The sequence below is a fragment of the Cyprinodon tularosa genome, unplaced genomic scaffold (genome assembly GCF_016077235.1).
Source record: "Cyprinodon tularosa strain WSP-4 unplaced genomic scaffold, ASM1607723v1 ctg717, whole genome shotgun sequence".
Classification (NCBI taxonomy): domain Eukaryota; kingdom Metazoa; phylum Chordata; class Actinopteri; order Cyprinodontiformes; family Cyprinodontidae; genus Cyprinodon; species Cyprinodon tularosa.
In genome coordinates, this window is record NW_024039471.1 from 83,689 (window position 1) to 372,046 (window position 288,358).

General features: G+C 37.8%; 1 protein-coding gene across 6 annotated transcripts; it reads left to right on the forward strand.

Moving 5' to 3' along the window:
* The first annotated feature begins 9,259 nt into the window (after positions 1 to 9,259).
* LOC119772583 (protein diaphanous homolog 3-like) lies at positions 9,260 to 232,756 on the forward strand. Of its 6 annotated transcripts, XM_038269031.1 has the most exons (31): positions 9,260 to 9,415; positions 9,616 to 9,777; positions 15,548 to 15,580; positions 16,048 to 16,230; positions 17,589 to 17,693; positions 23,283 to 23,413; positions 38,923 to 38,997; positions 39,074 to 39,143; positions 43,289 to 43,425; positions 43,631 to 43,736; positions 47,580 to 47,690; positions 48,080 to 48,198; positions 48,438 to 48,554; positions 53,065 to 53,183; positions 53,268 to 53,332; positions 53,718 to 53,822; positions 55,264 to 55,572; positions 58,998 to 59,112; positions 72,371 to 72,379; positions 90,644 to 90,676; positions 93,091 to 93,186; positions 96,162 to 96,256; positions 99,998 to 100,099; positions 106,818 to 107,057; positions 114,912 to 115,041; positions 122,572 to 122,696; positions 126,908 to 127,072; positions 139,682 to 139,817; positions 154,522 to 154,617; positions 154,922 to 154,984; positions 231,104 to 232,756. In XM_038269031.1, exons 2-31 carry the CDS (start codon positions 9,658 to 9,660, stop codon positions 231,448 to 231,450), a joined length of 3,657 nt encoding a protein of 1,218 aa, XP_038124959.1. In that variant the 5' UTR covers positions 9,260 to 9,415; positions 9,616 to 9,657; the 3' UTR covers positions 231,451 to 232,756. The 6 variants fall into 6 exon arrangements, with proteins under 6 accessions (XP_038124959.1, XP_038124958.1, XP_038124963.1 ...); XM_038269030.1 differs by having other exon boundaries at positions 9,266 to 9,777; XM_038269035.1 differs by lacking the exon at positions 154,922 to 154,984 and having other exon boundaries at positions 9,266 to 9,777.
* The last annotated feature ends 55,602 nt before the right edge of the window (positions 232,757 to 288,358 follow it).

The following is a 288,358-nucleotide window of genomic DNA, read 5'->3' on the forward strand; positions in this document are numbered from 1 at the left end:
AGACAAACCCTGTAGAGCCTGTTCCCTTGTGTAAAATGGTTAAACAGTGCCCTATATAGTTTTAAAATGATAAGCCATGATAAACTGATAAACATCTAATTAAATTGACCATGTGAAGGTTGATCCTTCTTATCATTTTCCTTCGTCTGGAGTTTAAAGGAACATTGTGCATCAATTTATCCTTTTTACTGCCTGAAACGGATAACTGCATTTACATGTGTTGTTATTGGTGTATTATTACCTCCGCCACTAATCAGATACATTTTTGTAAGAACTTAGTTTATAATAAGTCTAGCTACCAATTAGCAAAGTGCCATGACAGTTTGCTATCTTGAAAGTACAGATGGGGGCGAGGGATAAAATAGTGCTAAAGCTCAGAGTACCAACATGTTTCCCCTTGCTGGTCATTCAGTGTGATTGAAAGGCAGTGAAGATCAATTGGTGACTGTAACCCCACAGCTGAAGGTCTGCATTACTGCCACACAATGCAGGACCATTCATATGCAGCAGCAGCAGCACAATAAATGTTTTCATCATCCTCAAGCAAGTGAAAAAGAGCACTTAAAAGACAATGAAACCAGAGACATCGGGCTGTAATAATAGCTCAGAATGTAGGAGCCAGAATTTCGGCTAAACATACAGTGATCACTCAAAAGGAGTATTATTGACACAGAGATGGAACTATTAATCTGCAGCGGCCCGAGTAGGGCAGGCACCGCCCAGCACTGAAAACTCTGGTTTGACAGTTCAGTCCAGGGGTTGATGTTAAGGATGTTTACCACTTGCCCAAAGGGCAAGTGACTTTCACATTTCATTTGCCCAAAAACAATTTTTACTTGCCCAGTATAATGTTTAATAAATACAGTTCCTAATATTCATTTTTGAATATATATCAATGAAACATGTTTGTTTTTTAAATGTTTTTTGTAATTCAGTATTTTTTAAGTCTACTGGAGCACAAATGTACAACACTTGGATTGGAAAATACTTTTATTATTTGGCACGATTATTGATGTAAATTTCAAAAATAAAAGTTTTGTTAATTTTTTGTTGAGTCATGCCAGGATGACAATATGGTTGGCTAGAAATTTTATGCATTTTGAGAAAAGAAAGGTCAACATTATTAGTTTGTTTAAAAATTTAGTTAATCGAGATTTGTTCATGTTATATAAGTTTCTTTCTGCCTCTGACTTTGAAAATGCTTTTGTTTCAGGAAGTTCTTTCATTCACATAACTGACAATAAATTGATCATTAATTTTGAGTAATTTAATTTCTTTTGGCGATACTTTCAATAATTTGGTTGTAAGTTTATTTTGGAAGTCTTTTTTTTTGACTCACTTCTTTGATTTGATCTGTTTCTTTATTGCAATTCTTAAAAATCCATATTTGTATTTTTTTTTCCAGAAATTCTGTTCTTTATGTCTTTAATTAATACTGTTCTTTGGTTTTCTGTATATATTTAATTTATTAAATTTATGAGTAATTATTCTGTTTAATTTCATGTTTTGTCAATATTTTGTACTTTTTATAATAAAAAAAAAAAAAAAAAAAAAGTCTACAGGTTCCTGGTGTGTATATGCATGCGTCAGATAATGAACTCAAGCCTACATTACCGTGTTAACATACTTTTCAATCCTTCCTGCACATTCTTTTCAAACTAAACTTTGCTTTAAACTGTTGTGTGCTTGGAAAAATATAAATTGTAATGTTAAAAATCTAAAAAAACTTGACAGGTGGTTAAAAACGTAAGATAAGTCACAAGACAGAAGTCAATGTCACAAATGAATAATTTTTCTTTTAGAGTCACAGTATGTTTATACAAGATGATACTATTAATATATTGTGACTTTTCTAGAGAATCATTATACATAGTTATTTTATACAGGGTTTCCACAGTCTGACATCATTTCAGATTTCCCTGTCTTTTAACTGACTATGGATTAGTTTTCCCTGACAAAATAAATGCATCAACAAGACAATATTGCTAACATAACCGGTCACCAAATTAACATGTTTAGCTCTATAACATTGAAATGCACCTCTCCAATTTCTAAGAGAAAAAACATTTATGAAAATTTTTTAATGTATGACCTGAATCACTGTACAAAAGACTGCCTTAAGATAGCCATATTTACACTGTGCGCATGGCATACAATTATGCCAAATTTCCTAATACCTGACCGATAATTTTTAATCTAGGGTTATCTGGGTGGTGGGTGTGTCTGATTCGCGCCAATTCCCGGACAAAAATCACGCCATCTGGCGGAAAATCTCGCGGCTTTTTCAAATCACGCGAGAATGTGTACAGAACAACAAAAATGGCCCCGGCAACGCATGTGGGTCCTTTTTTAAGCGAATGTCAATGATTTAAAAGTAATTTTGAGTGATAAATAATTTTTTTTTATCATTGCATTTGCCCGCCGGGCAAGTGCAATGAAATTTGTACAGTAATTCTTAAACAATACATTTAAAATCTTAACCAGTCAATAAAATTTCCCCCCAAAACCAATGCTGAAAAAAAGTATGGACAAATCCAACAAGGAATAGCCAAAAATAATAATAATCTGTGCAAAAATGGTTGTGCAAGAGCAGAAAAATCCATTGCTCTTGGCTGCCATCTTGGATCCAATTCCTGACTAGCTCGATCCAAAAACCTTAAATTGTAATTCCTAGCACTTGTTCCTAGCTCCTTTCCCTTCACCTTTGGGTCAACAGTAAGAACGCTGTCCAGAGTAGGAAAAGAGCTGCAGAATGCTGCGATGAGTCTGAGGAGCCTGCAGTCTTAAAGATGTCAAGATTAACAAATTATTGGTGCTGATTAAATTGCCATAATAAGCCTTTTGAAAAAGAACTACGAAACAGTTACAAAAAGGTAGCAAATGGCTCCACATTATAAAAAACCCAAAACAGGTTAAGGGGTGTACATTTGTCACACACAGTACATGTGAAGAAATAATGTATTTTTGTCCAACTCCATTAGTTGGGCTATGCCTATACCTCCTGTCAGTCAAAGGATTCTGGGCAATCATATAGTATCTTGTGGTGGCTGGGAACGCCAGGAGGTCCCAATGCTTAATAAATTGGCACAAGGAAGCATACTCTTCACTCATCCTTGCTCCTTCCTTACTACCAGCTCTATTAGGATAGTAATTATGGGGTGGCAGATCATACCCTTTAACCATGGGTTAAATGTCCTTACTGATTTGAGGCGTTGTTTTTTAATTTGTGTCATGATGTCATCACTGATGCCTGGTCTGATAACTAATTTCCCTCTCCTGCTTAGCTCCGCCCAGTTCTCATTACAGCTTAACTGATTAACCTGCTTTAGTGTCTATTTAACAAGCCTTCAGACCAGTCATCAGTGCCAGATTATTTCGAACAGATTATTCTAGCATACAGATTATGCTAGATTATTCTAGCATACCTTTGTTCCTTAGTCTTAGACTACTTTTATTGTCATTTTGTAAACACTGGGTGTATACAAAATATTTCAAAACATGACATTTCCAAGTGGAAGAACAAGCACTTTAGTGCCCTTTTGACCAGTGAGCTTGTGTTTACAGTCCAGGTGAGGTTGTTTGTGATGTGCACCCCCAGGAAGTTGATGCTGCTGACCACCTCTACAGCTGAGGTCTTGATGAGCAGTGGAGCACTTTAAGGCCGATATTCCTGAAGTCAACAATGATCTCCATTTTCTCCACATTCAGGGTCAGGCTGTTGTCTCTGCACTAGCCCACCAGCTGCTTAATTTCCTCTCTGTAGTCCTGGTTGTTGTAGACTCTGATGAGGCCCACCACCGTAGTGTTGTCTGCAAACTTCATGTGTTTGTGTGATGAACCTGGGGATGCAGTCATGTGTCATCAGGGGTGAACAGCAGGGGGCTCAGATGCAGTCCTGAGGGGAGCCTGTGCTTAGGTGGATGACATCAGAGGTGTCCTGTCTGACCTGGACTGACTGAGGTCTGTCTGTGAGGAAGTCTAGCAGGCAATTGCAAAGGGGTGTATTGAAGCCCAGCTGTTCCTGTTTTCTATCAGATACTGCAGGCTGAAAGGTGTTGAAAGCTGAAATGAAGTCCAGGAACAGCATTCACACCGGGGTGTTCTTCTCCTCCAGGATCCGACTGCCTGATCCTGACCCATTTTACCTCTACCTCATCTGGAGTTCTTAGCCTGGTTACACTGTGGACAAGCTGCCATGAAATCTTTTACACTGAGAGTTAAAGAAGGCCACCAAAACAGATGAATGTCTGGATGAACCAGACTCTTCTTTTTCAGTGCCTCCAGGTTTTTCCAGGAATTGATTGTACTGCCAAAGTGATTCAAAAGTTGTTCATAGAGAACAATTTAGCAGCAGTCCGAGATGTTAAATTTCACCTGAGTTTTTACTGTAAAATGCAGAAAGCGAGACCTTGACAGGAAATGCTATGGGATTGCCAGGATTAACGGCAGGTCCAAATTGAAGGGTCTTAGGGCTGTTGATTTACTAAATATTAAACAATCATTCCACCCACCAAATAAGGCAAACATGCCCAATGTTATATTCAATGCCATCACATGAACAACATCCGGTGTTATGCAATAACATTATATCAGGAAACAAGCGCAGCACTAAAGTCTGCTAGGATGATGATATCATCTGCCTAATTACAAATTAGTCTATCCTAAAAAAAAAAAAAAAAACAAATCAGCACAAACCACAGTTTTACCAGCAAAAGACAACAAGCACTAAAAAGTAGTCTATTTAACTTTAATTCGATTCAAAGCTTAATGGGAGGTTATTGACCTCTGGGTGACCTAAGAATGTAATCTTTACTCTCTGTGAAACAAAAGCAGCACATGTGATTTTTTTGGGGTCATACTTAATGTATTTTCTGTTCTTCATTTTTAGGAATTACCAGCTTTATGCAGATGAAGCTCCTCCTATTTGATGACACGGTCCAGGGTGTGAGGACTGGATCTGAAATGCATTGTGGTGGACTCCCCGTGGTGCTGGCAAAAATCATTGTGTCCAAAGCGACTGGTCTGAACGCACCGTTAGTATGCGCCTAAGTGTAATATCAACCCCTCGTCTGCAGTTTGTTTTTGTTGGATCTCTACTTCATACCTTCAATAATCCCTGTTTCTCACCACCAATCTTACTTTACCTTCATTCCTTTTGACTACATCCTAGTTGGGTGACCATCTCACCCAAATATTGCAGAGTCAACCAAGTATTTCTGCAGAAGACAGGATTAGCTTTGCCAATGCTGGCTTTAAAAAAGGGACTATTCTGTATGTGATTAACAAAAGTATGTGTCTAATTAAATTCAGGTTAAAGTAAAATGCTTTAAAAATATGTTCACATACTGAAGAAGAGGCAAAGAGAAATCCATCATGTTGGTAGGGTGGAAGACCAATGTCTGGCCAAGAACTGTTCATTACTTATTTTTCAAGGAGTTGGCCTCTTTATACAGGACTGTACTGGAGGTCTGGGATGTGAGGAGTGGGAAAGAATGGTATAAGTCCAGTTCCTTGTGGTGCTCCTTTGCTGCTGACTACCTGGTTAGACATTTGACCCAGGCTAAGGTTAAATTGGTGCTGCAGTATCCTACAGAGCTACTCTGAACAACCCTTCAGGACCCTGGGTATGACACCACCTAGACTTGCAGACTTAATTTGGTTCAGTCTCTTCAGCTGCCTCTTCATGTAACTTCTAGAAACACGCAGGTGGAAGAAGAGGGCGAAGGGAGCAGCAAAACCAACTCGGTGGTTTACCCTATTGTCTGAAAATTAAACCATCCAACACCGTGGTTTACTGGGTCACACTCATAAGTGAGCCAATCATAGACTAGTCAGCAACCAAAATATTCTACATTACTGTGTTAGAAAGGCTTGTGAAATAAGTAAGAAAATGCTGACTGCAGATCAGAGTTAGTGAAAAGATTTAGACTCACTGCAAACATGTGATACATTTAATCTAAAGGATAACGCTTTGTGTATTTTCTAAAAGGTATCTTCAATCTGAAAAATGTGCCCCATCAGAATGCATTTTCTATTATAATTCATATACTCTTTATTCTCTATTCTGTATTCAATTCTTTATGAAATACCAACTTTTAAGCAGGTATTAAACATACATTTATTAAGCCCACATTTTTGTACAGAGAATCTTAAAAATATTGGTCCCGGTGTGATCAGTCTATATAATGTGTTTCACAAAGTGAAATAAGTTGATGAAATAAACAAACTTTTAAATAATATTCAAATTAAATGAAAAAAGAACATCTTATTACAAAGAAAAAAAAAACATTTTAATGCATGCAAACTATGATTTACTTGTTTGCGCTTCAAATTAGTTCAAGTCCAAATTAGAGTATAAATTAAACTACATTACTGTCAATCATTTATGCAAAACAACGACAGTATAGAGTTCCACACTGGAAGCTGAATTTCTGTCAAGGTCTAATGAAGAGGAAAAAAAAAAAAGGTAATGTGCTCTGGTTATATTACTTAAAACTATAACCACATGATGGCAGTATATGCACACTAAATGTAAGGTTTCTATTCTGTTTTCTATTCTGAATCCCCAAGTAATTGCGTTGGACCACAGCAGTAATGAGGCTTCACAGAGAGTACAGTATTGTATTTAGTAGATCAGGGCCTTTAGGTTTCAAGTTTGAAAGCAGTTCCATAAAACTCAGGGAAAGATTACAATTTCTCTCAAAGCAAACAGCATTTAACATAGCCCCATGCCATGGCGTTATCCAACAGCAGCAGCAGACGTGTTTTTTAAAGGATAACAAAGCATATAATGTCGTTTTTGTCGATTTGCTGCTTAAGCTTGTTGACTGTAAATCTGATAAATGTGATTGTCCATAATCCATGTTTAATGACTTTTGGTCTGTTTGATGGATTGCAGTTTTTTTTCCAAGTTTGCCCATTGAAAGCAATATATAAAAATAATCAAAGCCCTCCTAATTAAAAAGTACAAAAAGCTAATTAAAGATGGATTTTCTCTGTGTTGAATGTTTTCTTAAATAGCCTAAGTCAATGTCATTATCATTCAAGAAACTTTGAAATTCCAATTATTTGACTTTTAGAGTTTTTTTGTGTATATCACCCTTTGGCAACCAATTTTGATGTCTCGCGAATGTCAAAGAGAATTAAGGCTCAGGTTTGGCCAGGTGAAGAGTGTTAACGTATTGCTGGAAGTCCTGTGGATGGCCTTCACATTATTCAGAAGTCTTTGAAGATAACAAGGTTTTGAAAAGCTTAACTAAAGGATAATCAAATCTAATGTCATGGCTAGAGGTTTTATTCATTTGAATTAGACTTAGAGCTTATCCTAGTACAACAGAATGATATTAATGTTCGGAATCTACCTCTTAAATTCCTTTCCTGAAAATCAGGAGCTTGAACACACACTTTTAATTTATTTCTGGGCAAGGATGTGTTTGAGCATATAACCTTTTAGCAGAATGAAAAAGTAATATGTGAGAGTAAGCACACATGATAACCAGTGGAAGTGTCAAAGACTTTGACATATTTGAAGTACATTTCATAGGTAGACACAGCTTAAACCTTGAATTTTGGCAGATTCTTTGGACCTATATTTATTCAACAGTGCATTCATTGTTAGATTAGCAGCAAGCATAATGCATATTTAAAATAAATGTCGCTATATTTGCAACATTTACCACATACCCATATTTTCCATTATTACATATTTATCTTATCAGTAGGTTGATTTTACCCTCAGCCTTTTTAGGTCTCTTATAATTTAACTAAAGAGTTATCTCCAGTAGAGAAGTACGGATATACACGAAGGATACCTCACACACAGGAACAGTTTCTGCAACTGGCCCTCTCGTGAAATGTAATAAAAATTTATTTTTTTATTGGTTAGGTGTTTTGACTAAACAGAACAAAGCTTTTATTGGTGAAAAAGTGTGTTAAGAGACTGGTGAGGATAGATTTTAGCATTATGGACTTCCAGAGATGTTGGAACACACCTAGTGCTGTGTTGCTTGAAGCAATTTAAATCCTTTAACACTCGGAGCAAGACATTGCAGATATTCACTACTGTAAGGCCTTGGTCAAAAGTGTGTGTGTCATAAAAGACTTTTCTGCTTGCTATCGTGGCTTATTAAATCAGAATGAAATCAGATTCAGGCCATATTTTGAGGGTTTTATCGTTCAAAATTATTAATCTCTAAAGCTAAATGCCACAATGTTATTGAAGCAAAATAAAAGCATATTTTTCACAAGGCAAATAATTTGACAAATCAACTACTTCTTAAATCTTTTTAAGGCTGATGTTAAACTATATTTCAAGGATTGCATAACCTGCAACATGTTTTGTAGGTTTTACTGTGTATCCGAGGCTTAGAGGATTTTCAATTTATTTTTTTCTTCAAAATGCTTTTCTGCACTTTCTGGGGAAGCTGAAACAATCATTAGCAGCATCCTCACAAATTCCCAGTGTATTACAAAGCTTTGGCTCTGAGTTATCAACGTGCTGCATCTCAGGTTGGGACTCCAGCTGCCATCTGCAAAAGAAGACGGTCCTGCACAGGATGGTGAAGGGATCTGAGGAATTCAATGGGATTTCATGATCCCATGTCAAGGATCTGTTTCAGAGTTGATGCAGATTTCTCACAGCTTATTCATGAACTTTTTGAACTGCAACCATAACCCCAATGGTACAGCATCAAAACCACCTGAGTGATACACTGTTTTTTTCTGCTCATGCTACATTAATGTTGAACTGTTGTTAAGATTATGTATTTATTGTGCTGTATGTGTTTTTCAACATGTTTTCAATAATTGTTCACAAAGTTCTATTTCATCCCAGAAAATTACTTTCCTGTGTTTGCTGCTATCTTAGCTATTAACTGGTTTAATTTGTTTTCCAGTCACCTCATCAAGGAGACACAGATGGGAAAGATCCTCCCCATCTAAATTTAAATTCATTGTTTTTCATTTTTAATTGCTGGACTGGAAACAGACAAAAATGCCCTCAAAGAGTAAAACACTTCAGAAGAAAGTGTACGTTAATATAATTCACAAATATCTAAAAAGAAAAACACTTTCTCAATTACAAAGGCAACATAATCCAGGCTTATTTAACTACTCTAGAATGACTTGGTTAGTTAGATAACTCGCCACAGCCAATGGGATTCTTTCTTTTTCTAAAGAGCAGCCGCTCCACCTATCAGAGTCCTCGCATGAAAATAACCGAATCCTATTGGCTGGGTTGAACATACGGATCTGACGTTTTACAGCGCGGGTCTGTCAAAAACTGATCGGCTGCTGATCTGTAATATTTTCCAGGAAGCGCCCAAAACACCGTTTTTAATGACTTCGCAGCGTTTTATTCACGAGCAAATATAATCGATCTGCGTCGCATTGTTGTTGTTTTTGCATCTCTTTCTCGGTACTTTAATCTCATAGGGTTACGTGACAATTCGCAAATTGGATTAGCTCTGACTTAAGCCTGTGTAAAATAATGGATGTAGCCTCCCTGCTACGTAGCCAGTGCCGATAGCAGGAACATTGTTATAATACATTAACGTTTTGACTTATCTGCTTTTTTTAAACTAACATATCGTTAAAATATCGCTTGTTATCTATCAGGAATCAGACATCCAGTGACTGAAGAGACGCTGTTCAGTTAAAATGGAAAGTTACAACCAAAGGTTTGAATCCTCCACAGGGAGAGACAGCAAACCTCACAAGAAGAAAGGTTTCCATAGCAGCACGTCTGGGATGGATGAAGGAGACCGAAAACCAAAGTTTGTAAGTATATAAAGACTGGACCGTTTCAGGTTCTACCTCTGCAGGTTATAGTGGAAACAGGGCTTACATTCAGAACAAAACAGTCTTCCTCTCCATCTGGTTTTTGCTAGTGACAAAAAAACAAAACAAAACATAAATAAAGGTGATTAAAACTGCTACGAAAAGAGATTAGGGCCACTTAAAAAATAAAAGAAGTTTACTGATTTTTAAATATTTTTAGTCTGATATGGGAGAAAGTCAGAATTCTTTCTTTAATGTCAGAATTCTGACTTTAATCTCAGAATTATTTCTTCAATATCAAAATTCTGACATTTTTCTCAGAATTCTAAATTTTATCTCAGAATTCTGACATTTTTCTCAGAGTTCTGACTTTAATCTCAGAATTATTTCTTTAATCTCAGAATTCTGACTGAATTCTGACAACTAACAAGAATGTTAGCACCAAGCCGTAGCCATGTGTGTTTTAGAGACTAAACTAGCTCTCTTGTTTTAATCACCTTCTGCTCTTCCATTAATGAAATAGCATCATCGGGGACCCATCCATCATTTTCCACCAATGTGTTACTGGCCCTCCAAAACAACTCACATCTTTGTCAGTGATTCTGAGTGCTCCCACATCTCTTCCTTCATGGAGCCCATCAACATTAAGATCCAAAATTCTGAGAAAAAAAGTCAAAATTCTGAGAAAAAAGTCAAAATTCTGAGAAAAAAAAGTCAGAATTACGACATTTTTTCCCATATTAAACTGAAATAATATTTAAAAATCAGTTACCGTATTTTCACGACTATAAGGCGCACTTAAACGTCTTTTTTTTTCCTCAAAATGTGCGGTGCGCCCTATGGTGCGGTGCGCCCTATGTGTGTTGTAACTGCGACTTTTGAGACCACCTCATTGAGGAGATGATGAAAGAGTGGCTGAATGTAAGGAGACCAGGTGTTTTTTTTCCACCCCTCACCATCGCTGTTAATATGTAACTCCATGCATGCCCATCTCACAGCTGATGTGAAAAACATGGGGAAACAAATTAACGCTGTGCTCGCTGTTCAACCGCTCGACATCGGTGTGAACCGGACCCAGCAGGTGCAGCAGAAGCAGCGAGTTTACATGCAAAGTCAATGGTTGACGCGCATATAGGTGCAGCAAAAGGTCCTGCAGCGCATTTTGGTGCAGCACGTCGGGAGCGTTTAAGCATCTGACGCACCGCCAACGCGCTGCTGCTGCTCAGATGGAAAAATTGAAGTTTTGCTGCTGGACGCGCCGCATCAACCAATCAGAGAAGCTGATCTGGGAGCTGACAGCGAGACACAGCGCTCTGATGATATTAACGCAAATGAAAAGGCTGGATGAATGAGGAGATGATGAAAGGCAGGTGTATGTGAGGAGACCAGGTGCTTTTTTCCACGCATCACCATCGCTGCGTGCCCATTTCACAGCCGATGTGAAAAAAAGATGAATCAAATGAACGCTGTGCTCGCCGTTATCCCGGGGGTCTGACAAAGGAACTTCCACCGCTCGACATCGGTGTGACGCGCCCGTTCAAAGCTGCGAGCGGCGTGGGAGCGATGGATGACAGACTGAGACCACAGTTTCATGATAAATGGAAGGCAGCGCCGGGCAAGTTACGCCACCGTTTGCGGATGGATTGTAGATGGACTGTGTCTGCTGGCTCTGTTCTTCAAGCTTTCGCAAAAGCCGGCATTATTTCTGAGGAGCTGCGCTGCACGGAAAGTGACTGACAGCGAAGAAGGGGAAACTGGCATGTCTGATTTAGCGCAGCTGTTTTATTCAGAGGAATGCTGAGGATAACAGAGGATGATGACTTTGATGGGTTTGATTAATACTTTGTAATAAATACATGAATAAAGCACAATCATACTCAGGTTTGCTTCCGCTCTATTTTTCTACCTGAAAACTTAATTCAACAGCCGCGGGCGCGTCTCCTCCTCCTCTTCAGCGCGGCGGCTGGCAGGTGTTTTTTCATCTAAATAATCTAAATCTTGCAGCTATATTTGCTGTGATCAGTGGGAATAAAGTAGTTTTAATATGTTTTTAAGTGAGAAAGGCCACCTGAAAACTTAATAATTGCAGTCAGTTCATCCAGATTATCTATTTCTGTCGGAGGCGCTCAGACCCCCACATACCAGCGGTGCGCCGACAGGAGAAATCCTTTCGTTCACCGCGGCTGCTGGCAGGTGTTTTTCATCTAAATAATTTTAGCTGCAGGCACCAGGATACCGGTAATAAAAGCGAACATATTCCGTCGGCAGGTTTCAGGATTTTAAGTTAATTTAGGAGTGATCACAGCGCTGTGTCATCTGCGATGTGTCTGTCTCACCAGCTGCCAGGTTTGATTAATACTTTGTAATAAATACATGAATAAAGCACAGTCATACTCAGTTTTGCCCCCGCTGTATTTTTAAATACGCAGTAGAGGTATTTAAAGGTAGTAGAGGACATGTACCTGTATATAAAAAACGCGCCCTATAGTCCGGTGCGCCTTATGTGTGTGTTAAATACAGAAATGGGACACATAACTGAGAGTGCGCCTTTTAGTCCGGTGCGCCTTATGGTCGTGAAAATACGGTAACTTTTATTTATTTTATAATCATCTTCCTTAGAACTGCTTATGCAAAGGTAATGTTAGTTTTAGCTTTATTTCAAATTCTTATCAAACAGAATCTTTTTTTTTTGGCCTGAAAATGAGAAAAACTTCAATGGTATTGAACGCCAACCATTTGTACACATAACACAGGAAGAAACAGTCCACTGCATAAAAGCTTAACTCTTTTTAGATGTCTTACATGTTGACTAACATCTATAGAAATGCATCTGGAAAGTTAAGCCTGCAAATGTCTCCATTTTCCCTTTTCAAATGTGACCTTGCTTGTTTTTTTGACTTTGTGGTTGGATGTAGGGACTCAAATGTTAAAATTAGCCCAGGGTTTAGCCAGCCCTAATCCATGTGTTTCCTGCTACTACAAACCAATCAAGGCTCTGTCTGCTTTCCTCCACCAGGGAGTTGTTGGTGGCTAGACATACTGACACACTTAGGTTACTAACTATGCCAGGTTTGGTTTTTGTTGTTTATAGATGACAGACAAGTGGACAGGGCAGTTATTTATTTAATCACACATATGCCAACCTTGTTTTTGAACTCAGACCAAGGTAGCATTCAAAAATTTTTATAGGTAATGGAATATTAGATCAGAAAATTTCATGGAATGTTAGGGAATAGTTTTGGTCTTTTTATAGTGGTTTTGCTGGAACCACCTGAAATCTCATTAGGGTTGTTAAAGTGGCAATAAATAAGACATTGCTTATGGCTGATAAAATGTTGCAACATTAAACTCATAACTAAACAGCTTAAGTGTTAAAGTGTCTTCCATAATTCACTATAAAAGTCGTCTGGGATATTCCTATGGCTGCTGGGCCGTCTAAACAGAACCAAGATCACCATTATCAGTTGGCCAGAGCCACAAAGTTCCTCTAGAACCTAACAGATAAAAGAACCTAACAGGACAATCTTTTCCGATGAAATCCTCCCATTAGGTCTATATGTTTTAGTGGCCAGATGAAAGCAACATTGTAATAAGAGGATATAGAAAATGTCCTAGTCTGATGAGAGAATTATACAACTTTTTGCTTTGAATAGCAGGCATCATGTTTGGCTATTAACCAGGCTGCTACCATCCCTACAATGGAGCATGGTGGTGGCAGCATCATGCTGTTGGGATCTTTTGACATCTGACTGGAGCAGTGGTTCATTTTTTTTTCAGAAGCACACAGCCAGGATCTGAAAACAGTGGATTCAGAACTGCTTTGTGAGTTTTTTGGTCTTGACTTGAATCCCTAGAGGGATCGTCTAAAAATCACTGCGCATAGACGTCTCTCATCCAATGGTGGAGATTGAGCTTAAGAAAATTGAGACTAAATATCCTACAATTCTGGCATCATATTTCAGGGTTTCTGAGGGTCATTAAAAATCATTAGAAGTCATTAAAATATTATTGTTTAAATTAAGGCCTTAATTGGCATTAAAATTCATTAAATGTGTTTATTGTGGCATTTAAAATGCTTTATTAAAAAAAAGTTTATAAAAACATTTTTGTCAGACATATTATATCACAATATATTTGCGTGGAACTGCTTCCGGTTGACCGCAAAGCTGTACGTTAAGAAAAGAAGCTTGAGTCGGAGAAAAAGCTAGAGAATATGGGCTGTCGACGGGTACCTGTTGGTGGCATTAAAATTATTTCTAAGAGCATTAAAAGAGGATTTAATTGGAGTTATTCATTCCTGTTATAAACCCTGTATTTATAATGACCTCAGGCTGTAACTGCTGTCAAAGGTCAAGAAGCAAAACGTTACGCAAAGGCTGTAAATACTTAGCTGAATGTAAAAAAAAAAAAAAAAGTTTCTATTTGTAAGAAATTAGGCTCAGAGTTGCTTAAGAAAGAGATCAATATAATTTGAAACAAGGCTGTAACATCACTAAACGTGGAAAAAGTGCAATGCTGTGAATATTTTCTATAAACACTGCAAATAAATAGGGTTTTTGTGTATTTCACAGCAATTTTCTATGATTGGATTAGTGAGACCCCTGACTAAATGCGGACTAAAAAGCCTTTGTCTTCATTTTATTCTTGAGCTCGACCCGAGCTTTTAGAGTCAGTTATGAAAGCAGTTCTCTGAAAATCTATCATTTTATATCCTTTGTATGATTTATTAGTTTTTTTTTTTTTTATTAGAATAGCTGCTTAGTGCAAAGGCAGCTTGGCTGAAACCTTCAGATTAGCATAAAATGCAAGATCATAAAAAATGAACGTCTGTGTCACTTTTCCATATAAAGCAGTTTATAAACAATCAAGAGCTGCACTTAAGAAATACAATAAAAATATATCCCATAAAAACGGTAAAACATTGAGGATGAATTGATTAAGAACATAATCATAAGATCAAATTTACTTGAGCAGAAAAAATTGACACATTTGTTTGACTGGTGCTGGAGGAGCTGAAAGCGAACAGATGAAGGTGTTTTCCAAATATAGCCTTGTTAGGGAAAAAGTTTACTGATGTTCAACTATAACAGGCAGACAAAGCGCTGACATACTTCCTTTCTGTTCAGAAACTTTGACTTATGCTTATTGTACTTGCACATAATAATAACGATCAGCGAACATGGAGTAATTTAAACTTTAGCCATCCGTCACTCATATCTCTAACTCCTAATAACTATAACCCTCTGTTTGCTATCAACTTTTCTTATGGTTTTTAGAAAAGCATTTTAGATAAAGACTGTAGCCAGGATTAGTCGTATTACTAGCAGCTGCCAGGTTGCTCGCGACGACGAAAACTCTGGCCTTCATTCTTCAAAGTGTCTGATTTCCTATTTGTCTCTGGGTTTGGATTACCATTTGTTATCTTCCTAAAGCTTTGGGGAACCAGTGGTTGTCATTTTGTGTTATTTGCTTTATCTCCCTCTCGGCTTCACTCTTCAGCGCCACACAGTCGCTTGCATAGCAACAAGAAATTCTCAACTCAGATTGGAGTGTGCACACATTATGGGATTAGTCTTTGTTTAACTTCTTTATTAAATGTTAGATAAATGCTGTCAACTGGCATCAAACTGATCCTTAAAGAGAGATTTCAGATGTTGTTTAATCAGTTTGAGCTATTGGGAATCTTTTTTTTTTGTTTGTTAGAGGGGCAGTGTTGGGATGCAGTTGATTTATTTTCTGATTTCCTTTTTTTTTCTGCTTCTCACCGTAGAACTTGGCCTTTAGAAACCTCACAGATGATGTGGTAAGATATGAGAAAGCAGAGTATTTCCTGTCAGTCCATGAACATTCTAACCTCATACTATATAGAGCTAACCACACTGCATTTTTTAACTAGAAGTTAAGAGTTATTGTTATGGATCCGCTCTCATATCTAGAGGAAGATGGCTGCTTTCCTCACTAACAAATAATTCCTCATCAGCCTTTCATTAAGAAGTAGAGCATTGTTTACAGTTCATCTCTCAGGCAAAGACCTCTTCTCTTATACAATTCATGCACAAATTACTATTGTTTACCTACCTGTTTATTATCTGCATTCTTTGTGTAATAACCTTCTGTGATTTATAATCCATCTCATGCTTGGTTTACCTCATCTTTCTGCAAACGATTCACCTTCTTAACACACTAGATACTAAAAAGGCTTGAAGGGTGGTGAGCTGAAACAAAAACATCCTTGCATCTAAAGAAGCTATTTCTCTCTCTTTACCAAAGCTGGACAGATTTGCAAGTATTCGGATTCCTGGCAGCAAAAAGGAACGTCCGCCTTTAACGCTCTCTAAACAGAACTCCAACGACTGCTCCACCGCTTCAGCCTCCACCCTCCATCATTTTGAGGAGCTCTCTTCGAAGATCACTTCGGAAAAAGAGATCCTGGCTTTGTTTGAAAAAATGATGGTATGTTTTTTTTGTTTTTTTTTGTTAACTTTTTGATTTAAGGGTATTCCGTAAAATCTAGTGTCTAACTGGTAGAAATAGGATTTGTTATAAATGTTCTAAACACGTTCTTTATGTGAAAGTTGTTTGTCATGAAGCAGCAGCAGCTCGCCATGGCTTAGTGAACCGTAAATGTCTATAAAGAAACGGGTGACATCTCTCCTTAGTGGAAGGGAAGCTGATATGATGACGTCTTCATCTTGAGGAAAATAAAATAAAACAAAACATCCAAGCTCTGTGTTGGAAGCTGACAAGTTAGCTGATCATTTTAGCTCAGCTTTAATTCTGTCTGTTCTCCATGGAACATCAGCTAACTTAGAGATTCAGCTGATTGCATCTAAGTACAATAAGTGAATTAAAATGGGACTATTTTTATTCTTTTATTGGGTAAAGCTTGAATCAAAGGCTGCGACAGGTTTATGGTCGCCTTTTGTTTTTGTTTTTGTTTTTAAACTACCAATCGGGGCCCAGTGACTGCTGATTTAATGGCTTACATCTGCCCCACTGAGTCTCATTAAAATAACAACTTAGAACACAGTAAATGAGAGCCAGGGATAAAGAAATAAGCAAAGTCGACGGCATTTCCCTGGCAGCATACAGAACGTATATATTTTGTGTGATACATTGCACGAAATATTTTCCAATATAAATGTTAGCAAAAGGTCATTCTGATATATTTACAGTAGTGTGTAGTAGAATATCTTCTCTAAAAGGACCAACATATGGGAAAAGGGAACAAACACATTGAGGACATTAATTAATATGATTAAAAGTAGCTTTAGAATCTGCATAATATTTTCTAGTTATTCAGGATGTTGTCAATTAGAGAAGCTGTGGTGAAGCGGAGAAATGATGGGAAACCCAATTAGAGCTTAAGATGAAGTTTTACAGTAATATCATTAACTGGTATGAAGGATTGTTTAGACCGTTTTAGTTACTCTAATTGGGATCCGGCATTGCTATTAAGGGTCAAAATGGTAAGAGCCTATTTAACACCTTTGAATGGCTGATATCATCCCAACTTCCCTCAGATTGCAGAGTATTTTTAGTCAGAGATAAAATGTCCCGTCAGGACTGGTCATATTCTGATCTGCATACATTTTATGTGACCAAACAGAATAATTATGCTCTGCTTCCCATTTAAATTAATCCAGTTTTTACTATTTGACTCCTCAAGATACAGCTTTTTATAAGGAAGGAAGCTCTTTCTGGTTTATGTGGTTCTAACCAAAGAAACAAAAAAACAGAGTAAAGCAAATATTGTATTATATTGTTTTTGTTTTTTCAGAAAACCATTTTTCCCTTTTTTTATTTCACAGGAGGACATGAACTTGAATGAGGATAAAAAAGCACCTTTGAGGGAAAAAGACCTGAATATGAAGCGAGAAATGGTCCTCCAGTATGTTTTTGCTGCCTCAAAAACGGTGAGTTTCTTTTTTTGGTGGTTGAGTTTATAATTTAATATTTCTTTTTTTAATGAGATTTCCAGTCAGAAAGAGGTTCGGGACAATTTTCTGTTGATTGCCTTTTGATAACTAATTGAAAGAAAAGATCTTAAAAAACATTAGTCATAGATTTATTCTTACTCATTTAGTGTACCAAAAAACCTAAACTTCCCCGTTTTCAGCTTAGAAATGCGTGAGCCAGCAGAAACTGCTGTGAAGCACTTTAGGAGTCAAATTAAATCAAATTGTTGGGAGATATGCTTCGATGCATAAATGGACGTAATCATGTAGTTCATGTAGTTACATAATTACTTTCTACCTATTGGAATTACCAGGTCAGACTTTTAAAAAAATCTATGCTTCACCTACATTGTTTTTATTTGTTCTGTCTGCTAATTATGCCTACTCCTTTTTCTTTCGATCTCTTCTCTATGTTAGAGGCACCCCAAAATGTTCCTCTGATCCACCAGCATATCGATGCTGTGTTTTACTGGGCAGAAAAAACCCCCACTTTGACCCCCGGTCATTGGGCTTGACAGAACGTCTGTTTGAAGATCCTGTTTGGTCACTTCACCCCTGCTTTCAAAGCTCAGTCTCTGTCTGCTTTCTGGACGGGAGCGCATGTGTTCACCTGCTAAGCTTGATTCGATAGCAGAGTTTGAAGCGCACAGCGTTCATGTTTTCACTCTTTTCTCACATATATGTAGAAATAAGAAGGAAAATGTGTTTTTTCACTTATAACAAGGTATTTTATTGGCCTAATTTCATTGAAAACATTTAGTGTAACCAACCTTTCTACTGACATGTGCTGGTGAGAAGGGATGATGGGCTCATAAAAATTAGTGTAGAGGCCTGAATTTCAGATTAAAGGCGACGAATTTGTAGCCTGGGTGCCATTCCGAACTTAGTCCCGCCCACAACGTTTGAGGTCGGGAAGTTCGGTCTGGCATTGCTCGATAGTAGCTTGAGTATGCTGGCACAATATCTGGTGGGCCAATCAAAATTGTCAGGGCGGGCTTTATACGATGATGGACAGATGACCAACAGTAACGTAATCAACCACGTCACCAAATCGCGCTTGGGTGACAACAATAATGGCTGGAGAGTTGAGGTGAGTAGATTCTGCTATTAGGTCTGTTCTAGAAGATATCGACAGCAAATTAATTTTAAAAGAGGAACAGAGAAACGCGATCAAGTCTCATCTTCTTATTATAGGCGTGCAACTGCACGCTTTGATTTTTGTTGACAACAACTATGCGTCGCTTAACATACGTCACGCACTCCGTTGCACTTATTGGTTGTAGGTCTATCCAATTGAGTGCAGAGACATTTTTTTTCCTGGTTCGTTCGAAACACGCCCCATAATCACAGCTCTATGGAGCAGTATCAGACTCATATTCTGACTAGAATTGAGTAGGACTACGTCAGGCTAACGAATTTGAGCATAGAGGCTAAAAAATACGCTGCTGAGAACCCTGCTAGGTCCTGCACCTGTTAGATTTTTTACTTTCCTAGCTAGTAATATGATACTCTACAATAAATGTTTTTGGTTGACACTTGGATGAATAAAAAAAAAAACCTAATTGAGCATAGCCTCAGTATTGATTTCTAAATTTAGATAAATAAATTAATTTATACACGTAATACCAAATTGCTATAATTTTATATTATTAGGAATGGATTTTATTGTAATTTTATTTTTATTTGAAACTCATTTTTTTCCCCTATTTTTTTTAACATGAAAACCTGAAACATCAATATTATTATTTTTATCCTGTAAGGCAGCAACAGAAACTCAGATGTCAAAAAAAAAAAAAGAAAAAACAACCAAACAAATTTTTATTGGGCACTGGTGTATAAATTTGTTTGATGGCCCTTTTAAGAAACACTTACCATGTCGCTGTTTCTGAAAATAATTGTTGACCTTGGACTATGTGTCTGTAGCAGTGGTTGACTTGAAATAACCACTCTGCTTTGAGGTGACCACGGGTTCGATTGGTCTGGAGTGCCCTTGCTGTGCAGGAAATATCACTTTACTAGTGTTTTCCATGTTTGCAATTCTTTTCCTGCTATTTTCAAACTCTTCTAGACAAAGAATAGAAAGAGGTTTACATAACTTGAACGAATCCTTCAAAGACAGTAATTGCTCTATAGATGGAGCTTGATAGAGTGTTTATTTAGAGACCACCGTGCAAACAATTTGCTTCGGTACAAAATATTTTTTTTTTTAAGAACAGACAAAAATCATTGGGAAATAGTAGAAATACATTTCAAGGGCACTTTAGTTCTCTACCCCATTAATCTTGTTTTTCAACCTGGTTTAAGAGCTCATATTGTCATGTTTGGTGTAGATTGGAGGACTAACATTTCTGTCCCCTAGTTACCAAAAATAAGATATTTTTTAAACCTTTAAAGTCATAGGGAAGTGGCTGTTTCAACCTTTGCATTCTGAATTCTCCCGAGTGGTGCCCAACTTTACATGAGTGAATAAAGGGAATGTGATTGGTCTTTTATCAAGGGTGCAGGATTGCTGTGGCGGAAGGTTTGCAAGCAAGTTTGGTTGTGGCGGGTGTCTCAGAAGCATCTTGCTAACCAGTTAGCAACTTAGTGCTAGTAGGTTGCCAATGGGAAATTACATTGGGACCAAGTAGCACTAAATTGGTGACTTAGAAAAAACACTGTCTAGTAACGCTATGGACAGCGGAGAGTTTTGTGTGGGTGGTCATGAATGAGTCTCCTCTGTCATCCATTTTTTATTTAGAGGAGGAATTTAAAGGGGACAAAGATGTTGTGGAAGAGGATGCCAGGGCAGTAGAAGCTTGGTTTGGTGTAGAAGGCTTACAGCCGTACAGTTGCCGCAAATTTGTCGGCTGCACATCCATGATGCGAATCTCCCGTTCCACCACATCCCAAAGATGCTCTATTGGATTGAGATCTGGTGACTGTGGAGGCCATTTGAGTACAGTGAACTCATTGTCATGTTCAAGAAACAAGTCTGAGATGATTCCAGCTTTATGACATGGCGCATTATCCTGCTGAAAGTAGCCATCAGAAGTTGGGTACATTGTGGTCATAAAGGGATGGACATGGTCAGCAACAATACTCAGGTAGGCTGTGGCGTTGCAACGATGCTCAATTGGTACCAAGGGGCCCAAAGAGTGCCAAGAAAATATTCCCCACACCATGACACCACCACCACCACCAGCCTGAACCGTTGATACAAGGCAGGATGGATCCATGCTTTCATGTTGTGGACGCCAAATTCTGACCCTACCATCCGAATGTCGCAGCAGAAATCGAGACTCATCAGACCAGGCAACGTTTTTCCAATCTTCTATTGTCCAATTTCGATGAGCTTGTGCAAATTGTAGCCTCAGTTTCCTGTTCTTAGCTGAAAGGAGTGGCACCTAGTGTGGTCTTCTGCTGATGTAGCCCATCTGCCTCAAAGTTCGACGTACTGTGCGTTCAGAGATGCTCTTCTGCCCACCTTGGTTGTAACGGGTGGTTATTTGAGTCACTGTTGCCCTTCTATCAGCTCGAACCAGTCTGGCCATTCTCCTCTGACCTCTGGCATCAACAAGGCATTTCCGCCCACAGAACTGCCGCTCACTGGATGTTTTTTTTTTTCGGACCATTCTCTGTAAACCCTAGAGATGGTTGTGCGTGAAAATCCCAGTAGATCAGCAGTTTCTGAAATACTCAGACCAGCCCTTCTGGCACCAACAATCATGCCACGTTCAAAGTCACTCAAATCACCTTTCTTCCCCATACTGATGCTCGGTTTGAACTGCATGAGATTGTCTTGACCATGTCTACCTGCCTAAATGCACTGAGTTGCCGCCATGTGATTGGCTGCTTAGAAATTAAGTGTTAACGAGCAGTTGGACAGGTGTACCTAATAAAGTGGCCGGTGTGTGTGTGTGTGTGTGTGTGTGTGTGTGTGTATATATATATATATATATAAACTAAACAATGTTATTTTTCTGTCCAATGAGGTGAAATTAGACACAGGAACACCTAAGAGGTGTCATTCTTTTACTGTCATGGTTCCCAAACTATGCAGTTCAATGGAGAAGACACATGCAACTAAACAGCAAATGTTCCATAAAGAAAACCATGAAGAGTGTCAACCGTTCTTTGTTGCAGAAGGATTTTTCTTGTACCTTTTAGAAGAGTTAAAAAGGTGAAATCAAAATTGGCTTCACATTTTTGCAGCGATTAAAAAAATAAAAATAAATAATAATAATAAACTTCGTATATCCCATCAAGGATATTTTTTTTTCCTTTTTTTTTTCCACCAAACAATTGTAGGTCAACACGGTCTGATTTATAATTTCAATAAATGCATTTATTTATTTTTTTTTACGCAAATCTGAGGTCAGCCATTTAATTTATGAATAGGTTTTTTTCACCTATAGACTGCGGCTTACCTTTTTTTTTCTGTTAAGAAGAAAGCATTTTTTTTCACAAAGCTCAAGGATAAAAGCAACAAAAAAAAAAAAATCAAAAGAAATCTGGCTGGATTTTTCACATGGTCAGTGTAAGAAAAGCTCTGAATAACAATGTTGTTTTTGCAAGGGCAGCATGAAGAAAGCTGGTACTCGTCCTTACTTTTCCCTCACTGAGGGGGAAAAAAATGTTGGCACATCTGAAATTTGCAAGTCCTAATGCTTGTTTTTGAAAGAGTAAAAAGAGAATATAAGTTAGAAGACCACTGCTGCACTCATAAAAACCTTATTTCGGATTGGAATTTAATATCTTATAAGCCTTTAATTTACATTATAGTCTCTATATTCACAACACAAGGTAATCCCAAAGACATTTTGCCCTGGGGTTAAGCTTGAGTGGCTAAAGGAGCCGTGTTGCAGCTCATCCATTATTCGTTCTTTTCTTTCTACTGCCACTGTGTCTTGCAAACTTCAACACAGGGAAGACACACTGAGAAACTTCTTATTTGCAGTGGAAGTTACCCAGCGCTCCCACTGTGGGGCAGGTCGGAGCATGCTCCTGTGAAGCCATGCCAAGTAAATATCCTTTAAACTGCACCAACTGATATTTGGAGTGGTTTTGAAGTAGCTTCCCTTTTCTAAATTAAAACCAGCTCTTGTTTCTAGATATAGTTTCTTTCTTATTTATTTATTTTTCCTTCAAAAGGCTGTTTTGACATTTTAAAAAGTCAAACTTGAATGATTTATGGTTGTTATAAAACTAAAACATAATTTATGCTGAATAACCTATAACTAATGTTATCTGCAGATCAAAACCGTGTTTTAGGCTTTCATTTTCCTCCATGTTGTAAATTCATTATAAATGGATTGGCATTTATAGCTGTAACAAGCATTCTTATAGATGTCTATGCATACAAAATTAAGAATAGTAAAATAAGTAAAGGTTTTAAAGTCATAGGTAAGGTAGCCAATACAGTTTTCTGCGGTTCTACCTACATTGTGTCTTTTATCACCAATCAAGGACCCTTTTGTGTCATCAAACATCATTTTTGCACGTGTTTAATTGGAATATTCATTATATTTTTTTATATATGTTTTTTTTTTCTTCTTTTTTTTTCAGGGGAGTGTGAAGAAAAGCCATCAGATATCTCCTCAGGAATTCCTCAGTGAGCTGAAGTCAGGAGTGATGGACGAACGTCTCTTTGCCTGTCTAGACTCATTGCGAGTGTCCCTGACAAGCAAACCTGTGAGGTATGAACAAAAGTTGATCTCTAATATTGGTGCCTGGCTTGGCTTCTTTAGTTCAGGCTCTTCGTATGTTGTCTGTGTAATAAGTCTATAAATTAAAAAGTTTATTTCATTCATTTTTTATGTTTTAGTGCTTCATTTAAATGTATTTAAATATTTTACCAGTTACTGTACATCAGGTCACAATAAACTTGAATAAGAGCTGTGGAGGATTTTAATAAGAGTCTTGGTCTCTATGCTTTATGCTTTAATCAAGGCTTGAGGATCTCCTTTCTTCCCTGTCTTTGACATTAATTTTATACACGGCAATCCCCATATTCGTAATTATTTCATGCATAGCTGAACTGCACTACCTAACAAAAAATGAGCTTAGCTTTATGTATGTGTGCTGGTTTCGTCTTCTGTCCCTTTCTTATAGGAGCTGTAAATTAGCTCGTCTGCTTTTCTGGTAGAAGCCCCTCCCACTTCCCTTATAGGGCTTTCTATTCTGTTTCTATTCTTTGACACAATAGCTTTTTTAACAGAAAGTGAAGAAGTATTTGAAAGAACTGGATGCTTGTGTAAAATTAATGTCATGTAATATTTTGACTGCTCTCGGTTCACACAATGATGTCACAAACTACATTGTTAGCAAAGTTTGAGATTTTGTTACATATATGTCCAAATTATTCAAATTCCTGGTTCATCATCTACAAGTCCTTAATTCACTCTTACATATTCTATTCATAAGCTCTTGTTCTTATTCTTACATTGATTGGGGGTTCCTTATGTGGTGTGTTTATCTAGTCTGCAAATTTGTCAAAAATGCTCAAAGAAACAAAAACAATTGGCTTAGAATTTAAGGATGGTTAAGAATTAGTAATGAAAAGCTTAGATGCCAAAGGAGTCATGAATCAGATTCAAATCCAAGCTACCTCCTTATATAAAAGGTTAACTCATAGCTTTTGCCTATTTGTTCCTGACTCTTGAGCAGAGACTGATCACAAGAGCTGGCAGGGCTCTTCCCTTTGACAGCTGCAGTCTCGGTCTTTATCTTTCTCGGCCAGAGACCTTACCCCTCCACCTGCAGAGGCACCTGTTGTTGACACTAATGACCTTCAATGAGAGCATTACGACCCAGAGAGGAAAACTGAGAGGAAAGCAGAGTGACCAGGGAGCTGTGGAAATGATGAAGCACCAACAATGGATGTAGGAGAGGTTCCAAATTGGATACTGGATGTGTCACTGGCCACACAGTGCAGAACTTTCCAGAACCTGCCCCAGGCCATAAACTGTGACCTGCAGCAGTTACAGCAGCCTTCTCCTAACTACCACCCCCTGGTCCATGTGTGATGCCAACTCCAGCACCACCTTGATAATGCATTGGCAGCCAAACCCATCAAAATGTTGTAAACAGTATTGCGGTTGCAGGAAGCAGCAATGGAACAGCCAGTTCCCAGAGTACATCCAGTTTCTTAGCCAACTGAAACTTCAGAGGATCTCTAATGAAGCAACCTGGACCAGTGAAGTGCCCCCCTCAGTTAGCCTGCAGCCACAGCAGCCTCACACATCCTCTCAAACAGCTAAGGTCAGGGACCTCCTGTTAAATGCCTGCAGCCACACAGTTCCTTCAGTGCCTCTCTGTCTCAGACGGATGTGTCCTTATAATTAGGAACATGGGACCACTGAAATCCACACCTGTAGTCAGTCCAGTCCCAGTGACGTCCATCTTAATGGCAACCACTCGGCATTACACACTTTTCAGCCCTCATAGTGTTTGCTTCTAAAATTTTACTTTGAAAAGTTTTTAGTTTAATAAACATGTTACATGACTATTCATGTATTTTAGATTTATTTTCATAGTTGCATGAAATCTCATGTTAGCAAGGTCCACTCAGGATCACTTTATTAAAACGATCATTTGAATTGTTATTTTCTGCTATTGGAAAGAAATAAAACATTTAAAATGGGTACAACAAAGATGACAAAGAATGTGTGTAAATAATAAAATGCTACATTATGTAATAAGTTCTTTCTTCAAAGCATTCAGCATTTTTCAAAATTCAGCCTACAATAGAAAAATGGTTACCTGGACTGCAAAAACAAAAGCATTTTGTCTCTAAACTACAGGGAAAGATGCAATCAGAATATCTGGGGTTAAGAATTCACATAGATGTAATGTTAGATATCGCCCCTTGACTTATGCTATTTTCACACCTGACGCGCTTTGAGCAGCAAAAAACTAGTTTCTGCTTCATTTTTTAAGCTTGTGCACATTAAGGTCTGAAGCGCGTCCAGTAAAGTGTCTCCAGATGCATCTGATGCTTATGCTTCTCTTGCGTTCAATGGCAGAGAGTGAGATCAGTGGGTAAAAAGTAGCTTTAAAAATAGAAAGTCGACCTCAAAACATAATTTTTGCAGTCAGGTCATCAAGATTACGATCCTGCCTTAAAATATTATTTTGCTGTCGGTGGTGTCACTGGGAATCCCCAGCGGCCGCTGCCTCAGGCCGGCTTGCCTCTTTGAGTGTTTTCCAATACCGTTCGTGGCAACTGGTAGTAGTAGATGTTAGCGTATAAGTAGATGTTAGCGTTTTTTTAGGTATGTGCTACAAACTACACCAGAACAATAAAATCGAACATATTTTTCCGTCAGGTTTTGACATTTGAAGTTAATTTAGGCATTAATAAACTGTTTCAGTGGAGTGATCATAGCAGTTTGCACCACCAGTGGTGTGTCTGTCTCCCTGCCAGCTCCCAGATGAGCTTCTCTGATTGGTTGATCAGGCACGTTGAGCAGCAAAAGTTAAGTTTTTCCAACTCCAGCATCTGCTGCTTGTGAAGAGCGTCACACAACCCTGATGCTCAGACGCTCATGAGGCGCTGCTTCAGTTGCATCAAGATGGGCTGCTCCTGCTGCTTGAGACGCACTGCATGACCTTTTGATGCGTCTAGATGCGAGTCAGTCATAGAGTTCACCTGTAAACCCGCTGCTTCTCCTGCTCAAAGCGAGAGCGGTCAGAATGTAGCATTATAGTTTGTTCTCACAGTAAAAAAATCTAAAGATTGTTTGTTGGGACAAACAATCTTTTGGACAAATCGTCTAACAAGCAATTAATTTCTTAGCACCATGGAGACAAATACAATGGTTAATTTGTTTGCACTATGTGGCTTCTGAATATCAATATTAGCAGTCATCATTTAAATACCATTCACTACTGATAGTTTGCCCTAGAAGGGACCCTTTTTTCACTGTAATAGTAGACCTTAATATATACCCCGTTTACACTACCCTTAAAAAACTGAGCCGAGACCGGTCCGAGCTCAGTAACTGAGATAACTTGTCGTGTGTGAACGGAAACAACCTGAACTGAACCAAGATAAACATAACCGGACCGCGCTAACTGCAGACCAGTTCCCGAGGTGGGTTCGGCTCGGTTTTTTCCTAGCTCGGTTCTCTGATAACAAGAGCGCATGAGCAGAACGCGTCATCGCCGACTGGCTGAACATGCCGATTCACACTCCATTCCAGAAAGTCGGCTTCCCAAAAGCCGACTTTCTCAAGTACATCCGCGCAAGGTTGCCGTCTACGCCTGACCCACCGCAAACACGGAAGTACAGCAATAATAATCAAGCATAACTTCCTGAATGTGACGGGCGCCGCCATTTTGATTTACTTGATTCCCTCCTCCTTCGTCTTCTTCTTCTTGGGTTTTACGGCGGTTGACAAACAGCGTTTTGTGCATTACCGCCACCAGCTGCTTGAGTCCCTCCTTCAATCCTAGCAGTAATACCGCACATCGTCACTAGGAGGCGAGGAGTCGAGGCGTCGAGATAACCGAGATAAGTGTGACGTGTGAACGGTCGTCAAAACTGAGCTTGGCCTGGTTACCGATCCAAGCTCGGACCGGTCTCGGCCTGGATCGGTTTTTCAAGGGTAGTGTAAATGGGGCTATAGTCCATCAGTTTGCCCCTACGGTTATCTCTCTTGTGTGCATGAGGTCTCTTCTCCACCTGTAGTTCTTCCATTTATGCACCAGGGATGATGTTGTAATCCTCTTCCACCTCAGGATTTTCTGTGACTGGGATTCTGATCCTTATAATAGTGGATGAGACCATCTCTACCTGTAAATGCCACCTCATGCTGGTATCCAAGGGTCCCTATGAAGGATCTCTATCTGGTGGCTTGTATTTCCCAAGCATTCTCAACAACATATGTCACTGGAAAAGTTTTAGCTGCCCCCCCAGGCATGCCATTGTCCAGACCCCTCCGGCCATAGGGTTTCATTGTGAAAGAGGTGCTGTTTTTGTCCTAAAACACAGAACAGCTGGTTGTTTAATTGAAGACCTTCTTTAGTGTCAATCCAAATAAAATGTTATTCTTACCTTAACGACATCCACCATATCCAATAGCACTGCAGAGAAGAAGCCTTTAGAGGTGTAGAACACACTTTCTTGAGTTGGGAAGCATACCTAGGGTCTTAACTGCTCTATGATGGCCTCAAAGACCTCCTGTATACTCCTTACCACTGTGCTCCAGTCACATCAGAGGTCGTACTGGTGGGTGTGATACTGGTTTCATATATCCAGATGTCTGATGGTCATGGTCAGCTTCATTCACGACTCTTCTCCTTCTTTGAAGCTGTGCCTTATCAGCAGCTCAAGTTTCAGCACTGAAGCTGCCCTTTGGTGAACATCCATTTTAAAACTGATGCTTAAGCGTGGGGTTATGGACCTTCTGTATTATCTTGGTAGAAATTCTTACAGATGTCGTAAAATAACAATGAATGATGATTTTGTTTTAAGCCATACTTGGATGCATTTAGCAGATTCCTAAATTGTGTGTATCTTAAGAGATTCTTTAAATCATACTAAAATATAGACAATACTCAAAATGAATCAAGCCAAATCTTACAATATTTTGTTTTCTTTAGTACCTGTTTGGTGACTAAATCTTATGCTGTTGCAATTTCAACACGAATGTCTACAAAATTCAACACATCCTCATAAATGTGAAGCTTGATTAATTCTTGGCTATTCATATTATTTTCGGTCAGTGTGGAATAACAGTAGAGTTTCAGTATAACTGAAAGAAAATTTTTGGATATTTTTTTTTTTTTTTTTTTTAGCCTTCAGGTGTTTCCAACTCATTCCTTTTTTGAACTGAAACCAAAACAATTCAGACCACTGGTTAGTTTAGTTATTTGCATTCAGCCAAGGAGTATTTTTCTGATGGGAAATAATGAAACTGTCTTCCAAAGGATAAAAGGACAAAATGTATCTGTTTTGATTTACATAAAAAAAATCATCTGGTATTTTTCTCAGATAATCTTTGAGATGAGCTCCAGCTTTAAAAAGCTGTCTGCTGTCGTTTAGGCCTTTGGCTCCCTTTAACAATTACTTGTTTGATTGAAGTCTGAACTTTGACTGGGCCTTTCCTAAACAATTATATTATTCCCACTCAGGGGAAACATTTAATTAAAGTTAGATCATTACTTTTAATTTAAATCCAGCAGGGATATGTATAATTTGTAGTCTAACCTTTAAAGTTATGAGTTAAAGTAAACCAATGAACACTCAATTTTCTTTATCTTTTTTGTATTTATCAATTTATCTTGGAAACATTTAAGACACATTTTGAATTTTTAGAGCCTTTAAGAAAATGTATAACTTAAAGTGGAACTGTCAAAGCCTCTTCTACCAAGCAGCTTCCCTTATATGCACCTGTATATATGATTGCTTAATCACTATTATTAATATTCACTATGGCTTCCACTTTTAGCCATGTTTGCATAGTACACTGCCTAACTCAAACATTTCTTAGCAGTGGAACCAGAATGTAAAAATGCCACTCTTTAATTGGGTACGGTCTGTTAATTATGCTAACACAACTCCAAGTATTTTGCCTGCAGCTGTATGCTGTTCTGTGTTTAGGCCTTGCCAGTCTTTGTTTGGGCTCTTTCAGTTCAGTGGATAGTACAACATTTCTAAACGTCTCTTCCCTCTTTTTTATGTTGCAGTAGTTTCAGTAAAAGTGACTGTCAAGAAAAATGTGGCTGGTAAGCTTTGGTGTTTGATGAAGGAACCACTGATCAGACTGTCAGGTTCAAGCCTAACGACAAAAGTATGGACTAGATCATAAATCTGGCTCGGGTAGAAACAGCAGCAACCTCTCGCCCTCTAATAGCGCCATTAAAGTCCTGAGTTGCTGGATTGATTTGGAAGTAAAACCTTTTTGTCTGCCACAGTTTTTGGATGCGGATCAGTGTCACTTTCTTGGCAATGATGCAAACGGCTGCCAAGCATTTCCTCAGTGGTATGTGTGCAGCCTGCAGGAAGATACACTATATTGCCAAAAGTATTTGCTCACCTGCCTTGACTCACATATGAGCTTAAGTGACATCCCGTTCCTAATCCATAGGGTTCAATATGACGTCGGTCCACCCTTTGCAGCTAGAACAGCTTCAACTCTTCTGGGAAGGCTGTCCACAAGGTTTAGGAGTGTGTTTATGGGAATTTTTGACCATTCTTCCAGAAGCGAATTTGTGAGGTCGCACACTGATGTTGGACGAGAAGGCCTGGCTCTCAGTCTCCGCTCTAATTCATCCCAAAGGTGTTCTATCGGGTTGAGGTCAGGACTCTGTGCAGGCCAGTCAAGTTCATCCACACCAGACTCTGTCATCCATGTCTTTATGGACCTTGCTTTGTGCACTGGTGCACAGTCATGTTGGAAGAGGAAGGGGCCAGCTCCAAACTGTTCCCACAAAGTTGGGAGCATGGAATTGTCCAAAATGTCTTGGTATGCTGAAGCATTCAGAGTTCCTTTCACTGGAACTAAGGGGCCAAGCCCAGCTCCTGAAAAACAACCTCACACCATAATCCCCCCTCCACCAAACTTTACACTTGGCACAATGCAGTCAGACAAGTACCGTTCTCCTGGCAACCGCCAAACCCAGACCCGTCCATCAGATTGCCAGATGGAGAAGCGCGATTCGTCACTCCAGAGAACGCGTCTCCACTGCTCTAGAGTCCAGTGGCGGCGTGCTTTACACCACCGCATCCGACGCTTTGCATTGCACTTGGTGATGTATGGCTTGGATGCAGCTGCTCGACCATGGAAACCCATTCCATGAAGCTCTCTGCGCACTGTTCTTGAGCTAATCTGAAGGCCACATGAAGTTTGGAGGTCTGTAGTGATTGACTCTGCAGAAAGTTGGCGACCTCTTCGCACTATGCGCGTCAGCATCCGCTGACCCCGCTCCGTCAGTTTACGTGGCCTACCACTTCGTGGCTGAGTTGCTGTCGTTTCCAAACACTTCCATTTTCTTATAATACAGCTGACAGTTGACTGTGGAATATTTAGGAGCGAGGAAATTTCACGACTGGATTTGTTGCACAGGTGGCATCCTATCACAGTTCCACGCTGGAATTCACTGAGCTCCTGAGAGCGACCCATTCTTTCACAAATGTTTGTAAAAACAGTCTGCATGCCTAGGTGCTTGAATTTATACACCTGTGGCCATGGAAGTGATTGGAACACCTGATTCCAATAATTTGGATGGGTGAGCAAATACTTTTGGCAATATAGTGTATATTTCCATTCTGAATAACTCCAGTACAGCAGACCAACCTAAAGTTAATTTTATTAGTTTTGCACTAATCTGACTTGTATTATGCTTTACCTCAGCATCTTTAGTCCTCTGTCCCTTTTCATAGAGGCCACAGCTTTAGCTTCTAGGTTGAGCAAGGCCACACAATGTAATTGTAAAGAATAGATTTGATAAATGGATCTGACCAAAAAGTGGAAATTGGTTTTTGATACTGTATTATAACTGGCCTTCATGTTTAAGGCTCCACAGTCATTCGTTTTCCAGTTTAGCTTAGAGAAAGGTAAACATCCTTGTTCCTTACTTGCACCATGCAAAAAAAACAAAAAAAAAACAGCCTTGGACTCTGTTTCTGCCTTACAGACGCATAAAATGAAAAGACGTCACTATTTTCCTATACTAAATGTTTTTAAAAATATTTATATATTTTTACGACGTTTTAGAAAATATTTTATTATTTATATTAGATTTTTTTTAATTGACTTGAATTCAGCCTCCTGCCTGATCTATATTTAAAGACTTTTGCTGTCATAAAAGTCTGTTTTTCTGCATAGTTTAGCGCCACACTTTGCTGGACTGTCAAGAAACCCAAAGAGGGATTAAAAAATTGACATACCTTAACTGAGAAGTTGGACAAATTACATATTTTCTTTTTTACCATTTTCCTATGGAAATGGGCAGTGGGATTGTTTATCCTGTAATCCAAGATTTCCAAGAAATTTGCAAGTATGGCCTGAAAACAGTCCTGATTACATAATTTAGCTATTCCAAGAAGTCCGATGCAGATTTTTGTGTTTTATAAATCATATGCAATTATAGTCGTTGCTAAAGGTTGGTTCACATGGCAAGATTTAAAAATTGTCACTTTGAATTCAGGAACTTAAAGCTATTGTGTAGGATTTTTAAAAGACCCGCCCTCTGCACTTAAAAACAAAACGCGCATATCAAGAGCATGCATGAGCCCATTTCTCCTCGTGCAGGCCCCGTTTAAAATGTGCAGTTGTCATAGCTCATACAAGTTTATTGTGTCAGTGGGGACTATATAGTAGACTTTATAGCAAACTCAGTTAACTTACTGTTCGGACAGATGATCACTGCTTTTTTGGCCCTGTTGGTCACGTGACTCCGCCTCCATCGCGCGGTGCCTGTGCCATCTTTGTTATTAGTTGTCGCTGTCGGGTAGCGACAGCAAATCCCATAATGCTTTGCGTGGAGAGTTCTCCACACAAAGCATTCCGGGATATATCTGCCTCTTCTGAGTCCTTTCTTTCCTTCTCATACACTTAATAGACACATTTTCTCTTACGACCCTCGGCCATTTTCAAAGAACCGCGGTGAGAAAGGTGAGCTTGAATGACTGGCTTAAACTGTATCTCACAACACATATGCAGCTGAAAGGGCACATGTGAAGAAAAAGATAGCTAACAGGATGAGGACGTAGAATGGCCCTATGTAAACATAATAACAGAATAATTGACAATTAGGAGAAATTATTATTTTGATGATCCACCTGGAAATAACAGATCATTCTCTATACCTTTAAGAGGACCCCCCCACATCACAATTTAAAAATAAGCAAGAGGTGATTTTTAACACTCTAAATGTGCATCAAGCTAGGAGTCTACAGGCAGTCTCTGTGTACAGTGGCAGATGAAATCCAGCGGGTGACTTTACTTTATTTATTGTGATGTTTTTAAGTGAGAAAGTATAACTGAAAACATCATCCTTACAGTCAGTTTGCCAGGAGCCTTATCCTACCTCTAAGTATTCTGTAGTTGTTTTGAGCAGCAGACTCTTGCATCCTGGTGGAACGTCCTACAAGGACTCCCCAGTGATGGCTTCCTAAGCCGGCCAATCACTCATTTCCAACTGCCGGAATATAAAATGAAGGTACCGGAATATAAAATCAATAATTTTTTGTCATTTTAAGTTAATGTAGGTATAAATTATGAACTGCTTTAACCACACTCCAGTGACAAAATATTTTAGTGGTCACTTTTTCTGCTCGGACAGGTTGGAGCTTTGTATGTTCATGAAAAAAAAACAAAAACATTCTGTTGGCTTTTTATATAAACCTAGTGGTCTCACATGTGACACTTTTGCTTATATGCATGCTCATTTTTCCTTGTTTCTTTGAAGAGATTAGGGGTAGGGTGCAGAGACTCTCAGCCAGCTCCAGGATCAGCTTCACTCATTTGTTGTTGTACGGTACAGACCTGCAATAGCTCAGAAGTTCAAACCCTGGCATTGGATTTGAACAGGTTGGCTCAATGGACTCCACACATTACAGGACATTGGGCCAAGATAATACAGCATGTTGGATTTCCCCGATTTGCGAGCGTAGGGACATTCTATAAAGCCGATTTGATCACTGAAGAGACACCGCAGAATTTTCTCCCCGATTATTGGTGCTGAGAGGCTCCAGATATAGTGGGGCTCTCAGAATTGGAAGTTACGGCAGAAATTAAAACAATTATCTTGTCCTTTGAACAAGCATTGTAGTTCTTGTAGTTCATAGTTCTAGCTGAACATAAAACTCTGCTACGAAAGAAAATGTTCCCTCATCTTGTAACCGTAAATCTTCAACTGGGAAATCCAGACAGTCCCTTTCCTAAAAAAGCCATCATGGTCATAGTGAAATATGCCATATAAACCAATCAGCCTGTTCCTAGTGTCCTCAGAAAACCTCCAAAGGGAGCAGAGTGGTTGCTTGGATATCATCAAAGTATTTAAAAAATAAATGCAACATTTACCCTTTTATACTATTAAGAATAACAAACAGTTGGAAACCATCAACCAAGTAGCTAAATAATTATTGTATTATCTTAGATATTATTGTAAAAGCTGCTTTTCCCCCCTTTCTTATTAGTAATTTGGCCATAAGCAGCACTGTTCTAGATCAAACCTCTTTGGGAAGGTTTGCTTGTAAAATGATCACAGCCAAGAATCACTTACAGGAATCCAGATTATGGCATCGCATCGACATAAACACTGTGTCTCCCCTTTGTGCTACTGACTGTGCTGCCTCACTGTGTGAATGACTAAATGTTAATCAGCAATGTATTTCCACGGCACCGTGATGAGCTGTGCTCAATATGGCTCCGGATCGAGGACTTTCAGGGAGAGAGTGTAATTGAAGCTTTCTCATTGGGGATGTGGGAGGGCTGCCAGATGCTAGGAACTAATGAAACCCAAGGGCTGGCAGAGGATGTTAGATTAGCAAACTGAATATAAAACACTTTAGTTGTTTAGACGGGCTGCATGACAAATAAAAAACAAAACAACCAAAAAAAAAACCCACCTAATTGCTCAAGGATTAGCAGACAAGGAGACATCACAATGGTTTAGTTTTGTTTTATGCCTAAATTGGTCAACTGTGAATAACTCTTTAGACTTTTTTTGGCTGGTGTTGGTGTTTGGAGGGTGCCCTTACTTTAAAATAACTGGAAACAGCATATTGTGCAGACTGGAAAAATTCCTGATGTTTTTGTCAGATGTCTAACAGATAATCCACATAAACTGTTTGATATCTGCTTTCCTCTAACGTTTGCCAAAATGCCTGTATTAAGTACTGCAAACTCATCTAGTATAATTCACACCAGGGATGTCAAACTCCAGTCATCAAGGGACGCTGTCCTGATGGTTTTAATGCATTCAACACTGCTGGCTGGAGCATCTCATCAGCACCTACTAATGAACCATTTAGTAGTTTGGTTAATGAGTTTTTAACCAGGAGAACAGCTAAAATGAGCAGGAGTCATCGCTCAACTTATATCTTTGGATCCTATTAATGTATACAGGGGCTTTTTAATTCACACTGCACTCCCTTTTTGAAATTGTGGATATATGGGAAAAATGAAACGTTGCATCATATTTTAAAGCATTTTCCACCTCTAGCTCCTAATATGTCCTGCAGGATTCCCCTGAAAAACAGATTTATTCATGGAAAAAAATGTTTATACATTTCTGCAAAAAAAAAAAAAATGTTATACTTTGCTTTGCAAAACTAAACTAAAAATGTGTTAGATTCAATTGTCTGCTGTTGTCCATTATCTTCTTAAAGTGATTCAATCAAATTTTCTCTCTGATTTACTTTGTTAACTTGGATTTGTTGTTGGCAATGCTAAAATAAGAAAAAAAAAATATTTGTCAAAGAGAGATTTTTTAAAAAGCAACCCCATAAATTTGTAGTGGAACTGAAAGTTTCTATACACAATAAAAAAAAAAAATAGCACAGTTTGCAGGTCTCAGAATCTGCCTTATTTGTCTTAAGGCAAATCTCTTTGACCTTCCACAGGGATAGAAGAGACACATTCCTCTTATAAATGAACTCTACCAGGTGTTCTTGCTACTGAAATCTTTTCTCAAGACGTGTCAGAAAGCCATTACATTGCTGGTTTTTGACCCTTCCAAAACTGTCTAATAGCTTAAAACCTCAAAGCTTTTGAAAGATAATTTATCATCTCGATCCCTTCCACTTTTGTGTAACATGTTTCAAGGCAAATGTCATATTTATAGTAGCAGAGCCTTGTAGGGTTGTTGGTTTCTGCAGCAATATTCCTTCCATACATCATTGGATTATTTTCTCTTGCGTTTCGCCTCACCTATTGATGATGAAAAACTAACAGGCAATTGCCCCTGAACTATGCATTTCAATGAAGATGTTGTCGAGAGCTTGTGTACTCTATAACCAGAATGGCACCGGCCATGACACATTCAGAAGTGAAGGCTGGATTGATTTATTTCAGTTTTTGTTAAATGTGAGAGTCAGAAATTCTGAGATTCCTTGGCTGCAGCTTTCACAGTCCTCATCAAGGCTGTCAGTTTTTGTCTGTCTGTTTCTTATTCTGAACCCTGTAACCACTTTATTCTCACTCGGAGATCTTGAAAGTGCTTTAATCGGGCTCCTTCTCGCCTTTTAAGGTTTTTCATCACTAAAAAAGATGTTAGATGGTTCAGAAATCACATAAAATTCTAATAGGGCAGTTAAATAATGTTTGCACAATCGACGTCCTTAGCTCACCTAAACTTGTAGGTAAAACCTCCCTCAGTCTCTGCATTGCTTTTATTGCATGAAACATTTGAAAATAATAGTGTTTCAGCTTTGTTTTAATTTATGATTTTGTTAATGCATCAAATTCCTACTGTTAATTTAGAGATAACAGTATATGTAAAAAATGGGTATACCTAATGGATAGACCATATCTTCAATTCCTTTTCCAGAAATTAAATTTAGATTACGGCTTCTATTTTTCCACCTTGAGAGTTGTGTTGATTTGCTGTTTAAAAGCCTGCTCTGCTGCTTCTTGATTAGATCATCACGAGTAAATGCTAATGTTCAAAGTCTATATAAAGCTTGATTTAGGAAAAGACCGAAAGACTTGTATTTGTTTTTCAGGCTCTGAATGTTTACACTTTGTTTTTTTTTTTTCTATGATTAATTAAATGACCAATGGGACAGTTGTTGCTATTTTATTTTACAACATGCATTTTACAATTTGTCCGGGCAGGAAAAATCTACATTTCTTTTAAAAGGAAAAGTCCAGTCAGCAAGGAATAACCAATGGGTCATGATCTATACCTGAAACTAATACTTTCGCGATGATTTAATGAATTTAGAGTTTATCAGTTAAAAAATAAAAACAATATTTTTCATCGCAATCACTGAGTCTGGGAGCGGACATTTTTGCATAGGTGACCGCAGACAGTGCCGCAGACAGGAGGCGTCTGATTGGTCAAATCTACACCTGCTCTACATAATGAGTATTTCCTGTTTGGTACCTTAACGGCTTGTTTTGTTTGTATGACCGCCATTGAGCAAAATGACTCGTGAAGATTCACCAGCTAGAAGAGCGAGGTGTGTGAGAACGCAGGGGCCCCTTTTCCACCTGGATCCCCGCTCTTTTATGCCCTCATGTCCCCCCGTTGAAGCACAAACTTGCCCCCATTTCCTCACCGCCTCGGCCGCATCTAGACCCACAGCTAGTTCTTCATTTTCCCTCTTTCGTTGTGACGTGGAATAACATAGCGGAGACCAAACTTTAATATTGGGCACAAATCAAAAATATCTGCGACAAGCTCTCTGCGACACACTGCTGCAGGAGTATGACCAGCCATTTGAGTGGGCTTGCTGCCACACACTAGGAGAGAGTTGCAGCTTATCCATGCATTATAGTAGAAATAAGAACTTTTTCATGCAAAGGTTACAGTAAAGTCCTGCAATGATGGACCCTGGACAAGCAAGATGTCAAGGTGATGAAAAAACTGAAACCTTGAGTGAAACGTCTACATGCCGGTGCTCAGTGTAAAAGAGAATCGCAATCACATCGAAATCCAGAGTCCTGCACGGGTCTTATTTTTTATAACCCTATCTGCCCGCTCCCATAGAACCGAGACCCGACCCGTTATCCGCAGTTATCCCCATTTAAAACCCAGCCGCGACTGCATGGACCTGTAATTAATAAAGTGTGGCTTGACCTGTGATCACAATGTGCACACACAGCCGTTTATAATAACAGAGACAATAAAGAACATTGCCTCACGCTCGAATCCAGCGCGCACTGCTCTCACAGATTAACAGCTGTAAAATGGCCGAAGGAAGGTTTGTCTCCTTCCTTCGAAATATACTGTTATCTGGAAATTCTTGAATCAATTTATTTTTTAAGATGTAGAGTTAATAAATAAGAAAACATAAATACGTTTCATTCATGCTGTAACTCTATGATATCTGCATATTGTTCATTTATACCCATACCAGCACCTGTTAAATAATGTTGTTGTTTTTTTCTAGCCGTAGATGTACGTGTTATACAGGTACCCAGCCCGCTGCAGGTCTGTCGTATTCGCAATATTGGTTAAAATTTTGGTAAAGTGGTTCAGCCCTAATTATCAGTGTCATCAATAACTAGTGTTACTTCTCTGGTTCACAAGCAGGAACAAAAAGAGAGGAACTGACTCAAATTGTAATGTTTACATTTTTTAGTTTAAGAAAATAAATTGAATGAATAAATCAGAAGAAGCACACTGAAAGTCAAACTGTGGCGTCGGGGGCAGGAGAACAGCACCCCTGCATGCCACCCCATTAATGTGCTAGCGTTGATTAGGAGTCCCTGACACAGAACAATGGCAGAAGCAAGTAAGAAACAAATCTCCCCAAAGCAAAGGCCATCACTCTAGATAGCCAGTTACTTTAATCAATGCAAATCAAAGTTTAAAAAAAAAAATACAGTCACATATGCTGTAGTTACTGGGAAAATTTCTCTGTCTCGTTTCTTACAGCTTAGATTCTTTTAATGAGATGAGAGACAAAGTGCTAATGCAAATGCAGTTTTGCCTGCTATAGTGAATATGTAATATTGGACAGGATTGACCCTACCCTCGGCAGTGGCTGCACACCATTATTGTCAGCGAGTCAAGAGACTGGTGGCAAAACAGAAGCTTGACCCCCCCAAAAAACCTCAAATATGATAACCAGATTACTGCATTTTTGGTGCAGTTGCATAGTTTATAATGGTACATAAAAACCTCAGTTTTCCTCTTTTCTATCTCTGCAAGGCTCCTTTTTAAAAGCTGGCTTATTTATTCTAAAATGACAAAAAGAGTATTATTTCAGCAATCTTTTGTTTGTTTTATAAAAAAGTAAAAAAAAAAAAAAACTTCTGCTCCATCCTAGACTCCCTCATTCTTTGAGTGTGCCTCTGCATTTGTTGTTTCCCCCTGTCTGAACTGATTTAGTGGAGCCTTTTTTTTTCTCCGGCAGGCGCTGCAACATTTATAACTGCTGCCTTTCTTCTCAACACAGAGTTTGAAATCCAGCTTGTTTTTGTGTCTAAAACCTTTGCACGGTGGTTGATGAGTATGAAATAGTTCTTGTCAGCTGTCAGTCTCAAGCTGTTGTGGTATTGATTTATTGTTTTTTTTATTCCAGCTGGGTGCAGAGCTTTGGGCATGAGGGCCTTGGACTACTTCTGGACGTTTTGGAGAAGTTGCTGTTCAAGAAACAGTGAGTTTATATTCAGTTGTTATTTTCTTCTGCATTGGTCCATTAATCCTCATCGTTACTGTTGTCTTGTCCTCAGGCAGGAGAAGATCGACAAAAAGAACCAACATAAAGTTGTCCAGTGTCTTAAAGCCTTCATGAATAACAAGGTAATATCAGTAATTTTTGTTTCCCCACAAAAATAAAAACTTTTAAACAAAAACCTTGTGTAATTATGAACCACACGTCATTGACATTACTGCAGTTCTCTTCCTGAACGGCAACATGTTTCACTACGTCACATGACCCCCAGGCGGATATCCTGCAACTTGTCTGCAACTTTCCTTTTTTTGAAGCCTACATCACTAATGTAACCTATTATCGACCAAATGTGCAATATGCTCAGATAATTAGCCTGCATTTTTTGGTTATATAATGTTTAAAATGGGTTTAAAAATATATTCCTACTGGCAAGAGTTGTCTGAATAGCAATTCCTTAACATAAATGGTTTGCTAAAACTTTTCTTTAAATGATTGAATTAGATCATGTCCATATTTTATGTAAATTGGTGATGACATAAGCTTCTTCCTTTCTTTTATAGATTTTCAAACCATTGTAACTTTGAGTTTTACTCCGAGCTGCATGTTTTACATAAGCTCTGTGTTGTTTTTTAACAGCATTCAAATGCTGCCGTTTTTTGTTTAAAACCAGCTAATATTCATGTGGCATTATACACCAATTTGTCTGTATTAGCTCGACAGCATACTTTCACTAAGGAATTCAGTCCCAGTTTTTATTTTGTCAGACTCCTCTGTTCAACGACTGTTTAAAACAGGCTTCTTTTTAAGGTCTACTCCTTTCTTTTAAACTGTTAATATTATTAGTAATTATTTTGTACATTCAACAAATGATTGTGATTATGATGAATTGTTTAATTCAAGAGAAAATGAAACTAACTATAAAACTAATATTATTTTAGTTTATAAACGGATGCAGCATGTAATTCTTAGAGAGTAGCATGTAGCCCCTAAGTACTTGTTCTATTGAGGACACTTAATTCTGTAAAGTCTTCTTATGCTCAAGTGCTGTTAGTCCATAAGTTCCAACATATATAAAAAAGAAATTCTCATGAATTGAAGGGCCAGCAAAGACGGATATACAACCCCTCTGGCATAAATTGTGCTGCAAGGCCCCTTGTAATCCTGCGTCTCAACAGGCGCCAGACACCAGCATTTACCCGTAGGCCTCTCTGTAAGCCCAGACCTTTCCTTGGCTGAAGAGGCATCTTGGGACAGCAGGTACCCACAATGCCAAGAAGACAAGTGTTCTCCACCAGCTGCCTGCTTCTTCTTTTTTTTTTTTTCTTGCTTTCTCTGTCAGCTCACATTTTTTATTTTTTTTTGCATACATTAGTTGTTTTTTTTCTTCAACACTCATAATGATGTTATAAAAGTCACTACGCTGTGAAATTGTTCTTTAAGCTTTTTTAAGCTTTAAATTACTTTGATTAAATTTTTATCCCCGAATATTTTCCCTTTTTTAATTGCATGTTTAAAAGATGTTACATTTGATGCAGGGTTTCCGCTACATTTAATTGATCGTGGCATGCCTCCACAGCAAAATAAAAACTCGCCATCAGAATGAATATAAAAATATGTTAACACAATGTGAAGGATATGATATAGCATGCTGTGCACTTATTCAAATCATAATGTTAAACAACAATTTCCAAATCATGAAAAGTAGTTTATTTTGGCAAACTTACACCTCATGTTTTTCTGTGATGCTCACTGTTGTATGAGGCTAACTGGTGGCTACAGACCGCTGCTCTCAGTAGTGAAGAAGACCTAGAGATGACAGTCAGGTGTTGGAAATTTAGGGTTGCTACGTTTTGGGAACTTTTCAGACCCATCTAGCAACTGTAAAAAAACAAAAAGTGGTGAGTTTTACCGTTACCAAAGGGGCTGTTAGTCTCCCCGCTTCCCTAAGTGTTGCTTCACAGCCAGCCTCCTCATCCTGAAAGCCCCAAATGCAGTCAGAGCAATGTGAGCAGAGAGGAAATCTGCTCTGTTTATCAGCTGCAAATGTATAATTTATGTGCAAAGCTGCTGATGGTTTGACACTGGATTAAAAAGCAGGATATTGTATATAATGTAGTTAGAGTTTTTAATCTAGTCTCTCTTGCTTTGTCTTTTCTCTGAAACTTTTTCACTTATATAATTACCTAAGCTGGAATCATTTATTCACCTCGTATTGTATGGGCCTCTGATTGCCATCTTTTTGCTAAACCTGGATGTATGCAGTGAGGATTGGGACAATATGTAACAATTCATACAGCGTTTCACAAAGTAAGGTTCATGAAGGTTCATGTTACATTTCTTATTATGGTTTTACTTCAAAGCATATGGCCCCTCTCCACTATTAAAAAAGTTGACGCTGTCATGATTATGGGTACTCTGCTGTTTCCAAGCAGCAGATTAGATGTTATGCAGTTTATCTGGCTCTGACCCCATCCTGGAGAGAAATATCAGCTGCGCAGCGGCCATCAACACCTTTGTTTATAGATGTTGGAGATCGGCCAGTTTTTCCACCATCCTGTTTCTCTGACTGTGATCTGGATGTGCTCTCTTCATCCTCTGACATGGGAGCTGGCTCAGAGCTCATCTGCCTGGCTGTTTTTCCTGGATGGGTCCGCCTTTTACAGCTGCTTTTTGTATCTATGCTTCTGTCTCCTTGAACCCCAGTCGGCCTCAGCAGATGGCCGCTCACACTGAGCCTGGTTCCGCTGGAGGTTTCTTCCTGTTAAAAGGGAGTTTTTCCTCTCCACTGTTGCTACAAGCATGCTTAGTGTGAGGGTTTGCCTGCCATGCGAGTCAATGAGTTCATGCAATCAACTGGTTTTCCTTTGAAAATTTGAAACAATCTGACTGCATTATTTGGTGATCTGTAAAGTGCCTTGAGATGACGTGTGCTGTGAATTGGCACTATAGAAATAAACTGAATTAAATTGAATCTGTTTTGGGTCACAAAAGGCAACAACTGCTGACAAATGCAGAGTTAGAAGAGGACTTCCCTAAACATTTCAGCCTGTGACCCTTAATCCTGCATACCTTTCTTTTTAAATTTAAATTTATTTAAATATGGAATTATTAAATTAATCATTTTAAATATTTTGAAATTATTTAATTGGGACATTTTAATATTCGATGTTGCATTTTACAATTACGTAACAAATAAATAAGTTAATGTAACAGCTACATACTTCCTTGTACTTACACATTCATGTGTTTCATATATTTTGTTGTGGCTCCCTCTGGGGGGGCCGACCCCCACGTTGTGAACCCCTGAGTTAGAAGACAAAGGAAATTTTACAAAGATCGCTTTTACCTCACTATTTAATGAGTTTTATACTATAACCTATATGTTCAGTACATAAAAAAAAATAATATGGAGCGGGTTAGTCAGTTGTGGTTTATATTCAGTACTGTATGTCGTTCTCTAGCAAAAAAAGACAAACTTTCTCAAATTAAAAAAATTGTCTGTACTGTTGCTCTGTCATTCAATGTCATGGATTTTACTTCTAAATGACAGGTTTAATAATACAATTTAACATTACAAATATTTATTTTTAAGAACTAAAAACAATAATTACCTGTAAACATGTTTTAGCTCATTTTTACATTTCTTAATGCTATATTTTTATTGGGATTTTTGTTTTAGAGGCTACACAAATTCTTTCTACACATTTCTGTTGGATAGTTTTTACCCACCTACATTAGTGGAATAGTAGATTTACCTTAAAACTTTCTGTCAAAATCATGTTAATAACCAAAGCTACTAACTTTCCTTCTTTTCAGTAAAATAAGAGATGCTGTAAAATTCTTCATAATAAAAAGATCTTTTAACAAAACTGTTTGTTTAACGAAACAATTGTTGCAGCCTCAATAACTTACCCAAACACATAATCATGAAACGCCAATATGCTGAATATCTGAGTAATAATTAGTTTTTTTTTTGTTGAATATTTTCTAGTGTCATTTTATTGCTGCAATCAGTTTTCAGTCAGTCTGTTAATAATCACCCATTTCCTAGATGAGACATAACAGACAGCTGAAATTACTGTTTCCCTTAGATATGACTTTTGTCTGTCGGAGACGTGTTGTCACACATACAAATATATTGGCTTTATAGAAATAAAAGTTTTGATTCCTCGTGTTTAAATCATTTTCTAATAATCTTGGTGAGATGTATTTTTTGTTTTTGTATGCCAGCCAAATTAAAGTATGTCTGAGTAATCTTTTGTTGTTGTTGCAGTATGGCTTGGATCGAATCCTGGGGGAGGAGAAAAGCCTCGCTTTACTAGCAAGAGCCATCGACCCCGGCCAACCTGCCATGATGACCGATGTTGTAAAGCTGCTGTCGGCCATCTGCATTGTTGGCGAGGAGAACACGTATGTTCTGTCTTGAGCTTTGTTCGTCTTTCATAAAAGCTACAAATGCACTTTTCCATTTCATACCAAAGAAAATCCCTTTTAGTTTCTGGCTAGGATAAAGAAAGGGTTTATAATTTTTATCTGGTTAGTATCCATATTATAGTGATGTGAAAGTATTTGAAATGAATTTCCATTCGGTCTCGCCTTTCATGCTTTTGTGCAGCTTGGAGAAAGTCCTTGAGGCCATCACAATAGCAGGGGAGTGGCGAGCCATTGAGCGGTTCAGTCCAATTGTGCAGGGACTTCGAGATCGCTCCATTCAGCTTCAAGTGAGTTCCATGTTACGAGCTGCAGGGTCAACACTGAGTCATGTTGACGTCACCCATCAAGCTAAACCTGTGTTGATGCAAGGGGTTTTATGACAGTTAGGCATCGATAAAGACATATTTTTAAACAGATCCAGATGCAGAAAAACAAACATCCCTCAGATTCAACTACCCAATTTCGCTCTTTTCAACTTTTAAAGATATTGTTCATTTAAATTGAGTTTTATTGAATTACAATTTTTTCTTTCATTATAGCCGCCAGAAGACTTGCACATGTAGAGCACGAATGTTCAAATATTTGTTCAGTTCGCCATTGCAGCTTCATAATGCTTAAAACGAATCATATGCGCTTTGATATTCAGGGCCTGATGTTTCCATTGAGCACAAATGACCAATTTAATCATTAGTTTAGGCACACATGGGACAGAAATTAGAAGCCTGCCCACAAAATTCATCTGTGATGTTTGTTTATTTGTCAGTCTGTTATTATCATCACTGTAATCATAAATAGTATGCCCTTAATGTTTGTTGAAAGTTCACATCATGGCCACAAATGATATCCAGTCAGCAAGCACTTCATAAAGAGCCCAGATCAGTGTGAGGCACTTTGGCTTCCATCTGCTTCCGTTCCACCCACTTTCTCTGGATTAATGCTGAGACGGAGAACATTAGGTGATTAGAACGGAGCTGATGATATACCGTGGGTCTACATTTGATTTCTACACAAATACTTTTTAAAAGGCGTACCAGAAAATAACTTAAAAATGGTTGAAAGGAGCTCATTTCTCTTATCTATGTACACACGACAAGAACATCCACCATCTCCCTGCTGACGCTCACAGTTTAAATATTGATTATAAGTTGTTCCAAATAGGACAGCATTGGCTGTGAACAAGACTTCATAAACATTTGGTATGAAGTCTGCATTTTTAATCAAGGCATGCAACTTTAGAGAACTGATGCATACACACCTACATAAAAACACTCTAGGATAAAAATTGCACAAATATAGCTGATTTCACAGCCTAAAAAAAGAAAACAATAAAATCTTGTTTTGTACACTGTTAAAAATATTTTCATCCTTTAACAGCAACTTCGAGACTTCTTAAAGACAGTCTTTGGGTAAGAAATCGATAGTAAATGATTAGTAAACAGGAAGCAACAAATCCCCTATGAAAGAAAAAAGGAGCATCAGAAAATGTACCAGAAAATAAAACACTGATAGTTCAACTTTCTCTGTTATATTAACGGCTGCTGCATAAAATGTATCTACAACCAATAATGGACGTGGTTTTGTTTAATGTATTTAGTTGTCAAATCAGTGAGCTAACTAACTCATTTAATAAAACAATGAACTACAATGAAATTATAATGTTGTGGTATAACTATGTAATAACTGCCTGATTCTTACATCCTTCTCTCCCAGTTCTTTTCCTTGTTTTTTAACGTCTTATTAAATAAATTCTTAGTATAGTAAATGACTGTAAAATAGGAATTAAAGTTTGATGGTGACCTAATCTTAACCAAACAGAGATTGTATTGCTCGGATTATATTTCTGGGCTTGTTGCTTTTGTTCTGGGGGTAAAAAGGGTGATCTATCTGTATTTTGTTTTTAGATATTATTTACTCCGTTGTGAAAACAAATATGTTAAGATTAACCACTACTTAAATCAGTTAAAGGTATTTACGACACCCTTCATAACTAATAATAGTGCCCCTGTGTGAAAGAGGATCCAGTAACTCATTTTTATGCTGCAGAAAATGTAATGTTTGTTTCTTTCAAGGAAAACTACCATATCAAGATACTTTTATGTGAAATCGTTGCTGCCAGCCTTGTTAATACTCTGAACATTTTCCCGTTGTCACTGAGACGGGACCCGTTGTTCTTATGAAACGTTTCACAAGGTCACAGCTTACAGGAGGGGATCTTTGCACACTCCCTAGATCTCCAGAGTGCTGTGTTCTCTTGAATTCAGTGGCCTCTTTGACTCACTCCACAGGTTAGCTGAAGGATTTAGGTTCAAGGTCTTGGGATGGCTCAGGGGCGTTTTTGAAAGACTGCTGTGGTAAAGACCTTTCTTCATTAGTAGTTTACCTAAAAGAGGGCTAGAGATAGAGGGGGAAGACATGCAGCGAATGGCCTTAGGTCCACTGTCACTGCATATAGAGCATCTTCCACACTGCTGTGCCATACGAGCCCTGAACAAGTTTGTTTGTGTCAGAACCTTTCTGTTTTGATCTAGCCTTTTTTTTTATTTATTTGGTTGGATAACCCAGTGAAAAACCATTTCCTGCAATCTGCAAGGTCCACAATTATTTTATTAAAAATGGCCAATAAATCACTTTAGCATGCACCTCCAAAGATCTTTGAAAGACAAAGTTTTACTGCATTACAGATCCTCCCCAATGCTTACCATTAAGGATTAGGTGTTTATTTTTTATCTACTTCTTCTTCCTTTAATTAAAAAGTTATTTATGCAGCAATCAGAAAATTATACGGAAAAAATAGTATAATTGGAGTGAAAAACCCCCAAACTGCACCCCAAACAACAGTCATTGCATGTTTTTGTGTAGTTCTTATAGTTACTTGTTGACCCAAAAACTAACTGATTTCCGTGGTTTACAGTAGGGCTGAAACAATTAATCGGATTAATCAATTATTGAAATATTCGGCAGCTAATTTAGTAATCAATTAAACGTCAACTGGAGTATAGAGACTGTAAACATGTGACTTTAGTTTACAGAGCGACCCACTTAGAACAGTATTCACATAAGATTTAAAATAAAAAAATAAACATTTTGCATTTAAGATTAAAAAAACATTTTCATCTGTCAATATGCTCTATCCAGAACTCCTCAAATGAAAAAACTTCAGTTTCAACTGGTTTATTTTCTTAAAAAAATATTCTTTAAGGAATCTTTGGCTAGCCGATTATTAATTGAAAAAATATTTCGACAGATTGATAAATTTTGCAAAACAATCATTGGTTGCAGCCTAGTTTACAGTGAGCTATGATGACTATAAAAGTGGAATCTGTTTAGGGATTTCTGTACGCGTGTTGCAGATATTCATTATAACCTTTTATCAGACTCTAGAAAGCAGCTTACACTCTTTTGAAACCCATTTCTTTGTATTTTACTTTTAATACACTAATCTATAACTCTATATTTGTAGAGCTTTTCCTCTACATATTAAGAACTATGTGGGCTTTTTAGACTCTAGTTGGTTTTGAATGGGCCTGGGGATTACTACGCACCCAGAGGTACCAATACTTTAGAAGTAATGTTATCTACGACAATTAATTGCTAATCTTGCTTTTAGTACAATATTAAACATGACTTACTCTCTCGGAATAAATGCCCTGAACACTAAGTAACTATCAATCCATTACTGGTCCTTAAGGTCCCTCAATACATAGCAATGCAACCCCCTCTTTTTACACATGAGTGAATTTCTTCTTGTGCTCCATAATTTATTCTCCTATTTGTGTTTTGCCGGCCAACTGAAGCTGCGGTCTCTAATTAGTAAACTAAACTCGGAGGGCATTCCGAAATGCTGTCCTGAATAGCCAATTTGCCCTTAAATTGACTGTCAGTTAATTTTGTGTCCATGGGTCTACAATTGTTACATTAATATTAAAATCACCACCCCAGTGGGGAGCTGGAAAAAATAGACATGCATTAGTTATGGTCTTCTGCTTCCAAGGGACATAACTCATTTCAAATGCATGCCAGCATGCTTTTCTCAAACCTCTGGTTGAAGAAATCCGTCATCTTATTCTCTGGTTCTCTCTCTCACTTTTTTTGTTGTTTTGCTGTCTTTGTGCCGCCGTTGTTTGTTGCAGGTGGCATGCATGCAGCTCATCAATGCCCTTGTGACGTCCCCGGATGAGCTGGACTTCAGGCTGCACATTAGAAACGAATTTATGCGTTGTGGCCTCAAAGAGGTATTGCCGGTAAGTTAAACACATACACACACGTACAGACGCTATAAACTTTCACCTTGCATTAATATTTAAATGTCCAGTTCAGTGAAATGTTGCGGATTTGCTCAGCGAATAATTTATGAAACATCAAGGAGACTCTGCACGTCCTCTGTCTGTGCAGCCGTCAGAAGCCAATAAAGTTTCTAGTGTCTCGGCTCATAATCTTTCTGAGGGGTTTTATGCAATCAACTTAACATGTTTATCTCTTGTTGACAATATAATAAACCGAAAGTTCATTGTCTTTATTATAGCTTCAAGTTTTCTGTTATTGCAATTGCTTTTAAGTTTCTTCAGCTTTTTTTCGCTTTCGGTTTAAATTCTCCCTTTTACTATTGATCTATTTTATTTGTTTTTTTTAGCAACTGATGATCATCAGGAATGATGCACTGGACATTCAGCTGAAGGTCTTTGAGGAGCATAAGGAGGAAGACATGATGGAGTTCGCTCATAGACTGGAAGATATCAGGAGTGAAATAGAATATCCTTAATAAAAATGTGAACAGAAATGTTTAATTCAGTTTCTGCTTGTGTTGGAACCATAAATGTATGGAAGACATACCGGTACTCATGTTCAGCCTATCCTGACATAAGGACGATATTTGCTAAGCTAAAGGGCATCTCCGTGATTCTTTCATTCCTATTTATTTCATGGGCTTCTCTGATTTTTCATGTATAAATGCTGTTTCCATCCATCTCCAAGTCCTTGACTCTCTGTACTGATGCGGGGGATGTATTCAGTATTGTACTGAGCATGGTGAAGGACACCAGTGCAGAGCCCTATTTCCTCTCCATCCTGCAGCACCTCATGCTGATACGCAACGATCATTTGATCAGGTAAAAATCCCCTGACACTACAGAGAATATTCAATTTTCATTCATTTTTATATTAATTAACTTTATATATACAGTAAATACCAGTTTGTCTGTTAAAACTCAGGTTCAGTTTTAGGTTGATATATTAGACAAATAGATTTTTATTAAGAGTCATATAGTTTGGGAGTATTTTTTTTGTCAGATATTATCCAACTGCAGATGAGAGAATGATGGGGGCAGCTTTGAGCGCCGGTAATGATCCACGCTGGTTAAAAGGTCTGGTTTTGTGGGGGTCCAACTCCCTCTGCCTTGAGCTCTCCCAATGACTTTGGCTAACAAAGAGAATGCTTTCTCTTTCATCTACAAGCTATCTACACAAGCAAGAGCTCTGGAGCATTTCTCATCTCCTATTAGGGGGAACTTTCAAAGGCTTATTTTATATTGGTTCGCTCACAGCTGGGTTTGACTCGAACCTAAGGCTGATCAAAAGGTGGAGCTATTGTTCTCAGAGGTATGAAACGTTACCTGCCATTTCCCCCCACATAGAGGTTACAGATTTTGGCCCTTTGCTCTGTTGGAAGAAATTTCTTCAGCTGAAACTTCTCACTGTACTTTGAGTAGACTTGCAGCTAATGAGCCATAGTAATAATCTAAGGTTTAATCAAATAATTGAGTTGTTTCAGCAGGTAAAACAAATACAAGAATTATACATTTATGTTGCTATCAAACCCACATGCTCAAAAATGAGATTTTTTTTGTCATAGTTTCAGACAATTCCTGAATCAGATATTTTTTCTAAGTATTATTTTTGAATGGTAATAAAAGACATAAGGTCCTTATTATCTACATTTTTCTCACTACGAACAACATGTCCCTGTCATTCTTGCTTTAGCATCTACATCAGGACTTGGCATTGGAGTTTAAGCCAATCCTACTTCCAGTGTCTTGATGCATAAAACCAAATATTTACATACAATAGCATCCATTAAAAATTGCCCTTCCTAGTCAAACTGCAGCTGAATGGCAGCAAACTTCCAGCCTCCTTCTCCTGGGCGTACATATTTCTTTACTATGACTCCACCCTTTCACTGAATTACAGGGTCTGACCAGGAGAAGGCGCTTCTCTTTAGAATGTCCACAAATAATGACAGAATATTTTAGTACAAAGATCTATGTTTAAAAAGGAATCTTAGGGGACCAGCCAAGGGCCCATCAAGGAAAGTGGGGAAATTTTGAACTTCTACCACCGTAGTATCCCAGCAGTCTCCTCCATCTGATGTGTTGCGCAGCTGTTATTTAAATTAAATACCATTTATTGTTCCTGCTCTAAGATCTATAGACAACATGCTGTCGTGGGAAAACAATTGGGTCTTTTCGTTTATTTGGAAAGGTCTTAAACTTTTGGCAGTTTTTCCCCTTTAAGCTCCTTTTTAATCCTCACTTTCATTTTCTGTTGTGAGATTGCATTAACTTGCATAATGTAATTGCATAATGTAGCATAAACACATTGTGTGACACGGACCACCCTGAGCTTTATTTAGCTGTGAAGCTTAAATAAAACATTCATTAAAAGGCTTTGGATAAAGTACAAAGTCTTTCAGTGCATAAAAGTCATAAAAGTGATTTGATTCAACATCTCAATTCTCTTTGTCCTAAAACTCTTGAAATATGTGTAGAGTTTTAGGTGTAGATATTTTATTACATTCTATTGTAAACCTTTATTTAAATGTGTTGCTTCTTACTCTGAATTTGTTCCTGTTTTATAATTTTTTGGGGGGATTAATATGCTTTTTTACCTGATCTGTCATTTGTTCATTTTCATTGATAGATGAGAAGTTTTATCAATCATGAATTAAAGGTGGTAGTAAAGCTCTTAAATGGCCCCTCATGTCACTGCTGAATCAGAAAACAACTTCAATTTCAGGTTGTTTCATTATTTGGAGCAAATTTAGGTAAACTCAGTAAATTTAGAAAAAAAAAGTAAAATAGCAATTTTGAAGAAAAGAGGCTGAAAGACCTTAAAGTTGAATTCTTTTCATTTGATTTACCCATTTAATGTTGATCAAATCAATTCTAGTAACAGATGATTGGGTGATAAAATATGCCTGTTAAGCCAAGCTTTTAGAATAGATAAAACAAAGAGCCACCAAGGTCTGTCTGTCTGTTTTTCTTTCTGCAGATGTTGAGTATGGCTGCAGATAGATATTATGTAATAGTTGTCTAATCTATCAAGGTTTTTATGATGAGTTGAAGAATATTTTTTGTTTTAATTTCCAGTATCAAATTATTTAAGAAAAATATCTTTAATTCCTTTTAAGAGTATTTTTTTACTCTCGTTCTAGTCTGCACACACCTTTAAATGTCACTTTATAGCACTCTTAAGCCAAAGTGCATCAGCTGCCGCCATGCAACGCTGTCCGAATAGTGTTTGCAGTTAGAAAGGAAGCAGGAAATAAAAGATTATTTATTGCTATTGTTCGTTGAGCACAGGAACCTCCCAAAGTTCCTATCTGGAGTTTAAGACTTAGACTCCTACTATCCATAACATGACAGGCAATATACACTCACCGGCCACTTTATTAGGTACACCTGTCCAACTGCTCGTTAACACTTAAATTCTTAGCAGCCAATCACAAAACGGCAACTCAGTGCATTTAGGCATGTAGACATGGTCAAGACAATAAGACAATCTCCTGCAGTTCAAAGCGAGCATCAGTATGGGGAAGAAAGGTGATCTGAGTGACTTTGAACGTGGCATGATTGTTGGTGCCAGAAGGGCTGGTCTGAGTATTTCAGAAACTGCTGATCTACTGGGATTTTCACGCACAACCATCTCTAGGGTTTACAGAGAATGGTCCGAAAAAGAAAAAACATCCAGTGAGCGGCAGTTCTGTGGGCGGAAATGCCTTGTTGATGCCAGAGGTCAGAGGAGAATGGCCAGACTGGTTCGAGCTGATAGAAGGGCAACAGTGACTCAAATAACCACCCGTTATAACCAAGGTGGGCAGAAGAGCATCTCTGAACGCACAGTACGTCGAACTTTGAGGCAGATGGGCTACAGCAGCAGAAGACCACAGCGGGTGCCACTCCTTTCAGCTAAGAACAGGAAACTGAGGCTACAATTTGCACAAGATCATCAAAATTGGACAATAGAAGATTGGAAAAACGTTGCCTGGTCTGATGAGTCTCGATTTCTGCTGCGACATTCGGATGGTAGGGTCAGAATTTGGCGTCTACAACATGAAAGCATGGATCCATCCTGCCTTGTATCAACGGTTCAGGCTGGTGGTGGTGGTGTCATGGTGTGGGGAATATTTTCTTGGCACTCTTTGGGCCCCTTGGTACCAATTGAGCATCATTGCAACGCCACAGCCTACCTGAGTATTGTTGCTGACCATGTCCATCCCTTTATGACCACAATGTACCCAACTTCTGATGGCTACTTTCAGCAGGATGATGCGCCATGTCATAAAGCTGGAATCATCTCAGACTGGTTTCTTGAACATGACAATGAGTTCACTGTACTCAAATGGTCTCCACAGTCACCAGATCTCAATCCAATAGAGCATCTTTGGGATGTGGTGGAACGGGAGATTCGCATGATGGATGTGCAGCCGACAAATCTGCGGCAACTGTGTGATGCCATCATGTCAATATGGACCAAACTCCCTGAGGAATGCTTCCAGCACCTTGTTGAATCTATGCCACGAAGAATTGAGGCAGTTCTGAAGGCAAAAGGGGGTCCAACCCGTTACTAGCATGGGGTACCTAATAAAGTGGCCGGTGAGTGTAGACAAAGCCCATATGAAAAAACAAAAAAGAAATAATTTCTTCACACAGGTCCAGTTCTTTCAGTAAAAAAGTCGGATTTGGTTTATTTTTCTTTTGTTTCCTTTCAGGCAACAATACCTTGATTTTGTGGATGTTTTAAGCCAATATGTTCAGTGTGGGCTCCAGTCTGGGCTTTGTTTTAAAAATGGATAAAAACACAAAATCTCTTGCTGCTCTCTGTTTCTAAGTAGCTCAATGTTTATTAATGATTAGGTGTAAAGGAGATTAGGACTCTCTGTGGCATTGTTGTAAGATAATAAGCAGATCAAACAGTTTCTCACCCACTTGAATTTGCTCTGTCTCCCCGAGGGCTGCATGTCAGCTGTGGTTTAATAAAATGTTTCCTAATGCAAATTAGTGTTCGCCCTTGGTTCTTTGTGAGGTCATATGATCTCGTTTTTGTCCTCCATAATTGCTATTGGGTTATCAAGTGTTTTAAAAGAGGGTGAATATTATAGTGACTTATCTATATATTTAAGAATACGTGAATATTAATTCATGAAAATCTTATCAAGACAACAGCATGCCAACCAAAATATAAAATCCATCTACATTTTTATGACAATTTTGAATATTTCTGAAACCTGAGCCAGTGGCCAATCTATTTTTTTAATTTTTTTTTCCCCATCTACCTTTATTCATATACATTTTCCTTTTTATTGCCCTTCTTGATGTTTTTTTTTCTCATTATGAATTTCAGGCCCCAGTACTTTAAGATAATAGATGAGTGCATTTCTCAAATTGTCCTGCACCGCAGCGGCACAGATCCCGACTTCAGTTACCGCAAGCGTCTAGACGTGGACTTCAGCCACCTTTTAGGCAAGTTTAAAACTTTGAGCATATCACAATCATGAACAAGTTAGTAAAGAAGTGGAAAGGTTCTAATATTATATTGTGTTGCAGAGGTTTGTGTGGACAAAGCTCGTGTTGATGAGTACGAACAAAGAGCTTTGGATCTGGCACAGAAGGCAAGTATCACAAAAAAGATTAAATATTGTGTAACATACACTTGCTTTTAGGTCGTTCTTAATTAAAATTTACTTTAAATTTTGAATTTTTGTGTCCACCATTGAGGAAATATGACTGACATTTAAGGCACTTGTTTTTATTTTATTTTATTAGATTTAATAGCATCTTTTGACAGCTGTTAGAGCATTTGAGTGTAGAAATTTTACCCATTTCTGTGTTAAATAAACTTGGTTAAATGTTTAACGTCATTATTTTTAGCTAAAAATGATAAATACTTGAACGAACAGTGTAATTTTAAAGAACTGTGCAAACTATTTTTTGATTTGTTAAATAGATTCTGTTTTAGAGTTTGTTTTGTGGTTAAATCTGTGTTCTTATTTCTAGTTCGATGAAGAGTTTCTCAGCAGACAAGAGGCCCAAGCGCAGCTGGCTAAATGTGAGGAGCAAATCCCTGGACTCCAAGCAGAGCTACAGGCCTTCAGGTCTCAGGTACAAGCGTCAGATATGAATGTCTTTGTCACTGCAGGATGAAAAGTCTTTGAGGGAAAACTAGACATAATTCTGGTTCAACCCTTGTGATTTTTAGATAAGAGTTACAATTAAACTTTTCTTTATGAAACGTCCTTGTTATTTTTGGGCTGCGCTATGGGGATGATGGTGGGGGCTTGTCCATTGGAGCCTGCAGTTTGGTTTGACATGGAGGCTGCTCTGCTGGCTAGCTGACACCAAGTCTAATGAGAACACTGACCGGTCCTCCATGTTGGCCATTTCTAATTCTCCGATCTCTATCCCATAAGAGGAAATTGTTCTAAAAGCAATTTATTCTGACAACCCCTTCAGCCTCAACCAGCTACCCTCCCCCCCCTCCAATTACTCCAGAGAGTTACTCCCACACCCTGGCACTGCAAGATAACTACACACTCAGAGAGAGGAGGAAAACTTTCCTTTTTTTCTTGATAATTTTTCAATTTGAGAGCGCAAACACTGAGTGAATACTCAACTAGTACCTTGGTTTGGACGGTGCTGGTATGTTTAGTCAGTGGTGGCACACATGCACATGCATTGTCCCTATGTCTGCGTCTGTTCTTTACATTCGCACTGCATGCTCCTCAATTCAGTTATAGGCTTTTCTTTTGCAGGTACGGTAAGGGCCCTCGGTTTACTTTTAGAGCACATCTTTAATGTAAAAATTGCACAGCAAACTGATCAATAAGCCATTCACTCTCTGTGATGCAGTTTACAAAGCTTGCAGGTGCTGTAATAACATTAGCTTTTTAACTTTTGTGAAATAAGAATCATTGTAGGTACATTCCAGAAATAATCGGGAGTGTTTCATGGTGTTTTGCATAACATAAGCCATATCTGTCATTCATACACAGTGGATTTTAGAAAGGAAACAGAAATATCTGGCTTTTTTTTTTGCTTTTATTTATTTATCTTGTTGTTGCACTTTTGTTTTCACACTTTTGTTTTGAATGATGTGAATTTTTTGCTGATTGCAGGTATAACATGGTGTAAAATAAAAAGTGAAAATCAACTAAACGTAAACCCTTTCCTAAACACCATATTTGTTGTTTTGAATTTTTTTTTGGACTACATGGATTTAAAGAAAATCATCTTTAATACATTTAGGATTAGAGTGGTTGCTGATGTGACATGCAAAACGCGCTCCACTTATGATTAGTTACTAAGGCATGATGCATCCAGTGTTTTTTAGTTTTTGTTTTGTTTTGGAATTTCATAAGAACCTACAGACTTTGGATATTATTTAAAAACATTTTGACTCTCATCTTTTATTAAGTAAATACTGTATATGACGACTCCCTTTCATGCTTTTGGAAAACATGAAACAATTTAATAGGAATCTGAAATGTTGCATGTTTTAAAAGGTGTTCGTTTTTTAATCTTTCTTCTTTGTGTTCCTCCTCAGTTTGGATCAGTGCCTGTTAGTCTGGCCTCAGCCAAAGCTGGAACAGCTTCACCATATCATGCATCTGTACCTCCAAGCTCTGGTTCTGAATCAGGGGTGACGGCTCCCCCACCTCCTCCTCCTCCTCCTCCCCCGCCTCCTCCACATGGATGTCCTCCTGCCCCTCCTCTATTTGGAGTCCCACCTCCACCTCCTCCGTTCTTTGGAGGTGGCTTTGGTTCCCCCACCCACCTCACGCTGCCTTTTGGCCTCAAGCCGAAGAAAGAGTTCAAGCCTGAGACGTCAATGAAGCGCTTCAACTGGTCAAAGGTTAGACCTTATGTAGCGTTGGAAAATATTCTCTGAACAATATTTTCACAAAACCCGCTGCACTTTAATATACAAAAACCTTAAAGAAGAAACCAAAATCCAGGCCACACATGATTAAAAAGCAACTTTCTTCTCTCTTTTACCTAGTTCATACTGTTTTTGGCAACGTCCAAACTGTACAGATGTTCTGCAGAAAAGAAACTTCTTTTTTTCCTCAGTGCCAAGAAAATAATTGGAAATAACAGATGATCAGATGCTTTTGTCAGAGCAGACTTCCTGGTACCCCCACAGATGTTGTTCCTCTTTTGAGCAATATTAGCTGATGCCACAAATGGTGTTTGTTTGTAATTTGATAAATAATTTACTCTGATTTGCATCAGTACAGGTGTTCAGCAAACTTACACATCTGCTTGAAATTTCAAGGCAAACTTGATGGGCGAATGAATGAATGTGGTCTAAGTATTGGAGACCTCAACATGTGGAGAAGTTGGGTACAAAGATGTGAAAGCTCCTCAAGTTTTCAGACTTTTTCTTTTACCTGCAAAAACCATAGCAAAGAGCTACAGGTTAGAAACTCCCTCATGATAGCAGTAATGTGCTTTGATAACTTTGTTAAAGCTTTTTTTTAACTAGGATATATTATAAACTTTAGTTTTACACCTATATTAACTATACTAGTCAATACTGTATATATTTATGCCATGTTAAATAAAACATTAAGTAACTTTTCAACCTTATATGTCAACTCAAGGACAACTGAAGGACAATTTTGTCATGTCCGTAGGGGGTCTGTATCATTTCCACCAGCACTAAGCAATTTTGACAAGGGTGACATTATTACCAGTTTAGTTCAATCCAGCTTCAGGGACCAGCAGGTCAGGATTTTACCAATTTATGCCCTGGTCCTCATGGGAAATGCTGTCTTCCTTCAGGGAAAACAACACAGATTTTTTCCACTGGGGGAGCCAAAATCGACCAAAACTGAAAGTTCTTTAGAACTGCTTTAGAATAAAAAACACTTTGATGTAATGAGCTGGGATTTATTTTATAAATCTAAAGTACATCCAACCTGAAACTTGACTATGCCAAATTTAGTGATTTGTAAAACTCATACAAAACCTAAATCGTAGATCCTCTTTATCGGATTTGCAACCGAAGTGTGATATATGCGAATGCTGCTAAGCTGCCCTGTCATAAACACAAATAGTTGGTTATCTCCTCGATAACCAACTGGGTGGATCATATCACAAATCAATGTATTAACTTAACAAGGTGTGAGGAGTTCACACAGATTACTGAGAACATTTAAATACTGTTGAAATTGCACACTTAATGGTGCACAATGGATGCTTTTACTAAGCTGGATACTTTAAATGTGAGAATTACAAGGGAAGGTGGATCGCCAAGATTACCTTGTTTATTATGATCACTGGCTTATGAGCAGATTACACTCAACTTTGAGGTACAGCTGTGATCTTTAAAAGGAAAATTCCATTTTTTTGTGCTTAAGTAGGGTTTTATAAATCTGGAATGTTTTGGCTTTTCAACACTTTTTGTATGGACCCTATGCAATCTTTTGTTTATCGAAATAAGACCCCTGTTCACATAGATAATTGTGCCGACTTTCAATCTTCTTTCTCAATCTTCCACTCCTGAGAGACATTGATGATCGGGATCCAGCTCTTAAAATAATTTTTACCAGATAATCTTAGGATTATCTCAATAAATGAGATTGTTAGGAGTGCATCCTTCAGAGCATCCTTCTGCTCTGAAGGATGTCCGGAACACTTCGATCCCAAACTGTGAAAATCGATCACGTGGTATTGTCTTGGATCATGTTTGGTATTCCTTGAGCGCTGATGGGCTTGTGGCCTGTTGTATATGACATGCAGCCAATCAGAAAGCATCTCTTGAAGAGAAAAACACTGCTCACCACTTCTTTAATAAACATATTTCTTATTATGTAATTGCGCTACCAAGTTTCCCTTTGCTTCTTTCTCATTAGCTCTGGTTTTTGACTCTAAACTCATGCTAGATCTGGAGAAATTTTGTGAGATTACCATCTGAGATCTAAATTTCCTTAAATGGAATCTGTTCACATGCGGTTTGCTTTGCTTCCCCTGAATCTGTACATAAAACTGCTGTCAGAAATAATCCTGTTTTCATGTTTTCTGTGTTTTTTTATCGTTACCTTTAGGTCCATAGAGGTGTTGAACATCACCTAACAATTAAACAATCTTGCCGGCATAGCAAAGTGGATGTTGTCTTGGATACTAACAAGTCTTGATGTCATCCAGACATTGATTTTGAAAGTTGTTTCAGAAAGAAATATTTTCATGAACCCCATTGCAAAGTCTTGCTTGTGTTTCAGCCTTATTTACACAAGTAGCAAAGCGCTAATTAGAAGGCTAATTAGTGTTTCTTCAGATCGCTCTGAAGTGGCACTATCATTGATTCGGTGTCTTCCTGCTGCAGCTCCAGCATTTTTACTTTTTATCCAGAATATTTCTTCCTTTGCTGAGATTCTTTTTTGCAGTTCCTCTGCTGTTGTTTCTTTATCATCCTGTGGACCTCAATAATCTTGCAAATTTACACAGTCGAAGGATTAAGACTGAGAATGTTCCGGTTATCAAAGGTCGTTCTGCACCAATGTTTATACACTTATTTCAATCTGAAATTACAGTTCTTACTATTGCTTTAATAAACAAGCTTTCAAAGGCTTATATGTGAGGGATTCCAGTAGATTCAGTCCTGATGCACCATTGAGGTTTTCTTAAGTCATGCAGGAACAAAGTGAGATATTCAACCTTAAACTTAAATATCAATGACAGAATTCATATGCTTTATTTTTTCATTCTCTAAGTGGTTTTACACTAAATAGTTGGATTGACCTAAAAGAGCCAGAGGAGTAGGAATTATTGCTTATTTTTTTTAGTGCAGTGAAGGTTTGAACTGTGTGTAAGCTTTGACTTCTGATGACAATTATGTATAAGATACAAGATTAGGGCTGCACCTAATGATTACTAATGATTATCCTGCCTCAATCTGTCGCATAATTTTTTTGGGTTAATCGATTAATAATCGGATAGCCTAAGGTTCCTTAAAGAGTACTTTTTACGAATTTAAACCAGGTGAAACTGAATCTTTTCCACTTGAGGAGTTTTGGATAGACCATATTGACAGATGAAAACATTTTTTTAAATCTTAAATGCAAAATATTTCCTGTATTTTTTACAACTCTGATATAATTACTGCTGGTGGGTCGCTCTTTCAGCTAAAGGCATATTTTATAGGCTCTATACTCCTGTTAAGGATTAATTGATTACTTAATTAGCTGATGATTATTTCAATTAATCAGGATTAATCTGATTAAATGTTTCAACCCTAATAAAGATATGAATATAGTTTTGTTTTTTTCCCCCCAGATTCGTCCCCAGGAAATGTCAGAGGATTGTTTCTGGGTGTTGGCTGAAGAGGACCAGTACGCCAAACCAGAACTGCTCAGTAGAGTCGCTCTTACTTTTGGTTCACAGAGAACAGGTAAGATCAATTTATTTAAGCAATGCAGATGGAAAAAAAAAAGTTACTGTGGTTATTTCCGTCTGCATTGCTTCTTTAAAGGCTCATTTTTTGAGAGTTATCCAAGTTTTTTTTTTTTTTTTTTGCAACTTAATTATTTATTTGAAGAAAACATTTCCCCAGCTGCTGTTTTTCTCCAGCTTGGATGTTTTTTTTTTTGGGGGGGGCTGCTAACGGAAAGTCTGCCCATTTAAAGAGGATCAGTGAAACTTTTCTCTAAAATTCTCAGCTGCTTCATGTCAAAGTGGAGCTGTTGAGCATACTAAATGAGCTGGAGCACAGATTTTCCTTCCTGATGAAACACAGCGCAGTTACATCCTTGTACATTAGTATGTCTAGTAAGACCTGCAATATTCATGTATGAGATTGTTGTAGTGATTAAAGCTGGAGCGGGAGGTAGCTAGAGATTTTATCACTTTTGTCCTCCCTTGTGTTTGGTCTATTAGTCCCGTCACTGATGATTTATTCACGCCCTGTGTTTTCTTTATTGTCAGTGCCTTGGCTTGCTTATGTCAAGTTGAATTATTCATCCAGGTGTTATCTACCTGTCACAACTCTATGCCGCTTCTCTCAAGGTGCCGAAACCGAGCAACACACAGCTGCAGCTTAGTTTCTGACCGTCAAGGTGTTAAATAATACAGCTTGAACAAAATGGTAAACAGGCATACAGGTATCTTCTTGGGAGGCCAAAAAGAGAGGCGTCCAGTGGGAGAAGCTGCCCTTTGTGAGACACACTTTAAAGCCTGTTTCCACGTGTGTTTGACATGCCCAGTGCTTAAAGCTTAAGTGGTGATAATGGAGCGAGGGCTTAAAATTGAAGCAGCGATTTTACCCCTCTGAGCCACTGTGAGTGCTGGACATGTTGCCAAGTTCAAAAGTAGGTGTGAAGAACTTTGCTGGCGCCCACTGTTTCTACTGCACTAGTTTCACCTACTTAAGCGGCCATCGGCGCAGGCTGTGGGCGGCTGCAGGGGCTGATATTTGAAAGGCGGAATCAACCTATTATAAAGCCCGATTTTCAAAAGGCATTCTTCTTTTCACAATAAAGTGAGGACACATCTTCATAATATATCTATTAATAGTCTCAGGCAATCTGTGAGGTAATTGTCAAGGCATGCAATAATGGATTACCTTGAAAGACATTAGCAAACCAAAAGATACAGATTATTTATCTAAATTTTTTGTTTGGACCATTAGAGCATCAGTTAATGTAAGCATATTTGAAAATATAAATTGTTTGTACTGCAGTCCAACAGTACCGTACATTTGCTCTTCATACTGTACATTATGTTCTGTCAGAATCCATTCCATTAAACATATACCTTATTTCATATTTAAGAGTTATATTTTTGTTTTAAGGAACTGTAATACATTTTGTGACTACATATTTTGGTTTATATTTATCTTTATTTAGTAAAAACAATTTAGAACATGGTAGTAGTTTTAAAGGATTGGATTTTTAAACGTTTGTACCCAGTTTTAATCTAGAATTAAAGATAAACTTAGTAATAAGCTCTGAATAACTTCGTCAGCAGCTTTATCCATCTGTTTCAGCTAGGGCTGAATAATTGTTTGGTTTTTGAATAACCAATTGATAAAAGGATGCCAAAACTCAGACTCTTGAGGAGTTCTAGCAGATAGAGCATATTTACAGATGAGGTTGTTTATTTTCATGTTTTAATCTCAAATGCATAATGTTTTAGAATCTATTTGCTCTAGTTAAGGATTACTCAGCAACTAAAATAGTTGCAGATTAGTTAATAATATGTTAACCCAGAGATGGGAAATGTGGAGTCAACAAGTCATCTCCATGTCATGTATTTGATCTACCGACCCACTTAAGCAGGTGAGTCCAATATTCCCAGTGAATCAACCTGGTTAATTGGCTCACCTGGTTAATTGGCTGGTTAGATTAAATACATGACATGGAGATGACTTGTTGACTCCACATTTCCCATCTCTGTGTTAACCCAGTTATTTGTATCAGTCTTAGTTTTAGCAAACACATGCCAAATAAATTTATTTGGCATGTGTCACGTCAATACACATTTTGGATTAGCTGATCTAGAATGTAAGCCCAAGTGTTGTAAAAACACCAACATAAAACAAAAGAATATAGAGGCAGACAGGCAGTTCTTCAGGATTAAATACATGAAAGCTCAGCGGTGTGTAAGCATGACATGATGAGCATGAAGCAGTTTTGAGTATACCATTATTTTAGAGGGATGAAACTATAAAAAGTCTCAACATAGCAAAATGAACCCCAGCTTCTGGCCCAAATGAACCGAACCTACCTCAGCGAACCTACTTAAGCAAAATCTGTGAGCCCAAGTCAACATGTCGTGGTTGGCAAAATTAAAACCAAGGAGCTTACCTTGACGCTGTCTTGTTCGCGGGAATTTTTTGCAAGTTGTAATTTATTCCAGATTCCACTTTAATCCACATGGTTTAACACACCAGGACAGCACTGCTAGCAAGCAATGGATTATGTTTGCGTTGCTCATTCACATTAGCCTTTAGATGCAAAACTACATCATGCACCGCAACATATTTTTGCAAAATATTCGAACATAAATTCGCCACATATAAGAGGATCATCGTAGTTTGGTTTAAAGAAAGCATTTTAGTTTTATTATAATTTTGTTTGTTGCAAGGATTTTACAGTTTGAAGAAATAGAAAATTACACCATATGCCAACTGTCTCAAAGATGTGCATGACAAGGAAGAGCTATATATACTTCATGCATCACTTAGGTAGTTAGCATTGTATTACTTCTTGAGTTATTTACTGTCACAGGTAGGTGCTTTGGTCTGAGAGTTAGTGATAGGGCCGGCCCTCGCCAATGAAATTAAGACCAGCCGGTATCACAAATTACCAGTCCGAACCTGTATATAGCACACAGAGACTCACGAAGACTTGTATGTGTCTCTGTTTTTTCCAAATGTATTTGTTAACCTTTTTTAGCTTCACAATAGAACAAAAAGCAAATGTTGCTTAGCTACACTTTTTTCCACAAAAAGAAGCGCAAAAAAGAAAATCAGTTCAGCTTTGGTCCCATTAAGAGATCTCCCCCAGTGTGATTTCTTTATAGCAGAAACATGACCATCAACGTAATTAAGAAAGGATTTCCAATCCATTACTAGAAGCCGGGTTGCTACTAACGACTTTTATTTACTATTTATTTTTATGAATCCATTGATAATCTGATAGAAAAAGGTTTCTTTAACACAATTTTACACAGAATTTAAATCAAGTGAAGTTAAAACTCTGGATAGAGCATTTTAATGGTGAAAAAACGTTTCCACATTGAATGCAAAATGTTTGTGTTTATAATTTTGGTATAAGAACTGCTTTGAGTGGGTTGCTCTTTCAGCTAGAGGCATGTTTGCCTTAATTAAAAGCATCAATCTTACAGTTTACTGAAGGTGTTAAAGTCCAGTGGCATATTTTCCACTATCAGTTTAAATCATCTAGAGACCATTGGGCTTTTTATTAGGATCTAGTTAAATGTTATTTTGAGCTCTGAAGGTTATATTATACACTTTATAAGGTTTATATTATACACTTTGCTATTTTTCTTATTCATAATGCACGTGTTGGTAAAGCCAAGAGGAAGAGTTAAAGGCTTAGATAGATATGCATTTTAATTATGCTCCCCATCCTGATTTTTACAGTATCTTTAACAATAATTTAAACCTAACAACTAATTGGCAGCAAAGCTATTTTTTTTTTTAAGCAATCAAATAAAAAGTACAAAAACCCTCCAAAGAAAACTTTCTGCATTGCCCTTTTTTATTTTTTTTCCCTGTCCCACTTCAGCTCTAAGGAGGAATATAACCAGTTTCGTGTTATCAAATCCAGTGGCTTCATCTGCTCTGAGTCATTTATTGAACTCGAATGCATTATGTACTTGCGGGCTTGTAGACTTATTAAAAATAGCCTTGTAGCATTGTGTTTCATCGCGCATAAGAGCAGTAGCATCTGCATGAATATTAAACATTAAAAAGGACACAGTAGTCATGCAGTTTTTGTCATTAACAATTCATTTGCATCTTCGGAAACTTCTTTTTTTCTTTTGTGCTGCTTGTTTCCTCGCTTCCATTTTCCGAAGTGAATTTCAGCTGCTCTGTAAACAGAATCCTGGGTTGATTTATTGTCGAAAGTTTCTTGTCTGCACATCAAAACTTCATTGATGGTTATTAACAGAAATTTAACATTTTTATTCATAATCCAAAATAATACCCTTTACTGCAGTTTATAATGCCACAGTAGATACATTTTAATGTATTATCCCTCATTGCTGAACTTTATTCTTGCTGGTTTTTTAATACCTCCAGATTAAAAAGCGCGGTTGGACATATGGTCTGACATCAACTTCAGAAAACTAACTTTCATATTGCTATGACGTTTTCTAGATTATAAGAGAAAAATTCATGATTGTAATTTCCTTCAAGTTAACTGTAGATCTATCTAGGGTTACACAATATATCCCAATTATTGCATGTTTTCATTGCATTACTTGTTTATAATAATGACATTGCCAAGCCCTGTTTGGATCATATAGCATATTTACCGTCCAACGGTCTAGAACGGTGTTTCCCAACCGGGGGTACACATACCCCTAGTGGTCTGCCAGTGCATTGCAAGGTGTACATGAAAATATTTTATTTCTCACGTAGTCAGATAAAATATGGCTGGGATCTGTTTTGCTTTGTGAGGAGCAAATTGAAAAATTAAACAAGCTTTTAACAACCAAAAAGTAAGTGTTTCTTGAATTTACCTTCAGCTTTCACACATCCAAACCAAGCAGAGGAACAAACTGGATGTAGAGAAAAGCCTGTGATCAAATTTTTTCATGCTCACTATTGGAGCTCATCACAGCAGCTCCGGTATCTTGATGAAAACAAAGTAAAACTTGTTAAGACAGTCTGACTATAATTTTTGTTCTGCATTTAGTCCCCAATTCATCAAGTTTAAATGTGACTAGAAGAGTGTTACTCAGAGGAGCTCCTGTTTTATAAATACAGGTTTATAATATGATTTTATTTTGTATTTATTTTGATTCCTTACTAACTTCCAGGCAAGATGTTTATGTTTTTTTATTTGAGATGGAAAGCATAAATTTACACAAATTAAATGCTCAAATTAAAAGGTTAAGTAAAATAGTTTTTATTTTACAGGAAGTTATTGTACGTTCCACTTTTGGATCGTCATCAATACTTTTGACTTAAGGGGGACTCATGACGAGACAACATGTCTAAAAGGTACAAGAGTCAAAAAAGGTTGAGAAACATGGATCTGGAATTCAGGCTTTGCTTGCTGATGTCATATTTTGTGGTTGGAACAAGTTCCACTGTAGCAGGAGCCCCTAATTGACACAGGTTAGCGTGTTCATGGAGGGTTCAAGCCAATGTTGAGAATAAACAGAGGAAAACATGGATTTGTTTCAAGTTAAACTTTCATTTGATAGTATTTATCTTTGTCTCATTTGCTTGCTGTGCGGGACTTTGGCCGATCATGTTGTTTTTATGATGCTATATAAGAAAATGGTATCAGATACCTTCCTTCCTTCCTTCCTTCCTTCCTTCCTTCCTTCCTTCCTTCCTTCCTTCCTTCCTTCCTTCCTTCCTTCCTTCCTTCCTTCCTTCCTTCCTTCCTTCCTTCCTTCCTTCCTTCCTTCCTTCCTTCCTTCCTTCCTTCCTTCCAATTTACCACCATGCACAGAATCACTCACATCTAAAAAGACAATTTAAAGAAGCCAGTTAACCTAACAATCATTTTTTTAGACTGTCTGGTGAAGGCGAAGTACCCAGAGGGACTAAAACTTAAACGGCTGGGAATTAAACCCAGAACTTTCTTGCTGCAAGACAGCAGTGCTACAAACCATCATGTAGACCTATGGTGGGCTTACTCTTAAAAATAAATCTTCAGCATTCAGAGTTGAGCTAATAATAAAAACACAGAATGCTAAAGAAACTGACAATTTGCTATTTTACTTCTTTGCCCATAGCTGCATCCAGGTGGCGCCATATCATTCCAAACCTGTTATGCGTAGAGCGAACGCTGCACTTTTCCTCTTCATCCTCATAAAAGTCTGAAAGAAACAGACTGAAATTATATAACTATGAGTTGGCGAAGAAGAGAAATAAATAGCACCATTTCAGTCATTTGCATCTGCTTTTAAGGTGTCATTCAGTAAACAGATGATCACAAGAGTAATCATTGGAAAAAAGTTAATTTAGTTGGTATTTTTATTCTTTTACCCTATGAGTCTGGATCCCAGTGGCATGGTGAACAGAGAAAATGAAACGCATATATACAGACATTTAGAATTAAACGTTTAAGTTAGTTGATATAAATAGGTAGGGTGTAATTCATAAACTGCTCCTTCATATCATTTCCTGGTAATGTTCCAACTGCAGTTAAATTGAAATCCTGAAACAAGTCAGATAGCGTGAAGCCTCATACTTTCTCTGGCACTTAAAGCCTAAAGAAAGATAATAAGGTTTTATTAACCTGGCTGCTGCAGGTATCTTAGTGTATAGAAGTGTATAGAAGAGAAATTACTTCTTTATTTTTATTGTTTTACACTTCATGTATGAATGAATATATAGTAAATAACAATTTGACCCATTTGTCTCGTAACATGTCATGTGATATTAATTAATTTGAACTATATATATATATATATATATATATATATATATATATATATATATATATATATATATATATATATATATTATTATTATTATTATTTTTTTTTTTCCCTGGGAAATGCAGAACAAGAATCAATGATTTCTATTGTAGGCGTGCGATAGTCCAGTATGAAAGCACCATATATCCTATTTAGTGGTGAATGTAAACGATGCATTTTGGATTGATTTAATGTTAGGAATGATGCCTTAGTGTTTGACATATACATATAACTGCTAAATAATGGAAGCATAAAAATCATGATCAAAGATATAAACTTATTGGCATTTTATATTCTGGCCACTTTAACAGGATGATAAGGTAGAAGATATTCAAGGTTCTCCAGTACACAGAAAAGAGCAAACTTGTAATCACATTTTGCTTTATACGAGAGTTTTTTTTTTTTTTTTTTTTAACATTTGAATTTTTTTAAAGGAGCAGTTCCACAGAGAAAGAGGAAAGAGGGTTCGGCACAAATCAGAATCCCGATTTTAAGGATGAATGCTTTGTAGAAAACCCTGCGCTTGTCCTTCGTGTCGTCTTCCTCACTGAACTAAACCGTTTTTAGGTGAGAAGCTGCAGAGCTTCAGAGACCTCCCTCCTGAGCCTTGGGGCTTCCTTTTTTAACAAGATCATTCAAGTTGAGCAGCTCTTATTTCTGCTCTCCAAATCTATTGTTTTGATATAATAAAGGACAATCTAGCAGGAGACCTCAGAGCAGCAGGGATGTATTGTTGAGCATCCCAGATTGCTTGCAACCTTTTGATGCATTTGACATGCAGTCGGGCTACATATTTGTTTCTTGTACAAAGGGCTGTTTGCTATTTTCATGTTATTTTTATTCACATTTTTACCGGCTTATCTCGGTGAGCTGCTGGATTTTCAGCTTGGTTTAATGTCTCTAATTAGCTGAAGATGAGCCCACTGAGCTAATTAAGATCAAAACCCTTTTAGTGCCTTCATTTCTTTCATTGGGCCTGCTGTCATTGGGTTTAATCCACATGTTTTAAAAAACAAACTTCAAATCTCTCAAAAGTTTCTGTATTGATGTATGAACATCATGGATGAATCTCCTGAGATGTTTGGGCAAATGCACCCTAATGCCTCTTTTTTAAGTTTGTGATCCAAGCCAATGTGCCTTTTGACCTCAGCAGCCATGTTTATTTTCACTTTTAAGGTCTATTTTGAAGCGCAAATATACAAAGTTAAATTTTTTTAAGCAGAAATTGGTCTTAAAATAGTAACAAGTTGCAAATAAAACAAGAGGCAATGGATTCACTTTATTAGACTGCAGAGCAACTAGCAGTTTGTTCTCACTCTCCCACTGTGTAGCACCTACTTCCAAAGCTTAGTCAAAAATGTTCATATTAAACGCTGAATAAATTCATGTAAATGAGAATCTGATCCAGCACAGTATTTAGGACACAGGGTGTTTTTTTTTTACTAGTTTACCACTTTATCCCCCAGGAATAAATATTCAAAGCTGGTCACATCCCAGTGTGGATGGCCATCAGCACAGAGAAGATAAGCATGTTGCTTTGGCAGTTGTTAAGGATTTAATTACCTGTTTTTATTGGGTACTTTTGTTGATGGGAAAAAGGAGAGGTCTAGCTCATCCTGACCTTGGAGTAAACAAATAACAAATGTTTGTACACTTAAGTAATTAGTGTCAATCAGTGTATAGTTAGCACTAGTTGGTTTTAAAGTTCTTTAAAGCTATTTTCTCTACTTTTAATTAGCACATTATGAGCTGTCTGGGTGTTTCCGACTTCCCACCTTCGTATGGTGAAAAGTGACAATCTAACTTCACAGCTGACGGCATCATTGCATCCAATTTCTGCTGCTCTGTGTTTGTTTTTTCAGCTCTTTATATTATTATTGTTTTTGTTAAATATGTGGTTAATGAGCAGTTATGTTGTTTGACATTTGATACAGCAAATTCATTGTCTAAATACCATTTTAACTGATAGTTTCAATGCAGGGTTATTTTGTTATCCCTGAATTTAGTTTCATAGCTTCCCATTATCTAATATTCATGCCCGTCAAATTTAGATCTAAAATATATTAAGTTAAGTTAAAATTGTTTCTGATTAAAAAAAAAAATTTAGGCATCTTTTAAAGGCTAAGACAAATGCATTAAACTTATGTTCGACTCCGGGTCTCTTGAGTTTGGAGGGGCTCTTTGCCATCACACTCATTTTTAGCTTCCACTCCCACAGTGAAAGCTTAAGCTGCAAAACATGCAGTCATTTTTTTCTGAAAATAAGTGCATTTTTTCTTCAATTGTGCAGATAAGTGAGACACTTTGCCAATGGAATAAGACTATTTACATTTAAAACAAGAAAAAAGACAACTGCAGCCTCTTATTTTAAGTGCATTATATCTAATTATCTTATTTTAAGAATGCTCATTCCATTGGCAGGTCATGTTATGTACCTACTCAAATTAAGAGTAAATACACCTATTTGAAGATTTTTTTGCACTCACGTTTTTGCAGTGAATGGTACTCTGGGTGGGGCCCTCTTTTTGCATTTCCCATAACTAGTTAATATGTAGAAAATCATATAAATTCTTAAATTACTGTATAATCTGACACAAAGGTAATTAAATAATCTACCTGCTCTGGGCAGCAGACATATGCAACTACTTCAGTTTTAGTCATAACGTTATAGAAAACACTAACCTGATCAACCGTCCATTTGGTACGTATGGGACCCTTAAATCCTGAAATCCAAATCAATCAGGGGTTTGAATACTTTCCGTCTTAACTGTGAGGGCCACAACCTCCCTAAGCTAGGAATGTCTTTCTTTTGTAGATTTATGGGCCCAATCATTTTGTTGTCTGCAGATAACAGTGTATGTCAGATGTTTGGTAATCCATGGCTTTTCCTGTCCAGGTGTCAAATTGACATTTTTGAGACATGTCAGGATAGAAATAGGAAAGATTGTTATCCTATTTTCTCCAGAATTGCTTGTTAATACTTTGGAGATCTTCTGACCTTTTTTTTTTTTTTTTTTTTTTTTGTTAGGACCACCAATTTTGTCAGTTGTGCCTTTCTTTTTTCTTGTGAAAAATATGTGATTTTATTTTGGCAGTGATGGGCGGTCAAAATTGTTCTGAACCGAAGTAGATGTGAAATTTAATGGCTATCCTTAAACTTTTAACTGTTCGATTAACAGAAATATTCAGGTGTGACAGTAGTGCTGTGACTCCAATCACCACGCAGCCTGGATACATAATACTTTATAAAAATGACCCTTTGAATTTTGAAGCTGCACATACCTAGAAAAACCTGTTTTTCTGAAGTGCTTTCTATCAAAACCGAGTCAGGGAAGTCATGCCCAACCTTGCTCTGCTTGTACACCACTCTGCATTTTATTCTTCACATGCACAGTTGTGGCACAGAGACTGATTGTCCTGCATAATCTGAAACATCTAGTCGACTGGTGTCTGACTCTGCTGGATTTCATTGAAAATTAAACTCTGTTTTATTTTAATTCCAAAGCAGTAGAAATAGGGCTTTTGGAAGTAGGATATTCATTAAATACATTTTTTTTTTACAAATATCTATTAAAATTAGTGTTTGGCTTTGTATAGATGAGGGAGACTAGACAAGGCAGTCTTTCAAAGACTTTTACAAAGAAAATGTTTACAGGAAGCTAATTCCCAATAATCTTAACTTCTAGGATAATCATACTTGAACATTAGCTTGTCCTCTACACCAGAGCTGCCTGATCACTGCTTTTAAACTTCGTCCAGAATGCATTTCTTCACTGGCCCTGTTGCTGTTGTGTCCCTGTAAAAGCACAGCAGTTCAAACCATTGCAACCACAGGCACCAGGTTCTATTTCTTCCTACTTGTGTCCTGAGATGTTATCATTCATCAAAGCCTATAGCCAAAAGATAAGATTTTTTTTCATTTTTTAAAGATGAAATCTTCTTTCATCTGTTTTTTTATTTTTTACAATAAACTCAAATGAAGGACATAAACTTTTAGATGTTCGTTTAGTATAATCTTTACATTTCTATTATTTGCCACCTTTCTTTCCTGACATACTGAGATCCTGCAGTCATTAATGCAGGAGAATAATCTGTGCAGTGTGGCGAATCGAAAAGTGAGGACTGTGCAGGGAAGATAAAAGTTAAAATCAGTGCCTAGAAATGAGTAAAAGAAATAAAATTGGTCCAACAGTAGCAGACCAGTTTCACTTTTAATTCTGCTATAATGCAATAACTCAAAAGTGGAGTATGTACTCGCGCGTTTCTGTATTGGTAGTGCAATCTGTAGCAAACAGGCCATGTCCCTAGGGGAAAAAAATTGCGAATTAAAAAAGTCTGACAAATTGATTCTGTGCTACAACAGTTTGCATTGAAGCCTAAAGTTACGTATAGTTAGATTATTTCCATTCAATAAATGTTTTTGTTTTTTTTTTGTAAATAGGAAAAGCATCGATGTAGGAAAAAAAATAATTTAATAGAAAAAAAGACAATGCGTTTGTGAAAAAAGTTTTTTGTCTGTTATACAATCTCTAAACTGTTGCATTATTAGTTTATTCACCATTACAGAAGTTAAACACCAATCAGAGTTGCTCACTTAACACGGTTTTTTCACCTTTGGGTGTTGGTGTAGGGTTGAGTTTGAACACGAAGGGTCGACTCCAAAATGATTTAATCACTTTCCACAAATATTTGTATATGGCAGCATTAGATCTGATATAACTTGGGTTTAGCCCAACCCCTAAAAAACCTCCCTACACTATAGTTCTTCAATAGGGGGTTTACGATCCCTAGGGGTTCCATGGAGGTACTGCATGGGGATCATGAAAGTTTTGGTTGATTAGACTTTTTTTTTTTTTTATATTCCCCCCTGCAATTTTTTCCACTAATTGAAATGTCTTTAAATACACATTAACATGAATTCAACACACTGTAGTGAACAGATAAATGGAGGCAGAAGATGTCTTTCAGTCATCAATGCACACATTCAGCGACACACAGGAGCTCTTTCAAGCTGAGCACCGTTTCATTCACAACACCTGTTCCATCAACCAGGAATCAGAATCAGAAATACTTCAATAATCCCAGGGAGAAATTACTTTTGTTACCTTACTCCATCTGTAATAGAGTGACTATAGGACCAGTTTGATGTAACACAATTTCATAAAATATATATAATTAGGGGGCCCCTAACAGGGCAAATTCCCAAAACAGATGCGGAGCTGAAAGAGTTCAAACTAAGTGTACTTTTAAATTGTGAAAAGATTCCCATAAAGGGTTAAACCTTTAAGCCTTTCTGAAAAAACTATTTCACTGATACCTAATGTAGATCTTTCTTCAATATCTGCCTGATACAGGTATCAATACTAGATTGGTGCATTTCTCAATTGCACCTAGAATAAAAGAGTTATTTTATTATTTAATTCCAATTTTCCTTGATGAAGAGTATAATCCCACTGAATAGGCGGTCTAATCTGGGAAAAAAAATAAAAAATAATTGAGACAAAGTTTATTTTTAACCTAATCTTTAACAGATTTGTCACATATAATTGTCCTGGACTCTAGCTATTTAACTGTGTTTAATTATTTTTTCAAGACAAAACTTTCATTAGGCATGCACCATTTAACTATGGATAATTGCGCACATCCAACCCAGTTCTAATTCCCTTTAGATGAAATAAAAAAAGAATAGAATAAAACAGATCTATGCAACTGCTTGCATTAAAAAATTGACTAAATTCTCATGTGATAATTATGCAACTTCTGCCTCTTAAACTGGGTCCGGGTTGCATCCCAAAGCAGAGCTTCAATTCATCAGTGAGTAAATTACCTGTATCTTCTGTTTTCCAAAAACACCTTTATGAGTCTAATTTCTTATGTAGTCTGTAACCAAGTATGATTTCTGCATTTAAAAATGCAAAGCACGTTTTTTTTTCTATAATCACTGAAATGTAGTTAGACAAAGGTACCAGCATATTAAGAATCTGTCAGACAATATTAGTACATTAATGCCTGTAATGATGGGAACCAATCTGTGGGATATTATGTTTCATTCAGATGAGGGCTAAATGGCTCTGACCTGTGATGTCTGACGTAATTACAAAACTGTCATCATCAGCTATCAGTTTCATTAGAAACTGAAAGCACTAATCTCTGCAGGAACATTACCTCCTTTTGCACAAATCAATAGAAATTCTGCAATTTTCTCCAATTACAATAAACTCGGTTGCTATTTTTCTTTTGACAAGTCTGTTACTGTGAAGAAATATAATCTAAACCTAAAATGTCCGAGATTGTTTAATGGTTTGTTAAATGTCTTTTTATTCAGTGCGACTCTTTGTTTTTTTCTTTTAACAACCAACTTGGAATCGGTGCCCGCTTTAGACATCACTAACATCTTTGTTTCCGCTCTTTGCTCTGTTTTTGCTTTTTTCCCTTTTTTTTTATCTTGCTTTTTCTTTTCATAATTCTGCTTTTCCGGCTGAACTCCTTCTTGGCTGCTTGATGGGCTTCATTTGGAACAGAAACAAAAGGTGAGTTTTCTTTCTTTTCCTTTTTAAAAATCTGTTCTAGTATCATTTATTGTATGTTCTGAAATGATTGTCGTTTATTTTCTTAGTTTTTTTTCTCCACCAAAACAACATATTTAAAGGCTGTAAAATTTATAAAGACGTCATGAGAATTCCCCTCCTTTCCTATCCAACCAACCTGTCACTATCCCCATACGACACAATGATTGCCCTTAAACCATAAGAATTACTTATTACTTGGCAGCAGCATTTGGCATCCAGCATTTTGGACAATTTCCAGATCACTGTGGAAGAATTTGAAGGAGTCCATTTAGAACCGTTTAAAAAAATGACCACATTGACAGCTTACTGAAGGGCTTCAACTTTACGTCAACACACCTTGAAAGGCTTTTAGAGCTTTACTAGGCCAATCCAAAGCAGCATTTTGAGCGTTTGTTTGTTTGTTTTAGAGACATTTGGAGCGGAGCTTCGGATTCATAGTAATCTGGTTGAACTGTAAAGTGCCTTGAGATGACATGTGTTGTGAATTTGGTGCTATATAAATAAACTGAATTGAATTTAATTAATCTTCACTGACATCTTTGTCCCATTTTCTCCTATCACTTTATATTTTCTAATATTTTCTCTAAAATCTTGGGGAATCATCAGGATGTTCTTGTGGTAAATGTGAACAAGTCTTGGTGTTTCTTTTGGTCACCGGTGTTTTTGCCTTAAACTCTAAAGTTGCCAGTTTTTCCTAGTCAGATCTTTTTATTTTTCTGAGTTATAAACATTTACCTGGCTTTCAAGGTTTTAAATGTTGTTCTGGGTTCTTTTGTGACTGTTTGTGCTGATGAACCTTATATCAATAGTTTCTTTTCTGTTTTTCAAATATTTTAGATCAGACTGATAAACAGCTTTTTACAATCTTTTTAGTACATGTTGCGAGTTAGGTGTGTTAAAGTGTTTATTTTATTTTTTATCTGTAGGGTTAACATGAATCAAATGTAGGTGTGGGTAGTGAGTTAAGAAAAAAAATATTTGGTCAATCACATTTGGTTTCTTACTTAAAGGAGAATTCCGGTTTTTAACACTTTTAGCCCATTTTCTGTAGTGTCCAGGATGAAATCGAATGATCGACACCAAAATTTTGACAATTGGTCCTGTCTCTGCTTTTCGGCTCATGCAGAATCCCCCCCTGGCTGCTTCAGAATGGCTTGCATAGTGCATGTCCGATAATGTCCTTAAAACAACCTTAAACGTTCTTTTTTAAAAATATGCTACTCACCGGGTCGTCAGTGCTGTTCAATGACGTTCAAAAAAAGTTTCGTGAAGAAAAACCGTTCCTGTCTTGTTTTATTTAGCATTTTGTAAATCCCAGAACTATTTTTTCCGATACATCACAACCGCTTATAAACTTCCGCTTCCCGTTCGAATCTGAAGCGTTGCACACTCCAGACCACTAGTTGGCGACAATGTCTCTATATACTCCTCCTCAGTATATTCCGGTTCAAAACGGTATCCTCTACCGTCAAACTCAAAGTCCAATATGTCCTCCTCAAGAATCCACCTTTCGTATTCCATTTTCAGAGTTTTTTAAAGTGTTTAACAGAGACGTTAGCACCTCGACGTCGGAGTACACAGAGTGAAGCGAAAAGACTACAACTGTGTAAACAGGCCCCATTTCCGTTTCTGGTGGCGGAGGGATATTGACTATTCCAACAGAACTCAATGGGATTTACAAAATGCTAAATAAAACACTACAGGAACATTTTTTCTTTACGAAACTTTTTTTGGAACGTCATTGAACAGCGCTGACGACCCGGTGAGTAGCATATTTTAAAAAAAGAACGTTTAAGGTTGTTTTAAGGACATTATCGGACATGCACAATGGAAGCCATTCTGAAGCAGCCAGGGGGGGATTCTGCATGAGCCAAAAAGCAGAGACAGGAGCAATTGTCAAAATTTTGGTGTCGATCATTCGATTTCATCCTGGACACTACAGAAAATGGGCTAAAAGTGTTAAAAACCGGAATTCTCCTTTAACAAGCAAGATAAGTATATTTTGGCAAAGGGTAAGGTTGGCTTCAATAAAGAGATGCTATATGCTTAATTTGACCAAATCTGGGAATAACAATATAAGATCCATTATAAGCAAATGGATAATGAGTTACTGTTTTTTTTACTTCAGGGATATAAAGAAAACTAACCCCTGATCACAAGTACTCTATCCAGCAAATGAAAACAGTCCATCTGGACAAGTTTTATTTTTTCAATGTGCCTCATTTAGACACCTTGTGTTTTGTTATTAGAATAACTCAAAATGTCTTAGAGATTTAAACCACCTTAAAGTCTTAAAAATAATAATTTTTACTATTATGCGTTCACAGAAACATATTTGCCCACTTAACTGCAAAACCTTTCAGTAAATCAATATGATTCTAGAAATATTTTCTTGTTTACATGTAGTTCCTAAATTCTTTCACTTTCTACTAAAAACCAACCCTTCCTTAGAAACTAAAATATTCTTTTTATATCAGGGTGGTTAAATTACAAGTTTTTAATACAATCTATGCATTATTTGTTTGTTCAGGTTCACATTTAGCTCCAAATACATTAAAGGAACATTTGTTTTGTCGATAAATTTGCCCTTTGAGCTTTTGCCTGAACAGTTTTGAACCAGTAATTGCTTACACTATTACCACGTGCTTATCTCAGTTGATGGTTGGAATAAAATGCCTTTATTTTCTTTCTATCACTTTTGCTCTTCAAAAGATGGCTTGGTGATTGATTTGTTACTCTAGTGTTGTAAAAGAACAGCAGCATGAGAGCTGCCCTTTCCTGAGGTCAGGTAATAAATAGGGTTTCCAATTATACAAAGCCATCAAATATCAAAAAAATGATTTTTATTCTTTTCAGAATCCAAGCATGATGTAATAACCTGAACCCACTGCAAAGCATAATGTGGAAGATGTTTTTCCCCCCAGAGGGAATATGTGATAATTTGAGTCCTAATTGATTAAGCTAAAGGAGGGCCTGGTCTTCAGAAGGCTTCTTAAAACCGTGTCTTAAAAATGGTGCAGATATGTTTGTGTGTGCAGATCTTTTGTGTGTGTGTGTGTGTGTGTCTGCCTTCATCATTATGCAGATCATATTCTAATGACCAATCTGCACAAATTCATGGGTGGAGGATATGCAAATGTAAACATTTCACATGTGGGAAGCGGTTTTCCCAGTAGGAAATTATATTGCACCACAATTTTGGCGTCTTTTTAGTATTTCTGAAAGTCAGCTGAAAACTGACACACAAAAATATCTGCGGACAAAGGAGGGATGGGTAGAAAACCACAGGATGGAGAGATATTCGGTGCCCATGTAAACATATTTCAACCGTCAGAAATTACAGGGGGGCATTACTCAGAGTAAGAGATCTCAACAGCAAATTTTCTCTGCCTTGTATATATAGGTAGCTTTGAGATAGGCTACATATTTGAGCTGCTCTATACATTTTAGTTACCGTAGTATTATCATTAACCATTTTTTTTTATCATTACTACCTCTATCCCCATGTCTTGCTTTCTTCTTTCTTTGATGGTCACTCTCAAACTGCCAGTATCACACTCAGTCTGCTAATTTTTAAAGGATGGAACCAAAAGAGCAATGTTTGCTCAGCAAAATTTGTAGATCACCTCAAACACGGCCACTTGTACCGCTGGCTGAAATAAATTGCTCATGCATTTTAGGGCCTTTCATTAGAAATCGTTGAAAATCATCCTTGTGGTGTGCTACATCCCAGTTTATAAAGCCATGTTCTGTTTATAAATCAACAGATCTGTGTGTTTTGCTACATTAATTTTTTTTGCATTTCTAAACACATTCACAGTGACAAAGAATACTGCATGGGGACATGCCTTTTTATGTGCAACATATCTGTCATAACTTTAGATGTACAGATCCATGTTGAAATCCCAAGTTTTTCTTTTCTTTTTCTTATTATGACTTCACATTTTACCATCTAAGAGAAAAAAGGATATTTATAGTTATTTTTTTCTTTGCCATTAGTAGCCTGTAAATGTTCAAACACACCCTGCAAGTGTGGAAAAAGTCATTTATTTCCAAATTCTAATTTAATGAAGCAAATATGGAAAGCTTTATGAAGCCTTAATGCCTTAAAACATTGGAAGTATACAAAACATGCAACAAAAAAAAACAAAACTTTGTCCTTTAAACCATCTTTTTGTAATTAATAATACATTTAATCAGTGTCATTTAAAATTGAGCGGTTTCACTTTATGTCGTGTGCTGCTGTTTTCTGGAAGACAGGTGTTTAATATAGGAGGAATTTTCTGTTCTTATTAAAATAAATGAATAAGTCAGTTTTGCTTAAAACAAAGTGTTATGTTAAGGTTACATTTTCAAGTATTTGATATAGTATATGCTCGCAGAAAAAAAAAAAAAACTTTTGCCCAACTTATTACTTATTCTGTTAAGTATACTTTTCAAAACCTTGACATTGAAATAGAGATAATGTCTAGATCACACTGTAGTTGTTTGTCATGAAAAAAGGCAGCAACAAGTGACCAAATGTTCTTGGATTAAAGTTGTTTTTTTTATTTTTTTATTTTTTAAAATCAAAGATTGTGTAGGATCTTTAGTGTGCATATGCCCAAAAGCTGAAAATGATGTATGCACAAAACATTTAAGATTTATAAACCTTGTGCACACAAGTCAATTTCATTTCCACAGCAGTGTGCACAAGTTTGTGCACAAGGCTTCACTTCTTTTGGCTCTCCACACACCCACCTCCAACCATAAATGCTCTATGCAAAGCGCCGCATGAATGTCACTGAGCCAGCTGATTGATGTTATTTAATGCTTGCCAATGACAGCTGTGGAAAACAGTGAAAAAACAAAAAGTGGTTTAACCAAGGCAGAAATAGATGTGTTGGTCGTTGGGATGGAGAGTCGGATAAATATCTGGTAGTAGTGTTGTGATTAATAGAAGGCTGTATTATAAATGGCAACAGAGTTTGATGCATGGACTGATCACATTAACAAGGACATCCAAGGCTGCAGGCAGCATTGCACTTTGCACTGGCTGTAAAATCTCAGCTTTATGGATAATTTCACAAAATTATTTTGTTCTTAAACGTGTCCTTAGGATGAGCGTTAATTAGTTGTTGATTATGTTTAACACCTGTGGAGTAATTCGCAATGGTAAGAGCCGGTTGCCAGGAATCACAGAATGATAAACAGGTGTCACTAATTAATACAATTGTAAAAAGCCAAAAATCTGGATATTTCCGGTCACTACGCTATCTATAAGACTTAAAATGGGCAATAAAAAAAATAAAAAAACTGTCCTTTATTTGCACCTCATCCTGTAGAGCTGAAGTATGGTTAATGCTTTATGTAAATGATTTCACTTCTGAGAGGACTTCATTTGGTTTTAATTGTTCATTCCTCCAGTATGCATGTACACACGGGTCAGAGATGGTGTGAGGAGCTTTACATTTCCACACCAAGTTCATTTTTTTTGTTGATCATAAAATTTGTGTAGAAAGTGTCTTGCATGATATTCAGGTTTACGCAAGCTTGACAATTCAGACCACAGAGGATCTGTACTTGAGCTCGTTTAAAGTTTGAACTTTACCATATCTCAATCCACACTTTATCTGAGTGAGAGGACTTCATTCAATTGTAAATTCACAATAAAGCAATCTATGTAAAATGTACTTCTTAAGTTGGGGACTAACAAATACAGCTTATATAATCAGTCACATCAAAAATAATTAGAGCTTTAATTCACTTCCACCCTCATATTTGGCCTAATGGTCTGTAACAGTGAGGTGGAGGATTAGGGAATTCCTTCCAGGTGAATTCATTAGTGCTGATCTCATGTTTGCTCTCTGCAGGTCAACCTCAGAGAGAGAGAGGGAGGTTAGAAAAACCAAAAAAACAAAGCATAACAAAACCAGGGAAGTCCTTGACCTGAGGAGACGACTTTCAATACCCTCACACATGGACATATGCTATTATGTAATATAAACGGTGGTTGTCATTGTATGGCCTCCAAGATGGTGTGCGTACTAAAGACAACGCTGAAGATAAAACGTCTGCAGTAAAATAGCGTTGTTTTCCTCAGAGGTTCGTGTTTCAAATGGTGGGAAATATCACAATAGAGCAGTACTTGGAAAGCAATCCAAGAGATTTAAAGAAGCAGGCCTTCTAATGTTTGCTGCAAATGTATAGATCGATGATTAGATAAACCTTTTCCCTGTACTGACATGGCATTAGTTTTATCCTTGCAAACATTCTAATCCTTAATGCGACTGAAGCTGATTGAGCTCACTTTTCGCATTTGCTTATTTGTTGTTGTTGTTTTTTTTTTATGCTACCGAGCTTATTATTTATTGGCGTTGTGTTTATTAATGGATTAGAAAATAATTGAAAGCCGATCTTTACTTTGAGATGAGTTGGTTTTGGAATAAATCACCATATTAAAAGATTAAAGTCTTGAAGTTTTTGAAGATGTCGAAGATTAAAACTGCGAAAAGTACACTCTATTAGAAAAAGAAATTCAGGTGTTAATAATATCAACGGGCTTTACATGTTTCACCTTTTCCTGTAGTTCCTGGATATATTTTAACCTTATAGCATTATTGTTTACTCCTAGTGGATGCCTGGCTCTCGAGATCAAGAGAAAGTTGTTAGATGACCTGCTTGTTCTTTACTACTGGCACACTGTAAGAGATAATTAGACAGACCATTTCCATATAAATATAATGACCTGGGAAGATGGCGTGTTTGTGTGGGCTCTGTCAAATTGCACAATGCAATACTTGATGGAAGAGGTGGTGTGTGTGGGAGAGGTTAAGCTCGTATTGGTTGTTGTGGGAAGCACAGGCTCCCAGGTGGAGTTAAAGTCAGCGGTCAGAGCTGACAGCTTGATGTGACTTGTCAAACTATGTGACACATTAAAGAGCCGTGATCATTCAAATCCCTGCTTCAGTGCTGCCAACCTTAACTAAAATAACCCTCCAATACATCTAAATTGGTCCCACTTAACATATCCGTGGTGGATAATGGGTCTCTCCAATGCGAGGTGGGGATATTTCTCAGAAATACTGGAGCTTTTGTGTCTGCTGAGTGGAGAACTTGATAAGCTTTTGAATTACAATGAGAAAAAATGCAGCTAAGGAGGTTGGTGGACACCATCGTAGGAATTATAAGGGGATTGAATGCTATAGAAGGTGGGGATGAAGTGACAAGGAAAAAAGTGAAAGTAGGCGGCCTTGTTTGAACTAAATACCTCCAAGCGGCTTTGGAAAGTCAAGTTATTACATTCTCATTTATCCTCCATTTGTCTAAAGTGCAGAACCTAAATCACCTTATTACTGTGCTAATTTTTGGTGGATTTTTATTCCGATAAAAATGTAATGTATATGCTGGCACAGGAGGTGTGTGAAATGTGTTCAGATTACTGAGGTTAGGAGATAGAATTAGCCTTTAATAGGACCTAAAACCCTGCAAATGGGGTTTGTTATGAAGCACTCTGAGGATGCGAGGATAGCAGCAGGATTTCTGTCTCACGCTTTCTCGCAGTCAGTATTTCTTTCCTCGGGTACACATCGGCTCTGATCAAATGGACTTTCTCTCCTGAAAGTCTGATCCACCCCACCCCACCCACACACACACACACACACACAATCCTTCCTGACTCACTTCACGCTTTTTGCTTTGACATGTTGAAGAGCACCATTAGTTCTATAATGAGTTTTTGTGTGGCTTCAGAAAATATGTGCCATTATGACACATATCATCAAATGTAAGAATCGTTAAAGGCTTTTCATGTCGCAGCTGAAAAGGAAGGTCTGATCACGTAGCGCACACACTGCAAACATGGCGGTCTTTAAATGAGGTCCATCCCATTATTTTCTTCACAGCCTATATTAAAATGTGTACATAATGCTACCATGGCAGACGGCTTTTATGTTGCTTTGACAGCACTCCTGAGGTCTCTACACACCAATTACCTGCACCTTTTAACATTGTCTTGAAATGCTTGAAAATGTCACCAGGTTTTCAAAACCCCTGAGCCCCCCCCAGCCCCCTTGTTGATAACCTCGTCATACTTTTACACCCCCCCCTATGTTTTCCTCCTATATTATCTCCCTTTCTTGTTCTGCCTCAGTGTCTCAGGCATCAGCACTTCATTTTGATCCCTCTTTGTTTTTCTGTTTCCATGTCCTCGCATCGTGAAGGTAATGGGTGGGCTCGTTAAAAACATATTTGCCTTTGCGACTTTATACTCTACCGCAATGTTTTTTTATGTGCACATGCAGGTTTTTGTGTACGCAGGTTGGGGAGGATGGCGAGGTGTTTTGGGGGTGGGGGTAGATATGTTTGCAGGAGCATCAGGAGAAAGGGGGGGAAACAAGAGAACAAATTCACTGATAAGTGATTTAGGCCGTCATCAATCAACAGAATGACTTAGGAAATGTTAGGATGGGCTTAACAACTGTTAAGATCAGACTGGTGCCGTCACTGTGAAAAGAAATGGAGATAACAATGTTTCAAAGCTGATATGACAGCTGTCTAAAAATCCTCATTTAGCTTTAACACGTATACAAACATATTAAGAGGGTAAGGATGGGTATTCAGGAGTCCTATAGAGGGCACTATTCCACTGAGAATAAAATCCCTGGTAAAATTCAAACCACAGCCCAATACACACTGATTAACAACCTTCTAATCAGTCAGGAATCTTATTTTGTCTGTAAACTTCAGTCAAGATTTGCAAATGCATTTTTTTTTTTTAGAGTACACTTGTTCTCACTGTGGGGTAGATTTTCTTCTCTTTAAAAAAAACTAAACTTACTGTGATGTTGTAGATGTTAATGCTCAGACAGAAGTACTTTTCGTGATCTTGGTGCAGCACAAATAGATGGAGAGGGGAAGGGAATAAAAAAAAAAAAAGCCTAATGAAGTCTGTTAATTTGCTGCTATCAGAATGAAAGTCTCAGACTAATTATGGCCCTGGGTCATCTAGTCTTGATCACAGGGAGAGGTGGCCCTGCATGGTTCACTTTGATTAGCTGACTCACAACAGAGCTCCTTCACTTCATTTACTCTGATCTACCTTGCTGCCTCACTTTCGCTGGCAATAGCACAGGCGATTCGGGGAAGATGCTCCGTGTGCAAGCAGTTCTCGCCCCGTCGTACGTACTAATGCAGAGCTGTGTATTATGATAAGGCAGGGGGGGAACTTTAGGGCAGGTATGTAGAGCTCCAGTAACACGTGGACGCCTGTCTGATGTCTCCTGTGCGTTCTTGTACTTCCTGTCAGACTGAGTGAAGTTCGGGGCTTAGTGGAATTTGAACCATACAGTCAACAGTCAAATTGTGCAGCCTGTCTGACTGTTCTTCTCCACTCTGTTGACTGTAGACTTGACAGATTTGTCGGAGTGCTGGATTTGTTCACTTGCTGCAAGCAGCCCCCTTCTGTGCATCTGATGTCTAGGAGTGAATTTTGCTGCAGGCAACAGAGTGCGTGTGTATAATGTATAAATATATATGTGTGTTCCAGATATAGCTCATGTTATCAGGACCTAATTCAGCCCAGAGCCTAAATTTCAAGATAATATAACCCATAGGTCTTTATAAACATAATTTCAGTTAGTCTAAGGTAATTTTGGTTTTGGAAAGGCAGTTATTCTGTTAGTATTTCTCTACAATGTCCTTTATAGGTGCTGACTGATATGTGTCTGATTGTGTTTGTGGGGGTTCGATTGTGAGGCCTTCTAAATTAACACCAGCTACAGAACTCCCCTTAATAGCAGTGATTTAAACCTTACCTGCATGACTGCCTTGATTGGTTATTAGAAACAACACAGTGATTTAATTAGCCTTTGAAGACAGCTGCCCTCTCTGCTTTTCCCTCTTGTGTGCTTGTGTCTTTATGGCTGGCCTGTTGTCACAGAATCTTTCTTTAAGGAAGCACTTAAAAAAAAAAAAAAGTAAGGCACAGCTTGAATAAAACTAAGGACATATATGTAAATATCTAAACATAAACAAGCACACTTTGGATGTCTTGCTTGCCTCTTAAAAACGTTTGACCGACTGGACCGAAACTCTAAACCTGGGTTGGTGCTAAAGCCAAAGGCAGCAGTCACTGGCTCCTGTGTGCAGCGGTGTTAATAGATGCAGATTGTCAATATTTAAATTGGAAGAATAATTATGTCAAATGCTTTTTACCTTTGCTTTACCTTCACCTCCAAACAGCAGGGCTTTTTTTTCTCCTTTAAATGGAATAGAAGCTACAGTAAGTCAGTGCTTTATTATTCCAAATCCCAAACCAGACTTTAAAATAAGCCTCTCAACCTCTTAAGCTGTTAAGGGTTCTACACAAGTAGAAAAGTGGTCCTTTTTCCCACTTGTGTAGAATTTGAAAAGAGTTTCTTATTGCCTGCCCGAAAATAAATTACGGTTTATAAATTGGTCCTAAATCATACTATAACTTTATTTTTTTGCCTAAAGGAAAAGGATTGAAGTAGAGGGGGGCTTTTATGAGATACTAAGGTTAGCAAAACGTGGTGTGTAATTACCAGTTATTATCCTAAGATTTAGAAAAAAATGCTGTTTTATTGAAAAGAAACTAAAAGGCTGTTTAAAAACCTCAGCAACTTGGACCCAATATTCAGACAGACGGTTCAGGACGGTTTACAACAAGCTTTATTTAGAACAAATAACTCAGTGAGCAGCTGATCGTCAGCGGGGCGGATAACTGGATTCACTGCAGAGACAAAAAACGCAGGTCAGTGACTGGGATATCGGGCTAATCATGACAAGGAGCAAAAGTCACTGACCTGGTTCAAAGTCCAGTCCGATCCCAGATGAAAGAGAGATTGTCAGCAGCCGTAGCGGCTTCCAGCGCCCCAAATGATGATGAGCTGACGACAGCTGATGCCGAGGCAGCAACCTTGTCCTTAAGGAGAATCCAAGGCGAGGTCAGAGAAACAGTCCAGGTTCGGTAACCAGCAGGATGCAGGAAAAAAGTGCAAAAAACACAGCAGACAGATGCAAGGCAAAAAACTCCACAACCCAAAACAGAAAACAGGTCAGAATCGAGATAACAGACAGACTTACTTGAAGGTCAGAGTTACTCTCACAACAGCTTGAATAATCTGGCACTGGTGGCTGAAAACAAACAGCATATATAGGAGCTGGAAACAGGTGGATAAGATAAGTGGTAATGAGAAACTGGGCAGAGTTAAACAGGTGAATTGAATGAGCAATAAAGGGAGCCACCAGTGCCAGGATTATGACAGGCTGACTTCTGTAAAACTTTGAGGCGCAATGGCTGATTTATACTTCGAAACTAGGTTCACTTCGTAGGTATCGCAGTGCACAAAAAGACGTCCCCGCCCCCTCTGCAGACACTCTGCTGCTCCTCTCCCAAATTGTTGGTGATCGCAGACAGTGCCACAGACAAGAGGCCGGCTTGCTTGGTTTTTATGACCGCAATTGTGGAAAACGACTTGTTAAGTTGGACCAGCTAGAAGAGCGAGGTCCGCTCTTTTCCACCCTCAGCCGTATCTAGACCCACAGCGTATAGCGCATACCACGCTCAATATTGAGCATAAATCAAAAATGTCTGCATCAGGCTCACTGCGACACACTGTGGTGGGGAGTGTAGCCAGCCCTTTAGTGCCACAGCTCTCACACATCATGAATACGCCACAAGTGCCCAATAATGATGCATTTGCACAACTTCTGCTTCAATACTGCCATGACTGCATAACTGCAATAGAAAGTGAAACTTACCACTTGACATAGTTTTCCATTTAAGTCTAACACCTGAATTTTATACCCGTGACTTCAATACACATGTTTTCAGAAAAGGAGAAAATAAAACCAGAAATCTGCTTTGAAGAAGCGACATGTCTATATATTCCTTAGAAAACCTGATCATTTACTCACATTTTAAGCTTGGAAACAGTGAGATATCTTCTTCTGAGTGATTGGAGAAGCTTGTTTAGTTTCAAGGCTTCTGTCTTTTTTGCTACTAAAAATGCTTTTCTGTATTTCTTGTAATGGAAAAGAAACTATTGGAATCGTCTCTGAGCTAACTAGAGGGCAAGCATCTCTTTACCCTTTGCTCCGTAGAGCATAAAGTATACAAAAAAAAACTGCTCACTCCTGCAACTTTTTAAACTTTGTTTTACCTTAGTAGCTATAGCCAATCTATACTTCCTCTGTAGGATTCAAATGAATATTCTGTGTTAATGTTAAGATAGCAGTTTTGATTGGACTTTCTGGTGTTACAATAACTTATTGGTGTTAAAGAAATTTGATCAGGACACTAAATTAAAAAAATAGAGTGTTAAAAATTCATAAAAAGGCTAAAATAACCAAAGTCACACAATCTGAGGTTTGTTGGCTGTATGGATCTCAATGAAGAGCAATTCTAACTGATTTTGTTTGTTATATGACTGCAAAAAAGGTTAAGATTCCTCAGTAGACTTTACTTTCTTTACTTTTAGTTAAAAAGGGATGTTGTATCAACATTGCAAGCAAACATACATGCACAACAAACCTTATGCATGTTAGTAGGGAAAGTGTTCAACAAAAGTTGAAACTTAATAAAAGACAAACATGTTGGATTGTATGATTTTTACCTTTTTGTTTTTCTAAATTAAGATCTGTTGGAGCGTTGTGTATTTGTTGGTTGCAAACCATACAATTAGTAGACCCTGCATAACTTTCTATGATTCTTCATTACAAAATCAGTGGCTTTGTTAATAGATGAAAACGTATTTGAAAATTGCTCAACTTCAGTTTTTTCACCGTTCTGTGGTTTTAGCCTTGATACAACTCTTATGAAAAAAATACAGTACTTGAAATCATTTTCAGTGCTACAAGGAGAAAAATGTGAAATTAAGCAGGTAGATGTAGTGAATGAGAGCTTATTCAGGGTTGGTTGCATACACTGTTCCTTTCCCCATTTTTTTTTTTTTTTTTTTTTTGTCACTTGATAAGTTTATTTCAGTAGTCAGAATAATGGTAGAGAGATAGCTGAAGTTATATTTTGATGAACAGCACTGCAGTATAAGAAAAGTGTTCCCTTTTGGTAAATTGGTGCTCACCTATTACAGGGATAGGGATGTAAATGATGTCATTTGTATTGAGATGGCATGTTTAGAAAAGCCTTGGAAAGCATTATTTTGCCCATTACAAGAGCAACAGTGTTAGAGGCATTTGCTAAAGCATCTAACAATAAACCCCATAAATGAAGCTCTAGAGGAGGAGGGCATGTCTTGGTGCTTTGGATAGATTAAAATGCAGATTCTTTATCTGATAACTTTTTTGTCTTAAGCGTTTCACAAAAAGTATGCTATGTCACTAAATTTGATTTTCTGTGTGTGAGTGGCTGGATGTGTGTGTCAAAACCAGGCCAGTTCCAGTAAGCCGCTCCCTCTGATTAGAAATCCTCAGTGATAAGATGAAGTGGTACTGTGAGTGGAAAGGGCCAAGGAGATGGAGATCTGTGTGTGTGGGTGTGTATGTGGGTGTACGTGGATGCTGGGGTGGGGGTGGTGGTCTGAATTTGAGGTGTTACTCGCTTGTCTCTGAGGCCTGCCTGTCATGTACAGCATCAGTCATGCTCTTTCACAGCAGTTTTATTTCATCCACCACTCCCTTTAGTGCTTTGATGGCAGGATTCACTGATACTGCCTTGTGGGAAGGGCGGTTGCTTGGGAAGCTGGTGTGTACGCGGTGTTCTACCTTGTCAAGTGCCTTTAGACAGAGATCAGATCAAAACCAAACAGCGAAATTAATATAGGTGAGAAATGTAGATACCTTTTTTAAAAAGGGGAAAAAATATAACCAGTATTGAATCCTCAGCTGGTCTAGTCACTAACCAACCCTTTGGTTTTCTTAAGTAATAAATCATCTATCTTGTTTAACTAGCAATGAATAAACATGTTTAGTGTAGTGGTGGCCAAGTGATTGGAGCAGACTGCTTGAAGTTTGAGATGGCTGCAAGTACTCTGAGCAAGACCCTCATTCCCAAATTGCCCCCTTACCACTTTGAGTTGCCCATTGCTCCTCGAGAGACTGGTTAAATGCTGAAAGCAAATTTGGCTGTATTCTGCATTTGCAATGACCACTGAAACTGATTACCCGTATCCCCAGTTTGTATTAATTAGTGTATGCACAGCTCTACTAGGAGGACTGTTGCCTTGGAGCAAGAACATCCTGGGTTTGAATCCCTGCCCAAGGTTTCCTTGTGCATGCATTGGTTCTCCCAGGGTATTCCAATGGTCCAAAAACAGGATTTTAGCTGAATTGGGTACTCTAAGTTGTCCTGAGGTTATGAGTGTTTGCATTTGTGGTTGTTTTTCCTTTGCCTCTCTGTGTTTCTCTGTGATACAATGAAAAGCTGCCCAGGGTTTCCCCTTCCTTGCCATCAATGTCATAATGTTGCCAGCACCGTTACATCTAGATATCGACAGATACGAGTTTTTGTAGGACTATGCCATTACAGATACTTTAAAATCAGTCTAGATAATTTTTGTAGCGAAAGGGCTTTTTCCTCCTTCATTTACATGAAAAGAATGGCAACAGGATAAAATGCGTCACTGGTGTTAATTACAAAAAGAAAAACATTTATTAACGAATGAAAGATAACATTAACAACGGACAGCAAATTGAGGAGTGGCAATCCAGCCACTCCACATGGTCTCAAGGCATAGATTCTGAATCTGCTAAAGAATCTCCACATGCATGCACGTAAAAATCGATATCGATAAAAGATTTTTATGTTTGTTTTTACTTACGGCCTGTAAGGACTAGTGGTCAAAGACACTAATGGATGGTTTGCTTTAACAGTCTTTACTGTGGAAATAATAGAGAATTTACTGCTTTAAATGTGAACTGCAGTTGCAGTAAATAACTGTATTCAGTCTTTATAGTGTACTTTTGTTTTAGCCATTCTAACGAAAGAGCTTAAATAAATCACAAAGAAGATTTTAAACCAGTTTGGAATATTTTAAAAAGTCCTGAATTCTGTAATGCAGCAGTAATAGATCAAAATAACTGCATTTTGTCAGAGTTCTCTCTAATGGACAGCTTCCGCCTCTCTTTTACTGATCTCTGCTTTCTGATTCTAATTGGTTTTAGTCAGAAACTCAGGAACATTCTTCTTGTCAAAAGAAACCCAAATCTAGCTCTTGGTTATAACTTTTTCTGTAATTGCTGCTTCTTTGCTGTTTGTGTCCATCATCTTATGCTGCAGACTGCCTACTGCTCTGCTCTCACATGTATATCCTTATCTTTCCCTAGTAGTGCTGCAATCTGATACTCACAACTATCTGCACTCTCTTTGATTGATTAACCTGTAACCTTTGACCTCCGGCAGGGCACATTAATTGGCTGATGTATAATGAGTGGATTTCCCTGAAGAGGACCCGTTCTGAAGCTGTAGGGATTGAGGGGTTATGTTGGAAGGGGGGAATCTAATTAGCCAATTTAACTGATAACAACTGGGGCTATGTGGACTGAGTGTATGTGGCTGATGTAAATCTGGCCAGATCTTTAAAATGATAGAGGTGGATTAGCCTTCAAGTATCATGGGTGGTTGACTTGGTTTTATTTATTTATTTTTTAACCCAGCCATACACCTGTGTATAAACTGTTCATATGCCTTCAGGATGTACTTGTAGGTCTTGAAGTTTAACATTGGCTAACTTGATTACTTGTGACAGTGTAATGACAATTAAAAAAAGAAAAAAAAGACTGGTGTGCTACTGTTAGTGAAAGGGAAATATGGAGCCTGTGAATGTTCTTCTCCACTGTGGGTAAGATGGCAGCTCCATCACTTCCATAAAGAAACGGTACTGAATCTCTAACCTGAGGAACATGTCTCCAACTGCAGGTCTAGCTTCACTACAGGCCGCACCCTGGCCTCTGTTCTGATTTTACAAACAAAGGTCTTCCGGGAACCTGATGTGTAAATGAAATTTCATTGTGACATGAAATGTGGATTACTAGCCTTGGTCTCAACTTGTCTCAGTGGTCTTGACTAGGGCTGGGCAATTAATTGCATATGCAATATAATCACAATTTAAAAAACCCTCCTATTTTCAAATAACAGACACTAAGTTTTAATCACAACAAATTTAACAAGAGTAAGACACTAAATTTCTCCCTCCAGCCCTTTAGGTGGTGATGCAATGCTTCCAGTGGGTTTGTTGCCACACAGATATTTAGAGAGAGTTGCAGATAACATTTAGATCTATGCCTGCATGTAGAAGTAAACACATTTTCACACAGTGTTTTCGGTTAAGTCCTGTAACAGTGGACTCTGGGCAAGCAAGCTTTCAAAATCTGAAAGCTTGGGGTGAAACGTCTACAAGCTTGAGCTTAGTACAAAGGAAAAGTGAAATGAAAATTGCAATGGTAGTTTTGGTTAGATATAATCGCAATTTAGATCTTTGGCAAAATCGTTCAGCCCTAGTCTTGACTACAACACTGGTAGAAGCTGTTTACTTTGATAATTATTGGAAGGGAATATATGTCTTTTAAAAATCAGATCAAGCTCTGTCAGAGCAGATGGTGTGGATGCAAGTGGCAATTAAAGGACTTTCAGCAGATTTTAGGTTGTTTTTGCATTTTCCTAATAATTTTCTTCAGTTTTTTGGATTATGATAGTTCTACGCTGGAGATTAGTGTTCGTATTTTGTAGCATATAAAAACAAATATTCTGAACTTGGTTCTCCTCTGAGTGACACTCCTTCAGACTAGTCTTGACTAGCAGCCTCTCTGTTTAGTTACCCTAAGTAGGTTCCTCTGTGTTGCTTGTGGCCTTTTTTTTCTTTAAGGAAATTTATTTAGTTTGATTTTTTTCAGGGGTATAGAAGTGAAGCTTGGTGCCATTCATGTTTGATTTAAGTCTGCTGCATAGCTTACATGAACCAAAAGATTGTTTCTCGCTCCCAAAGCAATGTCCGGGTTGGATGAGGGGGATGCCTCAATTTTAATCACACTATACTTGACAAGAATAAGCCATTACAATTCTAAATTTAGCCCTCTAGTTTGCATTAGAACTCTTAAAGTGGGTTTGTCGCCACACAGAAAGAGTTGCAGCTAGCATTTAGATCCATGCATGGAAGTGGAGGAAGCACTTTTTCGCACAAAGGTTCCAATAAAATTCTGCAACAATGGACCCTGGGTAAGCAAGATTTCAAAAGCTAAAAGACGAGACATCTACAAGCTTGGGATTGTTAAATACTATTGGTAGTATGCTGATATCTATTAGCTCAGTTCAATTTTTGACCAAACCTCAGTAAAGGTATTTGTGGAGAGCAACGCACAATCCCATTTCTCCTTGTGCACGCTCTGTTTTAAAGTTGCTGTTCTCATAGCTAATACAAGCTTACCGCTTCAGACCATCTGCCCTTACCCCTAAATACCTCAATCACTATATAGAGCGGGGACTATATAGTGAACTTTATAGTGAACTCAGTTAACTGATCGTTCAGACAGATGATCACTGCTTTTTGCTACCTGTTGGTCATGTAACTCCTCCTCCACTGCGCAGTGCCTGCTCCATCTTTGTTATTAATCACTGCTGTCGCTGCCCCATAATGCTTTGCAAGGAGAACTCTCCACACAAAGCATTCTGGGATATATCTGCCTCTTCTGAGGCCTTTCTCTTCTTCTCAGGCACTTCTTAGACACATTTTCTCTCTTATGACCCTCGGCCATTTTCAAAGAACGGCAGTGAGTAAGGTGAGCTTTAATGACCGTGTGAAACCATAGCTCACCACACATATACGCCTGAAAGTGCGCATGCACAGAAAAAGATAGCACGTAGGACGGCCTTACGTAAACATATCACCAGAATGATTGAGAATTAGGAGGACCACTTATTTAGATGATCCACCTCTAGATGATCGTCCTCTATTTGGTTAAACTTTGAATTATGAATATGTGATGGTGTCCAAACACCGCTACCCTTTAAATATACGATTCTAATTCAGCTTTTTAACTACCTTCCTATTTCCTAGCATTTCCTGTACCTCTTTGCTAATGATCTCTTTCAACTCATTTCATTTCAAGTTCATTTGCCAGATTGGCTGTCTTCTTACTGTAGACTCTGTTTTTCATGTTGCATTCTTAGGATGCATTTTTATCTCTTCATTCTTTTTCCTCTTCTCTTTATGTTGCAATCTTCTTTTTATTGTCCTGCCTGTGCTTCTCTCTTTCCCCGCATACACGAAGACTGTGAGGAGAATGTAGACACGGAGGAGCCACGTAAGTCGGAGGAATAGCTCAGTGTGTGGCTGTTTGTGTTTGTTGACCATGGTGAGCTGTGTCTTAGGTGTGCTTGTTTGTGCAAAAGCTGCTCGGTTCTATCATTCAGGAGCTCCAAGTATACCTCTTCACTTTTTAATTGGCTACAGGATCCCTGAAAGGAGAACAAGACCGCATGGAACAGCAGGCATACCTTTTCCTGCGGATTAACCCCTGTGTTCTTAGACACTGTTCCCCACTTTTATTCCCTGCGATCCTCTCCTCTCTTCTAAGCACACACTCGCAATAATTACAGCGCTAGACAATTACCCGGCATACTCCAAGGGTTGCACATTTTGTTCTTTTAATCTGCTGTCTTATATAATTAAAAGAAACGAGGAGATCCTCTCATTGAATGTGACTTGAGAGGGTATAATTTTTTTTTTTTTTTTGTGTTCTGTGTGTGCACTCATATCTGAATTGACACTACCTGGCCAAAAGAAAAAAAAATGTAACCTGATTTAATTTAGCAAATGTCTAAGGGCCCCTCTTTTCTGGAAAAGTATTCACAACCTATTTAACCCCAACATATGCAGTGAGGCGCTTCTCATATCCTAAACCACTATAAATAAATTGATGAATGTTCCTAAGGCGCTGTCCAAAGCATTATTAAAGCTTTAGGAGGTATATCGTTGGGAGGGAAAAGAAGACGGCAGTCGAAGTGATGGACGCATCATATGAAGGAGCTACTATACAAGTCTGCAATCAAAGGTTACTTCAGTTGATTGATGTGCTGCAACGCACGTCCAAAAAGTAATATCAGCCGAGTGCCTGAGTGTCCATCAATAGTTTTGTCTTTCAGTTGATGCCACAAATGTATTCTGAGATGGCTATGTCCGCATTTATTTGGGGAGATAAATGACATTCTCCTATAAATTGTTTGCCACAGAGACACAATTGTTTTTTAATATTTTTGAAGCTTATATTTAGCATTCAGATATGTCCACTTTAGAAAACTCTTCCTTCATTAAACATTAAATAGACACTGAATTTAACATCATCTCATGGGTAGGAAGACTCTGCTTGATGCTGAGGTAAATGTGGGCTGATGTCAAAGGTTAAAGACGTTCACTAATAAAACACGCTTTATGTGGACCTCAGTTTTTTGGACAGGGTATTTCAAAGAGTTTTACAACTCTGAAAATATCTACAAGATAAACAGTCTTTGTCTTAACCTGAACACTTTGTTTATGTTTGCATTACTAAATGTGCAATACAAGCTCTGTAGCACATCCTTAAAAAGTGACTCCCCAACAAAACGGTAATGAATCCCATCTTTGGCTAAGCTCTGTTATTTAGGGAAAATTGAAGCTAAAGTGGAAAAAAAAAGAAGGTGGATCAAACCAAAAGGATCAGTATATGAATCTTTGCGACATAGTTGGCTCTGCACTTAACTGAATTACTCACTTGAAATGTCAAGCTGAATATTAACATGATTGGTACTGAAAAAACTCAGCTGACGTTCTAATAGCTACCTATTTCCAATCTGATAAACTCTGTAAATATGAGATGCAAGTGGGAGAAATATGAGTTGAAGATGGGGGATTTCCAAAGAGCAGTGTTTTGGATGCAGCCGGATGAACAATGCTTTCCAAATATCAAATCAAACAGTCAAAGAACACAGTAAATACAAATTCTACAACTGTATTCTTTTTAGGTATGAGAAAAAAAAAAGGAAAAAAAAGATGTTTCAAAGTGAAAACCTACTTTGAATCCCGGATGCGTATCAACTCTTAATTTCTGTCTACTGACACTCTACCATTTTGAAGATTTAATTCCAGTTCACGGAAACAGTCCTGTTGGGGAACTGAACAAGACAAGCACACTGCCCTTTAAAATGAATCAGCTTTATACAAATACAGTCTATAAATATAGACACGTTAGAATAAATGGCAAAGTGTGGGTTACTTGTTTAGATTTTAGACGTTTTTGTGCTGTTGTGTGTCTTTTCTTTCAGTAGAACCAGCAGCAACTCACCATCATTACACCCTTTATCAACATAATCTAACTTATAGATAAAAAGCTTTTGTATTTTATTACAGCAGTGTTTCAATAACTCTTATTCCATCATTCTTCTTTGATTCCTTTTCTTTATGATTCTTTAACCTATTTTTGAATAACACAGTTGAGGGACAGTAGATATATTTTTCATTTTTTATTTTTTTTTTTCAAAGGTTATATTCTCAGACATTTTCTAAATTGATTCCATATTGCAACAGAGCCTACAGTTAAAACACCTCATGTCTTTTTCTTTTGTCTTTTTAGATTCTGGATATTTTGACGACAACCAATACGCTCTCTAGTATCAGGTTTTCTTGTCTACCATTACGTTTGTCTTTCCTTTTGTAACAGTTCTGTGTTTTTGTCTTTATCAGCTAAAAAGGAGGAAGATGATCTGGAGGATAAGAAATCCATAAAGAAGAGGATTAAAGAGCTCAAGGTGCTCGATCCCAAGATTGCACAAAATCTCTGTAAGTATCCTTTTCCTATTTAGGCCACTTCTATCTCGATTTACATTTATAGTAGCCTTCAAAAGTTCTCCCTCAAGTGTGGAAGGCATTTGGAGAGGTCTTAACCCTTTCTCTTACATTTCCTCTTGTACTTTTGAATAGTTTTATTATCATGATGGATGACTTTAGAAAAAATGCGATACCCACTCTTTTAAAAAGCATTAGAATAAAGGAATAGAAAATCCTATAGATATAAAAATCTTATGAGCAATCAGCGCTAAACTGAAACTGCAAAAAAAACACGAGTCATAACTTGTAAAAGTGCAAATAAACATGCTTTAGTTCTTAGTTTTGTGCTGTTATTCTTAAGGCCCTGGAGGATTCTGGGAAATGTTTTGTTGCCTCCTGCCAATTGCTCTCTTCATGTCTTAACGAATATTGTATTTATGCAAGTGGAAATTGATATAGTAGATAAAATTATGAGAGGTTGAATTAAAGAAAAAAGCTTTTGGCTACACAAATCTTAAAGTCTCAGTTGAGAAAAATCTCAACCTTAATCTTTGAGCCAAGCGATTCTTTTTCTGAATTGCAGTGAACAATAACATGCTCTACTTGCACAACCTGTGGCTAGGTTTGAAAATAAAAAGAGAAATAAAACAAACCAAATTGTTTTAAACTGACTTTAATAGTGTTTTTTTTTTTTTTTTTTATCTAATTTGCAAAACCCCAAAAAAGCTCCAAGTCAATTTGCGCTGTCATCGATTTGTATCCTAATTTCCTACCAACATATTGTTATTTGGCTTGCTTGTTTTTCCACTTAATTATAGTACATAGATCAGTTTGTATCCATTGTGGATTTTTTTTCTCTTGGTGATTAAGATTTTTTATATGGTAATTTCCTCAGAATTCCTAATAATAGTTTTGAAGTGTGTGTATAATCATCGTTATGAATCTGATAAAATATAAGAGATTTTGACTCTTTATCAGATAGAATAACTCTGCGACTTTGATTTAACGGAGTCAAGTTAGCACTTTTTCTTCTAGTAAATTATGGGAAATTAAATAGAATCATTTGAAGTTAAAATGGCTTCAAAAAGATTGGAAGAAAAAAAACAAAGTTGCAAAAGAAATGATTAGTAATATAGTAAAATGTTCAGCGCCCACTGCTGCCAGCGGGACTAAACATTAATTGGTTGTTGTCATCAAAAATTTACCAGACATGTAAAGGTCAGTTCTTTTCATTTTCTCATTATAAAACTCCCTTTTAGTTTCACAATTTTTTTTTAAACTGCTTTGGACCAGAATGGTAATAAAAAGTTGCCAATCAGGTCTTCTTCATCTGAGATTGTCTCTTCATTAGTCTAGCCGCCTGTCAGGCTCCTCTTCTCCTTAAATTGCAAAACTTTCATTCTGGTTCCTTACATGCACTTTATAAACTTGCAAGTATTTGGCTCGTGCCTGGCGCTAATTTGCCTCATCGATTGTAAAATTACAAGTTAATTAAAAACGAAACAGATCAATTTCAAAAAGTAAAAAGCCAGATTGAATCTGTAGCGTGTTCTTTTGAAGACCATTATATGACGAACTTTCCAAACTATATACCTGAACAGGTCCTCTAAGCATAGGTGCTCACCAACTTGTGCCTTCTTTGTTGTGCCTTTGCTTGTTGCCATAGCAGTTATTACAAGATGACACTCACTGTGAACCTGGTCGTTGATACTTGTGACTCATCTCCTCACACTGAGCTAATTAACGATGTTAAGGATCCATTAAGAGGAAGAAAAAAGGAAAAGCTACGGCGCATGATACCATAGATCTTTCTCTCTCTTTCTCTCTGGTTCTTTCTCCCCCGTTATGTACACACTAATGCATTTGCACATGTATGCCTAGCTCTTAAATGATCGTTTTAAAAAGGCACCCGGCATTAATGAGAATCCTGCTGATCTCTTAAGCACCGTCAGATCTTTGCACCTCATTGGCTTATATGGAGGGGAGCTCTGACCTTTGTTTCATGCATTAAAAGAAAATGGGACTAATCAGCCCAGTAGCAGCGATAAATCAAGCAGTGGAAACTGCAGAGCAGAAACAAGTGGGGTAAAAAGCTGGGGAGAGTGGGCAGGTTTACTGTATGCACTTCACCATAGGAGGGAAAGGGTCTAAAAGCTTGGTAATATGTATGGGAGTTATTTTCTTTTTGATTGATTTCAATTGTGCTTCACTTTTACGTTTCAGTTAAATTAACACTAATAAGTTGTGAAGTACTATTTTCTTCCCTGCTTTAAGGCTCATTTGATATAAAACCACCACCTTATTGAGATTGTTAGGTTTTTCAGTAAAAATTAAGCTAGCAGTAAAACAAGGGAATAAAAAGTGATCCATGTCCTATTGTATGATAAAAAAGTGAAATGTTGTTTAATATGTCTAATTGGAAGCAGATAACGGGCAATCTATACTCATATTTTGTTTGGGAGAGTGAGTATCGGTTCAGCTATATATCATTCGAAGTCAAACTATGGATTTCTTTACACTCCATTAAGATGGAGACAAGCTATCATATTTATTTTTATATCTTTGTAGTAAATCCTCTGCCTTGTGTTTATATTTTCTTTTTTATAATTTTCCCCAAACACAATAATGTCTTACCCTGACAAGCCATTACCCATCTTATCCCTGATCACACATTTGATGTAGGATCTTAGCTATTTATACTTTTTAAAATTAGACATTTGAAAATAGTTTTGTCTGATGGACTACATCGATGCAGCTTTAATTGGATTTTTCTTTGGTTCCAACTTCATTTACTTAATGTGTTCTGTAATGTGTTCTTTGGCTCTTTTGTTTTCTGTCAGTCTATTTTTTACTTTTTTTTTCTTCCCCTATTATTTGTAACTTTTTCTAATTCATTCATTCATTTTTCTTCACTGAAAATGCACCGTTGTGAATCATTCCAATATGTGCAAAACCATTTGTTTTCTTATTTCTTTTTCTCTCTCTAGCAATTTTCCTGGGTTCCTACCGCATGCCTTATCAGGAAATCCGCCGCATGATAGTGGAAGTGGATGAGGAGCAGCTCACTGAACCAATGATCCAGGTAAAGATGAGATTTCCATAAAGTTTTTAAAGATTTTTGAAGCTATGGCTTTTTTTTCTGCAGTATGAGTGTAAATGTTTGCTGACCCGCCTACAGTAAATCGGGTCATATTCAACTGAGATGGAAAGAATATAGGAAAGTAACTCATCTGACAATATGCATCTACATACCTGAGGCTGGAATTGGATTTCTTGTGCAGCTCTGCTCCTACACAACTACATAGGTTCATGCCCCAACTCCTGTCTGTCGTCTTCATTAGTTGGCAACCTTAAAACAGAGCATAGCTCGAGGCTGAAACATTGGACATCTCCAGATATGAAATACACCCTCATTGGTGACTGTTCGGTCAGAGAAGGAGACTGTAAATTATAAACAAAGAAATATATTGTGGGTGTTTACCAAGGCTGTTTCACCTGTCGCTGCTTTTTGTGTTCTGCTTTCTTGTTTTATGTTGAGACATAAAGTTTTCTTATCATCTGTATAACGCCCATTAACACCAGCTCATTTCATCTCCCCATATTTTCTCTCCTTCACCTAATCGGTTTATTTCCTTCTTATTTTAGAAGCCTAATTACATGCCAGAATAGGTCACCAGATCCGCATCTTGGTTCCCAGTTCTGGGTCAAGGTTTTGCACCTGGTTCTCCATCTGTTTGTTGTTGTTTTTTCTTCTATTTTTATACACGCTGCACAAAAGCCATGCATCAGGGATGGTAATGCAACATTTGTGGATTTAAAAGATATTTATATGTATAGACACATGGAAAACAGAAACAGGAAGGTAGTTTTGCATTTTGGTCACTCATTATGACAGTATGCTTTGATACAGTCAATTTAAATTAAAAAGATTTTTGCTGCTAAAATGTATTTTAACAGCAAAAATCTTTTTTAATTTGAATTTTGTGCAACACAAAATGAAATGTTCAAAGTCACTTAAGGCACAAAGGATTTATAGAACCAATTATTATATTTACCGTATTATAAGCCCTTAAAGGTACTTAAAAGCCTTTCATTTTATCTAACAACAGTGCGCCTTATAAACTTCAGTGCCTTATACCTTTTAAGAGGAGCTTTTTCTTGATATTCTTTTTTTGCGTCCTGAAAACATTTTGACACTTTCTCGTAGTTTCTGTATGTTTGCTTATCGAAGTGTTATCTGGAGGAATAATATTCAGAGGCCTGAGTATTTAAATAACATGTTAGTATCCTGCATCCTCCACAGTGGCAAAGGGCTTCTTGTCTTTGCCTTCAAATTATCCTGATGCTTTGGTTATAACTTTTGCCCTGTTTGACCTTTGACCCGATGGCTGGTTAAAAGCTGTGGGAAGTTGAAGTTGTTCTTCTGTAATGTAGCACAGTTTAGGAACAATCCTGAATATTTTAGTATTTCCATAAAAGTAAATAAAGTGCATGCTTTGTGTGTTATTACATACACTATACAGTTTGAAGCTCTAAGGGCAGATTTATATGGATGGTCAGAATCCCATTGCTCATTAAAGTAAAAAAAAAAAATGTTTTCCAAAATGTACATCCAGCTAATTCTAATTCACCAGAATAGTTTTAACTTGGTGGTCATCCAATGCTAAAATACGCAGGTTTTGTCTCTGATTTGTTTGAGAATCGGCTGATTGAGACCTTTCTGGGATTCAGCTGCAGGTAAATGTTGGTAAATGGTAAATGGCCTGTACTTCTATAGCACTTTGGTCAAGTCAGGAGTAGGGCTGGGTAAAAAAATCAATTTTGAATCGATTCCTTTACATTTTTGCAAAATCGATGTATAGGGAATGAGATCGATTCAAATGAGCAGGAAAGATGCACTCAAGATTACTTCAAGCCAGATAGCTGCAAATATAGCGAATACATTGACTGAAGACATTAACCAATTGGGGCTGACCAGCAAACACCCTGTTAAAGACAATGCTGCAAATATAGTTTGTGCAGCGAAGATAATGCAGCTCACGCGTGTCTGCTGTGTCCCCCGCTGTGTCACGTCTGCTTGCTCGAGTGAGGCTTCAGTTTTTCACAAACAAGTTTGCACTTTTGATACAGTTTTGTTCACATCTCAAGTTTAAATTGTCTGATTTACAAGTTTGCACTTTGTGTTTAATATGACAGGAAAAAATAAAATACATGAGTATTTTGAAACACAGTTGAACCACTTTCATCATTGTAAAAACGGATCAAATTGCAATTAATCGATTTAGAACTGTATGAATCAAAATCAAATAGATTTAGGACTTTGGCGAAAATACCCAGCCCTAGTCAGGAGACTTGAGCAAAGCGCTTTGCACTACATTCTGTCATTCCCCCATTCACACACACACTCACACACTGATGGCGGTGAGCTACATTGTAGCCACAGCTGTCCTGGGGCTCACTGACAGAAGCGAGGCTGCCGCACTCTGGCGCCACCGGGCCTTCAATGTTGCCTGAATACTGTTTAATGCTGATTAGTCATGCCATCAAAGTTTTTGGTGAATGAAGGAGATTAATATCATTGCAAAAAGGATAGGAGAACCATTAGAACATGCTTAACTTATATTTCTAAGGGGGAGAAGTATGAATAAAGAGAATCTGTCCTAAAACTGCCCCTTGTTTTAGCACACATGCAAAGCTACCTCAGCTAGAGAGAGAGGAGGGGACCCCTCTAAAGCCTGAAAGTATCATGTTGGCTGCTAAATCAGATTAGCAGCCTGTGAGAGGAGCAGCAGAATATAGATTCCTTTAGGTACTAGACTCTGTATATTATTATGCACTTAGAAATCCCTCCCTTTGTTCTTGTATTTGACATTGAATGATTACAGCTCAAATTTATCACTATATTGACTAAATATTTGACTGTCTTTACATGGCATCTTGGATAAAGTTGCTACTCTGGGATACTGATTTAAATGAATTTTGAGCATTCTTTTTCTTAATTGGATTTCTTTTAATTTATGCCAGCCAGAAAAGGTTGTTAATATAAGATAATTACAAAACTCAGGCATCAGCATATGGGATACATAAAAAAAAAAAAAAAAAAACAAGACTAACAACTCTCTGCGAAACAGATTAAAAGACAGTTTACTGAATTAACTTTTTAATTGGCTTTTTGGCTGACTATTTTTGCACCAAACAGTGAGGTTAATGGATGCCTCTGAAGGCTTTAGATTATGTTGCTGTCTAGTGTGTAGACTGAGTTGAAACAAATAAAAACAAACCTGAAATATAGATGTACACATTGAATAATTCATTCGTTCAATTAATAGTCATTAAAGCAAATGCAATTATGCTGCATCAATGAAAGAAGCTTCATTAATAGACATGTCTTCATTTGTTTTGACTCCAGGCACCTGAACTATTTCTCCACAAAAGACTGCAAATGTTGCCTGCGACATAAAAGGATTTATTCATAGAAAACTGTGGTGTATCCACAGTATGAATACATGAATGGCATTTTTCCCACTTTTAACATCAGCAGTACTAAGTTCTCTGCTGTTGTCTTGCAACCAAAATATGACGTTATGTATGTAGAGCATGTTTTTGGTACAACAGCTCTTTAGCTTTATTGGGGCATCTAATTAGCCCTTAAAACTCATGGAGAGCAACCCTGTAGTTAGTGAAATGCCTTCAATTTGAAGCTAAGTTCAAATGTTAAACAGGAATCAATGTGTAAAGTATCTTGTCTGTTAATTGAATTTAAAAAATGCCTGGTATTGTTTTTGTGTCTGCTTCCATCTTGTCTTTTTCACACTGTTTGCAGAACCTTGTAAAGCACCTCCCAGAGCAGGAGCAGCTGAACGCGTTGGCCAAATATAAAAACGAGTACTCGAACTTGTCAGAGCCTGAGCAGTTCGGGGTTGTGGTGAGTTGCTCACGCACGCACACACACACCCACCCACCCACCCACATAAACACAGAGGCTGTCAGCATGACTTAAAGTCAATTTCTACTATTCTATAACATGCACAAGACAAGCCTATGATTTTTTTTTTTACCCCCCTTTTTTGATAGAAATGAACCGAATAATCGAGGGTTTATCTTACACTATGGCATTTTGGATGATTCAGGACCTCTGCTCTTACCTTTAGCGACATGGTACTAATTAAGTGTAGGATGAATCGTATAGACAGAACATAAGACATTTAAGAGACATGTTTGTTACTTGGTTAATTTTATGTTAATCTAAACTTGTCTGTTTTTTTTTTTTTGCATCTCAGTTGCTGTCTTTATGAAAACACTAATACACGCACAGGCACATACTGAGTGCTTTCATATGATTAACATAATCCAGTGCTTTTTAAAATTCTATCTTTTTAAAATTTAGGAAAAGAGCCAGGACACCTGTGGACTAATTTATGCACATCAAGGAGCAGCAATTTCTACCTTATTATGTCGGCATCATTTTCCTTAAGACTTTCCGAAGAAGGATTATTTGGTTTAATACTTAAAGGATACAGTTGGCTTTTTGTATTTTAAGCAACTTAAATTCTGACAGAAACGTGTAATATGTTACTTTATTGCCCTTTGTATTGTACTCGCACGGAATAGTTCTTTGTTGATTGACTAAAGGGAGGAAACAGATATTAGATACCTAGACACCCTTCTTTTTAGCCATAGTAAAATTGAGCTAGGTAAATCCTGTTTGTCTCCTTTTTTGTGTAAGTCTAAAGCAGCTTGTGTTTTCTATTTATATAGCTCCAATTCACAACACATGTCATCTCAAGGGACTTTACAGCTCACCAGATCATCCGTCAAATTTATTCAAAGTTTTCTATCTAAGTAAACCCCGTTGATTGCATCGACTCAAAGGCAATCCCTCACACTAAGCATGCTTGTAGCGACAGTGGAGAGGAAAAACTCCCTTTTAACAGGAAGAAACCTCCAGCAGAATCAGTGTGAGCGGCCATCTGCTGAGGCCGACTAGAGTTCAGGGAGACAGAATTAAAGATACAAAAGGCAACTGTAAAGGGCGGCCCCATCCAGGAAACACACAGCCAGGCAGACGAACTCTGAGCTAGCTCCCATGTCAGAGGATGAAGAGAGCACATCCAGCCAGTCAGAGAAACAGGACTACATTGAAAAACAGCCCAATCTCGAACATCTATATACAAAGTTTTTGAAGGCAGCATCACAGCTGATATTTCTCTCCAAGGTGGTGTCACAGCCAAACAGGAACAGAAGAGGTGAAGCTACTATGAGATAAAGTAGAGACAGCAGCACCTTAGAGATTGGACTAAAAGATACTGCAGAATGGGTGAATAGAGATAGAATGATGAAAAAGGGGTCCCTCTGTCCTCCAGCAATTTAAGTCCATAGCAGCATAACTACAGGGATAGCTCAGGATAACCTGTGCCACTCTAACTATAAGCTTTTTTAAAAACGGAAAGTTTTAAAACTACCTTTAAATGTAGACAGGGTGTCTGCCTCACGGACTAAAACTGGTAGTTGGTTCCACAGGAGAGGAGCCCATTCTACTTTTAAAATTTCTGGGAACAACTAGTAAACCTGAAGATTGAGAGCGAAGTGCTCTGTTAGGAACATAAGGAACAATCAGATCTCTGATATAAGATGGAGCCTGGCCATTTATGGCTTTATATGTGAGAAGGAGGATTTTAAATTATTTTCTGGATTCAGGAAGCCAATGAAGAGAAGCAAGGATAGGAGATATGATCGCCCCTTTTAATTTTCATCAGAACTAGTCCAACCTTAAAGTAAACAAATGCATGGACTAGTTTCTCAGCGTCACCCCTGGACAGGATATTTCACATTTTGCAATATTGTGCAGATGAAAGAAGGAAATTCTAGAAACCTCTTTGGTATGGGATTTAAATGACAGGTCCTGATCAAAAATAACACACAGACTTTTTACTTTATCCGAGATCAATTTAATCCCATCCAAATGATGTAACTGACTAATCAGCTTCTTTTTAAAGACTCTGGACTTTTTAAAGACTATAACTTCTGTTTTGTCTGCATTCAGGAGCAGAAAGTTAAAAGTCATCCAGGTTTTTATATCTTCAAGACATGCCTGTAATCTATGTAATGGGTTAGCTTCATCATAGTTTTCACCTTAGATAAAAGCTATTAGAAAAAAAATTTATGCAAATGATTTTGTGTTGTATATTTTCAGTATTTCTCCCCTCAAAGTTTGATAGAGGCTTCCTTTATGTCTCATTGTGTGGCTGTAATGTCTATGAGAGAAACATGGTGTCTGAACAGCTTGGTATATTGTAGCAACAGCATGCATCTTCTGCAGGTGGATATTATTAATAATATTTACTTAAACAGATTTTCTTTGTGACAAACCTCAAAAATAAGTAAAATCTTTCACTATTTTCATTTCTCGCATCGAATCGCATGCATAATTTTGAAACATTGACACGACAGACTCCTGCATAAACATTAACTCAGGTGTCTCAATAAAACCCAAATGTAATCGCAGAGTTCATTTATTTTAGTGCTTCAGTTCAGACAGTGAAACTCTTATTATATGGATTGATACACCCAGTGCTATATTCCAAGTGTTTATTACTGATTATATTGATGACTCAGGTTTATAACAACAACAATAAAATTTATGTGAAGGTAAAAATTTTATAATACCAATAGTAATAATACCATTAAAAACAGAGAATACAAACATGTTATTCTATATAGCACATACCATTTTATGCTTTGAAAGTTGTCTGGCATCTGGTTGATGTTATGGCAGCTGGCTGTTAGGAAGTCGAGTGGAAGGAAAACATGCAGTTAGAAAAATGTTTACAGGCAGCATGAGTAGCTGTAGCTTTAGAGAATTGTTAAGAAAAGTGTTAATCCACTTCTGAACCTGGGATGATAACTGAACTTCAAAAACAAAAAAATGGCTGACGGTTCCTTAGTGTATATAAATAATGTGATTAGATTAGAATGATGTTTTTGGAAATCAGGAGTCCTAGAGTCACATGCTGCTTTAACTGCTCACATTATAAGATACTTGTTTGAATTGCCACATTATTACTGTGTTTTCATTGGATAACAAACTCACCTGAGGGTAATCTATAGGCTATTTTCATAATTAAGATGAGATGCACCAGACACAGCAATGCATTCTGGGCTTTCTGAACACCTCAGTAGTAACAAAGCTGATGCTCCATGTGATGCTGCATGAATGCAGAGGGTAGAATGCTGGACTGTAGATGATAGCACCTGTTCAGTGATCAGACATAGAAAATTTGAATGTTGAAAATGTTACTAAGGATTGAATTTTCTTTTTCCATTAGTCTGCACCAGGGCTGAAACAATTAATCGGATTAATCCTGATTAATCGATTATTGAAATAATCATCAACTAGTTTAGTAATCGATTTATCGCTTACTGGAGCCTAGAGACTCTAAAGCAGGGGTAACCAATTAAAAATAAGCGGAGTCCGAATAAAGAAATTCAACAGCCAGTAAACGTCCGAAGACATTTTTAAATATAATGTTACTTTAAACAGAATTTAAATCTGAAATAAAATTAGGTTTTTATGCATCCATGTTATATATTGAATTGTTAAATACATAAAAAAAAAAAAAATAAAATAAAAATCGAAAGTGTTTTTTTAAAGTAGAGAAAAACAATTTCCTGATATTTTATAAAACACCTGAACTGACCGTTTATTTATTTTTTTCTTTATGGGTTAATCAGAGAAGGAAACTTTACATTGCCCTGTAATGTTTTTAAACCTGGGTTTGAATGGCAACAAAGCCATTCTCAAGCACATATCAAGGCGCTCATTCGTGAGCAATATTTATTTTTGATTATGTTCATGGTAGAGAATCCTGCTTCACAGCAGTAGGTTGAGCCAAACATGCTCAAAATGTGCAGGGTCACCTTTCAGCACCATTTCACTTTTCTTTCACTAGTTCTCTTCTGTTCTTACAGCAGTCCACACTTTCTCTGCTCTCTTTTTCTCTTTGTCTTCTTCTTTCCCCCATTGCAGCTTGCCACAGGTTTGCCTGCTGTGTCTAAAAGACCGACAAAGCTCATTGGCTGATTTGTATCACGTGCAGCCTGGTCCGGAACGCTCTGGAGGGCTTTACCATGTTAACAGGAGAAGCGGCGCAAGTGAAGTTAGACACTGTCGACGGTCAACATGCAGTATTTTAGAAATGTTTTAATTCAGGTTGGGTTCAGATTAGCCAGCAGGTGGGTCCGGATCCGGCCTCGGTCTGCTTATCTGTGACCTCTGCTCTAAACCATGCCTTTAGCTAACAGAACAACCCAATTAGAGCAGTAATTATATCAAAATTGTAAAAAAAATAAAAATAAAAAAAAAAAATACATAAAAACTTTGCGTTTAAGATGAAAAATATGTTTTTCTCTGTCATTATGCTCTATAAATAACTCAAGTGGAAAAGTTGTACTTTCGCCTGGTTTAATTTAGTAAAAAATCTTTTTTAAGGGACCTTTGGCAATTCGATTAGTCGAAAAAGATAATCAACAGATTAAAGGATTTGCAAAATAAACGTTACTTGCAGCATTCGTCTGCACCATGTTGATAAAAAAAAAAAAAAAAGAAACAGATGGTAGAATATAGCACTCTGTCTGTAATAAATCTTAATAGTTTGAGCCTCACCTTTTGAATAAAGGCACCAAAATATGTTTCATGATATCGGAAAACTGTCCCCATATTTGTTATCCATTTTAATACAGTATAATTTATATATTGGACCACAAATGCTCCACTCAAGGAGACCTAAATATGCAGCAGTTACAGCACCGATGTGTTCTCTTACATGATAACTATAAATTCTTACTGTCATGGCCGTCTTAACCAATTTAGAAAATAGAGCTTATTAGTCGTCTCACAGCTGCTCTCCGTACACCTTCACTGTGCTGAAATACGCACTTACAGTTAGCTGAATTCATCATATATTTAATCATAGCTTAATTTGAGCCAAGAGCATAGGCTCTGGTCAGATGGGCAAGGTGGTAACCCTCTGAACATCTCTAAGCTGCAGGGCGCGAGACAGATAAATGATCAGTGGTCTGTGCCTGAAAGGCAAGCAATGATGCAGCCTTTACCAGCTGTTCCTCTGCACCTGCCCATTGTTTGCTTCCGTTATTAAAAGCCAAGATAAATCTCTTTGCTTTGGGATGGGTATCATCGTCTTAAACAACTTGTTTTTAGGCGTTTCCACAAAGTTTAACTCATGACTCTTTAATCTCTAGCCTCTGTTTATCTAAAATGCATGGTTTACTAAATAAGTGTTAAGAGTTTAAAGCTATTGTTGTTTTTACAGTGAGCATAAAACCCTGAATGTCAAAAGATCGCTGCTGGAGGGAGAAAAGAATCTATGGTTGCGCATCTGTAAGCTCAAAACAATAGGAGAGAAAGTCTGCTTATTCCCAGTGGTACACTCCATTGCTTGCTTAAAATATGATCCATTAAGTATAGACATTCAACAAAAATACCAATGAAAAGCCGAGAATTCAACAATTCTTGTTTTTTTTTTTTATGGGAGCATGGCCTCATTAGGAGAAGCCGGTGCTGATTTGTTATGTCTATGTGTTTACCCTTATCTCAAACAAATGATGGAACGACAGCATTCACATATATTAGTCAGCTCGCAGAAACATCATATCCAGAGTTGAACAAAAAAACAAAACAAAACAAAAAAGAACTTTGGCACAAAATGTTTTCCTCCATGTTCAATCTTTCATCCTCAAAATATATCTAAATATAATTTTGATCATTGTCACTTTTTCTTAAATTCCTATTCCTTTTGGTAAGCCTCGTCTCGCTGGTGCTGCTTATCCGGCAACAATATACTTTCACACTGATGGCGTGATGCTGTTTGCTCTCTTTCCTCATGATCTCACTGCCGTCAAACACATATTACACAACTTATCTTGTCTTCACTCCAGCTTCACTTTTCATTCTATTGTGTCTTTTTATTCTTAGTCTTATTAAATAGTTTTCTTCTTTTTTCTTTTTTTCATGCGATTACATTGACACTCACGAATAAACTCACCCAGCCGTTCTCCGAAATAGTTATTTCATAAAATTACAGTAGCTATAATTAAACCCTCAATGGAGAACATCAAACCACACAGCCAGCTGTTGTTTAAACTAGACAATAGGAACCTGCGTCCCTCCTTCTCACCCCCCCCTCAGCACACGTACACAATCACTGGAGTGGCCAGGTCTTGGGCCCAATGCAATATTTTTCAATTTTCTCTAATTGTGTGAGAGTGGTAATCCAAGGCAGGCTATTGTATATTCCACCCCCTCTGCTGCCTGGCCTATATGGACACTAACTCCACAATTAACTTACCAGACCTGGGACTCAAATCAAATCAATGCCAGCATCTATTACCACCGCCTAGCAACACTTTCCTGCATGCAGGTTGCATAAATGTGTGTTAAATGAGATCGGCTATATGTTGAAAGTGCCAAAAAATGTAATTGTAGATATTTTGAAGTCTGAGTATGTTCTCTGAAGTGGCTCCTTTCTCTATATTTTCTTTTATTTATCCAGTTTTCCTCCTTGTTTCTTTCAGTTTTGCCCCATTCATTTTCCGGTCGTAACGATCCTTGTTTTTTCTTGTCACAGATGAGCAGCATGAAACGGCTGCGGCCTCGCCTTAGCCACATCCTTTTCCGACTCCAGTTCGAGGAGCAAGTTAACAACCTGCGTCCAGATATCCTGGCAGTAAATGCAGCGTGTGAAGAGGTCAGAAAGAGCCGTGCTTTTGGCCGCCTGCTGGAGCTGGTGCTGCTGCTGGGAAATTACATGAACGCAGGCTCTCGTAATGCCCAGTCATATGGCTTTGACCTCAGCTCCCTTTGCAAGGTAAATACTGACCTGAGTTTTTACACACACCCTGCAGTCATTTCTAACCCCACTGGCACTGGTACAACATGAGTGACGCGTGTTCAATAAAGCTCTTGATCCTGAATATTGATTTTATAAAGCTGTGTTTGCAGATTGACACTGGAGATGGAAATAACAAAAGATTGACTGATGTTAAATGAAGTACCTGAAAATGGTCTACCTGCTCCCACTCACCACTGCTTTCCTTTTTTTTTTATTCTGTGATATATTTCATGAAATTAATGTTTTGTTTTGTAGACATACAAGATATTAGTTATAATTAGGAATTAAATTAAAAATAAGAAGGTTATTTCTTTGAAATTTTTATTCAGAAAGTAAAAACATAAGATGAAGCTAGTAAAATATTGACAAATAGATGGAGCAGAGTAATTCTTTATTGTCCCAAATTGGGCAATTCTATTATATCAGTGATTCCCAACCAGGGGAGCAAGTACCCCTAGTGGTCCGTCAGTGCATTGCAAGGGGTAAATATTTTATTAGGTAGTAAAATAAAATAGGGCTGGGATCTGTATTTTTTTTTTTTTTTTGTGAGGACCAAATTGAAAAATGAAATAAGCTTTTATCAATAAAGTTTTTGTCATAGTTTTGATTTTTTTTACACTGAGGGAGGGGCGCCGCACAATGGCAGCCCACTGCTCCCCAAGGGGATGGGTTAAATGCAGAGAAGTAATTTGCCTCTGGGATTATTAGAGTATATTTAATAAAATAAAATAAATAATAAATAAATAAAATGAGCTATCAGAGCCGATCAAAGCAGCTCAGAGTTCTTGATGAAAACAAAGTAAAACTAATTAATTCAGTTTAACTATAGTTTTTGTTCCGTATTTTGTTTTCAATTCACCAAGTTTAAATATGATTATAAGGGACGTACTCCAGTTGTATAAATATTTGTTTATAAAATGATTTTATTTTGTATCTAAACATACATATGTTGTTTTTATTTGAGATTTCAAGCATAAAATGCCTAAGAAATAAAAGCTCAAATTAATATAATATTTATCGTACAGTATGTTACACTTTGGGACAATAATCAATACTGAGAGGGGAGCTCATGGTCAGACAAAATGCCCAAAGGTATATAAGCAGACATAAGGGAGAAAGTTTAAAATGGTAGAAAAAAAAACTGCACGGTTATTTAAAATGGCAGAAAACTGTTATTGTCTCCATCCCCATGTTTATTGGTTTGGAGAAGCTCTCAAAATGTCAGCAGCTACTTAACACATTTAGATACGCAAATATTTTCCAGTTCTTCTTTTCAAATGTTTATAACTTGTTTCTAAATTATTGCTAAACTTTTGCATTTGGATTTTTTGGCCATTCTAACAGAAATATGCTTTAAAGCTACAGTGTGTAATAATTACAGGGATATAAAGTCAGAAATTGAATATATTATACATAACTATGTTATTTATCATCACCTATGAGCTCAGCCTTTTAACCATAATATTTACGTTGCCTTAGAATTCGTTATTTATAATTACATAGGAGCGGGTCTCGCAGCCATGGAGGCAGACATCTTTGCGCTACGGCAGCGCAGAAGCAACAAACTAGCGATTGCGAGATCGCCCATTACGCTCGAAAGTAACTACGGCAAGTTGAGAGATTAACTGAGACGGTACTGAACAATAGATGGCAGTATTATGCCTGAGAAGCGTTTAGTCTGCCTGAAACCAAAGAAGAAGAAGAAGCAGGTATACTGCGCTTCAGTAACAAGAAAGGTGATCAAGGCGGCAGGCGTGAGTGACTTTGCAAACTGTTTGGCACTGTGTTGCCAAACATCAGACGAATGGAGGATCATGCCTACTCTGTATCACAACGAAAAGCGGCGGACACCGAACCCCCGTCATCTAAGAAGCGGAAACACGACGAGAATAAACGCAAGCGTGACAAGAAACGACAAAAAACACGGATCAACATTGGCACGGCATTTACACGATGGAAGGCACTGACGGAGGAAAAAGGTTTTCAAAGTGACGCTCAAGTTGCCAGTTTTCTCTTGGACAGGTAAGGCCACAGCTTCATAAAATTACCACAGCTGATAGTGGCGTGTGTGAGTGTGAGAGAGACAGATATATGAAGCTGCATATTAGCGAGCTACGGATATATACCTCGGTTACTTCTCTCCGGCTCCTTTGGAGATCTTCAATTCTTTCCTCCTCCGCTATAGTCAACCCCCGCTGGCACCTCTCTCTCGCCTGGCCCTGGCTGCACGCTCACCCCGCCCTCTCTGCCCTCTTCTTTTCCCTCTTCCTCGCGTTGTAACCCCCGTGCCACAAACAAGACTTGGACTCTGTAAACGGGGAATATATACCGGTATTCTTCCAGCGAACACAATCTCGCTGTTAAACTAATGACTACAATTACTTCGTCTGTTTATATCACCATGCAAAGCAGCTCACCAAAACGTCACAACGATGTAGAATAAAAATAACGGATATATTTATTATTATCAAATCTATACCCTACACAGACTAATGAAATACTATCTGTAAAATTATCTATGTAAACAAACCTCATTAATTGAGAAGGTAGGTGATTCCGACGTCGTGGAAGACATTTTGTCCCGTAACGCTCGCCGTATTGTTGGGGGGGAGAAGCGGTGGGGGGGAGATGTTCATGTTGCTGCAGTCTGCAGTCTGGACGTTAGATGTCGCTGAAAATTACACACTGTAGCTTTAATGGAAACCATTCTGTCGTAGGTCTAGCTGCATGTTCAGGGGCTCCAGCTGGAAGATAAACTGCAGCATCAGTCTACAATCAGTTATAGCTTTCTTTCACTGCTGGCCCTTATTTAACTCCATCCCCTTCTTATAGTGTTCTATATTTAAGCCAGATAAATTCAGTTCTGCCCTCATCTTATTCAAGGGAAACTGATTTCTTTAAAAAATACAATAATCCTGCATAACTTTACTGTTTTTCTTAACAAACCTTATATAGTGATGTGTAAACATACAAGACAAGGTTTACATATCGGTTTGCTTTTATCAAAGAATTCAAAAAGAGGCCATGTTTAGTTTCAGGCTCCCTTTTCAGAATAGATAACTGGGTGTGTGGCCACAATCACTCTGAAAGCACACACACCATTCAGGTCTAACCAAACGCTTCACGGATGAACACATGGCCTATGGGTGTAACTCTGTGATGAAGACTGAGCACCCGGTTTCCTTGTGTGATAGTGAGGGCAAAAACACGGTGTAATCTTTGGATGAGAAACTCCTGCAGTGGTTACATTAAAGCTGTTGGCACATGCGCTGCAGTTTCCACAGTAACAGCCACCGCAGCCATTTGTCACTGCCACCTCTTTGCCCTGTTAGACTTGGATGCTTATGCTCATATAAACACCAGCGCATTTGCCAAATGTGGATTCCTGCATATTTGATGGACTAGAAACATTAGCAGAACAATAACATAATCAATCAGCAGAGGTTTGTTTGTGGATTATGGGTTCCAAACAAGTTTAATGCTACTGTTCCAGGGTGTCGATTCCCCCCCACACTCCCCGACTTGTTGTCTGACCATATTGAGTCATTGTTTCAGACACAATATGTAGAGGAAGGCATCACCTTCGTGCCTCCCCCAGAGTTTGACAACTTAATACTGTGACACACTTCACAGCGCAGGGAAATTGCACTCAGCACCGCTGGAAAAAAGAAAAAATGTTTACATTGTCATCTATGATTACCATCCGTCTAAATTCAGAGAGGGACCTTTTTGTGAGTGAGCCGTTAAAGCTTTTAGGAACGGAGGGGAAAAAAAAGGAGAAGCAAGAAATGAAAAGAGAGATGAGAATGTTTGATTAGAGGAGATAATGCAAACATGATTAAACCCAGCGGGTCTGAGTACACTGCCGTCTACCAATAGATCACCTAGAGAGATACACAGCAACAGACTCCACAGGAGGGATGCACAGCGGGGACACCGAGAGGCATCTTAGAATTAGACTGTAAAAGAGCAATGACGGAAATTTATCAGAGAAATTGAAAAATTGTTGTGTGCGGGTGAGAGAGCCTCAGCAAGTGCAAAGGGGGGGGGGGGGTCCCCCCATTGTGAAATTGCATCTGCTGCATGAGCATGAGACATTAAATCATCTGTTGCTCTGTCAACACTTGGCATTTATGACGCAGGCGTTCAGACACGAGTTTCTTTGTCTCATACTACCCAACAGATACTGCCATCTTATGTCATCGGCGAAATTGCAGTGACACATGTAAAGTCTGACAATTTTAGTCTGCTGCGGCAGACGCGTCCGCCGTGACAAGCTCACATTGTGATTTTCTCTTCTTTTTTTCTTCTGAGGAGAAGGAAAACAGAAACCAAAAAGGAGGCAATTTATACACATACATAGCAGTGACACATCAAAGGAAAACCTTGAATGCCAGACCCATACGGTTTGCAGAATTCATTTCTCTATTATCCTCCGTTTTCATACATATCTTTTCTTTTTTTTCTGTGACAACCTGCTTTTGGTCCACTTATTCCCTTGGAGGAACGGGTCACTGCAAATCAATATAAAATCCCTCTGAGTGATTGCTCCTTTGATGAAACTTTTCTATCTTGAGCAAACTGGTTTCTTCCAATATACGGTGCCCCCATTGAAGGGTCACGAGGGGTCCCACAAACATCTGACGACTATGAAAATGATGTGAATCATATAGCTTTTTGCAGTCAATGCCTGTCAGCGCATTTGATCATCTGAGGGATGTTTTTATTTGCCGAGTTACACTGCGTCCTTCTCCCCTTGCATCAAAGCATAGAATGAGTTTTTATAAACATCTGTTTTCTTTAATAAAGTAGCCATTCAAAAAATTGAATTAAAATGTCATGTTTCCTTATGTAAAAGACAGACTTTCATAAATGATTTCCCTTTTTTCTCTTTACAATGCCATATAGTCTGTGTGGCTTTAGTAAAATCCCATAAATGAAAAAAAAAGTCGAAAATAAAAGGTTGCTATGACCTGCTTGCAAAAATGTACACATCTTTGAACTATTAGTTTGATGAAGCACCATCATTTAATTACTTAAAAAAACAGTTTAATTGTAAAAATATTTTAGCAGTTCTTGTGGGAAATTTGATAAGCAATATATTGCCAACAAGATAAAAAAATGCTCTTACTGTGCAAAGGTATCAGTTGCAAAAGAAAATAGATCTCAGCAAAATTCTTTATAACAAAAGAATATATGGATGAATAGGGAAATGGAACAGGAGCTGAACATTTCTCAAAGACTAACATAAAGAAGAAAAAAAAAAACATAAACAAGTCAGAGAGGATACCAGGAGGCCAACAGGAACACTGAAGACGCTGCAGACATTTTCAACAAGTACTGCTTGTGGTCTGCATCTGCCAACAACCTGTTATATTCTCCATATGGCTGGCCTTAGGAGAAAGGTTGAAAGTCAGAATTGTTCTCTTCTTGGGATGACTTTTCTCACATCAGAACCCTTTAGAAAAAAAGGATTTCGGCCAGATTCATATGGGTTTTAATTTCAAATAGTATGCTTAGCACTAGGCCTGCGCAAAAAATTGATTCAATGAACTAATTAGAATTTTTGGGGATTGTTGCGATAAATTAAACCTTTTCTTTCCTTATATAACAACATTTATAACATTTTTGGCTGTCTGGAGTTTCAGTAGCTGCAGTATTGCTCTCAGGTTGCAGTTTGGGAAGCGACAGCATCACACGAAACGGCAAATGACATCATAATTACAGATGAGTGAAGAGTTTGGTCACAAAAAAGGAATAAAGTCATCTACTGTTTGGAACTGCATAGATTTAAGTTCTCCGGTGTAGTGGAGGATTTCTGGCATGCGGCAACTGTGGTTGGGAAGATAAACTTGTCAACGTAAGTTTCATGCAACACCAGCGATATCTGACAGCTATGATGACATGCTTATCAGAACGCTTACTACCCAAACACAAGTATAGTAGGAGGAAAGGAGCGGGGGTCAGTTGCTGCCAAAATAGCAGAAACGGCAGTGAATAGCGGCATGTAAACATTAGCAACAGGCAAGGTTCCCGCGAGGGAGGGGGGAAGAAAAAAGAAGAATTTAGTTCTGTATTAAAACGCATATTTTAAAACGGTCAGAAAAGGTTCCCGGTCCAGATAGCTAACAAGTTAGCTGTTAACAGAACGCGGGGTGGGTCCGAAAAAAAACAACGGAATTTGAATCAGAAATAAAACAATCAGAAATACGATGGTAGGATTGTTTGGGGTTTCATTTTTTGTAACAAAAGAAAAGTAACATCAGTCAGATGAAAAAAAACAAAATCACTTTCTGTATGAAAAAGCAAAGCACATAATTTATTATTATTTTTTTTTTTCAGAATTTCTCCATTGAGGGACAATAAAGGGATTTTCTATTCTTTTCTATTTTCTATTCTAAACTACTAGTGCTGAAGACTTCTGGTAACGATTCTTAGTCTTCCAGGTCAAAGGCATTCAAAAAAATTTTCTTTTAAAAACAATCGACTGGAGTACTGAAGACATTTTCATGCCCAAGATTCACACGTTATTAACTTTATTTAACAAGCTCGTCATTTAATGATTTTTAGCTGAAACTTGTTTTTACATTAATAGAGATTTTTAACTGACACTTGTGTTACGTAAATTTTTTAATATGTTTTGAATCATGTAAATAAAGTGTTAAAAGTCAAGGTCACGTCATTAACTGCATCTTTACTGTTTGACACATTGATAAGAAAAAAAACCAACACGTGTGTTATTCGGAAATGGTGCAGAACTAGCAGGTGTTCAGAAAGTCTCTTTAAATTTTGCATCCTATAAATGGAAGTAATGCACATGTCTCAGTTTTGGGGTTTATTTTTTTGTTGCTTCTCTTCTTTGCTGTTGCAAATGGAAACCAGAATTAAACTGTGATAGGTAAATGAGTATAATCTGTGACAGTTGTTACAGTGTAGCTGGCCAATATTTTGGTTCACTTGGCCTCTAGAATAGAATAGTGTAGAAATATCCTTTGTTGTCTCTCAGAGGGGAAATTCAGGTTTATCAGCAGAAAAGCGACAGACAAATGGAAGTATCCAGAATCACACAGGATAAAAGAAATTTAAAATAAAGAAAATCAACGCTGTACAGAAATGGCATGTTTAACTCATAACAATGAAATCAAGTTATTCATAATTAAGCAGGAATCTTTCATAGATTGCAAACAACATTTAAATAACAATTGATATTAGGGCTGAAACAATTAATTGGATTAATCGATTATTGAAATAATTGCCAACTAATTTAGTAATCGATTAATCCTAAACTGGAGTGTAAACATGCTTTTAGCTGAAAGAGCAACCCACTAAGAACAGTAATTCTACCAAATTTGCAAAAGGAGATAAATATTTTGAATTTAAGATTTAAGTTTTCGTTTCTCCTGGTTTGATTCTGTAAAAAAGAAAAAAAAAAAAATCTCCTTTAAGGAACCTTTTGCTACCCGATTATTAATCGAAACCATAATCTACAGATTAATCAATTTGCAAGATCATCGTTAGTTGCAGCCTGAATTGATAAGTTAAACTACTCAATGGGCATTTGAAATTTAATTTAAAAAGTGTATTATATTCAATAAAATTAATTTAATTAATTGCCAACTTTGGTCAGAAATTATCCGTTTAACATGACATCGTTTTCTTTATATTTGTTTTTTTCAGTTTGTTTTTAAATAACCATTTTATCCCCAGAATGAAATGTTGATTATCCCGCACAGTGTATGCCCAGCTTTTAAAGGTTTGGTTTCATCAGGGCTGCAGTCAGACGAAATGAGCCGCCTGACTCACTGTGATTTTCTATGCGTTTTCTCACAGTTAAAGGACACAAAGTCTGCAGACCAGAAGACCACATTGCTTCACTTCTTGGCAGAAGTGTGTGAGGAGCAGTTTCCTGATGTCCTCAAGTTTGTTGACGAGTTGGAGCATGTGGATCGAGCAAGCAGAGGTACAGAATATTTATATGGACATACTATCAAACACTAAATGTGGACAGTAAATACTTTCTGTCCTATATATACATTTCTATTGATTTATTGATTTGAAAGTGTTGGTTGTTGAAACTCATCTGCAAAGTATGACAGCACAGAGGGACTGATTGTTGGTACCAAGTGTTCATTGATATAATGAGAGAAGGGGGAAAAGCAACACTTGTTTACTTTCAGTTTGTAGGTCAGGAAGCCCCTTTAGATTTGATTTTAAATGGGTAGAAAAACCTTTAGTGTTATTTTTTTCAACTAGTTTCTGCTTCAGCTGGTGTCATTAAATCTTAGAAGTGAGTGTTAATTTATAAATTTCCCATGAAAACCCACTAGCAACATATTCCATTGTGAGCATTAATTATCACAGCCTGGCATAAACAATAGTGACAACAGAATGCAGTAAAAGCAGGGCAAGATAATGGGAGCACAGCATGTAATGGGAAAGGTGGGTTCACATGCAAAATCAGGTGCTGGTGCTACTGTATGTACCTCAACACTTTTTAAAATATTTCCTTATCTGAAATATGTATAAGCAGTTAGATTTATGTTATTATTTAAGCTGGTACACAGTAGATAGGTTGCTGTTATTAAAAGATACTCCAAGTTATTTTCCATCTATATGTTAGAATACTTGGGGTATTTCTTGTGTTTATATAGTTTAATGTAAAATAGAATAGGCTACCTATTCCAAAAAAGTTAAAAAATATTCTACTGGACTTTGTTTCCAAGTTTGAAGATGTTTCGCTTCCTATCCGGGAAGGTTTTTCAATTCAAAATGTCAGAAATGGCGTTGAGTTTGAGGCTTTATGGAGTGGACCAAAAAATCAAAATGTTTTGACTTAGAAAAAATGCAAATTAAACGGGAAGAATGGGTCCGCCCCTTTGGAAGGGGGGTCGTTTGACTTCTTTGTTAGCCTGCAATACCCAATACTTGTCTATGTCTCTGAAAACTGGGTTGCTAAATTGATGGTCTGGATGAACAGGCAAGGTGTTCCAATTCACTGTATGGGGGTTGGGTTGCAATGGTAGCGAGGAGAGATCAACTCTATCGCTGTATCATAGGTTTTTGAAAGCTAAAATCTGAGTCCACCCCCTCTGTTTAAAGTCGTAGACATTCATAAGTGAATAAAGTAAATATGATTGGTTTATATGGACGTTTATCAAGGGGGCGGGATTGTTGTGTCGGAAGCCTTTTGCTTACCAGTTAGCAACTTAGTGCTAGTAGGTTCCCATTGGGAAATTCCATTGGGGCCAAGTAGCACTAAATCGGTCACTTAGAAACGACACTGTCAAGGAACGCTATGGACAGCGGAGAGTTTTGTGTGGGAAGTCGTGGATGAGTCTCCTCCGTCATACATTTTTTATTTAGAGGAGGAAAGCGGGGACGAAGATGTTGTGGAAGAGGACGCCAGGGCGACAGAAGCTTGGTTTGGTGTAGAAGGCTTACAGCAGTACATGTTTGAGCCCTTGCCTCGCAACGCTGCCAGCTCTGTTAGCTCTACGCCTGCTGAAGACACAGACGTCCATACCCGTGAACACTGGGATGTAACTCAATGGGAAAGTAAACAATTCTTATTTCAACCGTTGCATATATTAGCTGCGACATATGAATCAAGATGCTATGACCGAAAAAATGTGATCGACAGAGGACCGTTGATATATGATAAGCCGAATTTAGGTGCAAAAGCTGATGTATAACTAACTGGCCTGCATAAGATAAGGGAAAAAACACAGTTTTTAAGACAGAATTTTCTTTAAAAATAGAACTTTTCTAACTTTTTCTAACTTTTAACCGATAAAGAGTACTTTTATATTAGGGATGGGACGATTTATGAAAATCGTGAAATGTTCGGTTCGACTGTCTCTGTTCGATTCGAGTGTGTTTCGTTCGGTTCATGCGCTGCTCCTTTTTCTCATAGGCCAAGCGTTTACACTCCAGAGCAGAAGGTGGCGCTACTGCGACCAAAGCCAACCACCAGTAGTAAACAAGAAGAAGAATAAGCGAAGCAGCTTAGCCGGGTGTAGCAGGGAAAAAAATTTGTTGTTGTGGAGAATTGTGTCGGAATGGCGAGTGGGAAAGAACTGGAGTTGGAAGACGCGCCAGCAGCACTTTATAGGTCTGCTGTATGGGACCACTTTGCATTTAGAGTGACCTATGATGACAGCGGAAAGAAAGTTGTGGATAAAAGTGCAACAGTGTGAAAGCATTGTGCAACACGTTTTGTTTATGCTAACAGCAACATGTCATGCTAACCTCGGAATCCCTCATACTCCGTCAGCAACCCCCGCTGCGCTCCAGACCGGCTGCTCAAAGCAAAGCCTACAGCCTCCACTGTGGCTCCTGTCCGCTCTCCTCTGAGTCCCTTGGAGATAGTAGAGAGCATGCGCGAGATGATTAAATTCAAAGCAGCAAAACATACGGAAATGATCCAGGGTTTCCGTGGATCATTTAAAATAATTACAATCCATTATTTTTTGGGGGATTTTTTCATTAATTTCATAAATTTCTATGAGATTTAGGTGTAACAATCAAGATATACCGAACCGAACCGAAAACCGTGACCACGAAACCGTGAATCGAACCAAACCGTGGATTTTGTGAACCGTTCCACTCCTATTTTATATACATTTTTAAGCCAGAATGATTTGACATCTAAATATGATTTCCCTATGACTTTAAGGTTGTTTTTTCTTTCTTAACATAGATGGCTTCCTTCACAGCCCTCTCAAACCACCTGTCTTCTTTGTCCAAAATGTGAATATTCTGGTCCTCAAAAGAATGTCCTTTGTCCATAAGGTGTTCACATTTTGGACAAAGAGGACAGCTTGAAAAAGCTTCCTGGATGGGAACTTGGACATTTCTTTTTTGGTATGATTATGACCTGGATGACTGAGAATCTTCACCAGCAATAGGCTACCTACTCTGAAATGAAGCTTTTTTGTTTTGCATTTGTTTTTGCTTTTTTCTATGTAAGCTTTATCCTTCAGCAAAAGTCTCTTGGGTTTATTTTGAAATTAGAGAGCTTGTAGATTCTATAAACAATATATTTAATTATTTTACTGTTTGATCCAAACTACGCTCTGTTCATCTGCTCCGCTGTTTGATCCCAGCATTAATCTTCAGCTGTCGCACATTTACAAGTTAGAGGTTTATTTCTTTTTTTTCCTCTAGTAAATACATCAGGTTATGTCAGCCATCGAGATGTAGAGCAGTTTTCTCTTTGAACACGTTCAGATTTGCTATGTTGGTTTGAATGCAATTTGGCTTTTTTTCCCTCTTCTTTTTTTCACACAAATATGGCTCCACTCAAAGTGCTTTTAATCTGGCCCGACTCTCTTGAGTACGGTAAAGGTCAGAGACAAGCAGAGCCGGCTGGGTGGTCAAAGGAGACTCGGTCTTGTTCTTTGTCCGTTGTTGCTGTAGGCGGCTCTCGGGCGGCGGCGTGCAGAAGTCTGTTGGCAGTTTGTGTTTGTTTGCGTGTGATTTTTGTTCCGTCACAGCATGTTTCCTCCCTGCTCTAAAGAAAATTTTTATCCACTGCTCTGCTGCTAGTGGCGCGGGGAGAGAGGGAAAGTGTGAGGAGAAGAAAACATAGGGAGATAATTTGTTGGGCTTCATTGTTTGGACTCCCTTCATAAAAACTCCCTTAGATTTCCTTTTGAATTTGTTCTTTTTCCAAAACAGTGGATGATGACACCCCTGTTGTGGGTCTATTTCTCCCAACTAGCCTGCATGTCCACAAGGCCAAGATTAATAAGTACAAGGTTAAGATCAATGGGAAGCACAGTTCTTAGATCTTTCTTCAGACTGTCTGATGTCTGCTTTACAGACATCAAGCTGAGTATATTTACATGTGTATAGAAGGAGAGCCCTTTCTCTGTCACAGTCTTTCCCTCTTTCTGTACCAATATGACATGCTCACATTAAGTGTCTTATTACGCCACATCTCGCATTCAGGCACACAAATCCCATTTCTTTTCAAAGGGGGCTGTTGAGTGGCTTCTTTTTCATTAATTCTGACAGCCATTTGAGAGGACTGTAGACTTACTAAAAGGCTGCATTACATTCATAGACACCAACCAAAGAGCTTTAGCTGGGCATGAAAACAAGGTTGGGTAGAGGTAGCAGTAATGATTTGTGTTTCAGCTCTGAAGGGTGCTGCTTTTTTGACTACATGGAACGTAGCTCCTCTCCCCCCCACACACACAAACACACTTCTCACAGAGGCAAAACTGTACTTTAGTTGGGTGTCGCTTCGTGCCTGTCTTCTTATTTCTGCTCTCCCTCTCTTCTTCTCAGCCCTGGAATCATTATTTCTCCTGACAGTGAGAGAGTCTTTTTTTTATGCTTCTGTCATTTCACATGGATCCTTCCTTATCTGTCTGTCAACACCTCAGCGTCTGTCTGTCTGTCCTTGCCCTCCCTTCTCCATTCTCTGTTGTTTTTGGCTTCAGTTTTGCTCACCTTCCGTCGTTTTGTTCTTCTTTCTTTTTCATTCTTTCCCTTATCACAAAAGGCGCACGGATGCGATGAACAGCAGCAGCTTGGGACAGTTAGGATGGTTTGAGCTGAGTGGTACTCTGCTGAAGCGGACTGGAGGCAGGCGACTGTTGAGAGAAACTAATAGACTAGACTAGGTTAATTCATCCTAAAACCTACCTGTTTGACGCAAAAAATATGTTTGTTTAAAAAAATGTTTTTTTTGGGGTGGATTCTGAAAAGGTACGCCGGCATGAAAGTTTTTACACATCAAAGACGTGGAAGTTTTTCTGTTTCTGGCGGCTTGTTGCATTAAAGAGTCATTAAGGACTTATGTGAGGACTCGACGACTTTGAGATGGCTGTTTAATATGCTGTTCAAGCTCTGCTTTGTAGTTCTACCTCATGCAGTCTGAGTGATGAGCCTGAGGTTTAAAGTATATAGAAAGGGCTTTCTGCGCTACATTTCAGAGACTGCTTTGCTCTTTTGGATTGCAGTATCTTAGGAGCTCAACATGTCGAGTGTTTGCCAGGATTTCCTATGTAGGTATCCCATCCATAGCCTGTGGCTCCATCAGTCTAGTCCCACTTGTATGACAAGCTTTGGCCTCTCAGGGCAGATCTGAATTTCTTCACTCTCTTAATTTCCATATATCAAAATATGATCTATGGTGGATCTGTCTGTAGTACGGCTTTCCGTGCATATGCGTGGTTGTTTGCTCCTCTCTCCGTCTCATTTATTGCACAGCAGGTTGACAGAGTAATAAAAGGATGTCAATGGGGGATTTGACCTCTACAAATACTGCAATTATTATTCTTCTAAAACACCCTATATCTGTCTGCAGCCTCTCTGGACTCCAGAGGCATTCAGGTCCCAGTGCCCATAAAAATCACTCACGCCTTAATGCTCAGAATGAGAAAGCAACAACAGCTTGGCCAGAAAGAGCTTGAAACACACACAAAGATCACTTCTGCTTTTGTACTAATATCAAGTTTGTCACCTATAAGCTAAGCTTTTGCTTAGATCCTCAGATCTATATTTCAAACATACGTTTTGACTAAACATGGATATTGTTCACTTTGAAGGCCTTTTATTTGTGTTTAGCAGAACATACTATTTGCCACAGTCAGTCTCCAAGCAGATTTTTCTCTTGAAGCACACGGTGCTGTATTTGTCACCTTTCTGTCAGCCATTGTTCACATATCCTTCCATGTGAGTGAACCACATCACAAACGGCTGCAGATTAGCCTGTGAAGCAGAGAAAAGAGGAGATCCCTGTCTGTTTTGCTCTCTGTCTCGCCCTCCCTTGCTCTTCTCTCAGCCACAGCGTCATCTCACCGGGCTTTAATCATTTCTATTAACAGAGTAGCCGTCTACCACCTCTTCCACTTTTTATTCTGCCCACACCTTATTCAGTCAAATTTGGTTGCCAGGTAATGCAGAGAAAAGAAAAGAGAAGAGGGTGAAAAGCAGGTGAAGTAGGCTGTTTACGCAAGTTTACCTAAACTTGGTCTGTTTAATGTGATGGAAAAATATCCTCATTTTATTTAATCTCATGCAAATAAACAGTACATTAAAGAAGTATTGATATCCTTGAAAAATAGCTTTTGGAATTTAACATTTTTAGCATCTTAATGTAATTATTAGATTAAGGTTGTTAATACAAAAGTACTTTTCTGAATAGAAACATTTTTTAGTATTCAGTTTAAAACGTATAATTATAATTCACAAACTCATCGATGGACATACCACCAAGACCAAGCTAAGTTGGTGACATTCTAAAAATGATTAATCCTCTAATTGTTTTAGCCAGGTTTTCTGTCTGTTGGTGTCTTCTTGTCTCCAGACGCAGTGTGGTTAATGATGCTATGACATCCTATTAATGATCTTTACTTAACCAAAGCATCTCCTGAAATCAATCTTCTCTTTTATAGCAGGAAAATGATCGTAAAAGCACAGAAGAGTTGTTGCAGGAGAGAGTATCATGGGTGCACTGTAGCTTTAAACCTATAAAGGACCTATTCTCTGTACCGTAAATGGAATATATCTGGAGTATTTTTGACCTGTCGTTCATGGAAGGATTGAGACATACATCCAAATACTAAATGATCGGTTTGTTTTTGGCAAAACTTGTTTTTTAACTGCCATTATAGTGGTTTTTACTCCCTGCTGTTGTTGAAGAGAAGATACAGTGAGCAGTAAACCAGACTGAAGTGTCTGTGCACTTAGAATGAAGGAGTATGTACATTATGGAGGAGGAAGTGTGCTAATAATTCAGTGAGTGTAGGTGTTGCATAACATATGAACTGCTTTAAATGTTGTTTTCTTTACCCCTTCATGCCGTTGTTGCTGCTTTGTTGTTTTCTTGGTTATAAAATGAGTAAAAAGGCAGCCTTATCTGTTCCTTATGCCATGCTAAACAATATGTTTGTTTTGCATTTGTATTTTTTGTTAGATTCTTGCCATTATCTGTGAAGAAAAAGACCACGTCTCTCCATCAACCAAAAAAAAATGCATTTCCCCCCCAACTTTAAATTACAGCAGAACCTTTGAATCTGTTTTAAGTATCTAGAGCAAAAGCTTCATCACTAAAAGACGGGTTTATGTCATGAAGTCAAAGAGAAGCTAAGCTACTTTTTCATAGAACGTGTATTAGGATCAAGCGAAATTTGAAACTACTTAAAATTAAGCAGCTTACGTTTTTTTGTCAAGCAGGGTCTAATCGGGGTAATTCAAGCCATATGCTGTATTCACTCACAAGCTTAACATGTCAGCCATGACCAACTTAACAGAAAGTTAGCGTTGGCCTTCTTCTGTGCTCTGCTGGTGTAAATTCCATGTACCTGTTGGTCTAAACATATTCAGGATGAAACCCTTAAAGCCTGATCAGAACCTCCTCTTCAATGCTGCACGTCTTTTCCTTGTGGCTCCTAATCTCTTTGTAACGTGGTTTTGGTCCAGTACCATAAATGTGCCTGTTTGTTGCTGAAAGTTCTTGTGTTCTTGTGTCTCTTAGTTTCTGCAGAGAATCTGGAAAAGAGCCTGAGGCAGATGGAGAAGCAGCTGCAGCAACTAGAGAGAGACCTGGAGACTTTTTCTTCCACCGATGACCCGAACGACATGTTCCTCACTAAAATGGCTATATCCTTTCACATTTATGCTCATGCTTTACTGCTTGAAGGCGGTATACAGTCCGTTGTATGTTAAAAATAGATAAATAGATGGGGTCAGAAGATTATTGTTGAGATGCAAAAAGTAACCCTAACCGTCATTTCTATCATGGTCTCATTTTAATGTATAAAACAGTTTGTGTTGTTTTTACTGGGTGGGAAAAAAGAGGCAGATAAGAATGTGCTGCTTTCTCAGCCGTGTCTCACACTTGGTTTCCATTACATTATCACTGATGCTGTGCACAAGTAACGAGTATATCCTATTCCACAGTCGACTCACTATTCCAGCTACTTTCTTTTTTTCCAAGCATTATTAAGTGAGTGAACACAGCCTCAAACTGAGAGCAAGGGGAAGGCGATGGGGATTTGGTGTACCTCTCTCTTTAACTCCGGCAGTGACAGTAGACAGTGTTTATCCCTGAGGAGCAACAATTTATTATGCTATTGAATCCTCATTTAATTATACAAAAGCACCAAGGCATAAACAGAGTCAACACGTTTCCACTGCCCATCCGGGGATATCTCAGTCCACCGCTGACAGCTGGCGTGCATTTGACAGGAAGCTAAATTATTCATTATCTTCTGAGAAAGTTCTACAGGATCAGGCTGACAGGTAAGACTCAGGCCAGGTGTGTTCAATAATACACTCTGTTCCCTGCCAGCTTCATGTAGTTTTGATCAACAGCCTTGGGGCTGAGCCACTGATGTCTTCTGCTGAGGTAGTTAGCAGAGAACTTGAGAGCAGCTCGGACAAAATTAATTTGAAGCACCTCTCTGTCTCTTTGGTACTTGGTCCTTGTGCCGAGGGTATAAAAAATGACTTTAATTTAACAGTTTTACATTTATAAGTTCCAAAAATAAATGAACTAAATAAGATTAGGAATGAATTATATTAGGGAAATAACTTTAGAAGGCAGTTATTACAGTGACACCTGCCTGTTCTGTGCCCGCACCTTATCCGTGGTCCACTGATCATCTTTTTATCCTTACAAATTTGGAGCTACTATATATTGCCTCTCCAACTTCATAATTCAGACTTTTTCACATTCTACTAAATTGTAACTATGTATTGTTCGAGGTTTTATGTAGTAAACACATTCTGAGAAATTGAAGGCAATCTGATGTTTAATTTTTATTTTTCCAAGTCGACTATTTGACAGTAAATGTTGAAGTCGAGTCAATGCGTTGTTCTGTGATGACAGGTAGGTGTAATCTAGGGCTGCAACTAACGATTATTTTGCAAATCGGTTAATCTGTTGATAATTTTTTTTGATTAATTGATGAATAATTGGATAGCCAAATATTCTTTAAACAAGACTCTACATAATGAAACCCAGTGAAACTAATAATTACTGCTCTAAGTGGGTTGCTCTGTCAGGTAAATCCATGATTTACACCCTCTATACTCCATTTACTGATTAATCTATTGCTAAAGTAGTTGACAATTATTTTAATTATCAATTAAATGTGATTAATCCGGTTAAATGTTTTAGCCCTAGTCTAATCCAGCTTTTATTGCTAACTGCAGTGTGTGCTCTACCAAGCCCATAGAATAAGCTAATAAGCGACCAGTTTTGAACGGCGCCAAAACAGACCTGCCGGGGGGCGTTTGAGTTGGCAGATGACCTACAATGTTTATTTTTATTTATAAAACTGCAAAAGGGGAATCAGAGCAGTATATTGTGCCTTTAATTCCATCTCTGTTTACTTCAAAAGCCTTAAATACATCATAGCAGAGGTTAGAACAGCGGTAGACGACAGTCAGGGGACATCTGACTATCTTTTGAAAGGGTAATGAAAAAAAAAGTACGTTTAGAGGAAAAAAAAGCTATAATAAATTCTCTAACAGTTTCCCATAAGCCAAGTAGGCTCCGCAGAAAGTGAGACCAAAACTGAAATGTTTCCATACAGAGTAGAATGGGTAGAATGTAACCTACACTGATCATCATCTTAAAGACCTCTGTAGTGCAGAAATATTCTAGGAATGGGTTTGTTTTACTGGGGACATGATAGAGAAAATGGCGGGGAAATGCTGTGAAAGCCTCTACAGGACTTGTGTGAGCTCTAGGTTAAGCTTCCAGTAGAGCGATAACCCTAAACGCACAGTTGGACTTTTTAAACCACTTTTTAAATCCTGCTGTTCACAGATACTCTTTATTCTAATAGAGAGCCCAAAAAGTGGCTTTACAAAGTATAGTCTTTAAAGAAGCTTATGATGTTGCATCACATGTAAAACCAAACCCTTGTTAAAGTTCTGGTTTTATAATGTGTTATAATGTTCAGCTCTTTTGTTACTTAAGCCGGCCACTTTAATAGTGGTGCCTATCAGCGTTAGGTATTTTATTGCTCTTTATAGTATTAAAAATGACCCTCTACCTTTTTAGCGCATTAACTTCATTTAATGTATACTGCATCTTGTATCATGTTTAATGCAATCACTGCAATTCTTACTCATTATTCATCCTGCAGAGCCTTTGCTTAAAGCTGAGGGAGTCTTTTGAAAAACTATCACTTGATACTTGACATGGGGCAGAAATATTCTGCTTTATAAGCAGTGGTCTGCCTTTGACGGGCCAAACACGAGGAGCTGTTGGATATCACGCAGGTGAAAATTTCCTTTTTCCCTTCTGACCCTTCTTAAGTACACGGTTTGCTGAGTTATTGAGCTGGTTTTACACATCTGGCTTGTAAAGGTGGCAGATCAGATCCTGAAAAAAGCAGGACTAGGAGGGAGAAATGGAGACTTAAGAATGATGGAGCGGGCTGGATGGCGGGGGGTGTAAGTGTTAAACCTCGAGGGAAAGAAAGGCCTTGAGATTGAGCTGCAGGTGTCCCAGGAGCAGGAAAGCAGCCTGGAGATGGAGGAACAAAAAAGTGGGCAGATATTACCCTCCACAACACTTATCTACCTTAACTCTTGGCTTTTTTTCTTTTCTGCTTTTACCCCTACTCTCACCTTCCTAATGCCTTCCTTTCCTCACACTCTGGTTTGGAAACATATTACTGACAAGTCGGTCTGGGCGGAGAGCCTATCGAACAGCATTTATCCAGCTGTGAATAGGTAGTCTCATCGTCGGCCAGATTCAGCCGAGGCCAAATCTTCGATAGGTCCATCAATTGAGCTATAATGAAGGTTCACAATCAGAGCCAGAATGCTGCCCACACACTCAGTGCTACTTCTTATCTGCCATTAGGTGACAGTGTTTGCCATTAGCCAGGCCGCTGATTACTTCTTCAAGATGTTTTAGAGAAATGGGATCTGAAATTTAAAAAAATATATATATTTAACGGACTTTTCTTTTATTTTTTTTTTCGACACGCCAGAAGCTTTGAGTTTCAGCAGAGTGGCGAGCATGTGAAAAGGAGAGTCAGGAATATGCATTTGGAGATAATTTTGGAGGTAAGCTTGGAGACAGACTTCTCCTCCTGCCCTGATGGCTGGCACGGAGCGTTTCAGCACTTCCGCTCCCACACTGACACCTCTACGGCACATGGTGACAGACCTATTACAATATTTGTCTCTTTCTCCTCACAAAAACGCCAACGAATGAGAAGCTAAGCTTGACTCAGCTGGGTGAGTTCCCTGAAGGAGATTTAAACCAATGCAGTGTGCTCCAGGTAGTTTTCTTTACTAAAGGGGGATTTTAGCTGTTCTGAAACAATTTTGAGACGCAATAACATGTTATTGCTTAAAGGTTTTATATAGACATAGTCGGCATGTGTTGTATTTTTCCTCTAAGTCTTCGAAAATGAAAACCCCAAAGACAAAGTGGGAATTACATAAAAATACATATATAATACATCAATGATAAATTCCTCAATGCAGAGCATTTCAGTATCCTGTTCTGTATATTTGAGTGTTTCTTTATTTTTTTAGCTTGAGTTTATGTTGGCGGCTATTGGTGTTAGATATGTTATGACACTTGGCCAGGAGCTTATCATTGATGGTGTAGGCTGCTAGGGTGCGAACACACTGTGAAAGCATCCTGACAGACTGTGTCAGAGCTACGAATGGAAACATCACAGTTTGCATCTAAATGATTTCCTTACTTTCGTCTTAAAAAAAAAAAAGCAGGATTAAACACTAGCCTTTACTGTTCGCTTACAGGATCCTCTAATCAGCATTTGCTGAATACATTAATATCAGATGGATGTCATGTTGACCTTGACCCACCGCCTTACAGCTTCAGCAAAGTGGCACAGGAACAGTACGGAAAGCTTGTGATCATGCACAGCAATATGGAGACCATGTACCAAAACCTACTGGAGTACTTTGCCGTGGATCCCAAGAAGACGTCTGTGGAAGAGCTTTTCACTGACCTCAGCAACTTCCGCTCCATGTTCGCTGTGAGTATACAAGTCATTTTTAGACACTCTTTGGGTTTGGAGTTGTTTTATTATTATTTATTTATGCATGATCCTTTAGAACACGGTTATTACAGCGGTTCACTTACTTTTGATTGTGATTTTCCTCTCTATTATTATTTCTGCATTTCACTTATTTGTCTTATGCGCCAAAAAGTATCATACACCACATTTTCAGCAGCAACAGATGTTTGATTTTGAAATAAATGGACATTTTATTTACTTTTGTCAGGACACAAACGGTAAATCCTTTTTGATCTTATCACATTATACTCCTGTTATATAATAAACAGCAGAACAACATGAGCCCTGCTTTTTTAATGCATTTATGTTATTGCTCAGCTCTTTAAAGTTATTAGCCAGATCCGCTTCGAGCCCTGGTTTGTGCTGACCCACTATGTTAAATTAGAGGGATTAGTGGTATAGGTCACTGGACATGACATAAATTAGTAGCTAATTAAGAGACTAAAGTTCTTGCCCTGCCCAAATCTTAACATTTCCCCTAAAGACACTAATGGATTTCATGCCCTTTTTACACCATAGATAGACTAATTTTATCCCTTTTAGTTATGGCCTTTTATCCAAATTTGAGATAATTCGTGTATTCTTCTGGGCCAGCATATAAGCTCTATTACTCCATCTTTAAGGTTTTTCACAATAAATTATGTTTTACTTTTGATTAAGAAAGCATGAAATGCAAAATGTTACTTTTTTGTTCCAGCATTGTAAAATACAGTTAGTATGACGGAGTATCAGGACCAGGCTAGAGATTTTTTTTTTCTATTTCATGAATAAAGTCGTAACATTACGAGAATAAAGTCATAAAATCACGAGAATAAAGTCATAACATTATGAGAATAAAGTTGTATTTTATGACAACTCTTACAAAAAACACTGTTTTCCCTAAAATGAGGAATGTCGAGCATTATGTGAAGTTATACTTTGGCTCTGGTTTCACAAATAAGGAAATCTTTTAGCACACCAGCATCAATCAGAATCAGAAATTCTGGGCAGCATGTCAAGTTGCCTTTTGGTGGAGCTGGTTGACCTTCATATGCTGGTTGGAGCTTGAAGATTGCTTTCTGAAACGGGTTGTGGTATGATGACTTCATTCACGTAATATTATGACATCTTGTAATTTTAGGACTTTATTCTTACAAGATTTTTTTATTCTCAAAATAAAACAAAAATATCTCTAGCCTGGCCTTAATACTCTGTTGTAAGTTTGTTCAAGAAATACATTACAGAAAATATTGAAAAAATACTTAATGCTTAAGGTTTTCTTCATTTTAGCCGCTCATGTAACTGTATTTTGTAGCATGTTCATTAACTAATGAGATCGATCAGTTTACAAATGGAGGATAAGAGGTGTTTGGCTTGAAAACTAGGACTGGAAATTACCAAACTATTATGGTTACATGTTTATTAAAGTTAAACCTTGAGGATGCATCTTCATTGAGGAGACCAATGTACTTTCAAATTCATGATTTAATAAGTTTTTGTTTTATTGTGTGATTTCTCCTGTACAAATCAACAAAAAATTAACAAAGTTGTTAGAAATAAAAAAGGTCAAATAAATTACTTTCATATGTCCACGCATCCTTATACTAATACTATATCAGTTCATATAAGTTATCAGCATTCAATCTTCTTTCGGTTTGGAGTTTCCAACATTTCCTCACTCTAGTTCACCGTCATTCTCTAAATCAATAATATTATAAGAAAATATCTTGTTCAAATCTATCTTTGGTGATTAGTTTTTCTGTCACATGTAGTATTAAATGTTAAACATGTTCCAAAATAAATGTGTTTTTCTTCTAATGCATGCCTTCATTTGTTGATTTGGACTGATGTGAACTGTTGCTGCAAATTCAAAGCCTTTTCCATGTCTAGCTTATGAGTTGACAATTGCAGGTTTAAGGTCAAACTTCAATTATTTTTCTCAAGCTAAACAAAGAAAAAGGAACTCAAAAGTGGCAACCTTGGATGCTGCTCTCCTGGTGATGGTCTGTTATCTTTCTGCCCTTTGAATTGACCTCTATATCTTTGATTTGGTTTCATCCGACTGTAACACTGAACCACCAACAAAGGTTAGAAAGATTTTGATGTTTAAGATTATAATCTCTTACAGCCATGCTACTTAATCCCCACATTTGGAAAGTGTTGAAAACTCTTGTAGCCCATTTAGTTTTTAGTATCGGGAATCTGGTTTCTATTCTGTCTTTTCAGTCGAGGGCAATGTAGAAAAGGAAAGACTTCTTAAATGTCAGTAAAAAAAGAAGGGATAAAAAGAAAAAATAATTTATCCCTTAAATAAAATTAATAGGAGGCATTAACTCAAGAAGACGGAAATTTGAAACTGGATAAGAATATGTCTTGCTGCATGAAATTATTAATTTAAAGGTGTGCAGACTTTTACTATCAGGTTTGTCTGACCAACAACAACAACAAAAAAAAGCTTTTCCAATAGTTTTTTTATTTTATTTCAATCGTTAGTGTTTTTTTTTCCAACATAAAAGGGAAAGTAAGGTTTAAATATTGTCCATTCTTTAGTATCATTGAATATTAAAATATCTTAAAAGGAGTGAGATTCTAGTTCTTTTAGCAAACAGCTTGGTGATGATAGTGTGTCCGATTGGTGTTTGATAATATTACAGCTAAATAGGTTGGTGCAGTTTGACTCATTTATCTGTCGACACAGCACTTGTTTTATTTCTAAAGTTTCAGAAATGTTTTGCCTAAGAGTATTAATTGACATATATTAACAAAAAACCCTGCACTTTTAAATATGAACATGCGAGTCAGCATTTGAATTAGCATTGGTTTATCAAACTAACAAGAATGGCTAAGTGTTGAAAAGAAAATTTTTTGTCAGTTATCTACCTAAAGAAAGTAAAACCAACTTTATGAAAGTGTTTTCAGTGTTTTAGGACTGTATCCTGGCTTTACAGCATGTCCTACGCAGCGTAGCCTTTTTGCTCTGCCCAAACACAACGGTTAATGACTCCGCTTGTGAAAGGTGAACAAGCCAAGTTTTATATAGACCTGCATTATAAGATCAACACTCCCAAGGTAGCTATTTATTTCTCTGTGACAGGTCAAGGCACATGCAGCTTACTCCCTCAGCATTTCGTTGAAATTGTGACATCACACCGACATGTCTTGGGAAATGCCGAGGCCAGGTCAGCGAACACTGGCCCGCAGTAAATCTCGCCATCGTAACCTCTCGGTCAAACCTGTGTCAGCACATACCCCGTAGAGCCAAGGCCCATGCTAATGGCTTTGTGCTGCCTAATGCCCTCTCCCTAAAGCAAACTGACTTCAGTTTGTGCATTAAATTTCTTTGCAGTCTAGACATAAACAGTGTGTTTTAGATGTTGTTCCATTTTGGCAGTTTTTACAGGAGGAGCTGCTAAGTTTGGTTTTATTTGCACGCAAAGACATACACATGCTTGTGCACGCATGCAGCAAGTTCAGTCACCTGTAGGAAGGAGGCCCAGGGCGAGGCCGTCTTTCTGACAGAAATCCAATTGAGCGTATCTAATAGTGGACATCCAGGAGAGGAAGATGGTGAAGCAGACCTGCAGTGGTAAAAGAAAGCAGAGGGCAGTTCCTTTAGTTTGCTGGTTCCCCTTTTCTTCTCCTCCATCATTAAAAGGTTCAACATATGAATATTTTCTGAACATATAATAGGAATTAGATTAATCTTCTATGTTAGTATTTCATGTTTAAATTAGAACGGTTGAAAGGAAGAATGTTCACGTTTTCATTTGTAGAAAAGTCATAAATGAAGTTGTCATTATTTATTAAAGGAAATGACAAAAGGCCCCAGTAGATCTTCTATTCTAGATCAAGATATAGACAAAGACAATTCAGGTAAACAGATGTGACAAAGCCAACAAGGACATGAGGATCTGTCCATCTAAAATGACCTCTGACTAGTTCAGAATGAAACTGAAATGAAGAAGCAGTCTCAGTCTAATATATTGATATAAAATTGTGTTTAGTGTTCTAACTCGGATCCTTCTACCCACTGGTTTCCAAGTTAAACAGAATCTGAGTTGGTGCAGACCCGCGGTTCTCAAAGTGTGTGGCGCGACCCACTGGTGGGGAATTGAGACGTGACAGGTGGGGCGCGCCAAGTTCCGGTGTGTGTGTGTGTGTGTGTGTGTGACTATAAATGTAGAACGTGTGAGAGCAAACTGTCCTTATAGCTGTATGTTGCCGCTTTTTAGACCAATCAAACCCACAAAGTAATCATTACTAGCCTACATGCAGTCTAATTAAAAGAACATTAGATATGAGAAACATTTCACCTGGAACTGAAGTGCCAAAATAATTATTGACGTGACGTCGGCATATTATTTGTAACGGAATAAACTTTCGCGCCCCAGTGTTGCCAACTCAGCGACTTTGTCGCTATATTTCAGACCCCTCCAGCGACTCTTTTTCAAAAAAGCGACTAGCGACAAATCTAGCGACTTTTGGAGACTCTTACGTGAAAGCACGTATCGTTCCTTTTCTTGTCCTCCAGCGGCAGGTGCTGCCGTGGGGCGCCTCCTCCGTCCCAACCCCGTTCTCCCCCGCTATTGCAGGAGTCCCTCTCAGCGCTGCAGTCAGAGCAGAGACACAGCATGTTTAACTTTAGCGTCCAGACTGCAAATAAAGCGCACATGCGCCGGGATTGACGGCGCAGGTTGATCATAAATAACTGAATTTGAAATATTTTATTAGTTTATTATGCAATGAAAAATAAAGTAAGTCTATTTTTTCCTATTCTGTCTGCAGCACCTGCTGATTTTAGGTCTGCTGAGGAGGACCAGTTTATCGAAATGACGTCCGACTCCACCCTGAAGCTCAGGTTTAATGCTCAGACTCTTAGTGAATTCTGGTTAGGAGTGGAGAGGGAGTATCCACTCATCGGGCAGAGAGCTGTGTGCATTCTTCTTCCCTTTGCCACATCATATCTCTGTGAGATGGGCTTTTCAGCTGTTGCTTCAATGAAAACAAAATACAGATCTCAGCTGAACATTGAGCATGACTTGAGAGTGGCAGTATCAAGCCTGCAACCCCGTTTTGAGAAACTGTGCAATGCAAAACAGGCTCATTGCAGCCACTAATGCAGGGATAAATAGAACTGTCTTGCCAGATGGATTTCACTTCTTTTCTTTTATTAACAGATTGCAGAGTGGCACTTTAATTTTTTCTATCTTTGAGCTTGATACAAATTTTGACACAGCTGCATTTTTGTTTTCTTTATTTTTTAGCTTGCTGTTATTTGATGTAGATAGTTTGTATTTAGATACTACTTGTTACTTCAGTAAAATTGGAACATTTTAAGATTGTTGCATATTTCATTAGCATTGTGTTGGGGCAATGGGGACAGGCGGGGCTTGAAAATTCCCCCTTGTCCAAAGTGGGGAATGACAGAAAAAGTTTGAGAACCACTGGTGTAGACAAAGCAGTTAATCAGGCATCTTAAATCTAATTTAGTGAAAGTCTTTGTGCTGAGAGACTACTATCGTCTGTGTTGTTCAATTCTAAAGCTCATATAAAGACAGCTGTACTACCACTTTGTTCTGAGGGAAGGTCTGCCACATGGCTATATTTAGTCTGAACATCTGATGCTCCTGCTCTGCTTTATGCTGCCTGGCGTCTCCAGCTCTGCTGTTCAGACCTCCACCTCATTGACATTGAGAACAACAATGATGCAACTCAACTGCCATGTATTTGTCATCCCCACATTTCCATATTGTCCTCTGCTGATGACCAAATAATCTAAAGATATTTATGCTGGTGAAGATTCAGTCATCCAGGTCATAGTCATTCCAAAAAAGTTTAAGACAAACCACTGGACTTTGTTTCCAAAAAACAATCCGTCTTCAAACTTGGAAATAAAGTCTAGGGATTGTTTTTTTTCCACTTTTTTGGAATAACTAAAGACATTTACCAACATACTTATGCACTTGCCTGGATATAAGAAACATAATTTGTTAGGAATAATTTTACTTGTTTCAGATTTAAAAACTTGAGAACTCCTGAAAGGGTTGCTACGCCTCAATAGTGAAATTTCTGGTGGCAAAACCATCACTAGAGAAATTTCAGAGAAAAACAAAAAAAAAAATAGAAAACGTTTTTTTTTCCTCAGAGCTGTTGGACGTAAATTACCATTGGCAGATGATTTCAGAGATTAATAGTGTTTCCAACTACCTTAATCAGTTTATGTGCTTGGCTGTTGCATGAAATAAACTTTAAAGTTCATCATCATGGGAGCAGTTCACTATTAAAGTCAGGATGCATGAAAGGAAAGCAATGGAGGAGGCATTGTTTTCTAAAAAAGATTCAATTTCAACAGCTAAAGTCTTCATTTTTAGCCATTTTCAAGATGCTTTTCTTCTCAGTAGTTTACAAAATGAAGATGAACATGCAACCTTTAGTGTACTATGAAACCCTGCTCTAATTATTGGGTGCTATCCATCTAGTTAAAGGACAGAGACAAGTTGAAGGATTAAGATAGAGGTTGCAACAATGAACCATTTATCTTGCTGAATAAGTGACTGTATAAAATGTTTGACAGGTTTGGACAGATGAAGTTCTCCATTTGTTTTAGGTTATAACCCTTTTTGAATGCAAGTATTAGTAAACTTTTAAGCGTTGCCAAGACGGGCAAATAATGCTTAGGTGTGTGTAATTGTTACTAATAACGCGTTCAGTTTTAAATTACCCTTCAGTCCTGTTTAGTGTTGGGCCCCTGCTTTGAAGCACCTAACTTGATACTTATTTATCGCATATTTCTCTTGTGAGGAAATCGTTGCCATGAGCAACCAATAGACATTCCATCATTTCTGAGATAAATTTGTGACACAGAGGCTTTCATTTAAAAATAGTTAAAAAGAGAGCCCTGAATAGCTTCAATCACAGTAATTTGGTATTCATCATCCTCCTACTTTTCAGCTGTATTCTCTCCTTGCAGATGGGAGCCTTCATTGTTAGCATTTTCAAAGCCTTTCTACAAGCTGTACTGAGAACAAAAATTATGGTTATTATTATTTTTTGTTGATGTGTAAACACAATAAGTGAAAATCCAGATTCTTTATCAACTTAATGATGATAACTTGTTGGAAACACAAGCTTTAAACATGCAAGTTTCTCCAATTCTTCCTCGAAACCGTTTAAAGTGCCCTGTTTAGATGGAAGCATGATAAAGCCGAGCTAAACCGAGTTTGTGCTGCTGCAGCCTTACGCTGTTTACTGAAGCTAATCCTTTATGCAGCCTGAAGATGGTGCAGATGAAATCAATGTCTTGGTTACAAAAGTAATTCAACTCAAATATACTTTTTTTAATTCCATCAGAAAACTTAGAAACTGTTGCTCAAATGTAGACGGGTCTGCTTTTAGATAGATGTCGTCTTCCATCTGTGGTGCCGTTATGCTTCAGATTATTCTTAGACAAGACACTGAGCTCCCCAGTTTCTGTGATATGCTTATTAGTGTGTGACAGTGTTCCTCAGCTGCAAGTTGCTTTAAATAAGATTGAATAATAAATGTAATTAGCAGTAATGTTTGTGATGCTGATAACCATCCTCATTACTGTAAGGCCGCGGTTCTCAAAGTGTGTGGCGCGACCCACTGGTGGGGAATTGAGACGTGACAGGTGGGGCGCGCCAAGTTCCGGTGTGTGTGTGTGTGTGTGTGTGACTATAAATGTAGAACGTGTGAGAGCAAACTGTCCTTATAGCTGTATGTTGCCGCTTTTTAGACCAATCAAACCCACAAAGTAATCATTACTAGCCTACATGCAGTCTAATTAAAAGAACATTAGATATGAGAAACATTTCACCTGGAACTGAAGTGCCAAAATAATTATTGACGTGACGTCGGCATATTATTTGTAACGGAATAAACTTTCGCGCCCCAGTGTTGCCAACTCAGCGACTTTGTCGCTATATTTCAGACCCCTCCAGCGACTCTTTTTCAAAAAAGCGACTAGCGACAAATCTAGCGACTTTTGGAGACTCTTACGTGAAAGCACGTATCGTTCCTTTTCTTGTCCTCCAGCGGCAGGTGCTGCCGTGGGGCGCCTCCTCCGTCCCAACCCCGTTCTCCCCCGCTATTGCAGGAGTCCCTCTCAGCGCTGCAGTCAGAGCAGAGACACAGCATGTTTAACTTTAGCGTCCAGACTGCAAATAAAGCGCACATGCGCCGGGATTGACGGCGCAGGTTGATCATAAATAACTGAATTTGAAATATTTTATTAGTTTATTATGCAATGAAAAATAAAGTAAGTCTATTTTTTCCTATTCTGTCTGCAGCACCTGCTGATTTTAGGTCTGCTGAGGAGGACCAGTTTATTGAAATGACGTCCGACTCCACCCTGAAGCTCAGGTTTAATGCTCAGACTCTTAGTGAATTCTGGTTAGGAGTGGAGAGGGAGTATCCACTCATCGGGCAGAGAGCTGTGTGCATTCTTCTTCCCTTTGCCACATCATATCTCTGTGAGATGGGCTTTTCAGCTGTTGCTTCAATGAAAACAAAATACAGATCTCAGCTGAACATTGAGCATGACTTGAGAGTGGCAGTATCAAGCCTGCAACCCCGTTTTGAGAAACTGTGCAATGCAAAACAGGCTCATTGCAGCCACTAATGCAGGGATAAATAGAACTGTCTTGCCAGATGGATTTCACTTCTTTTCTTTTATTAACAGATTGCAGAGTGGCACTTTAATTTTTTCTATCTTTGAGCTTGATACAAATTTTGACACAGCTGCATTTTTGTTTTCTTTATTTTTTAGCTTGCTGTTATTTGATGTAGATAGTTTGTATTTAGATACTACTTGTTACTTCAGTAAAATTGGAACATTTTAAGATTGTTGCATATTTCATTAGCATTGTGTTGGGGCGATGGGGACAGGCGGGGCTTGAAAATTCCCCCTTGTCCAAAGTGGGGAATGACAGAAAAAGTTTGAGAACCACTGCTGTAAGGGAAGTTAAAGTGTGTGTAGCATGCTGATATTAAGACTCATTCCCACATGACCTGTGGTTTAACAGAAGCTTGTATTTCATTATACCTTTGAATTGTTGTGCTTAACAATATGAACGTTTTAGGAACCCTGACTGGTTTGTGTTCTCATGAATCTTCAAGTTTGAAGTTGCATAATTAATATTGATTTTTTTTTTTTATGCAAAGTTATAAACAAATCACCAAGTTTTATAGAGTTCTTTATGTACCTCAGCCCCAGCTTTCTGCCAAGGCATTTTCAATTCTCTACGATGTCTTTTTTTTTTTCCTGTGCTCTCATTGACAAATGGCAGTCAACACCTATTCCATATTTAACTTTAGCTTAATAGGTATTTAATATTGTGAATTATGCTGCAGCGGATTTACTGACATGCATCCCCCCTCAGCTTTAGAAAACATAGTTTTAAAGCACAGGTTAACAGAGGTAAAGTGATTTATACTTTTTTGTGATCTACAGCATTCGGGTTGCTGTTGTTCTGCATTTCAAGTGGCTTTGTGACTTTAAACTGACCACACGGAGCTATTTCTGAAATGCGGTTGACTGTATCATTTTTAGCAATAGTCTCTTTGATGCAGTCATAATAAGAGGGTGTCAGCTGGATCTCATAAACAACTGCCCCTCTTTAACGTTTCACTGGAGATCTCTGTATGCTGCATTGTGTTTGTGTTTTTTCTGGACATCATTTTACGTCAGCTTGACATCATTATCATCCTTCCTTTGACCTGCCAGTCAAGCCGGGCTGTGCGAATATAGCGCGGGGGGGGTGATGCAGAGTCGGATGTTAGATGAAGACCCAGACCTCCTCACTTTCAGTGACAGGCTATTGATCAGGATGGCAGTCTTACTACCACTCTATTAAAGGATATGCAGTCTATCTCTAGCTAGGGCATTGCTGAGCTATTGACTCTGTAGAAGTTAAACAATAGAGATTACAGAGCCAGTTCCCCTTTGGATGATGCATGGAGGATATATACTGTATTATTCCGCTTGGAAAGATTGGATGTGAAATTGCTTTTATAACATCTTAAATTGTTTGCAACATTAGTTTGAGTTAATGCAAAATGAAATGACATTGCAAAGGCCTCCAGCTACCTGCACCTGAATAAATCATTGCTGCACACGTTTTTCAATTTTATTTATTTTGGAGGTAGGCTGGTGGAGATTTCCCAGGACAAAGGTAACTCCTAAAAAAGTTCAACAAAAAATTGAGCTTTAGTTTTGGTAATTGAACACAGTTTGTCTTTCAACCAAAGATAAGTCAAATGTATTTTAATACACTCTTTTTTTCTATAGAAAGACTATTTAAAGTCCTGTATCTGGGGGAAAAAAAGGAAATGGTACATTGTAGTGGAATGTAATGGAATCATTACTGGACAAAACAATGAAATGCAATAAAAATGAATAATTCAAATATGATCATATAAAAAGTATGTAAAAACATAAAAACAACACACTAATCTTCTCTTTTAGTGACATTTTTAAATCTTTGTTCATTAGAAATCAACAGTTTCATGTATTTTATTCACCTTTCTTTAATCATGAACTCAATAAGTTCTTGTTTAATTATATAATTAACTTTATAAATGTATTAGAAAACATTTTTTGGTGTAGTCAGTCTCAATTTAATACACCTGACGAATAAAGCTGAACTACATCACTCAACTTCGAGTACTCTACTCCACTTTGAGTAATGCATCTCCACTTTTCTATATTTTAAGTAGTTAAAATATAAAAATTTAGTATTTATTTAAATTCAAATTATGTAGTGTGTCATATTATGCAAAGATAAGTGTGATACAAGGTTACTCATATTTTTAAGAAAAATACCTTTTTTAAATGTTTTTATTTAATGTTTTAAATTAATTGTAAGTCAATTGATATAATCAGTCAACCTTATGGTAATTAATGAATCAATAACTTGCCTCCCTATTTTGAAACGCTTGGTTTAAGAATTATGACTTGTTCTGTTTTGATTCAAATGTAGAAAATTTTGACACACCTAGTGACTGCTTCAACTAAAACTAATTCATTGTCTTGACTATAAATATATATATATATATATATATATATATATATATATATATATATATATATATATATATATATATATATATATAAAATACATAAGTGTGTGTATATGTCCCATGCTTCAGCCATAAAATAAATAATCTTTGATGCTGGGCTCACACTAGATGCAGTTGGGCTGCAACAAGGAACCCAAATCATTAAAATCAGTGTTGTGCAATATAGAAGCTCTGCGGATCAACAAAATAATTCTCTCCAAGAAGGAAGTTCTCCATGCAAAATCACGGTTTCTCTACATCAAGCCTCTGAATTTTACAAGCCGAACAGGAATAGTCAGTCACCAGACAGACTAAAGTCCCAGTGAATTCCAGAGTAAAATCAACCCAAAAGCAAAAAGGCAAAACAGAAACACAAGGAAAGAAAGTGGTATTTTATTCATACATATTATGAGTAATGTCCAGCAATACCCAGAAACTTAAACTCTGTACACTTATTTTCTCTAGAGCACCTTTTCCACAGCTGGAGTCACAGCTGGGTCAGCCAGGTCGCAGCACTGTGACATCAGGGACTTTTTGGAGCACGTTAGCTGCACGGCGGCTACGCTGTATTCAGTGTGTGAGCATGGCTTAATATGTGTTTAACGTGCTCAGCTGTTTAACTGCAGACCAACCTGTATAACAATGTTAGCCTCGCCCAGCAACTTCCAGGGGCTGACCTTGAATAATAATTTCCAACTGATGTGACTGAATATAAACTGGAAAAATCCTATTTTCTTCAAGACAGTTCTACACATGTATGTCATAAAGTTATATACATCATATTTCTTTATATTTCATGTTTGGTTGAATTTCTACACTGTTTTTGGTGCACGGGTGTTGGGGTTTTTATTATTACCATAATTATTTTGGTTTTATGTACTCTTTAGAATAACCATGAAGGGGGAAAAAATTTATGCACTCACAATTTAAACAGGAAAAAAAACACTTACCTTTGCTTAACAGGTGCAGTTACACTGCTGTTAGCTTTATCTCACTTTGTCAGCCTTAAACAGTATCAAGTTCCCACATTAGCAACCAGGTGATGATGAACTTAGAACCTCTACACTTAGGAAGATGTTTTTTATTCCTATTTTATCATTATTCAAAGTCAGGACAATAGAGGTGTTTATCCAGAAAATAATGGTTGATAAAAATAGAGGAAAATGGTCAAATATAGCTCCAGGATTCCTTGCATAATAAAAAACACAGGATCAGATGTTTTCTCTTCAAAAGGAGCCAGAGGCAAGATTCAGGTTTGTCATCCCAGCCGTCCTCTGGCTCTAGTGTCTGGAGTCTCTGTTGTGAAGCCATTTTATGTCTGGCAAGGCCACAGTGACAGGGCACCTTAGAAGCGTCATCTGACTCTAATAGCACCCGATAAAGACGCCTGTGCGGTTTGACAGCTGCCTCTGCCTTTGACAGGGCCTACACTACTGTAATTACCCCAACTTAGCAGTCTGTCGTGTTTTCTCCTTCTCCCATCTTTTCATCACTCTTCTTCTCTCACAGCAAGCACTGAAGGAGAACCATAGGCAGAGGGAGTTGGAGGAGAAGCAGAGGAGAGCACGGGCCGCAAAGGAGAAGGCTGAGCGTGAAAAGCAGGAGAGACAGCAGAAGAAGAGGAGGTTACTGGAAGTCAGTGCAGGTAAAGAGTGTTCAATTTACTTTCCCTGTCATCCCCTCGCAACGATAAGGCCTTTACAGAGAGCTGCGTGTCAAATCAATCTAGTTACAAATGGTGTTGGAGATCATTCAAATACAATGACTCTCATTCATCAAACAAACAAGCACGTCTCATTTTAATGGATTACAGGAGACATCTGTTTTCTCCCAATGCGCTGTTTATCTTCCCCAAAACAAGAACCCACATCTGTAGAAAATAAATGTTGGTGGATGATTTGATTGATTATACATTATTGTGAGCAGACGTCTTTGCTAGTTGTCATTAAGGCCACCCCAAAACACTTCCACAGCAGCTACAGTCCACACTAACCCATTAACACTTATACTGTCAAGGTCAAACTACTGACCTTCTAGTTGGTGTGAATTCTACTCCATCTTCTGAGCTCAGAATGATCCATGAGGCCATATTACACATTAAAACAGAGAGATTTTAATCATTAATCACTTTGCCCTCATCTTTTAAATAACAAAGTTTTCATGGTGTAATCTATCAAAGTTATTTCCAGGGCATTAGGAGTACAAGTGTTATATCCTAGGTATGCATAATATTCATTGCATTGTCATGATCCAAAGATCCTGTAGTGTGGCTTTGGGGTTATAGCTATGGCTTTGATTAAATAGCAAAATGAGTAGTTTAAAGCAATTCGTAGAAAGATATAACGCAATAATTACCCGAAACACAATTTAGAAGATTTGTATTGCTGCACTTTGGTGTTGGATACTTTACAGTTAAATTTCTTCTTTTTTCCTTTTCTGTGTCACCAAATGATGCCTGAATTTTTAAATCTAATTTCAATATATAGAAAAAAGACAGCCTAAGTAATTACAGAAGCAGATTCCTGTCTTGAATTAATGTAGAAGCCAAAAAATATATATAATATGCCTCCTTAGATGCATTAAATATGTAGATAGAAATATCTGAAATCAACACATTAAAGTTTGTTTAAAAAAAAATAAAATAAAGCAACTTATGAACAATTAAGAGACAAAATCATTGGCATTCATGCCTCTGAAAAGGGTTAAAAGTAGGGATGCCAGTTATTTCTTAATTCATCAAAAAAAGAAAAAAAAAACAGCTAAGGTTAATGGTCTTATCGATCATCTAACAATTAAATTATAAGTGAAATAAAATAAAGTTTTCTTTTGTATCAAGAGTATCTTTCTATAAACAGAATAGCTTAATTATGTTTTTCCAATAATATAAATTTAAAGAAAGTCGCACATTACGATATGTTGTAACTATTTACTGTTTCAGAAGTATTAAGTACTTACTAACCAAATATTGGTATATATGACTGGATAGATTCATGTTTCTGCTGTAGAATGAAGCCGCTCTGGAATTTCATCTCTTGCGAATGGCAATAAACCTAAAAAATAAAATAAAAAAAGATTAAGAATGAACAGCTGGCAGTGACATTGCAACACTGAAAATAAAAAATTCTAACCTACTGTTATCAATTAATGGGATGGAACAAATTTAAATCTAATCGACCGTTTATTGACAACTAATTGTGAGGAAGTTATTTGATTACATTCTTAGTTACAAGTTAATTTAGAGATGGGACTTCAGTAAACTAAAGCCGATACATACTGCTGATAATATGGTCTGTTTAAGAAAATATCTATAAAGGGTAGAAATGCTGCTGTGGTTAAAAAAAAAATGTTTGCGGTGATGCTGTGTATAAATAATTGTTTTGTGTTAATCTTGTTTTATCATCTAAAGATTTTAACACAGTAGTGGTACAAACACACACAAAATATTGAGGGTTTTTCCTGCATTCATGCAACATATGATGCAAGGAACGACTGCTTTGGTTTCCATAAACAGTGTACCCTGCAGAATAATGACTCTACTTAACATAGCACCTTGCTCTGAGGAAGATTGTCTGCTGCTTATGCCAAAGAATATGAATCTACCTGCTGGTTGTTTTTCGCCCTGTTTTGATTTGGAGTAACTCTGATGCCAGAAGCTAGTTCGATGCCAAGGCTGGCAGAACAGTTGAATGAGGTAGAGGCCTTTACAAGTGTTTAAAGTTTAAATTTCTGTGCCACTTTATCACTTCTCTGGAACTTAGCAACATAAATAGATCCAGTGTGCTCCTTGCAGTCCAATGTGCTGTTGAGTTGACTCTCCAGCCAAAGCATTTTCTATCTTGGCTTTAAATAAAAAAAAGATTAAAAAATTTTAAAAAGCTACATCTGCATTGTTTGAGTTTGCTATAATATGGATCCTCTGCAGCTACCACACTGAGATATTGACTAAATTTTCTCCTTGCATAACTTTTACATTCCTGGCAGTAACAAATGAAATTCACTGTACTGTGAAAGTTAAGTCCTGCAACATGTGTTATGTAAATATAATGACTGGGTTAGAGTCAGAATAACTAATTAAAGAGTTACAACCCCTAAAATAGTGAGATCTGATAGTGAGAATTATTTCAATTAAGTTATTTCTTAAATTTGAAAAGTATTCTCTATAAAGTAATTCATTAAAATTTCTCTTTTAGTTCAGATAAATTAAAATTTAAGCTTGACAGATTATATTATTATATTAAAAGTTCATTCATTAGTTGTTTTTTTTGGTTATTGTTTGTTTTCAAAAAGCTTGTTATTTCTTATCTCTATCTCAATTTGTCCATTGTATGGATTATACTATCGCTATGGAAACTGCTTATTTGTTTTTTTGTTTTTATATTTTTGGTATTTATTATTATGCAAATATATATACTTCTAGATATACTTAGAAGCAGTATCTGAAATTTACTTTTTGACTCACCGCCCACGTGGATGGATGGTAATATTATTTACTGGCCAGAAAGAAAGAATAAATAAATAACTGGCTTGCATATGTTTTTCAGGAACATATTATGTCACTAAGGCATTATGTAAAATGCAAAGTTAGAGGTATAGTGGAGGATGTTCTTTTTGTGGTTGGTTCATCTAAAAAAAAATAGTCCTCCTAATTGTCAATCATTCTGGTGATATGTTTATTTAAGGCCGTCCTACGTGCTCGTCCCCAATTTCAGTTACCGGTGGTGAGCCTGACATGGTGGAAAAATTGCAAATCTTCTTTTGGAAAGTAAGCTTGAGCGATGAAAACAGCAACTTTTAAACAGAGTGTGCATGAGGAGGAATGGGCTTGTGCACACTGTCACATACGTTTAATAGGCGATCCCTCTCAGGAGCGGGTACAGGGTTGTGCATCTGCATTTTTTTTTTTTTTAGTAAAAAGGGTGGGTCTTTTTAAAATATTCACAAAAATCCTCCACTATACCTTTAAAATAAAGAGTAATGTAGCTTTATTAATCAAGGTTGTAATTTAGGGGTTAATTCAATTTCATTCAAAAAAGTGCAAATATAAGATACTTTTAGTTGATAAAGTGGCCATAAACCAAATCATTCAGAGAACAGGAGACTATTTTTATTTGTTATATTGCCTGTAAATAAAAGTATAACCTTTCTTCCAATTGCATGGGCATTACAAAACTATATTTTCCTCTCACCATGTTTGTGTTGTTATAGCATCAGTGTACTATAGTATCAGTTGCTGTGCCACTGGTTGTTTTAATGGAGCCTGAGACATGGACGTCCAGTGAATGTGGCATTAACTGCCTTTGTGTTCACGGATGCTCTCCAGTTTCATAGACTGACAGCCAGCAACAAATTAATCGTGTTTGTTCTCTTTTGCGTATTTGCTGCACATAGAGCAGCTCATTAGCTTAGCATCCTCATAAATAAGCCATTCTCTTTCAGAACACAGTCTCCCTGAAACCACCATTTTTCAATAAACTTTCTTTGCACACTGGGGGCTATAGATCCTCGCTCCCCATACTCCTTATCACCATGTTGTCTTTTAGAATGCTTTCTTGCTCCAACTATATACTGCCACATTTCGCCTAGCGGCGCAGTTGTTGTTAAATAACGGGGTGTTGGGGTTGTGCTCTCTGTATGGGACAGATGGAAACTAGCCAAAGTAAAAGACGTGACTGAAGCGCTACGGCGTGTAAACATTTACTAGCCTTGAGGCGAATGGTGCTTTGGGATTAATTCAACAAATGAAATAAATTGCACACATTTGGCGAGTGTTAATTCCCGACCCTACATAGAAGTATCTTACAAATAATGGTTTATTCCAGGGGTCCCCAACCACCGGGATGCGGACCGGTACCGGTCCGTGGGTGATTTGGTTACGGGCCGCACAGAAAAAAGTATATATATATAATTTATCGACGAGTCTGAGTGATGTTTTATTTTGAAAAATATAAAAAAATGCGGTATTCTCTCCCAATTACATCAGTCGGTGCATCTGTGCCTCTTGACACAGGTTAATTCAGTTCAAGACTCATCCTATCTATAACATCCTATCTTTGTGAAGCTGGATTTTCTGCGGTTACAGCGACCAAAACAAAGCTACGGAGCAGACTGGACATCAGGAGCACACTTTGTCTGTCATTGTCTCTGATTACGCCTAGATGGGACCGGCTTGTTTTTTTTATTTTTATGCTGTTTGTATTTGATTTTATGCCAGTCGTATCATTTTACCCCCACCCACCCCACAAAAATATTTTAAAACTCTTTTACCTTTAATGTCCTGAAAAGACCCCCATTATAAGGGAAAACTAATGGTTTTAAGAAAATGGCAACTTATCAATGAATAGTCAGTTAATTGATAAGATCAGTCAACTTAAGATGAACTCTTTAATCGATAACTTGCATATGGTAACTACATTTAGATTGTTATAGTCCTTGAATCACGTTCTCAGTTTGACTTTTTTTCTTTGCGATTATAAAACTTTACGTTTGGAATTACTCTTTTTCTGTGTCTCAACTGTGCATTTCAATGTTAGAAATAAAAAAAAAAAACTTTTTGTAATTGAGAAAAGTAATGAAGAACAATTTACTGAACTAAAGATTCACTTCTTTATCCATACTGTGAGAAATACTTGTTCTGGTCATTAAGTCTGTTTTGATCAAGTAGGGCTATACATTTTGACAACAAAAACTATTTTATTGAGTAGTTTACATGAACCATTCCTTAAAAAATACAGAAGGTTTGATGCAAAAACACCCTAGCACAAAGCATACAAGTGAGGCATCAACAGAATGATTATAAGAAAAGACCCTTTTTTCAAGTGCCTTAGTCAGAATCCTGACCTTCATCCAACTGAGTTGCTATGGCATAACCTTAGGTGGGCTATTTGACATTATCAAGACGTCCCAGAAATACAAGTAAAGAGAAATTGCTTTAAGGAAAATGGTCTATAAGTCCTCCTCATTGTTGTGGAAATCTCAACAACAGCCATAGAAAATAGCTTCTGAAGGTTGTTTCTGAAATATGCGTCTTTATGAATTACTAAACCCAGTATGTCACCTTTTTATCAGCCTCCACTGAGAGTGAAAACTCTGCTTATAAGATAAAGAATTGACCAAATAAATGTGTGTGTTTTAAATGCTCAGTCGGATTGTGTTGATCGATGTATCAGACTTAGGTCTGTCTGCATTATGGAAATAATCAATTCCAAAAGTAACTGCAAAGAGTTGACTTAACTTTCTCTTGTTCCTGTAGGGCACTATTGAATAGATTGTGTATGAGCTAGGCTTTATGATTTCCAATGTCTGAAAATTATTGCTTTCCATTTGCCAGCTGAAGGTATTCCCTATATATTTTTTTACGTACCGTGCATCAACCTTTAAAATATGTTAAATAACAGCATCGAAGAATTCTAGAATTTCTTTTATTGCAACTTTACAAGTTAATGTGAAATGACTTAAATCTACCTTAAATGACTGATTTGGCAGTTTGAGGGAGGGGAGATGATAGATTTTGATTCGATAACTTGTGTTGCAAACCTGCATTTATAATCTATCTGCATTATGTTAACGCATATGAAGCAAACATGAACTGGTTTTACTAAATACTAATAATGGTGTAAAAATGCTTTAAAACCCTATGAGCAGTCAAATATTGCCATAAAAAAACTATTAATACTCAAATAAATTCCCTACTGTTCTATAACGACTAGTGGATGAATGTATGTATCAAATCTGAGCAAACTATGTGTATTTACAGCACTCTTCATTGGGAAAAAAAACAAAACATATGTATCTTAAGACCAGAATCCAAATCACCAATGATTTACATATTTTACTTTCGAAGTGTAGATCTAACATTGTTTCTGGACAACAGTTGGATAAAATGTTTTGTTTAAACAACATCAGGTCAACACAAAGCTTGAAAAGCCAACATAATTACATTTAGACTAAAAGATGTTTATTTATTATAAATTATCTCTTTTTTTGGTGCTTTTAAAATTATGTTAATATCAGTTTATTGCCACACAAAATAATTTGCTTTCAGCCGCATTAAACAATATGTAAAACCCCAGACGAATTTCCTCCCTATTGGTAGTGTGAGATTGTGTTTCATTACAAACCTTTATCTATTCCCTTTCAGTATAAGTGTCATAGGAATCAGTCTTATCCAGTCGAAACCAGATATCTGCATGCATAATGTGAGAAAAATCACATTGGATAAATGGACTTTTTTCCCTAGATGATTTGCCTTTGAATCAGACAAAACTTTTTTTTTCTTGGATCAGTTTGAAATACCCAACTGACTTACATGTGGTTAATGCTAGAATGGGGAGAACAAGGAGTTTTTTTTTATATATATTTTAGAAGGATAAGATATTTCATATGTGTTGGAGAAAATACAGGAACATGCTGAAGAAGTGATTTTTATGACAACATCCACATATGCACAGATACACATATGAACACATGGACAGATTGAATTAAATAAATATGTGATTGAGAGTTGGCTTTCCGCTGTCAGCCTAGAACAGGATTTACTTAGTCCCTCTCACACATACTCCCTCTGTCTGTCTCTCAGTCTATTTATTAACTAAAGAGCTTTCTCTTTGTTTGTCGGAGAGGATTTTCCTCAATGGAGATTTTCTATGTAATCATCTGATTATCCATCAATTCCCTAAAAAGCCTCAGAGAGGCTCTGCATCCATATTATGCTGAAGGGCACAGCAATGAGAGACGTGAAAGGAAAGGGGAGGGGTTACAGGAGGAAATGATCAAAATGGATTTTTGCTTCCTTACCTGCGACAAGTGTCTGCATTTATTATGATTTCTAGTTTTGCCTGCTTACTCGTTCTTGAAATGTGAGACTATTCCTGCTTCATTCTCATTTTCCACCTCCTCTTTTACCTGCCAGACTGGGCCTCTACATGCCCTACGATATGACGCCTGGATACGCCATTAGCATGTTCTGGCAACTTGAGAGAGAGGGAGCGTCAGCTTGTGTGCATTTGCATAGAGCCCTATGGAGATTGAAATTCAGATTGAATAGGTGTTTTTTCCTCCTCCCCAAGCTGTGCCTGGCTTGTGTATGACAAATCTGTTGCATTAACTCCCAGGGTAGGCCAGAAGCAGAACTGTTTGCAGAGCGACAAATTACACATCAGAGCTTTATTTAACATTCTCTACATGGCTACAAGCGATGAACTATTAAGATGTCAAATAGAAGAACAGCAAGACATGCAACACTGGATGCAAGAATGGTGAAAATATTGGAGGAGCAGAAGAAAAATGAGAGAAAGAAAAAGGTCCATTCTGGAAACTGTATCTGTGATAGGTTTGGAACAGTAAGGTATGAGTCCATGTAAAAGAAAAATAACAGCAACCCTGAAAATGTATTAATGGCAGCTTTAGCTAAGAACAGGATAAGAAGTGACTGATTAATTTTTTGTCTTTCTGAGTCATTCTGTATTTGCTAATGTCTATTTTCCTCTCAAATTATAAAATTTCTATTAGTAATATGTCATGCAAAACTGATAAAATCTCCCTGTTAAATAAAATACAAATAGCTTAGACAAAGATATAGAGCCATTTGTTTTAGTTTCCTCCAAATTATACAATACTGTTAAGTATTTAGTCAGAATTTGGGCACGGCTACATTTTTAAATTTTTGTAATTTTCAAAACATTTTATTGAATTATTAAATTGATCAAAATGTCAGCGATATTACAATACAAAAACAATTCCAATCCAAGTTGTTTGAACTTGCTGATCTCAAATCTGAGTTTAAACAAATTAAATTACTGAATTACTAGAATACTGTACATTTTATCAGCACTAAAAGGGCCACAACAAAAATTTGACCCGTCAATTCCCCTTACCAATCACTGTCTGGACTCTCTCTATATCCAGTTTAACTTTTTACTTTTTTACTCTTTTTACCAACATAAGCCACTGTGAGATGTTTTATCATTATGTTTGGTTAACAAAGCTATTATGATATTCTGATAACATATATAATATATACAATAATACAATTCCTACAGATTGAAATATTCTATTCAATAAGCCCATATCCTGCTACTTCTGAAAATATTTTTTTGTTAGTTATGATGCTGACAAAACTTGCAAAAACAAAATTTGCCTGCTTAGAAAAATTTGAATGTCATAAGACATACAAAAATAAGATCCTTAGCACCGCTCTAAATATGATTGTTTCATCTCTTTACGGTGAGGCAGCATCTGAGGTAGCTATTGAATCTGAAATAGGCTTAGACTGTTTTCATCCAGTTGATCTTTCAGAGTTACCAGAACTATTATCTTCATCTAAGCCTTCTGCTTGTATGTTAGATTTAATTCCACCAGTTTATTTAAAGAAGGATTCCCTTTGATCCACTCCTCCATTTTAGATGTTGTTAATCTATCGCTGTTACAGGGATATGTACCTCAGGCTTTTAAGGTTGCTGTAATTGACCCGGTTGGCTTTATCAATTATAGACCTATATCTAATCTTCCTTTATCTAAAATTCTTGTGAAAATAGTTTCCAATCAAGTGTGTGACCAGTTATACCATATTGAACTATTTTTGAAGAGTTTTAGTCTGAGTTCAGAGCTCATCATAGCACTGAAACAGCTCTGGTGAAAGTCACTAATGACTTTCTCATGGCCTCAGATAATGGACTTGTATCTGTACTTGTCCTGTTACATCTCAATGCTGCATTTGACACAGTTGATCATAATATTCTTTCAGAAAGATTTTAATATTTTGTAGGAATTAAAGTAACAGCACTAAACTGATTTATATCGTATTTATCTGACCGATTTCTGTTTGTTCAGGTTAATGATAGATCTTCCTCATGCTCCAGGGTTACCTGTGGAGTACCACAGGGATAAGTGCTAGGGCAAATTCTCTTTACCATATATATGCTCCCACTTGGTAGACTTATTAGACAGCGTTGGATTAATTTCCCCTGTTATGCTGATGATACTCAGCTATATCTGTCAATAAATCCAGATGAAACTACATACATACATGAATTACATGTCTTGAGGACATAAAAAACCTGGCTGACTCTTAAAGTTCTGCTTCTATATGAGATATAGAAGGTACATTTTAACTAGCTCCACCGGTTGCCCCATCTGGGAAAGACTTAAGGGTTTCTCTCTATTTATTCCCATTTATTACCATGTGCCATCTGGCCTGTGTTTGAAGCACAATTCTAAAAAGAAAACAAAAACCTTACTGCGTGTGTTGCTATTGGTATTAATTTATTTCCTAGATCTTGGGTCCTACAATGCCTGTCTAGTAAAAACCATGAAGAATTTCCAGTCACACATATGAAAATAGGCCACCATTTAAAAGAAAGAAAGGAAAACTGTGCAATGCAAAAATGCAACTGAAAGTAATGATAGAAAACTGTTGGTGCGGCTAATATAGACTCGCAGAAAATACGTAAACAACAGTTATCATTTGTTGAACATTGTCGAGGGCAAAAACATTTTTTCCCAGTCTATTTATGAATTAACAATGCTTTTTTTTTTTTTTCTTCAGCCAACGCTTTAGAATGAAAACTTTTCAGTACAGGATAGTAAGTTGTGATCAGAAGCAAATTACAGGCGCTGATGAATTCTGGTTGTACTGCTATCATTTGGTCCTCACTCTTAATCATTAATACATGACATACTGTTTGGTGGCAAAGAATGAGTTAATTCTAATGAAACATTTTCACTAAAGAGAAAAGGTATTGACTGCCATTTTGAAATATTTGTCCTGCAATTGTCCTGGAGAGCACAGTAGTGTTTCTGCATTCATTGTACCAGACATGTTATTTTCTTTCTTTTAAGCTTTGCTATCCCACCCCTGATGGCAGGGTTTTTTTATTCTTTCTCTCCGGCCCACCTCAGTTGCACACAGTTGGTCATTGTCTTGATGATAAGTGCCACAAGCTGTTGAGAGAAGTGGCTGGAGATATCAGCCCAGGACTGAATGGGGAGTAGACGGCGACACAGACTTTTTGTCCAGACAATAGAAATACTCCTCCCAGAACAGGCCCTGATTAAATAGATGGTGATTGAAGTTTCACTTCAGACAGGAGGGTAACTACAGCTTTTTCTAACCCTGGGGTGGAGGTCCGGCTTCTTCTTGATTTTGCTCCCAGAACTTATATTTTCCTTTTTATTCTGTGAATTTGGCCCCTACACTTGTACCCTTCCTCTGGCACATTTAACACCTTGCCTTTAGTTTTTTTTATCTAATTGGACATGTTACATAACACCCTCAAACACTTAAGTCTAAATTGAGATTGGTTTGCAGTTTGATTCATAGATTTGAAGCATGCATTGACTAGAAGCAATGTTTGCTTCTTGCATACCTTAAAGCAAATGTCACTATCTAAAGTGCAAAGAAAATATGTCAGCCTTGATGTCAGTTCCAACCAAATAAGTACAGAAAAGCAGTTAAGTTAGTTGCATCAAAACACCAATCAGAACCCCTGCTGTAAGAGTTTGAATATCTCTTTTTGCTGCACCGTCCTTCTCACTGGCCTCTTTTCTGTCCCTGAATCCTAAACATCACCTCCTTTCACAGACTGAAGGACTGTTTCAAAGCCATTTCACAGCAGCTAGCTTGACTAATAATCTGCTGCCATTCGTCGCCCCACAATTTCCACCAATTTTACACACTTATGATCTTTCAGTAAGAGAGAAGGTGGCCGTTAGTAGATAAATATATATTCCTTTGGTCTTTACCTTTTGTCCGTGTTCTGTAACAGAGTTTTGCATCTCGGCTGAGGTGAATTGCATTGGAGTTGGGTGTAAAATCTGACTGTTTTTACTGCCATATATTCCTAAGGCAGGAGATCTGGGAGGGCTTCGTTTTTCCTCGCCTCCAGAGGCACACAAAATGTTTCATGTTCTTGAAGGCTGGAGTCAAACGGCGCTCTGCACATGAAGGCGCTTACTGCAGGTTGCGATAGATTAATCTGCTTTTTCTTTTTTTTTCTTTTTGCTTTCTGTGCATGCTGGCTCTATTTTTGTATGAGTGTCTTGTGGCAAGTCTTAAAGCTCAGTGCCTGTGATGAATTGCAGCGGCATAGGAGACAAATCTGAACGTCGAAGTGTGTTTGGTTTGCTCAGGAATCGTCGCTGCCTCTCCACTCAGTGTAATGATGAAGAACTAGGGACGTATCAGCAAAAAAGGGGGAATGTGAGTGTTGCGAACGAAAAAAGCACAAAATTGTGCACATATGACCCAGCCGACAAGGAAGTGGGCCATTAAAAGTCTTTGTTGTTGTTTTCACCACTCTGTGTAGGGATTAGAACAACCACCTCCCAGTACCAAGGGGACACTCTGCCCTGAATATAGACTCTTTGGTATAAAGTAGTGTTGATATCAAGGGACTGTATTTTGGCAGTGATTGACAGTTTTTGTAGGTCTGCTTTGTGCATGACACAAGATGGAACTATCAGTCTGAAGACTACATCCTACATTTAGACTGTGGTGGTGATAGCTTATGTCTTATAAAAGATTTAAAGGAACCAAGGGAGAAGCTTTCAGACATCTCAGAAGTCAATAGCTCACTCCAGTTCAGCGCTCATTATCCTCTTAAGACCCGAGACGAACGCTGCACCATGTTTTAAAGGAAAACACCTCAAGTCTGAAAATGAGTCTTTATCTTAAAGTAATTTTATGCATTGAAACAGGATAAATAGCACCCTTGTTGTTATATAGCTCAAAAAGTGGAATTATGTAGTTAAATATGGTAGAATGCTTTTGTGGATATAAAGGGCAAATGTTTATTGATAATACTTACCTTTTTTTTGTAGAAAAGGCTATATTTCAGGGCTAAGATTGTAAGATATGTTTAATAATTGGGTTCACTGTTGAATTTGAAGCACACTTCGATGTGAATGTTACCCGTGCAGCCAGTTGGGACAGGATATCTATCAAACCGCTTCAGACGAGCAGAAATCTATCAGTGGATGTGCGAACAGCTGCTTTACATGCTCTACATTCGCTCTGAATCAAAGGTTCTCATTTTCCCTTGATGTTTCTTTATTCTCTTTCTCTTGTCTCACTATACAGTGTTAAATGTTCTGGTGCCAAAACCAAGAAAAGAACTTGTCTTTTTCACAGATAAAACTTGGCCATCAACTATTTATTACTGTAAAAAACTATATCTCGCTGTGGATGAGCAGAGCTCAGTACCATTTGTTTTCAGTTTAGCATCACAGGGGGTTTTATGGAGAGTCCTGCGGCAAGCTCAGTAAATACCATTTTCCAAGTGGAGGCCTCGAAAACATCCGTCCGAGAGCTTGCTGACGTTCTGTCATAATTTAACTGGGTTTACAGCATAGAAAGTTCACTTCTTTTCTTTGACAAAAGCTGCTTTTTCCCCTCCTGTTTTTCCTCTTCATCTTCTGTCTCTTTCCATCACTGTTGACTTGAAGTAAAGCATGCTGTGCAGCTGCAGTAACCGTCTTTGTGAAACACATGGCCACTGTTAGCATGAAGATATTGGAAGTAGATGAATAATTGAGGCTAGAGATTTTGGCTGGAAATGTTATGTTTTATTAAATCATTTGAGTCATTCATGGATTTGTTGCTGCTATACTTTAGTCTTCTTCATTATGTGCGTCTGCAGTCTGTACTGTTCTAATTACATTTAACACTCTACATCAAGTCGTCAGTGACTCACATTTTTCATTTTCAGTTCCAATCTGATTAAGTCTGACTGTATATTAGGTTTTAAACCATTTTCCAATATGTGATATTTTAAACCCTGAAGCAGCCACAGCAGCAGCAGCAAACAACTACTTATGTGGAGATTTATTTCCACCTATTGATGTTATTACCAGAGCATGCAGCTTCTCCCTCCCTGCTGTCCTCATATGTCCTGCTCCTAAACTGTCTTGTTCAAACACCAGTATGCTCTGACTGAATTTCTGACTATATATCAGATAATGCAAATTATTTCAAAAAAAAAAGAGAAAAGATTTTACTGATCAGTTGTTGCACGCTCTCTAAAAGCTGCTGGATGGAAAATGGAACAATCCTATTTTTGGGTTATTTTGGTCACATCGGCCTGGTTCACCCAATCCAAGCCTGGGTTAGGATTGATCAAGATATGGTTAGGAAATAGGTTTAAGTGTTTAATGTCTAAAACTAAGGCTGCCAAAGAAGTACCTATGTGTAAGATTACTAAACTGGTATTGTTTGGGTTTAAAAAAAAATAATAATATTTTCTTTAACAATCTGCGGTTACTGTACATCCTAAAAAGGTTAGCAGTCCATCACTGGGAAACACGAATAATCACACTCACACTGACACTCTAGTGTGTGGCATTTAAGAAAGTGGCCATCTAACCTAACCGTCATCTGTGGGAGGAAATTGGAGTACCCAGAGAGAACCCACATATGGACAGGAAACCTTATGCAATAAATAAATAACTTTTTTTTCTTGCTTGGCAGAAATTCTAACAACTGTAACACTCTTTTTTTTCTCTCTTAACCTGAAATAACCACATGAGTTCAATGATTTATGCAGATGTTATGAACATGATCAGTTTTGGAGTGATTTTCCTTATAACCAGTATCAAGTTTCAAATTTATTTCATGAGACTGACTGCAAAGAAAAAAATTTCATATTTTCAAGCATGCACAGTGTTTTCCCAAACATTTCATTAAAGCATGTTGCCCCTTTTCAGTGCATACCCATTAAAACAACTGGACTTTACATTTAGATGTATTTGGTACATCAAGTGTGCATGTGATTTCCATGAACTACCACTTAAAGGTTTCTACAGACCTACTCATTCAACAGTTTGACTTTAAGTTTACTTCTAACTTTAGGTACACCTTCAAGAATATTGAAAATCTTTCCTAGATGCTTGTGAAGTTCATTGATTTTTTTTCACTACAAATCCACAGCATTAAAATAATGTTAGTAAAGAAAAGCCTTTAGATGATGAGGTGTCTCCAACCTCTGACTTGGTGAGGAAATGATTGAGAGGAAATGTTTATCCTCTGATATTTCTCTTGAAAAATTTAATTAATATCTCAATAATATTCATTTTGTTACATGAAGGTTATTATGAGTTATCATTTGTGGACCAGTGTGTACAAATACTGTGTGCCTCTTTCTCCAGTGATGCCAGTTAGCCAATTTTTGGATTACCTCCTAGAGCAACCTCTCCTTAATGCTTTTAAGGTTATTTTCTTACTTGTTGGATGCTCGTTTCCATTTCGTTGCACTCGGCAAAGCACACTCTACCAAAAGAAATAGTTTTGTTATACTTTATGATTTTGTTTCAGGAAATTTCTCCTTTTTAATGTTCTCTTTTTCTTCTGTCTTTCTCAGAGAATGATGAGACAGGTGTGATGGATAGTTTGCTGGAAGCCCTGCAGTCTGGAGCTGCATTCAGAGAGCGTAGGAAGAGAGTGCCGAGACCCAGAGGTAAGTCTTATTTCTCACATTTATCCCCAAATACAGACCATTAAATCTAATGCTGCACTTCGATTTCAGGTCAGATGTTAGAAAATCATTGGGTATACGACTATTTTGTTCTTCCTCTTGCTTGATAGAAAATAAAAATTAAGTGCATCCTCATTGTTTTTCAATCTGTGAACATTAAGAAATACTTATTGGAAAACTTCAATTTTTTTTTTCCCAGGCATAGATTACCCCTGAGATGTTTCACTTTCTGTTAAGAAGCTTTTGGGTGTTTTAGTCTACAATTTGTCCGCTGCACTCCCTACAGATAACTACCAGCAGACGATCAGCCCCAGCTCCTTCCGCCAGGTTCTCAGGCCCGTTAACTATGGTAAAAGCAGCCGTCGAAAGAATGCTTTTAAAGCTTTGGGCATGCTCAGCTTTTTGCTTCATCTGCTGTTGCATATCTGCATTAAAGCAAGTCTTGCACGCGCCGCAATGCAAATTTGGGTCTGCAGTACATGTGTCCAGCTTATTTTGTGCTTCACGTCTTTCTTGTTTTTCACCCTGCGTGCGTCTTTCAAGCGTTTCAAAGAAAATTGGCCTGAGCGAGTTGGTGAAGCGTGCAAACTGAGTGAAATAGTGTTGGCATTGAGAGTGGCATGTGAGCTGTTCTGAACTTCTCCTTGACTGAGGTTTTTGAGTAAATTCTTTGGTCTTTTGAATGCACATTTCATCTTTGACATTCTTTAAATTTCATATTTTTTCCACCTGATTTATTTGTTTATTCTGTGTGCTTGCTTCTCCAAGGCCTTCTATTCACAACTGGAGAGGTTGTGACATAAAATAGAAGCAACTTACTTGTATCCCAAATAGTAACTAGAATCATGCATTCATATTCAGAGGCTTTATTTCCCTTGAGCTTAACGTTTGAACTTCCAAGTTGAACCTGAATATATAGTATCCAAGTAGTTCAAATAAAATAGCACCATGTTGGTCTTAGTTGTGAACAGATAATAATTTCATGTGTTTTTCAGCTTTCTGTTGTAAATAATTCACTTAGGTATTTAAAAAAAAGATCCTGTTACTCTTATTACATCTTATTAGTTGTAATTGGAATCCTAGTGGGCTTGGCTCAAGCACAAAAATGAATAAAATAATTTGTGCTCAATCCACCCACATCATTGATGGGTGTGATAAAGGGTGTTGCTCTGTCGTTCTGCTACAGCATATCTGAAATTAGATTGGAAAGGGACACAGAGGAAGGATATATATGGGGTGGGAGGAAAGTGATGGATAGATGTGACTGTAACAGTGGAAGCGGTGTGAGAAAAAAGCAGAAGGCCAGATGTTAGGAGTGAGACTGTGCAGTTAGGTGGGCGAAAAGGCTTTGACTCTGTCTTCAGACGGTATGTGTGAATGTTAAAGAGGAATCATAAAGGAGAATAGGCTAGAAACATGTTTTATTAGGGAGTGATCAGAGTAGAAAATACAGTGCATACTAAAACATAGCCCATGCTGTGAAAAGACCACATGATGCGGGGGGAAGGTAAGAAGTTGCTAAAAGGTTGCCGACCCAACTGCCCCCTGCTGGCAGCCTTAGGATTATCGTTGTTGTCTAATAAAGCTCAAGGCTTCCGCTTGTCACTGTAGGCATCATACTCACTGCCAGCCTCCCAAAGCAACCACAGCTAATTACTTTCCTCTGCCCAGCACCAGCTCAGCCCTCTCAGTGCCCATTCATCTTAATTTTCCCCTCTCTGCCATCTGCCTCCTAAATAACACTCCTCCTCATTTCCCTACCATCCCATATCCCTGCTGTCTTCTCCTATACTCTCATGGCCAGGCAATGGCCCTACCCATTCATAATTGCCTGTTATTGGTATGGAGGTTCTCTGCTGCCCCCCCTGTTTCCTTTCTCCCTCCTGTACTCCTACGGAGCTCCAGGCCTTAATTGCCCTGGGTTTAGTCGCTGTAGAGAATGAAAGCTGTTCGAACCTCTTTGTTTATTTGGGAGGTGATGAAGTTTATTCAGCAGCACAAACAGTTTTTTTTATTTTTTTAGTTTCATAACTCTCAGTCTAAATATTTTAAAGAGCCTTTAATAAAAGAGCTCCGAGGTTTTGCTGCACTCCAGGGAAGCAGATAACAGAATTAGAAAATAAGCATCTGAACCAGAAGGTTTGGCCACGAATGAAGGGAAATATTTGGTTATGTTAACTAACCCTTGGATTATAAAATGCCTTTAAGTCACTGTTTACAACGTGAAGATTAAATTATCTTTTTTTTCACCATTTCTTAATCTTTGACTTGGATCGGATTCTATTCCTTACTTTCCTTCTAAAGCTCTTATTTTCCTCATTCGCCTCTCCTCTGGAGCTACGTTAGAACAGCTCAGTGCACTCTGACTTGAGCCAGCAGCAAAGGTGTTTTTGGCTGGGCTTGCTGTCAGCCTAAGCACACGTATACAAATAAATACAACCATAAAAGGCAGACAGACACACCTGCTGACTTTAGGGGGATGAAGGTAAGCAGGCTTTGCGCTGGCTGTGGCCTGCATTAGGATAAGGCTGTGGGGCTCTGGGCCTCTCGAGCTCTCTAAATTGGATCGGGCTCCACAGAATGATGGATCGATGGTGGTTAGCCACACAAGTGTAAGATCCTTTATTGAATCTATAAAATAGCCAAAGGGTTTAAACTGTCTCTCCTTGAAAACATCTGCTCAGGCTCCATCTGGAAGGTCCTGTCACAACCTTTCTGTTTCCCAAGCTGGTTGAAAGTATGTACATGTGGGAGGGAATCAAACAGCTATAACCCCCCCCCCCCCCCCCCCCCCCCCCCCCCCTCATGTTGTGTTTGACAGAGAGGAAGAGGTCCACAAGTGTTTAAACAGTGGAAGCCAGGGGGGCACTAAGAGCGTATGCTGGCTCCAATACTCTGTCCTAGACTGATCTGTTATGATCAGTGAGGTCAGGTACTCTTCTTTGTTTAAGAGCAATTACCTCGAATGTCTTTCGCGACACCTGACCTAACAATTATTGTATGTGGTCTAAACTCTGAACCAGAGCTTGAAATTGATGTAAAGGTCACTTCACAAAGTCGGCGAACGCGGGCGCCAAATGGAGACAAGTGACTTTTCACATTAATTTCTTTACCTTAAAAGCAGACCTTTAGTTTTTTTTTTTGTCAAATTGTATTTAAAAAAATTCTTTATATCTTATCTGCAGGGTTAACCTTACGACCCTTTTTACTGAATTTATGTATCTCTATATACCGTAGCTGCTTTGATCCACTCAGGTTTGCAATTGGTGGAGTTTTAAACAGTTTTGATGGATGCAATTTTAGAGTCTTTCAGTAGAAGTATAGCAGAGCACCATTAGGATAAACCTGGGAAAAATAGAATTAAGTAATGGAAGATTGTGTCTTTGTAGCTTTGTGTGTTCTTTTTTTCACATAAAACTGTAGATTCAGAAGCTCCAGTGGAAAATTGTTAGATACTTTCCTATTTGATTTGGCCTCTTATGGACTTATGAAATCCACTGTGGGCTAACTATATCCTGAAGAAGGTGTTCATACCTTTTCTTTCTTCTTTTACGCCCTTGTCTGTTCGTATCATCGTCTATTACATAAGATAGCTTCCCTCCTAAAGTTCTTCAGTCTGCTCTTTACTTTTTGACTTTGCTTTCTCTTTACTCCATCAGCTCCCTTGGTTGCTCCTTTCCTCCAGACATGACATAAGCAGAAAAGGAGCAGAGTTATTAAATCATTTCGGTGAGCTCGAGTGAAAAAAACAAAACAAAAGAAGAGCACAGACCCTTTCCTACATTGATGTATTTCAATTGATGCAAGACTTCATGATTTCAAAAGTTTAACTGGAGAAGCTGCTGATATATCCACATTTAGACACAATATATCATCCACACATCACATGCCGCATGTGGGCTCTTCATTACAGTGATAGATTATTGTCAGTCGGCTTCTGCTTTTTTGCATATATCCATAGAAAATAGCCGTTTGAGCTGTGTTTTAAATAGAAATGCTATTTTAACCCTTAACCTTAATTTTGAAATAGACCAATCTGGCCTTTTCTGGCCAATACTGACTTGTTTTTTCTGCCAATACTGATTTTCACTAATGAGTTGGTATTATTTCTTTCTCCAGAAGCTTCTTATCTTTCTGTCTATGTTAGTGTGTACGTTTGTGACTTGCATAGTGGATGAAACACAGATCTAAAGATGAAATGGTGGAGATTGTATCAACCATGCTGTCCTGTAATGTTTTTAAAAGTGGCTGGTCACTTTGATGCGCTCCCAAGTGGAATAGGCTGGGTGCTTCGGGATCAGATGTGTGGACTGAGGTTTTAATTTGTCTCAGGATGAGGTACATTACTTCTGCCTATTAAGTGTAAGGATTTATTTTTGGTTTTATTTGCACTTTTTTCTAACAATATTAAGTTTTTAACAGGCTATGTAGTTCTCAATGTTCCCTAAATGGTTGGATTAGTGTGAGGTCTAAAAATTGATCAAACCATACATTTTACCCTTAGTTTGTGTATGACTGAGCATCCACATAATGCTGTATGAGATTTACCATCGTTATCGTGGAGTTTTGTCTGTAATATTTAGTTTTCTAAATGCTGTTCCAGCGGCCCACGTTCCCAATGCACAAGAAGTCTTAGAGCTGCATAATTTTGTACATTAACATATTATATATATATATATATATATATATATATATATATATATATATATATATATATATATATATATATATATATATATATATGTATAAAAGAAAATTAGCAGCATACAGTAGATTACCTTGTGTTAAAATATGCTATAGTGGTATTTTCACACTCAACGCGAAACTTGTGGAAATTTCGCCAGTTTTGCCTGCTTTTATTCTCTCTGACATTCGCCTGGCGAGTGAAACCATTTCTCATGAAAGGTGAATTTGCCTGGCGGGCGAAAGTCTTCTACTTCATGGAGTCTACTGGATTTACAAAGCTAATCGTGCAGTTCGCCTCCCTAAATTTGCCACTTTTGCCTCGTTCGTCTTTGATCCACTTTGCTTTGCTCCAGATCTGCCTTCCACATAGAGATAAAATGGGAAACCTTTGCTCCAGCTACAAAATTCGCGTTCATTGTGAATGTACCTTTACAGGATTAAAATGCAGCCTTAGCCTGACAAGTTCGAAACATTGGAGGGAAAAATAATGGGCGGATGTTTAATTTTAAGAATTTTGAATCTAATAAAAGGATGGAAGGAATTATAAGCTTATGAACAGTGTTAGTTTTTTAATCTATCATTAAATAACGCTGCATTTATATTGGTTGTTTTGTTTAACTGGTTAAAACAGTCAATTAGTGTATTTCTATTATTAAAATAAACACATACAAACCTCCTTTAAGAGAATCCATTCATGGGCGGAAACACTGATCCATATTTATGCCTTTTTTCCATGTATTTATTTTTTTGACTAAATTCAAATGACAACATGGTGTTTCCTCATGCATTAACACACCTATAAAAGGTTATTAACTTACATGATTTTAACAAATAAAAAAAAAAGAAAAGAACTCTCCACTTGATCATCTCCTAATCAAATATGATCAGCAACTAATTTTCAGTTTCTAATTTATTGACAGTTGCTTTGAGCAAGGGATGGAAATTTTACATCTTACTATTATTTTGATTTTTTTTTTAAATATATCCTAACTAATATTCTGTAAGCTGTATGTTATTTTTAATCATTTTAAAAGCTGTAGTTGTGATTACAGGAGTTTTACTGCAGTGAAAGTTAAAGCAACTACAGTCATATATTTCCCAGCATATTTTTAATACACATTCCATTATCCCTTTTATCTTTAACTAACTTGGTAAACTTTAAAGTCCCTATTTCCCCTCCCTAATTGGAATATATATAGTAGAATGTAACTGACTGATATATGGGTCAGAGCGATATCTGTGCGTTTTGTTTCTAACACGTGTCAAGCTCTTTGTACTCATGTAGATATTCATCAGGCTAATTTGAGTCCCACTATCTGCTCTCTTGAGTGCTGTTTTAGATTTTTGACTCTTCATATACGGAGAGTCGTGTGCAGATGTCCGAATGTTCTTTGACATGTCTTTGTCTCTGTCTGTTTGAAAGGCTTTGGTTATGGTGGGTGCTTGTTTGAGCTCGTACTGACGTACAGTGAACAGATGGAGCAAGGGGGCACCTTAACAAAGTGGCTTGTGTAATTAGGTCTAGTCTGTGCTGTGTGACTTATGGAATATTAATGGAGGTTTGTACAGAGCAAAAGGAAAGATTTTACTTTTATTCCAGTTTTAATGTGAATTCTGCATTTGGATGCTATACATTAGACTATAATGCGCTATGTTGACCAACGGCCAACTTGCTTTCTTCCAAGTAATAATCTTCAATTTATTCTTAATAATCCTGCTTCATCAACACAAACAAGCCTTACTCTCTTACCTTTAAGGCAATTCGCCTTTGTTTTTGTTTATCCTACTTAAATAGTTAATGTAGCATCTTTGAAAGAACTCAGTATACCATGTTTGTCATAAAAATAGGGATTTAGATTATGGTTTTACTGTTTGCCGCTTCTCAGTGTGATTATAATAGGGTTTGCCTCTTGTGCTGCTTTTAAAATCAAGGACGTATGCAACGGAAAAATAGCGTCTTACTCACTGGGCTGTTGTGAAGCGTGTATCTGACTTTTCAGAAGTGTTTTGTAATGTGTATGTAGAATGTTGATGCTGACATGAAGTGCTGTTAAAAATAATAATGCCAAAATAAGCCTCTGTATGTGTTATCTGAGTTATTCGTGCTTCTACTAGGATGAAAAAAGATGGAGAGGTGAATTAGTGTGCTATATATTCTGTTGACATGCTGAGGGGGTTGATGTAAAAGAGGGAGAGTAGAGAGACCACTATCCTTATACCTCTCTGTGCTGAACGTCCTGCGTTTTTAGCCCAAGCCCTAAGCCGATCAGGCTCCTCAGATATCCACTTTTAGCTGGATTATGAGGAAGCCTGGCTGTAATAAGAGCTCTGAGTCGTGAAATAGAAAGTGGTGTTCAGCATGTTGAGCCAAGGACCCTAATCAGTCCATTCACACCAGTTCAGGCCCCAAGTCGCAGGTGAAGCTGCTAATGTGGGATTTCTATACAGCACACTTCTGATATCCTTTCTCATTCTTTCTTTTTTCTCTGCACGCATTGTCAAAAGCCTATACTGTAAGTAGAATAGGGAAGCCGATTTATTTAGTCAAAAAATACACAATCGATTTAAAAAAAATAAAAAACAAGCAACTTTTTGTTAACTGTACTTAAGTTTTCCCTTATTCTCTTTTTCTTTCCTTATTATTTAGCTTTTTTTCTCTTCCTTTCTTTATTCATTTTTCACAGAAACCTGTTATTTACACTGATTGAGACGAGGCTCTTACGCAGTGCTCTAGTTAATAATGCAGTGAGAAATGAAGTGATTTTCACCACGGCTTTGTGCTAATTAAATTTTACAGCAGTCTTATCGCTCCAGCCACACACACATTTCTGGTCCTCCCACATATACCAGTGCCAACAGCTATGTCACATAGCCGCCAGGGCGAGGAGTAACGAGGGAGATAATTATATAAACTTATGTTGTTTTGGGAGCAAAGTGAGCATTACCTTTATATCAGGGCACTCTTTGACAGGAGCTCCTCACAATCAGTCTGTGGTCAGACGTTTAGTAAAGTTGTGAAACGATATGTAAAGATTCTTTCACATTTCGACATTTCTTTTATTTGTTTGTTTGTTTCTCTTATTGTTCTTCAGGCTACAGTCCTAAATGGTTACATTGTCGACCTTGGCACAAAGATACACTACTGTTTTCATGTGATATGACTGTTTCTTATCAACTGTTGTAACTTAAAGTAAAGAGTAAAAACACAGACCCAATTTCATGAAAGGTGATTTCAGGGGGGAAAAAAATGCTATTGGAAATTGAATGTACCTTCAGTCAGTAATTTCTATAGCAAGCATTGTCTCGTGCACCATTTTCACACAGAACTAGAAACGGATATCAAGGCTCTGTCTGCAGTTGATTCCCTGGGCCACTTCAGACTGTGCTGATGATCACGTTCTTCCAAACGGCCTCATCTCTCCGTCGCTCTCTCTGGCAGTCATTTCTCCTGCCACTCCAACAGCCGAGTGTCTCTTCACTGAGGCACAAGCTCTTAGTGCAGCAAAGGGAAATTGAACGGCAACCGAATGAGAAGGCCAGCCCTTAGGCAGCAAGATCTGTTTGATGCAGGATTTTCTCAGAGAGCACGAGATTCTGGCTTTGCTGATTTGTAGCGATGTCACCCTCTTATGTCCATGTAATGTCGTTCACACATTATACTGTGTAAAGCTATTTGTGCTCTCTTGTACTTTTGCATGCATATATATATATATATATATATATATATATATATATATATATATATATATATATATATGCGCACTCACACAGGGCCTTGAAACATGAAGTCATGCAATCTTTTCTGGCCTCTGGGCTAAAGAGCTTCATTAGTCTGGCACTGGCTTTGATTAGATTCCTCAGGGGTGCAAATTAGCAAAACAAGTTGAAGTGATCGTCTGAAGCAATGCTCTCTGAGAGTTCTGCTGATATTTTAACATCCAACATTGCAGCTTCTGCACTGTTCAAAAAAGGAATGTTTTACCTTTAAATCAAAGCAATATATAATAAATAAATTATTTTCTGCCTAATCCGATTCTTTAAATTCTTTGATATCCTGCAGTATAGGTCTGGGTTGTTTCTGCTAGTGACACGTCTGCTTGGGGTAGTGACTTTAAGATTTTAAAACAGATAGGATGTGAGGAACTGCTGTAATTGGGAAAGCATACTGTACCTTTTATGTGAACACAGGTTTTTATTTGACACGATTGTGTTAATAGGCAAGAACAAGAGTGAATCTGGGTCTCGGATTTGACCATAAATTCTTGCTCTATTGTTTCATATTATAAAACTTTTCCAGAGTTTAACAGAAGCTCCAAAATAAGCTAGATTTTTGCTGTCAAAATGTATTTTAGGTATTAAATTGTAATGGCAAACTCTTGCATTTTTTTTTCTTGTTTTGGTTAGAGGGAAAAGGAAAAAAAATTGGCATCTGCAAAAGCAAAAGGAGAAAAAAAAATATGAACAAAATCTGAAAATGGAGAAAAGATAAAAAAAAAGCAACTAAATTATGCAGCAAATGAATAGTAAAACAATTAACCACCTCACAAAAACAACCTGTTTGGATAGCAGACAAAAGCTCTTTTGCCAGTGATTAACAATGGCAATTATGATTCTGGAAGGAAAGGAGCGAGGTAAATGTTGGTGGGGGGGTTATGCTTAATCATCTGGATTGGATTTAAACCTTGACGAGTTTTAGACTTTTAAAAAGCCTTTTCTTGTTGCATTCAATGTGGTCTTGCTGTGGGCTTTAAATCATTGCCCTGCCCTTGGGTTCATAACCCAACAGTATTTGAGCTTTTAATCACCAAAAGATCTGAGAGCAAAGTTGCAATTTTTTTTGTACTTTTTAATGGTGGATTCTCCAGCTTTAACCTTCAGAGAGTCATATTGCTTTTTACACATATAGACACTAGAAACATAATAAAATCTATTGAAAATAATTGTTACGTAAAAACACAGCCTAGGTCATCATTCTTCTCTGCATTCAATATATATATATATATATATATATATATATATATATATTTTTTTTTTTTTTTTTTTTTCTATGAAGGCCGATTGAACACACCAGTTCTGCTTTGGCATACCTCCATGGCAACACAGACCACAAAATAAAAGCACAATGAGAAAAAAAACATCTCAGTTAAATGAACTGATTAAACCATTTGGAGCTCATACTTAAAGGTGATAGCTACAAATTGAACTCCTCCAGGCCAGTCAGTGGCGCACTCTGATTCTGTACCCTCTGCAAGGTCTATTAATGCCTTGCGGTCACGTAACTAATGGCTGGACCTTCTCCTTTAGGGTGTTCTGGTATGAACCAGACTGTTTATGGAGATTTGCTGCTTAGAGGTTTCTTCTCTTTGCCCAACACAAACATGAAATCAGACCTAAAGGTTTTATTCTTTGCTTGTTTCACTTTAAAAGTCAGATGAAGGTCAGTTGTCTAAATTGAGTAACTTTAGAAAAACAACAACCCTAAAGCATGTCTTAAACATTAATGTCCACATTTTGTATTTGCTTGATGTAATGTTTCATCTTTAATTCATTAGCTGTAAGCAGAGATCACCATATGGCTTTAAAGCATCACTCTAATTGTTTATGAGAAAATCAAAGCTTTAAAGCTCTGACACTTTAAATTGAAAATAAGTTTTAACTGCAAAAACTGGAATAATCCACAGATAATTTATAATTGAAGCAAGGGAAATATTTTCTGTGGCAACACATACTCATCTGCAGCGATTTAAAATCTGCGAGCAATGAATATCATTTGACATTTTTGATCTGTATCTTGGAACACTAAATATTTTAACTTTACTGGTTTAGACCAAGTCATTTTAACTTTAGCCAACTTCATCTTTGCCTCTCGGGATCTTTTAAAGTTTTTTTTCTTGATCCCATAGATCGGGATAAAAAAAAAAAAAAAAGTCAACTGAAATAATATATATAATATTATTTATTCTCTACTAAGCAAAGTTTTCATTGTTTATTGAAAATTATTTGATGATATGAAATACCTAAAGTTTGAAAGATACAATTTAAAACAGGGCTAATAGTTTTTCACTTTAAAGTTAAAAAAAAAGAAGTAGAAAGAAACTCTTTTTATACTACAAATAAAGCAGGAACTTTTGATTTTTGTATTTTTATTTATTTTTATACAGACATAAATGTTTTAATTGGATAATGCATAGCCGTATCTATGCGATCCTGTTGTAAAAACAGTTCTCTTCATATGTGGACTTATTAATAAGTCTGTCTCATTATTGAGCTGGTAGCATCTGGCTGTGAATGGGTTAATCTATTTCATCTGTCAGTGCATTAATGTGTGCAGTTGTAGCTGGTGGATGTGCACAGTCTGAGACTGTTTTTTTTATTCAGGTGAGCTGTCTCCTGCTCTGTAATAGCCATACTTGACATTTCTCTCTCCTGCAGCCTGTGGAGACCAGCGCATGCTTTCGATTCCAGTTGAACCCATTAAGCTTTTTTCTTCTGTACAGCATCCACTGGTCTGTAGTTTGGCAGGGCCCTTCTGAATGTCAAAATCCACTGTTTAGCATCACAATAAAGCAGGTACTCGACAGAGGGGTAAAGGAAAAGGAACTGGTGCTGACTGGTAAAGGGCATAGGTAGAAAGATTACTTGAGAGAAAACTCACTTACTGCTTCACTCTTTGTTTCATCTGTCTTCACATTTCTGTTGCTGAGGCATCATGTGACAGCGATGGAACGGTTTTATGCGTCTGCAACCGTTGATAGAACTTTGTAAAATGGCTTCGACAGATTCCGTGAAGCAATTAGGTTTTCTTTATATCTCGTGCTTTAAATAAGCCCTAACAATACTGTTTAGTTTGAAAAGGCCATGCAATGACTATTTCATGTTTTGCTGTTTTTATATAACAGCCTGACCCATTTGTACTGTTCAGTTTAGGGAATTGGGAATTAGTATTGGCAGAGAGGAGCTGTAACTTCCATGTGAATAATCTCACTCATTTCTTAGTTTAACACATTTGGTGGCTTTGTTTTGGAAAAAATAAAATAAATTCTGATGCTTTTTCCAGCATTAAAGCTATTTTCCAACTTTTCATTTTCTTACAAAGCAGCTTTCACGATGGGGTATATTATTTCCTTTAATTACTCAATTAGGTACCCTATGAAAAGGCAGTGTAAAATTGAACAAAAAAGATCGACAATGTCTAACGAATGAGAGCTGATAAAAGCTATTTTCAAAACTGGTATCGATTTGGTTTTGCGTTATTATAAGATAGTAAAGTTAATAATCATTTCTGGTATATTTAGTGGGTTTACTTTTCACCCTGTGGTGTAATGGGCTCGCCTTGATTGGTGGACAAAGTTGATTAGTTTTCTAAATAGGGAGATAATGAATGTGGTTAGTTTGAATGGTAATTACAGTGTCAACAAAAGTGGAAAAAGACATCCACATACACTTCAGTTAGTTTTCCATTCATCACAGCATGTTGGCACAAAGACAAAATCACTCACATTCTACTCATAGAGCAGGGCCATCTACAGCCAGACTGAATTATTTTTAACATTAGCTTTATATAACTTCACAACTGAACACAGATAACAGCGTGTTGCTTGTTTCCCTTAATTTTCCGGTAATGGCAAAAAAATGTAGAGCAGGGGTTCTGTGATATATTTGACTGCATTAGCTTTACTCTTTTGTGTGCCTCATTATTCTCACTTTGAGGTTTCTTCCTTTGCTATGTCTAACACTGTTAAATCCGCAGAGGGAGCTTCTAAATGCTGCCACAGCAAGGTCATTAAGTTTTTTTTTTTTTTTTCCTTCTGCAATTGCAACAATGAAAACAGCATGCACAAGTAACCTACTTACATCTTATTTGGTAGCAGTTAAGATTTTTCAAAGCAAACCCTCAACATATAACCTGGTACATTTTTGCCCTGGATCATGATGCAATTTGCTTTTGGAACAGCACTAACTGTAAATTAACAGCTATTGCTCAAATTTAAAATGTTTAATTTTATATGAGGACTTGGCTAACAGACAGTGAAAGAGTTCTATCCACCATATTCCTATAGGTCATAATACTTTAGATACATGTAGTTCATATTCTCTGGACCAGCAGCTTCTTGTATCTCACAAAGAAAATACAGACTTAAACATTAAAAAATATTAGCTTTTATACTTTAAGGTTTGTGCATACTTTGACCTCCATCTGTGCAAGAGAAGGGGTGTGAAAGAAAGACTCTAAATAAATACCACATGTTTGGCAGACTTTTCAAGTAAATTATTGGTACTAGTAGTCAAGGTACTGCCCTTGACTACTAGTACTAATATTACTTTGGATTTTGTTCTATACTGTTGCAATTTGTGTTAATGTGGTGTGTGTGTGACTGAAAATCAATAGAAGTCAATGGGAGTCAACACATGGTCCTCACTACAATGGCAGAACAAGTGTGTGTGTGTGTTTTTGTCGTACAATCAATGAGATTTCCATTCTCCTTTCATTATATTAAATATGACAGTGTGACATAAAGCATCCTTGAATCCCAAATTGCCTCAGACAAAGAATGAAAGCAAAGCTGTAATTCAATTAGTAATTGATCTGTCTTTTTTATGCTTCTGATCTCTGAGAGCATGTTAGGGGTTTCTTTTCCATTCGCTTTTTTTGTAACCGGTAATTTTCTGCTATAGGTCAAGAATGTAGTCAGAGATGGAAATTTGTGGATGTTATGCAATTGCAAATTGTCGTAAAGGAGGACACAACTCTATAATAGTTTTTAAAGCTAAAACCAAACCTCTTCTGGCCTAAGCAGAGACGATTACGTTCTTTATTCAGAAGCATAGATTTCCTGATGATTGCAGCTCAACTTTGTGTCATAAGGATTTCCCTTCTTTGGCTTATAGGTAGCACAGTAAAATGGGGGTACCTGCAGGCTTTTAAATTTGATCTTATCAGGCTTTCATATATTTCTGATTGAAGTTCGTAAATATTTCACTGACTGCTAATAATAATAATTCTAAATAACATACGTACATGTGTAAGCTAAGCTTATCTTCAGCTTGAGTGAAGAAAAAACCTAATTTTTCACTGTCATAATAGCAATAAAGGTATTAGCATAAACATATAGAACTGATTGCACCGCTTTACTAAAGATAGCAGAAAAGTAATTATCATGGACATACTTCTGCAAAAGTGTTATACAGTAATCTTGTTTATTTTATAGTTTCTAAGGCATGTTTCTCCACTGTTGTTATGACTATGAAACACAGGCACATATGCAATACAGCATTAGTGCAGTAGGAGCAAGTTGGCAGGACACAAACAAAAAACACAGGAAACAGACATTTCTGAGGAAGAGGTGTTCTCTGTTTATTGCAAAATGTGCAAGTTAAGGATATAAAAAAGATAAAAACAGTGTTTTAAATAACAGTTTCGGAGGTTACTAAGAATACTAAGGAGAATCTGTAGCAACACCACCACCATAGAGTCACAATATATGATTGGTCGCAGAATGCAGTGCAACAGCGGTACTTGCATCAAAGAGAGTGGTAAGCCTACAGGGTACTTTATATATATAGAGCCTTTGTTTGGCACAGGATATAGCTTTGCATCCACCACATGGCTACTTAAGGTAGCTGCTATTTAATGACTTTTTTTCCCCCCAAGATTGACCAAGTTGAACTCAAAAACGGAACCACTGTCGTTGCAGCACTTTGCAGGACTGATGCCGACCCTGTTCTCTTCAGATTCTAAATCAGGACATGAAGCAGGAGAGACAAACGACTATTATTGATCATATTGAAAACAAGGATTGTGTTTTCACACACCTGTCCAGATTTTGATTGGCCTATATAATGACATCTTCCTGATTTATTTTAATTTTTTTGTAAGGACGTTGACTTGTGATTATATATTATTAATCATAATACAACTCTTAAATTTATGAATGACTGTTTATTATTTACAGAGCCCTGCAAATGCTGGTGTGTGGGGAAGAAAAGAAAAGCAAGCAAAAATCTTTGCTCATCCTTTACTAAACCACTTGTAGATTAACACCTTTTTAAACAAAGTAATGTAAATCTGGAGGCATCTAGGAATAAAATGAATTTAAATGAAATTGACAGAGAATAGAAGAGCTAAATTCAGAATGGAAAATTCAGAATTAAGCTCAATTTGCTTCATTTTCTTTTAAAGCCAAATGTAAATATTTATGTTCTGGTAGCAATGAGTAAGTTTAATCTGCATTAACTTTATTTGAGATGGTAAAAGGACTTAACTGCTAGGTGCTTTTGAACAAAAATTAAGTGACAAAATTCTGCTTTACCTTCTAAAAGTCCTGAAAAGATGTAAACAATTGGCCAATTCATACCCTCATTCTGATCAGACACACAAACTGATCACTGAACCCCAAACGGATGCCTGTGCATTTTAAAATGGCCCATAAAACACTTACCGGTAAAATAAAAAAAGCAAAACGAAAAGAGAAACTAGTGAACCCGAACTGGAAAAGTAAGCAGTGAAAAACATTTCACCAAGTTTGAGGAGTCTCCACTCTGCCCGATTCTTGTCTTTTATTTACTACACCTAAATCTGCACAAGCAACAATAGTTTTGTAGTTTTGAAAACACTGTTTTTTGTGTGTTTTTTTTAAATGCCAGTAACTGTCATTTCTGCCTGCATATGAAGTTGAAGCCAAATGTTGCATCAAAGCCTGGTGGGCTTCTGGTTGAAAATAAGAAATTTCCCTGTAAAATCTTCAAAGTAGGCTCATCAACAGGCAAACTATCAGGCAGCTCCAAAAACCCTGCTGATACTTACTTTGTCTAAGCAGACAATCAGACGGATTGAAGCAATCACCTGTAGGATCTCTGATGACTATTTTGTCCAAGTCACATTTCTTGTGTGTCAGCATGTTTGCATGTAGACTAATTTGCTGAAGTGTAGATGCTGACATTGCCTCACTAAATCTAGCTTTAGGTGTTTTAATGTTCTTCTCTTTTTGATGGTTCAATCCCTTTGCCTACACACTTGACTCAATAGCTGTTTATTTGATCCTTTTTAAATATTAGTGTAAAATAGCTGCCTTTAGTGAGGTGGCATAAATGTTAGATCTGGCATTGCTGCATAATCTATATAGATATACCAAGTACGGTGGGGAAAGTTATTTTAACCTGTTTAATACGTCTCTAGAATATAAAATGTATACCACTATTACTTATACACAACAAGAACTGTTTGTAATGTGTACAAAAAGAATATGATAGTGATTTTTTACAAGTGATGCTGCAAAGGTTAGTACTTAAAAAAAAAGATGATTTCAAGGTTAGAGCTTAAAGTCCCCCCCTTTATTCCCTCATTTCCTTTCACTGTTAAACAGTTCAGCTCTAGGATGATTGCATTATCATGACAATGCAACTGATTTTTTTTTTATGCAGATGTCTAAAGCATCACCGTAAAAAAGCAAACATGCATTTATTCTGGGCCTTACCTCATTGATGGGGTAGCTAGCGTCCTTAAAAATGTGACTCTTGCCGTCTCTCCCATTAGCTGTTGTTTCCAGGGTTGCTGGCTGGTTGCTGAGCCTGGCTGCTAAGAGTGGTTGAGTCACTGCTGTCAGGAATTTCAAGCAGGCTCCTGCCTCCTCACTGTTTGAAGAAGGTCTGTGTGTGTACCCTGTGTAGGCTGCATGGTGCTGGAGAAAGAGCAGAGGTCCTCTCCAAAGGCCTTGTCTCAACCTCTCCTCTTTCATGTCCTGGAGGATAGAGGGAGCACAGGTCGAGCATACTGGGTTCTTATTTACCTTGTCGTTTTTACAGCTCCAGCCATGTTGGGTTAAGTTAACAGGCAGTGACACGAGGAAATATTTTGGAGGTAAAAAGCAGACTGAAGTGTAATAACATCACACTATAACTAAGTTGATATCCAACAGTTGAAAGTGTTAACTTTCAACTGTTGTGTACTGACATTCCTTTTTTTGGAAAAGGGGAGGTTATGTTTTTACATATACATTTTATGTAAAGACACTAGGGTTGAAACAATTAATGGGATTAATGGTGATTAATGAATTATTGAAATAATTGTCAACTGATTTAGAAATTGGAGTATAGAGACTCTAAAACATGTCTTTTGCTGACAGAAGTTTACCAGAATTGTAAAAAATTGTAAAAAAAAAAAATATATATATATATATATATATAAACATTTTGTATTCAAGATTTAAAAAAAGTTTTCGTCTGTCAGTATGCTCTATCCAGAACTCCTCAAGTGGAAAAGTATTTTTTTCCACCTGGTTAAATTTTGTAAAAAGTGTTCTTCTAGGAACCTTTTTCTATCAGAATATTAATCGATTAATGGAAGAAATAATCCACAGAATAATTGATTTGCAAAGAAGTCTTTAGTTGCAGCCCTAAAATAATCTTATATGTAGTTTACAATACTAGCCTAATTAATTACTGCATAGTTTTACTGATTATTTATCCTTGCATCACTATCATGCTCACCTAAAGTGTAAAAGATAACAAAAACAAATGTTATGTTTGGATGGAAACAGTAAAATACATACAAATTTGAGCAGTTATTCTAATTCTATTTGTGATGTTTAGGTAGTTTCATTTTTCTTTCCATTTATTAGGTTATTTTACATAAATGAATTATGTGCACTGTTTACAATGCTCCCCCCATATTTTAGTACTCGTATGTAAGAAATCTATAGTTTTTTTTTTGGAATGATGTAACCTTTTTCTTCTTTCTTTCACCTTGAATGTATTACTGACCATCTTGGGCTGATAGTTTAAGACTTTCTAAACAGCAGTAAGGCCTGTGAAGAAGAGAGCAAGAAGTTATATTAAGAAGATCTATAATCCTTATAATTGCACAAAAACCATTGATAACACTTTTAACTATGTATAAAAAATTTTTTTGTTTAACATCCACTTCACTTAATAGTTATGTAAGTTTAGAGAGGACTTTGACCAGCAACAAAAATAGCCCCAAAATGAATAGCATTTTCTGAGCACAAACTCATTATTTGCAAATGGTTCCTTTTAAAATGTTTTCCACAGGTCATGTTTGTCTGGTTGAGATCACTGACTGTTGCTCTTTAATAGCACGTCATTTTCTTTCCTCTGTTCAAAAATCCACACCCTAGTGGTTTCCAGTGTTGGGCACGTTACTTTGAAAAAGTAATTAGTTATAATTACTAGTTACTTCTCCCAAAAAGAAACTGAGTTACTAACTGAGTTACTCCACAATAAAAGTAACTAGTTACTAGTAAAAGTAACTATTGCGTTACTTTTGCGTTTCTCGCCCCCGTAAACCTCACCACCCGGCCCCCCACCTTCTCGCCGTGTGTTTCCAAAGCCAGCTGAATAGAGCGGACGACAAAGACAAGAACCTGCAGAGAGTTTAGCATTTATTGCAACTCAACGTAAATGACATCAGGGGGAACGCCATGTGAAGTTTTATAACAGGACATTCGGATCCGGTGAGTTTATGAAATTAATAACTGGGGATGTCTCATTCTGAAATCCTGTGTGTTTGGGTTGTTATAGATACTGCAACATCTATCTATCCATCTATCTATCTAGATGTATACTCTGTGTGTGACATAAAATATGGATCTCCATCCCTGCCACAAAGGCCATCAAATAATGTTTAAAATAAAAAAAACAGTAGGTTGAAAAGGCAGAGTATCCATCCATCCATCCATCCATCCATCCATCCAGATTTCTCCCTTTCTCCATATAGGCTATCATTTCTGGCTGTTGTCAGGTTCATTTGATCGTTCACGCTCTCCATAGTTCTCCTGTGGCGCGAGCACAGAGCGACTGTTGCGCGCCTTTAGCGAGCATGCGCATTTCCTGTCGCTTGCGCGGTGACTCTTGCCGCCTGCGCTGTGCGGAGATGCAGAAGAAACCGTATCTGATGGGGAAACGCAGCTCTACGTAACACCGGTATTTCCATGTGGAAAACGCTGTTTTGCTGCTGGAGTCATCCTCACTCTCCATCTCTCTGTGTGTGCTGTACGTTAACACCCACCAGCAGAAACACCCACCTTTTCAACTGACAGACGGAATCTCACTATACATCAGCCATTCTCATCCTCCCCTCTCTCATGACAAGGCGCGCACCTCTTGATGACCTAAAAAATAATCTTTAATATCTCTTAAACAAAAGTAGCACAAACAATATTTTTTTCTGCTCAAATCTGCACTAACGTTGCACTAACCATTCAGTCTATTTGCAGAGTTTTTTGACGTGGGTGGGGTGTCAGCTTCACGCAGCTGCGCACGAGTCCTATCATGAAAAAAGGTTCATTGTGCGACCTGAGTAACGCGCAGTAACGGGGTGTCTGCAATGGTAACTGCGTTATAGTTACAGTCAAAGTAATTAGTTAGATTACTCGTTACTAAAACAAGGTAACGCCGTTAGTCCCATCACTGGTGGTTTCTGGCCCTAATGATCTCTGATTCTCATCTGCACTCTCTGTTAACGTTTCTAGCAAAAATCTTAGTAGGTAATAGTCTAATGGTATTCCCCATGTGGTCAAATATCCGCTGAATTCCTTCGAAGACAGGGTCAAATCCCCTGCTGTGGGTGTGACTGCAAGTGTTTCACATGCCAAAATGAACCAATCTTCATTAGTGGATGCAGAGTACTGGCATGCTGTAAGGTGATACAATGGCCTTGCAAAACTATTCATCCCCCTTGAATTTTTCAATATTTTCGTCACAATTCAACAAAAAAGACTTATTATTAAAATCCTATGGGAAACATCAATGCAAAGGGATATACAGAAAACAAGATCAAAAGTCCTTTGAAGTGCATAGGCTTAGACTAAAAGACATGTTATTTAGAAAATGTTTACAAGTAACTTTAACTGTTCAGGCGTATGCTTTTGGTGACACTACTCTGAGGTTTTAAAGGAAAAGTCTGGTCAGCAAATAATGATTAATTGATCATTATTTAAACCTAAAACTAATACGTTCGAGGTAATAGCTGTAATCAGTAAAAAAATAAAAACAATAATTTTCGTTGCGCTCACCGAGTCTGGGACCGGCCATTTTTGCCCAAATATAGTAACACCTCACAGCCAAGCGCCATTATCCCCATTATACAAGCAATGTCACTGGGAACTACAATACACATTTGCAATCAAAAACAACTATTTAAGATGTCAAGAGGACTTCATCATTGAAATTCGCAAGAGCTATAGTTAACTGACAATGCCCACGTGCATTGCAGTTGGATTTTGGAATACATCGGGTATAAGTGAAAAAATCTTTGCGATTCATGATCCTCCACAAAGGGGTTTGTCGCTGGATTGCCAATTTGAAGAGGGAGGATTTGCCATTGAACTTCAGAGAAAAAACGTTTCATATGTAGCCAACATTTCGAAGAAGAATGTTTTCAAGGTGACCTGGATAATAGCACATTTTGACAAACACCAGATACAGCATTGGAACTTGCTCAACAGCTGATACAGCACTGTGATGTCACAAACTATAGGTGGCAATGGTAATCTTTGACAAACATGGATGTCTCCAGTAAAGCACATTCAAAAAGACTTCTCCTTTAACCAAATTTTCTGCACTCACCACTATATACTGACATACCTGCATAGGTCCCTGGATACAGTCAGTCTGTGCTCCTCTTGTCTCACTAGACAAAGTGTATGCCTGGCCATCTACCTGAGCTCTGATGTGTGAGAGGGCTAATGAATGAGACTTGCACAAAAGAAGATTTTAGAGAGGAAGACTGACTTCCTCTGAACAATCCATCAGCTTGTTCTGGAAGTTAAGTCTAAGCAAGGCAGGGGAAGGTGTTTGGGCTCTAGCAGAGAGGAGATGATTTATCAGAGAGCTGAATGATTATCTGACTCTTCCACATATCAGAGAAAGGCAGAACTAAAGAAAGAGAACATAAGATATCCCATATATTTTTATAAAACATGCAAATAGTACATGAAGTACTAAAAAATTGGACTGTTTCTTCCCAAATAAATATATAATAGCTACCAAGAGGATAAACTATCTCTGATTTTTGTCCTTTTCCAGTTAATTACTTTAATGGCTTGCCCTCCAACATGTCACTCTGCAGTGGCATATTCTAAAAATCACCTTACTGGGAAGCGGATGACAAAATGTAGCACTTATCTTCCCTTTAATGGATGATTATGCGTCTCAAGTGTTAGAAGGAGCATATGATGAGCACCAAAATAGATGAGGGACAGTGGAAAATCTTTGATCTTCTGCTTTCTGTGTAGTGGAATCAAAAATGAAACACTTAACATTAAAACCGCTGCGCTTTTCATGTGCAAATACAACATCACGCATTGACAGGTCATTCTTCCTCTGCCGTCGACTGGTTTGGATCTTACTTATGGCTTCTTTTCTTTTCTTCCTATTTGATGTCACTCATTATGTTTTGTCCCAGTTCCCAAGACTGAAACGCTTGCACAGGATGAAAGGGGGTTAAGAAGTTGACATCCACTTTAGTACGCTTAAATGATTCCCTTTGAAGCTTCAAGCTGAGATAAATACCAACAAACAATAACTACAAACTAACTAAACTTTGCTCCCTTATTAATTTCAGAGGGTTTGTAGAGATTTGCTTCTATAGACTAAAGAAAAAAAAAACTCAGAAAGAATATTCAGGTTATCATTTTCTTATTACCCAAATGTGTTGTAAAACCTGTAACCCAAACATTTTGCAATTCACAAATTATATGCAATATCATCTCGATTTACATCAGACTCTGCTTATGAGTTTTCTTGCCAAGTGAGAAACCTATAATAAAACATTAAAAACACTTTGACATAAGCCTTGCCAAAATTATAAAACGATTTATCTTGGGCTAAAAGTTATAGCCAACACTTATTTAACAAAGTACTTTTTAATTTCAGTTGATCCAATGTCGTTATGAACAATATGGAAGCCTATAAAGAATACCTAGAACAGATGCTTGTTCTGAATTTTTTTTTGCCACATCTGTGAAAGTTTTCTAATATATTTCAGAAATAATTGGGGTAAAAAAAAACAAAAAACAAATCAATCTTTGTTTTGAGCTATCAAGTCAACAAATGAAATGCACATTTGACCAAATGACTATCTCTCCCTCTTCATATTTCTCCATCCATGGATTCTTGTCTCCCTTGTTTCTCAATCATTGTCACCTCTTACTCTGACTGTAAGGTAAAGCTGCTTGACCAGAATGCTTATAAGCATTATGCTACATGGTCTACACCTAATTCGTCAGATGCTAAAATTAAAGATATTTGCATGGACATCTTTTGCAGTGCATGGCTCGTCCAAAGCTGTAATCTTTGGTCCCTTTATGGTGGATGCTAAGTTTGTTGCCAAATATCACCACCTTAAAGCTCCTACTGCTGAGCACAGCCTTCTGCTGCAGCCACTGTCGTGCTGCTGCTCTCTCTGTTCGACTTGAATCAGCTGTTTCCTGAATGTCAGTCAATGACAAACGCTGTAACCATTGAGTATAATGCACAGTTCTGCTTGAAAGTTCACATACCCTCCATTAAAGAAAATGATAAATTCACACTAGTAATTTAAATAACACAAAACTAAAACAAGTGTTAATGAATATTCACAAAATGACAATTTAGTAAAATAGAATATTGGAATTTATTTTGAATTTTGTTTAGAAAAATGATTTAAAAAAACAAAATGTCCCAGACAAATTAAGGCACTTTGCTCAGAAATACAGACAGCACCAGATTTCAGTGATTCCAAAAAGCATTACTGCAAGATTAAACATTGATTTCCATCCATAAGAGAAAACAAACAGAAGCTGTAATCTGAGTACCTGTTGTTTCTGTAAACTGATTGTTTATAAAGTAGGAATAAACAACATTGTTCAATGCCTGATTAATTGGAGAACTCTAAATGAAACATGACTTGTATATTGTTAGGTATAACAGCAGTGGTGCTGTACTGAAGCATGTAAACAAACAAAATACAAGTCCTGATGGATTACTGCTTTCATTTGGCAGAAATACACTTCTCTCCCCTTAATCTTAACTTTTGAGGATCAAAGGATCAGACCGCCTAAATGACAGAAAAATTTTCTTTCATTCTTTGTGCTGTGGACAAATTGATTCCTAGAGACAGATAACTAAAATCTGACAAGATGAAACTTAAGTCTGTGCACCGTTTGATGCCACAAGAGGCAAAGCAAACATATATATATATATATATTCTGTACTTTGTGTGAATCGGGTTTCTAAGATGAGTTACAGACTAGTTCCTCTGAGTCAAACTACCTAGAGTATATAGGTTTGCACAGCTTTCCTAATAGTCTTTTGTAGGATATACTACAATAAAACCAGGGAGAAAAAGTAAGAAAGAGGAGGCAGAGCTGAGCTCAAAGTGAGAACTAATGGAATAAACAGTGAAGGGAGACAGGTGTCTATTTCTTACTTCTTTGTCATGCCCTCCCCTGTCAATCTTGAATGATGAAATTGCCAGTGATTTATAACAAATGTCAGTCAAAGGTGCAGCAGACTGCTGCTTTGTCCCTGTCAAAGTCAGGTAGGGACCTGGTCTAGGCAGCTTTGCTTTTCCATCACTCTTTGTCTGGTCATCCACAACATCCAAAAAAAAGCATCTCACTTGTTTACCGCCTAGTTCAACGCCTTGGATTCAGCAGAATAATAACGGATAAACAATCTCCATATGAGACCAGATAACGATTATATTGATAAAAAGATTTAATGATACATAAGAACTAACTCATATCCGTTTTTTTCTGTGGTATATTTTCTTTTTTCTGTCAGTACCTGCTTATTTCCAGTTGTAGTTTTCTTAACAATCTCTCCATTGCTTCGTTGTTTTCTTGCCCAGTTGTTAAGAATGAGCAGGGCTTGTCAAACAAACCAGTGTTTTCACCCGCTATCTCAGGTTAAGAAACTTAATTTCTAAAAAAAAAAAAAAAAAGCTGAGTAGTCTGTTGTATGTGCTTGGCCGAATAGACTGCTGCAATTTGTCATTATTCATCACAAGCTGCCCCCTTTTTTCCTTCTTTGGCTGCATTTTCTCTGAATGCTTATTGATCAAAACTTGCTAAAAGCCTATTAAGGTGCTAAATAGTGCAATTAAAGGATAAAAAAAATGGTGGCGACATAACACAAAAAGCTTTTCACATTTTCTGACGGAACAGTTTTGTGTGTGTATAAGATATTTTGAAAATTATCATTTAAAAATTAAATATGAGAGCATTACCACATATGCAGCACAGTTGAGCCAAGAATATCTCACTACCCTGGCGTACTGAAGTGATTGCAGATTTTTTTTTTTACTTTATCCACATGTTTTGTTTCTGTGATATTAGTGATATTACTTTGGAGTATTATTTTGGAGGATTCTAGTTTTAACCTGACAGATCATCTGTGGAGGTAAGAAATATAAGGATGGTTGCAAGGTCTTCAAGCCTCTTGGAGCTTATCATTAAAAGAGAAATGGTCAACGCTACCAGCGGAGGCACGCAAAAACATGTGCCGCCATTTGTTCTTCAAATGTAAATGAAAGTGGAGATTTTTATTTTATTTTTTTGTAACAACCATGACATTCATACAATGGTTTATTGTTAGAGGAAGATCATTGGCATTTCCTATTAGATTTTTTTTTATTAAACAAAAATAAGTATTAATCATAACAATCATATCAATGAATAGATAATTTAATTAATTAAATGGCATTTAGCAGTCACTACAAGGAATCACATAATTTGAGCTAATTGCTTTCTTCTGTAATCTTTCTAAACTTAACATTTTAGGGTGTGTTCATACTGGAAAAGCCTTTTGGGTTGTTTGTTTGGTCTGCACAAAAAGCAAACCTTATTTTATATATTTTTATATTTTCTTGGTCTGGTTTGTATTCAAAATGTTCTTATTATTTTAAGTAGGCCCAAAGCAGTGACCATTGTTCCCATTGGTCAGAAATGACCAAGGCCAAACATAATTTAAATGGAGAGAAACTACTTCAGAAACCTGGATGTGGCATCTCTTTTTTGCATATTCAGGCTACTTTTCCAACTGCTAATTTATTGGGAGTGTAAATAGCAACTCATTCAACGTAGATTTTCAGACTTATTATTTTAAATTTGTGAGTGTCAGAGAATGGGTGCTTTAAGCTGAAGGTGATCTGCTTTATGCTGCCAGCAGTGTTGCTAAGCAACAGACAGCATAAAAGGTATGCTTTTAGTACTATGTGTACTATAACAATTCTTTCTTCATTTTGCACAAATTAAGGCCGGTTTGGATCTATACCTGAAGTGGGCCCAGACCACCTCAGATAGAGTTCACTGGTCAGTCACTCCTGCATAAATGGGGAAGAACAAACTATGGTCTGTTTAAAGCAAGCCAAATGTGACAAGCTGGCTGTGGTACGACCCAAATGTATAAAGCATACATCTTTTTGGAGTTAGCGAGCCACCGTAGTAGTACAGTACATGTAACATCACAGTCATGCCTGTTTTGCTGTCTGCTGCCAGCATAAGGTGAATGTCCCTTAGCTTAAACGATTCTCCAACATCACCAAATTATAAAGAAAATTTTTCAAAATCTATATTAAATTTGCTAATATTGTCATTTGCAATGGTTTTGTAGCCATAATAACAGGATAAATATAATATTTCAGGTCTTTCCTAGTATTTTTTTCGCCGTTTCTGAATCTGTGCTCTGTACTGCTATAGTCATTTCTCACCATTGGGATAAACGATATTTACATGCAAAAAGTATACTGGTGTAAACAAACCCTTAGATTGAAGTACTGTATAGACCTTGTTTTATGGCGCGACTTTTTAATACCTCTTGTTTCCAAACAGTGCTTCTTTTCCAAAGCTGTACTTGTAGAGACAGTGGATGTGTACCTAATTTGAACACATATAAAGTGTCTAGTTGAATAGGGACATCTTAATTTAACAACCCTGAAAAAACAGATTTCACGGCTGACCTTTGTTTTTGCTCATGCTTGTATCTACATGAAATCTTTCTGGTCACAAAAACATGCAGCCAGTGATGCATGGTAAATTAGCAAGGAGGAGCCATCTTTTTGCCACCCCTAATTATCTGTCATTTCATTAAATTTCCTTTACAGACCGTAATTTAATATTCTTCATCCTTCCTAATTTCTATCCTGGTGTTAATTTATGATGTGGACTTCTTGGTTAATACACATTTATTCATAAAGGTGTTCGCCTGGCGAGAGCTAATTTATTGGGCTTGTTTTTCAGACAGAGGAAAATCAGCTAATGCGAACATGTCATTTGGTCTTTTTCAGCTGAAGTGAAGTTTTTACAGGAATATGACTAAAGGTGATACAAACAGGGGAAAGGCTATCAGAGATGTTTTGCTGGTGTAGCATACAGATATCTGTGGTCACAAAACTACAGGAAGTATGTTATATAATATTGTATATTATTATTAGGGCTGCAACTAACGATTATTTTGAAAATCGATGAATCGGCCGATTATTTTTTCGATTAATCGATGAATCGGACACAAAATATTTTTTTTATATTAACCTCTTTATTCCAAAATAAACATTTTAGACAGAACAAACAAGCACACAAGTACAGGTTTCTCATTAACTGTACTGGTGCAATATGAAAAATAAATGTTTGTTTTAAAACTACGCAAACTTACATGAGAAATGTAGCTGTACATCCACAAAATATAGGGTACTTTGTTTCATAAAGCGCAAAAAGAGACAGGCATTTTTGTTTTTTAAAGCCCCTAAGGGGTTCAAACAATAGGCCCCCCCATTTCAACAAATGAGTTTTTTTAGACTAGAAGAGTTCTGCCTTTTAAGACAGGAAAGTATAGCAGTTAAAGTTGCTACTTGAGAAAATACTGAACCATAGAGATAAAAATAGCCCTGTGATTCAAATTATAAACTGTATTTGGAATAAAAATGAGAGAACTAGGGGTGCTAAAAAACACATCCTCCAAAGACAGATATTTACATGGGAATGTGGCATATACTTAATTGACATATTACTGATCTTGCTGGATTTTATTCTGCTTTACTTCCATAAATTGCAGGATCTTCTTTACTTTATCTTTGCCAGAAGATTTAAACTTTAAAAGCCTTGCCCTCATAATTTGCAAATTAATTTATTTATAAAGAAAATATAAACGCTGCTTAAGCTAATTCAAATGAAATTAAAAGTAAAATAAGTAGCCAACCTTATCACTGTCTGTAACCTACTAACACGGTAAGGAAAGCATCAGATGAGCTACCTGAGAAACTAACTTACGTTTCCCCACTTTAAAATGAAACAAACATGGTTACTCATCCTGCTGATCAGCTATCTTCACTGCCATTGAAGGCTCCAACATGTTTTCTTTTCAGATGCTGCGTCATAACAGTGGTGCTTCCGTGCCATGTTTATTTGTTTTTACAAAAGTCGCGTGTTACGACTTTTTTCACTTTACAAAGCGCAGGCTATTTTAATTATTGTGATCAATTTGCGCCGTCAATCCCGGGGCATGCGCGCTTCATTTGCAGTCTGGACGGTGAGGTTAAACTCCTCACTAAAATCCTGCGGCTCGGACTGCAGCGCTGAGAGGGATTCTTGTGGGAGAGGGAGAAAGGCGTTGGGATGGGGGAGGCGCCCCACGGCAGCAGCTGCCGCTGGAGGACAAGAGTAGGAACGATACATGCTTTCACGTAAGAGTCTCCAAAAGCCGCCAGTGACACCGTAAAAAGTCGCCAGATTTGTCGCTAGTCGCTTTTTAAAAAAAATAGTCGCTGGAGGGGTCTGAAAAGTCGCTGAGTTGGCAACACTGCAACTGCGGCGCTGACTCGCTCCGCCATATTTTTTTTTCTTCCCCGGGATGACGGCGGCGGCGGATGACGCATTAATCGCGCGACACAACTAATCGATGATTAAATTCGTTGCCAACGCTTTTAAAAGTCGATTTTTATCGATTTTATCGATTCGTTGTTGCAGCCCTAATTATTATACTGAAATAACATATAATGTAATAATATTATCATATATTTTCTTTGAGAAAAAAAGTAACCCTAAAAATTTGACAATGATTTTAAGAATTCTTTTTAGCATTTTTACTAAATTCATTCCCATTAGCTCAATATACAGTAAATCCTCATTTTTCGCGGGGGTTACGTTCCTAAAAGAACCCGTGACAGGCAAAATCTGTGAAGTAGTACCCTTTATTTTTTTTACAATTATTATTAAAAACTAGTTCAGGCTTATATTCACCTTCCTCAATGATCACTTTAAATGTATCGTTCACAAACCCTTCTGCTCCAGCCGTATTCGCGGAGGCGGCCTCTCGGTGCAGAGAAGCATTTTTAAGTTCAGCATTTCTTACATTTTTCAAACCAGCCCTTGCTAGCATTAAATGCGCTTGGTAACGCGTGAACAGCACTTCTTGATGGCCCGGTATCTGCATCCTCCTCCTCTTACCTGTCATGACTGTTCTAGCTGTTGTGCAGATATGTATATCCAGGGTAATCTTGTTTTTTTTTTCTGCAGTCATTAATCAACAAAGCTAATGCAGAGTCCATCCTTACCATTTATTTTTTTTTTCTGCGAACAGTCGTAAGCCTTTTCGCATCCTTATTAAAAGATATTGCTGCTGTCGTCCTTTTGTTATTCTTCCCCTTCTTTATGGAACGAACAGAAGATTAATTAATTCCATAATGGCTTCTACCCTCCTTGAGCATTTCCAGAAGTTTAACTTTTTCTGCGATTCTTAGCATCTTCCTCTGACTTTTGGGCCCGTCCGCAAGTGCTTTTGTTGGCGCAGAATGTTTTGTCGGCATTATGGGTTTTGGAGAAAATTAGCAAAATTACATTTGCTAACATTTATATTAAAATATCTAATGTTACTGACACTCAGGTAGAGAAGAAGCATGGAGACAGTTTAGCCAATCAGAATGCAGAACACAATGCCAATCAGTTAAGCATCAATGCCGTGAAAGGTGAACCGTGTTATAGCGACCGTTCACTGTACTTCCAATCATTTTCCTTCATTTTCTAAGGTACAAGGTTGACACTGAATAAATATGTTGCCTAAAACAAAATGTCCAAAATTGTCTAACATTTTTAGCTTGATTTGTTCATACGTGTTTACAGGACTATATTTTTACTGTACCAAACTTTCTCAGGCTATAAATGCCCTTTTATTTTATTTTACTCATAGCACTGCATTGATATTTATAGAAATGTTCTCATCTTCCCATTGTACAGCATAGTTTAGAATTGTTTTGTACGTCACCTGTTTACATAGGAATCCAATTCTAATGCTTTTCAACCTCAAGTCCAATGTCTGTTTCAGACCCAAGGTTCAATTCATTGTTGTACTGTAGATATCAAATTACAAATGCTTAGAAGAAACAGACCAGTTTAAATGAATTTATTGATCACATAAATTGTCTTTATTTAAGAGAAAGTATTTCTGTTCAAACACCTGGGAGACTGTTTCACTCCTTTGCCATTTGCACATTTGTTTCATCATGTCTCGTCAGCGCATGCTAAGGAAAACTATCTAAAAGCAGATTCATTAAGTAATGGCTACATTCATTTTTTCCCCATTAGAGACTTAATCTGTCTTCTAAATTTATTGAATCTGCCAAGGTTAATTGTGCACTTTGCTGTACTTTGAGGTAATGCATTTTCTTAGCTGCAAAAAATTAGCTATTTTTTAATCGTTTCAATAAACAAGCACTCTGCATCTACCAGCTTGAGAATAGATCATTTACCTGCAGGTATGTTTTATCTGCGGTCATTTAATGTAAAGTGATACAACTTGGCATTTTTAAATGATTTCACAATATACTAATTGCATTTTCTTTTTAACTTGGGAAAGCAACCTATTAGAATTTCATGGGTTTTTAAACAACATATAAGAAATGTTGAAATATTTATCTAGGATTGTGAAATCCCATATTCTGCTTTTTTCAAACCTTCATTTTTGTGTTCGTATGTATGGAGGTAGTTTAAACTCGAGGGATTACAATTTCTCTAGGGGATTTATTAAATATAATCAGAGTATTAATGTCGAGAAATGCATTGCATTAGCTCATATTAGTAGAATTAGCCCATATGTCAGCATGTTATAGGCAATACAAAATTTATTTTCCATTTGTTTTTTTTGGGGGGGGGACTAGCTGTTTTTTTAATGAACAAAAACCTTGATTGGATTTAAATTGGTTAGGATTTAACTAACAGAACTTAACATGTGTACCATTTTTTTTTTTTAAGATTAGAAAGTCTTTGATACACGCAGAGTTAACACATTTCTCAAAATTGTTCCTTTTCCCGAGTACCTCAGATATTGATTACTCTCGGGATTGAAGGACCATTTTTCTCAATTAGGACTGAAACAATTAATCAGATTAATCGTGTTTAATCAATTATTGAAATAATCTTCAACTATTGTAATGATCAATCATAAACTGTAGTATAGAGACTCTAAAACACGCCTAGCTGACAGACTCACCTTGAGCAGTACATATAATAAAATTGTAAAAAAAAAAAACATATGGAAACATTTTGCATTTAAGAAAAACTTTTTAGTTTGACAGTATGTTTTATCAGAACTCCTCAATCGGAAAAGTTTCTGTTTCTGCTGGTTTAATTTAGCAAAATGTCTTCTTTAAAGATCCTTTTGCTATCTGATTATTAATCAATAAATAAAAAATAAAAAAAATAACCGACTGATTAATCTTTTAACAAAATAATCGTTAGTTGCAGCCCTTCTCTCAATTTAACAAAAGCTGTTTCTGAACAGGATTACAACCCTTAATATTTAGCTTCTAACTTGTTGCCCTGGTTGATTGCCAAATGATGCAGCACATTTAATCACATGATGCCTGTGGCCAAATGCAACGTCACCCTCTGTGCTGGATGTGACAGATAGATAGATGGTAACGGATATTAACGCCAAGTTTATGGAATGAAATAAGCCAGACTTGGTCACCTAAGCCATGCTAACACACTAAACCAGTTCAGTGAAACACACCTCAGATCATTGTTTTGTAATATAAAAAAGAAAACCGTTATTCTTGAGGACTAATTATGTAAGCAGTCTCTAGAACGATACTGGCAACTGCAACCAGACAGTTTGTTCTGCTCTGATGCATCATTAACAAACCTATCTGTTGCACTGTTCTGTTCTGCACATTTAATCACATGATGCCTAACATGTGCCCTCAGCTGGTGCGTGTTAAAATGGGATTATTCCTGCAATCAGCGGATTATTTTCCATTGGTTACTGCCACACCAGGAGTCGAGACAAATGTTACTGTAGAATCTAAGTTTAAAGTAATTACTATAAGCCTTCTTTTTACTTGAAGCTTAGGCACAGGGAGGATGGGAACCCTTAAGGCACTTGGCCTTGGTTTACACCTGACCACAAAACTAAAAAAGATGGCTTCCAATAAAGAATAACACTACTACTGAGGTATGACCAGGCATGCTTCTTTTGATAATTTTGCATTGGATCTTCAGAATTCAACCAGTAGCTTGCCTAGTAATACCTGATGCTCACTTTATTATATCTTTGCTTTGTTTATTGTGGTATCATACTGCTCAGATTTAAAGTAGGTCAGTGCAGCACTGCTTTTTTCTCTGATGTAGTCTAACACTCCAGAATCAAAGCTCTTTCTATTGCAGTTTATAAAGATCAGAGATCAGCTGTTTGAGACTAAAATGTTCTGAAAAAGTGCATGTTGTTTAAAGCTAAAATCTAGTGGGATCAGACATCTATTCGCAGGGTTACTGAGATAAATGATCTATCTGATATTCACATCATAAGTCATCTTGCTGCTCGGTGATCCTCTACAGGCACTCAGAATACAATAGAGGGAATGTCAAAATTATTGAAAAATAAATTTTCAAGCAGCGACTCTAGTTCCAGCCAAAGTTAAACGGCAGAATCTCCTTTAAACATTCTCCATCTTGATGTGCAAACCCTTTCCATGAACTTTTTTATTTCATTTTTTTTTTCCAGCATGCAGAATTGCAAGGTCCAAAACAGAAGTACCAGCCTCCTGTACAGCTCTTTGTTTTTCCTACAGCCGTATAAATATGGATAAGAAGCAAACAAAATCATGTTTCTGTTTGCTTCTTTATGTTTTAATCGCATTTTCCAGAGCAAAAAAAGAAAAGAAAAATTCATTTCTAACATTAAATCCAAGGTACTTGCTCAGAATATCCCATAGAACCCCTTAATTTTACTTTAGTAACACAGAAAAAATATGTCATCACTTTACCATCGGTTTATACCATATCTGTGATGCCTTCATTGGTTAGATTTATGCCCCTCCAAGTTCATTTTGCAGTAACAAAACGGAGCCTTCCTTGTCTTAAATAAACACGTCACAGCTGAGTTAAAGCATCCATCAGGGAAACCCACCCAGAGCATATTTGTGATATTTTTCAGGATATTTCATCATTTGCCTACCTGTATATGAAACCCAATCAAAGGTTTATGTGATGTACCTTTCTGTTTTGTTTTGAAGGGTGGAATCATTTAAACAGAACATTGCTCTAAATGACTAGGGAACACTGCATGATGGAAAAGGATGAATTAAAGTTGTAGTTTTGGGAATTGCTGTCATGCTGCTCAGGTTATCAGTTCATCTAAATTCTATGCACACATTGCTTTTATTTTACTTTATTTTTTTTTCCCACCTTGGCAAACTGATGCAACAGCGAGCACATTTCTTCTGCTGTCTTTAAATTAGTTAGTTTCCCAAGTGTGATGTTGGCTCTTCTGACTATTAGATTACTGAATAATAAGGAAATTGCTTATATCTCCATACATATCTGTGTATATATATTTACATGTTATTTTCAGAGTTTTTTTTTTTTTTAGAAAGACTAAAGAATGATGTAAGCCTAAACCCCCATTTTCCAAACCTAAAAAAACAGCTAAGAGAACCATTTTAATATTCATGTTTAACTGAGGCAAGTATAGTTAAAACCAAGACTATTTTTTGGCACAAATGCTTCCAGGTTGAACATTTTATGTGACCCCTAAATAACAAGTCTATTAAAAACTCAAAAACTTTGATTATTGTTATCCTTCAATCATCAGTTTTAGGAGCATACTTTAACAAAGGCTTCTACCCAGCTAAGTGACCTAATGGCGCTTTTTTTTTTTTACCAACTTCAGCCACCAGTTTATTAGGTCTTTTGCTTTCATTCTAAGACAAATTCAGCACAAACTAATGTTTTTCTCTTGGATATGCAACTTGCCTGCTTTCTGAATGGCATAGTAGATCTCAAAATTGTGCTCCTGCTCTGTGATTACCTAGTGTGGAGGTCCATACTTCTGTTCCGGATATCTTGGTAAATTGGAAAATCTTCTGAATTTTTTTGAATATTTTTTGGTAAACCTATGAATTTGAAGAAGGCAAAAGAAAACCTACTTTTACGGATAATTTGGTGATCCCAACTCGCTTAAAAACAAACTTTTTTTCCTAATTAATATGGAAAATAAGGAAATGGGTTTTCTCTAACACGGCGTACAAATATTTGGTTTTAACGCTCATATGTATAATGTATTTTATTATTTTACTAACATCCATCAACATGTAGACTCCATATATAATCCAACTAACACCCGGCTGTCTTAGCGTGACGCCTGTGAAGCTGACTTTGTTTGGACTCAAACCTATTTTTATGTCTACAGCAAAAGACGCTGCACACTGTCAGCTAAAAAAATGAACCCGTTAGTTGCGCTGTCACAATTGAGTAATAGCTGCTTGTGATCAGAAGAAAAATTACAATAATATGGGAAGACACAAATAGTTCAAAGAAGCAGAAACATTAAAATAACATTATGATCAAAAAAATAAGCACAGGCGGTTTGTATTGTCCTGAGGGACTTGCTGTAATGGGAAAGGAGTAATAAAGACTTGTAACAGTAAAGAAATAAGTGAAGCAAAATTAGCAGTAAAGTAAAAACTGTACAACCAATAAACAAAAACATTTTTTAAATCCTTATGTGGGCTGGGAATAAACCCATTATTTACTCTGCATACAGTATCTTCTTTCCTCTATGGCTATTGATTTGAGGGAATGTTGGTCCATGTGTATCTCCCCAGTGGGATGTAGCTAATCATCAAACAGTGATGTGGTCCAGAGTTTGCTCATGTTAGTGTGCCAGCTAATGGTCATTAAACAGTTGGCACAGGGCTTGTTGTCTGGACACAAAGCTATCAGTGTGTGTGTCTGTGTCCAGGTCTCTAAAGTGTGTATTGTATAATACTAAGGATTACTATGCATTACTAGTTAGTTTTACTTATAAAATAGAATTATCAAAATTACTGTGAAATGCAATAAATTGCTTCTTTAGCAGATATTATAAAACAGGACTAAATAGCCTCCTTGCCATACCACACCATTTACACCTACTGTAATACCTTATACCTTGAGTTATAGAAAACTTTAAACACCCACAAGACCAAAGTTGCTGTACACATTATGTGTGTTAAGCAATATTTTCAAATATACTTGTTACTGTATGAAATGAAATAAAATAAAAATGAAGGTTTCTTTATGTGTAAAAACAACCAACCATAGCCTGCTGTCAGTTTTGGGGTCGTATAAATGTGACCAATTAGAGTTTATCATTTTCGACATAAATCACATTCCTTACTTTAAAAAACATGGAAATTTTATTTCTTTCTTTTTGCTGCTTATTTCTTGGTAAATAATATAAAATACATTTAAAAATGTTTATGTGACTTCCGGTTGGACCGCAAGATGGAGTAGACGCTTTTTCCTAAGCTCCCACCTCGAACATTATTACTCTATTAATTTTCACTTTGTGTCTGTTAAATCAATAATATCTATAAAGTTACACTGGAACCCTGACCAGTTAGTTAAACGATGACCAGCAGAACAAAGAAAGAAGAGCAGAAAAAAGACGAGGGGAACATCATGGCTGTGCTAACGGCTACGTTAGCCGAACACAAGAAATCCCTCTCAGCGGAGTTCAATGCGGCGTTTACTAAACTTGAAACAAAACTGGAGCACTTTGAATCTACCATTACTACCCACCACCAGCAAATTACATCACTGGAAAATGTGGCCACTACCATGAGCGATGACATACAGGCAATTCAAGCTGAGCTAGCTACAGTGACCGGAGACAAAAACAGGCTGAAAGCTAAGCTAATTGACTTGGAAAGTAGGAGCCGCCGCAACAATGCTAGGTTGGTGGGACTTCCTGAAGGCATAGAAGGATCACATCCGACAACATTTTTCTCTCAACTACTGCTGGAGGTCTTCGGGGAAGATGTGTTGAAAAAGGCTCCAGAGCTGGATCGAGCACACCGGGTGCTGACGGCGAAACCGGGCGCCGGTGAGAAACCCAGAGCCGTAATCTTGTGTTTCCACAACTATCTGATCAGGGAGCTCGTTACACGCAAAGCCAGAGAATTACGAGGCAAGTTGAAGTACAAAGGTACCTCGTTCCATATTTTTGAAGATTACTGCCCAGAGGTCTTACAGCAGCGCACAGCTTACCGTGGGATCATGAAAGAACTGTATGATCGAGGACTCAAACCCACTTTGCGCTACCCAGCCAAACTATTCATCATGACCGAGGATGGGAATCGAAAGTTCCTGGCTTCACCTGAGGTCGCCAAGCGCTATATTGGCTGTCATCCGCCTACCGCTGGCCTGTCAGTGGAATAATGGTTGGCTGCATCCAAGGGTTTTTTGTTTCTCTCTTTTCTGTGTGTATTAATCTAGCCACTTCTAGATCTCAGATAATTCTTCATAGCTTGACTAAAGCTGTCTCTAGAAATGTTTTACTTCATTGTTGTTATTATTCCGATTAACCTATACAATTAAAATAAGCCCTGGACCTGATTACTTGTATTTACTCTGGTTGTACTGCCAGTGTGTGTGACCTATTGACTACGTATTCAGAGCCAGCATAACTATCTTGAGGCGTTTTAGCATATTATTTTGATTTTACTTAGTTATTGAGTTTTTCAGATGTTCCTCTGCAGTTACACTGGTTGAATTAATGGCTATCTGGTTTGAGCTGGTTACCTTCCGACTAGTGACCATTCTAATTTTGGGAAGAGGAAAGTGTTAGTCTAAGATGAGGGAAGTCTCGCAGGGGATAGAAGATGCCCTGCTGTGCAATGGACACTTAAATGTTGGTTTTTGCTTTAAAGGGGGGCTGGGTTCAGATGCGTGTGTTGTTACTCGTGGTATAAATGGGTGTGTGCGTGTTTTTTTTTTTTTTTTTTGTGTTCTTCTCTTACAGTTGTTGGCCAACAATATACCAAGTATCAATCTCCATTCAGCCAAATTGGGTCTGCCATACTGCAATGTATACATCTTTTGCGGAATAATAAGGTATGACCAGCACAGGTAATAATCTGAGGGTTGTTTCGTGGAATGTGAGAGGTCTGGGAAATGCCACTAAGATTGCTAAGGTCATGGCTCACTTGCAGCAACTTAAAGGGGACATATTCTTCTTACAAGAAACACACCTTCGTAATAGAGAAATAATGCGACTTAAAAGAAGCTGGATTGGCCATATATTTCACTCTAGATTCAACGCCAAGGCTCGAGGCACAGCCATACTTATTCGTAATAATATTATGTTTGAACAACACAAAATAATAGCGGACACGGAGGGCCGTTACATAATTGTGTTCGGCAAACTACAAAATTCTCTGGCCATACTAGCTTGCGTCTACGGTCCAAATCGGGATGACGACACCTTTGTGTCTAGACTCTTTTCGCCTATGCCTGATATTGAAAACTATTATTTAATTTTAGGAGGAGACTTTAATATGATTCAGGATGCCCTTTTGGACAGATCTTCAAAAAAACAATCTCATTATCTAATGCTGCAAAAAGTCTTAATGTTTATAAAACTGAGTTGGGACTGGTAGATCCGTGGAGACATAGGAACCCGGCACTTCAACAGTTTTCCTTCTTTTCCCATGTCCACCATACCTATACATGCATAGATTTTTTCCTTATTGATATAAGACTGCTTTCTAAAGTTAAAGCCTGTGATTATCACTCTATAGCTATATCTGACCACTCTCCAGTCTCCTTAGATTTAGAATTACTCTGTCAATCTCGTTTTAAATTTTGGAGATTTAATTCTATACTGCTTACAGAGGAAGACTATAAATAGTTTTAAAAAAATCAACTTTCACTCTACTTTGATCTTAATGACTCACCTGATATATCGAGAAGCACCCTCTGGGAAGCCTCCAAAGCATATATAAGAGGTCAGCTCATTAGCTTTACTTCTAATTTGACAGCGAAGAGGTTACATTACACCAATGATTTACTGAACCAGATTAAAGAGGTGGATTCTAGATATTCAACCAACCCGGATCCTGACCTTTACAATGAACGTGTAAAACTTCAAACCGATTTCAATCTTACTACATCTACGATTGCTCTACTTCAGCTAACCAAGACAAGACAGCGGTTCTTTGAATCTGGTGACAAAGCGGGGAGGCTTTTAGCTTTCCAAGCGCGAGCTCAGGCAACTTCCAAATTAATCCCATTCATCAGATCAGCTACAGGGGAGATTCTTTCTGATCCCAGGAAGATAAATGATAGAATTGCGTCTTTCTTTTCAGAACTATATACCTCCCTAGCCCCTTCCTTGTCACATGACTCCCTTGATGATATCATCTTTCCAAGGATAGATGGTGAACTGGGGGGAGGTCTGGGTGGGCCTATCACTATAATGGAGGTGCAAGAATCTATCAAATCTTTAAGTTTGGGCAAATCTCCTGGCCCAGATGGTTTCACCTCAGAATATTATAAGGCCAATGGGGATCTTTTGGCGCCAATATTAACGGATGTGTATAATGAGGCCTTCTCAAACCAGCGCCTGCCTAACACCTTATCAGAGGCTACAATATCGCTGATCCTTAAGAATGATAAAGACCCCTCACTGTGTAGTAGCTATAGACCTATTTCCCTCCTAAATGTAGATTTGAAGATTCTATCTAAAATTCTTGCAAGCCTCCAGCGGGTACTTCCCCGCATTATTTCATTAGATCAGACAGGCTTTATGACCGGGCGACAATCATTCCATAACACCAGACGGCTTCTAAATATTATTCATACGCCAGGCACCTTATCACCTGAAATAATTGTATCTCTCGATGCCGAAAAGGCTTTTGATCGGGTCGAATGGGGATTTTTATATAAAGTAATGGAAAGATTTGGTTTTGATAATTTTATCCTTTGGGTTAAGCTGTTGTACTCATCACCAGTGGCCTCAATTAAAACAAATGACACGGTGTCTTCACCCTTTCCTCTTGGAAGGGGCACGAGGCAAGGATGCCCTCTGTCTCCCTTGCTATTTGCTATCGCAATAGACCCTCTGGCAATTTGGTTGCGTGCAGAGGAGGGCTTTAAGGGTATTCTGAGATCAGGTGTAACCCATAAGGTGTCCCTTTATGCGGATGACTTACTCTTATACATTTCTGATCCTCATACATCTCTTCCAGTGCTCCTTAACATTCTAGAACAGTATAGCAAGTTTTCTGGTTATAAGATCAACTATCAGAAAAGCCAATTATTTCCCTTGAACTCTTTGGCAGGAAACCTTCCTCGCTCAATTTCACCCTTTAAATGGGCTGAAGCAGGGTTTCGTTACTTAGGGATATTTGTTTGTTCTTCTATGTCCAGCATGATGAACAAGAATTTTTCCCCGTTATTAGAGAACATGGAGAAAGATTTTGACAGGTGGTCCTTATTACCATTATCTTTGATGGGACGGGTGAACCTGGTTAAAATTATAATTTTACCTAAATTTTTCTACCTTTTTCAACATGTTCCTATACTAATTACAAAGTCCTTTTTTGACAAGTTGGATAAGAAAATATCCCAATTCTTATGGCTTAAAAGACCTGCCAGACTTCGTAAATCAGTGCTACAGTCCCCAACTTGTGAGGGTGGACTTGCTCTTCCCAACTTTAGGCAATACTACTGGGCAGCTAATATACAGAAACTATTATATTGGGGGTGTGATGCTGAGGCTTCACCTGCCTGGGTGCAGATTGAAAGGGCATCTAGCCGTTATTCGTTGTCCTCTCTGCTTTGCTCTCAGCTCCCCCTTCCCCTCTCCCTGATAGAGAACAATCCCATTGTTAAAGCCACATTAAGGATTTGGATCCAATTCAGGAAACAGTTTGGCCTGCATGGACCTTCGATACAAACCCCCTTAGCTAAAAATTGTAACTTCATGCCTTCAGTCACAGATTCAGTTTTTAACTTGTGGCACGACGGAGGGATCAAGACTGTAAAGGATCTTTATAACAATAATATCTTCTCATCCTTTGCTGGACTTTCATCAAAATTCCAACTGCCTAATTCTCATCTCTTTCGGTTCTTTCAGGCCAGGGATTACGTTAAAAAGGTGTTTCCACATTTTCCTAATCGACCCCCTGAAACACTTTTAGATACTCTTCTACAATTAGACCCACAACGGAAAAAATTTTTTTCATTTGTATATAATTCTATCAATAATAATAACACCTCAAGACCTGCAGCCTTTGTTAAAACAGCATGGGAGGGGGAGTTGGGTGCTGGGATGGATGAGGAGCAGTGGGAGGCTGCTAAGAACTTAATTCATAAGTCCTCGATCTGTGCCCGGCATGTTTTAATACAGTGCAAAATATTCTATAAAGCGCATTACACAAACTCAAAATTAGCAAAGATTTACCCATCAGTCAGCGACATTTGCAATAGGTGCGGACAGTCACCAGCTAACCATACCCACATGTTTTGGGCGTGCCCAAAGCTAACCGGATATTGGGGTAACATTTTTAAAACACTAAGCCAAGCATATAATCAGACAATTCTCCCCAATCCATTATCGGCTATATTTGGCATCCCTCCAGACCCGGGCCTTTCGCGTTCTTTGAAACGAGCCCTAGCCTTCACTTCCCTTTTGGCTCGAAGACTTATTTTACTTAGATGGAAACTAAACGTCCCCCCGTCTCATGACTATTGGGTCAGAGAAGTTCTTTACAACCTGAAGCTGGAAAAACTCAAATTTTCACTTAAGGGTTCCTCCAGTAGATTTATGGAGACTTGGAGACCTTTCCTATCTATTGTGGGTAACATGACCTTGCTACCTGATTCAGAAGAAAATTAAATTATCTATAGGCCTTCTCATTGATATCCAACCCATTTCTTTTCTTTTTAACCGATATATACTCTTCGTTTTATAATTTATTTATTTTTTTTTTATTTTTTTTTTTTTTTTTTTTTTCATTTGTAATTTATTTATATACATGTTTAACTTAATAATATGCATGCTTAAGTACATATTTATTTATTTACTTAGTATCAGTATTATTATTTTTATTTATTTATTTATTTATTTTTAAATCTCTTTTCCTGCCTCCTTTCGAATATGGGTGGATGGATGTGTGTGTAAGTTGTGTTGTTAGAAACTGCTATAGGGACTGGATCCCAGCAGGCTGTTTGTCCTGTGCTTGGACCTGGACAGGGTGTGTTTGGGGTGGGTTGGGTTCTGGGAGAAATTAGCTTGTACTTCTTTGAAAACTACTGTGTTTTCATTGTTTGTTGTGTGTCAAGTTGTAAAATTAAATAAAGAAAGTTGGAAAAAAAAAAAAAAATGTTTATGTCAAGCCTAAAGCCTTCAACTATGGTTCATGGATTGGGTAAAAAAATTGATGTCTAATTTCCATGATAACAATCAAAGGCACTACAAAGGCCTGCCCCTAATATTCTACCTGTTTTTGTTTAAGATTAGGAAAAACTTAGTTTTATGTAAGTATGGTTTCTATTTATATCACTAAAACCTGCTATAAATTGTTGCTTAGTATTGCATTTTTTTCTTGACTTGGTCACCATATTCCCCTTCTTTCAGACACAGATTCTTTGCCATCCACACACAGAGTTCTCCTTGGTCCTTCTTCCATTCCCATGTTGACAGAGATGACAGGTGAAACCACCCCCTAACTGGTGTGCCGTCAACTACCATTTTACCCCTGTCATTCAAATGTCTTCACCTGACTCTAGCTGCATCAGCCCATCTCAAATGATTACCTTAAGGTCAGAGCTGTTCTATCTCAATCATGTGTCTATGGAAAAAACTCGATTTAGAATGACTGAAAAGAAATGGAGACAAAAATTCCTATATTTCTGTGAGTAGTTTTCCGCTGTGGAAAATCGAAAGAGATTTCTTGGGGTTTAAAAAAGAAAAACTTGCAGGCTAGCAGGAGATTACATTGAGCACTGTTTATGAACTGCAAACTTAGGGTAGGAAAAACTATCTCACCTTATCTTTCCCAGTAATTATACGTTTAAACAAGGCCCATCATCTGTTTTCTGCCATGAAAATATAAAAGGAGTGTAGAGAGTTTCCAAAAAGGTAAATGGTTACTCTAAACTGCTTGTGGCATGAGTGCGTGTGAGGAAGGCTGTTTTCCCTTTGTGTCTCTGTCTTACGCTGTGATGAATTGACGACCTGTCCATGGTGTACCCTGCATTCTGTCCAATGAGCTCTAAAGACTGACACTAGAACCCAACCCCTGACCCTCTGAGAAAAATTGGATTAAAGGATGGATAGATACTGTCTGTAGAAGCCAACTCAAAACTCACCCTCGCTGTCCAGTCACCGGATTTTCAGCAGACTCTACGTTCAGCTGTTGCTTAACATTATTTTTTCATATTTCAACCATTCTATTCCCAACTAGATATAAAATGCTGTCTGAACTCCTTAATTAAACATTAAAACATTTTCATATTTAATTGCGTAAATGGAGTGGTTTGTCAAACCCCTTTAAAAACAAAGGCCAAAAAGAGGGAAAGGAGAATGAAGGAAAAACAAGAGTGATGAATAAGAGATGACAGGAAGGAAGAAGAGAGAGGGAGAATAATGTTACAAGGCCAGTCACGCCTCAGTGGTTCTACTAATCATGCAAACAAGGTCACTGTCTTGCAGAGCCAAACTGGCAGGCTATAGTCATGTGAGGTATTGCTCTCTCACTTACTCTCCTCCTCCCTCTCTTTTGCTCTGTTGCAGCATCCTTTTTTTTTTTCTGTTTTGTTTCCATGGTTTATCAGTTGGAGATAAAGACAGCTGGCCGTATATAGAACTACCAGAAGGAAAAGCAACTCGTCAGTGACTGCATAGCGGATCAAATAAACAACAGTTTTTTATTGTATACGCTTCCAGTGAAAAGATGAAATTATTTTAAAATCTCAAAGTTTTTTGCGCTTTAGTCGATAAAATCCATTCAGAGTATAAATGCCACTTAAGAAATGCTCTTGTTTTAATTTTTATCCGCACATATAAATCAAGAAGCATCTGGGAAGCACCTTTATTGATAGTAATCAATTCATTATTGTACCTTGTTCACATCTCGGGCTTGGGATGTTTGAATTTGAATCTCATTTTATTACTGCTTAACAGCTGCTTTCATTCTAGTCAGCCAGAGTGCCTGCAAACTCACTAAGGATTTGCATATTGTTCATTACACACAGCACAAATGCATGCTTTGCTTGACACCATGATGACAAATGATATAAAACACTACCAGTTCCATTTTCTCAAATGTCCTTGTAATTCACAAATAGTCTCTCCCTCCTTTAGACACACACACACAAACACACTCTAATGGTTCTCTCGACCGTGAATTTCATGTTACGTTGGTGCTCTTAATTTTCCACAATGTAAAACCTGGACAACACTGCAGATGGGATTTCTTTTTTTTTTTAGGGGTCATTGTCAGGAATACAAAACAGACCTGGGTGTGTTTAAATAATCTACCTTTCTGTCTGTGAACATTTACATAGACTACTCATTTTATATTTGCATCTGAGAAAATAATTCACTGTAGCTCATTTAGACATTATGCATTTACAAAAAAAAAAAAAACTGTCCAGGTGATGAATTAAGTTGTTTTGCCACATTATTACACCCTATTTCCTTCATTATCAAATAGCCTTTTACACCAATAAGGTTTTATTTGTGGTTTAACATCATATTAAAACTGTGTAAAATAAGATTTTTTTTTTCTGTTTTTTTTTTGGAATGGGTGGGTTATATTTCCGTTTCTAACCTTGAAAGCCAGACAATTACATTCACACTGGATTGAAGCATTAAACTTGTAGTCATAAGTCTGTGATTTCTCATGGAGGATTAAAGTCAGCCTAGGTAAAGACATGGCCAACACCCTGGTGACAACTTGGAGATATGTGATGAATCATCCATCACGCACAACCACACACAGCATGACCAATATTGTCCCTGTGCCCTGAAGCTGTGGCTCTGTATGTGTTTATAGGTCTAAATGCTGTTGACAGGTTAAAATAAAAGCCTACTCTTCTCTCTCTCTCTCTCTCTCTCTGCTTCCCAGTAACTTTTGTTGGTCCTTTCTCCTTTTCCTGTTATCAGTTTCCTTCATTCATGTAAGGGTATGCAGAAATGTATGAATCTTAGAATTCCTACACAGTTTTAAAAAAATCTGGAATTAGTTTTCATTATTCTCTGGGTTTGGATAATAATGGAAATGGAAAATAAGATTATGGGGGAAAAATATTGTCAAGACGTTGTTTTGTTACCTTATTTCCATTGAAGTTTTTTCTTCTTACAGGTTCCCATTTGAATAAATACATTTCTAATAGCATTCAGTATTTTATTCTCTAAAATAACTTTGTAACTGTATATTTTGCTGATGAAGTACAGAATTAACACATTGGGGAGTGGTTAAAGAAATGTGCTTGTGCTCTGAGAAGGTTGCTAGTACCCGGTTCGATCCCCACAGCCTGAATTCCGGGTCTGTGAACAAGACCCTTAAAGTCGTAGGGAAACGGCTGTTCCAAACGTTGCAGTTCCGAATTCTCCCGAGTCGTGCCCGACTTTACACGAGTGAATAAAGTGAATTTGATAGGTCGTTTATCAAGGCGGCGGGATTATTGTAGCGGAAGGTTCTCAAGCAAGTCTGGTTGTGGCCGATGTCTTGGAAGCATCTTGCTAACCAGTTAGCAACTTAGTAGGTTGCTAACGGGAAATTACATTGGGAACAAGTAGCACTAAATTAGTGACTTAGAAACAACACTGTCAGGGAACACTATGTACAGCAGAAACATGCAAGAGGAGGAGGGTTTTGTATCGGAGGTCGTGGATGAGTCATCTCCGTCTCCTTTTGATGGAGCACTCACAGTGCTCTGTGTATTCAGTTAAGTTCTCTTTTCTGTTGCTGTTGTTCAATAAAAGAACGTTTTAAGATCATTTCAGTTGAGAACATTATACTTTTAAGCGTCACTATGTGGCCCATTTATCGATTTAATGCATAATTTAAAATTGACACATATTTATTCTATGTGCTCCCGTTCTCCCCAAGTCCACATTTTTCTATGTTCCTCTCAAGAACATACTTGGCGAGGACACGAATCCACACTCACGTTCTTGTGAATTGAGAAATGGCCAACAATTCGCTCTCCAACTATACACCTGTAACGATCACCACTACTCTGCGAAGATTCTTATTTCAACCGTTGTCTATATTGGCTGTGAAATATGAATCAAGGTGACAATGGTCGCAGATGACCGTTGATATGATTGGCCGAATTTAGGTCTTCAGGCTGATGTATAATTAACTGGCCTGCATAAGATAACGAAAAAAATACAACACAGATTTTAAGACGGGATTTTTTTTTTTTTTATAGAAATTTTCTAAATTCTGGGACAATATCGTCTGATAAAGAGTACATTTCTATACATCTTTAAGCCAGAATGATTTGACATTTAAATATGATTTCCCTACGACTTTAACCCCACACTGCTCCCCAGGCGCTGCACAATTGCAGCCCACTGATCCACAAGGGTATGGGTCAGAGAGTTAATTTCCCCATTGTGGGACAATACAGGTGCTGGTCATAAAATTAGAATATCATGAAAAAGTAGATTGATTTCAGTAATTCCATTTAAAAAGTGAAACTTGTATATTATATTCATACATTACATACAAACTCATATATTTCAGATGTTTATTTTGTTTAATTTTGATGATTACAAATGACAACAAATGAAAATCTCAAATTCATCATATCAGAAAATTAGAATATTACTGAAGACCAATAAAAACAAAGGATTTATAGAAATGTTGGCCAACTGAAAAGTATGAACATGAAAAGTATGAGCATGTACAGCACTCAGTATTTAGTTGGGCCTCCTTTGGCCTGTATTACTGCAGCAATGCGGCGTGGCATGGAGTCGATCAGTCTGTGGCACTGCTCAGGTGTTATGATAGCCCAGGTTGCTCTAATAGTGGCTTTTAGCTCTTCTGAATTGTTGGGTCTGGTGTATTGCATCTTCTTCTTCACAATACCCCATAGATTTTCTATGGGGTTAAGGTCAGGAGAGTTTGCTGGCCAATTAAGAACAGGGATACCATGGTCCTTCAACCAGGTACTGGTAGCTTTGGCACTGTGTGCAGGTGCCAAGTCCTGTTGGAAAATGAAATCTGCATCTCCAAAAAGTTGGTCAGCTGCAGGAAGCATGAAGTGCTCTAAAACTTCCTGGTATGTGGCTGCGTTGACCCTGGACCTCAGAAAACACAATGGACCAACACCAGCAGATGACATGGCACCCCAAACCATCACTGACTGTGGAAACTTTACACTGGACTTCAAGCAACGTGGATGAAGTGCCTCTCTTCTTTTCCTCCAGACTCTGGGACCTTGATTTCCAAAGGAAATGCAAAATTTACTTTCATCAGAGAACATGACTTTGGACCACTCACCAGCAGTCCAGTCCTGTTTCTCTTTAGCCCAGGCAAGCCGCTTCTGACGCTGTCTGTGGTTCAAGAGTGGCTTGACACAAGGAATGCGACAGCAGAAACCCATGTCTTTCATACGTCTGTGTGTGGTGGTTCTTGAAGCACTCACTCCAGCTGCAGTCCACTCTTTGTGAATCTCCCCCACATTTTTGAAGGGGTTTTGTTTCACAATCCTCTCCAGGGTGCGGTTATCTCTCTTGCTTGTACACTTTTTTCGACCACATCTTTTCCTTCCCTTCGCCTCTCTATTAATGTGCTTGGACACTGAGCTCTGTGAACAGCCAGCCTCTTTAGCGATGACCTTTTGTGTCTTGCCCTCCTTGTGCAAGGTGTCGATGGTCGTCTTTTGGACAACTGTCAAGTCAGCAGTCTTCCCCATGATTGTGTAGCCTATAGAACTAGACTGAAAGACCATTTAAAGGCTTTTGCAGGTGGTTTGAGTTAATTAGCTGATTAGAGTGTGGCACCAGGGGCCATCAATTTTGAACCTTTTCACAATATTCTAATTTTCTGATATGATGAATTTGAGATTTTCATTTGTTGTCATTTGTAATCATCAAAATTAAACAAAATAAACATCTGAAATATATGAGTTTGTATGTAATGTATGAATATAATATACAAGTTTCACTTTTTAAATGGAATTACTGAAATCAATCTACTTTTTCATGATATTCTAATTTTATGACCAGCACCTGTAAAGGGATTTACATTTGCATTAAATATATGTAAGCACTTTGAACCCTACCGCAGCATTTTTTCTTTTTCATATTTTTTTCTTGTCTCTTTCTGTTTATAAGTATCCTTTAGTTCTAAAGTTGTAGTGCATACTTTCTCTAAAACTAAATATTTCTGTTCTGGCCTATGCACTTTGTGGGTTGACAAACAAATAAATCAAACCTCACCTTCTTTGCTTTATGTGTATCCAAATACCAAAGCCTTGGCAACAAGGCAGGGGGAGATGTTCAAACATAAGAGGACAAAATAATTTTATAAAAGTAACTTTTACTGACAGTAGAGAAAAGTGGGACTACAGAGCGCTGCCTGGTGTGTAGAATACTAGACGGCATTTTGCCCATTTGCTGCTGAAAGATCTTCTGCATGACGGAGGGGGAGGGGGGGGGGTAGCAACAAGGGAAATACTGTCAGGATTCGTCACAGTCTTCCAGTGTAAAATACCACTAGCATTTTGAAAAGGAGCCACAAAGGAGGAGACATTAGCATGATGTGTCTGTGTACGATGGTTTGTGTCTCGGGGCGATTTTACGACAGCGAAATTTCATGTGTACATCTGTTTCCTACATTACTTCAACAAGTCGTGTAATCTAGGTGTAATGGAATCAGGATAGTTGGGAGTGATAGATTTATAAGATTTTGATATGCACTACAAACTGGCTGTCATTCTGCCTCCGGTACTGTGAATAGAAATTTGATGAATGTATGCATATAAAAACATTTTGAACTTTGTTGAATCAAATTTAGAAAATTTGCACCTGCCTGTTTACAAGATGAGGAAGCGTCACTCCTTGCCAACTGCATTTTTCTTTTAGCATTCTTTTCTTCTTCCCATCCCATCTTTGATTCACAGCAGTGAGCGTGTGCATGCTGACAGAAAAACATGATCTCCACAAAGTCTATTTCTCTCTTCTTTTTTTTCTTAATCCACCCTCCTAAGGCAAATTACCATTAGCAGCCACCAACTGGCTTCACACAGCAGCCTGTTTCAAAGGTCTCCGGCTTGATTGCTCTGGTTCTGTTCCAGGTCTACCTGTTTACAAGGCAGCATCTATTGGCAACAACTGCATGCTTTAGCCGAGCGGTCTGTGTACAAATTGACGAGAACAGAAAGGCTTTGCTCTAAATAGTTGTTTGTAACATATTAATAAAGACTAATAAGAAGGAGCTGACTTGTAAAGAACTCAGCTTGAATATAAGCCAGGATTAAGTTTCTATTTGACAAAATTATCTGACAATGTCTTTTAACCTGAGATAAGTTTTTATACTATAGGATGTGACCTAAAAAGAGCCCTAAAATGAGATTACTGAAAACATAATAAAAAATGTGGAAAATTAATTTTTCTACCACAGATTACTTCTTGTTCTCCTCAATGGCCACAATACTCCTTTGTATTTTCTGCACATTAAAAAGGTTCCTTTAATGTCAGCATTTGTTTTTATGCTAATTTAGGAAAACTTTATTGTAAAAGTGCCTCAAGCTGTAATGATTAACTCGGTATGAGAAAAAGGTAAAATTAAGATATGTTGGGGGTCTTTCCTGCAGCAATCTCTGTCTGGGCTTAAATGATAGCTTCGTGTGGTTGTGATGGTGGCTGGGTTTAGAAATGCAAATAATAATTAGCAAAAAAATAATTGAAATGCTTTAATTAATAAGTAACCTCCAATAGTTTATTTTGATTAAAATGCATCTGAGCTATTAGAGAAGCCTCCAACCAACTACCTAGTTAGCACTGGAAATCTCTATTAATCTTATTTTATGGGTCCAAATTTCGGAACCATTGCAATGACCGCTTCTTCTTTACAATCTTTATTTAGCTATATATGTAAACCAATTCAAATTTGAATTAAATTCATTGATCCTTTGGATTTACGACTTTGGATTTACAAAATTTAACAACTTCTTTACTGAATGAAATGCTCAGTTGTTATTGAATCCTCTCTGCTTGGATGATCGCAAAGGAAGGGAGTAAAAAAAAAAAACCTTCATCACAAATGTAATCTAAGTAATATGTTGTTTTTTATCATTATTTTATAAATTATATAGGCTTTAAAACACTTTTCATTTTGCCTTTACATTTTCTTTAGCATTGTAAATAGCATGCCTATTATAGGCTGAACAGGATGTGTTTTCCTCGCTTGCTGCAGAAATCTTCAGGTCCTTACAAACCCATTATCTCGGATATTTTCCTACCTCGTAAAGATATTATTAGAGGTCAAGTTCCACTTTTTTCAAATGGGGGTCTTGTTTTGTTTTGTTTGTTTTTCTTTTTTCTGTCCATTAGCACAATTATTAGATAACATTGAACAATTGCTAATGTATTTCATCTTTGAACCATACCTGAAAGACCATTTCTTAAGCAAGTGTAGATGTGGTTCAAAAAGAGCATATACCAGGTATGTAAACACTACATTTGCTTTCATTTTCCTTCTGTGTATACAGATGTAAGACTCTAAACATTCTAAACAATGTAAAGTTTTCCTCTACACCAGATGATCTGCCCTGTGTGAGATCAGTTCCACCTAGAGCTGTGGGTAACCTCTGAGACTCTGAGCACTTTTATTATCGTCATTGATTTTATGCAGCTCAGCTCTTACTTTCAAATTTTCTCTGCTTCTTCTTAGGGCCTACCCCTTTAGCTCAATGCATGTTATTTCTTCATTATCATTGCTCATGTATGGTTTGTCCTCGGTTAACTCCTAAATGAGTGGGAGGCGGCATTAATTGTCAGAGTCTCACAGTCAGGAGATCAGTTTTCTGGATCACCATAATGAGTGCTGTCTGCTGGCATCAAATACTGGATCAGTTCATTTCAATTAACCTTAAGACATAAAAGGTTCAACAGGAGAAAGAAGAGGAGGAAGAAAAAAAAAAGACTGCATATTTGCAGGTTTGTAATAACGGGTCTAGTTTCAAGAGCTCATGTACTCACCGTGGTAGAAGGTGGAGACTTCGAGACACTTGTGAAGTCATTACCATGTCTGAATTAACGTTTTCTACTTGAAAATAAAAGTAGTTAATGAGCTCTAAATGTTCATCCGTCATATAATGATTACAAATTATACATCACGGAGGAACCAGTTCAACAATTTCTTTGGCAACCTGCATTCGGGTAGCACTCCGTGTTTATTACAGCTGCTGTAATTTTGGATGAAAAGAAAAAGAAAAGACATTAAGGTTCCTGTGATTTTTAGTCAAGCACCTCTTAATAGTTGCTTCTCTGAATTACCATGTAGTTTTATTCTTCCCAGAGTTATATTATTAAACCAAATCCTTTTTGAGTTTTAAATATCTGCCTCTGTAGTGACCTAAAAATCACTGACATGATACATAGTAGCGTGTAATTTAGGGGCTAAAATCCTTTGTGGTGTCAGTAATGAATACAAACATTTATGTTGGGGCTGCACAATATGCCACGGATAAACCATCATCACATTAGAGTGCAGGCATTGGGGGCTATAATATTCTGTGTGTCATGGGTTCACGCTTTGCATGCCAGTATTAAGCTGTTGGAGCCTCAATGCAACAGATGGCCTCTCTGGACCCAGATTACAGTGACCGATATGGTAAAGGTCTTAGGAATTGTACATTAGAAAGACACGAGAGGCAAAAGTAGATTCCTTTTATCCAAACTTATTGTCACTGTGTTTATTGATCCCAAAGGCAAATCATCGTACTTTTAAGATTTACTAAAATCCTACAGCCCTTTTTTTTTTTTTTTCGTGCATCTTAATTTGCCAAATGCATTTGTCAATATTAACAATCTTTTCTACTTCATTTCAAAATCTATTTATCACAAACTAAATATATGCTTTTTGTTTGCTGTTGTTGTTCAGCAGCTCTGCAGAGTTGCTTTTCCCTAATTTGTTTATGGTGGCATTGTAAGAAACTGAGATTTGTTTGCCTGGGGGTTGTTTTATTCTTTGTTATGAACGAGTTTGAGCATATTTGCGGACATGACTATTTCTTTCTTCTCAATTATGATTAAGTTGCTTCAGACAAACAAACTCCTGCTAGAATTCAACAGACATGTGCTCATATAAGCTTTGCTTTCACTACCTTTTTCCTCCCAGTCTGATCAATGCCAGAAACAGAAAAGAACACCAAAGCTTTGCTGACTTTTCCGAACAGAGGGTGATACATGCTGTTATGATGGTTTGCCTTTTCAGAAGTTATTTACTGTTCACCCTCCCTCTCTTCTTCTTTGTTCTGGAGTTAGACTTGTGTGTGTGTGTGTGTTTACTGAATGCTGTTCGATGTGATAATTACGGCTAGGAATGTGCTGGAGGCGCCTCCCTTCATGTTCTAATGTCTTAGACTGAGCTGCTGCTTACCTTATTGGCTTATTAAAGAACACAAATAACCATTAGGGGGATATTTACTGACATGTGACATTGCTGAATAAAAGATGAGAGCTGTAATAGTTGTATGATTTAAAACATGCAGCTTTCCTTCTAAGCAAAGTGATAATCAACAAACCTGTCGATATGCAAATATTACTGAGAAATACAAAAAGAAGGAAAGCTTAATAAAATCTTCGTATGCAGTTTTGAAAGGTTTGGAATTGGGAAAAAAAAAGCTTTCAAACGTACATACTTGATCAGAAAAAGAGGTTGGAATTTCCAACATTTACTATTCCATGATGTAAAAGCAGAATTTCTTAATAGTAAATAGATTTTTTTTATTTAATCATTTCATTTGTGACATTTTCTTATATAATAAACTTAGAGGAGAATATAAAAGTTTGACTTAATGAGGTAAAGATGATTATCAGGCACCTACCTGTAGGGTTGGGAATTGAAAAGATTTTCACGATTCCGATTCCCTTTTCGATTCTATGAAACGATTCGATTCTTAATCGATTCTTTTTTCGATTCCAATTTGGGGGAAAAAGGAGAACAAACAGTTTGATTATCAGAATCAACTTTGTTTACTTAACTATTGCACAATCTTACAAACTCAAAAAGATCAAGATGTCCACAGGAAATGTGAAACTGGAGTAACATCTGTGTTTAAATGAAAAATGAATACAAGAACAAACTTAATAACCAACCATGTCTAATAACAAATGATGGGATAATAACCTATTTTAAATAACAAAAAATACTAATTATAAAACAGTAGTAGGGAAAATTAACAGTTCTTTTGCAGAAAGATGAGCATATCTGCTTTTTCTGGAAGGATACGGGATCTTTCAGCGCTTATGGTGTCTCCAGCCGGGGAGAACACCCTCTCAGATGGGGTGGAGGAAGCCTGCACACAGAGGTAGTTTTCAGCCAGTCCAGATAGCAAGGGCAGCGTATCTTGCTTGTTCCACCACCACAGTGTGGCGCTATCCCTGCAGGGGATGGAGGGCAAGCTTTTATAGAGCTGGATTTCCTGATCTACCCTCTGGGCTAAGGAAAGACGGGGCTTTGATTCACAAAGTGACCGCAGCACGTTGTCTTCCTCCTCGAATAGTTCTTCCAACTTGCGTAACTTGCGTAAGTTGCGTAACTTACGTAAAAAACGTGACGTAAGTCGTGCTCCCCAGAGCTGGCGCTCTCGGCTCTGGTGCTGCGGGAATCGAAAAAAGAATCATTCAGCGAGCTGCCAAACGATGCCATGGAATCGAAAAATACGGAACCGGTTCTGAACAGGAACCGGTTTTCGATTCCCTACCTACCTGTACCTTGTTCTGTTCATCACTTCTAAGCATCTCTGAGTTTTCTCAAACCCTAAAGGAGCTGAAATGCTAATTTTTATTCAATCCCAGCAGTTAGTCATGAGGACCAGGTTGTTAGTTCAATCCTTTTTATATTACGTCAACATTTCTAATCTCTTCTGAGAGTAAAAACTTACTCTTTGGCTGCTCCACCTGCCAGCCATTTATAGTTTTAACATGCCCCATTGTCCTCTACAGCAACAGTGACATAAGCTATATCTGAGGTGAGCGTGAATATCTGTCGGCCCTGCAGGAGCTTTCAGCAGTGATAAAATGAATGTCACATACACCACAAAAAAAGCTGGACTTGCAAAGCATGCTTTTGTGCTAAACTATCAGCACATGGACGGCTAAAACCTCCATCACTCAATTGTTATTTGTAGATGGGAATGTTTTTCCTGCACACATACACCCAGCCTGTGTTGGCTCCTTCAGCCGGAGGTCATTGCTACAGCTTGAAAGACAGTTTTCGGTTTTTGAGTTCTTGGCTTACAAGTTGGTGCAAAATAGTTTCACGGTTTTACTGCCATTCTTCTAGCAAAGTATGCAGACTCATCTTTGCACCGTTTTTGATTAAAATCGATAAAAGGTTGAGTTTCATCAACGAGTCTGTCCTTGGCTTACAGATGTCTCTCTTGCAGATGACTTGGATGTGTGATAAATTACTGTTTTCTTTAGACAGATCTATATCTTATTGAGGGGCTTGGGTTAACTTGTGGCCATCGGCCAAGACATTTACAGCCTCCTGCTGCATCATTAGTTTGCTCCACTGATTAAAGGTTTGAGTGGAAAAAAAAAATGTTGCTGGCCATCAGTTCTAAGTGCAGGGGTTTCAATGACAGTATTTTGCTTGAGACTCTCCTGACAAGTTTTCTTTGGTGAATTAACATGCATGTTTCCTCTGTAAATGCATGATCAGATGTCCTACAAAGAGCCGCATAGATCGCTGATGCATGTATTTTTAATTGCTAGGCCATTCTGGAGAGTTGGAGGAAGAGGCTCCCGGACAGAGGCGGTGTTAAACCCAACCATGCTGCCCTGTCACTTAATTTGTTTCATCTCAGCCTGCCTCCCTGGCTCTCTCCCACTTGCTTGCTGTCTCTCCGTTTCTCCCCCTCTCTGTTAGTCTGAGTGGTGCTAGCTGACCTTCGCTGTGACACAGCCATGATTCTAATTGCATTGATATGTCAGCGAGCTCAGACGGTTGCAGGAGAGCATAGCGATATTAGCCTAAAGCACTGTGGCACTGCCATTTGAGTTTTCTTTCTTTTCTCTGATGACTCACTGAATCAAGCCACTGAGAAAAAATAGACAGACCGATGCTTGTGCTCACATAACACGTGGGGATTGATTCGCAACATGATGCCAGGGCAGCACCGAATTTTGTGTGTGAAAGGCAGAGAAAGCCGTTGGGAGCCCTCTGCTATAGTCATTTATAGAAAACATAAAGTCTTGGATGTGACTGATGCATTTCAGATTTCTTCTTTTTTGGAGGCATTGATGCTGGCTAACATGTAAATCAGGGAAATCATAAGTCCACATTAATTTGCTTCCGTTTCTGAATGACACAATTACGTCTTAGGAAGCTTTTATTTTGAAACAGCTGCAGAGAGGGCCTGCTTTCCACACAGAGTACAGCAACAACATCTAATTAAATTTGTCAGTTTGTGCATGCTCTCTGTTCTCTCATATTGCATGCTGCCCCCCACCCATACCCATCCCACTGTATGGATATACATTTGTTTTTAACATGTCTTACTGTTGAATGGAAAGTATGGAAAGTAGATCCCAATCCCAATCAACCAAATTTATGATAATGTTATTTATTTAGTGTCGTGTTCGCCCTGTTTTTTCAATTTTTCTGATGCTCTGCTTTTTATCCTAGTTTTGATTCTGATATGGTTTGATTTTATCACATTTTTGTTCACTGCCAACTGTTAGGTGGGTGTACGCGCATCCTTCTGCCTGCAGTCTTTTACATGCGTGTGTCATGTTTATTCATCAAAGATGAAATCTGAGATCAACTGGAAGCATGAAATTAGCATATTGTACATGCTAGTCAGTAGATTAAAAGACAATTTTTTCTATGTAGCGCAATGGTATGTCTAGATGGAGGTCTAATTAATGATTTCATTTAGGTTTGAATTTTTTCCAGCACACTTTACCGTTTGCACACCGAAAGCAGTTTTAAATTTCTTTCCATATCCATAATAAACATGAAAAGCACAACATAACATTTTTCTAAACAGGTAAGTCAGTTTCATATGTTTGCAGCTTCTTTGAATAAAAATCACCATATTTCATATATATATATATATATATATATATATATATATATATATATATATATATATATATATATATATATATATTAGTTTTTCTTTTTTAAATGAGTTTATGATGGCTTACAGCAAATGAAAGCCTAGATAATTTTTATTACATCGACAAAGAAACTGCTTATTTTTTTAATTTACAGACATGTCATGGTCTACAGTAAGCCAGTTAAGGTTATTGCTTAAGTAGCTGTCTGTTCAGAGTTTTGTAAATAATAAATGGCTTTTACAAGGTTTATAGAGACATGCAGTATAGTTTCCTACTGAACTTAACACCAGATCTCACTGCTTAAAGTACCAACATTTGATGTAATGAATTATATTTTAAATACGCCCACTCTGTGTGAATTTAAATTACACACTATGAGTTTCACCACTTCAATTCCAATGTTGAACTAAATTACTTTTCCCATTATATTTCCGATTGTTACAATGCACCATTATATTTTGTCAAAAAAGTAAGAAAAGATAGTTTTGTTGCCTATTAACTCTTGTCTATTATGGTTAGCTCATTTGATTAAAAGACATTTCAATATCAGGCATGCAGAATGTCTCCTAATTTGTAAGAATACTAACATTCGGGTGCGGCGTTATTGCATGGGTTAAGCGTGTGACCCGTGCTCAATGCCACAGGCTCAAAGTCCTGGCCTGGAACCTTTTACGCATGTCTTTCCTTCTCTCTGATCCTATTTCCTGTCTGCCTGCTTTCAGGAAAAATATTAAACATAATAAAACAAAAATTGACATTACAGTTACTTAAATGTAGGGCGAATTTTTTAAAAGACCCTTCCTCTCCACCTTTAAAAAAAATACACATACACAACCCTGAATCCCCGCTCCCGAGAGAGAATGACTATTAAACGTACACGAGAGCATGGATGAGCCCATTTCTCCTCATACACGCTCTGTTTAAAAGTTGCTGTTCTCATACTGTAGCTCATAAAAGCTTGCTGTGCCCGAACTTCTGCCCTAACCCCTAAATCCCTAACCACTATATGGAGCGGGGACTATATAGTGGACTTTATAGTGAACTCAGTTAACTTACCGTTCGGACAGATAAGCTCTCAGTTGGTAACGTAACTCCTCCACTGTGCGGTGCCTGCACCATCTTATTAGTCGCAGCTGTCGGGTAGCGACAGCTTATGGTGACAGCGGGCCGCTGTGACAGCAAATCCCATAATGCTTTGCGAGGAGAGCTCTCTGGGCAAAGCGTTGCGGGATATAGGCCTTGGAAGAAAGGCCTCTTCCAAGGCCTTTCTTTTCTTCTCCTACACTTCTCATACGCTTCAATGATCTTTTGAAACTGTAGCTCACCACAGACGAGCACATAGGATGGCCTTACATAAACAAATCCCCAGAATGATTGAAAATTAGGAGAACCACTTATTTAGGTGATCCACCTGGAAATATAAGATTGTCCCCTATACCTTTAATGTTTGTCATACTCCTTTAATGCAGGGAAGCTACTTAAATTGTCAAAGCATCTAAACTAACATTCAACCTGTGGGCTTTTGTCAGAAGTTCACATTTAGATATGGTTATATTTTTATCAAGATGTGGCACTCTTTGGTCTGAAACCCAGTCTAGAGAAATTTAAATATATTTGACTAACATAATTTTTTCTTCTTTTTTTCTAAGGGCAGACCAGTCCCATTTTGTCACTGGAATGAAATGGGGAACCTTTTTTCCATCTAGGTTGGTGGTCTGTGTGATTGTGTGCAAAGAGTTAGGGGTTGAAGGACAGCTGACGAATGAGTTGGAACACAAAAGAAAGAGAAAAAAGAAACTTGTGATTTTCAGACAGCAGTAAAGAAAAGGGATGTGAATGAGATAGAGAAGGCAGAAGGAAGTGTACAGTTTTTTGAAAGAGAAAAACCTATGTTGATGGAGACAGGCTGGTTACCAGATGGGCTTTGTCAGAGAGAGAAAGGGGAACACAGAGGAAAATGCTTAAGAGATGGTGGCTGATGTGGCTGTCTGTAATACGATATGGCAGATGCGATTTTATTTTTAGGACACAAGGCCCCAGAACGATAGGTTTTATATGGTTTTGAGTGGGTTGATCTTTTTAAATATTCAACTTCAATGAAATATGGAGCATGACTCCAGGCTGTTTGGAATTCATAAGTCTGTTTGGCAGGACTGGCCCTGCATAGTGAGAGCTGTCAGAGTCGGCCTGAGTGTTAAACACAACCCCTGAGCTGGCAGTGCAAACAATAGCAACAGGAGAAGAAAGAAAAAAACTCAGAGAGAATAGAAAAAAAACAAACGATAAACCACTTCAACTGGAGGTAGAAAATATTGAATCAGCAGTTACTGTAAAGACTGAAGATCATCGCCACATGTTGCCTTTCTAAGTTTGAAATGATGCTACCCTGATGAGGCAGGAGGACTGAACAGTTTGTTCAATCAAACGAGATATGTCAAATAAATCAACATCAGGTTTTTGATAAAAATGACTATAAAATTTAATGGATTAACATTTAACTAAACATTAGGACAGAAAAAGTGACAAATAACTGCCATGATTAGTTTTTCATTTTAACCGGTTGCTCAGAGAGTCAGCAAAACATTTAGAGTGGAAAAGTTTTCTCTCCCCGTCTCTACGTATGAATGTATGATCAATTTTTATATGACAAGGTAATTATAGGCATCTGCAATCGTTGTATGCCAAAGAATGAGATTTTGCAATATAAAATTCAAATATTTCCAGATTTTCTGTTCACAATTAGGATATAAATAATAATGAAACATTAAATTAAAAAAATGTGGGATTGTAGGTCTAATACAGCACACAGTCAAAGCCTGATAAAAATTAAATACAAATAAAAATCATATAATGAGCGCATAAACTAATTGAAAGAGTTTAGGATGAAGCTGAGCTTATTACTATGCAGTACCTCATAAACTATATGATATTGCTCATCCTTGCTTCCGGATATAGAGATTATCAACTGGTCAGAAATGAAGGAAAACCTGCGAACATGGATCATATCATGTCTGTGTTTCATTCGATCTTTTGCCCCTACGTTATAGACCAACTCCTGCATTATGCATCTTTGCTCTTAGTAGGGATGCCACATTTCTCTTCAGTTCTGCATTTTTCTGTGTAAAAGGTAAAGTTTCAAGCAAATGTTTAAGGTACCCACTTTAAACAAAGGAATAAAGTGGTATGAGTTGCTTTATTAAATGAACACAAAACCTTTTACACAACAAATACATTTTACAACCACCATGATGTGTTCCTTATTAAGCATAAACACAGTGACAATATGTTTATATTAGTGCTGTCAAAATTATCGCATTAACGCGAGGCCATTTTAATGGCGATAATTTTTTTAACGTGAGATTAACGCTATGTGGTTTTATGGTACAATTTTCCATGTACATCCCGCTGCAGCCTGCGGGAAGGCGGGGCAATTTTCCCCCAGTCTATGCATTTTCCATACGCTTCGAGAGCGGAGCTACTCAAGGAAAAAAGACGCTCATACACTGGGTGACGCTAGTGCCTTTTCTTTAAGCCCCACCACCAACAAACAAGTTGAGTGTCTGGTAACTAGTAGCAACCTGAAATACGCTGATAAAACGGATTACTGAGGTGAAATGGAATCTGCTACGGCACTCTTGCTGTCTGTGTACGCCACAGGTCAGTATCGTGTGTGTGTGTGTGTGTGGGTGGGTGGGTGGGTGTGTGTGTGTTCTCATTTTTGTTAAGAGGCTGAAAAGTAACTTTCTAGAGCATAGACTACCTCCATCTAGTGATGTCGGTCTATTGATTTTGATGTATTGATTGAAAATTGTTCATTATTATCTTGGTTAATTAACATCTAATGTTAACTCTACTAAATTTTATAGCAGTAGGGTAAAATGCTTGTCTTTGTTCAAAAGACTGTATTAACTGTAAAGACTGTCTTTTACATCAGCCTGTTTTCAGGGCCTTTTTTTTGGCTACATATTTGTTATTTTTTGCTACATGCCTCCCCATCTTCTTGCCATATGTTTCTATGGCATAAATCAGTGTCTGTGACCTGTTTTCATTTAAAAAAAAGAACATTGGCACAAACCTAGCCTGTATGTATTTTTTGTATGTCATCGAGAGTATTTAAATGATTTTCAATCAGAAAAAAAATGTGTGATTAAAATGCTATTAATCGCGAGTTAACTTAGGCATTGATGCGATTAATCGCGATTAAAAAAATTTAATTGATTGACAGCACTAGTTTATATTTGAAATATTTTGCATATATGAAAGCTACATTTACGTATTATAATGCATTGTTTCTAATTTAATTTAGAATTTTTATTAGTTAGGCTGAAGAGGTGAAAAAAATTGTACCATCATAACATATATTTTACTCACATGGCAGCTTCAAGTCTGCCAAGTCTGATTTATTTAGATTTTCAAGGTTTGCTTCTAGTGTTCAACCTTTAGCATAAGAAATGAGATTCCTTGCCAAACCTTGCTGCAGGCTTGATTACTAATTAAACAACATGGATGACCAAGTTGATATTGCATCTATTGAGATTTCAGGAATTGATGAAAATGACTACTGATGTCTTAAAGCATAATTTTTTTGCAGTGTGCAGTTGTGAAATGGTGTACCAAGCAAAAGCAAAATTATATAGTTACTCTTGTGATCAGTCCACCTTTTTACCATTAATTATTTTGAACAGATAGATACTGCCTGCTTCTTAGTATGTTGGGGTTGTAATGCGTGGGTGGGGTGCATTCCAAAAAAGTTGATGCAACCCTAAATCTTATCAATTTCATTTTTTGATTCTAATGTCCAGGTGCACACTTTTTCTCGCTAATGGTGATTTCTCGCTTGTGGTCAGGACTTATGGGGGCAAAGCAACTAAAAGCCCTAGAGGTCACAGTAACCAGTTGAGGGGAGGGAAGATCTTAGGGAACAAGATGGAACAACAGTGTGAAACAGTGCAGATAAATATGGAGGGGTGAGGGTTTGGATGGCCTTATAGGCAAAAGAAGAATTTTTGAACATAATTCTGAAATTGATGGGAAACTGTTGGAGCACAGCGATGAAATGATGAGAGGAGGGGCTTCTGATGATGATGAGCCTGGTAGCAGAATTCTGGACCATTTGAAGTTTTTGGAATGTTTTTTTTTTTTGTAGTGAAGCATGCAGTGGTGGAAAGTAACCATGTACGTTTACTTGATTACATACTTAAGTACTTTTTTTTTGAGTATCTTTACTTGAGTAATTTTTTGGCAGGAGGGTACCTATAACTTTTACTCCACTACATCAGTGTTTTTCAATCCTGGTCCTCAAGGCACCCTGCTCTGCATGTTTTGGATGTTTCTGAGGTTCAGCACACCTGATTCAGATGATTGCAGTTCAGCAAAGCCTGATAATCTGCTATCAATTGATAACAGGTGTGTGAAAGCTGGGAAACATCTAAAACATGCAGGGTGCCTTGAGGACCAGGATTGAAAAACACTACACTACATTTCGAAGTCAAATATTTTACCTTGTACTCCACTACATTTCGAGGAAGCTGCTAGTTACTTGTTCCTTTTGGCTCAGTTTAGCTTTGTAATCCACTGTTGCTTTATTTCTTTCTTGAAATGCAGTTTCAACATGTAAGATAGCAGCCATTAGGACTGCATTTGGACACCGTTGTTTTAGAGATTTGCTTGACATTCCCCAAATGTGAGAAACTCAGGTAATATTATTTGTAGTTAATGTATTTTAAAAAGGCAATAAGAGCTGGTTATACTCCCCGCAGCAGTGTGTGGCAGTGAGCTTGTCGCAGATATCTATGATTTATGCCCAATATTGAAGCATGGTTTGCGCCACAACCCAAGACGGACAATCAACAACCAGCTCTGGGTCTACATACGGCCGAGGCGGTGAGGAAGTTGGGGCAAGTTTGTGCCACAACGGAGGGACATGAGGGCGAAAGAGGGGGTGTTCTCCCACACTTCACTCTTCTAGCTGGTCCATCTTCACGAATCGTTTTCCTTAATGGCGGTCATACAAACCAAACAAACCGGTAAGGTACCAACCAGGAAATGCACATAGTGTAGAGAAGATGTAGATTTGACCAATCAGAGGTAGGGCTGGGCATTGTTAAAAAATTTTCGGTTCCGGTACCAATACCGATACCTTCACTTCGATACCGGTTCCTGAACGATACTTTTTTCGATACCAGTTTCATAATATCAATTTGAAGAAAAAGAAAATTACACAGAAACATAAAAAGGTACAAATCTTGAGTTTTATTTTAAGCTCTGATTTTTCCATTTACATTTTTCATCTTACATAAAAAAAAAAAAAATCAGTGTCTAATAATCACAGTTACATTGTGAGGACCTTTTTACTTAGCAGTTTTCCTTTAGAAAAATTACCATGTCTGACAAACAAGCCCGTTGAATGGGATCCTACTGACAGCGCACCGCTGGTATGTGGGGGTCTGAGCGGCTCCGACAGAAATATTGGAAGACAGGATGAACTGACTGCACTGATGAAGTTTTCAGGTGTATTTTCCCACTTAAAAACATAATAAAACTACTTTATTCCCACTGATCACAGCAAATATAGCTGCAAGGCAGAGAAAGGATAGAGTAGCTCCGCCCAACGCGCGTCAGAGCCACTTTTCGACCGCGCAGCCAGAGCAGCAAAGCTTCTTCAGCCGTGCGTCAGAAGCTGGTACATGCAGCAAAAATGAAGCAGCAGACGCAATTTTGCTGCTCTTGCTGCGTCCAGTTTGAAAGCAGCATTATTCACTCCGCTCTGTCTTTGCACTGCCCACGGGCTGCTGAGAGGAGGATGGTCGCGCTGGCTGCGGTCCGCTCTTCTTGCAGTCAAACACTGAGCAACTTTCTGCTCTAAATTGTTTCTGTGCATGATGTATTGCATTGCGCACTATTGGCATCAGTCTTAATAAAGTGAAGCCGCACTTTTGACCTGGGGGGCATTTTAAAGGGGTTCCATGACGCTCGCAACCAGTTCACAACAGATACACATGAACCCTGGCTGTAGGCGTGACCACCTGTGTATTTTTCCTGGATGACGCAATCACGTTAAGTGTTACAGCCAATCACCGAAACTTGGTACCGAAAGACGAGGCATGTTTCGATACTTGGCAGAACCGAAGCATTTCTGTCGGTACCATCAAAGAACCGAAGTTCGGTACCCAGCCCTAATCAGAGGCCTGCGGCACTGTCTGGGGACACATACTATTTTGGGTAGTGTCTGCGGTAGGGGCGGGGGCATCATTGCATTCACTGCGACACACACGCAGACAACCTGGTTTCTGTGTATAAATCAGCCTTTAGTTGTAGCCATGTGGTCAAGTTGTTCAGTAGGATGAGTTTTCAAAGCAGAATTTCTTTGTGGTAAAAGATTCAACCTTGAACCTCTATTCCAGGCACGTGCAGGGGGGGGGCTAAGGGGGCTTGAGCACCTGCCCCTTTTGCTCCATGATCCCAATGTGCCCTTTTGGTCCCTTTGTTTTTTTTTTTTTTTTTTTTTTTTTTTTTTGACACATGTACTGAAATTATTATTATTATCTTTTTTTTTTTTGACAAGAAAAACAATACAATAAGCCCTCCGGTCACATTGTTACCTTTGATCTTTTGCCGGTGACGACGCACTTGCCTCTCGCACAGTCGGATAAGGCGGCTAACTGCGGAGCTAAAGGTAGCGAACATTCCACATTACACTGTGGCCGCTACTCATTTGGCCCTAAGCAAGATCAACCATGATCGGACGGATGGCTATGTCTTCAGTCTGCACCGCCTCTCCAATGTCAAACTGAATAGACATGTAAGTGAAACCAGATGAGCCCCATGGATGATGCAGTATTGTTTGATCTAAAACACTGTTTACTCTGTGCTTTTAGTCTTTTACATTGAAAATTATGTTTTTTAATTCACAAAAACTGTTCTGTAATGATTACAGAACAGTTTTTTTGTGAATTAAAAAACATAATTTTTGGTGAAAATACTGGAGTAGGCTTCCTACTTGTCAGACAACGGAAAACTTTGAACGTTGTATAATTTCTCTACTTTAGCAAAGAGTAGCGGTTTAAACGGAGGAAAGTATAGGACGCGGCGCGCCTTTCTCTGAAGAACTACTGAGCGGGAGGAGACAGCCAGGTGAGGAAAAGCTGTTCTTATCGATTCAGTATTTTTATCATACAGACATTAGGCTGTTGTTCTTGTGCTATGAGCTAGCTGCTAGCTAATGACTTTGCTAGCAAAGCAAGATAACTAAAAAGCTTCCCTGTGTCGTTAATGATAGTAGGACATTCTTCAGTATTACTTATGCAATAGGGGCACATCGCCCGTCAAAAACCTATCATCTCCATAATGGATATATGTCTGATTTTCTAATTTCCTTTGCTGCATGATGTACATTTCATTTATTCTAGCGTTAGGTAAATGTATCTTAAAGGAGAACTCATCTAGAACTACTATGATAGATATATGATAGATATAATGTATGAAGCTGGTGAAAACAAAACTGCGCAGCTTATGCAAGGAGGATCGGTTGTCAGACCTTCTTTTGTTGGCAATCGAGAAGGATGTGCCAATCATTCACAGTGAGGTTAACATTTTTAAAGACATGGCTAACAGAAAACTGCTGCTGTGAACAAAAGAGAACAAAAATAGCAAAAATGCTTAAAAGTTGGAAATTTGTTTTTAAACAGTTAAATCACCATGACGGAAAATAAGTTTTTGGATCATAATCTTGGATTTAGTTTGGGGGAAAAAGAAAGGCAAGAGACTGAAATAAATAAGACATTGACCTTCACTCAACACAGAAAAGATGAGACAATGAGGAAAAAAAGAAAAGAGAAACTGACAAGAAAAAACGAAGAGGAAAGATTGAAGAAAATGTATATAGGTACTTACAAAATACACTAAGACACAAACAGAGTAGGCTTTTCTCATGGTGACATGCATTAATAAAATGTTTGTTTTGTTCTTTTTTTTCTGCAGTTCCACGTTAAAGTTTGATGCAGCAGCTCTGCTTTTCTGAATGGACCGTCTCCATCTCCACTATCAGTACAGCAAACCAGGCAGACATTCTTTTTTATAGATTACAGTACACTAAAAGGTTGCATTGTGCCCTTGTATGCGTTTTTAACAGTTTAATTCTGTAAAGACAAAATATGTCTGGTGGTCCAGCTCTGATTTACATCTTTGGCTAAATTGCAGGTTTGAATATTGTAATACTTTCCTATAACAAAATAGACCTGCAGAAAGAAATTACTAATAAAATATTTTACATATGCATAGTTCTATGTTCTATGTAGAGATTTCCCTTAGCTTTGATTGTATGTCTCACAATTTATCATTTATCAATTTATCATTGTTCATTAAACTCTGAAAGCTATGTGACTTTGTTAATATTCTGTCCTAAAATGCGATAAGATGTGCCCTTTTTTTTTTTTGAGCACCTGCCCCTTTAGTGGTCTCTGCACGGCCCTGCTCTATTCTATAGTAAAAGTGTGAGAAGATTCAAGGCACTCCTGTTTTTTTGGGGGGGTTTATTTGTTTCTAAATAAGAAATTATAATCAAAATAGCTGCCATTATTTTTGTGTAATTTCTATGCTGAAGTTCTTTACAGGTGGTGTTGAATTTGTAGGAGGTGGTTCTATGCATCAATACATCAGGTGATTTTTTTTTTTTTTTTTTTTTTTTTTTTGCATTTTTGAACATTTAAGCACTTTTAAAAGTAAGTACTTTAATAATTAAACTTGAGTAGATTTTTGACCAAGTAACTTTTACTGCTGGTTGAGAAAGATTTGACTATGAGTATCAATACTTTTACTCAGGTACTATAGTTGAGTAGTTTCTCCACCCCTGCTAGCCTGGAAGTGACCAGGGAGTGCACCAGTATGGTGGTGGGGTGGGATGAAGGAGCTCAAGTTTTTAGTTTGATATATTTAAAATGAAAGGATTTAACCTTTTTTAATATATTCAGCTGATTAGAAATAAGAGCAAGTCAAAGTAAATGGCTGATTTGGCTCTTGGTATTTTGTACCTTAATGCATTTTCTTCTTGAATTTGTACTTGTGCATCATTTGCACATTTTATTTCATAAAGTCATCTTGTGAATAATATCAAAAAAGTTTCCAAATGATCGAAAACATTTTTAAAATATCTGGAGAATACAGGTCTTTCCCAGATTGACGTTGGTCACTGCAGCTTCCAGCAGTCCATACACATAATAAGAGCTGGTGGACATATTTTTCAGTCAACAGGTTTATTATTTATTGGAGCAGACTGATTGAAAGCTAACAGAGAAATATGTTCTCTTGTCTCTGTGAGTTGCGAATGAGTTGGAGCTTTGAAGCTTGAGGCATGTGAAAGATCAATATTTTCCTAACTGTTTGTGTGACAGGTGTACACTGCGAGAGAAAAGCGGCTGATAGAAATCCTTAGTTAGTGTGAACTCACCAAGGGGAAATACATATGCATTAGGTTACGACTGCTGGGGATATTTACCAGCAGTAACCACACAAACAACAACAACAGGTAGCCGAGCCTGAAACCAAGACATGTATAATTCATGCCAGTTGCAGCGGAGTACACTTGCTCTAAACCGGTATCTGTGAAACAGTCAGTGCTTATTGGGAGTACACTGCATCTGTGTGTGCACAGTGTGTGTGTGTCTGGTTCAATTCAGTGATGTGTGTCTGTCAGGCTGTCTTGCTGTGTTTGTGTCTGATGTCTGCCTTTGCTGTGTGTGTGCTGCAAACAAACAGAGATGAGAGACCCCAGGAAATGATGATGTCCCTGTATAAAGAAACATTCTCAGTCCATTACCCTGCATGTAGAAATAATTAGTTTAAAACGGGAATAAGAGCCTAGGTTGCAGGAACCATCTGCCAGGTGTCTTTTCTCTTTGTGAAGCAGGCAACCAATTTGTGCTCCTTGACGAATTTGTACCTCTCCTTTACAGCACTGAATACAAATTTCATTATGCAGGTTTGCTGACCATAGTTTTTTTTTTTTTTTGTTTAATGTTACATCTCACAGTGACATGAAGCCCCCTTGAGATTAATTTAAAGGTTCTTATTTCTGAAATATTATTCATCCCTCAAGCTACAGTGCAGAGTTAGAATAATCTTTTTCTATTTAAAGTGCAATATTTATTATACAGTATGCAGTTTAATTCACAGTACTTTAATGATCCCAGAGGGAAATCAAATGTTAAAATAACTTGTTTTTTTTGTTTTTTTGTTTGTGTGGTTTACCCAACAAGTGGATGTATGTGTTGATAGCTGTAGGAAGGATCTTTTGAAGCGGCTTGTCTTGCATCAGATCTGGAGAAGCCTATGACTAAAGACATTCTGTTTTTTTTAAACAGTATTCTGAAGAAGATTCTCACATATGTCCACAATGTTCTTTATTTTAGGAAAAATGATACTCTGTGAGATCATCTCCTGAGATTCTAGAGTGTCTACAACAGTTTCTAGAACGGTCGGCCTTCTTTATTCACTTTTTTTTTTTAAGTCATTTGCTCTGATGCTGTTATCCAAGCAGATACTGGCAAAAAGAGATCAGACTTTCCACAAAATACTTACTTGAAGGCAAACAGATACGCAGCAGCGGCATATCCGAATACTAAATTGGCATGGTATCGATACAAAAGACAAGTGTTGTTTGCATATTTCTGCGATTGTTAATTTTAGATTACTCTATTCTACTCTTTGATTCTGAGATAAAGTATTCTCCTCGATTAGACTGAAAAAACTCTTAATTGTAATGAAGATTTTTTTATGCCTTTTTGCCATTTTCTCTCTCCCTGGCATTGTATCGTTTATTGGATATTTTACTAGTTGACATCCAGTTTAAAAGTTTAATATAGCCAAATCCCTAGAAGGTATTAATACTCATCCACCTCCACTTCTTCTCCCATGATGATTATATCAATGATCTTTTCCTATTTTGTCTTAAATCTACATTCTTGTAGAGGTAGGCAAACTCAGGACCAGGTGATTGTTCCCACACCATACTAAAAAGAGGTTCAACAGCTCCTTATACTCAGCTTCTTGCCCATCTCTGATGCACCCAGTAACTGCAAATCAATCTGATTATTTCTTCAGATGACCGAAGCTCTTCTTGTACTGAAGGTCAGACGTGTACAGAGTAAAAGGGAGCTGTGAGAGTACTGTCCCCTTTGGTGCTCCTGTTCTGCTGACTTGGTTAGACAGTTGTCTCTTCAGTCTCAGAAACAGTGGTATGTTTTTCAGTTAGTCTATGATTCAGGCAATTTTAGATGCCTCTGTCTTCTGGAGTTGTGAGAAAGGCTGAATTGTGTTAAATGCACTGTAGTAATCTAAGCGTATGCAGTATCCTCACAGTGCTACTGTCTTGTCTGAATGACAGTGGGTTTGTTTAATCAGATATATGAAGGTGAGCTGAGGTGGACCAACTGGAGTTTCTCTTTGACCTTCGTGATGTGGGATGTAAAGGCAACAGATCTATAGAAATTTAGGACCGTTGGCTGAGTTTTCTTTGGTACTGGAACAAGGCAGGGACTGTTCAACATCACTGGAGTTATCCTCTGGGTTTGTCTTCCAGCATCAGGACCAGGTGATGTATTACGATTCAGTCTCTTCATTTGCTTCTTCACCTAACTTCTAGAGACAGGCAGGAGAATAGTGGAGTGAACAGCAGCATCTTCTGATTTGGTTTGAAAAAAAAAACCCACATACCAGTAGAACAAGAGGGTCTATGGCAGGGGTGGAAGATGAAGCATTGAGGGTTGACAGAGACACTTTGGGTCAAAGAGAAGCAGGATGTCAGTTTCATGATGGGCTGAGTAGGAGGATGCTGAGCTTGTTCCACAACTGAACCTATTGAAGAATATGCTTAGTTAATCGGTTCTGACCAAACATCCATCGAGCTGATCCTACTTCTGCTTTAAGCTTGTGGTCTTCTTCATCCCTGTCCACACATCTCTGATATTCTTCTGCAGGAGCTTATTTTCAGTTTCCTCCTGTATGCCTCATTCGATCTTAAGCTGCTTCCATATACTCCTCAATAATTCTCTCTCTCCCTTTATGAAGACTTTTTTTTTCCCGATTAGCAGTTTCTTTGGATCAGTGGTGATCCTGGGTTTATAATTAAGGAAGCATCTCCCTGTTTTTGTGGTGAAGCTGTTACCAACACAGATATTGCTGTAGTAAGTCATACACTTGGCCATTGCTTGATGTCCTCTCCCTGTGGCTGACACAGTGCATCCCCCTAGGGCCTCAACACAGCCTTGCAGGGCTTGTTTATCTTCCCATGACCACTTTCTTACAGTTTTCTTTAATGCAGGTACCCCTTTTATAAAGGGGCTTTTGCTATTAGCATCCGAAACAACATTGTGATCTATTTGTGACTGTGAGATACTGTACTGACTCTTTTATTGCTTTCTCTGGACATGCCTTGTTGAAATATATTTGTATCAGGCTATTTTTGTCAGACAGTTTGATGAAAACTACTTTTATCATGTGTTTTATGGTAAATTAGGAAATCAGGTTAGCAGCTTATGGTAAAAGGGTTGATTGATGACCTCCTGAAATATATTTATAATTTGTTTTGTTGTCGGTCAACCCTCTTTTGCAGTGTAATCCAATATGTTCATGGTACCTACAGTGTACACGTTTAGATCCAGCCTTTCAGCCAAAGGATTTGATGTCAACCCTTACCAACAAATCAGCCATATTGGACTGTAGCAGCTAATATTCTTAACAGCAATAGTACTGTATATAGGGGATTGAATTACGATGAACATATAAGCAATTGATGTGAGTCATTGTTCATCAAGTTACATCACACGGTGATGCCAGGAAAACATGGAACACATCAGAAATTCAGTCCCATTTCCAGCACAGCAGCAGCACTTAACCATAACAGCAGCCTGCCCTCAGCAGGGCAGAAGTAGGCTGTGCTAAAACTGCTTAGAAGTGGCTCAAAGAACATGTCAAAGAGCCTGAGATGTTTATCCTACCTCCAGACGCCCCAGATACCGATGTTACGGAGCTTGATGACATCTGTGGGGCGGAAGTCCAATCCACAAAGACCCAAACTTACACCCCACAGAGCGTTTGAAAACGAAAGCCCCAGAATATCCCCAAAATGTTCCTCATACTGCTGCTGACAGCTGTTTTTAAAATGTGGGTTCTAAAAAGTTGAATTCATCTTCATTTTTCTACCTAGATATTTATGTGCACACCTAAATCCACATATTTCTGATAACGCAGTTAAACAAATATGACATATTGAAGATGGCTGCTGTTATGTCTGTACACTTCTGTGAGCAAAGGTCTTTGTCATATCCATTAAGATAATTCTTACAAGGCTGCAGTCACAGAGGGTGACCTATAAATGTCAAGGAACCACTGGCCATTCTCTCCTCTGAGCCACTTTCACAGACTCCACTCATGGTGGTCACAGATCACTGATGTATCGCTGAACATTTTTTTCCTTCACATTTAACTCACAGTGAACATTTAGTGTTATGTTTGCAGAGAGCTCTCTCAAACTGTATAAAAGTGCTAAAGGTCCTTTGTGACGCTCCTTTTTTTACTGTTAAAAGGGAAGATAGCTGTTGTTCAATCTTTACAAGTTACCTTTGCCTAATAGGTTAATGTTTACTGGCCTATTGTTAAATGTTTTTAAACTGAATGAATTTAAATTCAATATGACAAGTTTGTTTTGATATCCTTTAATTATTATTATTATTTGTTATTTTTTTTTTACTAAAGCTTCAAATACATACCCATGCCCAAGAAACCTACTAAATGATTAGGCGGATTTCTTTGTCCTTTTTTTTTGTTTATTTCTGAGATATACTTTCAAACTTATATAAAATATTTAGAGCTTTTCATGTTTCTAAAAGCCCTTCAAAAGATCCTTTTTTTCCTGAACTCTTTTATCCGTCTGTATGTCGACAATAGTACGTGGGGATGTCAAATGTGTTAGAGGGGATACACGAAGGGTAGGTGTTAAATCACAAGTTAACAAAGAAAAACACTTTGACATGCATTAAAGCAAAGAACACCTCAGGTACCTAAAACAGTGCTGTTTTTCGCATTACCCAGAGGGATTGCGACAATGCTCTTTCAACGATCTATCTCCAAGCCTGCTCTGTTTTCTCCTCTGCTTCATCTTTATAACACCTTTACTTTTTCTTTATTTCAGTCTACTACAAATGATAGACATTGAGTCCGAATCATGCCACTGTTTCTGTGCTGTTGGTTCAGTCTACCCTGTCATCTTCTTCCTAATCATTACTTTTCCTCCCCTCTTGTTTTCTTGCTCACATTTTAGTGCCTTCTTCTTCTCTTCATGTTTATTACTCTTTGATGTTTTTTTTTCCTGTCTGCGACAGTCCCTACGCACAACGAGCTACAACCAACAAACAAGGGACAAACCTGCAATGATTGTTGAATTGCCCTGTAATGATCCTTAATTACAGATGGTCTACCTGGCATAAACGCAGGAATGCAAACAAGCAGTCTGCTGGTGTTTACCTTTTTGAAGCCTTGCTTTGCGGCACTGCCAAAAGCTTAACTTTGCAGATAAAACCTAAAGGTAACTTTTCTTTATGTGTAAATCCTTCGTTTTCAGCTTCACAAAATGTTAGATTTGATTCTCTTAGACAAAATAATAAGGTTGTTTTTCCAACTGTAGTCTGAACTTGTAAAACTGTTCATCAAAAGCAGCGAGAGTTGAGAATGTTTAAATATTCTGGGCTGTTTCTTCCTTTCTGACATTTTTTAGTCTAAACTAAGCCATTTAGTGTTTGACTTGAAAAAATTGTGGACAGATAAACGGTAAATTCAAATCGAGTCATGTCACAAAATAGTAATTCCACACACAACACTAAATCTATGAAATAATGACTAACAGCAGTAGCAGTGAAATGCAGATATTGATTGATTAAGAAACAAAAAAAAACAAAAAACACCTGTTAACTGCAGTTGAACTAGAGCTGTGAAGCACTACCTGCTTTCTTGGCTACCGTAGCGTTTTAACACCATCGCTGGTGCCAGCATGAATAATTCAACATCATTCAAATATTAAGCTTTACACAGCTGTTATTTAACTTGACTGGATTTTAATATCTTGTGATTAATCACTTCTGCATTAGGATCTTTGTGAAAAAGAGACTAATTTTGCTACAACATGCCTTTTAAAAGGGAGACAATGTGTGGATTTGTACAGAAAGAGGAACAACGGTACTTTGTTGTTTATATCCCTTAAAGAACAATCAGATTAACAAAAAACTGCATTGTTCTACAGATGTAAACTTTGATAAAATTAGGGTGTGAACTGATAAGTTCAGACACCTTAATGAACTTAGGAAAGGAGGCGAAGGCTGTTGAGAATCTCTGCACAGCTACCTGATAAGGTTTTTAGTTAAAGTGATTCCATGAAAGTGATTCCATTCTTTCTTTAAAAGGTTTTGGTTTTTCCTTAATAATAACAATATACACACAGCCGTACTTCCATTTTACTACCTAAATCTAGTTGCATATTCTGTTACTTCTAAATGAATGAACGTTAAAGCTTCTTCTATAGACGTCATTTTCATAATTATCTTCAGAAACTTCTTTATTATACACAACTTCCTACAAGCTGCTTCACCTCAATGAGTTTCTTTTAAAGTGGTCTATTTTTATACATGCACTAATAGACTATATGATGCAGATAATGTCACTTTTTTTCACCTTGTTAAAAAAAAATGAGGAAAACTGTGAGAAGTTGTAACATTCATTGCATTAGTTTAATCACTGCTGTTATATGAATCAGAACTGAAATGACTGACTATTATTAAATTGCAGGATAAATGTATGCCACAAGACGGTATTTGCAGATTAGTCCTGCTTTATTATCTATGCTGCACATTATCAACAGGCATTTCATAAAGGTTTCCTCTGATGTAACTACCAGACAATATGCTAATTGTTATATTTATTCAGCATGGAACCTGCCTCCTATCCAAAGTATTTCTACTTCATTTGTTCATATTTTGTCAGTTTGTACAGTAAGATCAATCAGGTAACATAAATTTTGGCCTTGAAAAACTGGCTTAGCAAGTGTTTTTCTATGTTCACACTTATTAAAAATAAGAAAAATAAGTCAGTCAATGCTGCTTAGTTCAGTGTTTAAATACTCTGTTTTGTTGGATATCATGCACGTGCATTTGTAAATGTGAAAAGCAGGGGGGAAATTCAACGTTTAGAAGGAACATACAGTGCCAACAAGCTGTGTTTTGATTTATGACGGGCGTAAATAAGTTCATGTTTAATCTTTTTAGGTTTAACTTGTTGTGTCAGTCATTTCTCTGAGGGAAAACATCTCTTCACTGTCTGTTTCTCTTTCTGAGCCTTCATGACTACTCTCTTCTTAAAGTGATCAAATACAGCCAGTGCCATAAAAGGCGAAGGAAGGGGAGGGCAAAATGAGATAAGAGGAGAGGCTCATCTGTATTTGAAGAAGCAGATGCAAACAGACCAAACGATCTGGACAAGGAGAAGATGTGAATTTCTCTCTCCAGCTATTTGCGTTAAGGAAGGGGGTAAAAAGGGAACTCTGCATTTTCTGTGTAGGACAGGACTCTTTACATTTCCACAGAATGCCATCTTATTAGAGGTGAAGCAAACCACTATTGCTCCATTTTGATATTCCCTGGGATACTTTCAAACCATTCAGAGTTGCAATGTGTCTGTTTGCTCTGAGATTTTACTTGTCCTCCGTTGCAGTGTCAGTTGCTGGCTAAAAGGCTCTGGGCTTTGAGACTCGTAGTTTTAAAGACCATTTTGCTGAGAAGCTGAAAGCGAGAAGCCTGCCTGCCTGCTCGTTTATCAATGTTTTTCTTCTCAAGTCTGCCTACCAGGAAAGTAAAGGCCACGTTGGACTAAAGGCTGTGATAGACTGGTATTTTAGAACAATCACATTGTTTTCATGGTTTATACTCTGGAAAATAGTAGTCTTCCAGCTCTTACTTGTTGACTGTTTTGTTCCAGACTCTTCACAGGCCATATATAGATGAGTTTATCGTTGCTGCAAAGGGGGCAGCACAGCTTATCCAATCACAAAGAGCAATAGGCGAACCTGTGTTTTTAAACACTAGTCTCCTGCCTGCTTTCCAACTTTTCCATACATGGAGAAAGCTCCCAGTGGGTAGGAGGAGATAAATGGGTTTGAGCTCATCTGCATTAAAAGGAGCTGCAAATATAAGTGAAGAAAATTATCTTATATGGAGGAAGGCTTTCTACTTAAAAATTTTAGAAAATTGAAGCAAGCTCTTTTACTTTTCTTAGTGAAGATGAAAAGCCTTCAAACGTACTGAAGGTGTAAAGTTAAGCTCTCCTCTATTATAATCTTATAATATCAACAAACCAAACTAAATAAAAACTCTAGATATCCTGTCCAGTTATTTGAAAAATGATATTACTCTTAACGTGGCATAGATATGCCAAACTGTCTCCAAGTGATTGTTTTAGGAAACAAACAAAACAGTTAATCCTCTTTACCCATAACTGCTTTTGGTCAAAGGCAGAAACTGCAACAAACAAAGAAAAAAAGCTTCTCGATTTACACAGACATGCTTCAAATTATATCCCTTAGAGCTGAAACTGAACAGAAAATAACATAAACCCAAACACGCTGTCAATATATAAAAGCAGAGAGCATCCATAAGCAATGTCCAGAATATTTTCTTTCTTTATTATTTCAGATATAGAAGGGAATTTCTCCTTATTTATTGAAATATTTTTTCTTGTTCCTACAATCTAAATTCTGATCTGTGTTCTTTACTGATCACCTTGAAAAGTATCACTAGTTGCCAATGACACGTTTCTGTAGCGAGCTCCTCATAACTGATGTCATAACTGAAGTGTGTAAGGGGGGGAAATGAAGCTGAATTTGGGGACGTTTTTTGATGTATGCATGGCTTCGAGTGTCCTGCTCTGTCAGGACTGGCATTTAATACCACGAGGCAATCAAATTCCAATGCTTAAGATGCTTGTGAATTATTAATCAAATTATTTAGAAAGATGGTCATACCCTTAAGCGCCTTTTACTCAATCCTTTTGAAACTGTGCCAAGAACGGTCTGAACACAGTAACTAATGAGTTTAAATGGAACGCAACTGAACTCGACCATACCAGAAAAAATGCTTAAAACTAGCGCTAAATCTAGCACTAGTTCAACTGTAGGGTCTTGGGATGGTTCGGTTGTGGCTCAGTTCTCTGATGACAAAGAGTGCATGAGCAGACTGCATCATCTCCTATTTGCAGTCAGGTGACTAACTTTACAGGTTTTTCTGCCATCCAGCTTTGCAAGTCACAGATCTCTTCAGCTGTTCACAACATTAACTTCTTGTGAGCCTATTAAGCTGGTAAAAATTCTCAGTCATCCAGGTCCTAGTTATTCCAAAAAAGTAAAAAAAAAAAAAAAAAATCCAAAGGACTTTGTTTCCAAGTGTGAAGACGTTTCGCTTCCGATCCAGGAAGCTTTTTCAATTCAAAATATCAGAAATAGTGTTGAATATGAGGCTTTATAGAGTGGACCAAAAACAAAGCCTTGTTTCGGCTTAAAAAAACATGCAGATTAAAACGGATGAACGGGTCCACCCCTTAGGAATTGGGGTTGTTTGGGTTCTCAGCCTATTAACAATAAATGGCATCAAAAGAGCTTGGGGCAACATGGGATGATGCCGAGACCGCAGGCTCTTATTAAATTTTGGGCGGAGGACCCTATCCAGGCATATAAGCTACTGAATGTTATGGGTGCCGCCATTTTTGTTTGAGAAATTCCTGTCCTGAGACTTGTAGTATCATGGACCGCCGATAGGAGGCGAGGCACTGTGCTAGCGTGATGTATAAATGGTTGTAAGAATAGGCCTGTCACAATAACAAATTTAGCTGAACGATTAATTGTCGCAATAATTGATTTATTGATTATCGCGACAGGCATAGGTAAGAACCAAATTTGGCATGGTCAACTAATCCAAGCTCTGTTTCAGAGGGCTTGTGTAAGTGGGGCATTATTATAACCATTAATCAGAGCTAAAGCGCAATGTTAATTCATCAAAGCACCTATATAACTATTAGTAGGTCAACTGATTTAAGAAGTTAAGAATTTTTTTTTTTATTTGATTCATTTTTGCCCAACCTGCACAGACAACAGATCGACCTTTGCTGCATTGTATGGCCTAGCCGTCGTAATATGCCCTCTAGAGAGAGTTCTAGTTTTTAGATCCAAGGCCACCATGAGCAGCAAATTTGATTAAAATTTGACCCGACACATTCTCCCCCGCACCCTTTGTCAGCTCTTGGTTAAATGAGTCAAACCTGTGAGATGAGGTATGTTTTACATCTCTCTGATGTGTTTTACGGCTTAGATGAAGGCGTATGGCGAGAAGCTCGGGAGGCTTCAAAAGGACGGGGCATTTTGGTGTCACAGGCAGGCAGAGTAAGGAAAGAACTGAACTTACCAGCACTTTGATCATCTTCAGTACTAAAGTCAGATCCCTGTTAGGAAAAGAAAGAAAAAATTGCTTTTAGATGAAACATCTCATTCAAGCATGCATGTTTTATCTATTCTCACTTCTTTCTGAAGTGTAAAATGTATATGTGTAATGATTCCACATTCTGTAGATTTTCCAAAATGATAATTAAGGATTCATGAAATCCTGAAAGGGAGGTAAGAATTTCTGCTAATGCCACTTCATCTTAAAATTTATAGAATGAAAATCCATCTGCCTGCCCCCCTTCCTTGGTGTCGGTTTAACAGAGATGTCAAAATGCAAGTACTTGATTAGAGAATGCATAACTCCCACAGCTTCAGTTCTGAATCTGAGTGATTTATGTGTTAAGGAAGTGTGTTTGTGTGGCGCTGCTAAGAAATACAGGCACAGATGCCAACGTTTTGGAGGGAAGACAAAGCAGAGAGGACGAGACGGGGAAACTGGGGACATAGATGGTGGGGAGTAATCATTAGCTGTTACTGTTGGGACTTTTACAACAGGAAGTAAAGACAAAAAGAAAGTGAAACAGCAAGCCAAGAATTGGATCTCCAGCTCTGCTTAATGTTCAGTCATACCAGCAAAGTAAACACATGCTACTCATTTCGCCCCTCACTGCCTCTTGTTTACTTTTTTGTGTGAATGTCGTGAGTGTGATTGTTGGCTTTCTTTGCTTATTTTGCACTTGGGGTCCTTCTTCCCGGCTCTGCTCCCTTTATCCTTATTTATTTGTCAGAGGTGGTGTTCAGGGACGTTCCTTGTCATTCGTCAGCCCGGCCCATAAAACACACTGTCATGACTGACTGGCCACGCTCCAAACTCATTACCGATTGGCTGACAGAGCGGGTCGCTGTGTTCTGCTCTGCTGTGTTGACTCCTGTTTGCCAGACATTTCAGGCTCAGGAAACTTTAAATACGCCGGCGCCTTTCCTTTCGCCGCTCCTCTCAGTCTCACACTCAAGGTCACATGAATATGGATTTCGCCTCCTCTTCCAGTGCGCACATACTGATGATGAAGTCTAAGATCTACTCACAGGGAGTATAATTCAGAATGCAGGTCTGATTCTGGCGTCTCGGCGTCGCTCTGTTCCACTGGCTGCTCGGGAATGTTTTTTTGAGGAATAGGGAAAGATGGAGAGGACTTCTGTTAGAGCAGAGGAGCTACAGAAGGAGAATGGATGATTATGGTGGAAATGAGGGAGGTGGAGCTGGGTGTGGGGGCGACTTGTGAGACATTCGTGAAAGAGAATAGGAGATTGGAAAAGGCCAACATACTATGTTATTGAGTTTCTGTTGCAGTTGATCAGCCATATCCATTTCATCATAGTGAGCGGGCTGCACGCTACAGTCTGCTGCAGAATTCTATCCTCAATTCTATCCTAGAAATCTATCCTCATCAATGCGCGTATGCTCTGTATTTATGTCTATTCATCCAGAAGACCTATATGCATGAACATTTATTTTGCACATCAACATGCTTGCTAAAATGCTCATCACTTCCTGATACTTTTATGTTGGCTGCGTTGTCATTGCACTTTCTAGTCACTCTTGTGCATCTTCTCTATAATTTAATCTGTAATCTGATTAACCTCACTGCATTCTAATTAATTTAGAGTCGGTCACGCATTTTCTCACCCCCATTCTTCTTTTCACTGTTGTTCTCACCTCTTTGTCTTTTTTTATTTCCCACACAGAAAACAACAAGGCACCTTTACAAAGGTCTCGCTCCCGGCAGTATGTAAATGCAGGCTCGGTGGCGGCGAAAGCTCCCCCTGCCAAGGAGGTGCGCAGCGAATCTGAGGGCCATCCATCTGTCACTAAGGCCAAGGCTTCTGCCTGTTCTGAAGCAGGCCACAAGTACAAGCACACTCCGGGTCACAGCTGTGGGCTGGATAGAGACCAGGCAGAGGAGAGAGAGGTGGTCAAGCTGGCTGAGAAAAAGACGGATGAGGTGGGGAATCTTGCTTCCCTGTCTTCCTCCGCTGAGGAAAACGGAGAACCCGACGTGGAGGCTCTGCTGGCCAGACTCAGAGCGTTGTAAAACACGCCTTGTGTCCGACATTACAGAAGAGCATGCATTTGGCACAAATAAAATATTGTCCTTGTAAAACATTATCTAAAGGGAGCAACATTAATAAGAGGATGATAGCCATGAAAAACCACAATTAAAAATATGAAAGCTCTGAGTGTGGAGTACTTAATACTTAATTGAGTACTGAAAACTTAATAATTTCCAAAAAAGTTGAAGTACAACAGTATCCCGATAAGTACTCTGCCAACATGATTTTTATATAATAATCAATTTTAGCTTGTGTGCTTAAAAAAGAGAAACTGCTCAGCAGTTTTATACCTGTCTGACGTATGTAATATTGCAGAAAACCTCCATATAAGGGCTTCTTATATTCTTCTTCCTTATTCCTCGCTTCTGATTGCACATTAGATACTGTCGTTTTATATAACTATACCTGTATCAATTATATTTGTTAATTACAACTTTGTATGCTTTATGTTCTCTTAAAATATTTGTATTTTCATCCTCTGTTATTTTGATATTGTTTCATATTAAAAGATTCTCTGTAAGTATAAATTTATATAACAAATAAAGAATAAAGCCATTATTATACTTTATTAATGTAAAACCCGGGTTCCTACACAGTCTTTTTAAGGGCATTTTTTCTTTTAAAATTCAAATGTTTTTTTTTCTTTAAGCACTTCCAAACAAATATCTAGAAGATTTTAACATTTGCACTGATTGGCTTTTACATTGATTCATATTTGAATAAAATGCTTTATCATCTTTTGTAAATTCATTTCATTTTACCCATCTGTATTTTGGTTTTTATCCTACTGACTGAATGATTACTTGTACAAAAGTTTAGAAAATTGGGCAATTTCACTATTTCTGAGGACTTTAAATAACTTTAAGCACATTTGAATAGAACTTAACACAAAGCACATTTTTTTTTTATTATTATTACAACCACGAGAAAAAGAGCATGGTTAACAAACCATTTTTCAGATGTTAAATAATATTTTTTTCCAGAAAGGTACAAAAAGCATAAAAATAAGGCTGTACGAAATAAAGGAAAGTATAGAATTTTTAATTAAAACTGTACACATCGTGCTGAATGTAATTTCCTTTAAGTTGTAACTTCTATTTTCTCTGGCTCCTTTTTTATACCATTTGTGTGAAGTAAATGTATTTGCAAAAGGGTCAAACCAAGCCATGATGAAAATGCTTTTTATCTTCATAGCAACATTCCTTCTGGAATTGCTTATCATAATTATCTCTGTTTTAATTTGTATGCATAAATGTGGAAATATTTTCAATAAAAATGGACACAGTTTTCCTTTGGCTTTCTTTGCTTCTCTTTATGTTATCAGTGCATTTTTGAATTTGCATTATTTTCACTGTTACTCATGGACAACATTCATTTATTTTGCATCAGGTTTATGAGGGGAAGCACTCTCTTCACATCCTATTAACAACTTGGAACAAACCCTGAGGGGTTTGGATCCATTAAAACACCTTCCAGCTGTTAGCAAGTGAAGACATTTTAGCAATAGCTGAAGACCAGTTTGCATCTTTGGTCAGCTTGTAAATGCATGAATAACCTTCGAGGTGAATCTGGTTAAAGACGATCAACAAACTCCAGGGAGTGCAGCTCATCTGTGACCCGTCCTTACATATTCCTTTTTTCTTTTCAAACTTGGTCTAATTCCCTGGATTATTGGTCATCTCTCAATCAACATTAGGTCGGACATCATGCGTGTTTCACTGCCTGATCGCATGTAGCGCTGCAGGTGTGTGAGCGCATTGAGATGCATTGTGTACACAGCCACTTTGTAAAAACAGCAGCTATTTTGGTCCATAATGACGCCTGAGGTGGGACAATCTACATCTGACTGAGAGCTTCACATAGCTTCCTGGAAAATGTGTTTCTGCGAACAGAATTGATCACACAATTGGTAGTTTTCACACAACTCATACCTGGAGTCTGTTTATAACACCTTTTGAAAATTTTAAAACAAAAGCACATTTATTCTTCTTCTTTAAAAAATGTGTGAACTGAGGTGCATAAAAAAACAGAAATTAACATATGCCTCTTTCATAACATAAATCGGTACTTGAATATACAAAAGATTAAATGTCTTACTGTATAATCCGAGCAGAGACAACATTGAACAGTTGGGGAAGAGAAAGCTGCAGACCAGTTAACCCACTATCTGACAAGGTCTGCTTGCTTTAGCCTGGCAGCTGGTGAATCTATTCATTGCTGGGAGCAGTGCAACTGTCCTTATCTGGAAAAGAGCCAAAGACAAACATCTCCCCAGTGATGCAAGCAGCCGTTTTGGGAGAGCAGAGCCGTCTCTGGCTAACCTCCTCCAGAGGCCTTGATATGGCTTCAGCTGGCAGCAGCACGCTTCAGTTTAAAGTCAAACTGAGGTGTTTTATATTTCTCAGTCAGCCTGGAACACCAGCCTGACTGTTGTCTGTTAAATATGTGATTTAGAAGATAGGCTTTCTCTCCCCCTCTACATGAGCATGTCCTGCTTTTGTCTTGCAGGAACTTTAAAAAAAAAAATCTTTTATCTATGCAAACATTATTTTAATCTCGAAGAGTAAACGTGATTACATTCTGCCTCACCTGACGTCTCTTTGAATGTGTACTGGTGTTTGCACCAGATAATTAACATGCCTGGAACGTGTTAACGATATACAGGTTGTTTGGGTTATTAGCATTGCACCAGATACACAGATGCCACCAGATTTGCCATAAATTTGCAGACAACATTTTTGCAAACAAAGGTCATATATAATTATATGCTAATGATGGGGATACTTAGACAACTTCTATGGGTTGATTTACGAAATGTGTGTGTGTGTGGAAGGGGGGGAGCAAAGCAAATTACCGTGACCCTTTCTTTAAAAGTGAGGTCACAAAAATAAAACATTGAAAACTTTATTACTACTACTGTTAAGCATGATGAGCTATGTCAGCCAAAGCAAGTGCTTTCCTTCAAACCACTGGCTGACTAAAAATCTATATTAAAGGTATAGTGGAGGATGTTCTTGTTCTGGGTGGATCATCTAAATGAGTGGTCCTCCTAATTGTCAATCATTCTGGTGATATGTTAACGTAAGGCGGTCCCACACACTCGTCCCCATTTTCACTTACAGTAACAGTGGTGAGTCAGACATAGTGGAAAATTTGGAAATGATATATGCAAACAGAAACTTTTAAACAGATCGTGCACAAGGAAAAATGGGTCCCTGCATGCTCTCGCACATGTTTTAAAAATTCACAAAAATCACCCAATATACCTTTAATTTGTCTAACAAACAACATGGGCATTATGTAAAGATATCAAATGAAGTCTTGCCTACTTTTGTTCATACTGTGGTCTGCTTGCCATTTAAAGAGTGCAGTAAAGGGTAACAGCTGATATAGAAATGAGATCCAACAGACTGAGAGAAGCCTCTGATAGATCTGGACATCTGTTGGGAAGAAAGGCAAAACTGCACCTCCATATGCTGGTAACGGAAAAAAACGATTGTGCATTGTCCCTCAAGGTCTGTATTTGCCAATATTGAAAAAGAAACATTACATGTAGTGAGCAGGAACACGGTAGAAGTCGACTTCTTACTTATGTCAGCAAACATCTGGGTACGTTTCTCACCATCAGAGAAGATAAATGTTTGAATTTGGTGAAACAACACCTTTCCAACCGGTAGCAGTGGTTTTCTGAATTGCATCAATGGCACTGCAAACAAAGAACAGATGGAGGCAAGAATGGATTCTGCTACATATGAAAACTGGATGCAACAGTCTTGGAGCAGTAGAGTTACTGAAACGAGGCTGGCTTGCACAACAGGACAGTGTTTAAAAATTGGCCTCAAAATCCAACATAAACATGAGCTGAGGCTTTTGAAACAATGTTCACTGTCCTCTGGCCCAAACCTCTGAAAATCATTGGCTTGATCTCGTAAATGTTTCCTACGAACCTCAAGCCAGTGAAGGGTATTAATTAGCAGCACACAGAGGTGTTCAAAGTTTCCCTCCTTGCATTGCAGTACTTTCAAACATCTTACATCCATGGACTACAAAAATATTACATTAACATTTCATTCTACATGGACACGTCCACATCAAACTGAGAATTCAGCTCTTTAATTCCTTATTATGCAGGCGGGATTCAGAAATGAATAAATTTTGATACATTATCAGTGCAGACGTGGTCTTGCTCTAAAGGAGCATCAGGAAAATGACCGACTAAACTCATACATGCAGCAAATTGAGAGAAGAGGGGCATAAGGAGGGAAGGATCTTGTTATGCTGAGGGAACGTTCATTACTCAAAAGCCTGTGTTCTATCCATGAGGTTTATCTTCGGGCCTAATAAAGTGGAGCAAAACATGTTGTGTGGCAGATTGCAATTTCAGCTTCTCTGATTGGACATGGCGTTTAAAAAGTGTCTCAGGAATTTGGAGAATAGCAGGAAGTACAAAACAGATCTACAGATTTTCTTTCCCAGTGCATGAGATCTCTGCTGTGCATAAACGCTCAAATGCATCTATTGTGGAATTTCATGGTGCTGAAATTACTTTCTATTTTCAGGTTGTTTAGAGGAATCATTTATAATCCTCTGTGGATGTTGTCAGCAGCTTTTAGGAAAAGATGCTTTATTAACCTATGTAACCATCAAAGCATGTTGAAGTGCCTAAACCTATGTTAAATGCATTTGGCTGGAAATGTGGTTAAAAAAATGCTTAGATTCAAAGAAAAGCAGTATAGTTGTTATCTTGAACAAGTAGATCATTTAAAAGATTATTATAACCCCTAATTATATCATACCAACTTCTGAAGGGTTAGGTAGTTAGTTTAGTGTTGGTACATTTTTCTTTTTTTTTGCAATTAAAGCTGTTTCTTAAGTAGAAAAGGTTACTTATCATTTAAATCACTCTATTATCTATTCTGGATTTAACCTCAACATTTAGGTGAAGCCCTTGTTAAAAAAGCCTTAAAAAACACTTAGAATAAAATGATGGTTTGTCCTCGTGAACCGAACATGTCATGCGCTCATTAAAAAGGTTTTAACCGAAATTAAAAAAAGAAAAGTAAAAGAGAAACAGTCCCACAGCATAACTAATCCTCCGTACATCCCTGTAGGTACAAGGTGCTTTTCCAAATATTGGTTGGAAAAGCACCTTAGTCACCCAAATAGGTGGCATATGAAGAGCATTGATCAAGCAATTAGCAAGCAAAGACAAATGCAGCATTAACTTATTAAAAATCTGTTTTTTCTTTGCTGCAGCTCGCTATGGCAAGCCTTGGAGATATTTTATCTACTTATGAACCTCCCTTATCCTCCTCTCTGTATTGTGGTGTCTTAATAAACACGGGTACTCACCCAACCTTGTTTGGTTCAGGTTTAGTTGTTCACAGGTTTTTAATTAGCAATCTGACTTTAAATATAGACAGATTTAGGCAAGTTATTGAATGGCGCATAAAGATCATCACACATCCAGCATTTTTAATTGGCATGTTCTATTTTCTTAACCTTTTTCCTACTGATGTGGCAACAAAAACAATCTATTTATTCTACCACTACATGACCCCCTTTCCAATCTTATATCTGTAAAGAAGCTGCACCTTCTTTTCCGGTAATCAGAAGAACCTTTTACTGTATTATTTTTACCATATACCATACACTGCACGTCTTACAGAATGTAAAATAAACAGGCATCATTGTTTCCTCCTCCTCTTTCAAAGAATCAGGTCAAAATGCTTGAAGCATCTTGGTTTTGAATGATAGAGAGATAAAACTGAGACGTACACCTTGAAAATATGAAGGTAACCCGAAGCTCATTTTTTGATCAGGCTGGAACATCAGGTTGTCTCTTGACAATCCTCAATATTTTTGTCATCATACTGCTGGATATTTTTCTTCCTCTCACTCCAAATCAGCATGCATACACTTGAGTTCATCTCAGCTGATGACATTTTTTATATCCTCCAGGATGGGGTGTGTAAAAATGCAGGCACCCCTGATTCCTTTGATAAGGGGGACTATGTGATTACACATGTTAGCTGTTGGTGTTGTGAGACACACACAGAATCACCTGTTTTTATCTGCTATATGTCTTTTTTCCCCAAACACTATCATACAGTTTGCAATCAGTTTCATCCAGAACGCTGCATCTGCTGGTTGGCCTCATTATAAGGAGCAAATACAGTATGTCTGAAATTTGATCCAAAATGTATAGAGTTTAAACAGTCCCCTTTTTTAAATGAATACATGCAATAGTAATGCTTTGTGCAGGCAAACACTCACCTGGATTTTTAATGTTAGTTTAGTTTGTCCTTTCATTAGATTGCAAATAAAGTCTTCTCAGCTCGTGAGCTCATCCCGAACGATTAGCCTAAGGGAAGATGATTTACCTTTTGTCCTAGCAGTTGGATAATTGCATTTAATCAATGTTATATACTTTTACAAAATGTCATTATACCCTTATCTAAGGTACAATCCCTGCTTCTGAAATCAATTGGACGTGTTAAGCTTTGTGGACCTTTAATTTTGAGAATTAAGAAAAGGTGTCTGATTAAACCCTTGTTAAGTTTTTTCTGCCCAATTGGCTTAAAGCTTCATGTGGTCTTTAAGACAAGGCCACTGTGCAAACAATCACCACATTATACTAAACTAAGTAAAAAGCTCTTCAAAATCCCTTTGAAATTTGCATCAGCTGGGCTTTCCCTGTGAACCATCTCTCACCTGTCTTTTTTTATTTGGTTAAGTGTTTCCAGGAACCTAACTTGTCAGACCTGTCTGCTTGTTGCAGAGCTCTCAGCTGCAGTTTGACTTTGCTTTCACTCTGATCAATTTCTGTAGGAGCTAGTTTTCCCTTTTTCCCAACAAATACCGAAAGAAAAAAGCATGCTTAATTTGATTTCAAGTCCATTTAAACTCAAGTTTGTTACTTTTTGAACTTTTTCAAATCAGCTAAATCCAAACAAACAACATAGGGCTGCACCGTACGGCAGTTTGTATCACTGCTGCCTTGCAGCAAGAGGGTCTTGGGTTTAATTCCTACCTAGGATCTTTCTGCATGAAGTCTGTTCTCTCCGGGTACTGTGCCTTCTTCCAACAGTGCAAAAACATGTCTATTAGGTGAATTTGCATCTCCAAATTGTCTGTATGCATGGTTGTACAGAATGTCTTTATGTTATCATGTGACCAACTGGGGACCAGTCTTTGGTGTACCCCCCATTCTGCCCACACACTGCTGGAGAAAAGCACCAACCCCACAGTGACCCCACTGTGGGAGAAAATTAAATATTTCTGTAATTAAGTATAAAAAAAAAAGTGAACTATGCATTTAATACAATTTCGAAGCAGATCAATTTCAGGCATTTGTCTCTTAGCTATTATGATAATGATTTAGAGTTATTGAAGAAACAAAATTCACTTTTCAGAAATTATTAATGATAAAGATAATTATTAATACAGAAATGGTAATCATTAGGAAGAGTATTAACTTGACAGCTGTCCAGCAGGCTGTCTAGAAGTCAGGAAAGTTGGATCCAGAAGCTGGATGTTCAGAGAGGGACATAAATGGAGAGCTGCATGGAAGGAGAAACACTTTAACAGCCTTTGTAGGGAAAATATCCTGGATAAGCGCTTACTTCTTATATTCCTTGTGTTGAACCACTGCTGAACAGGCAGTGTCAGAAGTAGGCGGGTAAAGAATGAAAGAGACTGGACTGGTACCTCTTTACAAATGACACTATGTTTCATATTTCGATTTATCTGTTGGTGTTTGTTCCCTTATGAAGAGTAACTCGACATGTTAAAGTGCTTAATTCTTCCCCCTGTTGATAAGCTTCACAAAGATGCTGATTTGTTTTCCAGGTTTGTTTTCACCAGAAGTACCAAATTTCCAACTATCAATATCAGCTTTACAGACTACGTTATACCTGTCCTGGTTTAGTCAAGAACCATACTTGACTAAAATCCTATAAATTCTTCATTGGGGTTACTATCAAGACCAAAATAAAAGTTGTTTAAAGAAATAGACATTTATTTAAGATTACCAATATATAGTATGATCATTTTCTCCAAAAATTATTATGTTTTTTTCGAAGGAACCAGATGTCACCAGTGCCGACCTTGCAACCAAACATCTAACTCAGGATTCAGTCCTAGAGAGCTTGCATCCTGCAACTTTGAGATACGCCCCTCCTCCAATACACCTGACCCACATGTGTGGTCAATACCAGGCCTATGCTTGGCTGAGTGACATGCTAACAGAAATTAGCCATTACATTGCAAAAAACATCTAGAAATAAGTAAAAAAAATGGCTTAAATTAAGTGTATTTACCCTTAATTTGAGCAAGTAACTAATATGATCTGCTAATGGAATGAGTATTTTTACTCCTAAAAAAATATAATTAGATAGTATACACTTGAAATAAGACAAGGCAATTGATTATTGTTTCTTATTTTAAATGTAAATTGTCTTGTTCCATTGGCAAAGTGTCTCACTTACCTCCTCAATTCAAGAAAAAATGCACTAAATTCAAGCAAAAATTACTTATTTAGATTTTTATTTTTTGCACACTGCAAAAACAATCCAGAAATAAGTAAAAAATGGCTTAAATTAAGTATATTTAGCCTTAATTTGAGCAGGTAAATAAGATGATTTGCCAATGGAATGAGTATTTTCACTCTTAAAATAAGATAGTTAGATAATATTTACTTGAAATAAGACGATAAAATAGTTTTTTCTTATTTTAAAAGGAAATTGTCTTGTTCCATTGGCAAAGTGTCTTACTTACCTCCTCAAATCAAGGAAAAACACACTTATTTTAAGAAAAAATAACTTATTGAGATTTATATTTTTTGCAGTGTAGTGTTAGAAAAGTGATGCATCATAAAGTTGCAGGATGGTAGCTCTCCAGGCCCAGAACTGGGCACTCTTATCTAACTTGTCCCGAAAGAAAGCAGCACCTTAAGCATTGTCTCTTAGCACCTTTGCTTCCTTATAACACCAAGACTCAAAATATTGACCAAAGTTCATCCTAACTTTGCTACCTTTTTGTTTTGCTGGCTTAAATCTGATAAACCTCATGTTGAGAGGAAGTAATTTCTACAGTGCTAGGATTTTGCAACATATGATTTCTGTTGGTATTATAACCAGAAGTAAAATATTTATTTGTTACTGACCCTGGTAAAACTTAAAATTATTTAGAAGAAATTTTCTTTTCAAAAAACATAATACTTTTACTCTACACCACTAGAGATGTTCTGGGGTTGTATTTTTTGCTTCCTGTTTTTTTTAAGATAATAATTTTGAAAAAAAGAAGTTGTAGCTATGACCTCGAAGAAATTATCCTTGAGAAAAAAATATATAATTGACTAAATTTACATTGCCTGCTCCTCTAAAATTCAGATTTATCTAAATAACAAACTTGATTTTGATTTGAAAGTCTGGTGGGAACTGGAAAATAAGCAATGTACCATATTTTTAGGAATACTATATTCAAAAGGGACATTTTATTAACCAAGTGGCCATGCATTATGGACGCAAAGAAGTATTTATTCTAAGAAAACTCTATCATTTTCCAATTAGTCGAAACGATACAAAATTTCTCCCAAAATTACCTGCTAGATCATAATTACTGAACATTTTTTATTTGGCTGTTTTCCTATCTTGTTAGCTGACTTGTCGAATATCCCAACAACAATAAATCACTAGTTTGACTCATACAGTTTCCAGATTGATGGGTACAAGAGTAACAATTGCTGTGCCTACACATTTATAATAAGGAACCTGAGTCGTTGTCTATCTTGCTCCTTACTGTGTGCATTTCCAGCATCTGTATTCCCTTTCAAACCCAGCTACAGTACACAAGCTGATGTGCATGCTGGTTATTTACATAATTTAGACAATAAATTGACTGTAATTGAAAGAGAAAGTTGCAACTCTCAGATCAGCGATTCTTGTAGGCTGCGTCGTAGGAAAGCCTTGATGGATGACTGTAATTTTGTCTCAATGTGGAGGCTACCAATGGGTAAACAGCAGCTAGGCTATGCTTAACACTGTACTCACAAATTAAAGAAAAAAGCAGTTCCACAAAAATGTCACTCAGTCTTTCACATGATTTGAAGGTAATGAATGTAATGTGTTTCCCTGACAAGGAGAGCAGTGAGAAGTTAATACAGTCTCCTGTCAGGTGAAAGTAATGTTGTAATTTTTAATACCTCACCAAAATCCTGAACAGGAACAACATAAATATAAAGATCAAATTAGCTCTGTGTGCTTCATTTGTTCTGGTTATAAAGAATGGATACTACCGGTACATAAAAAAATAAATAAATAAATCAAACGAAATAAGCTGGTGAAGGTTCTCAGACATCCAGGTGATAGTCATTCCAAAAAAACAAAATGAAAAACAATCCACTGGACTTTGTTTCCAAGTTTGAAGATGTTACTCTTCCAATCCAGGAAGCTTTTTCAATTCCAATGTCAGGAATAACGTTGAGTTCCAAGTTTTATACAGTAGCCTAAAAAAGGACCTCGGCTATTCAGCCAGGCCAAAAATCCCCTTAACGAAAAATTCTTCCGACACTTAGATGGGTATGGGGCATCGCATTCTAACTAAAGCAGTTAGTTAGTCGTCTGTTTCAATTTACATGTTTCCAAAAAAAACAAACAAAAAAAACAAGGCCTTGTTGGGCTACTGTATAAAACCTCAAACTCAACACTACTCCTGACATTTTGAATTGAAAAACCTTCCTGGATGGGAAGCGAAACGTCTTTAAACTTGGAAACAAAGTTCAGTGGATTGTTTTTAATTTTCTTTTTTTTTTGGAACAAAAATAAATAAGGTTTTACAACACTAGGATTTCTGGTGTTAATGTTCAGCCACTCTGAATTCACCATAGTTTTGTGTCTGTGTGTGTTTGTGTGCATGTTTATGTATATCGGTGTCTTCCTGTAAATGACTGGTGACCTTTCCAGACGGAGCCCAGCCTCTCCCCAGTGATCACTTCAAACTTCTGGAAACTGCAGTTAGGTATCAAGCTGTATGGGATATTTTAAGCAGCTGTTCTCTAATATTCATTATGTCATTCAATTTGGTGAAAATTATAACAGAGTAAATCATTTTTTAAGTAATCTTCGTTTTTAAATATCACAAACAGCAATTTTTCTGTTTGAAATTCAAATTATAACATATTTAGGCCAAAACACATAGTCTATCTTTCTTTGCTTTTTGCATTTTACATTTTCCAGCCTATTTGTCTGAACACAATTGTAAACATTGCCAAACTCTTAAAATAAAAGCTTTTTAAAAGCTTCTGATGTGTCTGCTACTTTTGCTTAAGATCACCCTTTGACGGTGATGTAGAAGAGATTGTTGAAAATATAACAATGTTTTTATGAATCCTTGTTTTTCTGAATCCTACAAAGCTATTTTCTTTCAGTATAAACATCATAAAAACATTTAGTCTCTGTTACGCCCACCAAGGACACAACATATTTGAGGACACGAGACAAAAAATGAGGGTTCAAAAAAAGATATTTTATTAATAAATTCTCTCCGTTTTAGTTGTTCTTGGTTCGGCTTCTTCAGATGTTCTGCGAAGAGAAAAATAGTTAACGGCCCTCAAATCCCGTGCCCCAAAAAAAGAAAAAAAAGAAACCCAAAGTAACAACAGAAAGTTGGACCTGGCAGGCCGATCAAACAGAATAAAACGGTACAGCAGGGGGCCAACCCTATACAGGGCCGTCAAAGCCCCTACTGGTACCGGACTAAAGGCAAAAAATAACCTAAGCGAAAGAAAAATCGAAAACAGGACTACCGGTCCCGCCAGGCCAAAAACCTCAAGAAAAAAGTAAGAAAAAGTTAACAAAAATACCACATGGCAGGCTGGAACGTCCGCTGCAGGCCGCAGCGACAAGACAAGTGCGCACCGCGCACGATGGAGCAAATGAAGCAGGTGGGAAGTGGCGTCCAAACGAGGTTGGAAAGGAACGCGAAAGGAACGCGCTAACGTGCTGAAGACCAGCCTATTTATAGGCGGACGACAGCACCACAAATTAACATAATTGATTTACTAAAAGAATCCTAAAATATATTAACAAAAGGATCCTTCAACTAAAGTTTATAAGCAAACGAAGAAAAGAAATGGACAAAAATCATAATGTGCCTGAGGCACATAACAGTCTCTATAAAAAAACTCTAGAGTGCAAATGATGCCAGAACACAGGCGAGTGCCCTCACAGACTGATTTCATTGTCAACAGCTGGTAGATTTACAGACTGCCATCTTCACAGCAGAGCGCTGTCAAAACGGATCAATCCATGTCTGTCAAATCATCCGTAGAATTACTTTTGAATGTCTTCTTTTCAAATGGCCGGCCTTCATGTAAACACACTTGCTTGACTTGGTTACTGAAACTCTCCCACTTGCTTTTATTTTGGTGCTCTAACTGCAGAGTTCCTCAATCCTTATTACCTGCCTGAAAGGTGAGCTGTAACCATGCATGTAGGAACTGCTTTTCTTTTTTCTTCAATTTATTCTTGAATGTGCTTTTAGAAAACTCTAATTTCAAGTTGTAGTAGTACTGTGTGCTGAACTTTATCTTTTTAAGAAAATTTCCTATCCACCAGTTGAAGGACATAACCCCAATCTTTCCATCACTGTGATTGATAGACAGTCTTTCCCTTCTTTGACTGTCTGAGTTAAAAAATGGCTGTAATTGTAAGTTTTCAGAGCCTAAATCTGCCAGCTCCTGCTAAAAGTTTGCACCGCAGTTGTTAAATTAGAGTAAAAAAAGAATATATTTCATCAGTTGCTTTCCCTGTTTTTCATATTGAAACCGAAGAGCTGCTGTTTTATTGTTATTCTTTTATTTTAACCTGTCATTCTCAGATCTCAGCTTTTGAGCTGCATAAAAATGTCTCATTGCTTAGTAGCAGAGCTCGACGAACACGCCGCGGCTCAGATTGAGTCACCTTGCTGCTGGGCTCGGATCCAGAAACAGACAGTTATGGGGGCGAAGCAAAGTCCTAAAAATGTTGCGCGAAGACAATGTGGTCTCTCTCTGTACCTCGATTATATCAAGCCCCTCTTTTTACAAACATTTGTGTCTGTGTGAAGTAGTGTCTGAGCACTCAAATCAGAAATAAAATCTTCCCTCCTTCTTTATTATTCTTTCCTCATCTCTGCCTACTTTATTGCTTGCAGTGCTCAGTTAGTCTGTGTTTTCTTCACCCGGGCTACCTCCATCTGTCACTGCAGGTGTTTTTGTGTTTGTTGTCTGCTCTTCTTTGATCACTGCTGCATTAAACCAGTATACATTTGCGCCCTCCTTGCAGTTGTTTGTCTTTGTTTCTTCTCTGTGGCACAGAGATGTGTTGATGTTATATGACACTTTTTTTTGTTGCTGGAATGATAAAAGACAGAAAAATGTTCCCTTCGCTGCTTTTCAAATAGCTCATACTTGGCAATCATGCAAATATCACTAGGTCTTATTGAATACCTCGCTATCTCTCCCAATGCAGCAATTTATTCCCTCTTCAAACAGCTGAAAGGCATCCCGTGGTCTAAAAGAGCTGTGTGTTCATTCACATTTTTAGCATTTGGTCCAGCTTTTTTTCGTGTTTGTGCTGCAACTTATTCTTTATTTGTCTTTCAGTGATTTATTTTTGAAGGAGAGCAAAAGTTTTTCATTTTATTTTAATCTTACTGATTTAAGGCGAAAAATGTTTGGAAGCTGTTCAATAGAATTAAGCCTTCCAATAACCTTAGTGCTCTTTTATTTTAAGAAGTCAGCTGCACCATAAAAATAGATGAGCGTCTTAGTGTGAGAAATATCTAAATTATAAATCTCATTCATCTGCCAATGTCATCCTGTTTTAATTCCTTTTCCAAGTATACACTGTGTGGCAACCCATTAGAAAGAAACCGCTTTTTTTTGTTGTGCTCAAGAGCTGAAACACATAACTGAATCCCCAAGGGCTATGGTACAGAGCAGAGAGTGACAACTGTAAAAACTCTCTGTATAGTAGCTCTTTGTTGGTGGCAACAGCAGTGAGCACATCTGGCTTTGATCACCATGGTGACAATGTTGCAGGAAGTGACAGGGCATGGAGAGCAATGGGGGCGCACACTCAGGGGAATCATTATCCTGTTTAGTGAGCCTAATGAGTGGGAAGGTGTTGCAACTCAACTAACCGTGATCCTGGGTGAAAACTGGGATGAACACAGTTAAATGTGAGGGCCCTACATAATGAATGCAAATAAACCATATGCTATTAATTGATTGACTTTATTGATCCCACGGTGGAAAAATACTCGTTACATCGGCTCAAATAGTCAAGAAGAAGAAGAAGGTGCCAAAGGAAGAAAAGGTGCATGGGGGGCATACACAGAACACAGTGCGTCCACAAATATATATATATACACTATATTGTCAAAAGTATTTGCTCACCTGCCTTGACTCACATATGAGCTTAAGTGACATCCCGTTCCTAATCCATAGGGTTCAATATGACGTCGGTCCACCCTTTGCAGCTAGAACAGCTTCAACTCTTCTGGGAAGGCTGTCCACAAGGTTTAGGAGTGTGTTTATGGGAATTTTTGACCATTCTTCCAGAAGCGCATTTGTGAGGTCGCACACTGATGTTGGACGAGAAGGCCTGGCTCTCAGTCTCCGCTCTAATTCATCCCAAAGGTGTTCTATCGGGTTGAGGTCAGGACTCTGTGCAGGCCAGTCAAGTTCATCCACACCAGACTCTGTCATCCATGTCTTTATGGACCTTGCTTTGTGCACTGGTGCACAGTCATGTTGGAAGAGGAAGGGGCCAGCTCCAAACTGTTCCCACAAAGTTGGGAGCATGGAATTGTCCAAAATGTCTTGGTATGCTGAAGCATTCAGAGTTCCTTTCACTGGAACTAAGGGGCCAAGCCCAGCTCCTGAAAAACAACCTCACACCATAATCCCCCCTCCACCAAACTTTACACTTGGCACAATGCAGTCAGACAAGTACCGTTCTCCTGGCAACCGCCAAACCCAGACCCGTCCATCAGATTGCCAGATGGAGAAGCGCGATTCGTCACTCCAGAGAACGCGTCTCCACTGCTCTAGAGTCCAGTGGCGGCGTGCTTTACACCACCGCATCCGACGCTTTGCATTGCACTTGGTGATGTATGGCTTGGATGCAGCTGCTCGACCATGGAAACCCATTCCATGAAGCTCTCTGCGCACTGTTCTTGAGCTAATCTGAAGGCCACATGAAGTTTGGAGGTCTGTAGTGATTGACTCTGCAGAAAGTTGGCGACCTCTTCGCACTATGCGCGTCAGCATCCGCTGACCCCGCTCCGTCAGTTTACGTGGCCTACCTCTTCGTGGCTGAGTTGCTGTCGTTCCCAAACACTTCCATTTTCTTATAATACAGCTGACAGTTGACTGTGGAATATTTAGGAGCGAGGAAATTTCACGACTGGATTTGTTGCACAGGTGGCATCCTATCACAGTTCCACGCTGGAATTCACTGAGCTCCTGAGAGCGACCCATTCTTTCACAAATGTTTGTAAAAACAGTCTGCATGCCTAGGTGCTTGAATTTATACACCTGTGGCCATGGAAGTGATTGGAACACCTGATTCCAATAATTTGGATGGGTGAGCAAATACTTTTGGCAATATAGTGTATATAATATAAAAAACTATAATATCTATCTCTCTCTCTCTATATATATATATATATATATATATATATATCTATATATAGATATCTATATCTATCTATCTATCTATCTATATATATATATATATATATATATATATATATATATATATATATATATATATATATAGAATATATGTGCAGTTGAAGTCTTTCTTATTTATTAATATTTTTTATAGGCAGGGTTATTATACAAGGTTATTGCACAGGGTATTTATCTATATAGCTATTGCACTGGGTATCAAATATAAAGAAACAGGTTATTGCACAGGGTGTCAAATAGTAATTGCACATTATAAATTGCACAAGTTATTGCCATTGTTGTGTCGCATTGTAAAGTCTGGTTGCAGCAGGGATGAATGACCTGCGGTAGCACAAACAGGGTGTAAAAGCCTTTCACTGAAGAAGCTGCTCAGCTCCTCTACAGTCTGGTGCACAGGGTATATAGTTCTTATAAAACTAAATAAAAAGTAGAATTAGGTTTATCCCAATTTCTGCAACTTATTCTTAGTTTTTGCAACCAATACAACATCATCTGCATATAATAAAAAACTTAATTTAAAAAAGATAAATTAAAAGGGCTAACTTGGGTCATTTGTCAAGCTAGGTAAGCAAATAATGTTGGTAAAAGAACATTCCCCTGATTCATTCTGAAAGGGATTGGAAACTAAGCAGTCAAAAAAGGAATTTACTAGTATACATGATTGTGGATCATTAGAGATCTATAATAGCTTTATAAAATTCTCCACCGATAGCTAGATCTAATTATTTGTGTTGTAGAAGGTCTCTATGAATCAAACACTTTTTTTTAATCAACAAAAGGAAGCAGTTTTCCCTTCAAATAACTGCTTTCACAACTGTGACCATAACATAAATGTGGTCAATATAATATTTTTCTAGTAACAGCTAGAAAAGAAAGTCTAACCATTTATTGATAAGCACCAATTATCTCTTACATAAACTACTACTGTTCTCACAAATTAGCTCGTAAGTGCCCTATTTAAAATTCAACAGGAGAGCAGCTGCCAAATGTTGTCCTTCCCTTAGCAACAAAACTGGCTGCTAGAAAGGGTCTTACCATTTACTGGGAACTTGCCAAACCCTTGATATCACTGGGAGACACTAGATATTGTTTCTTTATCAAAAGCATATTACCTGCACCTTGAGTTTATTATAAAGAAGTATAAATTCTGTATCGTGAAAATCTCATCCTTGGCCAGACCATGGATCTGGAATGAAACATCAGAACCCCTCACTTCTACAGGGAAGACATGTGCAGGAGTAGTTGATGATGAAAATGGTGGAGTGTGTGAACTTTCTTCCTGAGGAGGAAACATTTCAGCAGAAATGTTGGTAGAACTGGTAGAACTGTGACTTAATATTTATTGTTGAATTGCAGAATAATTAACTAAAGGAAATTGGACTTACAAAAGAGAAAAGCCCAACTATAACTTGATTAACCCCTTAACTTAAGAAAACAATGTGACAGGGAGCTAAAATGAATCAGGTATGTATTCTGATCTTTAAAATCTTTAAACTGCGTGGGACACTTTCAATATTTGAAAGAGCCTCACACAAAGAAAAGATGCAATTAGACATGTATAAATCAATTATTTGGCGCTCGGACCGCGGCAGAATACTTTGATGCTGTGAATTGACATTAGGAAAAGGCTAAGAGTATTTTTACACCAGGGCCCGGACACTGGTGGTTGAAAAAGCTAGAGAATGAGAGGGACAGAGAATACCCTGAGAGTGAGAGAGGAGATAAGGTGGAGGTGGGTGAAAGTTTGGCCAGCAGGCAGATGGGAAACTGGGCCAGAAGCTAAATGAAGAGGATATTGAAAGATGACTGACTTTGACCAGAAGTTAAGTTTAATTAAATTTCAGAGCAGACTAAATTCTATTTTTCATTTTTTCAATCTAAAAATATGTCTGAACAGGATGCAGAAGTTCTTTCATTGCATTTAGACCATGTTATGGCAGTGAGAAGATGCTTGTTGCAACTGCTGCTGGTCTTGACATAGGTTGCATAGCTTCCTTCTTCTCAGCCATTTACTGTAAACAGGATCATAATTGTTCTTCTTTAGATCACACTGTACCCCACTTCTGGGATTCTAGAAAGCATGCCACATGTGGACAAAATGTTGGTGCCCCATATGTAATGATAGAAAAGCAGAAAATGGTCAGAGAAATAAGTTGAATCTGATGAAATTAATAATAAAATACATTTATAAAATGAAATCAAAATGAAACAAAAATAAACAAATGAAAGTTAGAAATAACTTTTCAACAATCCTGTTTTTAAATTATTTGGAAAAATGATTTTGAAACCTGGTGAAAAATTATGGTAGCCCTAGAAAACACTAGAAATAACATTACAGAAGGGACGTGTTGAATCAAGTTGTGTCCACTAATTAGCACCATAGGTGTCTACAGCCTTATAATCAGTCAGTTGGTCTATGTTTAGTGCTACAGGTCACTGAGCTGTTGGCATTGAATTAGAGGGCAAGAAGTACTGTATATGCATGGCAAACTAGAATAAATTAGTTTTAAGAAAGTATCTGGATCACTTTCAGGACTTTTTATTAGGTTGCCATGCAAATATCAGCAGGAGTTTTGCGAGGCTGTGGTCTGATGTCACGGATCTGACGCCACAGATCCACCAGAGAGCACTTCAGGTGACCGGAAAGCCTCAAAGCATCTCAGGCTACGAGGGAGACTTGGACAACCAAGGGATGTCAGCTGAGTTTTTGCTGAGTTCCTGAAGTACAAAATTTGGTATATCCAAACGATCAACCCCCCCCCCTTGTGGCAGGCCTGATTGATGCTTGGGATCGGTGGGGCCAACTATGATGCAACCCGTTTATTTAACCCCCGCTGAAAAATAATAACAGAGCCCTCTGCGGGACAGATTAGCAAACGCCCAGAATAGCTAAAATACCCACAACACCTCAACTTAACATAAATACAGGAGGAAAAAACTACGTACATCCTATCTTTAGAAAAAAACTACGGAACAAGGCTTTCTCAGTTACAGTATGTTTTAACAGGGCTGCATATTTACAAACATGGTGACATGGTGTGTACCACACTCAACATGGCCAAGAGGAAGCAAAGGAAAGAGTTGTTTTGGGAGATTAGACAACACATTTATGAGAAACATGTCATAAATGAAAAGTATAAGACCATTTCTTACTAGTTTAATGTTCCTGTGACTACTTTGCACAAAATAGGCAGGAATTTAAAATCCACATCACCTCGCTTGATGTGACCTCAGGAGGAAAATTGTTGACAAATCAAAAGAAACATATAGTATGAATGGTAACAAAAGAATCCAGAAAAAACTTCTTAAGAGAATAGAGGTGAGCTTGAAACTAATTGAACATCAGTGTTGGATTGCACAATACATCTTTGTTTGAGCCAAAGTGGACTTAATGAGAGATGGCTAAGGAGGACGGAGTTGTTGATCATAGATAATAAAAAAGACCAGACTGCATGTTGACAAGCCATGGTACCAACATGGTGTACTGGTAATTTTATCCACTTGTGTCTTTTATAACTGAAAGTGTGTGTATACAAAAAACTGCCATCTCATCCACCTATTTCATTGTTACTGTATGTTAATTTTTCCTTTTTTTTAAATCTTTTATTGTTACTGTTTTCTTATTCTTCTACTGTTTTGCCAGTAGTAAACAAAAATGAATATTGTTATCATAAGCAACAAATTCAAGGACTATATTCTCAGCATCTCCCCTGGACAAGAAATTTCTAATTTTTGCAATACTAATCTAACCAGGATAAGCAACTATCCTTTTGTATGCAGATTAAACCACATTGTTTAACGTCAATACTACCAAAACAGCAAGATGCCAGAGATAAGACAAGAAACTGGTATGATTAAATTTAACACTAATAAGCATACTCTCAAGCAGAAGGATATATTGGCATTTATTTTGTATTTGTTTGATTACATGTTTCTTCATATACAGTAGGTATTCTTTTTTTATAAAATGCCTTTTCCTCCAGCCATGTTAAAGAAAAACAGGAACTTGTTAGTAAAGCTGTTGCAGACAGGTAAATTGATTGGGAAGTTTGTCATTTTGAACTTTGCCACAAAGTTGATGAGCATGGAGCAAGGTAAGCCATGGGCTGCTCAAATAACCTGCCTTACACACTGTGTGTTGGCCGATAAATGAAAATTCTTAGTTTTTCTGATGCAGCTTCTATGGCCCAAATAACCTTAGTCGCTTCAAACCTTGTCTATGTAGTCACATACATCTGTTTTCTGGGTCACAGCATTTGCCAACATCTACTGAAAAAGAAAGAAGTGGAAAAAAAACAAATCTCTTCAACAACTGGCCCCAGAGTGCAGACCTTTTCTCAATGCCATTTCTTTCAAACTCCCAATTCACTGCTCACTTTATAAAACCTTTCAGCACAGTTCAGCATGAAACAAGTTCACGTTCATGTTCAGTTCTACACAATTCGTCTAAAGCTGGTTTGCAAAAAAAACACAAGTGTGGTGTGTTAACGGTGTGGCATTGGCACACGAGATACCAAAGAAAAACCCTGACAGTATATACATGTAATAATGCCTTAATGCTCCAGTAGACTAGGTGGAAAGCCATGTTGAATTTAGCAGTGGTCATGTCTTTTACACTGTGCCCTCTTTTTTCACGGATGTTGAAGTGAAACAAGCATTTAAACTCTGTGACATTCATTGATGTCTTAACCCGATTTGGGTGGATTTGACTCGCTGACTTGATTAAAGGATTTATAAATTTTTAGAAGAAAAAAAATATGTTCTAATAAAACCTATTTCTTGATTTTCTGTTTTATTTGTAATAGGTGCTGCACAAATGTCAGCCATTGAATCCTACACCCCCACACCTTGCAAACGCATCTCCCCTACCCCCATCCCTGACCAATACATACCAAAGTGTGATCAATAGAACTCATAAGTCTCTTCCCCCAACTGTGGGAGCTTCTGCTGCCTACCCACTGAGAATCACTGAGTGTCAGACAGACCAGACATACTCGTCCTACAGGTGCCTCCTGTTGCATACAAATATTCTCTTTGTCCTTCTCCACTCTGCCACATGCTCCTGTTTCCTTTGTGCATATACCTCTTGCCCTCTAATTTAATCTGGTTGCACAGTGTGACTATGTTAAAAATCATCCGTAAAAGAGAGAAATACATCTTTTCTGTCATGTTTCTTTTCATCCATTTAATCAGATAGATGGGAGTCAGCCCTTTCTTAAAGCCCTTTTTTGCTTTCTTCTTGGATGCTTGGTGTGTGTCTTGTTCCTCAGCAGGAAGCAATGCTCAGAGGGTTTTATCTATCTCCTCTGTAGAATCAGTTGCTGTATCGGAAGACCTTGAAGAACCAGCAGGGGTATTTTTACGGGACCTTCTAACATCCTGCTTTTTTAACTGTCATGTTTTTTTTCTTGGTTTTGTCTGCTTTACACAAGTCAATTTGAGCTTCTTTCTGGCAAGAGTTGTTAGCTGTCTTATGTTTGTTTGTTGGATTAAAATTTTTGTTTAAAATTCTCTTCTACTAAGCTTTAAATATGGCTCATTGATCTCCTGTCACCCCATTCTACTTAAAGACTACTTATCCTCACACTTGTTCTATGCAAAACATGTCTTCATTAATTTTTTGTTTCCTTGCAGATGTTGTCAAAGTTGTGATTAACCTTAAGTAACCCAGCTTGTTACTTCATCTTATTTTTTTAATTTTATTTAGGATTATCTGCAATTGTTTATGTTACCAGACCCTTTTTACTTATCTTGAAACATCTTTCCATATTTGATCTCTGTCTTTCTTTTTTATCATTTTTTCCCCCTAGTGCAATAGTTAAGCCTACAAGACTTATGGAGTCATGCCAGACTTCCCTTGAGGTCATCCATTTTTGATGTTGGACCAATCTTGCCTTGGTCACTTTCCAGACTTTCCTGAAAGGCATTTTGTAAACAAACTACTTTTTTATTGGTTAGTTCTGCAAAAGCCATAGATTTATTCACTGCATTGAACAACGATGGATTTTAGTCCAAAGCTGACAACATCTTTGAGGCATAAAGTCTTGGCCAAGAAGATGATTAAAATGGGGGCACGTATTGTTAGTGTGCCCAAGTGCCTCCGTGCTTATGAATTTGTTGATTTGTTCCTGAGCAATGTGTAATGCATGCACTTACATGCAAACATTTCAATTTTTCATAGGCATGTTCAGTAAATTGCATTAGGCTAGAAGCAGCCCCTGTCAAATTTGCCTAATGAAGGAATCAAGATTAAAATAAAGTCTGGGGGCAAAAGCTGCTGCATGCTTAAAAATACACAGCCTGTCTCATCTAATTTGCTAATCTTGTAAAATGCTTTGAAATCTGTTTGATTTTTGATCTGTGCTCTGCAATGTAAACTAGACTGTGAATAAGTGACTAAATGTTTTCATTAATATGTATTTATATGGTGAGGTTTTTAGTTTTGTAAAAAGCACTTGTGGACAAAATAGGACTCCCTAGTTTATACAGAAAGACGTGCAAGCCTGAGATAGAGATGTTATTACGGCAACACACGTTCGAATTCCCACAACAACTTTATTATCAGAGATTACATGCAACATGAGAATATAATTGTGCTGAGTATCCTAACCAGACACTCTTCCTCTCCCAATAACTCACACATACCACCACAAATACACCCATCAGAGTTTTAAATACTTATTAAGGATCTTGCATTGACTTCAATTGATTTTCGACCCTTAGTCCTGCTTCCTAAACCTACTCCCAATTCCCTCAAAAAGTCCTTCCTTTACCAGTAAAATAAAAAAATAAATAAATTCTTACTGAGATGCAAGTAAAAGTACACACACCCACATGAACACACACAGAGAACCCACATTCAGGGGTGAAATGAGCATTAGTTCTGGATTCATTCCCAGGCACTGGAATATATGCCAACTGATGTCACACATGGCTACACCACTAATAGGAGCCGGAAGGTTGTGGTGTAAATGAGGAGTGGAAACAGAAGACAAAAAGGAGGAGAGAAGGTACTGACATTTGGTGGGCAGGGAGCCCACTGATCCCCTTTCCTAAAGATTTAAAAATCAGGTAACATAAGCCACGACATGGTCAGCCTTCTGAAAGCTTCAGTTAAATAAACTTCATGTATGCTAGATTCACATCAGCCATAAATGCCTAATTGCTTTTTGTTATGAGTCAGGCTATGGGCATTCATGTGCAATTAGTGAGTGATTTGATATGTTTGTGTGAATACACAGACCCATATTGCAAGCATGCATTTGAGCATAACAGCCTCAGAGAGATAACTTTGATGTTTTTCTTTGATTGTATCCTCTGGCATAGAGCACTGCTGTTTGATTTGGGGTGCAGGGGTTAGAGTGTTTGAGTCAGCTATAGCTTGAGGAACAGTCAGTCCCTTGCTTGTTTGAAATAACAGTGTTGAAAAGCTCTTCTCAAAAACAAAGCCTCCTCCAAAATATTCTGTCAAAGATGTAAGACACTGTCTACATACCACTGACAGACAGTGTCTCACCGTTGAACTTTAAAGGTTATTAAACAACCTCTTTATAACCTTTTATATAAAAGGTTGGACTCCTGGACTGGCTGTTTAAAATAAAGCTGCCTTCACTAATTTAATAATTTGGACTATGACTATCAGTAGATTTACTGATCACCAACCAAAGAAATATGTCTCTGTTCATTCAGGTGCTACTTAAGAAGAGAGAATCTGGCTTGAGTGATAATCAGAATCAGAATTATTTGATTAATCTCTTGCAGGAAATTCTTTTCTTGCAGTGCAACCATTTACAGAAGAGAGAAAATTAGATTTTAAGTATTATAGAACAAAGTAAAATATAGTATAATAAGACAGAATAAAATAAGTAAAACTAGTAAAATTACAAACCACACAGTAAACATACACCCTTCCCATATAAACATTGTAAAAGAAGAAATAAGAATAAAATAAGATAAGGATCACATTATATACAATCGATAGTATTTACAATTTACCATGCTGCTCAGTACCGAATTGAAATTATTGCTCATGTCCGTGTTATTGCGCTTAGTGAAGTTATACAATAAATAAATAATAAGCAATGACATGAAACAACTGTCAAAGAGATTATTTGTACAGTTGTCCACAGGCAGTAATGACTTCCTGTTGCGCTCTGTGGTGCAGTGTGATGAAATGAGTCTCTGACTGAAGGTGTGTTTTTGGGTGACCAGCACAGAATGAGGAGCATGTGCAGAATTGTCCAGCATGGATTTCATCATGGCCAACATTCAACATTCAAAATAACCACAAAAGACCAAGGGTTAAAATACAATGGTACCTTTATTAGCAATTAATCCAAAGCACAGTATTATTATATCTAATATCTAGATAGACCATAAAAATTACTGAAGTAGGCCAAAGTAACTAAAACAATTAAAAACAGAAAAGGAGGTCTAAAACTGAGTTCCAGAGTCTCTGAGGGACGTTCAAGTATTAAGGCTTAATGTATTGAAAGTTTCCTTTAAAATAGCAGCAGATAAATGTGAATAAACCCTGAGAAGTCAAATCAGTGACGTTTCATTCAGTTTTACAGTGAACAATGATTTAGGTATGCTTTAAACTGTAATAAAGGTGAAAGGAAATGGGTTAGCTTAGCTGGCCCCAGGAAGTCCGGTTGAGGTGGGTCCAGCTGAAACAAAGAAAAAGTTGGAGCTCATAACATGGCCTCCATAATGTTGCTGGACATAAGGTAGCTGGGAGCTAACAATGCCAACGAGTTGTTAGGATTATTATTATTATTGATGATGTGAATCTATTGTTGGGTTCTACCAATAATAACTGCCTGTTGCGTGTCAGAACTAATATTTTCCCGAGAACTTTGTCTAATTAGGACAGTTCCTTCTGTCAGCATAAAAAGTACAATATGCACGTGGCAAATATTTGGGAATGGATTGAAAGCAGTGTCCTTGATCTAAGAACAAATTTTGATAAGGCTGGAACCATGGATGTCTCCTCGTCTGCAAACATGCATCATGTAAGGATGTGATGATGTGGCATACTGGAGTTTTATAAAATGCTTCTTTAACTGTTTCTTGATTCGTGTCCAACTTCAACAAGATGTGAGCCTGATTGGTAAGCTCTGCATTCTGTAACTCTAAGCAACTTCTATGATCTGAGTAATGTGACACAGGGGAAAAACCCGGATTGTGACAGAGGACCCTAAAGCCGACTGGCAGACCTCTAAAAATCAAGTGGCCTAGGGTTTCCCAATTAAAAGTAGATTGGTAGGTCTGGCTTAGAATGATAAAACAGAAATAGTGTACAAAACAGTTGTTATTTATACATTATTTTACAATTAACAATAGACTTTATTATGTAATTTAAAATCCAATAAGGCACAGGAGCCTGTGACAACACTAGACACAATCTGAGACTTTAAAAGTACACGCCAAACCAAATTAGTAGCAACACACGTTAATGACACAAAATAATGTTGAACCACAGAAAACGATACTCGCATTGCGTCAACCCAGTCCTGTAGAGCTGTGTCAAATCAGCTAATTCAGAAAAACTATAAACTGTTGTTCTGGCTCTGAAGTGTTTGTGCTACAACCCCAGCTCTAGAGAAAACCTATTATCCTCTTAGCCAGTTAACCGATAGCATCTAAAAACTACACCTCGGTGAGATCATAATATACAACAGCAGCATTCTTTATCAGCTACACAACCGTGTACATTCAGCTACTGCAGTGAAAACCCCCCGAAATTCTTCCAGCAGCACAAATATCCAGGATCCAAATCATGGTGCAGCAGCCTGATGAGCACGGCGCCAACGCTCATCCAACAGGAATCCAACTGCACACCACAATGGACCTGACTCTCCTTGCTTGCTGGACACACCTGGTGCCTATATGCGCTAATGAGCCTGATAACCATGTAAATCAAAAGTAAAGGTGGGGAAAACGGAGCAGTGATGCATTCAAGGGCCTGAGACGGTCGGAAATTTACAGCACTATTATGTAAACACTGTTTTCAGCTAATAAACCACCTGTTACAGTAAGATTACAATTTCTGCCAAAATCTGTTGTCAAGTCTCATGGTTATTTAATACATATACATTATGAAATGTTATTTAAAGAGTTTGTCCTTCTCAGGAAAAGAACCAAAGAGAGAAAGCTTCAACCCAGAACATTTCTTAACACCGTCCATTGTAGCATTCTCTCCAGACACAGATGGTAACACCATGCTGTTTGTTCAGTTGGCTCAGTGAGCATTAGCCTTCAGTTCAAAACCATCAGCAGTTGAAATCAGAATGCTTCTTTCAGATAAAAACCTACAAAACCATCTATTCTACCTAGTTCACCTAAACAGAGAACCTATTAAGCATCAGATGGAAAGAGGGAAAGGTGGATGTTATTGTTTTGGCAAGGTGGAATGGAAGGGAATTTTCGGCCAGGTACGGTGCGGCTCGGCAATCCCGTCTTTGGTCCAAATTGTTCATCAAACAGGCAGCTCTCAAGTATATTAGGATTAATCTGATATAATAACAAGAGGCAACTTCGCAGTGCTTAATTTTAAAACTGTTGATACCCTTAAATGGTAGGTCTCCCTTCAGCTATGGTAGAGCTGGACACTGCTCTCTCTCATCTGCGTCAGCAGGCGGGTTCATGAAACACTGCGCTCAAATCGGTTTGAATCACAGGAAAAAAATGTCACTGCGATTAGCTCCTTCTGAATTCTAGGAAAGGTAGCCTGACTCAATTCAGCAAGCAAAGATTACTTTCATCTGAGAATCGGCGTTTCTAGCCTAACATACCAATAGGCCATTGGCAATAGAAAGTTGAATAGGCGCCGGCTCTTTAACTAAACTCTGTTGCAGGGGTGTGTCATCAGAAGGGATTTATTCCTGTTACATCACTGATATTTGATCTCAGCAAATATTAGAGTTCCTAGAAATGTATTAATTTTACTTCCACCCACCCATCTTTTCCGGCTTAATCTGTAAGGATTGGGCTGGGGCTGGTGCCTATCTCCAGCAGTCTATTGATGAAAAGGTAAGGCACATGTATATAAATCCCCTGTCCATCACAATAGAATTCAATCCATAAAAATAATTCACTCATACAGCAAATAAAAAAGCTGCCAAAACAAATCCTGTGTAACTCTTAACAATGATTTTCAAATTAAATTCACAGATGATTAGCAACTTTTCTTCTCCAACAAGCAACACATTTTTGTATGACATACCTCAGTGTTTGAAAGCAGCATACAAGTTTTTATGGACGATTGAGTCTCTTTGCTCCTCCTACTGGCTCCGTTTGGAAAATCACACTTGCAACTTTCTGTGCCTCCAACCCCAGTAGCAGTCTTGTGGTTGTAGTACTCATCCTTGCCCAATATATCTAAATTCAATTCAGTTTATTTATATAGCGCCAATTCAATATAAAGCCTTTGGCTTCAGTAACTTCACACCTTGCTGCACTACCCCAGGTGATTATAGAAAAGTGTTTTATTTTGGAGATTTCTGAAAAGTTTGAACCAGCAAAAGGGCAAAGTAAACCTCTGTGAGTAGAGGAAAGGAAGAGAAATGTGAATCAGACCAGGAAAGGACCCTTACTGGGGACAATTTTTGGCAAGGCATTTGCTGCTCACACAAAACCAAAGACAAAGACTGTTTTACACTTGTAAGTACCAAAACTGCTAATCCCTGTTAGTGTTACTGTTATGACTTCAGAGTGATCACTAAAACATATTTTGTCTTTTAGAAAAACTGAATGGCAACATGCAGTGTTACAATGGTCCACTTCATAGAAATGTGTGTCTTGTGATGATCTTGTGAGAGGGGTTTGCAGGAGTTGAGCAAAGTTAACCAGTCTGGACATTGGTCCTCAATGTCCAAAATTATTATCATAACTTACGGCATTACATCGGTTAATATCTAGGCATAATATACAAAAAGGTAAGAGTGTTTTATTTGTGAAAGAATGTTTTATTATAATGAAAAATGGTTGGTTTACAGCTGACTTTAACTTAGTCCTGAAAAAACACTCAACAACATTTCACATCAATTTGAAGGGCTTATAAAAAGAACTGATAAACACAATAAAAAGGGGTATATTTCAGAATATATATATGTATATATATATATATATATATATATATATATATATATATATATATATATATATATATATATATATATGTATATATATATATATATATATATATATATATATATATATATGTATTTACGTTTAGTACCTTTAAGTTATATAATATTTACAATATTATATCTGCACCAAAGTAAGGCTTTGTAAAGTAAATCTGCCATCCATTTCTTGCAATTTAAAAGGCTTGGTGACTTTGAGTTGCTTTGGTTCTCATAAATAGTGCCCCAATTAAAAGCAAAGTCTTTTTTTCCACTGGGCTTTAGAAGCAATGCTCACTTGCTGTGCCCTTTCCCTTATTTTCAAGTTATGGCAGATTAGGAACATGGTATTACCATTGTACACTAAGCCAGTGTTTGGTTGGATACAAGGGGTTGCTGACACTGTACTGAAGATTTTTTTTCATGTACAAAACCACTTGCACAAGACTAAAATAAACCATGGCTCTTAACATAAATATTTTTTTCATAATCATATAAGGATTGAAATATGCTTTGTTTATGTCGATGAAGAAAGATATATGAAGATTTAGTTTGCTTGGAGGACAGGATTCTTTATTTGAATTCATCAAGCTGATATCTAGGCAAATACTCCAGTGCTTTCTACTCCAGAGCTGCTCTATAATGTTTGACTCTTTGTGGTTTTAATTGGCAGTAGAGAGAACAACATGCACAGTAGTTCAGTTTTATCCAAATCCCATGTGAAGAAGCACACTTTTCACACTATGAAAGAGAATCCTTATGCTATCATTTAATGTTGTTTCAGTTCACTACATACATGGAATGATCTTTTCTATAACCATCCAAAGTGAAAAGGCCCTTTTGAGCGTTGATTAAATGGCCAATTATTTAAGATAGTGCATTCCTGTCGTAAGCTTATTGTTCATTCAAATCCAACTGCTGAAAATAATCAAAAAATGTTACCTTACAAAAAAAAAATTGGATTTAAAAAAAATTATTATTATTACGTTGAGATGGTTGATTTGTGAACAACACAATCTTGATTCAATAAACGAGGAAAAACATTTGCTTTGCATTTTGCTTTGCTTATAACACAACCCATGTGCCTTCTTTTATGACACTGTAGAATACATGGTATTTTTTCTTTTTTATGTCTAATAATATTTTTCCTGCTTATGTGACATTTATTCTTATTTAAATTCAGCATAATTTCACGTAATTTAACAAAGAAAACCTTAAACATGGTGTTAGAATTAATATATGTTATTTCTGAAAAGGCTTGTTAAACCTTAAAAATACCTAGTGTCAGGATCTCCTCAGATCACACCTGCTTAGCTCCGCCCAGTTCTCATTACCAACTTATCTGTTCCACCTGCATTAGTATCTGTTCAACCAGCCTTCAAACCAATAATCAGTACCAGATTATTTCTGCCTTTCGACCTCAGAGCTTGCCTGACCTGTCTTCTGACTCCTGCCTGGATCTCGGCCTGTTTGTGTAATTTACCTGGAACTGTGACCCTACTCTTCCTGGATTCTCCCTGGGCACATCACCAGATCTCTGAAGTCCTGGCTCTGACAACCAAGCACAACAAGGGCTTTGGCTTTGCACTCTGGTTTATCCTGCCTACATTCGTCTGCTCGGTTCTTACTGTATCCTTTGCCTGTCCTCCGACCACCAATACATCAGTGTCTGGGACTCTCTGTGCGGCGACCGCCGCGTTGGCAGCCGGCCGGCTGGAACCACCCTCACTCTCTGGATTCAAATTGAAATATAATACAAGGTTAGTGACTCACACAATCGTTATTGTCCCAGAAATACGTGGTCACTAACCTGTTGTCTTCACCTGCAGTGGTTCCTGCCTTAGATACTGACGCCGCTCACTCTGATTCAGTTTTCAATAAATGTTTTGAGAAAGTTTGACCGTTTTGAATACTGGATCCTTGTGTTCTGAGATTGACACCAAGGTGATAAAATAGGAATATAATTAGTTCAATCTAATATTCATTTTTTCAAGATAAAATCATCTTTACTGCTAGAGCAAACTAAAAAGATATAATATCCTTTGCCATATACTGTTAAAGTTATTCCTAAGGTATAAGAACCAATGGAATTGTTTTTTTTGTGGCTAATTTTTTATTCTTTTTCAAACCAGCAACAACCGATAAATGAGCCCAGTGCCATTAAGCACTGGTCTCTGTCTAATTTATATATATATTTATATTTTTGTTATTAAGTTTAATTAAGAGTTATTTAATGTAAAAATAAGTCCTTTTAGGGAACAAAACCTTACATCATAAATGTATCGTTCTGCCTGACCTGGAAGCAAAACAGCACTCGCAGGAGCCACAAAAGGACGGACTACAGAGCTCACAAAATAAGAGGAGAGGAGATTCAATATTTTATATTCAATGTACACCACAGAAGGGAGTGGCAAATATGTTATTTTATCATATAACTTTCAGTCTGTTATGTTTTGTTCTGTGAACAAACACCCAATAGCTAGGTATTAGGAGAATGAAATAAAGTTTGAAGCATGCTCAAACAGTTAGCTCTGCACACATATGGAATAAATTGACAACATACATCTATATAATATAATCAATTAATAAAAATCATTCAGTTTAGAACTCTTCAGTAGCTATAATCCAAAACTCACAGTTTGGCGTGGATAGGAATATGTTCAAACCAATTTACAATGCAAACCTAACAGGTAAATAAAACATTATCTGGTAGAATATGTATTTTATTAAATGCTTTGCCTAGGTCAGAAATAAGCAACCCCTTAGATAATCGATTTTTGACTTTCAGTGATTTTTCCTGAAGAAAGAGTAAAGATAAGTACAACCTACAGTAGCTTCTTGGCTGGGTTGGTGCATGAAACAATGGAGGTTGTAGCTAGCAGAAATGATCAAACTCATTTTAAAATAAATATTTGGGTCACATTATGGTAATCAAATGTTGTGAACATATCAGGAACAATTAACATTAATGTTAAGTGTTTAAACCCTTAGTGAAATAAAGTTTGTTACAGTGAACCCCAGGGCAGCTCTGTCTACAATGTACCTTGCATCATTGTGTGAGTGTGTGTGTGAATGGGTGAATGACTGAATGCAGTGTACGGTGCTTTGGTAAAGTCTACTATTACAGGGCATTTACCATTTAGCTTTATAAGTAACAGGTAAAGAGATGACAGCATGGGATACCATGCAGTCACCGCTAGCATCTTGTTAGCTTGGTTTACACAAGAGTAAATGCGTGAAGTGATCAAAAATTATTAAAACCCCAAAATGCTTTGCTTTTAATGTTTCCCTAACTTTGCCAGACCCTTCAAACTTCTTTGATCTCCATTGCAATAAGCTGAGCTGTCTCCAGTGGTCAGCAGCTTAGCATATCTGGTCTGCCGCAGGGAAAGTAATGTTTTATCTTTGCAGAGGCTCTATGTCTCAAGTTTTTGGTATTTCAAAGTTTGCTGTAAACTCAGACAGAAATGTTGCAGGAGGTTCTGTTTTTGCAACAGTCAGTTCTGCGCGGTCCACTTAGCCTTTGATCAATCTGATCCTTGGTTTGTATGGTCTTCTATTCATATTTTATGTTTTTGGATGAAAACCTCTTGTGATAAAGAGAGTCATAGGAAAGAGGATGGACAAGCATGTAGCAGCTTCTTTGTCTCCAAGCACTGTAGGGGGGCAGGATCGCATATCCCTGTGGGAGTGTCTTGTAAATGATTTTACTGCTTTTTGGGTTTTGTGCAACGGTTTGAAACAGGATCTTCCTCATCAAAGTTGTTAATAGTAGCATGGATATAGGTCTTTCAAATATTTCCAGTGCTTTTCTGGAAAGTATTTTGGCTTTGCTGCTATTTCTGAGTGAGATGGCTTTTATATTCTTTGAAGCAGAGAAACCAACCTTTCAGAATAAATTAGGTGTACTTTTTCTTCTGCAAATGAGTTGAGTGGAGTGCAAACAGAATATCGGTTGAACGTCTAGACGGCATCATTTGACCCTCAAAGGTTCCTAAAGGCTGATTTATACTTCGAAACCAGGTTGTCTGCCTAGGTGTCGCAGTGAACAAAAAGACGTCCCCGCCCCCTCCGAAGACACTCGGCACCTCTCCCAAATTATAGGTGACCGCAGACAGTGCCGCAGACAGGAGGCCGGCTTGTTTTGTTTTTATGACCGCAATTGCTGAAAACAACTTGTGAAGGTGACCCGCTAGAAGAGCGAGGTGCGCAAGAACGCTGGGACCCTTTTTCCACCTGGATCCTCACTCTTTTTTACCCCCATGTCCCTCCATTGTCAGACAAACTTGCCCCCACTTCCTCTCCGCCTCGGCCGTAACTAGACCCAGAACAATAGCGCAGATCAAAATTCAGCATAAATCAAAAATGTCTGCATCAAGCTCACTGCGACACACTGCTGAGGGAAGTATAACCAGCACTTAAGTCTGGGAAAGTCTGGTATCGGGTCCAGGTCTCAGTGGGCAAAAAAGGGACACTGTTTCATTCCCTTTCTCTCACAAAAACAATTGCCGATTTCATGAGAAGAAGACACACTAACTTTTGGTTCGCTTGTTCCCTAACCTCCTTAGAAGGGCAAAAAAACTAATTGGAGAGGAAATATCGGCTTAGCGCTGCTCTTCTATCCTTCAAAAATTATCTAAAAGATGCATATTTCCCTGTTAATGTTTTTAGAATGACAACAGTGAGCAAACAAAATTATTGGGGCTTATAAATGACTGATCAACACCTAGATAACAGAAGCTAAAATTAACAGATGTACTGTATCTAACTAAATAAACTCTACTGTAAATACTGTAAGTTTTGCTATTTGATAGATGAAGAAATGAGCTCTTATTTGAACTAGAATTGGTACTGCACCGCCTTGGTTTGGCCAAAACATTTGAAATTGTGTGTCATGACAGATTGACAGATTGTCAACAGAAAATGAGCCTCAGGCTTGACTGTTAAAAACTTGGTTGGAAACAAAACGAAAACTTCAAACACAGTTGGCTGTTTTTTCACAGTTAAGACAACAAATCAAGGTGTGATTTGAGATGTGATTTCAAATGGTTGTCAAATGGTTAACTTTGCAACGAAATAGAATCAATTCTCAACAACATTTGTTAGAAATATAAGGATTTATTATACCAAAAAGCCAAAAAATGACATAACAACACAATGCCAGAGCATCTGTTCAGAAACTGTCATTCTGCTCCTATACAGTATTTTGGACAACCGTTGTTATGCCATAAGCCATGATATAAATTTGGTACATTGCTGGAGCAAAACCTTTGCTGCAACACTATGTTGTGTTTTCTCTTTATTACAGATTCCAGAATAAATCCCAATTTTACTGGAGGACAACAGTCATGGATCTTGTAACAATGCTACCCCATGGTGCACAGTCTGTCTTCTATAACTTAACATAGTCACATGTTCAAAGTTCTCATCATTTCATCGCCCTTTGTTTACAGGAACAATAAGTGCATCTAATGTACCCAATAGTTTTCTTTTCACACAGGTTTACATGTTCTTTTTTTTTAGAGAACATAAAAGTTAATGATATATCATGCCTGTATGAACTTGCTGAAACAAAGGAATCTATATGTAATTTGATACCACACAATTTAATTACTGTGTTAGGTACCATCACCATTTGCCCATATTCGTACATTGATGGGATTTCCCTAAATGTAAAAATTATACTAACCATTACACAATCAGTAGACCCAACCCCCCAGTCTATGATGAAAACAGTGCGTATGGTGCGGAAATGCTTTTCATGCATCTGATAGATGTAATGAAATGCTGGGATATTTGATATTTGATACCCAATGCACTAGCCATATAGATAAATACCCATCCATATAAATACCCATGTTAATGCTCTGTGCAATAACCCTGTATAATAATCTTGTTAAAAATCTCTCTCTCTCTCTCTCTCTCTCTCTATATATATATATATATATATATATATATATATATATATATATATATATATATATATATATATATATATATATATATATATATATATATATATATATATAGATAGATGACAAAGGAGGACCTCTGGAGGCTGGCCTCTTAGCAGAAGGACCCTTGGGGACCACCGACTGTGGCAGTCGAAACCTGGGGGCCGCCGGCATGCAAATGCTTGGGAATCCAGAGTAAGCAACACAGCTTGGGAAGCGGCACAGCTTAGGACCCACGACGAAACGGCACAGCTTCGTCGTGGGCAGCGAAATGGGCCCACTGAGGCGCCTTGGATGCGAGGAGCGCCCGCTGAGGGGCCTTGGAAGTGAGGAGCGCCCGCTGAGGGGCCTTGAAGACGAGGTCACCCGGACTTCTGTTTCACTGAATTATCCATCATAGGGTTTAGGGGTCTCTAAGAGGCACAGAGCAGGCTCAGGGTTCTCTAGACAGCAATGAGCGGGCTCAGATTCAGGAGAGGGAACACCAAGTAGATCTGATACTGGAGAGCAGATGAGCGGAGGGTCCACCTTGACCGCTATCTCGCAGAACACAGTAGAGCAGATTGAGGACAGGTCCATCTGGACCGTCACATCCTCGCCAACTAGGGCACCAGCGACTGTTGCACCCTCGCAGGCTGGGGTATCAGCGATCGTCGCACCCTTGCTGGCTGAGGCACCAGAGGTAGCAGGAACAGAACCCAAGGCAACAGTCTCAGCTCCGACCGACTGAGCAGTCTCTGACTCAGTTCTCACTGACAGTGGGACAGATGGTGTAACTGATGCCACTAAAACAGGGGAATAAGTCTTCTTGGTCCCCATGAAAAAGTCCCACAGAAGCGCTTCCTTGACATGAGGAGCTCTGACTGGAGGGGCAAAGAAATAACGACAAACCAGCAAAGAGTGACTGAACAGTATTTTACTTACTGAAAAGTAAGTAAAATATTATTTTTTTAACCAAGTGCTGTATAGTTTTTCTATGCTTTTATAGTTTCTTTTTTTATTTTAAAGAGTGCATATGTTGTAATAAAAAAATACACTTTTACACTTGTAGCTTTGATTTAATTTAGGTGTGATTCAGCACCTCCGAAAATGGGCTAACAACATCCATGCAAAAGAGCAATTATCAAGTCCAGCTTTTATGTCTTCAAGCTTTGCTATAATATTAAATTAGCCAGTTTTAATTCATGCCTGTTACAGCCATTGATGTCTTGGGGCTCTATTCCCCAATATGTTTTGCAGGTGTCATCGCCTTAGTGCACAGTTGACCTCTCTCTCTCTCTCTCCACCAATGGAGTGCATCAAAGCCTCAGTGATGTAATGTCATATCTGTTCCCTTTGGATAATTGTGTTGTTGGTTGACTGACAAACATTCGGTGGCTAACTGTTTTTTCTGTAGAAGGACAGCTCTGGTTTTTTTATATTGTATCTGTTAAAAGTGCTTTGTTTCATGATCTTGGCACTGATGGCTGATGGCCAGCCATCTTGGTCCAGAGCCATATCATTCTCGAGCCTTGTGTGAGGGGTGTCTACCATACCCGGTCGAGTTTCTTATTACCTGATCCTGACTAGTTACTGCCTCTGGACTCCTGAGTTTTGTCCGCCCCTGTCTGATCTGTTTGCCTGACCTGTCTTTGGACTCCTGTTGAATCTTTCTGCGGACTGATCCTGGTTCTAACTCTAGACTTTGCCCTGTGGATTATCCTGTTGGGTCAAATGTCTTCTTGAAGTGTTAACTTTTTAATAACCACATAGAAAATGTCACATTTCCATTGATGTGGTGTCTTTTATGTGATCTATGCTCACAACACTTTAAGCACTTTAAGCTTTGTGAAAAACACATGAATCAAACACTTTTAAGCCCTGACTAAACAGCTCTCAAAGTTTAGCCATTGTATTTCAAAGTAAAATTTGAGGATTTTAAATTTTGTGTAACAGTTTTCCTTTGTTGTCTACTTTTAAATTCATATTTTACTTTACATCATGCAAGTGTATTTTTTAACTATTTTGTATTATTAAACTGAGGATGAAAAAAACCAAAGTTTTTCTGAGTTTTTTGAATAACAAAAAAAAATAATACATCTAATTTTCATGAATGAGGTTAAAAAAGAAATTGCATCAACATTTTTTGCAAAGAAATAAACAGCATAAGTCAAATATAATATGCATTAATTCAAAAATACCTGTTAGTTACATAGATGTGTGAAATGAAAGATATGTGAACGATATATTAACTGGAATTTTCTATGCATTTTGTATGTTGTGTGGTGGTTTTTGTTTCACCTTGTGGGTTTCTAGGGAATTCTACTTTGCTGCCTCCTCTGCCTTTGGCTTTCCTCCACAGGTGGCCCTAATTAACAGGGGAGGAGTGTGGTGGTATCATGGCATCTTCTAAAGACCTGGCTGTTGTGGTAATGGGAATGCTTTTGATTAAGTTTATCTTATCTCAAAAGAATTGATTGTATGAGTGTAAGTTATTCATAAGTCCTGCCGTTTTTTATTTATTTACCCAAAACCTATGAGTAACTCACTGCATGAAAAGTGGGATTTTCGTCAATATGCGGCACTGTAGATTGTCGTGGAACTTCCGGTTAGCGGCAGTTTACGACAATTTGCAGGCTTCGCCGAAAACTCCCGTAAATTGTCAGAAATTGACGTGGACTTTCTAAGGCAGTGTTCCCCCCATGCCTCCCCCCCATGGAATTCTAGGGAGGCTTTAACATGTAAATGAACATGCTGTGAGCTATACAAATGCAAATCAGGGTTGCAGGGGGGGTTTTACTCCAAGTGACATTTTTCTAAAAGGTAAGAAAATCTCTGATACAAAGAGATCAGGCTCAGTATAGCCTCTTACATTTTAGCTTGAATTGATTTATTTAATTAAAGTATAGAGACCTAAAACAGGATCATTAGCTGCCGAAACAAACATTTAGGATGCGTAAAAAAAAATGGCAATTTAATTAATAAAAAAATAAAATGTTGTGTCTGCATTATGCTCAATTCACAATAACTTAGTGAAAATTATCAAGAAAATGAGTCTGAGAATGTGATTCACTTTAATAACAGCCATTGTCCTGTTTGAAGTAGCCATCAAAGAAGTGGTACAAACTGTGTTCATAAGGTCCGGTCCCAGATAGCAAGATCCGCAATGGCTAATCGCACCAAACAGGAAAAAGACACTCAAGCGACAAATTCCGGTTCGTCATAATGTAAAATTAATAGCAGCAACAATTCATGACTAAAATGTATTGCACACCAGTTCTTATTATATAAAAAAAAAAAAAACAACAAACACCGGTTCTTATTTTTCAGATGATTGTATCCAAAAACTGATTTGGTTATTCACCAACTCGTAAGTCAGATTTTTTCTCACCTCCCGACAAAATATCTTAACTTTATAACAGAGGGACTCCATCTACAAAAACTTTACATCTCCAAAATCACAACTCACAAAAGCAACACTTTCTTATTATTACAGGAATGAACAAAGAGTGTTTTAGGGAGAAAGAAGACACCAAAGTTCATTCAAAATAAGCAAATTTTTAACTTGATCCTACCTCCCTCCTAGTTAACAAAAATCTACAAAAATTGATAAATAAATATTTGGGCAGGAAAACTGATCATAATGACTAGTGGAGTGAGTGGGATTTTGTTTTTTAATAAATTCATATTAAAATAGTATAAGCGAGCTCACTCCCGGGTTACACTGACAGGAATAGTGACTCTCATGTATGCTATTTAGACCAAATGATTTTAATGCCAGTCACCAAAACCCTGTACACAAGTATTAGTTGTACAATGCAAGATATGCGAGGGCACTCCTGCTAAGCACAGTTCCATGTTACACAGTATGTTTACCTGCTAAAGCACACACAGGTTTCGCAATAGCATACACCACAATAATCATACCGAAGATATATTAGTCCTGCTTCAGCTTTTTTCTCCGCCTGAGGACGATATTATAGCAACTCATTATACTCTGAGACAAGAAATTGTTTTTTCTTTTTTTTATTATAAGGCATTAGATTTTAATTAAATGAAGAGAATAAATACTTCAATAAACACCAAATTTAAATAATTTTTAGTGCCAAATTAAAGGCCTTGTTTTAAAAAAAATGTAATTTTTTGTTCTCAATTATTTTTAGTGAATACCTGCGAACAAACAGAACCACTGGTTCTTCTCGAGCGCTGATTCATGAAGCGCTCGCTTGCGTAAACGAAGTACTCCAAGAATACTCAGAGCGTTCGCGCGGAGAGGATAGGGATGTATGCTTTCAGCGCAGTTGTGCAGTTGTGCGGTCTAGGTGTAGTCGTTTCTGGACTTTCCGGGAGGTAATTTAATTCATGACTTTTGCATGTAACCGATCGGCGCCACTCCTCCTGGCCTCGATGGTGCGACTTCTCATCGAACAGACGAACTCAAAGAATAGAGGAAAGCGTTAAATAGATTTTCGATTACTGCCTGCTAGAGGCTTAAAAGCAGCCTACCCTAAGCTATGGCTAAAAGCAGCCTACCGAAAAGCTACTGCTAATAGTAGCCTTGCAGAACAACAGCTTATTAAATGTATTTTTGATGATTTCACAGGAAGATACTCCTCTTCACAACTCGGAGACTAATTGCAAGCGCATATGAACCGGAGCAAACAGAGGTGTAAGATTTAATAGAATTATACTTCTGCATTCAGCGTATCAACGGCAATGGTCTAGATACCAGAGATCATAAGCTTTACATTCTTGTTTTCAGCAGACTACTGTCCGCAACACAATGAGGGGTGAACTCCTATTTGGCTTCGGGAGCCATATCACAATCCAGATTTGCACGATGTTGATAAATACGACATTAGTGTGTAAGGTTACTGGTTTTTAAGTGGTTTCTCCTTCCTTGTTACTGTGACTGCGTTTGATTTTTTATTCATATCACTCTCATTTAATTGTTTTCCAGCTGCCTGTAAGACGTATTTTCAGACGGTACGCAGGAGCTTCAGATATACGCAGCCAGCCAACACGCTGCGTGCGGAGGCTATCTGCTCGGAGTCGGGCCAGAAGAAAGACGGTAAGACTTTATTTGGTGACTATTTTTCAGGTGCATTAAGAGATGTGTTGTGTCCATACGTAGTACGCTGATTCATTGTTTTTTTTTTCAGCTGCTGAAAGCGAGGCAGAGTGTGCTAGCAGATGAGGAAGTGGAACTCTGGAAGTCCGCCTTCGTCGGCGGTGTCTCTGGATGGATTGTACGGTCGCCGCCATTTCGTAGGCCGGATCTCACTGAACTCTGTGTTAAGCTGCAGTCCCGGTTAGAAGCGATGCCGAAGTACAGGGCCGCGCACAGTAGGCGTCTGCACATCGGACCTGCCTCGGAGGGAATGCTGCCAGTTACCTCCAACCCCGAGGAAGCAAACGGACCGTTCACGGACTTTTAATTTTTAGAAACGCATGTGTTTGGATACAATTTGTATATAGTTGTGTGTGTTTCAATAAAGCTCTTTCTTTGCATAAACAGCTTCCTGGCAAATGTTCATTTCCTGTATAAATTCATTCATGTCCTTGATGGTAGCATAATAATTGTGTAGTAGTGTAGGATAACATAAATACATACCATATGAATGAATAAATATATGAATGAATAAATATATATATATATATATGAATAAATATATATATGTAAATGTATATGTAAATATATATATATATGCCAACCAATCACGAGCGACTTTACTTGTTTAAAAAGTGGTTCCGTCCAATACTCAGTAAGAAAATTAAAGCCTGGCGTGGCCACCTGTGGTTTTGCTGCCAATCACGAGCGATTTCATTTGTTTGAGAATAGTGGTTTCAGCCAATACTGAGTAGGTTATTCAAGCCAGACCTGGCCAGCTGCGCGGGTTTGCTGCATTCATATGCTAATTAGGGCCATTAGTACAGCTGATCGCTCTCCACATACGTCAGAGTCCGTTTCCGACAATTTGTGGTACGACAAACGCGGACAAGCACGGGTTGCAAATTGTCGGAAACTGACGAAAATCAGGCAGATCTGCGGGAGTTTACGGGGACGAAAATCTCACTTTTCATGCAGTGACTTGTGCTTAACTTATGTGTAACTTATTAGGAACTTATCTCCAACGCATATTTTCAATTCAGTTTATTTATATAGCGCCAAATTCACAACACATGTCATCTCAAGGCACTTTACAGTTCAACCAGATCATACAGTCAAATTGATACAAAGTTTTCTATCTAAGGAAAACCAGTTGATTGCATCGACTCATTGACTTGAATACAATCCCTCACACTAAGCATGCTTGTAGCGACAGTGGAGAGGAAAAACTCCCTTTTAACAGGAAGAAACCTCCAGCAGAACCAGGCTCAGTGTGAGCGGCCATCTGCCGAGGCCGACTGGGGTTCAAGGAGACAGAAGCAGAGATACAAAAAGCAGCTGAAAAGGCGGCCCCATCCAGGAAAACACAGCAAGGCAGACAAGCTCCAAGGCAGCTCCCATGTCAGAGGATGAAGAGAGCACATCCACTCAGTCACGGCCAGAGAAACAGGACCACACTGGAAAACAGGCCGATCTCCAACATCTATAAACAAGGGTGTTGATGGAAGCAGCACAGCTGATGTTTCTTTCCAGGATGGAGTCACAGCCAAACAGGAACAGACGAGGCAAAGCTACTCTGAGGAAAAGCAGAGAGAGCATAACGTTAGAGATTAAACTAACAGATTCTGCAGAATAGGAGAACAGAGAGAGAATGAAGCAGAATGATGAAATGGGGGTCCCTATGTCCTCCAAAAGTCTAAGCCTATAGCAGCATAACTATAGAGATAGCTCAGGATAACCTGAGCCACCCTAACTATAAGCTTTATCAAAAAGGAAAGTTTTAAGCCTAGCCTTAAAAGTAGACAGGGTGTCTGCCTCACGGACTAAAACTGGTAGTTGGTTCCACAGGAGAGGAGCCTGATAACTAAAAGATCTGCCTCCCATTCTACTTTTAGAAATTCTAGGAACCACTAGTAAACCTGCAGATTGAGAGCGAAGTGCTCTGTTAGGAACATAAGGAACAATCAGATCTCTGATATAAGATGGAGCTTGGCCATTTAAGGCTTTATATGTGAGAAGGAGGATTTTAAATTCTATTCTGGATTTAACAGGAAGCCAATGAAGAGAAGCCAGGATAGGAGAGATATGATCTCTCTTTTTCATTTTCATCAGAACTCTGGCTGCAGCATTTTGGATCAGCTGAAGGCTTTTAACTACAGTTTGTGGACTTCCTGATAGTAAAGAATTACAATAGTCCAGCCTTGAAGTAACAAATGCATGGACTAGTTTCTCAGCATCACCCCTGGACAGGATATTTCTAATTTTTGCAGTATTCCTCAGATGAAAGAAGGAAATTCTAGAAACCTCTTTGATATGGGATTTAAATGACAGGTCCTGATCAAAAATAACACCAAGATATTTTACTTTATTATCTGAAATCAGTTTAATCCCATCCAAATGAAGTGACTGGCTAATCAGTTTCTTTTTCAGAGACTCTGGTCCAAAGACTATAACTTCTGTTTTGTCTGCATTCAGAAGCAGAAAGTTAAGAGTCATCCAGGTTTTTATGTCTTCAAGACATGCCTGTAATCTATGTAATGGGTGAGCTTCATCTGGATTTATAGACAGATATAGCTGGGTATCATCAGCATAACAGTGGAAATTAATCCCATGCTGTCTAATAACTCTACCAATTGGGAGCATGTATATAGTAAAGAGAATTGGTCCTAGCACTGATCCCTGTGGTACTCCACAGGTAACCTTTGAGCGTGTTGAAGATCTATCATTAACATGAACAAACTGAATTCGATCAGATAGATAAGATTTAAACCAGTCTAGTGCTGTTCCTTTAATTCCAACAAAATATTAAAGTCTTTCTAAAAGAATATTATGGTCAACTGTATCAAATGCAGCACTAAGATCCAACAGGACGAGCACAGATACAAGTCCATTATCTGAGGCCATGAGAATATCATTAGTGACTTTCACCAGAGCTGTTTCAGTGCTATGATGAGCTCTAAAGCCAGACTGAAACTCTTCAAAAAGTTCATTATGGTGTAAGTGATCGCAAACTTGTTTGGCAACTACTTTCTCAAGAATTTTGGATAAGAAAGGAAGATTGGATATAGGTCTATAATTGACCAAGTCATCTGGGTCAAGAGACGGTTTCTTAAGCAGAGGTTTAATTACAGCAACCTTAAAAGCTTTAGGTACATATCCCTGTAACAGAGATAGATTAATCACATCTAAAATGGAGGAGGAGATCAAAGGGAATACCTCCTTAAATAACCTGGTTGGAACTGGATCTAACATACAAGTTGAAGGCTTAGATGAAGACAATAATTTTGCTAATTCAGAAAGTTCAACTGGATCAAAGCAGTCTAAACCCGGTTCAGATTCCATGACTACCTCAGGTACAATCGCGGATAGAGGAGTGCTTATGATCTTATTTTTAAAAAGATCAATCTTATTTATAAAGAATCCCATAAAATCATTGCTGCTAAGAGCAGGTGGAATGGACGGTTCAACAGAGCTATGGCTCTGGGTGAGTTTGGCAACTGTATTAAAAAGAAATCTAGGATTATTCTTATTCTCCTCTATTAATGAGGAGAAGTATGCTGCTCTTTCTTTACAAAGGGTCCTCTTATACAGCAGTAAACCATTTTTCCAGACTAGGAAGGACTCCCGTACGCCTGTGGAGCGATATTTTCTCTCCGGTTTCCTAGCATTTTGCTTCAAAGTATGCAGCTCTGCATTAAACCAAGGAGCAAGCTTTCTATTTTTAACGGTTTTCATTTTCAAAGGAGCTGCGTTGTCTAAGGCAATACGCAGAGAACTAGCAACCCCCTCAACAAAATCATCAACCTGTGAAGGGGAATAAGCTAAGCTTTTGCACTCTGCAGCACTGCTCAGCGACACAGAGGAGAGAGAAAGTGAAGCAGATTCTTTAAAATTTATAACTGCACTATCTGATAAAGATCTACTAAAATTGAACCTTCTTTTGGGGGAGGAGAACTCTGTTAAAGTAATCCTGAAGGTTATTAGAAAATGGTCAGAGAGGACAGGGTTGTGAGGAAATACTGTTATTTCTTCACATTCTATGCCGTATGTCAGCACAAGATCCAAAGTATGAAGATGAGAATGTGTGGCACTATTCACATTTTGAACAAAGCCAATAGTGTCTAAGATAGCATTAAAGGCTGCTCTTAAGCTATCGCCTTCAATGTCAGCATGGATGTTAAAATCTCCCACTATGATGACCCTGCCAGTATTTAATACCAAATCAGAAAGGAACTCTGAAAACTCATCTAAAAATTCAGAGTAAGGACCTGGTGGACGATACAAAGTTACAAAAAGAAGAGGTTTTCTTGCCTTGAAATTTGGATCAGGGAAATTAAGGGTTAAATGTTCAAAAGAGTTGTAGGTATTAATTGTTTTGGAAGTAATCAGTAAGTCAGACTGGAAGATTGTTGCTACTCCTCCTCCTCGCCCAGAACTTCTGGGTATGTGAAAATTTAAATAGCTTGAAGGAGTTGCCTCATTTATGCTCACATAATCCTCTTGCTGCAGCCAGGTTTCTGTAAGGCAAAACAAGTCAATGTGATTATCACAAATCAAGTCATTAACTAGTAGACTTTTAGAGGAAAGCGATCTTATCTTAAACAGACCGCATTTAATTGTTTTAACTTTTTCCCCAATTGGAGTTATTTTGATTTTAATTAGATTATCATGATTTACTCCTTTGGGAATCTTTGCTAATTTATTAGATTTTGGTTGTGGACAAGACACTGTCTGGATGGAGTAAAGAGTGGGTAACAGTAGAGAAGCTGCAGAGATGTGTGTTAAACTACAACTCTGCTTCCTGGTCTGCACCCTGGGTGGTCAGGGTTTTGGAGGACTAATAAATGTGGCCAGATTCCTAGAAAGAAGAGATGCACCATCCAAAGTGGGATGGATGCCGTCTCTCCGAATCAGACCAGGCTTTCCCTAAAAGGATTGCCAATTATTAATGTAGCCCACGTTGTTTTCAGGACACCACCTAGACAACCAGCGGTTGAATGACGACATGCGGCTAAACATGTCATCACTGGTCAGATCAGGGAGGGGACCAGAGAAAATTACGGAGTCCGACATTTTTTGGCAAACTTACACACCGAAGCAACAGTAATTTTAGTGACCTCCGATCGGCGTAACCGGGTGTCATTACCACCAGCGTGAATAACAATCTTACTGTATTTAACCTTATCCTTAGCCAGTAGTTTCAGGTAGGATTTGATGTCGCCCGTTCTGGCCCCCGGCAAACATTTGACTATGGTCCCTGGTGTCTCTAATGCCACGTTTCTGACTATGGAGCTGCCAATCACCAGAGTGGGCTTCTCAGTGGGTGTGTCACAGAGTGGGGAAAACCGGTTAGAAACGTGAACGGGTTGGTGGTGACCAGTGGGCAGAGATCCACGACTACGCTTTCTGCGTACAGTTACCCAATCGCCTGGCTGCTCAGGCACTTTTGGAGGACAGCTACGTGGGGGGCCTACTTTAACTCCTGGATGTTCAACAGCTTGAAGCCTGGATTCTAACTCTGACACCCTGGCCTCCAAAGCTACAAAAATACTACACTAATTACACATCCCATTATCACTAAAGGAGGCAGAGGAATAACTGAACATCTGACACAGAGAGCAGGAGAGAGGAGAGGAAGAAGGAAGAGTTGGAAAAGAGTCAAGGGAGGGAGAGAGAGAAGCCATAGCAATGCTAAGCTAGCGCTAGCCTAGGCTAGCTACTCCTTGCTATCAGAAATAAAACCGTGTGAAACTGACAAGTGCTCAGTAGAAAAGTGCAGCAGAAGGTGCTATGTTTTAAAGTAGTCAGTTAGAGTTACATAGATACAGAGATATCACAGAGAAAATAACTTAACTTCAGATGGAGTTCTTCTGAACAGCTGCACACTCAGTTAATCCAAACAGGAAGTGAACAGGTCCAAACAGCAAGGAATGCATATCAATGTGTTTGATGTGTTCCAGATGATTGCTGAACGTGTTTCTAACTTACAGCTACTGTTTAATGGCGTATTGGCAGCAATTTGGTATAAAAGGAGGTTCACAGGAGGAAACCGCCCCCGACCACAACCAACAAACTCCCTAGCAGACATGACCCTGAATCTGCTGCGACTGAAAACCTTCTTTCTTTCTTTGTTTTTATGTTTTTCTTTTGGCGGGCAGTAAAACAGCTAGGTTAATACCGTACTCAAGGAAATGTTTCTATGCAGGCCAGGTGCCTCAGGGCGCATTGCTGACCCCCTCAGGATACTGGCTCGTGACACTTCATGGGCATTACCCAACCGTGCGTTATGCATTAGTTAGGCTGTCATTGGACATCATTTATAGACTCATTATGAATACTCTATGTATACACCCACAATTGAAAAATACATAGAAAGTTTAGCATATGCCAGCGTTTCAAAAGATTCTGGGACATCATTCATTCTGACATTCTGGGACATCATCATTCTGACATTCTATATTTTTAGTTTAAGGTTGTTGTCTAACAGTTTTATTCATTTTACTACCTGCTTTTATTATGTTTATCTTGTATTGCTTTTATTCTACTTTAATTTTTCTTATCATTCACTGTTTAATTCATGTAAAGCACTTTGAATTGTCATTGTACCGAATCGTGCTTTACAAATAAGCTTGCCTTGCCTTGCTTTTGTGTGTCTGAACAAGCTTTTACCAAACTCATGGCGATCTGAGTAGCTATCACACCTTTATTAAATATTATTAATTAAATATTTTTTACTATTTACAAAAAAGGAGAGACCCCTGTGTGAAAACCTGTTTACTAATAGTTGATACACTTACAGACATAATTATTGCAAACATGCAACTTCCTTAATCTTTTTGCAGATCTTTTTGCAACCCATCAGTGCCTACGCAGATTGCCTCCTACGCTAAAGCTTTTTAATCTTTAATGAAATGAACATCTGCGTCCTCTTTCAAAAAGAATTGACCTTTTGTTGATATAAAGGCTTTATTCTAAAAATTCTATGCTTAACTTACCGAAAACTCCCAAAGACATGCTTTGTATTTTCAAAGAGGTTTGCAATCTCCTTGCCCATTTGTTCCAATCAAAAAAAAAAAAAAAAAGTACAGAAAAAAAAATGACTGTTGTCATTTTATGTGGGCCTTGAATCAACGTTGACTTAATAATAGGTATGCCCACAGCAAAATACAATAACTCAATCAACTGTCTAGTAAATAAAAAAAACCCTACAAACTGTAATTACTGGTATGGCATTTAAGTCAGTCATTTTTCCTGAGAAATGGGTTTTACAGTCTAGTTCTGATTGTTTGCTACCTTCATTGTGAAAATGAAATGTGTCTCAAGGAAAAAGATTTGGGTCTTTAAAAGTTTGACGACAATTTGTATATTAATCTGTTTACCTGAAAATTCAGATGAGACTTATTTTGACAAAAAAAAAGTACCTGCATTATAATCCAATTTGAAAATGTATACTTATCTCTGTCTGCAACTACATGGATCTGCGAGGTTAAACTTTCTCTGAGAGTAATACAGCATTTTTCCTTTTTACTGTCAAAAAAATACTGTCCTAACGGGCAGAGGAATTGCTGCCCTATTGCCCTAACCATGAAAACAAAATTGGAAAAATATTGTTGCATGGGTCTGCTGTGGGCTTCAGCCAAACACCCCAAGGAACAGCTCGAGGCAATGTACCAGTTTTTACAAAACACAGTCAAAACAGCTGCATGCACTCCTAACTCTGGCACTAAAACTTCTATTTACAGCAGTATATGTGCTGCATTGGAAACAAAATGATGTAAAACTGCAAAGTTCCTAATTGCATATATTAGAAATTACAATATACATCATTTTAAGCTAAGCTGTGAGAGTGATGTTTCTCATTTAAGGATGTTCAAGCATGTTTGGATTGCACTGACTGGGATGTCTGCAGGACTGCTACCAGACATCAGCGTCTGTGAGGACAGCTGTGCACAAACATCGACCAGGGTGAGATAATAATGACAAACCGTGGTTCATGGCTACCCTCAGACAGCTACAGTAAGGGTGAAGAAGAAGGAGGTGAGATTTAGGTATAGGGACACAGACTTTTTAAGGTCATTAAAGCAAAGGACATATTTAGCAAGAAGCTGCAGGATGCTTAACGGCTATACTCAGATACTGCTTTTCCACTGTGCTGGTTACTGAATGTGTTTTCAAACCAGTTGCACCTATTTTGATCAAAGAAGAAATTTACAGAGCGGGAACTCTGGCTTATGTCAAGCTTTGCAGAATGGCCATTTTGTCAGTGTGAAACAATGACATACAACAGCATCACTTGTTAGCAGTCAGCACAGGAGGAAGAGAAAAACAAGGAAATAAAAAGTGTATAGATCTGCCGTCCAGCAGTTGGAAAATGGTGGATTTCATTGGACGAAGGGATACAGTAGATCAACAAGTTGAAAAAGCTGAAAAGACAATATCGGTAATGGCACATTGTAATTTTGTATTACCATCTGTTATTTATAAATTGATGATTCAGACTGGAACGATGAATATATTGTTTACTTTGTTCGTTGTGAGCTTCATTGTTTTTATCAGAAGATGTGTGTTTTTAAAGCATAAGAAGCTGAAGCTGGTGTATGATTGTGTTTTGCCAAACAAGGCCGCTGCAAATATTCCTTTTTTTAATTATTATTTTAGCAACTTATATGGGCTCTGTATTACATCCCCAACTCCTTCGGCTCTTTTAGGGCATACAGTAGTATTAGAAAGTGGTAGAAACAGTTTTTCCACTCAACTTCTGATAAACTGTACACTATATGTCCCGCTAAATGCTGAGGAGAGCAGGTGTGCAAATGATTATAGACAGATCATCATGCTATACAGCACTAAAAATCTTTTCCATCTTTTAGAAAAGAATGACAACATCCACAGTTACAGTAGCCTACATCAGAGAAGCAGACTAAAAAGCTGAGGAGGGAGATGAGAGGTTAATGCCTCCTACCTATTTTTACGTACTCAAACATGAATGTAAATCTATCAAAAACTTGATGTAAACAGTTCCTATTGTTGTTTCTGTGATTATAATATATTTTTTTAATTAAAAACAATGGTTCTACAACTGCTTTGATGGTTTAGAAAATGCAATGGGTCTAAAATACCAAATATAAGGAAAAGGAAAGGAAGATGTAAGCTTGCCAAAGGTTTTGTATTAGAGATTTTTTCTCTCGAACAAACATAAAAATGTTTTTCAAAAATGTCATACACAGTTAAAATACTCCAACAAAAGATTGTTACGAATATCTCAGTGCTCATATCTGTAACAGTAGTGTACCAACACAGCTGCAAGCGTTAATAGATCCAAATCCTTATCCCATATCCTTTATACAATGCTTAATAATGTCTAAAGTGATTAAATAAAACATATTAACACATCTTCAAAGGTTGATTGCATTGTTATAATGTAAGGATCACATCAGAACTAGTTTCTGCATGTGCTATTCGTCTTAAACGTAGCTGTCTCCTGTTTTGATTACTTTGATGCAACTCTGCTGCATGTGTAGCTGAAAACATAAGTACCATATGGAGGAAAACAAAGTCTACCATTGGGCTACTATTCTCCTGCTATGCTTCTGTGTTGTTGTTGTTCTTTTGTTTCATCAGTTTTATAGACAGATTCAAGCATCCCGCCACCTAGTATAACTCCTGTACTGCCTATTGCTGATGATGGACTTGATTTTATAACTGGTCGTTATACAGTAAAGACGACAGACGTCCTGCTGCATGGGCTCTGAACCTGTTGAAGAATGAGTGTTCTGTGAGTGGAACAGAGGCAAGGGAGACTTTCAGGCCAGTTCTTTGCAAACGACTTAACCCACAATCAATTACTCTAAAATGAGGTAAACCAAAGGGGTTAAGAGTCTGGGAGACAATTGGACAGAACCAGTCCATTCCCCCTTTCTCCTAAGAGTCGGCTAGGGCAAACCATTTTAAAACTATATCTTAATAAGCAGTTTAAGGGACAGAAACCCGCAAAAATGCTGTTGAATTTGACTGTGCTGATCTGGATTGCCGCTGCACATTAGACAGGCCACCTCTTTGTCTCATTTTAAAAGTCTTCTTAAAACCCACCTCTTTTCTTTGGCTTTTAACACCATGTAGAGTATTGATGTTATGTACACATTTTAATTTTATGTACACATGTTGATTTTATGTATACACATGCATATTTTTATCCTGTGCGGGCAGTGCTTTTATTTTATTTTATTTTATTTACTTTTATTTATTTTAGTTATTTTATCTTTTTGTGCAGCACTTTGGAAACCTTGTGCTTATTTAAACCGTGCTATATAAATAAAGTGGATTGGATTGGATCTGCTGTCTTAAATAGGCCATTACTTTTGTCCGTTACATTTATTTTTCTTGCATTTGTGATTAGTTAGACTGACTAATTAGTATTGGAATCAGTCTTAAAAAAAAACACCATTAGTCAAACTCTACTCTGGAGACTTGCCACCATCATCCCATCTGCGTTTTACAGACAAATTATTTACTTGCAGAGATGCACACACCTTATGATGATGGTAAATCATTCTGTGGCATGATGAAAAAATAAAAAGTAATGGTAAAGCCCCTTTCTAAAAGCTTTGAAATAAAAAGAATATTTTGTACCCCAGCATTAAATAGCTTTTATAAACAAAATAACAAAATTCTAAGATAAATATTATGTACAGTGCCCATTCTTTGTTGTGTCACAAGCTAATATCTTAACATTAGGGCAAAAAAGTAGACATTATCAGATTGTGCAAATTCTCCTTGGAGAGATAAGAAGGGTGTCTGATTTTCTTTGAAGGTATATTTCAAAAATGAAAGATAAAATGAAAGAAAATTGAAAAAATAACAATAAAGGGCTTTTAAAGAAGTTATTGATGATAAAGTAAGTATAATAAAAGTTCATCTCCATACCTAATCTACAGTATGTGAGCAATAATGGAGTGTTATGTGCTTCGGGCACATTATTATTTCTTTTGTTTATTTAATTACGTTAATTTGCGGCATTGTGGCCCGCCTATAAATAGGCCGGCGTTCAGAATGTGGGAGGCCGCCCCACTCCGCCCTGCTGAGACGCCGCTTTTTCTCTCGCTCCTGAGTTCGACCCGTGGTAGCGGGTTGAGACTGAGACTCGAGGCTGCCATGTGGTAATTTTTGTATTTTTTTTGTGGTTTGCCGATTTTGGCCTGCTGGGACCGGTGGTCCTGTTTTCGATCTTTTTTTTAATGTAGGTTTTTTCCCTTTTTTTCTTTTTTACTTAGTCTGGCTTCAGCTGAGGCTTCGACGGCCCTGTATAGGGTTGGCCCTCGGCTGTGCCGTTTTGTTCTTTTTTGCTGGCTCACCAGGTCCACCTTTGTGTTAATACTTTTTGGAAGGTTTTTTTTCTCTTTTCTCTTTTTTTTTTCGATTCTTTTTTTTTATGGGACACGGGATTTGAGGGCCAACTGACCATCTTTTTCCTTTTCCCTTTTTGTCATGATGGGATTCAGGTTCCTAACCCACATGCACAACACGATGGGGACTGATGAAAAGTTTGACTGTTTATTAAGAAAAAACACAAAGTTAAGCACTGATGCTGGGAAACTGATCCGGGACTGGTCACACAGGGTTCTCTGGGTTCTCTGCCGAGAGGGACAGTTTGGTTAGCCAGGATGCAGTTGATCTTGTCAGAGGAATTGTGCAGGTCTGTACCTGTGACGTTGTTCAGGCTGAGCAGCAGAGGGGGGGAACCAGGAGGGTCCAGAGGCAGGTGGTTGTCAGAGGGCTAAGCAACGACAGGGCTCGACTTCAGACTTGTCAGAGTTCAGGTGCAGGGTTTCTTCCAGTTCTCTTCTTGAGAGCGAGCAAGCAGGTTCAGATAGTTTAAGCACTGAGGTGCTTCTGAGAGCAGGTAGGCAGGTTTCAGCTGAGAAACTCTTCCAGAGTTCCAGGATTCGGTCAGGTTTCTTCCATAACTGGCTTAACACTCTGGCGTCGGAGTGAAGTCCTGCCACTGCTTATATGCTGGTCTCCTGATGACTTGATGAGCCACAGGTGTGATCGTCAGCTCAGCTCCAGGAGACCAAGAGCGCCCTCTGCTGGAGAAAGGTGTACAGACCTCCAGATCCCAACACTTTTAGGAAAGATCAGAAAAGTGGAGAAGTTGAAAATAAAAACTGATTGAACCCTCATCTTCTTTTGTCTCGTGTCCTTAAATATGTTGTGTCTTGTGTGGACGCAACATGGAGATCAAACATTTCTTGTAAGACTTCCCAAGCTTTGCTCACACTATATATATTTTGGCCTATTCCTCCATGCTGATTTCCTCTAGACAAGTGATGTGTTTGGGGCTGTGACTGGGCCACATAGGCTTTCAACTCTCTTGAAAACTTTTGTATGGAGTGGATGTCTGGAGCCTGGCTGGGCCATGCAAAGACCTTAAAATGCTTTTTCCAGAGCCACTCTTTCAAAGCCCCAATCCTGTATTTAGGTCATTGTGATGCAGGAAGACCTACCACATTCCGTCTTTAATGCTCTCACACATTGAAGGAGGTTTTGGCACAAAACGTCGGGATACCTGGCTCCATTCATTCTTCCCTTAACATGGATCTATTGTTTTTTCCCCTTTGCAGAAAAGATCAGCCCCAAAGCATGATGTTTTCTTCATTCTTCACAGTAGCTATGGTATTCTGGGATGCAATGCAGCAATTGTCTTCTTACAAACATGATGACTTCAGTTTGTGTCATAAAATTCTATTTATTTTCATTTGACAACAGGATATACTCCCACTACACTTCAGGATTATCCATATTTTCTATGGAAAACTTAAGATGAGCTTGGATATGTACTAGCTTAAGCATGGTAAAACGCCTGGGACTACAAGATTTAAATCACTCTTGGATAGTGTGTAAGTGATGTTAGCTTTTGTTACTTTGGTCCCTGCTCTCTGCAGGTCATTCAACTGGTCTCTTATTGTAGCTCTGGGATTTTTGCCCACCATTAATTTTGATCTCACAGGATAAAATCTTGCAGGGTGCCCAAGATATTGGGAAAATTATTAACAGCATTGCAATTCTTTGATTTCTTTACAATTGACCATACAGTTGACTTATTTATACAAACATTACCTTACCGGTGTCCTTTGACAGCACTTTGACCATGGTTGCGTTTTGAGTCCAAAGCCGGCTTTACATATTCTACTTCTTGTTTCTGCTACATCATTTAGTACAAATAGTTGCTGTGCAGCAGTCCTAACTTGTTGTGTGCAGGACCATTGCTGTCATGATCTGCCCTGCTAGCTGACCTTAATTGCTCACTTTATTCACCTGCTGTTCCCTTCCCACTCCCTAATTATCATTCATCTTATTCACCTGCTACCTCTGCTATGTATACGGTTCAGCCTAGCTATTGGGGCCAGATTTTTGTTTTATATTTGTTTCATTAGGCTGAGTTATTCCTAGGTTCATGTTCCCATTCTCGGAGGCCAGTGGCTGGAGAGGGTTCGGTGTTTGTCCCGTCTCCTGATTGTCCTGACTCCCAGGTGTACAGTTTTAAGTCCCATAAGCCACCATAGCCCGTAAAGTTTCGCAGTAATCCTGGTATCATGTCTTGTCTGTGTCCCTCAACCACTGGGCCTACCTCTCTGCATCTTTATGTTTCTGTCTAAGCTCATTGCCTGACTCATTGTTACTCTGAACCTGCCTTCACACCTTGTGGATTTCTGGAACCCTGGATCTGTGTGTTCCTGTGCCAATCGGAACCCCTGACTGGGCTGCGGACTCCTGGATTCCAGAACTGTTCCTGTCTGACCTGTATCCCTGACCTGGACTGGATCCCTGTCTGCTCACTGAGGTTGCTACATCGGGGATGCTCTGGGCAGTTTATTTGGCAGTCCATTGGCTGAATCCTGCCTTCCTCAGAAAAGATGGGCTGAACTGTTAAATTAGAGGCTGCGTCTCAATTTGCAGGCTGCGTACTTGGTAGGACGCATTTTGAGGCCGGTGACGTCACAACGCTGCGCGGAGGCCATCCCATTTGGCAAAAATTCTGAGGACGCTTAACATGCAGCCTCAAAATGCGTCCTACTTTTCCCCGAATTCTGAGGATGCATCACTACCGTCCTTAGTGGCCTCGCCTCCCACTAGATTTCCCGAGGTGCTTTGCGCGCTTCTTTTTTTTTTTTTTAGTTGAAGAAAAAGAAGAAGAAGAAGAAGAGAGAAAAGAAAAAGGCGGAAAAAATGGAAAGCAGTAGCAGCGCCGGCAGTAGTAAGATGGAGTACACTTTTAAATGTGAGTATTATTTTTGTTTTATTTTACTGAACATGTATTAAAATACATGACGGTAACGGAGCCACCGGGATGTGTAGGACCAGCTAAAGCTAAAGCTTAAAGCTAACCTGTTGATACGAGACGCTCAACAACAATTGAAAGCCTTCATACAAATGTCACAATTATGAACCTACATCTTGTAACTTTGCTGATAGCCCTCACTAATCGGAATTATTTATTCTCATACAGTTTATTACACAGGATTAGAACTGTCAAAGCTTAATGCAGCTGAAGAAATAACATTAGTCCAGCTGTACTGGGCTGTTAATACCGTAAACATTTTGTTTTAATACTCAATAATGTATAGTTAACTTACAGTACAGTAAAATAAGGTTTAAATTATAATTCACTTGAAGAACAATGCCGGCGTAATTATACAGAACAGTAATTTTGCCTGTTGACATAACAGAATGCTTTATGCTTTACACGTCATTTTGTTCCAGGGAGCAGGTAAATGTTACCTCTCCACTGCGCTCTGCCAGTCTCAAATATATCTGTCGCCGGTTTTGCTGCCGCCGAATCCGACTCTCCTCCTCCAACATATAGTAAATAAAATAAAATAAAATAAAAATTGCAGTTTCCATTTCGCTAGATCAATCGTCTGATTAATGGCGCAGTTTTTCCCGGGCTTTGTGTAGACGTGATGACGTCGTGACGTAACCAGGAAGTGCTCCAAAGGCTAGACCGTCCCATTTACCAACGGCTGTGGATCCTCTGGAGCAGCCTACCGAGGCTGGGTCCTCCGGAGGCTAGGTAGGCTGCGTCCTCGGAAGTACGCAGCCTGCGAATTGAGACGTAGCTAGAGTGTCAGAGATTGGAAGCTGCCCCCCCACCCCCACCCCGCCACTGCGATCATTAGAGCCACAGCTCTGCACTTAAGTTATGTAATGTTTTTGTGGTATTAAATGTTTTGAATTGAACTTTCCCCAGTGTCTGTCTCACCTTGAATACTGGGTCAATCTCTTGTTTCATTACAATGGCCTCTTATTCTGAAATATACTGGATTCGCTTTAGTTCTCCCATGTCTGAATTCCTATCTGGCTCATCTGATTTTTAGAAATTGATGGATTTTACTCTATCATCCATCACAAATAGACTTGATCCATACATCGGATGGATGATAAAGGGGCAATGTGCATTATGCTGCAAAGCAACAGAGTCATTAGGAATCACCACACTAAATAGAACAGTTTCTATTTATCATGGAACAGAGGGCTAACGGATGAAAAAGTCTGTATGAATGAAAGGTGACTGAGGCGGTGTACAGATGCCTTTTATACACCTACTGAGTTTAAACAGGTATCGTTATTACAGATAACAAGTTGAGGACAGAAGAGCTTCTTGAAGAGGAAGCAAGAGGTCTGTAAGAGCCTGACATTTTGCTTGTATTTTGGTGATCAAATACTTACTTTCCACCGTCCAGAATCGTACAGTGCTATTTCCCTGATTTTTTGTTTGTTTGTTTTTTTTATTTCATCTCTCACACTTCACCTATGAGAAAAATTACAGACCTCTTTCATTTTTCTAAGTAGGTAAACTTGGACAGTGGCTGACTTCTTTTATCCATCTCACTTTTTTTTTTGCATGGCACAAAAATCGAATTGGAAAAAAAGAGAAATGATTAAGGGTGAAAAAACAAGACTAATTGGAAAAATGTTTGGAATGAGTGTGAAAAGCCATTTATGCCTGTCAACCTCATTGTGAATGTGTATAATGTAAAAGTGCCAAAGGTCTGACACTTTTTTGACATCTCCCAGTTGTCAAAACTGTAATTTCCCTCCAGTAATCGGAAAACGGAAAAAAGTTACTGTAGAAGAGGAATAAAATAGAAACAGGCCACTGAAAATAATTCATGTAATAAAGGAGTTGCATAGTTTTGCATGGAGTTTTATGCAGCTTTAACATTAATCAACCCTTTGGCAAGAGACTCTTGAGATGATTCAATTTTATACCAGGGAGAGATGTTTTAGGGGCTAATATGGTCTTTGTAATATGGCTGCCTCAATAGACTCACATTCAGGAAAAGGTAAGGCATATAACATTTTAGATTTGGAAATGAAAAACGTAGGGTAGCAGAAACATTTTCATTCCATTAAAGTTTTCAATTTGAATGTTAGAATAATTCCCTTACTAGAGGTATAAGTAATTTCATAAATTTTAAAACAGAAAAGAAGGTTTGATTTTCTGCAAGAATCTACCTAAAACTTTAAGCACTAACTACTCAAAGTCAGGATAAAGAATATCTGCTTAGTGTGGAATGATACTGGTAGATCCTTTGCACTCCCTGGAATGTGCTTACATTTTACAAATGCGACCAGGCTGTTAGCTCATACTTTGGGCAAGCAGGACATCTTGGTCCTTTATTTCTTTGTGCTGAACAGTTTACAGGCTACTAACCCACAAGAGTGCCCTTGCTTCATAGTGAGATTGATGGCTCTCCAGAAATAATTAGATAGGAGGACAATGTGAATATAACATCCTTTTTGTAATGCAAAGTTTATCCTGCTTTTCCCAGAAGAACATTGTGATATAAAAAGGGAAGCCTGGCATTACTTTTTATGAGTGATAGGGCATCCAATTAATTGATTTCAAATTCTAAGTTGTATTAGATTGCTACAAATAAGATAATTTCCTCGTTATTTTTTATATTTATACATAAAGAACTTGGGTAACAAATAGATTTTTGTTAAACAGCTGAATAAAAATCAAAAACATAAGTAATGGAATTCACTGGGCTTACATCACAAGCATGTTCCTGTACAGAGTTGCAGCAATGGCTTATCAGTGTTTATTAGAAAATAAACATTAAAAGAGTTTTTAAGTTTTGGAAGGAGTTGAACCTATTATTATCATTACACATGTAATTTTAACATATTCATATTCATATTTTTTTCTTTACAAAAAGTTTAGCTGATTATCTTTGTAAAATAAAATAAGCTTGCAAGTAGAAGTTGTGTGTTGGAATATCAATTATCACTAATGTATGTCATGAAAAACTGAAAAGACCTGAACATGTGGACATACAGTAATATTCATGATAGTATTCATATCCCTTGAAAATTAGAATATTTAATTGCTTTCATAATTGCAGGATACATTTTTTGTTGACATTTTAAAATATGCTCAGACAAACACATACCGGTAGTAACATAGTAACAAGTAACATAGAAATGTAGAACTGAAAAAAGTTTTTTTTGTTTTTCTATGTTTTTTATAGAGAAAAGTCTGACTTCTTTGGTATAGTACATTTTCCTGAATCAGTTATTAGTGGATCACAGCCTCGAGGGTTTTTGTGGTATATTTTTTATGTCCAGAAAGAAGATTTGTTTTTGTTTTAAAATATTTCTAGCTTAATAAAACTACTGTTTAGAATTTCTGAAAAAAAAAACAAACAAAACAGATAACACCAGAGATGTTCAATTGGCTTTAGGCCTTTATTTTGCGGCTGATCTCAGGCAGTGGAGCAAAAGACAATGTCATGATATAACTGCTGAATTTATAGTAGTGACTTCCCTGTGTTTTTAGCGTCACTGTCCTGCCCCAGTTTCAGGTCTTGTGTGGCAACTATCAGACTTTCTACCATGATTAACCTGCATTTAGTGCTGTTTACCTTCCAATTATGCCCAATTACATTTGTTTTTCATGTTAATGTTTGTTTTTTT

Coding starts and splice junctions, on each gene's coding strand:
- LOC119772583 (XM_038269031.1), top strand. CDS start 9,658: ATGGAAAGTTACAACCAAAGGTTTGAATCCTCCACAGGGAGAGACAGC. Junction 17,694..23,282: donor TTTTTGCTGCCTCAAAAACG/GTGAGTTTCTTT, acceptor TTTTTTTTTCAG/GGGAGTGTGAAGAAAAGCCA. Junction 53,823..55,263: donor TACAGGCCTTCAGGTCTCAG/GTACAAGCGTCA, acceptor GTTCCTCCTCAG/TTTGGATCAGTGCCTGTTAG.